The sequence below is a fragment of the Vipera berus genome (genome assembly GCF_964194415.1).
Source record: "Vipera berus genome assembly, chromosome: 1".
Lineage (NCBI taxonomy): Eukaryota > Metazoa > Chordata > Lepidosauria > Squamata > Viperidae > Vipera > Vipera berus.
In genome coordinates this window covers 152,109,211-152,397,568 of record NC_138202.1, presented here as the reverse complement: position 1 = coordinate 152,397,568, position 288,358 = coordinate 152,109,211, and the positions used below count along the sequence as shown (strand labels likewise).

General features: G+C 39.8%; 1 protein-coding gene across 6 annotated transcripts; it reads left to right on the top strand.

Moving 5' to 3' along the window:
- The first annotated feature begins 105,030 nt into the window (after window positions 1–105,030).
- On the top strand, window positions 105,031–244,673 carry RBMS1 (RNA binding motif single stranded interacting protein 1). 6 transcript variants are annotated; one of them, XR_014026704.1, is made up of 15 exons: window positions 105,058–105,349; window positions 166,730–166,905; window positions 198,115–198,173; window positions 204,619–204,710; window positions 221,007–221,164; window positions 223,891–223,970; window positions 234,159–234,274; window positions 235,217–235,266; window positions 235,352–235,445; window positions 237,735–237,785; window positions 239,399–239,509; window positions 241,059–241,139; window positions 241,254–241,392; window positions 242,602–242,686; window positions 243,648–244,673. XR_014026704.1 is itself a non-coding variant. In XM_081329710.1 (14 exons), the coding sequence occupies exons 2-13, from the start codon at window positions 166,754–166,756 to the stop codon at window positions 242,677–242,679; spliced, it is 1,122 nt and encodes a 373-aa protein (XP_081185836.1). In that variant the 5' UTR covers window positions 105,031–105,140; window positions 166,730–166,753; the 3' UTR covers window positions 242,680–242,686; window positions 243,648–244,673. The 6 variants fall into 6 exon arrangements, 4 of the variants coding, with proteins under 4 accessions (XP_081185836.1, XP_081185834.1, XP_081185833.1 ...); XR_014026705.1 differs by having other exon boundaries at window positions 241,254–241,287; window positions 243,648–243,663; XM_081329710.1 differs by lacking the exon at window positions 241,254–241,392 and having other exon boundaries at window positions 105,031–105,140.
- The last annotated feature ends 43,685 nt before the right edge of the window (window positions 244,674–288,358 follow it).

Here is a 288,358-nt window from a genome sequence, read left to right as displayed (position 1 = left end):
TTCAGCTGCTTCTGTAGTGTGTAATCAGATATATCAGGTAATTGCCACATGAATAATTAAGTGCTAATTATTATATTTTGTAATTCATTATAAAGAAACTTTCCAGAGCTTCATGTGTATACATTTCTGTCAAACGCTGCTAATAGAGAAGAGGCTGTTTTGAATCGTGTTGTTTGAAGCCTGGTTTCATTAACAGGATACAGTTTATTATTAATATATTTTAAAGCATTAACTTAAAATATTAATTAATACAAATCAAACAAATATTTCTTTTCTCCTTCCACAGTCAGCTCTATGGCTTTAGCTCTGTTTTGAATTGTGTTGTTTGAAGCCTGGTTTCATTAACAGGATGAAGTTTATTATTAATATATTTTAAAGCATTAACTTAAAATATTAATTAATACAAGTCAAACAAATATTTCTTTTCTCCTTCCACAATCAGCTCTATGGCTTTAGCTCTGCCCAAACAGAGACATAAAATCCTATTTAATTCCCATGTTTTTTGTTGGAGAAAACATGGGCTGTTATTCCATTTTGGAGTTCCAGTTTTTTTTTCTTTTTCTTTTCTTGATTTCTAAGCACAACAGGGTTATTTTTGAATGCCATTCTACACAATATAACCGTGTAATATTTATCCAACTGAGTTGGTGATTAATAAACATTTGCAGAACCTATTTATGTGAATATATCTCCTGTCAGGCAAAAACTGTTTGGATATGAGATTTTATCCTTACTGATGGACAAAGAAGGAAAAAGAGCCAAAACCTATGTATATATATATATATATATATATATTCTTTTTGTATACAACCTAGACAGGGTTATGTAATGCTTTGGTACTGAGGGCTACATTTTGCCTTTAGGTAAAAGGCAAGGCAAAGCTGCACTGTAAAAATGGATGAAGTAAGACAAAAACCAAATTTGATCCAATTTTGCGCTAATGATACTTATTTTAAATGTCAAACAATTTAGACAAATGTTTACATTCAACTGAAATGAAACTTATCTAAAATAATATTGAATATGCTTATTTCTGTTTGTTCAATCATTTTCTCTATTGTGACACTGAACATTATCATTTTGGCTATTGGCCAAATGTGACTGGACTTGCAAGGAATTTGTCACTGGTGCATAAGCTTTCGGTGTACATACAAACAACAAAGTAATATAATCATAAGAGGCCAATAGGAGAAGGTAATAGAATTTAATGAGAAGGATAATAGTAATACAGCCATATTATGAGAGTAAATATCCTTAGGCATAAGACAGTGATGTATGAATTAGGTGTTAGTGATGACATGGGTGGGGGGGGAAACTGTCTTTATGTCCAGTTGTTTTGGCATGCAATGCCCTTTAGTGCTGCCCCAAGGGGAGGAGTTGAAACAGTTTATGTCCAGGATGTGAGGGGTTTGTAGATATTTGCTCAGTCCTCTTTTGGACCTGTGCAGTATACAGGTCCTCAATGGAAGGCAGACTGGTTGCAATTGTTTTTTCTGCAGTCCTAGCTATCCATTGAAGTCCGTACCTATCTGTTTTGTTGTAAACCAAACCAGTTATAGAAGTACAATGACAAACTCAATAATTCCTCTGTAGAACTGTATCAACAGCTTCTTTTACAATATATCTGTACACTTCCCTATGTATACGTACATACTTTGTTGCTTAGTGTTTAAAAATCTACAGCGTGGATAAAAAAAAAATCTAAGCGTGGGAATGTGAAACTAATTCCAAAAAGTCAATTGTCATACATTTGGCCATATTGTGATGATCAACTACTGTTTTCTGATATGAACTTTCTAATATAGCAGCTTTGCCCTAATAGAGTTCATGTTCAGAAGGTAATCAAATAGGTAGCAGCTACAAGTTCTATCTCTGATGACAGAATGATCAAGAAACTTTGAAACATTCAATTCTTCTCTCAGGCCATGTTGATCTCGTCATTCGGGCATGGTCTTCCACTTTTCCAGGAAATCTAGAAATCTTTAGGAACAGAAAGTATTTTGCAGCTTTTCAGGTATGTTTCATGATGTTCTAAATATGGTATCCCAGAAATGGTTTGTGATGATTCAGGAAAACTCCAGACTAGAAGAAAGGAAGAAAGGAATGTTCTGGAATTCCATGGAATGTTCCATTGCTGGAGATAGAATGCTTTACATATTGTATATCTAATTGTAAACAGTCATTGTTAATATCATTTTTTAATAATACCATTTTAATAATAGCACTAATAACACCATTTTTGTATTACAGTTAAACCTCATAAGTGATTCCCCCTTCCCCCATTACACAGTTTGCTGCACATTTTCTAGTTATTAGCTTTGTTTCATGGCTCTTTGCCTTCTCCTTCGTGACTTGGACACTGTCTGAGTGTGCATATACATGTTAGTAAAGAGTCTGGCAAGCAATAATACACAGCCATGAAACTGGATTCCACTTACTGGGTTACAAATTGTGCAGACCTGAAATGAGGCCATATTGACATAAGTTATTTGTTATGTTCATGAGTTTGTCTAGCTTCAAAAAGAATTCAGAGCAGATGGGTTTATTGACAGCTATTAACCATGATAATTAAATGGAACCTCCAACAGCATTTCTCAAAGAACCAGATGCTGGGAACAGGTCACCAAAAAAAGAAAAAAAGGCAGCCTCCTTCACATTCTGTTTGTGAATTTCTGGAAGCAACAGGGTAGTTCCTCTTTGAAACAGAATGCTGGGCTACATGGATTTCAGCTGAATCCAGTGGGATGATTTCATGTAAGATCCATTAACAGAAGACTTAGGGCAAGGACAAAAAGTATAGAAACCATAATTTGTTTGATGTAAATAGTGGCATTATTAGAGCTGGATGCTGGGCATAAAATCTGAGGCCCACAACATAGATGTCCCACAGGCAAATACCAGAAGTTCTTTGAATGTCAAAAGTGGTAAAGTAGACTATCAGGATCCGTGGGCATGTGGAGGAACAGAAGAACCAGGAAGGAAGGAAGGAAGGAAGGAAGGAAGGAAGGAAGGAAGGAAGGAAGGAAGGAAGGAAGGAATACTTTTGTATGATAAACATATATGGAGGAGGGAAAAGAGAAAATAAGGTCAAAGAGTGATCCAAGGAAGCCATATTATAGAAAAATCCAGGAGATACTATCCTTTTTTTATTTTGCATATACTTAATCTAGTTATAGCTCTCACCAGTGATTCTGACAGCACACAATTACACACATCAAAGAATAGAGGATGCCCAGTGGTGGGATTCAGCCAGTTCGCACCAGTTCGGCAGAATCAGTAGCTAATGTTTTGTTGCCCAGGCCCACAATGGACTTCTGGAAGCAGCATCCACACAGAGAACTGGTTGTTCAAATATTTGAATCCCACCACTGAGGATGCCCACCACTCCTCCATACCAGCCAGGTTTCAGGGTATGTGTGTGTATATATATCAGGAACAAATGATGTCACATGCACTATATCCTCACACAAATGAATACATAATTTGGGGCTGCCAACACTGCCAATGACTTCTGTAACAGGGACCTGGTTTCTTGAAATGTTCTCTGCCACAAGCTCTTTCCCTCAGAGACCAGACCAAGCAGGGTTCTAGAATCTCCCTGCCTTTAATTATGTGAAGGTTTTTGCACAATATGGCCAACTGGGTGTGGGTAGTTCAATCCAAGGGAAACCCAACTTCTTTCGAATTAAAACTACCTTCTGTTTCACTGCTAACCAGGTTGTGCTGTTTTCACATGATTTCCCTGCTGTTGACCCAGTGAAATTAGTTGTATGCAACTAGAGGGAGGAAAGTGAAATGAAAACAAGGGGATCAAACAATATGATGCTCAGTTGTGCAGGCCAGGCAGCACCACTGGCTGTACAAGGGGAAAAAATAGTTAAAAGAGAGTATTCTAATATCAATTATAGTTATGGGAGAAGAAACTGTACTATAGTAACTGGATGATGTTGTCAAGCAAGGGCAAAACCTTCAGCACAAAAATATTCATATTTCTCCAGGAAATAAAATAAGAAAACATTTGAATCTTTCACATATATGTTGGCTATATATATATGATTATGTTTTATTCTGATAGGAAAGAATAATCAGAAGAAAGTTATGTTTTATAAACTCAAGAAACTATAAAAAATGAATGACAAGTGAACTAAATGTAAAACCACTCTGTATTTCTTATATAATATTTTAATCATGATGTGACTACAGAAATCCCTGCTGAATTATACTTTTCTTTCTGGATGACTCAAGATCCTTGTTTTTTTAAAGCAAACTCCAAGAGCTTGATTTGGTCTATTCTGAGTTTCAAACAAGCATGGATTGAATAATCAGAAAACACTTGAGCTACCTAACGTAGCATAACTATGTCCACAGCATTTCACTGATCTGATAATTTAGTCACTTTATCCATCTTATTTCATTCTTTGATAAAGTGACTAAATTAGTAGACCAGCAAAATGCTGTGGACATAGTATACTTAGATTTCAGTAAGGCATTTGACAAAGTAGACCACAATCTACTGCTCAGTAAAGTACAAATAGGTGGAATAGACAACATCACCACCAGATAGATTTGTAGCTGGCTGACAAACCATACTCAACAAGTCATCCTCAATGGTACTACATCCACATGGAGAGAAGTAAGCAGTGGGATACCACAAGGCTCCATCTTAGGCCCAGTTCTCTTCAATATCTCCATTAATGACTTAGAGGAGGGAATAGAAGGGGAACTTACTAAATTTGCAAATGACACTAAACTGGCAGGAATAGCCAACACCCCAGAAGACAAGCTCAGGATCCAAAAAGATCCTGGCAAACTTAAATAATGATCCCTATCCAACAAAATGACTTTTAATGTGGAGAAAAGCAAAGTTTTACATTTAGGCAAGAAAAATCAAACGTTTAAGTACAGATTAGGCGAGACCTGGCTCAAAAACAGTAACTGTGAGAGGGACCTTGGAGTCCTAGTGGACGATCACTTAACCGTGAGCCAGCAATGTGCTGCAGCAGCCAAAAAAGCTAATACAATCCTGGGTTGTATAAACAGAGACATAGAATCAAGATCACGCAAAGTATTAATACCGCTTTATAAAACCCTAGTGAGACCACACCTGGAATACTGCAGCCAATTTTGGTCACCATACTACAAAAAAGATATTGAGATTTTGGAAAAAGTGCAGAGAAAAGCAACTAAGATGATCAAAGGCCTGTAGACTAAAACATGAAGAACGGCTACAGGAGTTGGGTTTGGCTAGTCTAAAGGAAAGAAGAAATAGGGAAGACATGATAGCAGTATTCCAGTATTTGAGGGGCTGCCACAAAGAAGAGGGGTGAAATTATTCTCCAAAGCATCAGAGGGCAGGACAAGAAACAATGGTTGTAAACTGATCAAAGAAAGAAGCAACCTGGAATTAAGGACAAACTTCCTGACAGTGAGGACAATCAACTAGTGGAACAGCTTGCCTCCAGAAATCGTGGGTGCTCCATCACTGGAGGTTTTTAAAAAGAGACTGGACAGCCACTTGTCTGAGATGGTATATGTTCTCCTGCTTGAGCAGGAAGCTGGACTAGAAGACCTCCAAGGTCCCTTTCAGCTCTATTCTATTCTGTTCTGTTCTGTTCTGTTCTATTCATTCTTTATTAATTATGGGTGCAAGACCAAATGGTTACTCCCTAACTACTTAATTTCAGAACAGATGCTTAATTGACGTTTGACTGAGTATATATAAAATGGGAAAGAAATCATAAGAACGCTACTGTACATTATTGTTGAGCAGAAGTCCTTATATGTATACCTCCCAAAATCTATAGGGTAGGCTGCCGCATATCTTTGCCTCTTCAGTAGAATGAAGATAATGTATTCAATGCTCATGTACTTTGACTTTTTATGCATGGAGTGATGCTTAAAGATTAATGAAACAAGCCATCCTGAGCTGAAACCAATAGCACAAAATGACTGATCTTCACTTAAACAGGGAGCAATGCTACATTAACATTTATACACCAAATAAGTAGGCAAGAAATGTATAATAATTTGTATGTGAATCCAGGCGGTCCTTGACTTATGACCACAATTAAGTCCAAACTTTCTGTTGCTAAGACAGTTGCCAAGTGAGTTTTGTCCCATTTTATGACCTTTATGACAGTTGTTAAGTGAATCACTGAAGTTTACTTATTTATTTATAAAATTTATTGGCTGCCCATCTTACCATAGGGTAACTCTGGGTGGCTTACAATCATAAAAATATATCTGTACATGTAGAACTCAAACATAAATGATTAAAATCAACATTAAAACCTAAGGACACATGGAGAAGGTGGGAGGTTGTTAAGTTAGTAGTTAAGCTAGTAACATGTTGGTTCAGTGAATCTGGCTTCTCCATTGATTTTGCTTGTCAGAAGGTGGCGAAAGGTGAGCACATAATCCTGGGACACGGGAACCGCCATAAATGTATGCCAGTTGCCAAGCATCCGAATTCTGATCATGCGACCATGAGGATGCTGTGGTGGTCATAAGTCTGAAAAATAGTCATAAGTCACTTTTTTTCAGTGCTGTTGTAACTTTGAACAGTCACTAAATGAATGGTTGTAAGTCGAGGACTACCTGTATAGAAAGTCCCATGCATTTACTTTGCAATCTGATATATGCCCCCTCAGAAATAAATCTCACTGCCATCCTAGGAAAGTGGATCAAGGGTTGAAGCCTTATTATTGTACATTGATTCAGGGGAGAGTCCTGCATCAAAATTATACATTGAAATGCAGCCAGATATTCAATGAATAACAAGAACATCTGATGGAGACGAGAGCTTTTGTAAACATTTTTCTAAGCTTATTGTTCATCACTAAAGAAATAAATGGGAATGTATAGCTTTTCTTCCATAGTGGATAGTAGCAATTTGGGAAAAGAGAATAGAAAAGCCACCACATGGACGGGTTAAGAAGTCTCCTCTCACACACCAGTTTTCCAATTTAGGCCACAACTAAATGGCTGCATTTTGTGAAACAAAAGAAACATAGGCACAAGCTGCCTATGACAACATTTTATTGGTTCAGCTTAAACTCTGACAAAAGTCAATAAGTTTCATTTCGGCTGTTGTATTTTTCTTAGGCTTCCATTCGTATTCTAGAGTGATTTATCTTGGATAAATGCTGTCAGCTGCAGGTATTTAAGTTACCAAACCACGATGGTGTTTTCTTCTTTTTCATGATGGAAGATGAATGTATAGTAGTCTGCAGTGTGCCTGCCCCATACTTAAAAACTTGGAAAGTTTTCTGTCTGAATCCATGGAGAACTGCACTTGTTCAGTAGAAGCAAGCGTAAGCTGCCTTAAGCTGCAACTTCATTCAGTCTGATGAATCTATACCCCCACCTCCCTGTCCCGAAACATTTCATAACCACAGTCGATAGTATTCTTCTACTGAATATGGGGAACACATCTGGGGAAAGCCCCGTTTTGGGTTAGCATTAGTCAGAAACTGGAACCACATGAATCCCTTGTGTCAAATTCCAGTTAGTGCTAGCCAGAAAGGGTAGCTAGATGACACCACCGCAGATTCCAAAAGCCACCCACTGTGAATAAGAAGCCATGAGAACTTGAGGCTAGCTGGCATTCACATTAATGAACCCGAGTGGCTTAGTTAGGGCTGTTTGAATTAGACTCTCCATTACTAATCTTCAGAAAGGCAGGAAAACATAGCACGTAGCCACAGGAGCAGCCTCATTGTACGAACACAAATAAACGAAGTAGCTTTCGCTAGATCCAGCCTTCTGTACAAGCAAAATCACTTGTCTTTTCTTCAAGCACATGTCTGTGTAAATTAGTGTCAGCCGCACAAACATTTAAAATGCAAATGAGAGATAATGAGAGTTATTCCTCAGCCTTCCTGTCATGCTCCTGGATTCCTCCTGAAACTTCTTTTCCCACTGGGATGCTGGGATTTAGATGAATAATTGCTTCCCTTCTAATTAATGCTAATAGGATTTACCTATGTTATGTAAATCCACCTATTTATCTCATAAAGCCTATTGTAAAAACCCAGTCTTATGCGCCATCGAAAAATGCTGGAGATAATACACTCCTGTTTCATTTAAAGAATGAAACAATCCAAAGGAATTGTTTCCAGTGGAAACAATTGGAATCTTTTCTTTAGGCATAGCTATAATCAGCCAGTCATTGAGTAATAATGAATGAAAAGGCCAATGATTTTTTTTTCTAAAAAATTAAATCCTATTTCACTCAGTTTTCCACATTGTAGCTAATGGGTTTTTAAATAATAATAATAAAAAAATCACATAAGCATTCCTAATAATAACCGCAGATCATTAAATATCTGTATTGTCGGAGTTTCCAAGCAACTAAACTACTTGTTTAGAAAAGCAAAAGCTACCCAGAAAAGGCAGATCACTTCCAAACTTCCAAATTAATACAAATGATATTTTACTTTATTTCTTCAAATAATATCTTCCCATTATTAACAGTTGTGTTTGACGGTCAGAGGATTCTATCATTTTAATTGTATGTGGAAACCGGTTTCAGAAATGCTGCAATGTGCAATCAGGATATTCTGGAACATTTAGTTCATTTAAAATAGCAACCTTTAAAATCCAATTACAAAGCAAATCCTGTTCAATGGATGGTCTATTGCAAATACCGGTAGATTCAAGTAGGGAATGATTAGTATTCTAGAGCTGCCAAACTAAAGATTCTGATAGGGTTGAAATAAATCCTACATTAATTAATCCAGTTTAACTGGAAATGCCCCAAACGTAGGCATTTTTCTCGTTCAAAGCATACAGACATCCTGCTATTGAATACTCTCAATAAGGGAATATCATAATAATAAATATTGGTCCAATTGTGAAAAATTCAGTGAAGAATTTTTTTGTGTGTGTGTCTTGTTCTAATAAGATTTGGGAATCACTCAGTGAAATTGATAGATAGACCATTAGTGAGAACTCATAAGCTAAAGCAATTGTACAGAGAGTACAAAGCCATTCCTGCAAAGTGTTATTGTGGCCTCCAGCTTTTTTTTTTAATAAAACCAACCTTGGAGTCCTCCAGTTTTTTAAAAATAAATTTTTAAGAGTTCCTTTTGAAGTCATATGGGATACACCTATCAAAACAGTCTTAAAGAACTTATCAATAGCCAATAGCCAGGACAGCTAAATATAACTCTGTCTTCAGAGAAAATTTATTTATTTAAAGAGCAGAGGGTGTACCATTCTGTTCCCTGGAAACAGGAGGCTGAACAAGGCAGAGGGCAAGTCTAATCCAGTTGGTTTGGAAACACATCTCAGTAGGAAAACCATCCTGTATCACAGTTTCTGCATGATTGTAAATTACAAGTAACAATTTAATTTCACGCACTGTATCCTAGAGAAAGATTGTGTATGTGTGTATACAGGTAGTCCTCAATTTAGTGATCATTTAGTGATCATGCAAAGTTACAACAGCACTGGAAAAAGTGACATGACCATTTTTCACACAACCGTGGCAGCATCCCTATGGTCACGTGATCAAAATTCAGATGTTTCACAACTGACTCGTGTTTATGGTGGTTGCAGTGTCCCCGGGGTCATGCGGTCACCATCTGTGGCCTTCTGACAAGCAAAGTTAATGGGGAAGCCAGATTCACTTCACAAGTTAGTGTTACTAACTTTAACAACTGCAGCGATTCGCTTAACAACTGTGGCAAGAATGGTGGTAAAATGGGGCAAAACTCACTTAGCTAATATCTCGCATAGCAGCAGAAAGTTTGGACTCAATTGTGGCCATAAGTCAAGGACTGCCTGTATGTGCAGGTATGAATGAAGTGACCTACACTACAACATTTTGCTCCTTGCTGAACTGGCTAAAAGGACGGATTCAATTGCTATGCTTGCAATCCACAAATCACTTACCTGGAAAATCCAGTGAGATTATTCTTGAGTAAGTGATTTGGGGGACTAAGGCTTTATGTAAAGTTTCTGCCTTTTAGAAGAGCATTTAAGGACTTAGCTCAAGTGACTTGGGTCTTAATCTTTTAAATCTGTTGCTGGATAAGATTCTTTGTAGGTTCATTGAACAAGGAATGTGGCTCTCCTTCTTTGTCGCCTAAAAGGAGTCACCAACTGGAACCATTGGAAATGAGTTGTATTTATAGAGGAGACTTGAACTGATTTGTTTCAATAGCAAGTTGACAGAAAAGAAAAAAAATAAAAAGAATCAACCTTTCACGCTTCTATTCATGACTTCTTTGAAGGACCTGCAGACAATACCTATGTAAAGGAAGTTCAGAGGAGGCCCCAAAGGCTTCTTGTGATTACTGTCCTCCTGATCATCTTAGGTTTATTTTTGTCCTCCCGCATATAAATTGATTGTAAAGGCTTCCTGTCCTCGGATTTCTCTCTCAGAGCTTTCTGTTCTATTTCTGCCTCTCTTCAAGGAATTTACCTCGTCCTTTCTCTTTCACAATATGCTTTTTTTTCCTTCTCCATTTGGACCTAGGGATGGGGCAAAAATGGCTTGTCTTTAATAAATATTCCATCTACACTGCATTCCATTTACACTGCAAGAATACACTAATTAATTAATTGCAATTTATATGCAGTAGTGGTCCAATAAGCCTTCCTTCCACCTTGTTGTTGGGTTCTGGGCTACCTCTGTTCCAAGAAATTATAAAGCACAAATTGTCTTCTTTTTTTCAACTGGGAAAAAATCATTTAAAAAAAAATCATAATGTGCAAGTGAAGTTGTTTCTTCATCAAAGCTGGATTAAGAGATATCTGGATGTACTTGAAATATCATCTTATTTCTTTTTCTTGATGTCTACAAGACTGAGAGCATAAACATGAACAAAAGACCACAATCATATATATATACCCCACAGAAATGTTAATCTGCTATCATAGGGCTCTTCCAGAGAGCTCCCTAAATGCAGCAGGAAAGCTTGCTAAATATGCCCAGAGAACATAATTGGACAATGTTGGCTTCACCTGATTCCTGGCTCACCATCAGTGGTGGGATCCAAATATGTGAACAACCGGTTCTCTGTGTGGATGCCACTTTTGGAAGTCCATTCTGGGTCTGAGCAACAAAAAAATTAGCTACCGGTTCTGCTGAAGTGGTGACAACCGGCTGAATCCCACCACTGCTTACCATGAAGGCATACTGTGCTTTTCTTTAACTGCCCTAAGTGCTCGTTTCTTCCTTCTGCTCACACAAACCGTGATGTTGGGACTATCTGCAGTTCCTTGTGTTGATGCCACTTTAAGAGCAATAGCCATTTGTCTTCCTAATGGCCATTAGAGCAGTTTTTCTCCACTTCAGCAAGTTCAAGAAGTGTGGACTTCAACTCCCAGAATTGCCCAGCCAGTCATCTTGAAGTTGCTGAAGTTGAGAAAGATGCATCAGAGGCTGCAGTAGCTGGAAGGAGAGGGGGCGGGGCAGGAGAAAGGGAGATAAATTGAGAGTTTTATAACTTCCTCGCTTCAAGAAAAGTGGTAGATAAGAGGACATGAGAGAGATAATGGAAAAGGAGCTGCTAAACCCCAAGATCATTCATTAAGCTAAATGATGGGTGATACAGAGCAGAAGAAACACATTTTTCCATAAGATCCTATTAAATCGTGGAATTCTCTTTTTCCAGCATACAGGTATGCCCCACAACATGGATATCCATACAGTACATTCACGACCAATGAAGCTAATAGTGGTTCATAGTTATGATCAATGATGGGATTCAAATATGTGAACAACCGGTTCTCTGTGTGGATGCTGCTTCTGGAAGTCCATTCTGGGCCTGGGCAACAGAAAATTAGCTACCGGTTCTGTCAAAGTGGTGCGAACCGGCTGAATCCCACCACTGGTTATGATGGTTGTAAGTAATGCTGAATATTAGAAACAATAACCACAGAGTAAAAGAAATATTTGGTTGACCACTAAATAAATTGGATGCAGGAACTAGCAAAGTCTTTGGCCCTAGTAGTCCAACAGAAATGTCCTTCAATGCAGATCTAAAACTCTCCTGATAGCAATTCAGTCATTTAGCAATGGAAATATTTTAAAGTTCTTTCACATGATTGCTCAGCAAAGTGCAGTGTCTGAACACCCAGTGAAGCTGTTAGGCAATCAGTAAATTCAAGCTGATTGCTGCCTCCAGTTTCTCCAGTGTTGCAATAATAGAACAAATCACATTATGTGACATCACTTGACATCTTGACTTTCCCTAATCCCATTCAGTTGGCAGTGGCAGGAGGAATGCTGAACTCACTGATGACATGCTATCTGAGTTGCTTCACTTTGTTATAGTGAAATAGATTTTTTTTAAAAAGAAAAGTATTTTTTTTCTGTAGCTGTCTTGCAACACCTATTCTGCGCAAATTGCCCAATAGTCTTTCTGAAAAGAAAAGTGTAGGCATGTCACCATGGCCTCTTCATAACAAGAATATTTTTCATTCAAATACTGAGAAATTTCATGAGAAACAAACATCTGTAATATCTGACTCACGTGTTCTGCTAAGCCAGAGTGTGATTAGTTTTGATTTCTCTTAGAATATGGTAAAACCTAGCCACTGTAATTTATAAACCATAGTTCGTGGCTTGGTTTACTGTGTGACCCCAGCCAATTTTGGTTTGTTCAGTGAGCAAACCATTGGAATTTGGCACAGCATTGGAAATTAAATCCTGCCTAATAGGATTTTGGAAATGAATTCTGTGCTTGACATTTTATTTCTTTTAACTTTGGAAAATCTGTGTTTGCATTAATACCAATTATTCCAGCCTTCTGCAATTTATTTTGGCTTAAAATCCAAGCGGTGATCAACTCCACCCAGCTAAGTCATTAAATCAAGAAGCATTTATCCACCGAATGATCTGAAATTCATGAAATATTGTCTAGCAACAGGGTCTTGTTATTTAATTTTTGACGATGAGAACTCGGGATTTGTAAAAGATAGGTTAATGAGAAAGCTGCTGGTGTTATGAAGTCTTTGTGTCTTTGCACCTTGAGAGGGTTTTCTTTCATAATTATGGGTCAACAGAAAGGAAATCACAGTTGCTGTGACAGACTGGCTATGAATGATTAATACCAAGGAGACCTGCAGCTCACGGTTCTCCAAAGAAAAAAGGGGAGCTTTTGCAGGCACATTTAAAGAGAAAGCTCTTTCAGGAAACTCTGCCTTGATCTTACAAATGAGGCAGCCACAAGATTGCCTCATAATCAGTTCTCACCCAGAAAACGTATTCTGGCTTTTCACCCACCCTAGTCAAATGCTTAAGGCAACCGCTGCAATATCTCCGGTTCATGGAAAGAGCATTTAAGAAGAACGCTCGAAAATCTCATACAGTCTAAAAGTGGCTCCCCTGTTCTCTTACACTCCATTCCCCCCGCCCAGCCCCAACCGCATCAGTTTCCTCAAGCAGTAAAAATCTGATAAGTTGGCTGTGCAAAAGAAGATGTCTGCCCTCCTGTTCCATGGATGGGCAAAGGAGGTGGAGAGCACTGGTTGATTGGTGTGAGGACCATTTTGGGGATCTGGAGACAACTTCAGGAAACTCCAATCAGTATGAAAGTGGGGGAGTGGTGAGGAAGGAATATTTTCATGACAAGCCCCTTCTGTTAAAACTCTCGTCGCATCTTTGCTCAGCTCAGGGGAGAACGTAACCTGCTCCAGTGATTTGGTGTAGTGTAGGGCTCTCCAAACTTGGCAACTTTAAGACTTGTGGACTTCAACTTCCAGAATTCCTCAGCCAGCATGGAATTTTGGGAGTCGAAGTCTACAAATCTTAAAGTTGCCAAGTTTGGAGACCCCTGGCACTGTCTCCAGGGGTCCTGGCAATGTAACTGTTAGGTACACACCTGTCCGGCCACCTGATTGGCCCAACCACGCGGCGGGAATCCCTGGACACTGGGTTGGGTGGCCAGGGCTAGCGCGGGAAACCTGAGCCTGCGGGTTGGCCAGCGCCAGGCGCGCCTGGCAGATATATACAGGCGACAGGGCAGGTAAGGCCAGTTCGGCCACGTGTACCTCAATAAACAGTTAACCGCAGTCCGGCTCCGCGTGTTCACTTGCCCGACTGACCAGACACAACAGTGGCGACGAAGGTGGGATCGGCAACGGCAGAGACAGAAGCGCGAGACGAGCAGACGCAAAGCGGGAAATTCAAAGAGCCGTCAGCAGCGACAACTCCGAAACAAACAAGAGAGAATGGCGCAAGTCGGCTCAATCAGAGAATTTGACCCCAGGTACCCAGAAGACTGGGAGGAATACGTGGGACAGGTCGAGGGGTACATGCTGGTGAATGGAATCACGGACGATCGGAAGAAAGCCGCCGCATTGCTGACGATCAGCGGGACGCCAGTTTACCGGGTCGCCGTGGGATTATGCCAGCCAGCAATGGTAGCCAGCGTTTCTTACACCGAACTCCTGGGGAAACTTCGCGAACACTTCACCCCGAAGAGATCCGAACTATTTTGGAGGAGAATCTTCGAAAAGCGAAACCAGAAACTGGGTGAATCCATAACACAGTTTGTGGCAGCAGTGAGAGAAGCCGCGCTCCGCTGCAAATATGATAACCTGGAGGTGCGCATTCGAGACCGCGTAGTCCTGGGCTTATGCGACGAACAACTCCAGAACAGGATCATAGCCAAGCCCACGGGGAACTTACAAGAGGTCCTCGACGAACTGCTCACCTACGAAGGCACCGGGCAACGCAAACCCCCCCACAACAGCAATGGCGCAACCGGATCCATCCACCAAGAGTGCCTTGTGGACGGTGGGGTGGAGGACTACCCATGGGAGACAGACATCAATGAAGTCACCCGACGCTTCGGAAAAGCCACAGTGAAACCCCAGCGAGTGGACGACGCCGATCGAAGCAGAAGACCACAACCCCAGCAAGCAAGACCACCGAGGGAAGGCCCGAACAGGCACAGGGACTCAGAACCAAAATGCGGAAGCTGCGGTGGCAACCACCCCCGCGCGAGTTGCCGGTTCAGGAATGCCAAGTGCAGGAATTGCGGAAAAACCGGCCACATTCAGAGCATCTGCCGAAGCAAACCGCGAGAAAACCTGAACGACATCGACGCCTGGGCCGCAGGTAAGGTAACCCCTCGGAACGGTGGCAAAGGGTCCCTTAGGCTGCGGGTGCAAACCCATGACCGGGGGAGGGTCGAGGCCGTCAACCAAGTACTTAGGCCCAAACTCCAAATCAAGGTCCGCTTACAGGGCACCCCTTGCAAAATGGAGGTAGATTTAGGAGTGGCAGTGTCCATAATCTCCAGAGAGACACTGGCTCGCATCGAGGCCAAAAGCGGTCGCCGGGTCCCCATAAGAAACACACACATACAGTTAGCCGATTTCCAAAAGTCACCCATAAAAGTACACGGGACAGTCACAATAGAGGTCAGCTTCAAGGGGTTCAAAGGACCCCTCGAGCTGTTAGTCACTGAGGGCTGAAGGACTAGCCTGATCGGCCTCAACTGGTTCGAACCGCTAGGAATATGGGTTGGGGGAATTAATTCAATCCAAACCCATAACCTACAGTCCGTCTGCGACAAATACGCGGACGTATTCGATGGCACCTTAGGAAAATACAAAGGGCCGCCGATCAGTTTCAAACTACACCCCTCAGTACAGCCCATACGACTAAAGGCGAGGAGAGTACCATTCGCCCTCAAACAAAAAATAGAAAACGAGCTGGACAAATTAGTAGGCCAGGGAGTGCTAGAACCAGTAGATGGGGGGCCCTGGGAAACACCTATCGTCACCCCATTTAAACCTAACGGGGACGTGAGAATTTGCGCGGACTATAAAGCCACGCTAAACCGCGGATTAAAACAGCATACCTACCCGGTTCCGACGGTGAAGCAGGTCCTCGCTACCATCCAGGACGGCGCCATCTTCGCTAAACTCGATTTGGCGCAGGCGTATTTGCAACTAACAGTCACCAGGGAGGCAGCAGATGCTCAGACGATAGTTACCCACAAGGGGTTGTTCCGAGTCAACAGGCTGCTTTTTCCCCATTGCCGGCAATGGGGTAGGCATGGTTTCAGAGTGACGCATCCGACCCATGGGCCGGCAGTTTGACATGCCTGCTGTAAGAGAAGTTTTGGCCTAGAAATACACTGAGTTGTGCTGGTCATGTGGCTTTTCCCAGTTCTATCTGAGGTCAGGGTGATTCCAGCAGCGCTGTACCAATTTCCCTTCCTCTGAAACATTTCAAAGTATTTTAAGGAGTATTGATTGATTTTCGATCCCATCCAAAGAGAACCAGAGAACCAGACAGCAAAATTGTTTAGATCAGCCCCAGCAATGCAGCATGATAAATGCCCATGAAAACAGGTCTCTTGTCTTTTTCAGATAAAATAAGATTATCTTTTTTATAAAAAAAATCCAGGATGCATTTCTTTTCTTCTCTTTCTTGAAAGATAGAACTATTTGTGTTTAGCATCTTTAGAGGTTCTTTTTTCCCTTCCACACTAAGCAATTCCCACCACTGAACACTAACCACGTTTAATAAAACTGTTTCTAAATGACAGCTGCACCAAAATGTTGATGTTCAGCAAAAGGAATTTTGCATGATTTTATTGATATGTTGCAGGTAACAGACCTTGGATACATTAAGTTAGGAAAGTCCACAGTAGGATAGTGTCCTGCCCTCTATCCTATGTGCCACTCCTAGATCCTGAATCTTCTATCTGTCAAATTCTGACTTGGATACATTAAATATAAATTATACTGCTTGATCCTAAGTATATCTACCCAGAAATAAATCCAACTGCATCTACTGTGAGTTTTCGCTGTGTACCTCCCCATTCCAACACTCATATAAACAGTAAAACTCTTTACAGAACAATGTTGCATGATCAAAATCTCCAGGTGGATGGTCCATACAGTCTCATTATGTATTCTGGGGGTGGGGGGCAATCAATCCATGTTATTTTGCAGCATTGTAGAGCTGGAAGCAATTTCAGAGGTCATTTAGGACAAGGTGTTGGGCTGGGGAATTCTGGAAGTCCACACTTCTTCCAAGATTGGGTAACACTGATCTAGGACAGCTTATTTAGTGCAGGACCACAGTAACTCGGATAGATGCTCAACTAGCTGCTTTCTGGAGACTTCAAGAGAAGGAGAATTCACTATGTGTCTACTTGTTCCACTGGCTGACAGTGAATGCAGTCAGGAATCTCCTGCTGGTATCTAGCTGGTATTTGTTTCTTTGATTCTGGCCATTGGGTCAGTAGAAAAAAACAACCACTGTCTATTCTATGTATCAACCCTCCAGATGTTTGAAGACTGCTTACTGTCATTTCTTCCATTTTATTTATTAATTTATATGCTGCCCAAATAAATTGAAGTGAAAATACATCCAGGTCCTTTAACCGTTCTAATCCCATTGTTTGGGTCTGATTCTTGATTTGGAGCTCTGTCATGCTTTGTATGTACAAATCTATTTTGAAGATTTGAACAAACATTGCTTCCATTAAGTCCTGAGCAGAATTATTTAAATATTTTCCATGGTTGTTTTTTGTTGTTGTTGTTGTTCTAGCAGGGTAGACAACCTTGGTTCTTTTATGACTCGTGGACTTCAACTCCCAGAATTCCTGAGCCAACATGGCTCAGCATGGAAACCTCTCCCTTTCTCCTCAACATGGCTGGCTCAGGAATTCTGGGAGTTGATGTCCACGAGTCATAAAAGAGCCAAGGTTGCCTACCTCTGATAGGCAGCTTTTAAAGTTTATTGCTATCAAGAGGAATAATAAACTTTCTTTTTACTTTTTTCCCCATTTTTGGAGGGGTGAGAGGGATAAGCCTATTTCACTCTGTGGCATTTTGTCTAGGACTGCAGATGTTTATGGTATGAAAACATACAACAAGGTTATCCTAACTTATCCGCTTTTTCTTCACTCATATCTTTGTGAAAAATGGGCTGGAGACTTCTAACAACTGTGGCTGTGGAATTTCCTGCCATATCAAGAATGTTTCAAGAGAGCAAAAAATTGATCAGTTCAACAGTTCACTGTTCTTTCAAAATGTACATTTTGCATAGGGTACTTGCGACTATCAAAATAATCATTGGCGGCTCTTTTTCCGTTTTTTTCTAAGGTAAGCTTTGCTTGTTATTTCTATACTTAAATCGTGTCTAATTCTGATCTGCTGGAATGATAGAGCCTTGTTTCAGGCCAGCAAGTTCTTGGCGTTCTCATGAGCCTTTGTTAGATTGTGGGTGTTGGAAATGTAAACAAACTGCTGTAGGTCTTTTATGATGAAGGCACAGTCAGATGACACTGTCCTGAATGTTCAATGGGAGCTGTTTGGAAAGCATTTGCAAAGCTTGTGGTATTGTTTTACGGGTGACCCGAGAAAACAGGAATGAACTGGCTAAATATACGAGTAGTAAATGTATCCTATCTTCAGCTGTAAGCAAAATCTATCTGCTAGTCTAGTTATGACTCATCAGGTAAATATGTTTTCTACCATAGGAAAAGCTTGCTTTTATATTAAATCTGAGTGGCCCTTAAAAATAGGTAATTATTTTCACTAATAAAGGGGACATGCCTGAGGTACTCCTGAGATTAACTAATTTGAATTAAAGACCCTATTGTGGGACCTAAAAACAAACAAACAAAAAGGTATTGAGAGTAACAATTGTTTTGATTCCAAAGAGTATTAAATAAACAAAGTCTGATTCTGGGAAAGTAATATTTTTTGTGGTCATTCCATAGAATTGAGCATCTATTATTACTTGTTTAATTCTTAAATTCCTATGGCCAGAAGTTTCAATATTTTCGTACAAACGAAAGTGCTCTCTGGTAGGCCTTAGCAGTATAAACTATTCAGTCTGAAATCTTTTAGCCAGTTTTAATGAGTCATGAATATATATATATATATATATATATATATATATATATATATATATATAAAGGTAAAGGTTCCCCCACACATGCGTGCTAGTCATTTCCAACTCTAGGGGCCGGTGCTCATCTCCATTTCAAAGCTGAAGAGCCAGCACTTGGTCCCTATTTTTCTACTTGCATTTTTACGTGCTTTCGAACTGCTAGGTTGGCAGAAGCTGGGATGAGTAACAGGCGCTCACTCTGTTACGCGGCACTCGGGATCATGTCTCTGGATCAGGCACCAAGCTGTAGAAATTCAGGTAGGAACATCTTCTCTGTAAGCTGATTTGGAGCCATTCCCATTACCCACCTCACACTCTGGGTCTATTTTTACAAAAGGGAGGACCCCAAAAGATATTATTTCTTTCAGTATCCTTGTACTTTGTATTGTACACTTTATATTGTGACCGCCTGCATCCCTTTGATCTCACTAGAATTTCAATTGTGTTGGACTGAACCTCTAGAAGCATTGTATGTATCCATTTCGCATAGCTAAATGTCTATGGAGATTCTCAGTCATCCAGGACAGTCATGGTTGTCCCAATGGTGCTTTTTCAAAAGGCAGCTTGGGCTTTGTTTTTCCTTGAAGACGTTTTGCTTCTCATCCAAGATGCTTCTTCAGTTCTTCATTTTAGTCTAGGGACATTAGGAGCAGAGGCAGAAAACAAGGATTCTTTTTCATTTCTCCCACTGTCTTTCTGTTGCTTCTCTCTAATTAAAAGCTAATACTTTTGGTTCTCCCTTCCAAGATTCTTCCTTTTCCTCTCTTGGGTAAAAAACTCAGATATGCAGGTTTTCTCTTGGAGCATGTAACCATCATATTCACACATTCTTTGGTCTTAAGCATCTGTCTCTAGATACTTTCAGTGGGTTTCGTCCTATTCCTTCCATAAATGCATCCTGTTAATAGGAACTCTAAACAATATTTTCCTTACAAGCTGGATCAGCTTGAACCTCTCCAGGAGCTTCCATCCAGAATGCCGATCAATTACTTCTATCCCTTTCCTCCTAGCAAATTACTCCTAGAAGTGTAATTGCTGTGGAATAGCAGAAAAAGTGTGGCGATTTTACTTGGCACACTTTACAATGGAGTTCAGTTTTAAAAGGAATGAAACAAATTAAAAATTAATTATGACAATGGCAGAAGGAAGATTAGAGGGGCATGCCATTTTTTAATGAACCCATGCTCTAGACCACTAGTAGGCAACCTTGGCTCTTTTATGACTCATGGACTTTAACTCCCAGAATTCCTGAGCCAGTCATGCTTAGGAGAAAGGGAGAGGTTTCCATGCTGAGCCATGCTGGCTCAGGAATTCTGGGAGTTGAAGTCCATGAGTCATAAAAGAGCCAAGGTTGCCTACCCCTGCTCTAGACCTAAAGACAGGAAGCCCTTAAGAAATGTTAGCAACTTCAACAACTTGTGTTTCTCCTGCAGAAACCTCATCAGGACAATGCAGGGTGTTCACTTCAAAGTAAATATATAAATACTCAGTGCAGAGATAATCACCTTGAAGCTAAAAGCCAATGGCTACTGCCTCTTCTGTATGTCCAAAAGTCCATCCTAAGCCCCAGAGATCCTTTGTCTGTAGCCAAGCTCTACACAGCTTACTGCTCATCAGAGAAGGACTCAATTCTTACATATTACAGTTACAGTTATTTACCGTTACATATTACAGTTAAGAACTGAAGGACTCAGTTCTTACATGTTACAGTTAATGAAGTCAAGCTATTCTCCAAAGCGCCCGAAGGCAGGACAAGAAGCAACGGATGGAAACTAGTCAAGGAGAGAAGCAACCTAGAACTAAGGAGAAACTTCCTGACAGTTAGAACAATTAACCAGTGGAACAACCTGCCTCCAGAAGCGGTGAATGCTCCAACACTGGAAGTTTTTAAGAAGAGACTGGCTAGCCATTTGTCTGAATTGGTATAGGGTTTCCTGCCTGAGCAGGGAGTTGGACTAGATGACCTCCAAGGTCCCTTCCAACTTTACTATTATGGTTATGATAAGTAAAATGGATAATAAGAGGTTTATCAACACTGCTCTGTTACCTCCTTGCTTGAATTGGCTTTCAACTTTTTTTCAAGGGCAGGAATGACTGATGTTGCTGTGTGCAAACACTGTAAACAGGACCTCTAGGAACGTTTTCCTGCCATGGTTTTCAAACACTCTTATGTTGCCTTGAGCATTCCTGTCCATCTGGGTTAGTTGCTCTTTTAGAAGCTATAATAACCCCAGCAGCCCACTGGCTTTTTGTAGAAGCACAAATATTCCCTTAGCAGAGTCAACGCTTACCACAATCTTTATGTGTGCCCTTACTAGTATTCCTATAATGTAATGCAACAATTGTAACATTTGCTTTGAAAATAGAAGATTTATGACTTGAACCCCAACAGAATGTTGTTAATTACCTCTTTTCTTTCCTTGAAATACTTATTTTCCCTGTGCTGTTTTTATTTTTTTCCCCTCAGTGAAAACTTTTTATTTCAAGTGATAGGAAAAATTATGAAATAGTGCACGACTAGACTTTAAAAAAAAAAAGCTCATAGAAAAGTAGGTGGGTCGGAAAAAGAAAAATAGTAATAAACATTTTTGTTACAACTTTCCTCCCTCCCTTTCAACCCTGGTTGCGCTATTGTTGGACCTATTAGCATCAGCAACAGTATCAGGGGCTTATTTACATACTGATTGTCCAGTATGCTTTCATTTGCCATTCTTAATCAGAAAAAGAGATTTGTTTCAATGAAAGGAAGGAAGGAAGGAAGCAAGGAAGGAAGCAAGGAAGGAAGGAAGCAAGGAAGGAAGCAAGGAAGGAAGGAAAACCAAAAAGAAGCGTATAATCTAATAGGCATTTGGAAACCAGTGAGAGCTGATTTCACTTCACTTCTGCTGTGAAAGTGGCAGTTCTCCAACAGAGGAAATTCAAAGGCAAACTCCACTACAAAACTGCTTTTTAGAACTAGTTGACAATTTTTATTTTAGCTGTTTAGGCATGACTATAGCCAATTATTTCCTGTCCCAATATAGGCATAAAATAACCCAGAAAAACAATAAGAATTATTGTATTATCCTTATATACTCATATGACACAGTTGCATAAGTGTGCCACACAGAATATAATGTAAGCTTATTCCACAGCCAGTCTGTTATTTTTCATGGTGGATCTGAACAAACTTTATTTGCTACTCTCCAAATGGACTACAACTCCCAGAAGTCCTAAAGCCGCACATCCTCCAATTATGTGTAAAACTAGCAATAACACTTAGACTTATATACCGCTTCCCAGTGCTTTATAGCCCTAAGTGGTTTACAGAGTCTACATATTGCACCCAACAACCCGGCTCCTCATTTTATCCACCTCAGAAGGATGGAAGGCTGAGTCAACCTTGTAGCCAGTCAGGACTGAACTCATGGCAGTAAGCAGAGTCATCCTGCAATACTGCATTCTAACCATTTTGCCACCATGACTCTAGGGCACTAAAGTGTAACATTAGAATATTTTAAATAGCACAAGTATATATATATTTTTAAAAATACAAATCCTGCTCAATACTGCACTGCAACAGGAGGGAATAAAAGGACTCAGAATAATTTCTGCATTAAAATAATGTGTGACTCTTAGTGACTACATCAATGTTTCCGTGCAGATTTTTTGGCAACAGTACAGAAATGTTTTGCCACTGCTGCTCTTTGGGATTATTATTATTATTATTATTACTACCCTCCTCCTCCTCCTCATTCCCATCTAATCTACAGGCCAGTGCCTTCCTGAGGATCTCCCATCCAAGCATCATCCAGGTCAATTGATGGTTAGTATCAAGTCAGTTGGGTACTCTCATCTGCTGCAGACAGTTTCTATATTCTTCTGATTTCAGTACCCCACAAAGATGACTCACAGAGAATTAAAAGTGATTTTTCTTGCCTGAAAAATTTGGTGATCAGCATGGTGCCAAAACATATAGAAGATTTACCATGAAACCTGGATAGAATACCTAGGAATTCAGTTGTTTGAGTTTCATTCATTTCCCACTCTATTATACTCCTTTCAAATCTGCTGCAGAAGAGCCTCCATCCCATTTGGAGAACCTGCAGGGTACTGCAGAAAAGGGAGTTGTCCTATTGGGATTCATAGGATAAAATCCTTTCTATCAATGTTGAGTTTTCCCTATATGCAGCACAAATATGTCCCAGCAATGTTTTTAATAGGACATATCCTTTGTCACTGCTGTCAGCCTTTACAGGTAGTCCAGACAAGACGCACCAACCAGGAGTAGTAATACTATATTTATTGTTAGGTTACAGTAACAGAATCTTGCATATCTGAAAGTACATTTCTCCACCTGCTCCCAGCTTTTATGGTCCAAGAAACTATAACGTCTTTTCTGAGATGTTTGCCATGCCCCCATTTCTTCTGCAGGATATGCTGTCTCTTATCTGACAAACCTAGTCCCGTGGTGGCAAGTCCTCTCGTTGGGCACGCGTGCCATCGCCCCAGTCCTAGGCCTTCAGCTGGGTTTTATAAACCCTTTTTACTTTAGGCCTCTGCCGTCGTGTGCAAAAAAAAAGGTTCAATCAATCAATTTCAACTTCTCGCGGGAAAAAAATCTCTCACAAAGTTGGAATTGATTGAACGTTTTAGTCCCACCCAGTCTGCCATTACCACTGCAGCCACGCCCACCCAATGGGCCACACCCACCCACGGGCCACGCCCAACCGGCACCCGACGATACATAAGTGGGTTTTGGGTTTTAGTTTGGGCACTCGGTTTCTAAAAGGTTCGCCATCACTGGCCTAGTCTGTTGCTGCCATTCCTGTCTCTCAAGGGCATTCTCGCGGTTAGCCCTCTCAGATAAACCAGGTAGGAAACATGACTAGATGAAATAATTCTACCTTGATGTAAGGTTACATTAACAGAATCTTGCAAATCTGAAGGTACAAACTTTCTGCTGTTACTTTTAATTGCTTGATCCATTAGGGAGAGTTGTTTCTAAGTTTCTTTCTCTGACCCTTAAGTCACTTGGGGTTCCTGCTTCTGCTTTCTGATTGTTTCCTAGGCACACCTCTTCCTCTCTGTCCCCATTGCCATCCACACATTCCATTGCACTTCAAAGACCATTAAATCAGCCTTCAACCAAAGCAGTTAGCATTGTCTTGAGCTATGCCAGCTAATGTTTTGCCTTTTCTTCTGACACATTTTTTTAACCATGGACCTATTTATCTTGCTCCATCAATAGGAATAGCACTTAGACTTATGTACCACTTCGTAGTGCTTTGCAGTCCTCTCCAAGCAGTTTCCAGAGTGAGCATATTGCCCCCAACAATCTGGGTCCTCGTTTTATTGACCTTGGAAGGATGGAAAGCTGAGTCAACCTTGAGCCGGTGAGAATCAAACTGCTGACAATCAGTAGAATTAGCCTGCAGTACTGCATTCTAACTGCTGCGCCACCACGGTTCAGTGATGTAGCTGATAATGTAATTGATCTATATTTGAGGTTACTGCTGTGGGGATATTTGCTCTCTTTAGGTCACTACCCTCCCTGGCCATTTGCTTTGGACGGCAGGGGAGATAGGGAATGCAAATTATGCAGAAGTATCTGCTCACACAGTATCTGACCATCATGTTCCAAAACATTGTCAGGTTCCAAAACATTGCCAGTCTTATTAGATCTTAAAAAGTGCTGGACCTGTGAGACAAGACTACTCCTAAGAGAACACTAGTCCTGTTCTGCCAAGAAGGCAGACTTGGGCAGAACAGACAGTTTCCCAGGCAGACTGAGAAAGACAGTCAAGTTCTAACTGCTGTTGCTTTGGATCCTGTGCATTACAGGTTTTCCATTACTTCTGCCAACAAAAGTTTTTTGTAATCATATCTTTAACTATCTAAAGGTCCAAGGCAGCACTATTTCAACTTCTTCTATGCATTTGGCCTACTGTTGAGCCTAACATTCTTTAAAAAAATAAATCTCCCTACATCTCTGTTCAGAAATAGCCCAAATGGCCGATCAAAGATAATAGTATCCACAGAAGTGTGATGTGTGTGTGTGTGTGTGTGTGCCAAAACCAGGTGCTCAAACCTTTGCCCCCTTTCATATGTGTACAATGCATACATTCCTGTCTAAAAGGGGTAGGTTTTTTTATATAGGCTGGTCATGCTTGTCATTTTGACATCACTGAACCTTCCTTGAAGATACCCCTGATTCCAGATGTGGAACACCTCTACTCCTGTGACCTGTTAGGAGTCTAACCTGGCTATTCCACAAGTCCCTGCCTGTTTTCACTCATTCCAGGGCAATCCTGCATAAAAGAGCACAGTGGACGGCTGCTTTTTCCACTGATGCTGGATATGAATTTGAAATGAAGCTAGAGGAATTCTCAGTTGTTTTCTTTAATTTGCCTGTTAAAAAAAAAGGACTGCATCACTTGCGAGTCTCTTTCCTGAGGCAGATTAGGGTCTAGCAATGAGGGCAGTGCAAAGCACATTGGCATACTTTCCTGCCCATTCGCAGATTGATGATAGGAAGCTCTTTAAACCTAGCTATCTGGCTGAGTCTTTAGATTTCTGGAAAATTTAACTTGCTTGGTGTTTCCTTCTGTTCATTAGAATTCTGCTCTGCAGGCCTTCTGGTCTTTGCAAACTCATTATGGGGGACAAAGAGGGGTGCAAAACAAGAGTCCCCAACCTCAGAGCACATTCATCAACCTCTCCTCTCTGTCTAGTTCTCTTTTCTTCTAATGGCTGCGTTGGCAGCTTATCTTTGGCTGCGTTCCCAGAGACAATACAGAGCAAAAAAAGTCAATGCCATAGAATCCAATTACCAGACTAATTAAACTTCAGAGCCACCTTACTGAAAGCTGTTCTTTCGTCCTGGGACATTTGACTAGAATGCCCCATATTTTGTTGTGTAAAATTAGTGTGTGGAGATTCCAGTTCTTCTTTATGGAAATGGCAACAAGGAGAAAGTAACACATTTTAGAAATGCTACCATCTCCAAGTCACGCTATTTCAATAGAATAAATTATTTCTGTTGCACTGAAAGGACCTTTTATCTTCTACGTCAGTAAAAAGAACATGCTCATTTCTTGAGCAATGAGGTGAATAAGTTCAACTGGAAGAGCAGATCATACGCCATAAAAGTAACAGGGTTCTAGAAATTGGGATCCCCTCTATTTCCTTTCAAAATAATGAGCTGTTTTCTTTAGAATTTTTTTAAAACTAAGTTTTCCCACATCAAGGCTCTAAGTAAAGAAAAGAAACTAGAAACATAAAATGGCCATTAATTCCTCTCTGCTTCCTTATTTTTAAATATTTGAAAGGATGAATTGCACTTGACATGGGGCATTTAAAATCCTTGCCTTTGACTTTATTACTCGTGGAGTTGAATAAAAAGAGGGGTTTTTTTAGAAAACCCCCAAATCATATAATTTATTTCCCCCCCCCCTCCCCAAAAAATCATCCCACTTTTGGAAATAGAAATTCTACCCTTTACTAAAGAAAAAGCAGCTGTCTGAACTCAACATGGCTAATTTGATCAAAGCAACCCTTCAAGTAAAGAAGAGAAATCATTTGGAAAATGAAATGAAAGATGCTAAGGGTATATTTTAGAATAGTTGGCCCAGAATATTTAAAAGAAGATCTGAGTTTTGGTATCCCCCTCTCTTTAACCCTGTCATTTCCCTCGTATGTAAGCTCTACACAGGAAAAGGTGGAGCAGATAGGAATGCAGTAACTCTGTCTCCCCCTCTGTCTTGTTTCATTTCACCCTGACAAGATAATTTAGGGAAGATACTTGGTAATGGAAGTAAGTCTGTTCTATCTTCCCAAAATTTTAGGGCAGGGCAGGGCAAGGCAGGGTAGAGTAGGCTAGGGTAGCAGTGTTTTGTAATTTGTGTCAATGTTCCATTTTGTCCAGACAATTCAGCCACAGAAGAACATGGAAGTAATAAAGAAAAATATTTGTAGCTCAGGGATAAAATAAGGGGTCCTTGATGTTCCCTGGTTGTTTTCTTGCAGACGTTTCATTACCCAAACCAGGTAACATCATCAGTGCACAGGTGATGTTTAGGTAATGAAACATCTGCAAGGAAACAACCAAGCTCAGAGAGTACCAAGGGCCCCTCAGAACATGGAAACCTCGAGGACTTTGGATAGAAGTGACAGAAATGACATCAGTGTGATTTATTATTTATTTTTATTCATTAAAAATGTTAAATTGCCCGTAGTTGAAACTCTATTAAGCATATTCTTCAAAACATATTTTTTTTAAAAAAAAACCCAGACATCCTGAAACAATACAATCGGAATAATTTGCCCATGGCTGCCGCATCAGCCTGAGGTGATTCAGAAAGGTGATATATTTGGTTACTAGCTGGAGATAGAACAGAAAGGAAAACCATGTTTGAATTCCTTGGGTCAGGTGGTCAGGGAGAGAAAGCAGTGCCTAGCAATGTTTGGTTTTTTTTTAAAATCAAGACTCGATGATTGACTTAATAATGATGACTGGTTTGTAGGGAAAAGGTTAAGGTATTTCAATCCAAAAGAGCTTGCAGTTAGTATAATAAGAATGAGCTGCTACGAGCTGGGAAGGGCGGGTGGGTTGCACATTCTTGTAATGCTAAACCATGAGGGGGCCCCTTGCAGAAACAAAGTTGGGAAAAAAGAAAGAGGAGGACCCTCCCTTTGGGTCCTGAGCCTAACAAACACAATCCACAACAGAAGAAAAAGTTCAAAATAAATAAAGATATATAAAATTATTGATAAATGTAAGAAAGCTACTAAGTAGCTGACGGATAGAATAAGAAGTATATTAATTTAGACAAGAGGCAGCATGTATCAAAGGAAAAAGAGAGAGGAAATATTGGCTGTAATAGTTGGGAGATTTGTATTAATACACATGTGTATGTAATGGAATTATTGTAGCCCAGACACCACGTTGTTTTTCCAAAGATATAATTGTAATATTGGAAAATTAATAAAAAGTTTTTTTTTTAAAAAAAAAGAAGAAAAAGTTCCCATCCCTTTACTAAACCACAATTTGGTGTTGTGTCTGTATACAGCCCCTGTCTTGTATTAGCAGTGCTTTTTTTGTAAAAGAAAAAGGTGCCGGAACTCACACACGTCATACAACCCGCCTTGCCTACCCTACAGTATAAGGTTCCATCCCAAAAAGGTGCCGGAATTCCGTTCTGAGCGTTCTATGAGAAAAAAAGCCCTGTGTATTAGTACTAATAATATGCAAATATTTTTATATTTATATGTAACTTTGCATCATCATCGGGACGCGGTGGCTCAGTGGGTTAGGACGCTGAGCTTGTCGATCAGAAGGTCGGCAGTTTGGCGGGTCGAATCCCGAGTGCCGCGTAGCAGAGTGAGCGCCTGTTACTCGTCCCAGCTTCTGCAGTTCGAAAGCACGTAAAAATGCAAGTAGAAAAAGAGGGACCACTTCGGTGGGAAGGTAACAGCATTCCGTGCGCCTTTGGCGTCTAGTCATGCCGGCCACATGACCACGGAGACGTCCTCGGACAAGCGCTGGCTCTTCGGCTTGAAACAGAGATGAGCACCGGCCCCTAGAGTCGGAAACGACTAGCACGTGGGGGGGGGAATCTTTACCTTTACCTTTACCTTGCATCATCATCATCATTAGCAAATAATTTTTTCCTGCGTCTGCTCCAAACCCCTGCCACATGGACCTATAGAGATTTGGGGGTTCTTTGTGGTCGTGACACAGTATCTCTCATCAGACAGAACTTTTTTTTTGGAGTGGGGCGGGGGAAAAAAACTTGCTTTCTAATGATGAGGTAACTACTGCAAATGTGTTTGGGTTCTCTTTGAATCAAGAGAATATTTTCATAGTTTAATGTCTTACGGATGGCTTTATTGAAGGAGAAAGTTACAAATGCAGAAAGTAACTATTGCATTAATGTAGGATGTCATTCTGATAGTTACCTTTTTCAGATAACATTAACTTTTTTAACCTGACTCACGAACTGACTCTAACCCACTATGAAAAATGTAATAGCAATGTGTTTCACCTATTTTTTTCCCCAAACAAACCAAGAGGGTCTATGAAAAAAATATTGTAGCCTAGAAGAAGTGGAGAAATAGAGCAGTTGGGGCTCACTATTCCAGTGCTATGACTGCTTGGCCATCTGGGATTTGAATCAGCTTCCAGAAAGAATGGACAACTAATCTTGCCACTAAGTCCTATGTTCTAAAGCAGAGGTGGGGAACGACTTGTGGACTTCAATTCCCAGAATTTCTGAGCCAGCATAAGTCATAAAAAGGCCATGGTTCCCCATCCCTGTTTTAAAGCAAACAGGCTCCTCAATAAAGCCTGGTGTTTTATAAAAGTTAGTTAGATAATTATTTCAAGTGCTTGCTTCTAGAGGAGAGCCCAGGCTTTGATTCAGGACTTGAAAAGATTGCCTTACATATTTCTTTTTTATTTTTATTTTGGATTTCACTCCAATTCTCCTATAATTTTTTGTTCCTCCCTGTCTCCTAATTTCTTCAAATTCCCACCTTCTTGTTTTGATTTTTACTAAAATAATAGCAATAGCACTTAGACTTATATAGCACCCCATATTGCTTTACAGCACTCCCTGTGTGGTTTACAAATGTCAGCATATTGTCCCCAACAATCTGGGTTCTCATTTTACTGTTCTTGGAAGGATGAAAAGCTGAGTCAACCTTGAGCCAATCAGGATCGAACTCCTGGCTGTGGGCAGTTAGCCTACAACAGTGGTGGCGAACCTATGGCACGCGTGCCAGAGGGGGCACTTGGTGCCCTCTCTGTGGCCATGCACACCTCGCTCTTTGGCTATGTTTTTGCAGGAAAAAGCCATTTCTCAAGCCCCTTCCTAGCCAAAACAAGCCTCCGGAGTGAGCCCGCTGTTTTCAGCTTTGAGGTATATCAAGTCTGACACCAGAAACAGACTAACAGATGACCTGAGTTCTGCATGTGTTGCCATCAAACTTACAAAGTATGAGCCAAGGTTAGACAAATGATCAGCATGCATACAACAGCAAAAACCACATTAATTGTTCAAAAGCATGCCCAATGCAAACTTTTACCTTTCAGTACAAAGTTGTTTGCATCATTGAAAGCTTGGTCATTGTGTTTTTTCTTTTAAGACAAAAGATGTTAATGTATGAGTTGTTTTTTTCTAAACTAAAACCTCAGTATTTAGGTTCAATTGCCATGTTGGCACTTTGCGATAAGTAAGTGGGTTTTGGGTTGCAGTTTGAGCACTCGGTCTCTAAAAGGTTCGCCATCGCTGGCCTACAATTTTGCACCATGGCTCTATAAAATAAAACATAAACAAGGGAAAAACAAAAATATAAAACATAGCTCCAATGAAGAGTGTTTCCTTATGGACAGTTCATAATGCCATCCACCAATCTGAGTCAGTAGAAACCTATGCTACAGCATTAAATATGCTGCTCTCATCAGCCAGTGTAGGTGGCAGCTTGGAATGCAAATGAACTACCAGTCAAATTGCCCAACTAGTGGGATGCAGGCATGGAGGAGGATGCATAGAGTAAAGTGGGAGTACTAAACACAACTCCTCATCCATTGCTATGATCTGTCAGTCAGACTATTTCTCAAACTAGCACTCTTCTAAAATAGTACTAAACCTCCACTCAAAAATAGCACAAAGGAGAGATCCTGGGTTAAATAAGAGGGCAATTAATAATGAGAGCACTTCTATTTGTGATTACTGCCATAGTTTGGCAATTCTAACCTGGTGTTCCATACGACCTAGAGTGAGCTGAGAGGGTGGACATAAAAAATAGTTGCTTCAAAGCTTGAGCAACTGAAAACAACTTCCATCAACTGTGGACTTGAGGGGACAAGATGAAGGACATGTTAGGAAGAAGAAGAAGAAAAGGCTGAGGGAACACGATGCAGAGCCCTAAGTGGCATACTATATTCCCATGGTAAATCTGGAATATATAACATAAGAGAGGAGTTGGTATTTACTGTGTCTAATCCTCTGCTGATATTAAAAGATATTCTAAAAAAACCCTAAGTATTTCTAGAAACAATAGACCAGCGGTATCCATGGTTTATGTGTGTGTGTCTTTCAAATATCCAGAGAGCAATGTTTGCTTTTGCTGAAGGTGAAATGCAGTCAGCGTTTTCATGGATCAAATATCATTTGAAAAGAACAGTAGGGGAAAAGGTTATTTTAAGGATTTTCTATTTAAACGAAATGAAATATTTATGTAGCAGGCAGGCTTCTTGAACAGAGGGTGGAAATGAGTGTTCATGGAGAGCCACTTCTCTAGTCCTTTGAGTGGGTAATGCACCCAGGTACCGAGATGATGTGAAGATCATGAGATCCTTCTCCCCATTTCTGTATTTAAGTCTGAGTTCACATTTTTATATGGCAAATTAGTTCTCTATCCCCCCCCATAATATTACAGGTAGTCAGGGCTTTTTTTCTCATAGAACACTCAGAACGGCATTCTGACACCTTTTTTGCCAAAAAAAAAGCTCCCTCTAATCTTGGCTCTTTTTTATGACTCGTGGACTTCAACTCCCAGAAATCCTGAGCCAGCCACGCTGAGGGGAAAGAGAGAGGTTTCCAAGCTGAGCCATGCTGGCTCAGGAATTCTGGGAGTTGAAGTCCTTGAGTCATAAAAGAGCCAAGGTTGCCTACCCTGCACTAGAGGAGGACATTAAAATTATTTACAAGGTTACTTCTTTAGGAACTAAACTTTTAGAATCTAAAACAGCTAATTCAAAAAAGCCAACAGGAAAGAACCTCACATTTTTCATCTGCTTCTGTCTTTTGGAAGGTAAAATTAGATAACAAAATAATCTATTTCTTATGTTAACATCTCTGCAATGAAATCAAAAGTAACAGGAAAGAAATGAGAAACATTTTTCTCAATGTAATATGTCTAATTTAGCTGATTCTAGAAAAAAATAGTATCTTTTGTACACTCTTGAAAACTATTTTGAATCTAAACAATTCTTAAGAATGAAATATTCTTAATTTGGACTTTACTTTTACTGTTTGGACTGTTGTGTGTTTTGAAAAATAGATTATTTAGAATATAGTTATGTTGCACTTCAGTCTTTAAATAATTAACCTAGTATATACATAACAATATATGATGTTTTCCATGGTGAGCTTAACATCAATAACAACATTTATTAAAAAGGCTAAAATAATTTCTGGTGGTATTATCTGTGGTATTGTCTGTACATTAAAATTTTGTTTAGTCACAAGTAAGTAAGATATTATTTGCAAATAGGATGGCAATAAACAGTTTAGGTTGCATTTACATCAGAGCTTTTCAACCTTTTCAGAAATTGTACCACTTTTAGAACATGACAATATTCAAACACCACCAGTGCTTAACAAGGTGTCAAAAACTTGATGACTAAAAAAAAGGGGGGGTATTTTGGGTTTCATTGGTTAGATTCATTTATTGTTATAGAAACAGCTAGTTTATAATATTATAGAAAAGCAAAAAGTTGAGGTTCAATGTTAATGCTTCCTTCTACTCCTGTAACAGAGGAAGTCAGAAGTCAGTGCCTTTTCTTTTTCCCTTTTCCCCCTCACTTTTCCCTTTTTCTCTCATCCTTCGCTCGCAAAAGCTCCCCCACTCACTCACACTTTGCTCACAAAAGCCTCCAGTTGCTCTCACTTACTCCTCTGTCTCTTTCAAAGGCACCTTGTTCAGTCTCTCCCCCACTCACTTGGTCTCTTTCAAAGTCCTCTTGCTCGCTCACTCACTTACTGCCCCATCACTTCCAAACGCCATTTGCTCGTTCACACACTCACTTACTGCCCGACGCTTCCAAATGCCATTTGCTCATTCATTCACTCACTTACTGCCCCATCGCTTCCAAACACCACTTGCTCGCTCACTCACTTACTGCATTTGGAAGCGATGGGGCAGTAAGTGCTGGTGCCAGAGGCCATCAGCTCTTTGGCGCCAGAGACCACTACCATGAGGAACACAGCTCTGGGTCGGGGTTCGGAGCAGCTCTGGGTGGGGGCTCAGCACGGGCCGCGGTGTGGCAACTGTGGGGAGGGGAATCCCTACGGCGACTGTAGGGAGGGGAATCCCTGCGGCATGTGGCTCCGAGCCGCAGGGGCTGGGGTGCAAAGGACAGGCGATGATGCCGTAGCAAGACACCGGCATTGCTCCCAGTGACAGCACCTCTGAGTTCCGGCACCTTTTAAAAAAAAAAAGCACTGCAGGTAGTCCTCGACTTACAACCACAACTGAGCCCAGAATTCATGTTGCTAAGTGAAAAAAATATTAAGTGAGTTTTGCCGCATTTTATGACTTTTCTTGCGACATTTGTTGAGCGAATCATTGCAGTTGTTCAATTAGTAACATGGTTGTTAAATGAATCTGGCTTCCCCATTGACTCGGCTTGTCAGAAGGTCGCAAAAAATGATCACATGACCTCAGGACACTGCAAACGTCATAAATATGAACCAGCATCTGAATGTAAAGCACATGACCCTGGGGATGCTGCAACGATCATAAGTGTGAAAAATGGTCATAAGTCACTTTTTTCAATGCCATCGTAACTTCAAACAGTCAACTAATTGAACTGTTATAAGTCAAGGACTACCTGTATTGTAACTGTGGAAGTCAACCTTGAAGGAGTAAATAGAGCGCCCAATGCCATATCATGAAGAAGTGCTAATGTGTGTGATCTCTCTAGATAGAATAGAGGTGGAAGGGACCTTGGAGGTCTTCTAGTCCAGCCCCTTGCTCAAGCAGGAGAACTTATACCATCTCAGACAGGTGATTGACTAGTCTGCTCTTGAAAATTTCCACTGATGGAGCGCCCATGATTTCTGGTGGTAAGCTGTTCCACTCGTTGACTGCCCTCACTGTCAGGAAGTTTCTCCTTAATTCCAGGTTGCTTCTGTCTTTGATCAGTTTCCAACCATTGTTTCTTGTCCTGCCCTCTGGTGCTTTGGTGAATAACGTGACCCCCTCTTCTTTGTGGCAGCTCCTCAAATACTGGAATACTGCTATCGTGTCTCCCCTATTTCTTCTTTTCTTTAGACTAGCCAAACCCAAGTCCTGCAGCTGTTCTTCGTATGTTTTAGTCTCTAGGCCTTTGATCATTTTAGTTGCTCTTCTCTGAATTTTTTTCCAAACTCTCAACATCTTTTTTGTGATATGGTGACCAAAACTGGCTGCAGTATTCCAGGTGTGGTCTTACTAGGGTTTTATAAAGCGGTACTAATACGTAGCATGATCTTGATTCTATGCCTCTGTTTGTATTAGGCTTGTATTAGGTTTTTCGGCTGCTGTTTATGTAGATATGTAGCAAACTTATTTTTTTTTAGTTTATAAAACAAAGTAATGCAAAACAAAACAAGTGTTTTAAAGTATTTGGTTTTAAATATATTTCTGCAGTTTAAAATTTTCTATAATATGCCCAACAAAGTTTAATAGTGTGTGAGTGAACTGAACCTCAGATTTGCTGGCCATGCTCAATTTATGGACATTATTACATGCACATCCAAAAATGAGCAAAATACTCCCTAAAGATAATTCTTAATTTGCAATGGCAATTGGGACTGAAAAATATCATCATTAAGTGGTGCGATTGTGAAGCGAGGCATCATGCAACCGCACCCAATTTTATGACCTTGTTTGCCATGGTTGTTAAGCAAGACCCACGTGATCATGATTTGCAGTCTTCCCTGCCAGCTTTCCTATTGACTTTGCTGGTCAGAAGCCAGATGGGAAGGTCACAAGTGGTGATCCTGTGACTGCTAGAGGCCGTAACTGTTATGTATATATCCGAATTGTGATCATGTGACCACAAGGATACTGCTATGGGAATAAATGCAAAGACTGGTCATAAGTCACTTTTTCAGCACCATCATAACCTTGACCACTTGCTAAATGAATGGTCATAAGTTGAGGATTGCCTTGGTATAATAACTTAGAACTCCATAAACCAGAAATAGACTATGTAAGATGTTCATATAACCCAAGAGTTAACTTCGTGACAGTTAGAACAATTAATCAGTGGAACAACCTGCCTCCAGAAGCTGTGAATGCTCCAACACTGGAAATTTTTAAGAAGAGACTGGACAGCCATTTGTCCGAAATGGTATAGGGTTTCCTGCCTGAGCAGGGGGTTGGACTAGATGACCTCCAAGGTCCCTTCCACCTTTATGATGATGATGATGATGATGATGATGATGATGATGATGATGATGCAACTTTATCAAAATGGTTTTAATATTTCTATATATTTTGATTATTATTAACATATGCCACCCAGAGTCACTATGTGAGATTAAAATACAAATATGATTAAATAATAAAAGGCACTCAACAGTTCCACAAACCCGCCCCCCCCAATGGTAATTCCATCTATCAAAAAACATCTGAAACTAGCAAGAAATTAACATCACGGTAATCTATAAACCAACAAAACTTATCCAAACCATCCTAAGCAAAGACCCATGAGCCAAATAAGACAAGACAGTTTCTTACAATATATAATATAAGGATTATGAATAACCATGGGATTGGGCAAACAGGCAGAAAACTGAGAGAATACATCCATGATCATCTTCTGGGAATTAGGAGACACACAATGAAAATTCCTTAATTTCATAACATACTAATAAATCTAACCACAATTTCAATTGGAAAACTATAGACATCTTAGACCAAGCCAGAGCCCAAAATCTAGGAGAATTTCTAGAGCAGGGGTGTCAAACTGCTAGCCCACGGGCCGGATGGGTCACGCCAAAACCGTGCCCACGATACATCTCGACACAGAAGGAAGGAAGGAAGGGAAGGAAGGAAACCTAAGTACATCCTTCCTCATCACTCATTAACCAACATCCCCAATAAGCAAGAACTAGCACCAGATAAACAAGAACAAAGAAGAAACAATATCTCACCAAAAAAATCAGTCAAGGAAGAAATAATTCCCCAATTAAGCCTGATAAAACAAGCTACCACATATAAATAACCAACAAGCTCCACTCCCCCAGGCACACAAGCTATTACTTAGCCTGATAATGAAATACTTGTAGGAGGAGACACACAAGCTCAGAGAAGTCCAAGAACCACAAGCTCCATATATTCATATTCAGTGCCATCCAGGGTGGACTAATGACTCAAACTGATTTGGTTTTTGTTCATTAGCCTTTCCCCCTGCCCCTTTCATCTACTGTTCTCCTGTGGGAAAATTGGCTTCAAAAGAAACTGCCCTGAAATAGCCTCACTTAATTTCTACTACTCAAATGTTACAGGAGGTTTGGTTTGATAAATGTCTTTTTTTCCCCAGCAGCGTGTACTCCATGTTCTGGAAAGAGAAATATATATTGATGCTTTATATTTTATCAGAACCTAGGAGACACAAACTGTTTCCAAAGAAGGGGAAATGTTCAGACTATGGTGGATGTAGAACAGTATTAGTAGCATCAGCTTTTCTCCTTCTTTTGAACTCATAAAAACACTAAAACAAACTCTGTTTGCTTTAATGAGTAGGAAACTCTCTTTGGAAGATTGCAGTGACTTCAATCACTGATATTAACAATTTCAGAAGAGAGAAATCACAGAAGCAACCCATCACAACCCATGCATTTCTGACTTTCTGACTTATTACAACCCATTTTATCTGACTCAAAGCCACATGCCTTGAACAGCTTCCAGTTAGCACAAAGTACAACTCCTCCCTTTGTTACTAAATTATTAATAAATTCTACTTCTCCCCAATGACTACATTCCCCAGATATTTTGGGCTGGCTCTGTCTGAATTAGAGTCGATGATCTCTCACTCACTTAAGTAAATGGCTGAACATTACTAGAAAACTGTAAAGCAACACTTAGAAATACTAAAGGCCACTCAGCAGATATAGATTAATGTGCTCCTGGCAAACAAAAGAGAATAACATCTGCCAGATAGAAAAGTAGTAGATAGTCGAGGCAGCACCTACTGCAAACACCATGTAATATTTTTCCAGAACCAAGGAAAGAAAAAAATAAATATGGTTCTATGAAACAATACATTAGCAGGACCTTTTATATATGCACTATTTTGTTCATTGGTAAATGTTTCTACCCCACTTTTCACTGATAAACTATCCTGTAGCTACCTCTGAACTGGTGTACCTTGTGCAAAAAGATTGACAACCCAGCTCCCAATCAACATCATGCTGGCTGGGGAATTCTGGGAGTTGAAATCTGTTATGTTTTCGGTTCGGTAGGCATTGACAAGGCAGAGCAATGAAACAGCAACACGTTCAGTAACAACAGAAGCAGCCCCAACTGCTGCTTAGCTTCTATTTATCCAGTCTGCCGCTAGTCGGCAGCCAATGAGATTAAATGGTAACTTTCCCGCCTTAAAATGCAAAGTAACAACTCTGGAGAGAAGCTGTCTGGAGTTTAACCATTGCACACAGTTTACAAGCAACTTATCTCAATACATAATACCCCTTCCCCCTAGATGGTGCAATTCTTAAATAATGTACATAGTCCTTTAAATATGTTGGTGGCCTTCACTGTCACTCCAAACATCTTGGAATTGCTGGAAGTTCCCAGTCTACCAGCTCACCTGCCAGGCCGGGTAGACAAGGGTTTTGAGACCCGATTGCTTCAGATCAACCTGAGTCCCTTTGGCTGATTTGTCCCAGTAGACCCGAGCCAAAGTCCATTGGTGATAGAGTCTCTGCTGGGCTGGCAATCGGAGCCGGTTGCCGGTCCTGCTCAGTGGGTGCAGTCTGTGCATTCGGGGGTGAATCGCCTGCCAATGGTCCCCCCTCTCCCTGGCTGGGAGTCCCATCAGTGAATGCAGACTCTGCTGTTGGGCCATTGTCGAGTTGCCCCTGGGTTTGGCTATTACACGAGTCTTGCACCAGCGATTGGTTTGCTAGCCTCTGGCACAGCTGGTCAATGTGCCGCCATATCATTCTGCCATCTTCTAGGACCAATTCATAAGAAAGTGGCCCTGACACCTTACCAACCACAGCTACCAACCACAATGCCCTTTGACCATAATTCCGGGCCCAAACCCGGTCACCAACTTGCAAACTTCGCAGTGGTTTTGGCTGTGCTATGTCTGAGGCAACTCTGTCTGGATGCAGCTGATCCAGCTTAGTGATTAAGTGCCGTCCCCATCTAAGTTCAGCTGGGCTTCTTCTCATTGAAGTGCAGGGCATTGTGCATTGGCAGAGTAAGAAATCTGCCAGCCTGTGCTGCCAGTTGCCACTTACAATCCTCCTTAAGGATTCTTTGGTTGTTTGGACCAAATGTTCCGCTTGGCCATTTGAGAGCAGGTGAAAGGGAGCCGAAATGGCGTGCCTTATCAGGTTAGCCCTCAGAAAGGACTGAAATTCTGTAGCGGTAAACTGAGCCCCATTGTCTGAGACTAGCACGTCAGGCAGCCCGTGCGTTGCAAAAATTCTATGCAGTTCCTGGATGGTTCTGGCAGTAGTCATATTTGGGACTGGTGCGACCTCTAACCACTTAGAGTGGCTGTCCACCACAATGAGGAACAACTATCCCTGAAATGGCCTGGCAAAGTCAATGTGGATTCTTGACCATGGGGCATGCATGGCTTCCTATTGGTGGACAGGGGCTTGAGTCATTTTGGGCCTCGATTGCTGGCATGTGAAACAGCTATGTACTTGAGCCTCAATATATTTATCCAGCCCAGGCCACCAAAGATAGCTTCTTGCAAGTGCCTTCATCTGGACTATTCCTGGATGACCCTCGTGCAGAGATTCTAAAACCCTGGGCCTCAAAGAGCTCGGGATTATGACCCGACTCCCCCAAAGGATGCAACCCTTATGAGCAGAGAGCTCATTCTTTCTCATGTAAAAACTCTGGAAGTTTGGCCCCGGACATTTGTCAAGCTATCCTGTGTACACGCAGTTCAACACATGGCTAAGTGTCTTGTCAGCAGCTGTTTCTGCAGCTACATCCCCAGCATGAAGGGGAGACTCTGGCAAATCCTGGATAGCCAGGATGCAAGCAGCTGGAGCAGGGTCTGGCTCTAAAAATGGCAGGGGCAGTCTACTAAGGCCGTCTGCATGGCCCATTTCCCTACCCAGTTTGTGAATCAGCCTATAATTATAGGCTGAAAGGAAGATAGACCACCTCAGCATTCATGGAGATAGAATCTGAGGTGACTCTTTGTTCATTGTGAACAAACTCAGGAGTGGCTTGTGGTCCGTGAAGACTGTGAAATGGCGGCCATACAAGTAATCATGAAACTTCTTAATACAGACCACTATGGCCAGTGCCTCCTTGTCTATTTGTGCGTAATTGCATTCCGCTGAAGACAGGGTCCTAGAATAATAAGCGATGGGAGCCTGTCTCCCGTCAGCCATCAAATGACTCAACACAGCCCCTACCCCATACGGAAATGCATCACACGCGATGCAGAGAGTCAGCTTTTCACTAAAATGGGTGAGTACTGAGTTTGAAGACAACAGTGATTTGACTGCCGAGAAGCTTTTCTTGTGGACACTTGTCCACTGCCATTGTGCCTTTTTGTCCAAGAGCCAGTGTAACGGCTCTGCCACTTTGGCCTTGTGTGGAAGAAAGGCATGATAAAAATTCAGAAATCCTAAAAAAGCCTGAAGCTCCCCCTTAGACCTAGGACTGGGAGCCTGCTGGATTGCTTTGAGCTTGGAATCCGCCGGACAAATGCCTGCGGCATCTATGCAGAAACCAAGGAATTTGGTTGAATCTACCCCAATCTTGCACTTTTCTCTTTTTAGCTTCAGCCCTGCTTCGTGGAAACGCTGAAGGACAGCTTTGAGCCATTCAGCCAAAATCTCCACTGACTCCCTGGCTATGAGGATATCGTCAAAGTAGGGGCACACACCTGGAATGTTCTTGAGCGTGCGCTCCATCACTCCCTGGAACAGCCCTGGGGCTACACTGACCCCGAACTGTAGGTGTCTCACCCTGAAAGCTCCACTGTGGGTGACAATAGTCTGAGCTTCTGCCGTGGCATCATGTCATATCTAATTTGGCGAATACGCGACCTCCCTGTAGTGACGCCAAAATATGGCTGACTATAGGCACTGGATATGTATGTTGTTGAAGTGCTCTGTTAATAGTGCACTTATAATCAATGCGTATGCACACATCACCATTGGCCTTAAGTGGTGTGACTATGGGGATCTTCCACACCCCACTGTCTACTGGCTGCAACACCCCCTGTTGCACCAGCTTATCTAGCTCTGCATCAATTTTGGATTTGAGGGCAAAAGGCACTCTACAAGGCTTGATCCATATTGGGGTTACGGTAGGATCAAGGTGGAGGACAATTGGAGGTCCCTTGTATTTTCCTAAGTCTGGGCTGAACACATCAGCAAACTCCTGGCAAACTACTGACAGGTCCACTGCTTGCATTTTGTGAATGCCAGTTACTTGGATGCCCAAGGCATCAAACCAGTCTAGGCCAATGAGGCTTGTGTGGTGGCTCTCGACAACCACGATGTCCAATGGACCTTCAAACCCTTTGAACTGCACATTGAGCATAGCTTCTCCTTTAACCGCTACGCAGGAGTTTTGGAAGTCCGTCAGCAACAGGTTAGAAGGCCTGAGTTTAACTCATTTGCAGCTGCGACTGCAGATGTGGTTAAAGGTTCCTTGGGAAACTATAGATAGAGCTGACCCTGTTGCATGGAACTCCCTGAAGCTCCCTGAAGCTTGACCTTCAGCCTAAGCTTCTCTTTAAGGGGGCACTGGTCACCAGTCCCAAACACACTCCTTCGGCTGGAGCAATAGCTGACTCTGTGTTGCTCCGGGACCCCAGTACCTTTCCTGAATACATCTTCTTGCGGTATGTCCTGCTGGCAACCTCTGCAGACAGTGGCAATGTGGCCTTGCTTGCCAGATGCCCGACATGATGTTATGCGGAACCTGCACTCTGAGCATCTATGTCAGCCTCCACAGCCGCACATCGAGTGAGGGGAACTGCCTTCTCAACCGGTCGCTGGGGCCTCTCTGGTTGCTTCTGAAGCCGATTGACCTCAAGGTCCATGTCGGAGTCTTCTGTTCTTTCGGCGTCCTTGTGGTGGACACTTTCTGGGCTGGGAGTGTTCTTGGAGGGCTGTAAGGCCTTGACAGCTCCTCCAGTGGCCATCACCTCCTTTAGGGCGTCTTGGAATGTGAGGGTCTCTTTTGCAAATAACTTCTGTTGGAGATCTCAATTCCTCAATCCACAAACCAATTGGTCTCTCAGTCTTTCTTTGAGATCTGCAAAGTTGCAAAGCCAGGCTACCTGGCGTAAGGCAAGTATGAACTCAGTGGCTGACTCTCCTGGCTGCTGCTCCTGCTGCTCAAATGCATGCAGCCATACGATTACGGAATGTTTTGGCTCAAAATGGTCCTTGAGCTTCTTTTTAAGATCTGTGTAGGCGACTGACTCGACTGTAGTCGGAGCAACTAGGTTTTTGGCTATATTGAACGTTGCCTAGCCACACACACAAAGTGCCGTGGCCTTCAACCCGTCTTCACTAACTTTGTTAGCATGCAGATAATTCTTGACGCGGGAGATGTAAGAACTCCACCTCTCAGGATGCGTCATGTCGAATTCTGCCAATTTGCCGACCTTGGCCATGGTGAGATTCTTCAACCTCACAATGCCTTGTGCTGATGTGCTGGCCCTAGGACAGATCCTCAGGGGGGTAACGTGGCTCTTGCCAGGTCTCACCCCCTAGTGACTTCTGGCTTCTTCTTAAGCAGCACATCCCACCTTTGTCACCACTGTTATGTTTTCGGCTCGGTAGGCATTAATGAGGCAGAATGGTGAAACAGCAACACATTTATTCAGTAACAACAGAAGCAGCCCCAACTGCTGCTTAGCTTCTATTTATCCAGTCTGCCGCTAGTCGGCAGCCAATGAGATTAAACGGTAACTTTCCCACCTTAAAATGCAAAGTAACAACTCCAGAGACAAGCTGTCTGGAGTTTAACCATAATGGCTGTAAACCATTGCACACAGTTTACAAGCAACTTATCTCAATACATAACAAAGTCCACACATTTTAAAGTTGCCAAATTTGAAAAACACTGATCTAGATTCTGCTACAATGGCTAGGTAAAACAGAAGTGGTAATGAAATGTTACAGGTGTATATGTAGCGTTACCCCCTCAGGGGACGCCAAAGCCCAGGCCTTCCTAACACTCCCCCTTCAGTCTCACTCCTACCCGCACTCTCAAAATGTTGGCAACGATGTCCTTTTAGCGGGAGCTCATGCGGAGTGAAGAAATGGCAGATTATCATCAAGGGGTTCACAGGAACAAGATGACCAACCCCCAACCACAGCAGTCAGTGCATGACAGTACATAGCAGCTCCAGGCAATCGTGGCAATAATAGTCAGTAGTTTATAGTAGCCATTTGGGATGCAAATGAGGTAGGGAGATCCTCTGGCTCCAGTCAGCAGTGGAAAACATGAGAGGGGACGGTCAATGCTCCGCAACCACAGCTCACTCCACAGAGGCAGCTTCCCACAGTGTTTACACTTGCACCAGTGATAGTAAGCAAAGTTCGGATGGCCGCTAGTTCCCGAAACCGCAACGACCAGTCTCTCTGTGCTGCCACCACGTGGCCGTGTGGAGAAATCACAATGTGGGCAGTCAAACCCTCCTAACCTATGATGTATTTCCTTTCCCTTCCCCTTTCTGGGATGGACTTCCTCCTCCTTTGTCCCTAGAGAATCTCATACTCCATTACCAGCAAACATGTGATACCAAGCAAACTCAATATGCAGATCCTGGGAATATCACCATTTTCTAACCTTAGAGATAGCTTGGAAATGCTGTACAAAGGTCATCTGAATGCATCCACCTACTGTATTCAACTCTACATGCAATAAAGTTATTTCTATATGATAAAAGGTGTCTCTACAAGTTCAAAACTATCTGGAGAGATCTGTTAATGTTAATGATATCTGTTTATATAGACCAGGGGTCAGCAACCCGAAACAGCAAAAGAGCCACTCGGAACCAGTTCCGTCATACACACAAAAAAGTGGGAGCTGCAAAATGTGTGCGCGCATGTGGGCACGCACGCGCATGCGCAAAACAAGCAAAAAATACACCACCCCCTACGCCCGCACCACATCCTGAGCTGCACGCACCTGTCGCTGCCCAGTGCTGCCAGCTTACGGAGGGGGGGTAGAGACAGACTCGCAGGCGACGGGCACTGGGTTGCGGCGGCGCCTTCAGCCCGGGCACCGCCAGAGCCACCCGAGCGCCCTCCCCCTCTCCCGGGACCTCCAAACCTCTGCGTTTGATGAATGCAGCAGGTCTTCAAATGTGGAGGCAGAGGTTTGGGGAGCTGCGCAGCTCTCTAAACTGCCACCGCCCCGTTTGCAGAGCTGCTGCATTCCTCCGCATTTGAAAGAAACACGAACGAACACAGCAGCTGTGCAAAGAGGACGGTAGCAGTTTGGAGAGTGCATGAGCACCTCTCCAAACCGACACCGTCCCATTTGGAGACCTGCCGCGTTCGTTCATGTTTGACGAGCGCGGCAGACCTCTAAACGGGACGGTGGCGGTTTGGAGAGGTGCGCATGCACCTCTCCAAACCGTTGCCATCCCGTTCAGAGACCTGCTGCGCTCGTCAAACATGGACGAGCGCGGCAGGTCTCCGAACGGGACGGCGACAGTTTGGAGAGTGCTCGCGCACCTCTCCAAACCGCTGCCGTCCCGTTCGGAGACCTGCCGCGCTCATCAAACATGGACGAACGCGGCAGCTGTGCAAACGGAACGGCGGTGGTTTGGAGAGTGTGCGCGTACCTCTCCAAACCGCCGCCATCCCGTTTGGAGACCTGCCGCGTTCGTTCATGTTTGACGAGCATGGCAGACCTCCGAATGGGACGGCTGCGGTTTGGAGAGGTGCGCGCGCACTCTCCAAACCGCCGCCGCTCGTTGGGAGACCTGCCGCGCTCGCCAAACATGGATGAACGTGGCAGCTGTGCAAACGGGCCACGGCAGCTTTCCCAACGAGTGGCGCCATTGCCCGTTCGGGCAGAGGTGCGCGCGCACCTCTCCAAAGGTTTGGAGAGGTGCGCGCGCACCACTGCCCATTCGAAGAGGTGTGCGCGCACCGGGCGACTGGGAGCCGCAGGAGATGGCTCAAAGAGCCGCATGCGGCTCCGGAGCCGCGGGTTGCCGACCCGTGATATAGACCATAGAAGTCTTAACAAGAGATTAATTAAAGTACAATATCTTCGATCCAGAATAGTTAGAAAATGGTACTCTCCTTTCCTTTTGTCGATGCTCATGGTCCCAGGTCTCTCTATAGCAATTCCCCTTCCCCCCTCTCCTTTATTATTAAAAATCTGAATCTAACACCCCAGCAAATTTTCTCTCTACCTGCTCTCTCTCTTTCCTCCACTCAGGATATTCCCCTCCTGTGGAAGAAGCAATAAAACTCCACTCACTCACTCTCTTTCCCTCTCCTTTAGAGAGAGGAAATGAGCTAAAACCCTCAAACTCCTCTTCGGCTTCACCTGGCCTCTCCCTGACTAAAGCAACAACCACCCCCACCCCCACCCCCTTTCTCCTTTTCCTTTTCTCTCCTTCCATCCAATCCATGCCCACCACGCCCAAACTGCCCGCAGCTGTCCGAGCTTCCACTTCTCTCTTTCCGGCCAAGCCTCTCTGCCAGCCCCGCTACATATATATAGGTAGGCTGAATACTAGTGGCATGATACAATGGACGGTTAAGCACCTAACATCACGTTAAGGCTATGGAATGGGAAAAGATGAGGAGGAAACCAAATACTTTTCATACTTCAAAGTTGGATGAAGCAAATGAGCAAAAACTAATACAGTACATCCAAGATATTGCTGATTGAGAGAGGCTATTTTAAGAGTGCAATTTAGTGGAGTACTCAGTCTTTATGATGTGGATTGGTTTATTTAAGTCAGGGGTCTTCAAACCTGGCCCTTTTATAACCTGTGGACTTCAACTCCCAGAATTCCTCAGCCAGCGTGCCTGGCTGAGGAATTCTGGGAGTTGAAGTCCACAGGTTATAAAAGGGCCAGGTTTGAAGACCCCTGATTTAAGTTCTCCTTATGATGGAGTAAACCTCACTGCATTCATTTCGGTACTGGTCAGAGCCTAGTTCAAGTAATGTGTTCATTTCTGGATACCACATTTTAAGATGGATTCACTCAAACTAGATAGAACTTTATAGAAAAGATAGATAGAAATTTATAGAAAATGTGAACAAGAGGCCTGTAAAACCTTCAAACAAGTTATCAACAGAAGAAATCCATAATCTAGCCATTACCAGCTCAGAGTGCATGACGTGGACTCAGTAAGAGAAAGGAAGATTCTGAGTGAACATTGAGTGTTATATCGTGGGCTCTGGTGAGCCGGAATGAAGACACACAGTTGTTCAGAGAGTAACACATCCTTTATTAGTTATGACAGAGCTTAACCCGGGCCGTGCCCAGCCACTATATATATACCGGTATATACAGTCCAACCCTCTAGCAGCAGCCAATGGAATGGAACCCATGCTTCCTGCCAAGGTAGACCAATTGCAAGGCTGGAGATGGTCTGTCTAGGTTTCAAGGGAGCCATTGGCTCACGTGGTGTGGTACCACAAGCTCAGTACATAACATTGAGAAAAGTGTAAGAGCAGTTTTGACAATGAATTCAATTACTGAGGGAACTGATGTATTCACTGGATGTATTCACAGAGGTATTGGATAGACATCTGAATTCCTGCATAGAGCAAGGAGTTGGAACAAAGAATTTTAGGGAATTAGTTCTATGAGAAGTCAACATTCCAAAGCTGCAAGTGTTTGTTTATGGGATGTTGCAGGCTTGCCTTAATAGTATTTCACTAGATAACCCATGTTTTTGAGTTGTAGTATCCTATGTTGGTTTGGATAGAATTGATATGTGAATACATTTTTTTTCTTTTGTTACTGATTGCACAGTTTAGTTGTTGAAAGGAAAATTTAGTTATTACTCCTGAATAGGTAATAATGTTTAGTTAGCCCCATTTAAAGCCTAATTTTTATCTGTAGAAATGAGCAACAAACGTCTAACTGTGAAACAACCACATTTGATTTTAGCAATTCTAAACTGTGTGAGATATACTGCTTGCCTCTGGGAACTTATTCTTACAGTAGCACAAATGTAGTGTAAACAATAATGCCTTATGCAAATGAGGCTTTCTTTAAAGAAAATAATCCATTAATATGCTTACTGGTTTTGTTTGTTTGTAGGTTTAACATGGCAGAAATGCTTCTCTGTTCACAAAGCTTCTGCCTGTTTTCAAACTGGAAAAGGCTCCCGTGGAAGGGCACAATTTTGTTTTTCTGTTAGCAATGCTGACATTTCCCATGGCATGTTAACGTATAACATTAAGCATTATAAACACGCACTATTTCTGACTGAGATTGCTGGCCTGTATCCTGGCTCTGACATTATACAAAAAGCAACCTGCAATTAGATTCACATACGAATAGAGAGGTCTTTGACTGTAATAAAGGACTGACTTATAGAACAATCAGACTGGTAAACAGATGCAGGTTTGGAAAACAGAGGAACTGCCTTCTTAAAAGCATTTACAGGTAGATGACAGAGGCTCTCCAGTACTCTCCAGAGGGAAAAGACAATCCTTCTCACTCTCCCTGTTTAGTTTTTTTTAAACATTTATCTCACATTAGTTGCAGTAGGAAGAAGTCTGTAGGCCCAGCTTCAGGGACAGTGTTTATTTCCACCAATATCAGTGACAAATCAAAGGACTGAAAAAAATGAATTCCCATAATTTTCTCAAAGGTTAACATTTGCAGAGATTTCATCCATTAAAAGCCTGAAGCTCCCCCAAAATGTTTTGCCATTTTGAGGACTTAAGACCCTCATTTTGTCTTTAAACCATCCCCAGACACTACTGTTGTGATTCAGGGTCAGCCTGTGGGTTCGGCAGTTGGGTCGGACAACTCAGAGGAGGAGGGGGGGTGTTGAAGAGCTTGCTGAGGGGGTTGGAGAGCTTGCTGAGGGGGTTGGAGAGCTTGCTGATGAGAGCCCTCAGCCAGGCCCCTCCCACCTGGTCACGACGGAGACCCAGCTGTGTGAGCCTGACAGCGTGGATGAAGATGACCCACAGCTGGCCCTGTTCAAGGACGCCCGACGCAGGAGGCAGTCAATCAGGAGTAAACAGAGGAAGGCAATGGGGTACCTCGGAAGGAGGCAGAGAGAAGCCACGCCCTGAACTGTATAAAAGGGGAATGCGTGGGAGGGCTGGTTTGCTGAAGGCAACCGCTTGAATAGCTCCTGTTTCATGGTTCGTGTCTTGTTTTGCTCTGTTTTATGTTAATAAATTTGGCAGGCTTAGTTCCAGCCTCTTGCCTTTTTGTAAAGGGGTTGTCCCTGCCTTTTCTGCAGGGCCGGTAGCAGGCTGGTACAGAACAACTACAAGGATCTAAAATTCACTCAAGGTATGTTGTTTCAGGCCATGCTCCCTTTAGCCCAGGGGTGTCAAACTGCCAGCCAACAGGCCAGATGCATCATAGCGAAACTGCGCCCACCCCATTGCCGGCAATGGCAAAAAGGTCACAATACACTGTGACATGTCACATGACGTTGCAAGTTTGACACCCCTGCTTTAGCCCCTCAGCAGATCACAAGAATGATGTGTATGACCTGTCAGACCTAAAATGGTTGAGCTTGGCTCCAGATTGTATAATGGGCATGCTTATACAGTTTTCTTAGCAATAAAGTGCCACAGCCATTTGGGGGGAATGCTATTTTGAGTTCCCAAAAAGCTAATACCACAAAGTTCTTTGAGGCCTCCCGTCTATGACAGAGGTCCCCAACTATTCGGACTCCAACTGTTGCATATATCCCCTTGCTGAGACCCCTGTGCCTGGCCTGTATAAGTAGATATAATCACCGCTAACAGTCTTTATCAGATAGCTGAACTCACAAAATACCTTTCTCATCCACAAAGATCTTTATTGCATGCAGGAAGTTTACAGCAGACAACAGGATGTGGCAGATGATTAAATGGACGGTATTTCAAGTTCAAAAGACAGTAATGGTCCTACAATGAGAGCAGACCACATGTAATGGTGTCCAGGAAGTGATAATATTCAAGATTAACAAGAAGGAGGAAATACATCACAAAATGGGAGGGATTGACTGAACAGATCATATTGTAGTTCCCAAAATGACCACATGATGGCAGCACAATATTCTCCCTAGAGGAGAATTAACCATGTATATCTCACTATAACACAAAATTAACCAACTATGCACTGCATAATACTTTTATAGCTGATGTAACAGCACACCAACCTTTTGGGCACCAGGGACTGGTTCCGTGGAGAGAGGTTTTTCCGTGCACCGGAGGGTGCATGGTTTTGTGTGCTGCCTGCATCCTGCAGATGGGGCTTTACTTCTTTGTGCGGACCAGTTGCTGGCATGCCGTGGCCCGGTACTGGTCCACGGACCGGGGATTGGGGACCCCTGGTCTATGGCTCCTCCTTAGTTTACCTAAAGTCAGCCAAGGTTGGCTAGGAGCTGCTACTCTCAGTCTAGCTAACAAATAACATTGCTTTGATTAAATGGCTGGGTCTTTGTAAGATTACTTGGAAACAGTCTTTTACTAAACATACTGAGAAAAGAAAGGTTTACGTGCTTCCACTGGAAATTTGTTAAGAAATGAAGTATATGAATTTCATACAGAAAAATCTCTTTAAAATATCGAGGAATTTTTTTAAAGACAATGTTGAAGTTTTTTTAAAAAAAATGAGCAAGTCAAGAGGAGTACTTAATTGCAGAAACAGATAGATCAGAGCACTGTATTGATTAGAATATTTGGAACAGAACTATTATAAGTCTTGTTTTTAAAAATCAACATTGTCTGGGGACAAAAAGTGTAACAAAATTAAATATTTATATAGAGGCAATCTTACTTAAAAATCTTGGTGTTAAATGATACAAAGCCAAGAAAATGCTGAATAAAATTTGAGGTCCAAGGGCTCTCTTTATTCCCTTGAGCCCCACTAAACTGAAATCTTTCTTTGTTCTCCTCTGTTCCTTATAAGAGGAGGCAGAGAAACTGTAGGGCTATGAAGAAAGAGGATTAACTATTAAAAATATATATTTACTTCCACTCTTCTTGTGCCATTGGGGACAATCCAGCCTCCTTAACTTTAATACTGATAAATGGCCTTGCATCAGTTAAAGCTTTAAGGCTTTCACTGAAGAAATATGGAATATAAATTCATTTTCTTTATAATTTGGAGTCACTTGCCCAGTTTTGTCAGGACAAGCACATTTGTACTAGTATCTTCCACTTGCTGCTTAGCCTATCAGCTTTCTTTAAAGTACAGTCAAACAAACAGAAATAAGAACCTTAATGATCCTATTTGAAACCAACTGCCCAATTTTAAATCCTGGTTAAGCCAGTAACTCCGGGAGACTTTAAGAGCAATGATTTGTGCTTATCTATTTGCTGCATAAAGAAAATGAACCAGGGTTGCAATTATTGTTGTGGGTCAGACCTCATCATTATACTTATGCTACTCAAGAACCAGATACTATCAGTTTGGATGCAACAGCAGCTGTTCATCACTGGACTTGAGAAGGAATATTCTTATGATACAATAATGCACTGTAACTTAATCAGCTTTACAGTGGCTGACCACAAATGGGTTTTTACTAGGATGAAACTGCTCTAACAGACTATATAGTGGCCAGGAGCAATTAAAGCTATCCTGAAAAGAACTAGAGCCCTGCTTTTGGTTGATGTGATCAGGTATTCTGCAATATTGATTCAGTGCTGAGTAAATGTGATCAACCAAACAACAGGGTAGCTTTAGACTCCAGGTGGATTGAATGAGTTGCTGTATAGTAACAAAATAAGACTGTTTAGAACTTTTCTCTCTCAAAAGCCTATACCAGACATGTCAAACACAAGGCCCGGGGGCCGGATCCGGCCCGCAAAGTGGTTTCATGCGGCCCGCGAAGCCATCCTGGAAACAGTGAGGGAACGGCCCCCACTGCCTTGGCCCTGGCCCAGAGACCCTCCTCCTGCCAGAGACCCTCAAATCTGTCCCACTCCTGCCCAGGCCCCCATAGGCACCCTTGATGCGAACGATGTAGAGCTGGCCACGCCCACCCAGTAGGCCATATGCACTCTAGCCACGCCCACCCAGTAGGTCATGCCCACCCAGGCCACACCCACCCGGCCCCCTGAGGGCAACCGCAATGCTGATGCGGCCCTCAATGAAATTGAGTTTGACACCCCTGGCCTATACTGATGAGGGTATTCTTTAGGATACTTGGCCAATAAAGCCATTCCGTTCCATTCCGTTCCACTCCACTCACTCCATTTCATTCCATTCCATTCTATTCTATTCCCATTTCATTGTTTCAAAGATGCTTTTTCAAAAGACTTTGTTTTGACAGGAGGAAAAACATAGCCCAGTTGCCTTTTGAAGAAGCACCTTTGGGACAACCATGATCTGGATGACTGAGAATCTCCATAGACATTCCACTGCACTGCACTGCACTCCATTCCATTCAATTCCATTCAGTTCTTTTATTTGCAACAATCATGGGAAAAGAATTAGAGACGATATATGAGCATCCTTGAGTGCTCCAAAGTACCTTTTTGTCTTTGAATCCAAAGTTCTTCAATATCCTAACATAAAACTCACAGCACTTATGGAAAGTTTTTTGGGTGCTGTTTGTAAGATAAGTTGGACATTTCAGTGACAGCAGATGTTATATGGCTAATACTGATGTACATCTGTTATTTTTAATGTATGAGGATCCTATTATTTGTCCAAAAGAAAATGCTAAACTCTTTGCTTTACACTCTTTCTTTTAAAACAACGACATTAATTCCTTTTTTCAAGAATACTAAAAGTGCCAAACTTACACTTGTTCATTTGCCACAAAACCTGGAGTAATGTTATGGTTGCCTTTTTTATGATGATGATGATGATGATGATGATGATGATGATGATGATAGCTTAGAAAAAATAGTAAGTTTGCACATCCATAGGAATAATCTATGTTATTCTCCCTTCATGTAGATTTTTTTTTGCAGACTGTTTCTGCTGAACATGACATAACTTAGAATAATGTTTTAATCCCTTTGATATCAGTGGGGAAGATTTAGACAGGTGCTTGATTTTTATTTTTTGAAATCCATGGGACAAGCACTAGACGGTCAAAACCCATGTCATGATAAAATAACATTTAATGTTTCGTACACATGCATTCAAGTGCAACCTTAAAGGTATATTCTTTAGGTTGGCCATCAATTTTGATGATAATGATTTAACTTTCCCCTTTTCTCCCATGCCACATTTTGCCCTTCTGGTGTGGGCCCATTTCAGATATTGACACCTCAGATATCAGGAAAAAAGGGGTGGGAGACATTGATATTGAAAAAGGCTTTACCTTCTTCATTTACAAAAGCATCTGCTAGATCAAACAGCCCTTCCCCCCTCTGAAAGAGAAAAAAACCATTTGATGATATTTACATCATGCCAAAATTATTATTAATGAATAACATAGCAGATGAAGGTTATGTACTGTATATCTATGTGTATGCATGATCTAGTGAGGCATTGTCATGGAATTCCTGACTCAGACAAGATAATGTTATGGAGGAGAGGAGGAATAAGCTATCCAGGGGAGCATAGTGAATGAAATGCCCACTTGTTATCTTTCCATTCCCTTTTCCACCACATGCATTCTCTAGTCTGGTTTATTTTAGTCTTAATACTCTTACATCTCATAAGAAATCAACTGAGTTTGGAATAAAAAGTATACCTAAATTCTGAACGATTTGTTATGCATTAGCCATGAAAAATCTGATACAGGAGAGTGGAATTACTAAGACTTCTAATTCTTGGCAGCGATTCTCAACCTCAGCAGTTTTAAGATGGGTGGGCTGTGAATCCCAGAATTCCCCAGGCAGCATTTTTTAAGATTTGCAGACTTCAGCTCCCAGAATTCTCCAGCCAGTTGCTGAGGTTGAGAAGTGCTGCTGTTGGTTAAGGAGAAAAATATATATGTTGGAGTGAGAGAGAAAGAGAGAGAGAAAGTCTTTAGTGAAAATGGACGAGGGTTTTTAGTTGCTCTTCAAAAATGCCTGCTGAGGAAGACTTGGAATCCATACAACCTCAAGCCATTTGCAGAGGTGCAATTTTTGCCTTCGTCATTAGGTTAAAAATGGTATATTGCCTAAATTTGAGGAGGGTGTTCTTCATTACAGGTGTTACATGATAGACCTGACAGATGCAATTTTGTCAGTTTTAAGGAATGTACTGCAAAGATGATCTACAATACGATGGCATACTATGAGTAATAGATAACACTTATGGATCTAATTATCCTGTTTTCAGGCATATGGTTATATTGTGTTGAGAATCTTATTTAGAAATGACATTGGGGTAAATCCAAATTAGTAATGCTTGCACACTGTCCATGAAACAAATAGGATTCATAAGTAATAACTAATTTACTCTATTGATTTCAATGGAGTTCCTCTACATATGGTTCTGTTCTAAGCTGAAGAAGGTTGGATCCTATCTTTTATCCCAGATGGAGGAAAATAAAACATTGAAAAATTATCTTATAATACCAGACATGATCCTTTATGAACCAAGATTTTAATTTAGTAAATTTCTACAAGATTCTTAAATGATTGATAATCTTATGATACATCAAGTTAGGCTTTATTATGCAGCAATTGTTTAGTAATCAACGTTTATACTGCAAATATCTGAGCTGCAATATCCTGGTACGTATATCAAACAAGCATAAACATATCCTAGTATTGTTGTTGAAAATATGATGTATTTGAGAGGTGATGCATGCATGTGATATTTGCTGCAGATTCATTTTCAAATAGTGCTGACAAAATTAGAAAATCCTTGTAACTCCGATACCTCTGATGTACAAAGAATAACAAAATATGCCCCCAAACGTAGTGAATTTAAAGGATAATTTGCAATCCCTAGTGAATAACTTAAGAACTTGGTTCAGTGTGGGGTCACTGCAAAACACAGACTGTAAAAGAAATACATCTGAAGGAAGTTAAAAGAGATTTTATGCTGGAATGGTGGACATAGTTGCCTGAGAAACAGAAACCTTGTATGTTTTCACAAGGAAATGAGTCATTTGTTTCTGTTGGCCAAAACTTTGTTTTCTTTTCATTTCATATTTGAGCTGCTTCATATATTTTGAAAAAGACACAGCTTTCCAGTCTTTTGACAAAGATAACTTGTTTAATTAAATGCTCAGCAGAAGGTTTGCATAGTAATAACAACAAGCCAAATAAAAGTTAGAGTAAAGAAAACACTTCTGTGTCTCAGTCCAAGAAATGAAGCTGTTTGACTCATCAGTAACTAATTAATATTTAGTTTAATCTCTACTATTTTTAATGATGGGACACAATTCGGCTAGAGTTAAATGTCATCAAGTGACATTATTTCTAGTGAGAAGGTTAACATATCTGGGCTGCAAAAATTAAGATAACCACTGGATGATAGGAAGGAGATGCAGAAAGCTCTTGATGCCATCTACTGGTTGTCTGGAGTTTTGCAGCTACATGATAGCTTTATGAAATGGTGAACTTAGCTCCTCCATTCAAATAAATAGCATATAAAAGGTTTTTATTTCAAAATGTATTTCTGGTTTATGTGTTCCTGAAATTAAACTCTGAAGGCAATTAGTGCTCAACTGTTATATGTCCATAACATTCACATTTCAGAAGGATTCAGGTCCTGGATTGGGGGCTTTGGTAATATTTTATGTTATAATCAGAATTAAGAATTCATATCTACATATTTATATGAACTTTCTGTTTTCACACAAATTGAAGTTCTAGGAGATCTGGAATATTTGTATGCATATGGCTGCATTTGTTCTTCAAAATATATGCCTGTTTTCACATAAAACCATTTACCTAAATATGAATAATTATTAAAGTAAAATGCAGCCAAATATGTATTATGTTAGGACAAACTTGCTTGCAATATATGTGCTGGGAAATGAACAGAAAAGGGTTTCCAAGTTTTCATGATATTTTCAGCCATATTTGCAGACTTACTTAACATGAAATGAAACACAATTTGAAGTCAATGAAACAAAAGTGAATTACTTTTGCCCATTTGTTTGTGATCCAGATAAATTTGGGTTGGATAGAGGATAAACCAGGTGAGTTCTATTTTTCTGATCTGAGAATCCTTGCTTGCTTGGGAACAAGGAAAAAGGACTCCAGTTTTTTCAACAGTATGATAACCTCTTGGTGAGCTGTACTCAGCCACATGAAGCCAGGAGTGAACAGGACTGCTTGTCCCAACAGGCTGCTTAATCATAGGAAGCTCAGAATATGCAACCTCAGCGATGTGCCAAGACAGCCATTGAAACTCTGCTTGTAGCATATTTCTTTGAGGGGATGATCTATCAAGTGAGGGACATTTCCTACAAAGCTCTACTCTTCAGCTTGTGGCCCAGGCCATCTAAAACCAGACTTTTCCCATTCTCCCTCTGAGCTGCTCATTATGGAACCAGGGAAAAAGCTTTCTTTCAAACAAAGCAGGAACAGGATGAGTCTTGATCGTGAGACATTGTTGACAAGGCAAGACACCTGAAGTTCCCCTGGGGCTCAAAAGGTTGTGAAATTTTGCTCAGACACTATGGATGAAAGTGATTACTGAGGAGGAATCCCACGAGGTTGTTCAGGCTGCTGGAACTGCAAGCAGGCATTTAACATTGGGCAGGCATATATTGTTCAAGTATTGTATGGCTTCATGAAAGTATGCACAGGCTAATCACATGCAGGTACACTTTTCCCTCATTTTCACTGTTGTAGGAGACAGAATCAATTGTCAACCTTTTAACATCAAGGGCAGTTCTAATTACTATATCTCTCGATTGATTGGATTGATGAAATGCCATGAAGTTGGGGTTGATAGTTAGCAGCCACATGGAAAGATTCTCTGCAAAATGCCTCAACTTTGGGCATTCATTGCTGTGATAATCAAATCAGACCACCATACTGTTGGTGGTCCCCTCTCCCACTCCCCCCCTCTTTTCTTTTACTTTTTAAGCATTAGGGAATTCTCAACATAACTGACCCTCTGAATGATGTGTGAGAAATATAATAGATCTGGCACCACTGTATATAAATCCCCCTATATGAGAATCCCACTCAGCTGAAGTTAAAATTCAGCCAACTTTTCAATTAGAACCAGTAGCTGGATTGTCACACCTTTTAATTCCTTCCTACAACATACCCAAGGTATGTAGCTGCATAAATCACAAATTTATATTATAAAATGTAAAAATTAGTCTATATACAACAGAGGTGTCAAACTGCTGACCCACAGGCCGATGCATCAGGCCAAAACTGCACCCACCTCATTGCCGGCAATGGAAAAAAGTTGCAATACGTCACAATACATCACGTGACGTTGCACGTTTGATACCCTTGATATACAAGCAACCTGACATTAAATATTTTGAAGAGGCAGAGGTATTATACTGATGCTAAGTGCTATTATGTTCCTAATGTTCCTGTTTGCCTGGAATTCAAATATATTCTAGCTTAAAATATGCCCTAATTTATTACCTTGTTACTCTTCAGTAAGCTCTTTAATTCAGAAGGAACTGATCAAGAATGAGGGTAAATTCCATTTCACGCACTTTATTTTTCATTTTAATGTTTCAAAGGCTGCTAATAAGAATCTGCTGTTATTGATTGTTGTAATATAACAACAAAGGCCTAACATGGGGGCTGGTATCTGGTGGAGGGAGGAAAACCAAACCAAAACAAAACCAACCAACATAACGTTAGTTTGCACACAATTGCAGTAAATGTCAGGCTTAGCACTTTCCCACTGTTCTATTACCTGCAGGCCTTTACAAAAGCAATTAAGAGCTGGCTTTTCCTCTGGGCCTTTGGGTCAGGATGAGCAGAGTTCCCACCTGGAAGAGTTATACTGTAACATACAGTCATGGCCGAAATTGTTGGCACCCCAGAAATTTTTCCAGAAAATCAAGTATTTCTCACAGAAAAGTATTGCAGGAACACATGTTTTACTATACACAGGTTTATTCCCTTTGTGTGTATTGGAACACAACAAAAAAGGGAGGAAAAAAAGCAAATTGGACATAATGTCAAACAAAACTCCAAAAATGGGCTGGACAAAATTATTGGCACCCTTTCAAAATTGTGGATAAATAAGATTGTTTCAAGCATGTGATGTTCCTTTAAACTCACCTGGGGCAAGTAAAAATCACACCTGAAAGCAGATAAAAAGGAGAGAAGTTCACTTAGTCTTTGCATTGTGTGTCTGTGTGTGCCACACGAAGCATGGACAACAGAAAGAGGAGAAGAGAACTGTCTGAGGATTTTGAGAACCAAAATTGTGGACAAATATCAACAATCTCAAGGTTACAAGTCCATCTCCAGAGATCTAGATTTGCCTTTGTCCACAGTGCGCAACATTATCAAGAAGTTTGCAACCCATGGCACTGTAGCGAATCTCCCTGGTTGTGGACAGAAGAGAAAAATTGATGAAAGGTTGCAACACAGGATAGTCCGGATGGTGGATAAGCAGCCCCAAACAAGTTCCAAAGAAATGCAAGCTGTCCTGCAGGCTCAGAGAGCATCAGTGTCAGCGCAAACTATCCATCGACATTTAAATGAAATGAAACGCTATGGCAGGAGACCCAGGAGGACCCCACTGCTGACACAGAGACATAAAAAAGATTAGAGTTTGCCAAAATGTACTTGAGTAAGCCAAAATCCTTCTGGGAAAATGTCTTGTGGACAGATGAGACCAAGATAGAGCTTTTTGGTAAAGCATATCATTCTACTGTTTACAGAAAATGAAATGAGGCCTAGAAAGAAAAGAACACAGTACCTACAGTGAAATGTGGTGGAGGTTCAATGATGTTTTGGAGTTGTTTTGCTGCCTCTGGCACTGGGTGCCTTGAATGTGTGCAAGGCATCATGAAATCTGAGGATTACCAAAGGATTTTGGGTCGCACTGTAGAGCCCAGTGTCAGAAAGCTGGGTTTGCGTCCGAGATCTTGGGTCTTCCAGCAGGACAATGACCCCATACGTACGTCAAAAAGCACCCAGAAATGGATGGCAAGAAAGCGCTGGAGAGTTCTGAAGTGGCCAGCAATGAGTCCAGATCTGAATCCCATTGAACATCTGTGGAGAGATCTTAAAATTGCTGTTGGGAAAAGGCACCCTTCCAATAAGAGAGACCTGGAGCAGTTTGCAAAGGAAGAGTGGTCCAAAATTCTGGGTGAGAGATGTAAGAAGCTTATTGATGGTTATAGGAAGCGACTGATTTCAGTTATTTTTTCCAAAGGGTGTACAACCAAATATTAAGTTAAGGGTGCCAATAATTTTGTCCAGCCTGTTTTTGGAGTTTTGTTTGACATTATGTCCAATTTGCTTTTTTTCCTCCCTTTTTTGTTGTGTTCCAATACACACAAAGGGAATAAACCTGTGTATAGCAAAACATGTGTTCCTGCAATACTTTTCTGAGAGAAATACTTGATTTTCTGGGAAAATTTCTGGGGTGCCAACAATTTCGGCCATGACTGTATATTTAGACAATATTTTATTGTCATTTGGTTCTTCTGGTATGTGTTGTTTTCTTTTGTGGGTATGCCATTCAGAGTCATGTGACCTGAACTAGGAAGCCACATAGATGGGTTCAACAAACAATTCTTTTTTGGTCTGGAAGATAACAAGTTTAACCTGCTTGGTTTATCTCTTTCTCAGGGCCTTTCTGATTTAAACACCCTGCTTCAGATTCGGCTCTATGTCTTGAGAACTGCAGCCACTGACCTGCAAATGAAATGCTTCTGCTTTGCAATGCTCTGCGAGCAGTTTCCATAGTAGAGCACACCTCCTAACACAGGGTTGTGTACATCCCACTAACTAACTAGTACAGGGAGGTAGCATTGCAGAGCTGCAGGATTGCCATTGTGGCGTGGACATGTCACATAGTAGAAGAGGGGCCAGAGGGAATGTCCGGCCTTCTCTTTCTGCCATCCTTCTCTGCCCCCCCCCGCTCCCGTGTTTATTTATTCCACTAAGCCATCATGAGTTTTGCTTTATACACTGCAGTGGCTTAGTGACGAGGGAATCAAGCGGATGGCAACGAATATGCAAACAAAACGACCGCTTTGAAAGGGAGGCAGCTTTGATTGCACAGTCGTTGTCACTCTCTGGACTTTTGGCACACACACCTCCCCAGGGACACACTGCTTAGTGAAGAGTAGGGACTCTGTTCTGTCCCTTTTCCTCTCTCTCTTTCTGCCCTGGCAGGAAAAGTATCTTTCTTGCCTGATGTTTAAACTGAGCACATGCCCAGGGTATTTTCCAATTAGGGGTGACAGGGAGATACTTGCCCAATGTAGAAGGGTAGACTGAACCCATGACTTCCCCCTCCCTGGATACGTCCCTGGTCATCCTTGTGGCAGTCTGGAATGTTAAGAGTCAGGCTCTAGTCAAGAGACCCACTAAATCAGAGCTAAGGAACTATTGTCCCTTTATGACCTGTGGACTTCAACTCCCAGAATTCCTGAGCCAGCATGGAATTCTGGGAGTTAAAGTCCACAGGTCACAAAGGGGCCATAGTTCCCAACCCCTGCACTAAATGAACCTGCCATAAAGCTGTAGCTATGTCTACTATCTCTGGCTCAGCAATAGCAGATTCAGTATCTCTATACTCTCCTGCCAAAGTACACTGCCTCAAAAGCAAGGTAAAGACATGGGCTAATAAAGGCATAGAAACCAAACAAACAAATAGGCTTCTTAGGACACAGAAGAGTGGTAGTATTACAATGGGTGTGGTATTTTCACTAAGGAAGGGTGACTCTCATCTGTCACCAGAAGACAGATTAACCAGAAAAAAAAACCCTTCTAATCCACCTCTATTATCATATTCTCAGGAAATCTAAAATAACCCTCCCATTTCAAAGGTTAATTTTCTGGAGGGAAATCCTTAGCTTCTATTTTTGATAAATGCATATACATGTAGTCCTCAACTTACAACAGTTCCCTTAGTGACCGTTTGAAGTTACAACGGCACTGAAAAAGGTGACTTATGGCCATTTTTCACATTTCTGACAAGCAAAGTCAATGGGGAAACCAGATTCACTAAACAATCCGTTACTAGTTAAACAACTGCAGTGATTCACTTAACAAATGTGGCAAGAAAAGTTGTAAAATGGGGCAAAACTCACTTAACAAATGTTTCACTTAGCAACAAGTGGTTGTAGGTTGAGGACTACCTGTAGTAAGAGGGATATTCTAGGGCAGGGGTAGGCAACCTTGGCTCTTTTGTATTGTATTGTATTGTATTTATTGGATTTTTATACCGCCCTTCTCCCGAAGGACTCAGGGCGGTGAACAGGGCATATAAATAGAGATACAAAAGTTAAAAAAAGATTAAATAAATTGCCCAATTAAAAGTTAATATAAAAACCCATAAAAACCCAGACGTTCCCCCATCAGGCCAGGCCAGCTTGTTCGAAAAAATGGGTCTTTAACCCGCGCCGGAAGGAGCGGAGATCCGGTGCCATCCGGAGCTCCACCGGCAGTTGGTTCCATAAAGCCGGGGCGCCCACAGAGAAGGCCCTCCCCCTGGGGGCCGCCAGCCGACATTCTCTGAGGCACCCTGAGGAGGCCCTCTCTGTGGGAACGCACGGGGCGGAGGGGAGTTGACGCCGGCAGCAGGTGGTCCCCGAGGTATTCCGGACCCATGCCATGTAAGGACTTAAAAACCATTACCAAAACCTTGAACCTGACCCGGAAGACAACTGGTAGCCAATGCAGCTCGCGGAGCAAAGGTGTAACATGGGAGTACCGGGAAACTCCCAAGACAACTCTCACGGCTGCATTCTGTACCAGTTGGAGCCTCCGAGTGGTCTTCAAGGGAAGCCCCATGTAGAGAGCATTGCAGTAGTCCAGCCGAGAGGTCACGAGCGCATGAGTGACCGTGCACAGGGCATCCCGGTCCAGATAGGGCCGCAACTGACGCACCAGGCGAACCTGGGTGAAAGCCCCCCTAGTCACAGCTACTATATGATCTTCCAGATTAAGCCGTGAGTCTAGGAGGACTCCCAAGTTGCGAGCCCTATCCACGGGGGGTAAAAACTCACCCCCCATAGACAAAGATGGAACATTTTGAATGTCCCGGGATGCCGGAATGCACAGCCACTCAGTCTTGTCGGGATTGAGCTGAAGTCTGTTCCTCCCCATCCAGACCCGAACCGCCTCCAGGCAACGGGACATCACAGCGAGGGCATCACTGGGGTGGTTTGGGGTAGAAATAAAAAGTTGGGTATCATCAGCATATTGATGATACCCAACTCCAAAACCACGAATGATCTCACCCAGCGGTTTCATGTAGATGTTAAACAGGAGGGGCGAGAGGACCGATCCCTGAGGAACTCCACAAGCGAGAGCCCTTGGGGTCGACCTCTGCCCCCCTGCCAACACCGACTGCGAGCGTCCCAGGAGATAGGAGGAGAACCACTGAAAAACTGTGCCTCCCACTCCCAATCCCCTGAGACGCCGCAGCAGGATACCATGGTCGATGGTATCGAAAGCCGCCGAGAGGTCTAATAGGACTAGGACAGAGGAATGTCCTCTGTCCCGGGCCCTCCAGAGATCATTCACCAGCGCGACCAATGCCGTCTCCGTGCTGTACCCGGGCCTGAAGCCCGATTGGGACGGGTCGAGATAATCCGCTTCATCCAGAACCAGAGGAAGTTGATGCGCCACCACACTCTCAACAACCTTCGCAAGAAAGCGAAGGTTGGAGACTGGACGAAAGTTGTTTAACACAGCTGGGTCCAAGGCAGGCTTCTTGAGGAGAGGTCTCACCACCGCCTCCTTCAAGACGGCGGGGAAATTACCCTCACTCAAAGAAGCAGATATAACTGCCTTGTGACTTGTGTGCTTGCTCAGGAATTCTGGGAGTTGAAGTCCACAAGTCATAAAAGAGCCAAGGTTGCCTGCCCCTGTTCTAGGGGTTATAGCAACCTAATGTTGACCCTGGAAATCAACTGGATTACTTTCTGAACTTAAAACTCCATCTGAAGCCATTTGTTCCTGTAACCAAGATGGGAGATATTCTGTTGAGCTTGCTGAGTTGCACAACACAGGTAGTCCTGATTGCTTGGCGACTGTTCAAAGTTACAATGGACCTACCTCAGGGTCATTTATGACGTGGATCTGCAGTTCCAACACTCGGGGCTTTTCCATAGTCATGTCACTGCAAGTTGGGCGCTCAGCAGGATGGTCACGTTTACAGCCATTTGCATCATCCCGTGGTCATATGACCACATTTCATGATGGTTTTGCCCAAAACCAGCACTTACTTTCTGTTTTCTGTGCCCATAGCGGATCATGGAGTCTGCTTAACAACTTTAGTGGCTGCTTTACAACCGCAGCTTTTGCTTAATACCAACACAAAAAAGTTAATAAAAATCAGGTTTGGTCATATGACTGACCTGTTTTACAACCGTCACAGCTTACAACCATATCGGGCAAGTTCCATTACCATTGTATGTTGAGGACTACCGACCATCTGTGTGACTGAGAATCAGATAATGCCTGGGTAGAGGGCCAATAATTGCACTTCCAGCTTCTGCATTTGCTCTGCCTGCAGGGTTGATGTTCACTGCAATTATCATGAGTGGAAAAATTTAGACTGTGTGAAATTCAAAATGTTCTCCTGTCTGTTAAGGTTGTAATATAGTGACAGACCTCAGAAACTAGAAGATCCATAACTTTGTTAAAGATAGGAAACCTAGTCTATAAGCAGATTGAGGTAGCAAAGCAAAAAATGTTGCTATTTAAATGTTTAAAGGTGTATTTACCCATGTAGTATGGCTGTAGTATTATTATAGTAGTATTATATTATCCTTCTTATTATCTTTTTTACTCCGTCCACTTATTGATATTATTATTTTCATCATTATTCTATTGTTTTGTATGTACACTGAGAGTTTCTGCAACAGAGACAAAATCCTTGTGTGTCTAATCACACTTGGCCAAATGAAATAGTCAATTCAATTCAATGTCTTCTGCACTGAAGACATTTTAGATCCTACTTCTCAGATCATCTGAGCACTTCCATTTTAGCTAATGGCTTTTAGCTTTCAGTACCATCCATTCTTCCTTCTCACACAATAGCATATCTGGCTGATAGCTTTAAGAATGCTCCTTGGGAAAGAAAAGAAATAAAAAAAAAATGAATTAACAAAAATTTCAGGTTCTATTTAGTGAAATTTCTCTAGGGCTTTCAGAAATCCAAAATTATTGGTTCCTCGTACGTAGCCAATCATCGTCGTCATCATCATCATCATCATCATCATTATTATTATTATTATTATTATTATTATTATTATTATTATTATTATTATTATTATTATTATTTTGTCAGTGTTACAGAGGACACATTTATACAAAAGATCATATCATAAAAAAATGCATGCAACTCATTTCAGGCTATGATAGCAGTTCTGCTCCAGAAATATAAATCTTCACAAGAAGACCGAAGGTCAAAGAAGAGAAAAATACATTTAAAACAGGATATGTTTTTGTTTATTTCATAAAATCATATGTGCAAACGAACGGAAAACTGTTGTTTAGAAATATCCAGTTCATACACCAGCACATTCTGTGACCAACCAAGCAAATGATATTTTGCCATTTGCCTCTTTCTGTTATTCTCTGTCAGATAAGAGAATTGCAGTTGTGTGTTGTATGTATGAATTTGTGTCACACATCAGTTGTATCATATATCATTTTGGAGCTCTTGAAAAAAAAGGTTATTTCTGGAAGAGCCTTGCTACTTTTGAATGGTTGCAAAAAAAGCTGAATAGCATGCAGTTGTGACATAATCAGGAGATAATCAGGAGATAATCCTAGGCAATAAGTTAGGGTGGGAAACAGAAAAAAAACCTCACAGACTGTGGGAGTGAGATACTCAGTTCTGTACTGTTGCCAAAACAACTAGTTGAGCTCGATTTGAACCACACTCTACTTTTGCAGAAGACTTGCAAGAGATATTATAGATTTTTTAAAAAGCGGGCAATTTCTTAGACTAAAAAAAGATCTCCAGTAGCATCTTTTTTCAAGAGTTACTGTGGGGACACCACAGTTATAATAACAGAATAACAGAGTTGGAAGGGACCTTGGAGGACTTCTAGTCCAATCCCACGTTCAGGCAAAAGACCCTATACCATTCCAAACAAGTGGCTGTACAGTCTCTTCTTAAAAGCCTCCAGAGATGGAGCACCCACAACTTCTGAAGGCAAGCCATTCCACTGGTTAATTGTTCTCACTGTTAGGAAAGTTCTCCTTAGTACTAGGTTGCTTCTCTCATTGGTTAGTTTCTATCCATTATTTCTTCTCTTGCCTTCTGGTGCTTTGGAAAATAGGTTGACCCCCTCTTCTTTGTGGCAGCTATGGAAAACTGCTATCATGTTATCCCTAGTCCTTCTTTCTTCTTGTGCACCATAAACTGTCATTTCCCCCATAAGACCTACTAGTGCTAATGCAGCTCTCTTCACATTTTCTCCCTTCTCAGTTCTATGGCTTCCAGTTTATTGTTTTCTCAGGCTGACTGTGGGAAAAGCAAGGAAGAGGAAAAGTAATTTCCACTTCTGATTCATTTGTGAAATGATGATGGGTTCAGAGGGAATAATCATCAAATGGGCAGAAGTAGGCCCCCTATGAGACACATTCCTTGAGTGGTGGAGAATCATGAAAGGCTTAGCAATGGAACCCTGCTCTTTCATGTCATCATAATAAAGTATGTTCTTTTATTTGTCTTAAGAAATAACAAAAATAAGCTGTTTGTGAGCAAATCTGGCTGCTTTGAGGATGTTTCCCCTAGGCCAGGGGTAGGCAACCTCTGCTCTTTTATGACTCATGGACTTCAATTCCCAGAATTCCTGAGCCAGCTGGCTCAGGAATTCTGGGAGTTGAAGTCCATGAGTCATAAAAGAGCCGAGGTTGCCTACCCCTGCCCTAGGCTGAAGGAACTGTTGCTTCAGCTATAATTTGATCTTAAATAAATAACTCAACTTGGTTTGCATCACATTCCAAATATGGATAGCATAATGGATGCAGAGCTGGTTGACGGGACCCTGATCTCTGTTTGTCCAGTTATTTATTTATTTATTTATTTATTTATTTATTTATTTATTTATTTATTTATTTATTTATTTATTTATTTATTATTTAGATTTATATACCGCCCTTTTCCCGAGGGACTCAGGGCGGTTTACAGGGCAAATTAAAACCATACAATATATACAGATTAAAATAAAATAAAATTAAATAGCCCCAAATAATTAAAAATTAAAACCTTAACCCAAAACCCTCAGTCCAGGCCGGCAAGATCGAATAGCCAAGTTTTTAGGTCCCGGCGAAATGAGCAAAGGTCGGGGGCCATCCGGAGTTCCACAGGCAGCTGATTCCAAAGGGCAGGCGCGCCCACCGAGAACACTCTCCCCCTGGGGGCCGCCAGCTGGCACTCCCTGACCGGCAGCACCCTGAGGAGGCCCTCCCTGTGGGAGCGCACAGGACGATGGGAAGTTGATGCTGGCAGCAGGTGCTCCCGAAGATAGTCTGGACCCATGCCATTTAGGGCTCTATAGGTCATCACCAGCACCTTGAATCTCACCCGGAGGGCAACTGGAAGCCAATGCAGCTCGCAGAGAAGAGGCGTTACATGGGACTATCGGGAAACCCCCATCACAACTCGCGCGGCCGCATTCTGCACCAGCTGAAGCCTCCGAGTGGTCCTCAAGGGCAGCCCCATGTAGAGAGCATTGCAGTAGTCTATCCGGGAGGTCACAAGCGCATGAGGTCACAAGTTATATTGGATGTTTTCGATTTCTGCTACCTGAGGACATTGTAGAAGGATGAGATTGCTGAAGTCACATACATCAAAAGCTTCAGAGTATCTATGAGAATCTCGCAAACTCAGTGGATCCTAAACACATTACAATTGTTATTTTGTAAGATACTTGTTACCTGTCACTCATGTAGCTTGCATCTGCATAACTGCCCTGCCTTTCTCTCCCACCCATCCCCTTTAACCCCAATATAAATTTAAAACCTACATCAATCAAGTCATTCTATGCATTTGATGAAGTGAGCTCCTGAAAGGTCATACCTTTTAATAAATATGTTAGTCTGAAAAGCTATTGCCAGATTTTTTTCAGATCTGCTGCCTGAGGATCAGACAGAATTCGTAGAGGCCAAACCTGTGGTAACTTTGTTTGGTTCCTGTTTCCTCTGACTTCTAAAACACTCAAATACTATTGGGGCAGTGTACAGATAGTCCTCAAATTACAAACACAGCTGAGCCCAAAATTTCCATTGCTAAACAAGATAGTTGTTAAGTGAGTTTTGCCTCATTTCATGACCTTTCTTGCCACAGTTGTTAAGTGAATCACCGTAGTTGTTAAGTTAGTAACATGGATGTTAAGTGAATCTGGCTGCCATATTGACTTGCTTGTCAGAAGGTTGCAAAAGATGGTCACATGACCTCGTAAACACTGTACGAGCCACTTGCCAAGCACCCAAATTTTAATTACATGACCATGAGGATACTGCAATGGTCATAAATGTGAAAAACAGTTATAAGGCACTTTCAAACTGTCACTAAATTAATGGTTGTAAGTCAAGGATTACATGTATACTATAGGTGAATGAAAAATAACTTGGTATCTGGGAATGATTCCCTCATTTCTAAACATAGTAACGAAACTATGGGGTCCTTAGTGCTCTCTGATTTTGGTTGTTTTCTTGCCGACATTTCATTACCAAACTAGGTAACATCATCAGTCCTAGTGAGTAGTGAAATCATGAAAAATACAATATGTTCCTAGACTGCACCACTTTGGATAGTTTCTGACTCATCTTCAATATTCATTTCCTGTAGAAGATGTTGGTATCTTGGTTCCAGGTGTTTCTTGGTGCCCTAGATTTTTAGATAAATTATCAATTTGACTTCAGGATTGGATGTATGATAGAAACTGCTTTGGTGAATGATTTACACTAGGTATCCCCATTGGCTCTTCTGGATATCTTAATGGCTTTTGATAATGTCAAACATGGACTCCTTTAGATTTATTTATTTTATTAGATTTATATACCGCCCTTTCCCGAAGGAAGATTTGCCTTTATAGAATAAGAGTTGTACACAGGGCATTCCACATTAGAGAAACATTCATATATTTCAGCTTGCCTAGAATATCAGAGCCAAGTTAGAGTCATTTTTCAGGTAAAAAGGTAAAACAAATTACCTTACAATAGCTTCCCAAAATACTGTATAATTGAAATACTGGATTTCCCCCCCCCCCACATTTTTAGTGGTTTTAAATTCTCAAAAGAAAACCTTTTTCTTCTGCCTCCACAGCAAAATGGATGTAAGTTGTGGGACTCAGCTTTAAGCATGTAGATTTCTTTAAAAATACTCTTTTACTGAAATTTGCTTTTATTTGAATTTAAACATTCATTTTTAAATCTGAATTTATAATTAGTGCCATACTTAGCCAAAAGCCAAGGCATAAATTGTATTCATGTATTGCAGCTAACAGTTGTCTAGCAATCTTGTTCTTTCTTTGTGCAACTTTGTTGACAAACTTCTAGCATGAAATGTATTCATTTACCGTGGCTTTTTGTAAATCTGGAAATGACATTTACTTGACTGACTGCATTAATTTATTCACATGATCAGGCAGGAGATTGCTTTCCAGAATATAAAATTGTGAATCTTTACTTTGCTCTGTTCTGGGAATAATAATAATAATAGCACCACAAAGATTGGGCTGGAAAAAAACATTGAACTAGAAAAATAAGGCTGGGACAAAATTCATTAAAAAATAAGAAATTGATTAAAGATGAGCTGTTTCAAGTGGGCACATTTGGAATGTTTATAAATCACTTTTTCCATGAACCAAAATGATTAAATAAAAAATGATTCTCACCCCATTCTCTAGATACCAAGATGCTTCTTAACCATCCCACTTTCCCTAGTCTCTTTTCTGGATGGGTGGGCCAAAGAAAGTAGTTGTCTATAACCATTAATAATTTTTATTTTCTCAATATGCATATAGGAGCAATTTGGCCTCCAGGTCATTCTTGGGAATAAGGAAGAAACAGCAGAAATCTGTCACTTTGCTTTGTAACTGGTCAGCTTCCAACTTCAAAATGAAATGATTTTAGACAATACTTAAAATGCAAGTGGGCAGAAGATCTGGTAAGTGCTACAGGATGTTTCTGCAGTGATCCTGCTGGGAACACATACAAAGAAAATATGCATAGGGTAAGTTACTCACTAGTTGAGAAGATATTTTCTGATCTCATTATTGTGAAAAACATTATTATATCACCATAACCATAGCCAGGACTGAAAGAAAGGCTAGCATTTTAGCATGCCAAAAAATATTGCTAAATACATCAGCTTACGTGTTCAAATAAGAGAACTTTGATGGACAGAGCCAAACTTAAATTTTCTGCTTTTCTTTCTTGAGGATCAATAAAACTATAAAATGCTTATCTAGAGATATGTTGTATAGAAGGGAAGATGACTAATTTTGGGACTAACTTGCTTAAATCAAGACACTGAAAATTAATTATTGATCAAGCAACCATCAAGCAAAGTCTACAGGATCCTTTCCTTGTCATTTGGGTTGAAATGCAATACTTCAATATAACAAACTGTTTCAGTTGGCACAATCTTGTTTGAGTTTTTATGACAACTTACAGGGTATCTGTATCTTTAAGTCCAGGCACTTTGCTGCACTTTGAATATTTGAAACTTCAGTAGTTCAGTACTATTTATTCAGTATGGTTTATGGTAAGAAATAAGAACCACACTACATTTCCCATCCTTGAAGTTCAAAAAAAGTGATTTGATAGATTTAGGACTTTAAAAGCAAGAACCAGCTTCCCCTCTAATAATATCCAAGTACTCTCCCCGGATATTCCCCTTGAGGATACCATGTAAACATCTCTCCCCACTATCTGTTATAAAACCACCTTGTCATATATACCTGTCAAAAGACTTTGCAGAATGATGTGCTGTTTTGTCTAACAAGTTTACCTTGATGTATGTAACTAGAGAAAAAATAGGACAATGACAAATCTAAGTCATCCTAGTTTGCTTTGGGGGTTACAAAAACAAATATTGGGACTAAAATTTCCAGAATTCTCTGCCAGCATGATCTTGGGAGTGAAGCAACTAAGTAGACTAACTGGAGGTCAAGTAAGTTACACACAGCTTTTTATATTGAAATCTAGTCTCTCCAAATAAATCTACTCAAGAACATAATAGGGATTTAGAGAACATTTTAGACAGGAAATTTGGGATATCTTATACAATCTTCTAAAAAGGGGGAACGATGGCTCACTGGTTAAAAACGCTGAGTGTGTGAGTGGAGAGCTGTTAGCCGAGATTCAAGACCCAAGTGCCACACAACGGGGTGAGCTCCTGTTACTTGCCCCTGCTCCTGCCCACCTAGCAGTTCAAAAGCATGCAAATGTGAGTAGGTAAATAGGTACCACTTTGGTGGAGAGGTAACAGTGTTCCATGCACATTGATGTATAGTCATGTTGACCACACATGACCACAGAAAATGTCTTCAGACGACGATGGCTTGCTCATCTAAGAAATGGAGATGAGCATCACCCCCTAGAGTCAGACACAACTGGACAGGGGAAACTCTTATCATTACCTTTATAAAATCTAAAGCATAAAACTGCCAATCGATCCTTTTAACCTAAGTGTATCTTTGCAGTGATCAGTGCCTGTTCACTTGCAGCATTTTTTATCTCGCCTCTACGCCAGCCCCCCCACCCTGCATATTTATTGTCTTGTCTCTCAGCCTTCCAGCCTTCAAACCTGATTAGATGTCCCAGTAGCCACAGAGAGTTTCTTCAGCACAGCTCCCTGTCATATGACAAGAAATCTATTCCCCTGTTCCTTGGAACAGACAGTATTTGTGTTTCTGGGTTCTTACAATGTATTTCTTTCTATAGCAGATATCTCAAGAGGAGTTAATAACAATGCAATTCAATCCAAAATGAATGTAGTAGTAGATAAACTATGAACATATTGGAAAATAAACAGTGATGTGCTAGGGCAGTGGGAGCAGGGAAAGTATCTGAAACATCTGACTTTTTCTCTTTAAACTTAAGCCAACACATTTCCTTTTCCTAGTGCAAAGCGTAAGTGCTTTCGAGAAAGATTGCCTCCAAAAAAGGAACAGTTTACAGTTTTATGAACAGTGTAAGCAAATGTGCATTTATACTCATGTTTATAATTCACTTTAAAAGAAACCTCTGGTTTCTATATTTGTGCCAAAGTTGGATTTTCTGTTTTCCAGTCCAGGTGAACCACTTTATAAAATATTAGTTCTTCCATTAAATTATTTTCTGGACCACTCTGTCCATGCAGAAGCATTCTTGAGAATAGGAATTTGATGTGAGTAAAGCAGGTTTAGCAACTATAATACAGACATATTTACATGAACTATATTATATGGATAGTACCCAGCTATCTTTGAAGAATCGGAATGTGATGAATATTGATGCTTTTGAACTTTGGTATTGGAGATGACTCCTGAGAATGCCATTTAGAGCCCAAAACACAAACAAATGGATCGTTGAACAAATCATCCCAGAGTTCTCACTTGAGGCACAAATGACCATGCTCAGATTATCTTACTCTGCCTGGACCTATAATGTGAAGACTTAGCTCACTGGAGAAGGCTCTAATACTGGGAAAGGTGGAAGGAAAAAGAAGGTATGGATATCCATACCAACCAATAGCAAGGTAGATGGACTTTGTTACAGGGGGGTGGGTGCACTCTTGGAGGAACTGAAGGACCACATTAGAGACAGATCTGTATGGGGAAAAAATGATCTATGTGGTTATATTGACAATTGCTTGTTAGCACATAATCAATCACCTCTCTATGTCCTTCTAGAAGGCACATCCAAGAACGTGTGAATGAAGACAGAAGAAAATGACCTAAGAGCAGGCAGAGTGATAGAAAATGAGGGGACACAGAATATATCTTCTCTTATCACTATCCTTCTCTCCCCTTGTGGATCAGTCAGTCACAAGGCATTGAAGAGTCAATGTCAATTAGACAGATGCAAGTTACATGTGAAGACATATGTATGGTTATCTGTGTATGGTTACAGATTTCATATTATAAATACCTTATCTGCATAACCAACTTATTTTCACCTCCCATCCTCCCAACTTTCTCCTCCCACAATTTAAATCCTACAACTGTTTAGCCACTCTATACATCTGATGAACTGAGCTGCAACTCACAAAAGATTATGCCTTTTAATAAGACTGATGATCATGATTTCTCATTAGTGAGATATTCACCTTACTAGCAGCAGCATGTAGGTATTGCCACTTACTTTTTCTTTAAATTGCAGAATGATCCCACTGCTTTGAATTTCCAAAATAAAGTTCAGAAATTGAAGACAGAAATTAGCACTGGAACATCTAGGGACAGTCTGTCACCAGCAACATCTGTAGATGAAGCCCATAGACTCACCAGACCTCTGATTAAAATGACTTAATATTCATGAGATAGCCTTCTTATAAGATCACAGATATTTTCATAAGACACTGGATAGATGGGAAATTGCATTATGATACTTACTGGCCCTCTAATTTAGAACCTGCAGTCAATATTTATGTCACTATTAACAGAATTATTTTTCCCGTTTTTACCAAGCATTCAAGACCCTGGACTACTCTATCCATTTCTGTTTTGACAATAGCAATAGAAATTTGCATTTGCAAAAGCTTCTTTTTATTGTATTGTTAAAAAAAGGATACTAATCGTCAAAAGAGGCAACGCAGAAGAGATTACAAGGGTCAAAGACAGACAGTTGCTGTGACCTAACTATGCTACTACTGTATTTGGGAGTTCCTTAGTCAGGGAAATTAATTGAGCAAAATATCCATGCTATCTCAAGAAGAGCCCTGGAGCACGGGAGGAGAAGCAAAAATAGTGTTATCTGATGACTAGGTTCTCTAGTGCCCTTCTCTAGCCAGATATTAAGAAAATTGGGAGAAGAAAGAGGGAAAAGCCTTGGTGGCGCAGTGGGCTAATGCCTGCTTAAGTAACACCAGCTGCCTGCAATTAGTGCAGGTTCGAGTCCCACCAGGCTCAAGGTTGACTCAGCCTTCCATCCTTCCGAGGTAGGTAAAATGAGGACCCAGATTGTTGGGGGCAATTAAGCTGACTTTGTAATAATGCCGCTTGGGGGGGGGGAAAGCCCTAATAAGCAGGCATATACATAGAATGAAGGCTACTGCTAAGCTTGTAAGCCGCCCTGAGTCTTCGGAGAAGGGCGGGATATAAATGGAATTTAAAAAAAAAGAAAAAAAAGAGCTACAGTGCTGAAGCTGATATCCCACTGTTGGGTTTTGTTTAAAGAGAGAACACAGCAAGACTTGGACAGAGATAACTAAATGAATTTGCTTGCTGGATGTAGATCAGATTAGGGTTGCCTGGAAAAATCTACTGAGTCAAAAACCAGTGAAGGTTTCCCCTTGTAATTTTCAGAAGGTAGCAGCTTGTCAGTCCCATCTCTCACACTGTTGGAAACCCACAGCAGTCCCTAATGGAGCATAGAACAGAAGTTTAAAGAAAGGTGTTAGTCTAGACAAACCGGAAATTAATTGAAGATGACAAGCTAAGGAAAGAGTCAAGAGAAGTCAAATTGGATAGAATTATCTAGTAAGTGAAGGGCATGTGGAACCCCCATCTGCCCCAAATTGTCCCACGCTCCTAAGTTTTGCTCTCTGAAAATCTTGTTCTTTGTAATCCATGGGCTGTAGGTTGCCCAAATATTTCATTTTTTTTGTGGGGGGGCAGGATCTGCTCCTCTAATGAGTCGCAGGCACCACAAACATTTGCATTCCCTAAAGCACATTATTGCTTGTAAGATGTGTGGTGGAGCAGTTGGCACTCCATAAATTATAAAGTGATAATTATATTCGTGCCCTTGAAACAAGAAGAAAATCCTCTGTTAACAGCAGATTTCTTCCCAAAAGTGGTAATGAGATGTGTTACACCTCTTGAGGAGAAACCTGCAAGATTGGCGCTCTGCTTCCAGCATGCAGATCTATTTTCAGCTGCAATCCCCATTGTCGGAGTGACAGCAACCATTTTGCTAACCCAACAAATGAGGGCTTATTATGCATGAGAGGAAGCTGTTGGGGAGAGGAGCAGAGTCCAGTTCAGCTATAATGCTTCGGTGAAAGGAAGGAGATGGAAAAGAAACATTGGTCCACAAAGGTTGTTGATTGCTGAATGTTTTGGAAAGCAAATTCTGTTTAGAATCGGAAAAACAAGCACACACACGAATTAGTTAAGCCAGACATGTCAAACACAAGGCCCGGGGGCCGGATCCGGCCCGCGAAGTGTTTTCATGTGGCCCACGAAGCCATCCTGGAAACAGTGAGGGAACGGCCCCCACTGCCTTGGCCCTGGCCCAGAGACCCTCCTTCTGCCAGAGACCCTCAGATCTGTCCCACTCCTGCCCAGGCCCCCATAGGCACCCTTGATGCGAACGATGTAGAGCTGGCCACGCCCACTCAGTAGGCCATACACACTCTAGCCACGCCCACCCAGTAGGCCACACCCACCCTGGCCATACCCACCCGGCCCCCTGAGGGCAACCGCAATGCTGATGCGGCCCTCAGTGAAATTGAGTTTGACACCCCTGAGTTAAGCAATAGAATCCTGCAGTTTTGCTATTAACATTTTCTCTTTATCTTCCTTCAATTCGATTTGTGTAAATCCTTGCAAATGGCCTGCTCAGGGTGTTGGTGATGGTAAAGATTATCTAGCAAGCTTTATGAGTTAGTGAAATAATGAAAGCCCTCTGAAGAATATTTTCCATAGAGTCCTGTTCTATATAGTTCATTATATAACCATTTTTATGACTTATAAGCTATTCATTTAGTGACCATTTGAATTTACAAAGGCACTGAAAAAAGTGACCCGTTTTCACACTTGCGGCCATTGCAGCATCCTCAGCCATGTGATCAAAATTCAGATGTTTGGCAACTGACTCATATTTATGACGGTTGCAATGTCCCAGGGTCACGCGATCTCCTTTTGCGACCTTCTGACAAGCAAAGTCAACAGGGAAGCCAGAGTTACTTACTAGCTAACTTAACAACGGCTGTGATTCACTTAACAACTGTGGCAAGAAAGGTCATAAAAATAGGGCAAAACTCATTTAGCAACTGTCTCGCTCAGCAACAGAAATTTTGGGCTTAATTGTGGTCGTAAGTCAAGGGCTTCCTGTAATAGAATTACTTAGCAGCTATGGTCCCCTGCAATGTTGTGATGAGAATTGAAGCGACCTGGAGAAAGCCTTGGGCTATTGCGGGAGATTTCCCAAGAGGGGCAAACTGTATTGATGGATGTACTGGGTTGACCACCAAACTACAGGATAGCTGCAACTGCTTTACAAATGTTTCTTGAAAGTAAACAGCATTGTGACAGCAAGTCTAGGTAGGTAAGCGTATTCTCAGTGTCTTAGGATTTTTTCTCATTCTAATGAACTCTTTGCAATGACTCTTTTCATCCCGTAGGATTTATTGGTTGATTGCTTGTTCGTGAGAGGGTAATGTGAGCAGAAACATAATAACTAATGCAGCTTCTTTCTTTGCTGTCAATCTACCTTCTTGGTAAAGAAAGACAATAATAAAGGAATATGATATGGGCGTAGCTATATTCTATGCACATTGTGCAGCAGGAAGTCCGCAGGATTTCTGATCAATAAAAATACCTTTGCTTTAAAACCAGCCTGAGAGTGATCCTCCCTGTCTTCTTAAATTGTGGTGCTCTTCCTTGTTGCAAGGAGGTCATGTGCCACCATCGCTAGGGGTGGAGGTTGGGATTGTCATTCTCTCTACTTTGGGGAGAAAAATCTCATCACAAAATTTAATCTTTTTTACTTCCTAGGCAAATCTAAAAATACCATGGGAGTTAGGAGTTAGTCCAGGTAGTCCTCGACTTACAACAGTTTGTTTAGTGACCATTTGAAGTTACAAGAGCACTCACAAATTATTTATGACCATTTTTCTCACTTTACAACCATTATAGCATTTTGATGGTCATGTAATCAAATTCAGACACTTGGCAACTGACTCATGTTTATGACAGTTGCAGTGTCCCGGGATATGTGAACTAACTTTTGTGAACTTCTGATAAGCAAAATCAATGGGGAAGCCAGATTCACTTAACAACCATGTTACTAATTTAACAACTGAAGCAGTTCATTTGACAACTGTGGCAAGAAAGGTCATAAAATAGGGCAAAACTCATTTAGCAAATGTCTTGCTTAGCAACGGAAACTTTGGGCTCAGTTGTGGTATGTTGAGGGCTACCTGTACAGTTAGTCAAGAGATGATTGGTCAGAATGAGAACCAGTCAATGGCAGCATTCCAGCAGCATGCAGTGGATACTGGCTAGTATTCCAGATTCCATCTAGCACTAAATAGTGATTGTCAGTTTATCAAGTCCAATTCACGAAAACCATTCTATTGGTCAGTGGTTACCACTATGGACAGTGAGAATCAGTTCTATCCAAGTATAATTATGGATTCAGCTTTCTTTAATGCAAATCTTTTGATGTTCCAACTACCTACAGTATTGGGTGAGGATTTCTTCCATTTTCTGGCTTTGCACAGAATATTGTTTCATAAAGTAATGTTGAAAGAAAAATCTTCATCAGGGTCCAGTCCAAGCCAGGAATAAACAAAATGGAGACAGCTTTAGAAATAAGGTTGTTGTTTATTGAAGAGCAGAACCACAAAACATGTGGCTCTGGAGCAGCTGACCACATGTTGCTGGGAGAGGTGGGTTTTTATACCTTATTGGGCTTTTATGTTTGGAGTTGTTTCTGTGGCATGAAGCTTGACCTGAGGTTCAGTGTGCCCTTTTAGTATTTTGATGGTGGTGGGTTAATCCTATTATGTCCTAAAAGCCATGTCCTACTTCACTGGGGCTGGGGCTGGGGCTGATGGCTATGTCCTGTGTTGGATTTTTTTGGATGAGGGGTTGTTGGTTCTAGGGATCTTTGTCTTTCTAATCCCATCAGCTCTAAACTTCCTGGCTCTGGTCTTTTTGAAAGGATTATCAAATCTGCATTTCTACAGACCTGGTTTCTGCTTGAGGCAAAGAGACTTCGGGGGGGGGGGGGAGGGAATTCTGCCTTTTAAGATTTTCTTCATTATTCCTTTGGGGAAATATAATATTCTGCCTTTTTAATATTCCCCAATATATTTTTTTCTCGGGGGTGGGGTTTGCTGTCTTCCCACAGTAACTAAGCAGGCTACTTCTACACAGGTTAACCCCTTTCTCAGCAAACATTTCTTACTTGCTTAGCAGCCCAAGAGTAATTGTCATGAGTCCTTCATTTCCTCTTCAGTTTTTATGTTGCAGGCTTTATTTGTATGTTTATTTATTTAGTAAATTTATATGGTAAGTCATTTCCCCATAAAGTGACTCTTGGCAGCACCCAACCATTAAAATAAAGCAAAGAATGTATTAACACAATGATTAAAAACAGTCATCACAGATAATTCTCAGCTTATGACCACATTATGCGTGGAATTAATAAAGGGGCATAGAATTGCACAGCTCAGATGCAATGCCCAGATGCCTCAAATCCCTTTGGAGTGGAACTTTCTCCAAAATATACATATATGAGAATTGCTGTAGCAAAGGCTATCCTGAATCTAATGTTCTGTGAAGTGGACTCCCCTTGACAGGTGGGCATAGGATTTGCTCTGTTGTATCATAGAAAGGGACGTGGTGGCTTAGTGGGTTAGGACGCTGAGCTTGTCGATCAGAAGGTCGGCAGTTTGGCGGGTCGAATCCTGAGTGCCGCGTAACAAAATGAGCGCCAGCTTCTGCCAACCTAGCAGTTCGAAAGCACGTCAAAATGCAAGTAGAAAAATAGGGACCACTCCGGTGGGAAGGTAACAGCGTTCCGTGTGCCTTTGGCGTCTAGTCATGCTGGCCACATGACCACGGAGATGTCCTCGGACAAGCGCTGGCTCTTCGGCTTTGAAACGGAGATGAGCACCGGCCCCTAGAGTCAGAAACGACTAGCACGCACGTGCGGGGGAACCTTTACCTTTACCTTTATCATAGAAAAGAATTATGCATTTTTTTAAAAAAAAACAGCAATATAATGATAATTTAAATTAGTAAAATGTACATTTAAAAATAAGGGGGGGGGAAAGATGCTGTGTTTATGTGTCAGAGTAGAATTTTACTCAGGGCTCTGGTGGATGACCCACCATCTGCCATTCCCTTAGTGGTGATTTGGTCCAACTTCAGTGTCATCTGGGGAATTGTGAGGGCCAATGTTAGAGTGGAAGTTTTCTTTACATCCCAATTACTCCACTGTTACACAAGACATCTGTACTAGACTGTAAAACAGGCTTCTGGATGCCCAAGTCATCCCTGCAGGTAATCTGCCTACTGTAGTAGATGATTTGGAATTAAGAGTTTCCTCCAGCTGATCTTGGGGGAAAAAACTGAGCAGAATCAGTTTTTGGTTAGTAATTAAATAGAAGACTATTGGAAATTCCAGCCCTATAGGCTAGACAGAAAACTGAGGCAAACATCTCTGAAGGTCATTGTGGCAAATGGTGTCCATGTTGTTACAAAGAAAATTATATTATTATGTCCAAGTAGTTACCAGGTGTCAAGCTTGACTTGAAGGAGGTTTACCATTTATATCATATGGCCCAGGAAAATAAATCCTTCCAGCGATTCAACACACTTCCTATTGCTGTTCTATTGTACAGCTGTTTACTATGTAATGGTTGCATTTTCATTTTATTCTCAGTGAGCCAGCTAAAGAAAAAATAATAAAGAAACTCTGCATGTTGCATTTTTTGTAATATGATTTTAAAAAAGAACCCTTTAAAGTGCAATTAGTTTCTTCCCTGTATTCTTCACTGACTCTGGCACTCTGCATGCTTTGAATCTGTAGTATGAAAACACTTGTAGAGTACATTCAGAATACATATTTTTATTTAATATGGGTTTTATGAAAGATGAAAAGGGAAACAATTAAAGTGATCATTTCAGCATTCTCTCTCTTGACTCATACAGATACTCACACCCACACCCATTCTAGACACAGTAAATCAGTTTTAGTTTCTTGGGGTGGGGGGAAATAAAATAAACCAATGTAAAAGCAGAGTAACTGGAGGAAGAGAGAGTATAATGTTCAAGATACCTTACATATGATGTCTTCATGTACTCAGGGCTTCTCACATATAAGTATCTTATTAAAAATCCTAACATATCTAAAAATGCCAGCCATTTAAACTGGAGGAAAGTTTGATCTGGAAAGTCTCTCTGCTCTGTTTCCTGATAAATATTCTATTTTACCCGCAGAGGAAATTACACTTTAGTGAATATTTGTGAGCATGGAACTTCACTTCTTTACTGGGAGAACATTTTTTATTTGATCCTGTCATAAGTGAGGCAGTTGCTACCTGCCTTCTTGATGACTCGGCTTTTGTCTTTTTTATTTCTTTTCAGCTGTACTTGGGGAAAGATGGGGGGGAAAACCCCGTTGCTTTTGCTCTCTCCTGCTCCTAAATGTTTACACACATGGAATCCTTAAAAGTAGTCAGGTATAAAAATAACCATAACCATGGCAAGAATAGATCAACTGATGTCTCAGATCTGCCCGAAATACTGATCATCTTCATTTGCCTAATTGTTTAATTGGGTCACAGAACTACAAAGCCAAGTTAACTGGCCAAGCCTATTAATACCTGGAAGTGTTCATTTTAGCCAGATTCAGTTAACTAATTTCTCCCATGCTATGCAAATCACTGGCTGAAGCTTATTTATTTATTTAATAATCAAATCTGTATGGCTATCCATCTCACAGAAAATGACTGTGGATGGCTACAGCAGTCCAATAAAACACTAAAATAAATAAAACAATTGTTAAAACATTACATATTGATTATGAATTGTGAGTTGGGGGTTCTTTCTGCAACTAGTCATTTAAATATGCCTACCTTGCACCTCCTAATATGAAATTTCAGTTCCCATAATCTTCCACATGATGAGAGGTAAGCCACAAGGAGTTACAGGAATAAAGAAGTCCATAATTATGAAAATTAACAAGTTGTAGAGAGCATATTGGATAAGATTTAATTAAAATAATCATTGTACCAGATTCAAAAGGATCAGTGGTTAATTTAAACCAGGAAAAGTTTTCTTGCTGAATTTAGTCTCTCTTAATTGTAAATTAAAAGACCCTAATGTTGGGAAAGATTGAAGGGAAAAGGAGAAGGGGATGGCAGAGAATGAATAGTGTCATTGATGCAGTGGACATGAGTTTGGGCAAACTCTGGGAGACAATGGTGGACAGGAGGCCTGGTGTGCTAGGGTCCATAGGGTGGCGAAGAGTTGGACATTAGTTAGTGATTGAATAACAAATGGTAAAGTATTATTTAGTACAAGAGTAGATGATGATGATGATGATGATACAGTTGGAAGGGACCTTGGAGGTCTTCTAGTCCAACCCCCTGCTCAGGCAGGAAACCTGATACCATTTCAGTCAAATGGTCATCCAGTCTCTTCTTAAAAACTTCTAGTGTTGGAGCATTTACAACTTCTGTTCCACTGATTAATTGTTCTGTCAAGAAATCTCTTCTTAGTTCTAGGTTGCTTCTCTCTTTGATTAGTTTCCATCCGTTGCTTCTTGTCCTGCCTTCAGGTGCTTTGGAGAATAGCTTGACTCCCTCTTCTTTGTGGCAACCTCTGAGATATTGGAACACTGCTATCATGTCACCCCTCGTCCTTCTTTTCAATAAACTAGACATTCCCAATTCCAGCAACCATTCCTTATATGTTTTAGCCTCCAGTCCTCTGATCATCTTTGTTGCTCTTCTCTGTACAACATAAGAGGACTTATGCTGCTGAAATCAGACAATTAAGCCATCAAATAATGATGGTTAACATGCCTTTCTTTTGATTTTCTTTAGGAATGTTGAGTGTTCAATGGAGTTTTTAAGCATTTAAGTGTCTAAAATATGAAAAAAATCACAAAAGGCAGATTTCATCACATCACTACCAATGCAATTAACTTTCTGCAGCTAAAAGCAAAAGCAAAAAATAAAAAATAACCAGCTGATTTTTGTATTACTTTTGCACTAGACAAATATACAGAAAAGATTTTGTGTTTGATGAAAACTTACTCTTTTTCGTTTGAAAACAAATGACATCACTTCAGGTTCTTACCTTATGGGAAATATATCTTTGCAAAAAACAAGATAAGGTGGCTGCCCTGGTTTTGCTATATAATACAGTACTTGGCACGAAGAAGATCCCTATTTAGTTCTGGGCATCTTTTACTAAGAGTGGGGGTGACCCTGACTGAAAACCAAGAGAGCCCATGCCAGGAGTCTGCTTCAGCTTAAAGCAATTGCTGGCCAACACTGACTCAGTGTAAAGCAGCTTTCTTTGTCCTGGTTGACTTTGCATGCTGTCCAGCCTAGGATTTGTCTCTGACATTTTCAGTTTCACAGATCAGGTGACATCATGAGTCATGTCTGCCTTAAAAAAAAACCGGTTGACTGAAAAATAAAATAAAAAACAACCACCACCCCCAACCTGGCATCCAAAGAGCTACTTCTTTATTCATCATCCACAAAAACATCCTGCAGAATAGCTGTCTTAGCTGCCCTCCGAAAGATTCTCAGTAAGAACCTCCTGAGATAAACTATTCCATAGGACTGGAGCATATCTGGAGGAATATCATACTATGCAGCATATTATATAGGCTGACCCCATCAACAAAAATATCTGTGGAATGTATTTTCATATAATCTTCCAAGCATGTAGAGCAGGAGTCTCCAACACTGACATCTTTAAGACCTGTGGACTTCAACTTCCGGAATTCCCCAGCCAGCCAATTCTGAGAGTTGAAGTCTACAAATCTTAAAGTTGCCATGGTTGCTAGAGCTTCAACTGCATTGCTAACATTGCTGCTGCTAACATTATCCACCTAAAAATAATTATAGCTATTCTTCTGTACATCATTATGATCATCAACACCATCATTCTATCCCAGGGGTGTCAAACTCACAACGTCACGTGACGTGTTGCAACGTATCGCAACTTTTTTTCCACTGCCAGCAATGGGGTGGGCATGGTTTTGGCATGACGCATCCAGCCTACAGGCCAGCAGTTTGACACCCCTGTTCTATGTCATGTCATCCCATCTTCCTTCTGAAAACTCAGATGGGTCTTCTGTAATGTTGGCACTTCAGCAAAACCCTATGAGAAAATGGAGGGATATTATGGACCGAGTGTTAAGACTACTGCTGATTAGCTCTTAATGCTCATGACCTATCTTAAAGCACATTAAAATTTTACAGGCTACCATCAGCCATTCTCAGAAGTCTCCCCAACTTTATTTAGACTGCTCATGAGATTTACCTAGGGTCTTGGAAATGAGTTGTCTTCATCCTCACAAGCCACATATTACTTGGAATAGGTTAACATCACCTTTGATTCACTAGCATGTTAAGACTCATAGCTTGCAGGGCATAAATTCCACACTATTTGCAATCTTTCTTGAAGAGACCATCCTAGTTTGCCAGTCAGATATGCAGACTATGCTAAAGCACTTGTAAAGAGGGAAGATCAGATCTTGCCCTCCAACGTGTGCCCAGACTGTAATGAATCTAATTTCTGGAGGTTAGCTTCTTGAAAATATCATTATCCAATGTCAAATTCAGTGTGCTACTTGAAAGGATTTACCTATAAGAACTTGCAATAGAAAGCTATCTGAGGAATCAACTTACTCCAATGGGACTGGCCTGAGCCACCCGGGCTATGTCAGCCAAGGAATTCCAGCTGGTAGTGTCCAGGAGAAAAGCCTTCTGTGCCATGGCTCCTGCCTTTTGGAACAGCTCATCTCCTGGGGTGAGATCCATTCCTACCCTCCTGATCTTCCATAAGGGCCTGGCTCTGTCAGCTGGCTTGGGGCCCGAACAATATCACACTGGAGGTGGTTGATGGGCCGATAGAAGAACCTTCCTACCATCTCCCACGCATCCTGCTCTATCCCTCCCCATGTTTGAATTACAATTTAATTACAATTTGTATTTTTATTGCTATTAGAAAGATTCATTTTTCATGGTTTCATTGTTCTGAACGTTGCAAGCAATCCAGAGTCACCTTGTGGTGAGATGGGCAGCAAACAAATTTAGTAATAAATAATAATAAAATAGAAAGGGTGACTCACCATATGAAGCCCATGATTATAGACTCCCAAACTATGTAAGCATTAGGGATCACTGTCCCTTCACTTTGTTTTCAGTCTCTCTTGGCACCCATTTTCATCAAGTTTGATCTCGGAAGACTTAAAATTTCATCCTCATGAAAGTGTCACAAATGCTTCACTATCTTTGTTTCTTGCTACGGGAAATTTGAATAACACAGTTTGGATTACATTGTATTCCTTTGGTCTTTACATGATTTATAAATATGTCCTATTATTTGTATTAAATTCCAAGTTGTTCAGAGTACCTATATAATCTACTGATTTATTTGAGGGATACTATTTTTCACAATGATCAGGCTCAAGCAGTTCTTCAACGTATTTGTGATTACAGCCTCTATGTTAAGATGGGAGGTCTGAGCCTTTGATCTTATCTAAGTTAGAGTGTTGTTGTTTTTTAAAGAATCCAAAGAAATCCAGCTAAGGTAGAATCCATTCTATTCTGGGATTTCCTTTATTCATCAAATATACATCAATTTTTCTGGGCTATATCAATCTTTACCATAATTTATTCCTAATTTTCTTACATTACAGGTACTCCTCGACTTACGATCACAACTGAGCCCCAACTTTTTTTCGTGAGACATTTGTTAAATGAATTTTGCTCCATTTTATGACCTTTCCTGCCAAAGTTGTTAAGTGAATCACTGCCGTTGTTAAATTAGTGACACGCTTTTAAGTGAATCTGGTTGCCCCATTGACTTTGCTTGTCAAAAGGTGGCAGAAGAGGATCACATGATCCCAGGACATGACAACCATCATAAATGCGAGTCTGTTGCCAAGCGTCTGAATATTTATCATGTGACCATGAGGATGCTGTTGCGGACATAAGTGTAAAAAACAGTCATAAATCGCTCTTTTCAGTGCCATTATAACTTTGAACGGTCACAGAATGAACTGTTGTAAGTTGAGGACTAGCTGTAATAACACCATTAACTCATTTTACCCAGAACGGGGAGGGGTCACCATTAAGTTTATTCTGGCATCCAATAAGATTTTTTATTTTTAGTTCAAATGAGCATTGACTTTTCGGTCCATTCTCTCTTATCCAGATTCTACCTATCCGTTTCTTGTACAGGATGAGACTTTGATTTTACCTGTATTTTGCAAGTAGATTGTTCCAGCTGAAAACAACTACAGTTTAACAACAAAGGTCTTTGTGTAAAATATCTTAAAGGTAAAGGTAAAGGTTCCCCCGCACATGCGTGCTAGTCGTTTCCGACTCTAGGGGCCGGTGCTCATCTCCGTTTCAAAGCCAAAGAGCCAGCGCTTGTCCAAGGACGTCTCCGTGGTCATGTGGCCGGCATGACTAGACACCAAAGGCGCACGGAACGCTGTTACCTTCCCACCATAGTGGTCCCTATTTTTCTACTTGCACTTTTACGTGCTTTCGAACTGCTAGGTTGGCAGAAGCTGGGACGAGTAACAGGCGCTCACTCTGTTACGCGGCACTCGGGATTTGACCCGCCAAACTGCCGACCTTCTGATCGACAAGCTCAGCGTCCTAACCGATTAGAGGAATTTGGAATTCTTCAAGATTTCTGACAAGCTCACCCAGTCAGGTAGGCACAACATTTCTCGTCTTTTAATTTTTGCATTTTTTATATTTCAAATTCACCAGGCAAGCAGGCTGATATTTTACTGTTTAATCCAAAATATTTCTTACCCCACCATTTTCTTCCACTCTCCTTGTCCTGAACGACTTTGATCTTTCCTCCCTCCGACATCTGGCCCACCGTGTGTGACTCTGGGAGTAAGTAGAGAGATTGCTTATCTAACTTGGCCAAATCCATATACTGCAATAGCAAAATTCATATATGCAAACATACACAGATGATCTTATTTTCCCCCCTCTTACATATACCATAATGACTGGTTATGATGATGATGTTATCCATTCAGTCGTGTCTGACACTTGACAATTTTATGGGCCAGGTCTCTCCACATCTTTTAATCTTGCACAATTTTTTTGAAGTTCTTCTATGTTCTGGCTGTTGTCAGCTTTGATGGTGTCCAACCACCGTGTTCATTGATAGCCTGGTTTCCTTTTACCCCTAACTCTTCCAAACTATATTGCTTCCTCCAGTGAATTCCCCTGCATGGCATGGCCAAAATAAGTGAGATGCAGTTTCTTGGTTTTGCTTTCCAGTGACATGCCTGGTCTTATGCACTCCAATACTTGCTTGTTAGTCACCTATGTTGTCAAAGGAATACGCAGGAGCCTTCTCCAGTACCAATGACTCGTTATATGTTCCTCTTTCCTTGAATGAAGGATTGTAGTTCTACCATAATAGTTAGAAGATAGGTGTGGTTTTTTTTTTCTCCTTTTGGAGCATTCATCCTTTGGAGGTATATTCACCTTCTCCTGTTTTGTATATTTGGTGGCCTTATGTTAGAGAAGATGTCAAGTCATATGTTCCTTTTGCCATGCTTGTCTCCGTGTCAAATCTTTAACCCAGTGTTTCTTAATCTTGGCAACTTTACGATATGTGGACTTTATCTCTCAAAATTCCCTAGCCAGTGGGAGTTGAAGCCCACACATTTTAAAGTTGCCAAGATTGAAAAAAACTGCTCTAACCTATGAACAGTTTGGATTGTTGCATTCTCTTACTTTCCCTAGTGGTTTTGGATAGAGTATATTTGGACTTTATAACTGACCACATCACTTGCCAAGGCCTTGAGTGCCATTCTTGTAGTAACTGACCGGTTCTTTAAGAAGCCTACTTCATTCTCTCTCATGGCATCCTCTCCAGTCCTGAAATAGCTATCCTGCTGATTCAAAAAATTGTCTGCAGTAATTGCCTGATCATCTCATTTCTGATAAAGGCTCACAATTCATGGCATGTTTTTTTGAAAACTCTGTTTGAACTACCTATCCATATATTGCTAGAACTCTAGTTGTCATGGCCTTTACGTGAGTAAAATGATGCATCATCATAGGGCAACAGTTTTTGTACCAAGGTACCTCAAATGGATTATCTTACCACATGCATCCAAAATCTGAGATTCATGACTCCTGTGGAATTGAAATTTAGCAAATTTTATGAGATATTTTATGATGTAAACATTGCCATAAAGCAGTTTATGACATAATACAAAATGTCATAAAACATGCCCTATGTTGATGTTTGACTGGGCTGTACATTTCAACATGGGCTAAACAGTTTATGGGGTAGTACAAAATGTCATAAAACCTTTCATGTGCTGATATTTAACTGTGCTATACAATTGTGCCTGGGCTGTTTTCTAGCCAGACACATTTCTGAATGCATCCCAGTTGTTCCAGTGTGGGCAATACATTAGAACAGGGATGTCAAAATCAATTTCATTGAGGGCCACATCAGCATTGTGGTTGCCCTTGGGGGGGCAGGGGGGCATGGTCAGGGTGGGCGTGGCCTACTGGGTGGGCGTGGCTGGAGTGTGTGTGGCCTACTGGGTGGGCATGGCCAGCTCTACATCATTGGCATCAAGGGTGCCTATGGGGGCCTGGGCAGGAGTGGGACAGATCTTGGGGTCTCTGGCAGAAGGAGGGTCTCTGGGCCAGGGCCAAGGCAGTGGGGGCCGTTCCCTCACTGTTTCCAGGATGGCTTCGGGGGCCACATGAAACCACTTTGCGGGCCGGATCCGGCCCCCGGGCCTTGTGTTTGACATGTCTGCATTAGAAGCTCTTTCACTGTTGAAGGCACTGAGAAATCTGGTAAGGAAATATCTCTGAAAAAGTGACCCAGCAGGAGATGACTTATCTAGTTGGATATAAAATTCCATCTATTTCTGTCCATTGCTCTCCGTGAGAAGACAAAATCCGTCTAAGAGCAAGAGTGCTATTTACCAGCAAGATAATTAGTGTGACCTTTTACCTATGATGGTATTCGCTTATATCAATTCAGTTATTTCCTCCATCAAGATGTTGCCTACTAGTACCAACTTCCAATTTGTTCCCAACTCCCTACTGTTTTAGAGACCTCCTACTTTCTCCAGGAATTTCAAGCTGCGTAGTAAGAGTCCAAGGATCAATTGGGTTATTTCAAGGTCTTCTCTGAATGATCATTGGTCACTGCCAGGAATGGCCCACTCTCAATTGTTGTCGAGGACCACGTCCAGTTTTCTACCACCTTTCTCTACACAACTATATAAGAAACTAGATGTCGGGTTTATTGGATTATTCCTTGTAGTTACACGGATCAGTTTTATGATGTTTTGTCTATACCAGGGGTAGGCAACCTTGGTTCTTTTATGACTCGTGGACTTCAACTCCCAGAATTGCTGGCTCAGGAATTCTGGGAGTTGAAGTCCACGAGTCATAAAAGAGCCAAGGTTGCCTACCCCTGGTCTATACTTTCTGTAGACACTAATTATACATCTGGTTTCCATCATTCCCCCCAAGCCCTGAAACTCTTTTCTTACCCCCTATGAATCTTCTCTCACCTCAACTCCCTCCTTGGTGGTGGAAGAAAGAATTTGAAAGGGGACATATTTTGGATTTTCAGCACAGGACAAGTACACACTCCACACATCCTTAAGGCTGCAATACCCTCACAGGCTAAGTCTCCTGAATACAATACAATCAAGTTTCAGCACCTATTACCAATCCTGATCCTGTGGGATAGAGGGAATTTTTTTGGAGGGCGAGAGAGACATTTATATAATTAATGACAGAGAAATAAGGACTGCCTGTCAAAGAAGTAAAAGAAATGGTAATACCCCTCTGCAGTCTGGGTGCCAGGAAGAAACAAGAGTGGGAAAGCGGAAAAGGGGCATGTTTTGATGGTTCCAGCCACACAATAAATGAAAAGTCCTCCCTGACTCCTACTTAGGCCGTATGGGGGAAAGGTAGAGGGGAATAAAGAAGAGGAGTGGATTATTTCAGCAGCTTCAGCAGCTTCCTTGATCAGCTGAGGAAGAAATGGAAAGGGAAAAAGGGTCATCACAACAGTCTTCAGCTGGTCACACCTAGAATGAGGGAGGGGGAGAAGCTCCTGGCACTTCTCAGCTCAGAGGGGGAAAGGAAGGAGAAAAGAGAGAGGGGGGTGATGTTAGGAATGAATGACATGCAGCAGGAACATCAGGATTCACTTATTACATGCCAGAAAAATGATGTAGAAATCATAGTAAAACCAGAATAGACTAAAATATGAAATTGGAAGGGAAGGGAAGGGAAGGGAAGGGAAGGGAAGGGAAGGGAAGGGAAGGAAAGGAAAGGAAAGGAAAGGAAAGGAAAGGAAAGGAAAGGAAAGGAAAGGAAAGGAAGAAAAGCAGATCATGCATAGACAAGAGCAGAAACAGAAAAAAATGCTAACTGAATACAAAAAGCTAAGCAGAAAAGATGTGATAGTTAAATATTTAAATTCTTAATCTAAAAGTTTAATGATTATTATATTTTTATGTGAGTCTGTCACTCCTACTTCATTTTCTAAAAAAAATTAAAAACATTTCTATTTCCCCAGATCTTTAACTTATTATCTCCTCTTCCATTCCTTTTCCTATTTATCCTTCTTTTCATGCCCTTCTGTTTCCCTTTAGATTTTAAACCCTGTAAGCAGAATTTTGTCATAATTAAACTTAGCATATAATTTTACTGCTGTGACTTATGCTATTATTAAATTTAGAGTTTTTCCGAATTGAGTCTTTAACCAATTATCAGGTCTGTCGAATAGCTGAAAAGTTTTTTTCGAAAAGTGAAAGTGGTGGGAAAAGAAACAAAGTTATTGATTGTCTACAATAACTTTTTCCTTCAAAATGTCAAAATGGGTTTTTCACTTAGAATTTACATTCATACTCATTTTTGTCACATTTTTAATTGTTTTGTTTATACAAAGCATTGTAGTAACATTATAAGAACAGTGGTAGCGCAGTGGTTAGAATGTAGTACTGCAGGCAAACTCTGCCCACAGCCAGTAGTTCAATCCTTCCATCCTTCTGAGGTGGGTAAAATGGGGACCCAGATTGTTGGGGGGAAATATGCAAATAATACATCGCCCAGAGAATGCTCTAAAGCACTATGGGGCAGTATATAAGTGTGATTGCTATTGCTTTAGTGTACAGTACTCTTGATCTGTTGTAAAGTTTTGATGTGATGTGATTTGTGGTTTCTGAACCTCAAATCACATCACATCAAATTAGATTCTTATTCTATAAGAGGGTAGTATCCTGAAATTTCCAGTGGCCGCATCTAATAAACAAATAATTATGGAGTGCACTTATAGGAGAAAGTTAGGGTGAAAGGAAAAGGATGCACAGTCTGGTATGAATGGAAATCTTTTTCAGGAACAATGGATGCAGTTTAGGAACTATGGCACTATTACAATAGATGCACTATTCTTTTAAAGGTTGCCACCATTTCTTCGCATTTTTTTAAATAGCCTGAGTTCATAACGATTATTTTATGCACATGAAGTGTTTTAACGTGCTTGATTGAAGCCTAAGGTTTAAAAATAATTAATTTTCTTAAACAGATTGCAGACAAATTCAAACAACTGAAAGGGAAGATTAAGTTGTTATTTAAAAGGATACATTTTATGAAGAAATTGTTGATAAAAGGATACGTTAACACACCATACTGTATAACATATGCTAAATATAATAAACAACAAAATATACAGTAAAACAAGAGCAGAGAGAGAAAGTAAAAAAATAGTAAAAATGTTAAAATATCATAGTGGGGTTAGCAAGTGATTCAAAGGTCTGGGAGAAATAAAAGCTCTGAAAATGCATGACTACGCAAGGGGTACCTACATCCTTGACCAAGTTCCAATGGCATTCCTAAATCAGGAGCTATCACTGAAAAGGCCTGTCCTGGGTTTTTTTTTAAAAAAAATCATATGCCTACCTAAATTGACTTTTAAAAAGACAAGAAAACCTGTATTTGTGTATGTATGTAATGTATGTGTGTGTGTGTGTGTGTGTGTGTGTGTGTGTGTGTGTGTGTATATGTGTGTGTGTGTGTGTGTGTGTGTGTTTTCGCGGGTGTTTGTATGTAGATCTTTGGTCATTCGGGTTTTTCCCCACGTAGAATTGGAGGTATCAGGGCAACATTTCAACCAAATCTCATCCATCATCCTCAGGCTGGTGGCTTCAGCTTCGTTCTTCTGGGAGAAGTGTATATGGCATAAAGCAGTCACAGTTCCCTGATTAGCACAAATCATAAAACCAGAGTGCATATTAGAGAAGGCTTCGACTTTACCTTGCCCCATTTAAAGGAGAAGAATATCACCTAGCTTCTCTGCTAGAACAATGTGGTTCTAAAACCTCAGTTGCAGCATCATAATGCTATCTTTCTAGATAGTCAGCAAAAATACCACTGATTCATTAGAGTAAATATGTGCAAAGGAGCTTAAAAATATATTCAGCAAGGAAGCTATGGATGCATATTCATTATTGGATGATAACTTTACCAAACTCCCAGAACACCTCAGATCAGAAGGAAAAGACTTGGGGCAAGGGCCACCACACATGAAAATGCAGATTTAAATTTAAATAAAAATCAATAAATGCAGATCCTTTCTCTCACAGCCATTACAACATAAAGAAGAGCGTTCCTTATTCATACATGCTAATTTATAGGGAGTGTTTTACCAGCTATGAAAAGATTGAAACATTTTCATTTAATTTGAGCTGAAGAAGAAGCTACTAGATTCCATTTTTATGCTTTATTCCACTCTTGACTGCGGGGGATCCTTTTCCCAGGACATTCTTTGTTAGACCAGTTTAGGGGTGATCTGTTTGTTCCCTAATAATATTATCTAATTTAGAAATAAGGTCTCCGGTTGCATCAATATCAATGTTTCAAAATTTGTCAGGGATCTATTTGCTTGATCTTTACTTCTGAATTTTTTAAAAAAACATCCAAACCAAACGTTGGCAACCTTCTTCTGCAGAGGAGCCAAAAGCCAAACCACTACCATCATTTCTGGATGATTTTGCTGCTCTGCCCATGCTGAGGTAGCTGGTGACTCAGCAGAAATTGCTCTCTCCCTCTCTTGAATGACCTGGATAAATATACTTGTTTTGGGGACCACAGGCTGGATGACTTCACGTGACAGGCCACATCCGATCATTAGGCCATAAGTTGCCAACCCTTGATCTAAACTGAAAAAGATCTGGCCAAGTATAATTTTAGAGGAGTTAGTTCATCAGTTATAACCTCCAGATTGATACATTTGCCAGAATAATAGAAGTGCTTCATTTGGTATGATTGCTTATTAATTCCAGCATAGAAAGTAAGCATAGAAAGTAAAGCCACAGGTATAGGGAAATTAGGATGACAGAAAAATGAAAGGGGCACAAAGGCAAGCAAATGCTTTAGGCATTTTGCCCAAATTTGAAAATTAGCATTCCATAAAAGGCTATGATCAGCTTAAAGCCTTTAACAGGCTGTAGTAAAAAGGGGCAGCTAATAATATGTCAGAAGTAGTTTGGGTGGGATAAGATGTTGCTTACCACCTTATCAGTTTTACTTGGTTTTTAAAAGTGCCTCTTTCTAATTGCAATAGAAAATCAGTTGGGTCAATATCGTTGATGGACCTGTTCTGGAAAGATGCCCAAGAAACTGTTGCATTGATAAGTTGGAAGTAGAAAGTCAATCTGTGAAAAAAAAGAGCTAAAAAGGGGAGAAAAGGATCTATACACTAACCCACCCAATACAGAATTAAAACACTATGGTAGGAGCCAGAACATTTCACTGGTTGCTTAGCTTTTGTACATGAAATGTCATAGTTTTATCTGATACAGGAATGAGAAGCGCTTTAAAAAAAGAAAGAAAAATGAAAATAAAGCTGCTTTATGTTTTAGCGCATCTGACTGTGCCAAAATCAGGAAGTGCTAAAAATATTTTTTGTCAGATTTGCTATATTCCCAGCCTCAAAGCCAGTGAACAGAAACTTGAACTGGTGTTTCCATAAATCTCTTTGTCTTTTTCTTGTCCATCATCAGCCTTGTCAACCACAAACACATGGATCCATGAAGGTGTCGTTACTGAAATGATCTTGACAACGTGGAAGCTCTGATTATTTTTTTTAGAATTGAATAGAACATTGGATTTATAATGCTATAAATATTAATTTATAATGATGAGGCAATTAACTCTCCAAATAAATGCCAAAGGACACAGTGATGATGTATTAGGGAAAATACTTGTTGTAGCATGAAAATGTCAGAAACCTAAACATACCAAAAGACATATCTGTGAAAATACCAGTCTGCTTGCCTAGGGGAACTTAACATGTTTTTTTGACCGAGGCATCTTTCCCATTAGGAACAGGGTGGATAAATTCCAACCACTTCCTGTATATCAGAAGATTTTCTGCTGTCCAGGAAAGTCCAATGTGAACAATCTTTTGCTGAAAAAGGACAAAGGGCTTTTGTGAAAAGAGCTGATTCTTACATTCTTTAAAACTGGGTTGGGCAGCAATGTGACCTGGGGCACCCCAGCCTCTTTGCAATCCATGTTGCTCTCCCTAAATTGCCATAAACTGCCACAATTATTTCTCCAAAGTTGCCCCAAATCCAATCTAAACGGCTTGGTCCCATTCTCGTTGGAAATGCCACATCACATCCTACCCTCTAAAGACTGAACTTTCCAATGTGGCCAGAGTATCAGAAAGATGTCCAACAAATGCCTTGGCAAGATTAAAACAAGAGAATGATGGTTTTAGCACTTAATAAAAGTCCTGATCCTTTTCGCTTGTGGACAATATTAATAATAACATACATATAGAAGGGACAGGGCTTTGATCATGCTGCCACAATGGCCATCTCAATCTTTTTGATCCCTCTATGACAGACATGTCAAACACAAGGCCTGGGGGCCGGATCCAGCCCGTGAAGTGGTTTCATGTGGCCCGCAAAGCCATCCTGGAAACAGTGAGGGAACGGCTCCCACTGCCTTGGCCCTGGCCCAGAGACCCTCCTTCTGCCAGAGACCCTCAGATCTGTCCCACTCCTGCCCAGGCCCCCGTAGGCACCCTTGATGCAAACGATGTAGAGCTGGCCACGCCCACCCAGTAGGCCACACCCACCCTGGCCATACCCACCCAGCCCCCTAAGGGCAACTGCAATGCTGATGCGGCCCTCAATGAAACTGAGTTTGACACCCCTGCTCTATGACCTAAAGCACTTCTCGAGACTATACAGCAGGAGAATGTCCACTTATATCTTCAGGCACCCTTCAAGTTCACCAGCAAATTATTGTAATAAAATTTCCTTCTAACACTTCCCACTTGCTATCAAGCATTTCAGAAAATCCAAGGAGGTGGTACAGATAATCCAAATATTGATGCAATTTGCTTTGAAGAGTTACAAATTATATAGTCCTATATGTGTAAGTACAGCCTTGGGATTTAAAACCTGAGTCTATTTCTCCTGTTCTTTCATCGTGAGCTCTAGTAACCTGTTTCTCACTCTTGGCTGTTGATGGCACCTGCATGTTTACACAATGACTGGGTCTGTCCCTGAGTTGTGTTTCCCACCTTGACAGCTTCTGGACACACGTAGAATGCACATTCCATGAGGGAGAAATGTAAAGACAGACACCGCTTCCCCAGCCTTTCCATTTACTGGAGAATAAAAGGTGAGTCCTTTTAAAAACAAATAACAAGGCCAAGGCCAAGAGAGAATAAGGTTTGTTCCATCTCCCCCGCAGCCTCAGTTTAAGGCTTGGATTCTCAGACAAGAAAATCCAGCAAGGTTGAAGCAAGGAACAGACACTTCAGAAGCAGCTGTCTAAGGAAAAAGGTAACAAAAAGAAAAGGAAAAAAGGAAAACGGTTAAATATATGTTTGATTAGGATTATTTTCTGACATATAAAATCCTGCATAGGTCTCTTGACATTTTTGCTTATTGTCTGCCCTTGAGATGAATGTTTTCAGGGGGGAGGCAGCAAAGAGGCAAGCATTACAATAAGGCTTTAATATCTGGCATTGAACATTCATCTGACACCTTCACATTTGAGAACAGAAGAGTAGCAACATATGTAATGCTCACCTATGGCTCCTTCCACACATGAAGCCAGCGTGAGTGCCTTTACTGAAGACTGAGTGTGAGAAGATGTTTTTGATGTGCAGGCCTTTCTGCCTGGGGGGAATCTGAAATTGATTGATTGATTACCCCTGGCTTCATTATTTTTACAAATAATTCAAACCAGCAAACAAACGGGTATTTCATATTTGGAAGGGGCCTGGTTTTATAGATAAAACTGAAGATAAGAATCTTCAGTATTCCTTGTCCTATTTGGGGCTAAAAATCTCTTTATTCCTTTATCAACCACTTTGATTCTATTCTACTCATTTAGTATTTAAGAACTGTATTATTTTTATTTTTTATTCTCTTTGCAAGGATTCAGGAAACAGGGCAAACTTATTTCTCATTTATATACATTGCCTTTGCTGCATCCCTTAATGATTTATAATTTATTTATTAATAACTTGTTGTTGTTGTTAGTTGCGAAGTTGTGTCTGACCCATCGCGACCCCATGGACAATGTTCCTCCAGGCCTTCCTGTCCTCTACCATCTTCTGGAGTCCATTTAGACTCACGCCTATTGCTTCAGTGACTCCATCCAGCCACCTCATTCTCTGTCGTCCCCTTCTTCTCTTGCCCTCAACCTTTCCCAGCATTAGGCTCTTCTCCAGTGAGTCCTTCCTTCTCATTAGGTGGCCAAAGTATTTGAGTTTTAACTTCAGGATCTGACCTTCTAAAGAGCAGTCAGGGCTGATCTCCTCTAGGACTGACCGGTTTGATCACCTTGCAGTCCAAGGGACTCGCAGGAGTCTTCTCCAGCACCATAGTTCAAAGGCCTCAGCCTTTCTTATGGTCCAACTTTCACAGCCATACATTGCAACTGGGAAGACCATAGCCTTGACTATATGCACTTTTGTTGGCAGGATGATGTCTCTGCTTTTTAGTGTGCTGTCTAGATTTGCCATGGCTTTCCGCCCCAGGAGCAAGAGTCTTTTAATTTCTTGGTTGCAGTCCCCGTTTGCGGTGATCTTGGAGCCCAGTTAGTAATATATTAGTTATATTAATAACTAAAAATATATAATTATTTTTTGTGCACACTAGAAGATGTTGAGACAAAAAAGCCCCAGACAATTAGAATCATATGACATGTTCTTAATAATAATTATATTTCTAATTGTCACCAGATGATACATTAAATTCAATCTCATTATTAACAAGTGGCTCTTAAAATTTATCCATTGATTTAGCCAAATTAGACCCAGAGTTTGCAAAGGGCAATATTTTATGAAAAGAGGAAAAATATATTCTCCTGATGTTAAGGAATAATTGCAAGATATATGTTTGTTATCAGATGTCTTTAGATTCTAGATATGAGAAGATGGAGCAGTATGTTTCTATATAATCTAAATTTAATTGTGAGTTTAAAAATTGAATTAATAACAATACAGAAGACTTTAAAAATTCATGTACAAGTGAAACCATAGACTTTTAAAAAATGTTTCTTTTCTTTTGGGATTGAGGGATAAGCAGCTGGGGAAAAAATGATGGGACTTTGTTTTATATATGGTTCAGTCATACATAAGCGAGGCTACTATATTAAAAAAGATTCAACTTTGCCCACAATGAAGGAAGAAGTAGTGAAGATGATGGAACTTGCTGAAATGGCCAAATTGACTGCTTTAATTAGAGATAGGACAATTGTCTAAATTTAATGATGATTGGAAACCCCTTATAGACCTTTGTGGGAAACAGAAAAAAAAGTTATGATACATGGTTTTGAGGATTAGAATAAAAATAATAGATTATAGGGAAAATATAAACAATGCTGTAACCATACAGTAAGAGGTTACTTTATACTGATGCCTATAACTGCTATAAAAAAAATGGGAAATCATTTCTTTATACTGTAATTCTTTTTTTTCTTTGATTTATGTATCTTTGCTTTTTTCTTCTTTTTTTCTTCTCTTTTTTCACTCCAAATATTATTATTTTTGTGCTGTACTAACAAAAGGGTATTTAAACAAATACTGATTTAGTCTCATAGAGATATTTCATAGATTTTGTCCTCTCCTTTTCATTTCTCCATTTCTATTCTTCCCTCGATTTATGTTCAATTTATATTATGTTCAATTTAATATTTAATCTTTTTTTACAGTACAATTATTGATGCATTATTTTTATTATACTTTTCCAATAAAAATATTTTAAAAAATAAAATAAAGTCAACGGATTTCAAGATGGTTCTGTCTTTCCACATTACTAAGCAGCAGAGATTATGTCCTGTTTTTAGTAGAATTAAGATGTCATCCAATGCACCAATATTGCTGTCTTTGGCTTCTTTTCGAATGATTAGTTAAATTGAAATCTACATTATTGTATGGTGTCTGTCTCATTGTTTCATGTTAACAAAGACTGATGAAAAAAATAATAAAAAAATATTCTTAATGAGGTGGAATTTTGTAATTAGCGCTACTCCTTCCCCTAAAAAGTAGGCAATGAAAATTTTTCATAAAGGCGATGCTAGGAACATTCATCACATTTATATGGCTGGGTTGCACTGTTTACTACAGTGACTCATAGTTACCATTTTTTCTGACAGAGTAGTAGAAAAAGAAAGAACATAGACAAGCCTTTGACACATTTAATTAACACATGAATATTAGTGTGACTATACTCTAATTTCTTTTTAATTAGTAAAATTAAACTGCATGGATGGACTATAATACATGGAACGTATCTACAGAATAACGTTGAATTCTAAGTTCTATTAGGAAGACATCAAAGATTAGAGAAATATTAAGTGTCCTTCCTCCAGTAACTATATTCCACACTTTTACCTGATGCAATTAAAATAATCCCCTTGGTATGCAGTTCACCATTAGGAGATTTCCTTACCTGGTGCTCTTCAAACATATTGGGGCTGTGTATCCCATGGGTCTTTTCCTGCATAGCTGAAATAACTTTCCATTTTGTAATATTGTAGGTTTAATAAAGGGCTAGAATGACCCACTGTATCTACCCACAGTGTGCTACCTAGGCAAAGTATTAGGCTCCCAACTAACCCAAATGAAGGAAGTGACGGGAATGATTCAAGTTGTAACTGTAGCAACAAGTGTTTAATTTTTATTGATTTCTTATTTGAAGGAATCGAATGATTCTGAAAATGGATCAATCATCAAATGCCATTTTGGTGTCAGTCAGTACAAACAGCCACGAGATCAGCAGCCCTCTATTGATCAGGCCTGTGGTGTAGTGCTAGAACATCCGGCATAAAAGGGAAAGAGCAAAGTTCAAATCCCTAGCTGTCTGCATTATATGTCAAGTTAGCCCCCTCTCTCATTGGCTGTGGGGAGACCACAGGGAAGAGAACCGCAGATTCTACTTTGATCAGATGGGGCAGGGGGGAAATCCAGATATAAAAGTAATAAATAAATAAAAAATATTAGCAACAGTTGGGTGAAAATATGATCACATTTAAGAACATAGCTGAACGATTTCCACCCAACGTAGACCGAGACAAACAGACTACGTCCAGCTTGTTCACTGTTAGAAATCAAACAGAATTTGTCTGTACTTCTAGGAAGATCAAGTACTGTCACTTTGCCCATCCTCTCAGTTATCTCCTAACATGTCTCAGCTGTTAAACATACTTCAGAGCACTGACAACTAACTAGTATTAATACGCTACAAAATATCCAATCCTCCACTTCCTTCCTTTTTTTAAAATAATAAAAAAAAATCAGCTGCTCTTTTTCCATGCTTTTTCAGAGATGAAATCCTGCCTTTGTTATTGAACGGTCTGTTTGCTTGACCTCTTCCTGTAATGCAGCCCTGTGTGGGGAGGGGGGAGGGAGGGAGGGAGGGAAACAAGAGGTTTGCCAATGTGCTAGTTTGCAGGATGTTCTGTTGGGCTCTGGCTTGTACCCTTCACGAAACTTGAACTTTCTTTTCCGCTTTAGTAGTTTTCTCAGTGGACACAGGCACTGTTTGGGGAATCACAGAAGACAGGATGTTCCAAAGGGGATTGGCTGGCAGAGCTGATTGGTTGGCTGTTTCAGTGCTACCATTGGAGAACTTGGACCAAGGAAAGATGGTTTGGCTTCTGCAAGCTCACAGCCAGGATAAATGCATTTGGCATCCTGAAATGGGGAGGACCATTTGGGCTCAATGCACATTTGGCTTAAGAAGCCGTGTCAACAGAATAGATACGAGTATGGCAAAGTGGGCTGTCTCATTGGAACACGACTGCAACAATCACCCTTTTTTTAAAAAAAAACCTAGGTATTATTTATTATAAGAAAAAATTGCATAAGCTTAAAAACCTACTGAAATATAAATGTAAAGTAGTGGTGGGGGGTGGGGGAAAGAAAGTATAAAGAAAAGTATCTAAAGAAGCAACTTCCTGATTTTTTTTTTGCAGCAATTACAAATACAGTAATTACCATTTCCACCTTCCTAAGTTATATATCATGGCTTCCATTTTCCCATAAATCTTTTAAATCAATAAATCTCAAAATCATCAGTTCATTTCTATCCATTTTCAGAAAAAAGCCATAAAAGGTTTTCAGTTTTTTATAAAAGTAATTGTAGTTTCCTTCTTAATCACATCACAATCCTCTTTTGCATATCTTTAGAAGGCCATGCAAATAAATGCTTATTTGTGTCTCTACTCCATTTAACATTTACATACCAAATCCCATAGCATTTGGATTAATTAAAAAAAATGTACATAGATAATCTTTTGTACTTTCACTGGAAGGTGTTACATAAAAATAAAAAATCAATATTAGACAGATATGTTGTACTTAAGTGAACAATCTGCACCTCATCTAATTTGGTTTTAAGTGTTTTAGGATTTTATTGCATTAATGTTACTATACCAACCTGTCTTATCTAATGATAGCATCATCATCATCATCATCATCATAAAAGTTGGAGGTCATCTAGTCCAACCCCCTGCTCAGGCAGGAAACCCTATACCATTTCAGACAAATGGCTGTCTAGTCTCTTCTTAAAAACTTCCAGCGTTGGAGCATTCACAGCTTCCTGTGGCAGGTTGTTTCACTGATTAATTGTTCTAACTGTCAGGAAATTTCTCCTTAGTTCTAGGTTGCTTTTCTCTTTGGTTAATTTCCATCCGTTGCTTCTTGTCCTGCCTTCAGATGCTTTGGAGGATAGCCTGACTCCCTCTTCTTTGTGGTAGCCCCTGAGATATTGGAACATGGCTATCATGTCCCACCTCATCCTTCTCTTCATTAAACTAGACATTCAAAATTCCAGCAACCGTTCCTTGTAAGTTTTAGTCTCCAGTCGCCTATTCATCTTTGTTGCTCTTCTCTGTACTTCCTAGAGTCTCAACATCTTTTTTACATCGTGCTGACAAAAACTGGATGCAGTATTCCAAGTGTGGCCTTACCAAGGCATTGTAAAGTGGTATTAGTACTTCACGTGATATTGATTCTATCCCTCTGTTAATGCAGCCTAGCACTGAGTTGGCTTTTTTGGCTGCAGCACACTGCTGGCTCATATTTAAGTGATTGTCAACTAGGACTCCGAGATCCCTCTCACAGTTACTATGTTGAGCAAGGTACCACCTATGTTATACCTGCGCATTTGGTTTTTGTTGCCTAAATGTACAACCTTACTTTTTTCACCATTGAATTTCATTTTGTTAGATAGTGCCCAATGTTCAAGTGTGTCCAGATCCTTCTGTATCGTAAGCCTCTCTTCTGGAGTGTTGGCTATTCCTGACAGCTTGGTGTTGTCTGCAAATTTGATGAGTTCCCCATCTATCCTCTCATCCAAATCATTGAACAGAGCACTGGGGCACCCCACTACCCACTTCCCTCCATGAAAATGCAGTTCCTTATATAATGTAACATTATATAATGCCGTATGCATTCATAGAAACACACAAACATAGATGTGTGCACAGCACACTACATATCTATAGATTAAAGATATAAGTGGAGTTAAAATAGTAATTTAAAAACTGTCTCAAAATCAAAGTTTCAAATATTTCTCCAATTTTAATAATCCTTTTTTAAGGAGAAAAAAATGAAATGAACAATTTTTCTGTGAATGTTCTTTCGCTGTGCATCAGCAAGACTGAGGACTTGCTGCAGATGCCTCCTTGCACAACAGGGCAAACTCTGCTTTACTGCATCCATATAAAATTGGTTGCATAATTTACACACCTAAAATTACTTTTGAAATGCATCAATACTCATTTTTAACTCTAGGCAGAAAAAGGAAGAACACTTCTAGGAATGGAAGGTTTGAGTCCCAGTAGTTTCACTTCAACTGTGTTTTAGCACAAATCCATTGCTCTCAAAGGATGTCAGATAAAGTACAATTCAACACAAAAGACTGAAACACACTTAAAGCCATTGAAATCAATTGGCTTAAGTGCCCTTAACTCTGCATTTGGATTGGAGTTCAAACATTCATGATCTGAATTCAAAGAGCTACTTTAGTTACACCCAAGAATTTAGGTCTGCATCCTGGGAAATGCTATTTTTTCCTTTTCTTTTCCAAAATACCTTTTTATTTGAACAGCAGACACTTGTTCTGCACTGCAGTTTACTTTTAATAATCCCTTTAGTCAAGCAATTTTCCACTTAGTACATACAGTTCAAAGAGAGACTGTTGCTTAAGACATTCCTTGGGGTCACAGAGCAATTCTCTCGCCTGGGGTTATTTTAGGACAGTCCTCTGCAATGTGGTATTCTTTTGGGATTGCATCTTCTAAAATTCCTAGTCAACAGGTCCAACAACTCTGAATAAGATTTTTACAGGGTGCCATGTTGGAGGTAATAATCCTGGACAGAGAAGTTTTCCTCAGCCTTGACAGAACAGCCTAAATCAGGGGTAGGCAACCTTGGCTCTTTTATGACTCGAGGACTTCAACTCCCAGAATTCCTGAGCCAGCCATGTGAGTTGAAGTCCATGAGTCATAAAAGAGCCAAGGTTGCTTACCCCTGGCCTAAATGAAGGAACAGCACAGTAGAAGTGGTTGATCAAGAGATCCCACCTCTCCCCATTCCACTCCCACCCTCCCCAGGTGTCCCTGATTTTAATCTTTCATTTTAATTTATTCATGTTTAAATACAGATGTATTTTTATGTCTGTAATCTGCAGTTACCTTATGTTGAAATGGGCAGCCAATAAATTTTATAAATAGATAAATAAAGACAACAGAAGATGTTCAAAACTTCAGATTTCCACCTGCTGCACTACTTCATGTTGCTGAAAATGGAGAGAGACTTACATTGCTGGCGAGATCAGATGGTAAAGATGTGCCATCCCCAACTAATGCCATGCCAGCCATACCATTAGAATGAGTAGGGAAAAGAAATGCAGAATAGATATAGCAGCGTCACGGGACCTGCTCTGCTGAAACTCTTATAATTTCCCCCCGTGTTAAAATACATTTCAATTGTCACTCTGATCATTAGTAACACTATATTGTGGACAGAGGAAGGCACTCTTGCCTTTAACACAGTGAAATGTTTTGAAGAAAATATGAACCTTGGTGTCATTGAAATGTATGGTTTTACGTAAACTCCTGAAGGGCTATTTGGGATCAAAAGGCATGATAGAAATGATGCCATAATAAGTGAATCATCTGATAAAACCTTCATCCAAGGGTTTCTGGTTTGGATCATGCTTAATTCTCCAAAAATCCCCATCCACACTAGAGCTTCTATGAGGCAAATTATCCTTCCAAGAAATCATTGCTCCAGAAGCTGATCTATTTATGCTTTACTCCCACCATCAGCAACAGGAAACATTTTTAGAGTCCTCTCATACAGACATCATCTGAGCTGAGGAATGCTTTGAGGGTCTGAAAATGTCGGGAAATGCAACCTCAGCTGTCTTATATAAAGTGTAGATTGGTTCTTAATAAAATGTAGGTTATAACAAGAAATTGCAGCAACAGAATCCAGGACCCATTGTGCCCCTCTAAAGCAGGGGATGGAAAGTCCACATTTTTCTACTGAGCTCATCAGAAGAATGGTTTAAAAGAAAAAAGAAAAAAACTAAAAAAAATGCACCACTTGGAAATTATTCTTCTCTGTCTTAGCATTCACATGGTGCTTCTCTTCAGAACTACTTCCCTAGGATTCATGGCAGCAGATCCAATTCTCCACAGGGGTCTATCGCTACACCTTTCCCATCTGTCTTAGCCCTTTAAGTTCTAAGGCACAAGCAACCTTGAACAGTTGACACATTTTCTCCTAGCTTTTCCACTGCTTTGGAAACCTGATTCCTTGGTTAAGCTATTCTTAAAATATAATTTATGGCAGGGATTACTTACAATGGAAGGAGAAATGGTGATGGGGAAGCACTATGAAATCCATCAAATATTACTGGAAGAGGGTCTAATCTTTTCCCCAGCTGCCCCGCTTAGTACGTCCCAAAACAGAACAGGAGAAAGAAATTCAAAGATTTAGAAAACGTGGGAGAGAGTGCCGATACCAGCAGAAGCAAAAGACAGACGGCTGACTTTGCCTTTGCTAAATAAGGAAATGGAATAGAACAGGCCGATGTCTGAGTTATGAAGAATGACACTGATATCTGAAAGTTAGCCCACGAGAATAAATTCTGTAACATCCTAAACTCTTAACACATTAGTAAAGAATTAGCCTACATTTCAAAAACTAAAAGGTAAGTTTCCCTGTCCAGTCGTGTCCGAGTCTAGGGGACGGTACCTATCTCTTTCTTGACTGAGGGAGCCAGCGTTGCCCGAAGACATTTTCTGTGGTCATATGACCAGCATGGCTATATGCCAAAGGCGCATGAAATGCTGCTACCTTCCCATCAAAGTGGTACCTATTTATCTACTCGCATTTGCATGCTTTCAGACTGCTAGGTGGACAGGAGCTGGGGCAGGAACAGATCTCACCCCGTTGCGTGGCACTTAAGTGTCAAACCCAGACTGTCAGCTTTCCACTGTGCCATTGCACCCCCTTATTTTAAAAACTACTATCCTTCAAATACATTGGACTGTACCTCCAAAGTTATAAGCTTGGCATTAACTTTCATATAACAGAAATCACTTAATCAGATGCACTGTTAACTTCAGTTGGCAAGTATATTCACATGGCTATGGAAAGGAAAGCAGATCACAGTTCAGTTTGCTAGAAGGCATGGAAAAGTATATATGTTTGTTTCTCATTTAGTGACTGTTGTTATGATGGTGATGAAAAAGTAACAACCAGTCCTCCCATTTATGACCTTCACAGGTCTGTAAAGTTGAAGTAAAATAATAACACATTATAAAATAATAACAACAGAGTTGCCTGTTCTCATTATTGTTGTAAGGAAACAACAGACATTCTATCATAATCAACTTTATATAAAAACAAGGCTTCCACAATGAGAAGATCTCTCGGAGTTGCTGTTATTTGAGCTTGTTCAATGAGAAAGTTGAAAAACCAAGCCAGCATCTAAACAGAATCTTAGTTTATATTTAAATATATACACATATTTTAACATTTGAATATCAAGTCACTCTTGTGCAAAATTGTGCGCACTGAGACTTTTGCATACAGGTAATCCTTGACTTACAATCATTCGTTTGGTGACAAAAGTTACAACTGCACACTTACAACTCTTGTAGCATTTTCATGGTCACATTATCAAAATTTGGGCATTTGGTAACTGGCATATATTTATGTCAGTTTGCACTGTTCAGGGGTCATGTGATCAGCATTTGTAATCTTCCCAGTTGGCTTCCAACAAGCAGTCAGTGGTGAAAGCCAGATTCGCTTAACAACTGCATGATTTACTTAATAATTGTAGCAAAAAAATGATGTAAAATGGTGGCACAACTATCTTGCTTAACCATGGACATTTTGGGCTCAACTGTGGTCGTAAGTCGGGGACTTTTTATACATGTAAGGGCTTGGTCTAACAAAGGGAAAAGGCTGCTGAGAATGTGGGAATGCTCTCAGGAGACGGGACGAAGCCCCAGCCCAGGGCAATAGAGGCAGTTTAGCCTGCAAAGTGACAGAATTGTATTTTCAGACTTGCAAGATGTCAGCTTCATGAGACAGTCCAAAGAAAAAACATGTCCAGATGAACTAGTGCTATTTTATTGTAAAGTTACTGTCAAGGTTGAATCGCTAAGATGCCTGCTAACTTCTATCGCTACTCAACTTGCCATAGAAATGGGGGAGGAGTAAAAAAAAGTAGGAAGGAAATGGGGTTTCAAGAAGCCGTCCACAGACTGTGAGAATGCCAAGGTTACTAACACAGATGTCTGACAGAGAAGTGGACCATTCTCATAACAAACCAAAGATATATGGTCCAGCAACGTGAACAACTGGTGGGTGAGGGTTAAGGGAAGCTATTGTTAACTAGGCAGATTTTCACGCGGGAGAAACAGATGGTTTTGCTTCTTCAGTTCGGAGACATGTATTCAATAAAGTTTATCTTTTATGGCACTTCAAAGCCTCAAGGATTCCTTGATTTTGAGTTCACTAGTTGGATGGTTGACAGGTACATTATGAGAATCTTGCAAATGTCTGAAAGTACTGTAATTCAGTCATATTTGGAAGTTTATGAGTTTCAGCTGTCCTAGCCAGCAGATCAATACTAAGAGATTGCTGGGCTATATATTTTAGTATCTCTTGAACTTACAGTAGGATAGATTAGGAATATAAGAATATGGGATCATAAATATCTTAATTAGTGATCATTTCTCGATGATAGTGATTTCACATCTTTTTCACTGCTCCAATGCATGTAATGTTAAAAGACAAGCACAATGGAAACTTCATCTAAAATCCGTACCTTTAGATTGGCTGTTTTTATACATTTAAATTCTGCTTGGATATGACATAAAATGTTTGTATGACCTAAATCAGTTTTCTTCTCTGTACTGGAAACAAGAGAAAACATTTTATAACAAACACACTTTTAATAACCAATTCTTTTTCTCTTTTTTCAAGTTCTTATCCAGTCATGTAACTCTGTTCATGATCAACTATTTATCCAGTGGTTCTCCAGGTTATAGACATTCTTGGTATTTCTTGCTCTGATCTTAAACCTTTCAGAAGCCCAATTCTGTCAGTGCATACTCAGAATTGAGTCCCAAAGAACTTAGTGGACTCTAATCTCACGTAAATGTGGTATGTCCTCTTCATCTTTTCCAGTTAGCAATTTCTGATGTGTCTCGAGAAGCTTCACAGTGTTGGAGCATATCTGATGGTTGTCTTCTTTATTCACTCATCCAAGAAAAGGATGGCCTTTGGTTAGGAATAAGAGAACATTAGCCTTAAAAAAGTGACACTAAAACAGTTGTACAAGGAATCTGGTCAGTATATTAAGACGAATTTTGGAAATGGGAAATCCCCATAAAGTTGTAGAAAACACTATGGAAAAAGTTTCGCTGTACTACACAATGTAGTTTGTTGGAACCTGTTCTTCCTTGAATTTTAGGTTGGCAAATCGGAAGTAGTAACTCTATTCCCCCGCCTTGTGCCCCAAGTACCTCACTTAATGTACATCTGAGATCAGCCACTTAAAAGGACAAGCTGTGTTGTTGTTGTTAGTTGCAAAGTCGTGTCCGACCCATCGCGACCCTATGGACAATGTTCCTCCAGGCCTTCCTGTCCTCTACCATTTTCTGGAGTCCATCTAAGCTCACGCCTACTGCTTCAGTCACTCCATCCAGCCACCTCATTCTCTGTCGTCCCCTTCTTCTATTGCCCTCAATCTTTCCCAGCATTAGGCTCTTCTCCAGTGAGTCCTTCCTTCTCATTAGGGGACAAGCTGTACATCTCTGAAAAAGACCCCCCACGATGAACATTTTAAAGACACACAAGTTTCCTCGACCAGCATCGTAAAAACCAGCACTGTAAAAAGCCCGGGGGGGGGGGGGGAATGCTAAGGCCCAATCAATTTTGCACAGTGACAGAGGCAACGGGAGTTCTAAGAGCCAGCAAGATACGTATCCGCCTAACGGTCCTAAAGCGAGAAGCCCGAAAAAAGGAGCAATCGCGGTAGGTAGCAAGCCGAGGAGTTCACCCTCCGCCTGCTCGGAGACTTCCAACCCGGGAGAGGGTCGCCCAAAGAGTTGCCGTTCCCTTTCCAATCCCTCCTTAAGACGACTCCGGCAGAGCTGGTGAGTCCGAAGCTGTCACGCCCGGTCCCTCGTCGCGGGGGCCTCCGGTTCCTCCCGCGCCGCGTCGATGCCCACCCCCGCCAAAGTACTCGCCCCTTCCTGCCCGGATCTGCTTTCCCCGCGTTTGCCGCAGCGGCTTCCCCCAATTCTCCTCTCGTAGGAGAAGCCCATCCCACCCCCGGAGCCCAGGCTGGGGACGAAGCGCCGCCCCGCTCGCTCGCGCGCGCCGCCCCCCTCCCTGGCCTCCTCCTCCTCCTCCTCCTCCTCCTCCTCTCTCTCTTCCTCCCTCCCTCCGCCGCTCTGGTCTCCCTCTCTTGCCCCCTCCCCCTCCTCCTCCCGCTTTCCTTCGCCCCCCTCCCGGTTGGGCAAGGAGTCTTTTGCCGCATCGGCGGTTCGCACTTGGTCTCGACCGCTTTCCCTGGCGGCGCTCGGAACCGACCGGGCGCTGCTCCATTTCTTCTTCTCGTGAGGCAAAACTCTTTGCAGCGGGAGCGCGCTCGTGCCCGCGCGAGTCCCCGGGCGGGCGGGCGGGAAGGAGCGAGCGAGCGAGCACTCTTGTCCTCGGTGCCCTCTGCAGCTTCCTTCTCTTGCCGCTGCTCCCACCGCAGCCCGCCGCTGCCTTCGGAAGGTCGGAGAAGGAGAGGAAAGAAAGAAAAGACCGGGCTGAGCGGAGAGGGGCCGTCGCCGTCGGGAAGGAAGAAGCCGAGAGGGGGAGGAAAGAGCGCGAGGGAGCCAGCCAGCCAGCCAGCGAGCAGGCGCGTGCGGGGAGGGGAAGAGCGCGAGCCCCCTCCCTTTCGCCGTCGCTTTCCTCCTCCTCCCTCCCCCCTCTTCCCCCTGCCTGGTTCAAGTGCCCTCCCTCATCCCTGCGCTGCGGGCTCCCTTATTCCAGCTTCATGGGCAAAGTGTGGAAACAGCAGATGTACCCCCAGTACACCACCTACTACTACCCCCAGTATCTGCAGGCGAAGGTATGGTGCGGCCGCCGGGGCAGGGTCTCTCGCCTTCTTTTCTTGCCAGAGATGGGCACCGAGGGCGGCAGGACAGGGCTGGGCTGGGCTGGGCTGGGCTACACTTTGCAGTCTTGCTAACTATAGCCTCGGAGGAAGAGGAAAGGATTGGGGGGAGGGAGGGGGGGTGCCCGGGGCGGGGAAGAGGGGGCTCTTTGGCTGGCATCGGATTACAGGCGCGCTCCCCGTTTGGGGGCGCGCACATAACGCCGGCAGCCCCTTCCTGACTCTGCCTCGTCTGTTCCCTTTTAGGATGTACGTGATTGTGTGTGTGTGTGTGTTGTGTGTGCGTGCTAGGGAAGGAAAAGAAAGAAAAGAAACGAAGCAGGCTTTCGAGCGGAAGCGCTGGGGTCCGAGCACCCGACCTGCCTCTTTACTCTCCTCAGACTGATGTCCTCAGTGTCACCTCCCAGCCATTCCCTTTTCTCTGACTCCTGACCCCTTTCCTCAACTGCCTCCCCTGCTCATTCTCTTCCTCCTCCCCCCCCCCACTTTCTTCCTTCGCCCGGAGATAATTCGATTTTTTTCCCCCTCCTTCTGATACATATGCCAGTTGCTCCTCTCCTCCCCTCCCCAGGGTTAAATAGAGACCAGAGTCCTGATAGGCATTTTTTTTTTGCTCTGAGAATGTAATGAAACCTCCCTTTTCCTTCCCGTTAGGTTTTTTTATTCTGAGCAGAAATAACAGGATTCAGTTTTATCATCCCACAGGCGCAATTTATTGCTTTTTCTCTCTCATCATAACTTTCAACTAACCAGGAACTACTTTAAACTCTGGAACTAGTTGGATCAGGATATATAAATACGTACATGCATACATACATACCGTACGTACATGCATTTCCTGCAGAACCCCGAGTTTTATTTTAAATAATAAAATCATCCATCTTGAACAAGACAAGGAAACTACAAATAATTAAAGCAAGATTATTATTTTTTGGAAAGCATCCATATAAGCAGTCTGATACTGGAATGTTTTATTCTGCAATTTTTAAAATTTGCTTTTGGAAAAGGTAACATTTTCTAAAATCAGATTGGTTAGCCAGTGTCTGCACCATACATTTTGCTTTCTCTGCCTTCCTAAAAGAAAAACTAAGTGGAGGTTGATATGTTAATTTTCCCCAAGATCTTTGACATCTCTGGTATGTGTCTATGGATGCATGTGGAATGTCCAAAGCTGGTCAGTATAGCTGCTCTGGCAAATCATGCTGCAAATCTGGCAAATGCAGGGAGATTGCATCCTCTGCCTGGAATATTTGATATCTAAGTGTTCTCCAGTGAATAGCACTGCGTGCAACATGCACACACTATGTGATATGTGTAGTATATTCTTGTTCTTGTATTATATTAATACAGCACTGTGGAAATGAAGATTCACTATCACAGTTTTTAAAAAAATATTTATTCAAATCTTAGGCCCACCAGTAAATGTTAAAATGCTCTATAAATGGTTTGTCTATATATCTGTCTATCATCTGCCTATCTATCTGCCTACCTAACTACTGACCTGCCTGCTTGCTTGCTTGCCTGCCTGCCTGCCTGCCTGCCTGCCTGCTTGCCTGCCTACCTACCTACCTACATACCTACCTGAGTCATCTGGAAGTAGAGCATTTAGTACTGTTCATTATATTAATCTGTGATTAATTGCATGGCTATATATGAGCCACATTCCAATTTAAGGTGTATCATTATCTAGAAATTATCTTGATTGTGAGAATTACAACCAAAGCTTTCCTCCTGTGTGAATTACAAATGAAGCGATTATGAGTGGCAAGAATGCTGTTTGTTTATGGTTGTTGGGAGCAGAGAGTGTTCAAGAGTTCCTTTAGCAATTGTGGGTTTCCTCCTGAAGGGTTCTTAGCTATTTCGTTTTGAGAATCATGGATTTCTTTCACTTAGTATCCTTGGTAATAGTGAGACATTTTCACTTTGAACTTGGCAAATTTAAGTATGCATTTGAAATTGAAGCATTCCACATCAAGTTATGAATCATAATATTTCCATCAAAAGTAGCCTCATGTATAAAATATGTTAGTGGGGTGTTTTTTTGACCTTTTGAATTTTGAAGAGATGGTTTAAAATTTTTATAAGGATTGATAATGTTACAGTTTCAGTAATACAGTAATTCAAATACATAATGACATGTGATTTGACTTCAGTGAGACTTACTTTCAAGTATGGGTGGTATATGCTTCACATAGCAATGCAAAGTAGAAGCCTACATGTCATTTCCAACATGCTGCAAAAAACCAAATTTCCAACATGGTACATTATGAAAAATCAATTTAAAAATACAGGTAAACAAAACCATATTTTTGCACAAGAATGTTTTTCCAATTCATTTTTGTATGCCATTAACAGTAGAGAAACTAAATACATATTTTAATATGGCTAGTGCAGCCTTTCTTATCTTTTTGCACTGTAAATAATTGAAGAGAAAAACTGTAATAAGCTTGCCCTTGTAATTAGGATATCATCTACAGAAAAGCCTTAAGGACCATCTTCTGAAAATGTGCTTCCTCTATAAAGTATTTAATATTGATTTATACTATAGTCAATGGCATATCCAAAACATGTATTGCAGTAATCCCTATTAAAATTATAGTCTGAAATCACATTAGTCTTTATCTCTTTGTCTGATAAAAGAGGTACACACAGCCATTTAACCTACGTATGTGAACTACTACATACAATGATTGTGTTCACAATTCCTGTTTTAGTGAGATTCTGTCTTGAAGGGGGGAATGCAGGAAAGACAACAAATTAGACACAGTTGTGGCCGAAAAGGGACTCCATTACTCCATTAATTTCAGTGTCTTCAGGTTTGCCTGACATTAGTAATTTTCCACATGCTTTACATATTATATTGAGATAAAATTTTAGTAAACTTTTTGAAAGCTATTCCAAATAAAAATTGCATGGGAAGTGTTCCATGATTATCCGACTACAGTTAAGCAAAGAAAAAAATGAGGGAAATTGCCAACCCTACAAGAGCTGTAAGGAAACAAAGGTCTTTATCAGATCTACTCAAAGACAGATCTCTAGCCCATCCCAGAATGACTAGTCATATGCCTGTAGTAAGCTCACAAGTTACTTATGTCCTCTTTCCACTGCTAAGTTCAAAGTGACTTCTAGTGTGTTGAGGCACATCAGTTGTGAATATGACATAGCTATAAAAATAAAAGCAACAAATCAATGCACAACCTATGGTCAATAGAAATCTGGGTTTCGTTTAAAGAGTCTTAATTTTGTAGAATAGAGCAATTATCAATTTCAACCAAAATACAAAGGATTTGTATGTTCTAGTGATTTTTAAGACTATCCAATTTAAAATGTATGAAGCTTCTGGAATGATGATTATGTCTCCATTTTAATATCTTCATTGCAAATAGTCACGAAACATTCCAATTATTTCTTCAGTATGGATGGAAGCACAGAGCTGTAGACCTTGCTATGATTCAGTATTCCTGTCTTCAATTTAAAGAGTAAATTTTGTGGATTAAGGACACAGTGACTTTCCTCAGAATAGAAGGAGTTGGCTAAATAGTTATTGAATAAGAATTCATCCCTATGGAGACAATTCATTTTTAGTAAGTTGTTGGGAAGAAGAATGATTTTATTACTGACAATTCACAGATTAACACATAAATCTGACCTATGCTATGCAAAATATTCAGTGGGAAAATGTTAGGCCAGCATTCCTATTTAAAGAGATATTTAGCATATTTTTCTAATTTCTTGTCTTATGATCATAAACTAACTCCATCATTAAGTATGTTGAGTTGTAATTTTTCATTGTTCTATTTTAAAATTAATCATTTATTCACACTGAGACTAAGTACCACATGATCTCTGGAATAAAATAATTAATGTAGCATTTTGTTTCAATATAACCATTAACCCCTTTTTTCCTTATTGAAACTTATTTGATTGATTGTACAAGAGTTTGAAAGAAGCAAAGTGAATTATGCTCCAGAATACATCTATAATATTTATATCATTACGTGAAAAATTCAAGGACCCTTACACACATGGCTTTGATGTGAGACCCATTTCTTAATGTGAGACCCATTTCTTAAATTAAAATTGTGCAATAAATACTTTTAACAATTTATTTTAGAAGAAATGTTGACTGGTAATCTCATTTGAATGTGGACCAACTACAAAAAGAACAAGATTTATCACAGAAATGTTATATTTTATAATTTATTTCACTTCATCATATTAGGGAAAAAGCTATGGCAAGATACTCTACCAGGAGGAATAGGAATAGTCGCTCTAACGTATGGAGAGGGGTAACAATTCTGAATTCAGAAACTATTCTCTGATATTGATCTGGAGAATGAATGAATAGAACAAATCCATTGAAAAACCTTGTACAATAGCATTTCTGATTACTTATTATTATTATTATTATTATTATTATTATTATTATTATTACTTATTGGCTTGGGCTTTAAAACAATCTGAGGATATTTTAATGAAATCTATTACCTTTCTCACATGAAACTACATTTTTAAAAAAGGAACTATACCTAATATCACCTTAGCAGAAATTTGCTTGACAGCAGGAGTTTCCCTTTCTCTTTGATGTCTATCCTGGAACATCCCCTAAACCAGAGGTCCCCAACCTTTTGAGCACTGGGGACCGGTTCCGTAGAGAGATGTTTTTCCCCGGACCGGGGGGGGGGCTGGTTTCATGTACTGCCTGCATCCCATGGATGGGGCTTTGCTTGTTTGCACAGACCAGTTTTTGGCATGCTGCAGCCCAGTGCCAGTCCACGGACCGGGGGTTGGGGACCCCTGCCCTAGACCTCTATAGTTTAGGGAGAGGGGAGGAAGGAAAATAATCTTACAGTGTTATTCATTGTTTTGACAGTCAAGCATTAATTAGATACAATCCATTTCCTTACATGTCAGATTATTAATCATTATAACAAAATGATTTCTTTTGATACAGCTATTGTACGCCAGATTAATAGCGTTGTACAGGACTATATCTGGCTCTGCTCTGCCAATGGTAAGGGGCGAAGCATGAGTGTTTAAGAAACACTATGCTAAGTCAGATCTCTTAATAAAATCACTCCTCACTTCCATTTTCTCAGGACCTTATTCTTAAAAGAGGTGCTCAAAGAAAAGCACAAATTCTCTTTGAGGCATCAAAATCTGAGTTTCTGAAATCTGACCAGATTATCCATTGTTTCCATTTCATTGCTGTAAGGTCACACTAGGGTCACTTGTCTTCTTTGTACCAGATTGCTTATTAGCGGTTCACTCATTTAATCTCTAAACACCCTGTGGTGTGGTGGTTCTTCTGTTTCTTAGTGTAAGATTTCTTAGCCAGATGAAGTTTTCCTGTTGAACCTACAAGTTAAAGACACTTTGGTCTTCAGGCAAATGATGAAATCCAATTTATATGGTTCATTTCTCAAAATCTGTTGCTTTCATTTGCACCAATTCTTTCTCCATTTATCTTTTTAAAAACACTATAGTTTATTTGACAATATTGGTGAAAGATCTCTATGAATAAGGATGCACTATTAGTGTTGTAATTTATTGTTTTATCCCTTTTAATGTGTACTGTTTTTGATGTTTGCAAGCTGCCCAAAGTCTAGATCAGATGTGCGGCATACAGATTTAATAAATAAATAAATAAATAAATATTGTCTAGTTGGACTGGATGATTATTGTAATTCTAAATACTTCCCTAATTATTTCAAATGCTGGTCCTGTTGAACTTTAATGATCAATGATTTCTAATACATTTTCCCTTGCTAATATTGTCACAAGAAGTACAATGCCAGCTATACTTCTATAGTAACAGTGGTCTGCAATCAATTTAATTCTTGCAGATTTTACTATTTTTAGCAGTGATGAACTGAAAATAAACTTCTTGGATATGCCTTTAAAATGCTACATGAAATGCGTTTTCTATTTTTTGTATTCTGTTTCTCACTTTTTCATTAGTTAGAATGAACCCAGGTTTCCTGGATGATTCTGGAACATAATGGAAAATTTTAGATTACCGTATTTTGTATTTTCAATATTTATAGCATTTATTTGTCTACAATATTAACCTATTGGTATTACATACCGAGGCTTCCTGCAAGAAGATACAAGGATTAAAAACAAGAAGAAACCCAAATATATTTATTACATTTTCCAAAGATATTTGGCATAGTTTGGGGCAAGAGGTGAAATAATACAGATTTAAGGGCTGAGGCTGGATAGGAGTGGACTAACAGTTTTCAAGCTCAGCTGCCTATTATATAAATATATTTGTAGTGTCTGAGACTACCAAGTGGTCCAAAAGCATCACAAGGAAGAAGCTTAATGTTTAAAACTTGAGCTCCCAACTGTCTGCAGGGCTGAATGCCCTGGATTAGTTATTTAGCAGAGGAAGCTACTGTAGTACAGGAAGTACATCAGTAAGAACTCTGTTAATCAATTCCGATCATGATCCGCTCATCATTTTATTGACCTCCTTGTCAGCTGAAGCATGGGCTGTATTGGTGGTATAGAACTACTCTGTACTCACTAAACCATGAAAAGTAATTAAACAATTGCTGACAACATGATGAATATATTTTATATAATAGTTGGACTTAACATAAATGTTGTGCTTAACTGCGCAACATTGATTCTTATGTGCAGTGAATATTAACTCTCTATGATTACAGTATGTGAATAAAACATAAAGAGGTCCCTTTTCTTTTTATGAGATTAACCAGTTATTTTTATGAAGTGATTACAATTCTGGTTGTGTTGTTTCATTGCTTTCAGCTAGCTGATAATTAATCCTTCACTACAAGCAGTGAGAAAGTTACCTGAAAAAGGACAATTTTACAACAGTTTCTGTCTCATTTTCACTTAACAGTGTAGCATTTGAATCTGTGACCTTTATATACAGACATAGTTAAGAACTGTGAATTTATCATTGTTTTTTCTTTCTAAAAATCCACTTCTGTTTTGGATTTCTTTTTGTATTTGTTATTTTAAAAACAGAATATAATAGGAAGGTTATGTATCTCAAGCATTCAGGAAGGTTTCATTGCTCTATGTGACACTGAAGCAGCAGTGTCCACAATGAAAGCTTCAAGGTTGTCCTGACCAGGTTGTTGAAACCAGAGCTTTCAAGCTCAAATCACCTCCTGAGTGATCATAAAAGCCTGGCTGAGTTCAAAATACTTCATATCCCCTAATTGATGTTTATCCTTACATATTTGAGTTGAGTGGCTTGGAGAAATCTTTGAAAATTGCGTCTTGGCTCAATCAGAGAGGCAGCCACCGAGTGATAATTTGCCTAGGTAATTTTGTACTTGGTGTTAGGGACATCAGAGGAAAAGATAAATGATGTTATGGGTAAAATGTAATTATACAATCAAAGTTGTCCAACAGCTCTTATTTTTTCCTCATACCAAAGCTGAATAACCATTTTTAGCTGAGCGAAGTGATTTTTTGTGGAGGGGGAAAAGATTTTTATTGGGAGTTGATGATGTCAATTGAGTGTGGGAGCCTGTCAAACATTAGCAGAGGCCAGGAATTTCTGTTATTTTTCTCTCTTACTTGAGGGCAGCATTCGTCAACCGTGGCAACTTTAAGATGTGGGGAGTCCGACTCCCAGAATTCCCTAGCCAGAAGAGTGGCAACCAGGACAACAGTTGGATAAAAGAAATCTGAGCCCTGGGCAGAAATCTAATTTAAAAAGCATCTCAGACATGACCCTACCTAGGTCTCATGAAAATAAAAGGAAGGAGTGGGGGGAAGCGCATTCAGTCTTGCAAGATTCTGTTACAATAATCTTATAATAAAAATAATATTGGCTCTCCAGGTTTGGCCTTCAGTGGAGGACTTATGGTGGGAAGAGGAGACGGTGCAGTTGGAACACAGTTCTCTAGCTGCTTCCTTCCCCTCCTCCCTCTTCTGAGAGTCTTCCTATGCAGACAGTGATAGCTTTGCCATGCAGAAGGAAACGGATTGATTCTTCTGCCTTTCTCCAATATCCTTCACTTGATTTTTGTTTTTTTGAAATGTTTTCCGTGATCCTTTTCACTAAGCAGTTGGCCATAATGGCATTGTATAGTGGAGAGGAAAAAGTGTACTGTTTTCAAAAGCAAAGTTTCCTCTGATTTACCTCTGCAGAGAGGTATATCTGGGTTTAATGTAAAATAATGAGCAATTATCTTGATTCAAAATTAGTTACGTAACTTCCGTTTTATTATATATACTGGTAAAATTCCAATGTAGTTTTAGGTACTTTAAGCCCACTGATTTCAAAGGGCTTAATTACATTTAGTTTCATTTTTGGATTATGACTATATTAAATACTGATGACTCAGTCCATTTTTAAAGTAGCCCTTAGCTATTGATTATTGGTGTTTGTGTAATACTATTCCAGTGCCCCAATCTAAATTGGGCCCCCAGAGGCTGTCCTTTGCTGATAAAGGAACAGAAGCCCACCAGCACAGAAGCAAAGAAGAAAGTCCCAGAGAACTAGGTGAGATCTTTGGAGAGCCTATTCTTATTTACAGGTTTGAGGTTTCCCATACTCTACCTAAAGCACTTCCCATTCATTAGCTCTGTACATTTTCTTACTCGTGGAAAAGAGGCCAGTACTATTTCAGGATAATAGTGTTGGCTAAGAATGAGAGTAACGCCTAAGGCAACTTAATGAGGTCATGGTTAAGTGATACTTTGAATGAAGGACTTCCTATTGTCTACCTCTTGCTTTTATGCATTTGTTACAACTGTTTTTAGTATGTAAAGTACAATGTTCAGGGATCTGTAGTGTGAGGATGGTAGATATAATCTGTCTTTAATTACAATTCACAAGTGTGTGTGTGTGTGTGTGTGTTTATTAAAGTTCTTAAAAAGAAAGATAAAAACTAATATTTAGAGTAAAGAAAATAGTCCCCTCTTGTTTACATTTCCAACATAAATTTGGAAGACCTTAATACAGTCTAGACAATTTTTCCGGTGTCGTTTTATAAAAATTCTCTTTAATATTGTAATATAAATTTCAATTGTTTCAACCACATATTCTACCAATGTTCCATTTGTAACCAAAATATCCATTTTAGCTCATTTTATATTGTTCTCGTTCTTCTGTTTCAAATTGCAGTAGAAGTCTGTATCCTTCAACAATAGTATGTTCATCATTTGTAGACAGTTCTATTTCAAATTCAATCTTATAATGGTCAAAACCAAAAGTTCTTTTATTTATTTTAAACTTTTCTAATAAATACGTATAACAAACCTATTGACAAGTGTATCTTCTTGTCACCAGATCTTCGCTTGATTTTATTTTGCATTCTCCTTGACAAAATACATGTAGCATTAAGTTAGCCACTTGTATTTACTTATCATTTCTCCCATGTATAATGCTTCTTGTGCTGAGAGCCACAAAGGTATTTTGGGCACCTGGGTTTATATCTATTCCATATTCTCAGTATGGCATACAGTATCTAACGAAGTGATTTTTAAAATCAAATTAACCTTAGCTTTCATACCATACATATCCATGCCACCCAACAATTCACAAGTTTCTTAAAAAGGAAATTCATTCAAAATAAATGGTACATTTGATTTAGATTTTATTATTTGTTTATTATTTTATTATTTGTTTATTAGAGCCTTGGTGGAGCAGTGGGCTAATGCCTCCTTAAGTAACACCAGCTGCCTGCAATTAGTGCAGGTTCGAGTCCCACCAGGCTCAAGGTTGACTCAGCCTTCCATCCTTCCGAGGTAGGTAAAATGAGGACCCAGATTGTTGGGGGCAATTAAGCTGACTTTGTAATAATGCCGCTTGGGGGTGTGTGTGAAAGCCCTAACAAGCAGGCATATACATAGAATGAAGGCTACTGCTAAGCTTGTAAGCCGCCCTGAGTCTTCGGAGAAGGGCGGGATATAAATGGAATTAAAATAAAATAAATAAATAAATTTGGTGAATTTATATAGTTGCCCATCTCACACATCCGATTACAGGAAAGATGCAAGATAAAAACACAAAAGAATACAACAAAGTAATAACAGCAAAAAAAAAGCCAAATGCAATTAATTAAAAATTAATTAAAAACCATGCAAAACCATAAAACTATGATTTTCAGGGACAGCACACTCATTTTTTAGCAATACAGGCTGCAAATCCAGGTAACAAAACCATATCTTAGTCCTTGCAGAAGACCAACAAGGTCAGGCCAAACTGATCTCAGAGGAAATAATTTTTCAGAGGTGGAAAACTTATATTTTGTATTTTGTTTGCACTCCACAATAGTTCAGGTAGTTTGGAAAAACTTAGTACTGTATTTAACAATGGTAAAGAAATGTCTTATTTCTAGAAAAAATAGAAACACCAATAGCAATAGCACTTAGACTTATATACCGCTTCACAGCCCTCTCTAAGCAGTTTTACAGAGTCAGCACATTGCCCCCAACTATCTGGGTCCTCATTTTACTGACCTTGGAAGGATGGAAGGCTGAGTCAACCTTGAACCTGGTGAGAATTGAACTTTGCCAATCAGCAGAGTCAGCCCCTCAATACTGCATTCTAACCATTGTGCAACCACAACAAAGGCTGCAGGACAGCAATCCTGAGTGGATGCGGTTTTTAAAAAAATTGCTATTTCTGAATATAAGTTGTGTGCTTTTTAGCTAGTCAGAACATAACATTTGGTTTATGTCATAAACACTTCATCTAAACACCTTAGTTCACCTGTACTTTACCACTAAATCCATTTAATGTAGGGCAAATTTATTTTAGAAAGTCATTTTTAGAAATTTATTTTACTATTTTGAAATTTTAATTACCAGCATTGGTTCCAGACTATATTGAAATGTTAAATCTGATAGTATTTGAGTTAGTTTCAATTACAGAATATCGTTGCCCTCCAAAGTCTTAATTCTGCCCTGAAAATAAACATTTTGAGAGATGAGAAATAAGTTGTATTACCACTGAAAAATTCAAACAACTCACAAGAGTGTTATTTGTAATTAAATTATTATTTTGCACTGCAGAGGACAGTTAAGTGTCCCTCCATCAGGACAAATACAATTTGCAAAATGGAAGTTAGATGGGAGAAGTTCCCCTGGGTGATTTGTACATTGTATTAGGCTATCATGTGCTTTGCTGCCTCTAATGTGTTGTGTAAACCCAGGATATGGTTTTTAAGTGGTGATGAACCCAGCCAATTTCATTCACGAAACCCTAAGTAAATTTAGTTTAGCATAAAGTCTAAACCAACAGAAATTAATCTGATTTTAACTTTTTAAATGCTTTACTTGGAAAGTCTGTTTGGCTAGAAAATAAACAATACATGAGTTGTTTCCAGAATATTTTAATACTAAATCATGCTGGCTGAGGAATTCTGGGAATTGAAGTCCACAAGTCATAAAAGGGCCAAGTTTGAAGACCCCTGGATTACAACGTCCAATAAGCAATACTTAATAAAACAGAAAGTAGCAAATAATTAAACAAAGGGAAGGGCAAATTACAGGTAGTCATCGACTTATGACCACAATTGAGCCCAAAATTTCTGTTGCTAAGTGAGACATTTGCTAAGTGAGTTTTGCTCCATTTTACGACCTTTCTTGCCACAGTTGTGAAGTGAATCACTGCACTTATTAAGTTAGTAACAACGTTGTTAAGTGAATCTGGCTTCCCTGTTGATTTTGCTTGTCAGAAGGTTGCAAAAGGTGGGACAGTACAACCATCATAAACATGAGTAGTTTGTCAAGCATCTGAATTTTAATCACATGATCATGGGGATACTGCAATGGTCACAAGTCTGAAAAATGATCATTTTTTTCAGTACTGTTGTAACTTCGAACAGTCACTAAATAAAATGTAAGTTGAAGACTGCCTATACTTGTTTACCTGTTGAGCGAGTTGGTTTACTAGTGTTGCTGATACCTTAACAGAATAATAATGTTGAAAGGGACCTTGAAGGTCTTCTAGTCCAATCCCCTGCTCAGGGAGGAGGCCCTATACCATTCCAGACAAATGGCTGTTCAGTCTCTTATTGTTATCTATTGCTACATCCTACATTTCATTGTTTTGCTACCCTATAGGTATAGTAAATGAGGGATGCGGTGGCTCAGTGGGTTAGGACGCTGAGCTTGTCGATCAGAAGGTCGGCAGTTTGGCGGGTCGAATCCCGAGTGCCGCGTAACAAAATGAGCGCCCGTTACTCGTCCCAGCTTCTGCCAACCTAGCAGTTTGAAAGCACATAAAAATGCAAGTAGAAAAATAGGGACCACTACGGTGGGAAGGTAACGGCGTTCCGTGCGCCTTTGGCGTCTAGTCATGCCGGCCACATGACCACGGAGACGTCCTCAGACAAGCGCTGGCTCTTCGGCTTTGAAACGGAGATGAGCACCGGCCCCTAGAGTCAGAAATGACTAGCACGCATGTGCGGGGGAACCTTTACCTTTTAGGTATAGTAAACTGCCTGTCTGCAAGGAAGAAGGTCAACTAGAATACATCTCAGTATCCTTGAAACTTTGCCAATAGGGGCATGATAAATTTACTGTACCAAACCAGCATTCTGTTTTAATTTAGTTGATGTTGCTATGCATTGTCTTTCAAATTAATATTTAGTCATGAGGCTTGCAATCCAAGGTAAAGTGACATTGGCCACATTTCTGCCAGGCTTCTGGAAGTCACTTAAAACATGGTTATCTCCACAGCTTGGGGATCACTGGGAGAAAGAGAACTGGTGAGATGGCTATGTTGTATATAATATCAAAGTTGCTGTCTCTTACTCCATTGAACAATATTAATTTTTTTATGGTATGATTTTTAATGTATGTTTTTAATGGTCCATTTTATTGTATGCTTCTCAGAGTTACATTCATGAGATGGATGTTTATATAAATGTGATGAATGAATGGATGGATAGATGGATGACTAAAAATGAAGAAATAGGTACTTTTCTCTTTTTTTCAAGCTGTCATATATAAACAGAATCTTATGCTAGAGCATGAAGTGGCAGATTTTAATCATAGAAGAGAAAAAGGTCAGTCAAAAGCATGAAGTTACATTTAGCTCAGAAAAAGAGAAATGTAAATGCTAAAGAAGAAGTAACAGTCACTATTGGTTATGCGCACAAAGCATGAGCTCCCTTATTATGCTGATCTTGGCAAATCTTATATCATGTTTACAATAAGGTTATGGAAATTTGCCTAGTACTGGAGAATGCACAACTAAACCACATAGTTCCATGATTTTCTTGTTTCAGCACACTGCTAAAAGACTTCCATTGTGTCCCTATGATAGGCATTCTTGGATTTTTTCACATAAACGGGTAGAAAACAGCTATTTGTTACTATCCTCTATGCTTTCTAAGAGGACGGAAGGTAATATTTTAGACTGAACATACAGAAATTAGAAATCAAGTAATTCATAATAATGAAATACTGAGATATTTATGCCATCATACTTACATTTTTTATTTTCAACAAGTTTCGTAATCAATATTCAACTATTACATATACTAGAATATTAATCTGTATTCTTTCACTTCATCTCCCTACAGGAAGTACAAGAAAATGCCAGCATATTTATCCTTCCAACTAGAAAGTCCTTTATGAATATAAGAGATTAGCAGACAAAACTAGTAATATTTTTTACTGAATATCTTTTTAGTGAATATCTTACTGAACGTGGTTTAATTATATTTGATGTCAACTATATTGATAGGTGACAGTCATATTGTTAAGTTTATTGTACAGCATCAGATTTCCTACCAGAATTCCAAAAAATAAAACAAATGTACACTAAGACATTCCTGTCAACTTGTATATAAATGAGAAATGCAAGAATCTATGTCAACTACATAATTTTATAAATAGTTTTCAAGAATTTGAACAGATTTTAGTAAGAGAAGGTTATATTAAACACTGGCTGAATTCATAAAACATTCCAAGCATTGTTTAGTTTATTGAATAAACCACAATTATCTGAATTCATACAAATATTAAGTCATGAGCCCAAATAAAACTACAGTAGCTGGATTCACTGAAACACACCTGGAGATCAAAAGGAGAACAATTAATTCAACATGGATTAATCCTTAAATTTTCCTATTATATATTGAAATGTAGAAGAGTTGCATTTTACAAAATAAAGTGGCATGCTAGAATTATTTATTTATTTATTTATTTATTAATGGGACTTATATCCCGCCCTATCTCCCGAAGGACTCAGAGCGGCTAACAACAATAACATATAACAGAAATTAAGATAAAATTAAAATTAAAGTCATCTGTGCAATAAATTAAAATTAAAAATTAAAAATAAATTAAAAATTGTAAACATAATTAAAATGTCAGTCCAGGTCAGCCAGGTGGAAAAGGAGTGTTTTGAGGCCGCGGTGAAAGGACTGGAGATCTTGGGTCATCCGAAGCTCAGGGGGGAGCTGATTCCATAGGACTGGCGCTCCCACAGAGAAGGCCCTTCCCCTGGGGTTCGCCAGCCGACATTGTCTAGCCGACGGTACCCTGAGGAGGCCTTCTCTGTGTGAGCGTACTGGGCGATGGGAATTCATTCCCGGTAGCAGATGGTCCTGCAAGTATCCCGGCCCTGAGCCATGTAGGGCTTTAAAGGTAAGTACCAGCACCTTAAATCTCACCCGGAGGGCAACCGGTAACCAATGCAGCTCATGGAGCAGAGGTGTTATATGGGAGTATCGGGGAGCTCCCATCACTACCTGTGCAGCCGCATTCTGCACCAGCTGAAGCCTTCGGGTGGTTTTCAAGGGCAGCCCCATGTAGAGAGCATTGCAGTAGTCTATATGGGAGGTAACGAGTGCGTGGGTGACTGTACGTAGGGCATCTCGGTCCAGAAAGGGGCGCAATTGGTATATTAGGCGAATCTGGGCAAATGCCCCCCTAGCTACGACTCCAATATGATCTTCAAAACTGAGTCGTGAATCTAGGAGGACACCCAGATTACGTGCTCTATCAACGGGAGGTAACATCTCTCCTCCTATAATCAAAGATGGAACCTCTTGGACTAAACAAGATGACGGTATGTAAAGCCACTCAGTCTTGGCTGGGTTGAGCCGAAGCCTGTTCTTTCCCATCCAAATCTGTACCGCTTCCAGGCAACGGGACATCACATTGAGGGCATCACTGGGTTGGTTCGGGGTGGAGATGAAAAGCTGGGTATCATCAGCATATTGATGATACTTCACCCCGAAGCCACGGATGATCTCTCCCAGCGGTTTCATATAGATGTTGAACAGGAGGGGCGAGAGCACTTATGTATTAGAATATGTTGAAGTTATTCAAGATTAGGTAAGTTAGAAAAAGTGTTGGGGAAAAAAGGATAATCAGAGTATGATAAACTGTTAAGCTTCTCTTGTTGTGGAGCAGGCTGTATAAATATAGAATTGTTTCTTGTATTTCATTATATAGGGCTGTGTAATTCAAGCAATTATGTAGACTATTACAGTACGCCAAGCTTTTGTCAAGGTTATTTCTTAATGGAAAAGAAATAATGATGTTAGGAACATTGTCTATAATAAATCACTTTCTATTGGAATTTCTTAAAATTGGTGAAAATGGGAAGAGTCAACTAAAGTTAATGTGATAGTACTTAGACGATTGAAATCTATTCAGTTTAGCATTGGAAATCAGTTTATATTCATGTGATCACCTTTGACCAAATTCTGTTCAGTTTTTAATCAATATAAGGTGAGTAACAAAGTTAATAATTTAAATATAATATTTTTAAAAACTAAACCCAGCTTATGAATATCCTTTTTAAAAATTCGGAACTTTTGTGAGAAAAGCTATTCACAGACTGAAAAGTAAGTCTTATTGATTTCAGTGAAATCACTTCCAAATAATTTGATATAGAATTGCAGCTGTAATGACAGTGGCTGATACAGTAGCTGCTAATGGCTCTCCTTTGTGCTAGTATTGTTCATTCTGAGTAGATAAAAGCCTGTCAGTATTACTGTAATAAATCCTTGTTACTACAGAAGCTGGTAGAGGAAGCTTCTGTAGAGTGCAACTAGCAAATCAGAGGCAGCTGAATAATTACAAAAGGTAAAGGAAGTGTTTTGATGTGTGCAAATGAATTAAAGTATGCCTGCTATATGGATGTTTAATATCAAATTGATAGCACACCTATGTTTTTGTGTAAGTACCATTCTAAGGTTTATATGTCATTTACCAGACCATTTCCTGTTGGAATTACTAAATTACCTCTGGAACTGTTTATGAGTTTGTACTTGATTTACCATACAGCACTGCCCCCAAACTTTGGAGCACCAAGGACCAGTTCCATGGAGAAAGGTTTTTCCACGGACCGGAGGGGGCATGGTTTTGTATGCTACCTGCATCCCACAGATGGGGCTTTGTTTGTTTGTGGGGCCTGGTTGCTGGCATGCTGTGGCCCGGTGCCGATCCATGGGCTGGGGGTTGGGGACCCCTGCCATACAGGGAAGAGAAAACTATATCCCCTTTTTAGCTACATTAACTGGAAATTTTAGGAATTATTGCACAGTGTTTTGGAGGTTTCTTGAATGAAGGTTTGCTGTAGTTAGTGAGAATTAACCATTTCTGACAAATCTTACATTGCTATTTTTAACATTGGGTTCATACATTGGGCTAAATCATAATGTTGTTAAGTACTGACTTAAGTGAACCATGGCTTGTGATCTCTGATCTCCTAATGATTGAACTATTTTCCACTACAAATATCAAATGGACATTAGGCGTTTTCTGTTAGCTACCAATAATCTTTGTCTTTGATATCCTGTCTGATGATAGATAGGAAGTTTTAGTACAAATTTCTGCTTCAATAATTTAATTATAATTTGCCATGATTAAATTAACTTTTGTATCAAATTAGATTTTATATCAGGGTTATATTAGATTTGTTTCATATGTAATACAAATTAGAACAACTGTCTTCCTGAGTTATGACTTTTATCATTCAAAGACAAATCTTTGCTTTTTTTATTTTCCATCTATCAGGAATTGTCCTTGTGCTATGGTGTATGATCCCTTGGAGATGGTTAAGAATCAGATGAAATTGATATTATTGATAAAATCCTTTTGAGAATAGTTGTGCCTATGTTCTAATATTAGAGGTTACCTATAAAGCTCTAGACCACTCTGAGTAATGATATCCAAATTTGGAACTGGAATATCATACCTTTTTACTTTGAAGTTATTGGACCTTGATTAAAGAGTTTAATGCTGTTCTTCAATAGTTTTCTCTGACTTATTTTTAGTAATTTTTATTCACAAATGTTATTGTAAATCACTGCAGTTTTTTAAATTTAACAGTGAAATGCTTCAAATAAATACATTAAAATGTACATGTTCAATTGACGTCCAGTATAATAAACCAGTGTAAATGTTTATTTTATATAGGGGATTAGAAGTTGGGTAGAGCAAGAAACATGTAGATTAAGATACACAGTAAAGCAAAATAAATCAACATTTATTAATGGTAATTTCTAAGAACTGCAGATATAGCAGATAAAGGACTTCTGTGGCTGTTACATGTAAATAAATATCAACAAAACAGTAAGATTTATTTACAAATAATGAGATTGGGTAGACCAAGGTATATTTTCTCCAGTTAGCCATTTGAAATTTTGCTTGAGTTGATGAAGCAGAATGTTGTGAACAACTAGGGTTGATAATTAGTGAAATGTCTGGGACCTTCATATATAGAATTTGCTTGCTTGGTTAATGGAAACAGGGCAAAAGAGTGCTGAACTTCGTATCTATGGTTAGCATATAAGCAAGGCCATGATATTTTGTGGTTCTTTCACATGTTGGAAGATGTTGGTTACATAGTGTAGCATTATGTCAAAGGGACAGTTTCTTTCCTTATACACATAAGAGGTTATTTACTGTCCTTTCTTACAATGGTGTGTTCTTCAAAACTTTTGACTAAAATGCACCTACACAGAGTAAGGGAATTTGTAGCAACAAAGCCCAGAGTTTCCTTGGAGATGGAGATAAGCTTATAGCTTTAGTACATTTTTAGAATTTAACATATGTTGCTTTAATAATATAGAAATGATTTTATATGTTTCTTGACTATTATGTCTGGAACACTTAGTCTTTCAATTTTACCTTTGTCACCTTCATTTTACTACAAACATCAGAATATAGAAGATTCCAGCTAGGATAGGTTATTTACAACTTTCACAGTATTAACTTTAAAGGGAATAATAAATGCTTTATTTTACAAAATAATCTGTCACAGGTAACAAAAAAGCAAAACTTTTGCGGTCAATAGCTTGAAAGGCAGTGCCACTGGAAATATGTCCTTTAAGAGTAGTAACTGGGCTTGTTAAATATTTGTTTATTTGTATTGGTTAGATTTGCATCCTGTCTTTCCTCCAGGAGCTCAAAGTAGCATACAGATAGTCCTTGACATACAGCAGTTGACTTAGTGACCATTCAAAGTTACAAAGGCACTGTAAAAAGGTGACTTATGACTGTTTTTCACACTTACAACCATTGCAGTATCCCCATGCTCGTGTGATCAAAATTCAGACACTTGGCAACTGACTCAATATTTATGGTGGTTGCAGTGTCCTGAGTCATATGCTCAACTTTCGTGACCTTCTGACAAGTAAAGTCAATGGGGAAGCCAGATCCACTTAACCACTGTGTTACTAACTTAACAGCAGCAGTGATTCACTTACCAGCTGTGGCAAGAAAAGTCATAAAATGGGGCAAAATTCACTTAAGAAATGTCTTGCTTAGCAACAGAAATTTTGGGCTCAATTGTGGTCATAAGTCGAGGACTACTGTACTGAGTAGCCCTTGTTTAATTTTCCCCATAATAATATCCCTGTGAGGTAAGCTGGCTAAAAATGAGTGATTTTCCCAAAGCCTCCCATGACTCAGGGTGGACAGGATCTTGAGTGTTGAAACTGTGTTGCAGAGTCAAGGGGCTATTTGTTGATCTGAAGGGCTGTTAGAATTTGATGAAATTAGGGGAAAAATATTCTACTGCAAGGGAATACTATTATAAGGCAGATACAGTATCCTGTAAATTCTCATTCTGAAAATTTAATAAGAGTCTGACGATGAGATACTCCTTTCCTCTGCTTGACTTAAGGAGGAATGCTGCTGGCTGTTTCCAATCTTACTATTTTTATCCATGGAAGTCCACTTGTAAATAACCACGGTGATAAAAATAATAGAATTTGGAAAAACTTGAAAAAGAGAAGGTATTTTCCATTTCTGAGACAATGAAAGTTTTATCCCATTTGATTACAAACATCTTCTGTCCATGACGTGCCTAGCTAAGTATATTCATTTACATCTGAATTGTTGGTTCTCATAAGGGTGCTTCATTTTCACCTGTGGTATGGCTACTTTTTCTTCAGAGAGCAGAAAATCAAAATGAATCTGGCAGCACCTTTTCTGACAGACATAAAAAGGCATAAGCTTTTGTGAACTGCAGCTCATTTGACCAGATGCATAGAGTAACTTGGATGATGAAGGATTTAAATGGGGGTCTGGGAAGGGAGCTGAAGACAGTGTGATTGTGTACAGGTGAAACTCAAAAAATTAGAATATCGTGCAAAAGTTCATTTATTTCAGTAATGCAACTTAAAAGGGGAAACTAATATATGAGATAGACTCATTACATGCAAAGCAAGATAGATCAAGCTGTGATTTGTCATAATTGTGATGATTATGGCTTATAGCTCATGACAACCCCAAATCCACAATCTCAGAAAATTAGAATATTGTGAAAAGGTGGAATATTCTAGGCTCAAAGTGTCCCACTCTAGTCAGCTAATTAAGCCTTAACACCTGCAAAGGGTTCCTGAGCCTTTAAATGGTCTCTCACTCTGGTTCAGTAGGAATCACAATCATGGGGAAGACTGCTGACCTGACAGTTGTGCAGAAAACCATCATTGACACCCTCCATAAGGAGGGAAAGCCTCAAAAGGTAATTGCAAAAGAAGTTGGATGTTCCCAAAGTGCTGTATCAAAGCTCATTAATAGAAAGTTATGTGGAAGGGAAAAGTGTGGCAGAAAAAGGTGCACAAGCAGCAGGGATGACCGCAGCCTGGAGAGGATTGTCAGGAAAAGGCCATTCAAAAGTGTTGGGGACTTTCACAAGGAGTGGACTGAGGCTGGAGTCAGTGCATCAAGAGCCACCACACACAGACGGATCCTGGATATGGGCTTCAAATGTCGTATTCCTCTTGTCAAGCCGCTCCTGAACAACAAACAACGTCAGAAGTGTCTTACCTGGGCTAAAGAAAAACAGACCTGGTCTGTTGCTCAGTGGTCCAAAGTCCTCTTTTCTGATGAGAGCAACTTTTGCATCTCATTTGGAAACCAAGGACCCAGAGTCTGGAGGAAGAATGGAGAGGCACACACTGCAAGATGCTTGAAGTCCAGTGTGAAGTTTCCACAGTCTGTTGATTTGGGGAGCCATGTCATCTGCTGGTGTTGGTCCACTGTGCTTCATTAAGTCCAGGGTCAACGCAGCCATCTACCAGGAGATTTTGGAGCACTTCATGCTTCCTTCCACAGACGAGCTTTATGGGGATGCTGACTTCATTTTCCAGCAGGACTTGGCACCTGCCCACACTGCCAAAACCTGGTTCAGTGACCGTGGGATTACTGTGCTTGATTGGCCAGCAAACTCACCTGACCTGAACCCCATAGAAAATCTATGGGGCATTGCCAAGAGAAAGATGAGAGACATGAGACCGAACAATGCAGAAGAGCTGAAGGCCACTATTGAAGCATCCTGGTCTTCCATAACACCTCACCAGTGCCACAGGCTGGTAGCTTCCATGCCACGCTGCATTGAGGCAGTAATTGCTGCAAAAGGGGCCCAAACCAAGTACTGAGTACATATGCATGCTTATACTTTTCAGAGGTCCGATATTGTTCTATGTACACTCCTTGTTTTATTGATTACATGTAATATTCTAATTTTCTGAGATTGTGGGTTTGGGGTTTTCATGAGCTGTACGCCTTAATCATCACAATTATGACAAATCACGGCTTGAACTATCTTGCTTTGCACGTAATGAATCTATCTCATATATTAGTTTCCCCTTTTAAGTTGTATTACTGAAATAAATGAACTTTTGCACGATATTCCAATTTTTCGAGTTTCACCTGTAGATGCAGGTTACATGAAAGATGAACTAGCAGTAGTTTATAAGCTAACTGTTGTAATGTATTTTTTAAAAAAACCATTATATTTGTTGAAATCTTTTGATATCTGTTCAGCACTCTTTTTCCATGTTGCTGTTAAGTTTCAATTTTCTAAAATGGTTTGTTTGAGATCTGATAGCCTGTTCAATCCTGTCTTTTTTTCCGACTCAGCCCATCCCATACATCAGTCTAGCCGCTCATTCATTTGATAATGTGAACTGCAACTTAAGGATTGTAAGATTTGTTAGTCAGAAAAGTTGCAACCAGAACAACTTTTGTTATTCTGCTACCATAGATTAATATGGTTGTCTCTAGGGAACAGAACTAGTATGATATTTCTACATTATTTAATGAAAACATTCTTAAATGTTTTAAAAACAAACTGCACCCTTCTGGATCCTTCCTTCCTGGTCAACTTCAAGAAGATGGTGTCAAAACCCTTAAAAACAACGTTGTCCTGTTAATACCTTTCTGGTTTCACTGCTGTTGGTGATTTTACCCTCATGACTGAAATTATGCCATTGTTTTGCTCGCTTATGTTTAACTTTTTATGATTCTTACCTTGTTATAAATCCTTACATTTTATTGTGATTTTATGGTTATAATTTGGATTCTGTTAGCCATGATGAATCTGTTGCCTTGGGAGCAACGTATTACAAATTTGTTCAGTAAATAAATACAGGAGCCTTGCTGACTGAGACCAAACATTGATGCATCTGCCACAGCATATCCTGATAGAAAAATGAAGATATGAGGGCCATAGCAATGTCTCGGAGCTTGAGTTCTCATAAAGTCATACATATAGCCAAATATCATGGTTTTCTTTATCATGGTATAGGAGTAGTTTGCCATTACTATCTTAAATATGTCTTTGTACTTTCTGATCAGTCCTTGGAGATTTCCCATCCAAATACTAAGCAAGCTTTTGATGCTGATTAACACCTCAGGTCAGCCAAGTGCTACCATCTGCTGACATTATAGCAAAAAAAAAAACCTGCCTACTTTTCCTAGGCAACTGGTGTTGGTTGCCTCTGCTCCTAGAACCTTTTAGTTTTATCTTGTGAAAATGAAACCAGAGTATCTACCTGTCTCTCTGCCCATCCATCTGGCTGTCCATAAATACATACTTACATCTTGTTGAGTTATTCAGCAAAAGAATAAGATAAAAGATCTTATAAACAAAAGCATACAAAGATCACGCTGTAACATACTGCACTAGTATACAAAATAATGCTCTATGAAGTGCAATCTGTAAACTATTATACTGATTAACTATTTTAGTCTGTCACAAGGACAACTGAAAATTAACTTTATTCTGATTCCCTGAGATTTGAAATTGTGCGATTTAGTTATCCAGGGCCCTTTCCATTGTTGCTTTAATTTGTTGTGAGGATTCTTTTACATAATTTCTTCAAATAGGTATTGTTCATAGATTTTGCATTATGAGACAAAGAGGAAAGAATTTACTGAATGAATGTATTGAAAAATGTTGATTAAATGAAGATTAAGATAATACTTTGTTCCCCAAATGTATCTGGCCATTCTTTTTATGTTCTAAATGTCTGCAAAGAGGAGTAAATCAATTTCTTCATCTATTATCCTTACTGGCTATTGCTTTTTTCTTAATTATGTCAATATATAGCTATATAAAGCTGAATTCCTGTTCTTTAAGTACTGTATTATGCAATTTTTTCAAAGTTAGGGTGATCTTAGCTCTCTTTTTACCATATAATTTAAAGAATATAATTTCCTATTCAGCAAAAGGTGCCATATTAGGCAATAATTGAAAATCTCTGAGTGTTTTCTTTTTCTACTAGAAAATGAATGTAAGCAATTAGAAAAAGGTCTTCGAAATGTGGTCAGAGCATTTGAATACATTTCATTAAAGAAAGCTTGATTAAACAGAAGCAGATCTCAAACACTGAGGAACTTACTTGTCTGGTAAATTACAATTTACAATGTTATGCTGTGTTATTTGATAAGAGGTGCTTATAATCTTCTCAATCGTTTTATGGTATTTTGTCTAAAGTCAGTATTTAATTTCCACGGCGGCTGTTTGATAAATGTAAAACAAATCTTTGGTTAACAAAGTTTATGTTTAACTTCTTCCACTTTAATAATACACTGATTGCCAAAGTATACCAATCTAGTTTTCCATTGGTCCAAGGAGATGAACTGAGAATAGCATTATAAAGAATATTATGGGGAGGAAATGAGAACGGTATACCACATTAACAAAAAACTAATTCTTGATCACACACACAGTTATAATAGTTTGCCATATAAACATATCTTATAGGAATAATAAGTGACTCTCACACAGCTGGCCTCCCAGTTAAAAGTCCCTCTCAGTACCTGATTATAATTAAAGAATATTTTTTCAAATCTTTGGGGAAAAAAATATGACCGAGGTTTCCATTCTTTGCCTGCCTCCAAGTGTTTATACTGTTCATAATCTATGGCTGATAGACATTGTGAAGTCTAACATATCTGGTGTTTATCCTCTGTTACAGTAGCATGCAGTTTTCTAATTTCTGAGTACGTACATTGTTCCCAAATAGTCAGATAATATTGCTCCTTTGTATTAAGGGCTCTCCTCTTTTAATTACAATCCTTAGCTCTGGTTCTTTCTAGTCAATCTTCAGAGTCCCCTCTTATCATCTGTTTATTTTCCAATCAGCAACTTTCCCACGGAAGGACAGGATGTCTTACAATTATAATTTCAAAGTCTTCATATATTCTGCTGAGTCCATTAGGTCTTCCCATAATCTTCCTTTCCCCGGGCTAAAATATTATGCATTACCTGCAAGCTTTCCTTATAAAAAAGGCTTTTCTTTCTTAGCACCTTATAATCTTAGTTCTCCTCTAGATGTAGTCCAGCTTGTCAATATCTTTCCTAAAATGTGGCACTCTGAGCAAAATGCAAATTTTAGGTGCAGTCTGATCAATGTCAAATAAGAGGGGAAAATGGCTTATCTTCTTCTTTGCCCTGTGCAACAAACTTAACATGCTAATCCTCCTGTAGTTTTTACATTCATTCCTGCTAACATTGTCTTTGTAGGGAAGGACAGAGTTGGCATTCTTCCAATTATTAGACTGATACAGTTTTCTGTATTTCTGTGATGTTTCTGCATTTCTTGCCTTTTAACAGATTAATATCTCATGCATTCTAGGAAATAAATTATTTCTAGATATGCATCACACAATATCTCTTGCTCTTTTGTTTGCATAATTTTATCTCTTTCTGTTATATGCATTTTTCTCACCCCCTAGTGGGCAACAGCTATGGTGGGCAGGTGCCAAAAATAGGCACTACAGAGAGTGAGTGCATGCGTGCCATGGATGCTACGGAACATGGGTGGGCAGGTGAAAAAGCAATGGGAGTGGTAGCAACTTACCAAAGTGACTTGTGACATCCCATTGGCTTCCCCATTGACTTGTGGGAAGACAGCAGAGAATGTCACAAAAGATGGTCACATGATCCTTGGATGCTATAATAATTGTGAGATAGTTGCCAAGTGGCCTGACTCATGATGACATGATCATGGGGATGCTGTAACAGCCACAACTTCAAGGCCTTGTTCAGCACCATCATAACTTTTGAAAAATGCCATTCAAAGTCATAAGCCAAATACTACCTGTAGAGCAGTTAAGGTGTTAGACCCATCCAAAAACCAGAGAAATTCATTCTTTCAGCCCAACCTATTGCACAGGGTTCTTGTTCTGGGGAAAAATGTGATAAGTGGACACTATTTTTTGATGAGTGGGCACTATTATTCATTCTTACTAATAGGGATGAATTCTTACTAACAGGAATGAGATGGTTGAGGGAGTGGAAATTGTAGGACTTTGGAGGAGAGTGACCATTGGCTTCACACATGCATTTTATCTGTTTTTCCTGTGTTAATACAAAAGTAGGGTCCAGTTTTTCCTTTAGAAAATACAAACTAAAAACAAGAACTATTAGATATTTTTTCCTATAATCAACTTTTGGGAAAGAAATATTCAGCAGATGAGTTGTCAGCTGCAATAATGAGAAAAATTAACTTCATTTGGGAAGTCTGCTAAAGACAAAGGTTCATATGTTAATATGCTAAAGGAAAATTACTTGTAAAATGCTCAATTTTGGCTAATTAGCCAAACTTGGCCTGAATCTGACATCTTTAATAAATGATAGGTATCAGTACATTTTCTGAAGTGGGAAATAATTAAAAAAAATTAGACAACTTACCCAAAATTGGCTACTTAATTGCTCGAGGAAATTACAGGTGATCCTCAACTTAAAACCATAATTAGTACCAGAATTTCCATTGCTAAGCAAGGTGGTTGTTAAGTGAGCTGCACTCAGTTTTACCACTTTTTTGCCATGGTTGTTAAGTAAATCACTGCAGTTAAGTGAATCATACGATAGTTGAGCAAATCCAGTTCCGCCCAGTTGACTTTGCTTGTTGGAAGCTGGTTATGAAGGGTCACAAATGATCACATGACCTCAAGATGCCAGTGCTAAGTGCTCACATGATTACATGACCATTGGGATCATGTGACAGTCATAAGTGTAAGCACTGGTCATGTCACTTCGGTGTTGTTGCAACGGTCACTAAACAAATGGCTGCAAGTTGTGAGTTACCTGTACATTTGTGCTAGGACATTCTTGGATTTATTTTAGAAGTCCAGAAAAGCATTTTATTTGATCCTGAAGTGTTATGGAATTTGAGAGGAGATGAACTATTTTGTTCATGCTGTCTATATCTCCTACAAAATCCAGTGTGAAACACACCATTCACATTAATCCTTGGATATGCAGTGAATATGGAGAAGAGCTGGGCTGGAACTGATGACATGCAGAAGAAATTACAGGATAAAAATGTTCACATTCTGGACAGAGGGAACCCCGGTTTGAAAAGAGGCCATTTATGTTAAAATTGAATAACCCTCCTTCAACAGAGGGGAAAGCATACAACACCACCCATCTCCTGTTTACAACACAGTCCCAAGAAGGTTCCACACCCATTTGCACTCTGATTCAGGTAACTCCGAGGACACAGATTAACCCCCAAATGGCCTTAATGACTCTCAGAGTTGTAATTACAAACTACAAAGAATATGAATCCTTCCATTCCCCACCAGTCAGAACTGAAGAGGCCTCTTGGATAAGAAGCTAAATGTTTTCAAAGGAAAAAAACAACAACCAAGAGAGTCTTGAAAAAAAGCATCTTTGGAGCAATCTTGACCTGGATGATTGAGAATCTCCGTAGACATCCTGCATTTCAGTTGAGACTTTAGATCCTGAATTCTTGCTAAATGTGAGTAATTTGTAACATACACAGTAAAGACTGTGCACATCTTTGAACGCTTCACTTAATGAATGTTGAGCACAGCCTTCTTTTGGAACTGCCTTTTATGAAGTATCATGGCCATTTCATTTTGAAGAGCAAGGAGAAAAGAAACCATGTTAGTTTGCTTTGCTCCATTGCCCAAGGGCAGGAAGACTCAACTCCTCTAGCACTTGTAAAAACCAAGAGGCTTCTGGATGTTTGCAACATCTGCACCTGAGCTGCTTCTGGCTTGGGTGAGTGCTGCAGAAGAATTCTGAGGGAAGGCAACCGCAAGGCAATTCTCTCCCCTCCACATTCCCCAACTGTACTTATCCAAGCCAGAAAGGTTTTTTCCCCCCAAGCCATAAGTATAAATAATATAGGGAGTTTTTAAGGCAAGGCAGAGTGCTTCATTGAGAGAAACTAGTGCTTCAGTGAAAAGAATCGTATCACTTTTACTGTATTACACTCTTCACTGAAACAAGTCTAGGTTACCTCACACAGGCCTACTGTATGAGTAAATTAGCTACCCAATCTGATAGGACTGCCTGCAGTTAACATTATACCACCAAGTCCCACAATAACAATAAGTTACTCATGCTAGAACAAGTACAGTAACACAAACCATCCAAGAACAAAATTAAAAATTAAAAATAAAGTTATCGTTTAGCAATCATAATTCAGACTGACAATTCAGTCATTAGATGAAGTGATGACTAAAGAAAACCTTGACTGTGCTTACAATCTTACTTAAGCTTTCCTTTGCTGTATGGATCTGAGAAAGTTATAAATGTGAGAATTATAAAGTAACTTTTCATCACTGTTGTAATGATGTTGAAAGAAGCAGTAACTAAACAAGGATTATTTGTAAACAAAATGGAATAGCAGGGCATAGCAAAAATCATCACTCACTAGTACATTGTTTCTCAAGCTGGTCAACTTCAAGATGGGTGGACTTCCAAATCCCAGGATGCCCCAGCCAACATATGTTGACTGGGACATTCTGGGAGCTGAAGTCCGCCAATCTTAAAAGTTGACCAGGTTGAGAAATACTGAACTAGTATATTCAAATTGAGATAGTTCTGTCAATAAAGAAATAGAATATGGAAGAGCTCAGTTTTTTTAAATATATAGCTTTATTATTTTTTTTAAAAAAATACATAAAATACAAACTAACATAAAGGGAAAAAGAGGCAAACTGATAAAAGGGAAAGCTTAAAAACTAATATATATAACAAATATACAGTATAAAAGAAGTGACCTCTGACATTTTTCAATGCAATATAGGTGTCAAACTCGATCGCGTCACGTGATGTATCGTGATGTATCGTGACATTTTTTGCTTTTGCAGAGCTGGGATGGGTGTGGCCTGCGCCAGTTTGACACTCGTGGTTGATATACAGCAACCTCTGTCTAAGTTAAAGTAAATATCAATTGCTAAAAGATCTTGAAAATAGTAATGACTAATATTAGAAAAAATATTCATATATTCTTAGTGTAACTTTAACATATAAAAACATATTAACTATGGTAAATCGTGGCCATATATTTTAACAACTCACAATATTTATGTAATTTAATCCTGAAATCCCAAAGTCAAAACATCATTTTTCTCCTTTTCTTGTCGGAAATCTTAACAACGTCTCAAGAAATCTAATCATAAATTGCCACCAATCAAAGCAGCCAGTTTTGCCATCTCAGCTAACTCCATCACCATTGTTACTTATTTTAATTTTTGGAATCTTAAATAGAGACATTAGAAGTGGGTGAATGAAGGCCAGTACCAGCTAATGAATTGGCAGCTGTAATTTCACGTTGTGTATAATAGAAGTTGTCATCATCATCATCTTCAATACTTAATGGATATAGAAGGGAAAGACCACAAAACCTCACATGGAGTTGGTTAAGATCAGAAGTTTTAAATTAAGAAACTGAAGGCTTTATTTTAGTGATTGAAAAATAACCTTTGCCAACTAATTATATGAAGGCAAAAATGTATCATGTAACAAACAAATGATGACAAAAAAGATGGAACAATTGATTATATGATCAGTGGTTGAAGCAACATTTCACAAACTAACTACAAGTTGCCAAATTATTTATTGAAAGTTTGCCAGAGATTTGGATAAAAATGTAGTAAAAACTACAGAGACCATCAAATTGAGAAGGTTTTGGAAAATGATCTTATGGGACTTTAAGATACAAACAGACAGGCATCTTGTTCATAACTTGCCTGACATAATAGTTATTGAAAAGTTCTGATTCATTGGTGTTGCTTATCCAGATGATGCTAGGATTGAGGAAAAATTATTGGAATAAATTACAAAATACCAGGTCTTGCAGATCTAAGTTGAACACTTATGAAAAAAGAAATTCGTTGTTATATCAATCATGATTTGAGACCTCGAAACAAAGGATTCCTTCAATATGGAAATATTTATTTTATTTATAATTTTTTTTTGCCACCTATCTCATATCCAACAACTCTGATTTGGATTCACACACCCTAATTTTACAAAAATAACTACCACCTTGGAACTGTCTATAATTCTTAGATGCTAACTTAATAATTCTTAGTTCTTGAATTATTAAGTTTCCACCAGTGTTAGACTGTGAATCTAACCGAAGATTACTCACACATAATAACAAATGGAATCTATACATCTCACAGTGATTACAGTCCTAATAGCCAGCAGCATTTCTGCTCATCACAATCTTTTATCCAGGATCCAATTTCCCACACATTAAGTATAAAGGATTAGTGAAACAGTGTGGATTGCTTTTTAAGGGTATGATTTTAATATTTATATATAAGGCAGCACAAACAACTGTGGAGTAAAAATAATCATAAAAAGTTAAACCTTTTGTAGAACTATTCTTAAAGGACAATGTGTTTTCCTTTAGACATCTGAAAAGTAGATTTTAAGATATAGGATTTTTTTATGGAAGGAAAATGAATGGGCTGCTTATAAAATATTTTATATTACTGTGGCTATATATCCTGATAAATCAGAATCCTTTTGCCATTGCATTCAGTCTAGTATAAAATCACTTCTAGGAATTAGTAAAATTAAATGTAATATGGAAGCTTGTTTGACCATCAGGTTATGAAACCAAACATTTAGATTCTGCGGGGTAATTTCTTGTAAACACTTCACTGTGGAAATACGTAATATTACAAATTTAGATAGGGATTTGTGATCTTTATAAAGATTCTTCTTTTTAAAAATCCTTTTCATTTATTGGGGGCTGAATTGATTCCAGTTCATGAATGCATTGAATGGACATTATGAACTGAAATACTTGTACTACTAAACTTGAGAGCATTGTATTACCATCAGTGTTTTTAAAATCATATAGCATTAATGTTAATTATCTTTAGAAGTTAGGAAGTCTTTCTTGCTTTGCCAAAGTAGTCACACTAATATTTTAAAATAATTTTACTGGATCCACATATCGTGCTAAGCCATAGTTTATGATTTATTGAATAAATCACATGAGATATGAACAGAGCTCATACATTTAGGGTTACTTACTTTTTCTTGGCAGTCTTAACATCTTAAAAACAAAGGAAGTTATTACTTGTTACCTTCCCTCATTAGTGCCGTTAGACTTGGGTGAGTGAATAAAATTATCTTTTGAGTCACTGATTGCTGAACCACTTCTAAACAACAGTTCAATTTATTTTGAAAGTAATAGCTACGTAAGAGCAATCTGACTTAAAAATTCAGAATATGAAATAAAGAGGGGCATGAGAAGGATAGTTTTAACTCCTATAAGTGGGCTCAAATCATTGCCAGCATTTAGCGAACAAGTTAATTATTGAAAATCTTCCCAATACCTAGCTTCTTACCACTTGAAGTAAGAGCCATTTTTAGAGCATAGCTAATCCCTAAGTAACAATGTTCTTCAATGCATATTATTGTATTTTTCAACTGCGTGTCTAAATATTCAAATTACTATACTCTCCTGATTTCTGATTATTATTGAACTGAAGTTTTCTCTGAGTATGTGAAATAACAAAATTATTTTATTGAGAGAATAGACATGCCCACCCAAAGCATTTCTTTAAAGGTAAAGGTAAAGGTTCCCCCGCACATGCGTGCTAGTCGTTTCCGACTCTAGGGGCCGGTGCTCATCTCCGTTTCAAAGCCGAAGAGCCAGCGCTTGTCCGAGGACGTCTCCGTGGTCATGTGGCCGGCATGACTAGATGCCAAAGGCACACGGAACGCTGTTACCTTCCCACCGTAGTGGTCCCTATTTTTCTACTTGCATTTTTACGTGCTTTCGAACTGCTAGGTTGGCAGAAGCTGGGACGAGTAACAGGCGCTCACTCTGCTACGCGGCACTCGGGATTCGACCCGCCAAACTGCCGACCTTCCGATCGACAAGTTTAAATTCCCCTTTAAATGGCATTGTCAAATATCAGCAGTTCAATTGTTAATAAGGAAGGGGGAAGGAAGACCAAATTAAAATGTATGAGGTGGAGAAAGCATAGATTGACAGCCATAGTGTTGCTGTTTCATTTAATGGCAACCTCCTCAACACTGGGACTTTTAACAGCAGTAATATTTAGTAAGCTACACTTATAGTTTAGCAGACTGTAATTTCTCTGCTGTTGTAGAAAAACAGGTTTAGTAATTTGGGGTTACCTTGTGGGTATAAGTAACCAAGTACATGTTTATTTCGATCATAGATAATCTCCCCAGATCAATTGTGTGAGAATCTTTTCCGTCCTCTCACATTAGCTCAAAGTTTATGGATGTTAATGGCTCTGATCCAAGAAAGGTTAGCCATGCTTAGGCTCCTTGAAATAAATGGGACGTTAGTGGCAGCTAACTGGTTCTATTGAATCTCAATGGTCTAATGTCAGTTAGCTTTTCAGGACTGAGGCCATTGGGTTGCTCTTTCTTCTCAGTAGAAGTTATATTTGTGGTCTTTTCGAAAGAGCAGTTATTCTCTTATTTGAAGAATGAACACATTTTATAGATCTTAATATAAAGATGCCTGTGGGTTGAGCTTGAGTCTTGGTGACTGCACCTAGGCAGTTTTCTTGGCAGCGTTATGAAAGAGATTTGCCACTGCTTTGGGTTTTTTTTCCTTTTTTCTTTTCATTGCTAGACTACCCGTTGGCAGCACTTATTCAGTGTCTGAGCCCAGAAACTAAATAGTATTGAGCTGCTTAATACTGTACATTTAGAGAGGGCCTTCAGGGAATACCAGTGCTCTAGGCTAGATTAGGAAATTGGAAAAATGCCCTGAAAGAAGGCAATACCAAAGCACTTCCATTTTGTTGCCCAGAAAACTAGATGGATGGGTTCAGGAAGTCACCAGAAATGATTTATTTCTCTTGTTAAATATAATGTTCTCTTCGTTACATGTATTCCAACAACATCCTAATTAAAGAGATCTCTCTAATTCTAGATTCTTGAGAAATAGGAAAGTTCTGTTTTAGGTCACACCATTCCTCCTCACATTTTTATTATTCCTACATATTTATTATTGCCTACGATTTGCCAGTAAAACTCATCATAAAAATAACCATAGAATTGTTTCTATTCATTAAAATAAATATAAGTCAAAACTCTGGGTTGAGTAATGTGTAAATATGAAAAAGGAAATTTATTGTATATTCACTGATTTAGAGAAAATCTGTGGTAGTGAGGCTTAAATTATAGAATATTTTGCATCAGTACAGAATTTAAGGTTGATTGCTGAGCATAATAACAAGATTATATGAAGAAAATTAAGCATGCATGAGTATACATGAAAGGCCTAGAAAATTGCTCCGAGTGGAGCAGAGAATAAGAAAAACCAGTGTGATATCCCCTTGTTTAAGGTATTTATGGATGAATTATCTAAAGAATAGTTGTAGTGACATTAAATATGCTTAGACTAGGGTCATGCAGATTGATCTGTTAGCTGAGAGCTCAAATAATTTGATATGAATTTAGTATTTCCTATGATTAGGATGCAAAAAAAATATAGGTCTGAGAATGAATATATCAAAGAGCAAGGTAGTTGTATCTGAAATGTAAAATGAAGAAAAGTTATAAATTAAGATAAAAAACTAGAACACGTTAATCAGTTTGTATACTGTAGTTTACTAAAGATGGGGAAATGGATGGAGAAATTTGAAGATGTGCAAATGCTGATAGAAAGTTTAGGGGTAATATGTGATCAGTTGCAGAAATGAACTTGAACAAGAGAGACGTGAATAGTTTAGGGAACAAAATACAATGCATGAAGTGGTGTTTGGCCACAGTAGAGTAAGAGCAATTTACAGCTATAAAGAGGAATGGAAAAGAATAGTGAATAATATTTCTGTGAACTAGTTTTGCCTTTGTTTTCTTTTTCTTTTCTCATTCCCTTGATTCTTGGTATACTATTTCTTAATCTTTTCCTGCCCTCCACAGAACGTTGCTGATCCCAAAAGGAAATAGTGTGATGCATATGTATTTATATAGTGATCTCCAGCAAGCAAGCAAACATCAGCAAATACCATTTTTTACAACTTATAAGACAATTTGTATTTATTAACAGTTTAGAGTATTTCATTGGTTTATTATGTTTATATGTCATATCTAGAAAACCCCTTACATAGTGAAAGCATATGTTGCAATGTTTTTAAACAATACTGTATGCCCTACCCCTGGTATTCATTTATTTTATACAGATTTTCTTTGTATTGTTTAGATTCAAGACAGACATTAGCTTTGCTGGATTAAATGACATCCCCAACAAAAATCTCTACAATAAGTTTAATTAATAAGCTAGGTGATTAATGTTAATAATTAGTTCATTAATGAGTTACTTGATGGGAAGGTTACAAACTTTTTAATGGTATTATTTCTGCAAACTTTTGGTCTTAGTATGTTGTGCCTTAGAACTGTATATAATTTTTTTTATAAAAATTTTTTTGTTCTGAACTGAAAACAAAATCTGAAACTCATAATTAACCCTTTTCATCTCAGGTCTATAAAAGACTGACTGATCATGCTAAGCACTATTTAACACACAACCTGTATAAAACATAACTGAGATTATTTTTGTAAAAAAAAATGAGCATGCTGAAAGAGTGCCACAACAAGCAATAGTATCAGCAAATAATCAGATTGAACTGTACTTAATAGGCAACACCAAAACATTTATTTCAATCACACTGTAAGCAATATAAAAGCAGCACACATATATGCACACACACACATACACTTTCCCATGGGTGACAACCAACACCTTGAATAGCACTCTACCAATATCCCCTGCAACTCGTGTGATGCAGGCAGCGTTACAAGATACAGAGGCCTACTATAGCTTCCAAGCATCCCTCAAAAGCCAGTCCATGTAGACCACATTGCAGTAATATCAGGTAATCCTTGACTTACAATTTAGAAATCATTCAAAGTTATGACAGTCATTCACTTATTCTTAAGAGTTCTTTCAAAGCTTATTTGTATAGTGGACGTTGTATTTGGCTCATCCTGTAAACAAAACAATTTTTGCATGTGGAAAACTGAATATTCAACCTGTAATGCGCTCCATACTGCAGTTATTCATTGAGTCACCACATGACTGCAAATTTTACTACCATTTTGTCACAGTGGTTAAGCAAATCATATGGTTGTTAAGTGAGTCCAGTTTCCTCCATTTAACTTTGTTAAAAGCTGGCTGAAAGGCTCACAGATGGTATTCACATGGCCCTGCAATGCTGCCACCATCTTAAACAAATGCCCAAATGATAACCATGTGACTCTGGGGATACTGCAATGATTGTAAGTGTGAGGACTGGCTGTAAGTGATTTTTTTCAGTGCTGAAAGAATAGCCAAGATTGGCATGCTCCACTCCCATCTATTAAATAGTGGGAGGCAGAAAGTATACATTCTCCGTCTCTGAGACTGCCCAGGATCCCCCTGAGATCTGGGTGGCTCTGCCCTTGGCCACTGAGCCAGCATGTCATGCATGAGCCATTAGGATGTGTTAATATGCATGAAATGAATTTTCACCCTAGCGCTGTAGGTGTTTATATACGGTTTTGTTGTTATTGCTGGGGTGGTGGGGTTGGGTTTTTTTTGTATTTTTATTATTTCCAACTGTTAGCCACCCAAGAATTGCTTGGTGAATAGGCAGCCAAGCAAATTATTTTATTAATTAAGACCTTTCAGATAGATCTCTTTATCTCTTGCTCTGCTTTCCACCTACCAATCAGGAACTGGCTGGTCTGTAGTTCTATGAGTCCCCACACCTTTTTTCTTTTATTTTAAGGCAGACAAATTTGCTCTTCTCCACTGTTCTGGCTCTTCACCACCTTCCCAGTTTTTCAAAGACAGTAGATACAGGTTTTGGCATATGTAGCTTTTTCAGTGTTCTAGGATAAAAATTTTCTGGGCCTGAACATTTAAAGTCAATCTGTTCTTCATAATTTCCTATTGAACACATACTTTCTTTTGGAAAAGACTGAACCAAAATAGGAGATGAGTAGATCTGACTTTTCTTTAATGCCTACTAGCAATTTGCTATCTTTACTGAACAAATGGTTGATTCTTTTGCTTTAATTTTGATGATACCTAAAGATGTCTGTGTTGTTATTCTTACCCAATTTGCCAAACTTTGGTCATTCTAAGCATCAACATTTCTGATAGCCTCTCTACAGTTTAGCTACCTATATGTAGTCTTCACTATGAAGCGGTATGTAAGTGCTATTGCTATTGGTCTCCTGGTCTCTCTTCCCAATTTTCTTCCCATTACTACAATTCTATTGATATTGAGAAAGACTTATTCCAATTAAAATGAAGCTGTTTCTTCCTGAAGATACAAAATAAAACTAAGTACAATAAATATAAGTCTAGTCCAGGGGTCAGCAACCTGAAACAGTGAAAGAGCCACTCGGAACTGGTTCCCTCACAAAAGGAAAAACTGGGAGCCACAAAAAATGTGTGCGCTTGCACATACATGTGCACATGCGCAGAACAGGGTTTCACTGAAGTGTGGAGCCAAGGCGAGATATGCACCTACCTGCATATTTGAATTGATTGGTTGAAATTTTTTAGTTCCACTTTTTTTTTTGGACTGCACATGGCAGAGGACTGGGAGCCGCAGGAAATGACTGAAAGAGCCGCATGTGGCTCCGGAGCCGCAGACCTGTGGTCTAGTCCCATGTAAAATCATAGCAGAGCATTTAAGTTTTACATAGAAATTCTGTCAAAGAAGAGCACATCTGCCACGTGTGCAGACTGTTGTAAGTGCCCTGTGTTGTGCAAATAACATGGGGAATGCAACTGTGATAATAATCAATTATTTAGATTTTAATCAGTTTAGGAACCAAACTTCCATTGCCATTCTTATGTTTCTATAGCAAATTTGGCCCGTGTGAATAGTAGTGAGAGAATGGAGTTTGGAGATTTTTTTTGAGAGGTTTTGTTGTGTTGTATACTAATTGAATAATGTATTCTTGATTGTCCTCCTTAAAGAGGCATGTCCAGGATCTTTTGATGGATGTTATACTGTTGGCGTTTGTTTTATTATTTTTCTAACTTCAATGCAAACCCTCTGTTGCATTTGGTTACAAATATTTTTATTATTATATTGAGCTACATAAAAAATCACATAAGTGGAGTTGTGCTACCCATTGGAATATTCCTTTTCATGTTTACCGCCCTCCCCTCACATCTTTTGTAAACCCCAAAGCAAATGGGGGAAGGGGGTGGGAGAAAGGGAGGAGGAGGAATCTGATGTACTTGATGGTTGCCATGTCACCAAAGGAAGGGCAAAAGTGAGGAATCTAGTAGCATCTTTTCCAACTAGCATATGTTATTAAAAGGCAAAAGATGGAGCCTCACTTCTTCAGATAGGATGCATTCTACTGCATTTCTATATAGCTTTGTTCATCCTTTTGTAATCTGCCCTAAAACCTGTGGGTGAAGGTCTATTCAGTAATTCTTTTAAGTACAAATAATTTAGATTGCAGTCTTGTTTAGTTAAGTGGGTTTAATTCTAAATAGTTCTGCATAGGATTGTACTGCAAAATAATTGTTTTCTTTTATGTTAAACCTTCTGGAGGTTTTACTGAGATACTGCAGAAAACCCTGGAATGCTTTCTAAGTAATAGCATCCCGTCACACAAAGAGCCAGGGCTCTCTTTTCAGAGCACTCTTTTCAGGATTAAGCCTAATCCTTTAATTCCTATAATTGGGCCTAGGTATCATAGGGACTTGGATTTTAGGAAATATTAGAATTATATATAGAACACTTGAATTTCTCCAAATTCTAATTTTAGTTCAGAAATTTAAAAAAAGACAGAGCATTTATGTTTTTGTGGAAATCCTTTTATCTTCTGGAAGCAACGGAAGACTGTCTCTCTACTTTTCCATTTCACTTTGTAGATTAGCCTAACATGGATAAAGTATGTGAAAAGTCTTTACATTTTTTATTAGATCATCAGAACTTTGAACTGTAAATGCTACAGGCCTCTAATCTTCAACATTAGATACAGCAGCAGCAAATGCTGACTTAAGAGTAATGCATGAGGGACAATTAACTATACAGAGTTCTGTGTCAATCTTCTTTTAAAATGCTGTCCTACCAAAGTCTGCACATGTTAAACCAGGGTTTACAACTGCAATTGAGTGTTCACACAACATATTAAACAAAAAGAAATCACATTTGCCTTATTATTTTCTTAAGAGCTTTTTAAAAGATCCCATTGATGGTGGAAGCAGTTTGAGCACCAGTGGTGTGAGAACATGAGCTGGCTAATTCAGATTACATTGAAATTATGTATTTCTTATGAGCACTCAGTAGAGGTGAACAGTGAATGAAACTAACTGGATTTCCCCTTACTGCTTTAAACTGTTTTTAAGGGTTGTATGAGTACTGTCACACTAACAGAAGGATTTGGATGGTGCTGCACTGTTATTCAAAGTCTGGATTTGGAATGTAGTTGTAAGGTCTGAATGTAATTCTTGATTCATTTGCTATTTGTGGCATACTAGTTGCAGTTGCACAGCAACAAGTCCTATTTTGCCAGATATAAAACATTTACATTCCAGTGTTTCTAATTATTCTCAAGAGTGAGATTAAGCTTCCCAAATTACAAAACTCTGAAGCTGGCATAACTCTTTAACTGTGGAATATTACAAGGCGGTGATTTATAGCAAAATAATAAATGCTTATAGAATGGGAATGAAAACCAATGTATCCTTATTTCAGAATAAGTCCCAATGAACCCAGCTTTCCAGCTGACATATATATTCATATTTCCTGAAATGGTGAACCTTTTACATTTCAAGGTAACCATTAGTGTTACTCAAATGTCTATTTTTTTAAAGATGATTTTGGGCCAGCCCTAGGAAGAAGACAGCGGCAAACCACTTCCTAAATCTTGTCAAGACAGCTGCAAAGACTTGTTCAGGCATTTGCCAGGAGTCAACACTGACTCAAAGGCACGCACACTGACATTTTTTGTTATTGTCGAAATTCTGGAATTAGGCTAAAGGTTATCTTGCCCTGTAGTTTTTGAGTTCAGACTTTCAACTTTGCTGTCAAAAGCCGTCAGCCCAGGGGCAGGAAAAAGATGCATTCCAAACATCTAACACGTAACCATTACAAATATATTTTCCTACCCTCGTTTGTATCTTTTTTTCCTTCTCCGTATGGAGACTCCTATCCTACCCTTTTAATTTGGAATTAAATTTCTGAGTATCTTTCCTCGTCACCTAATGTTGTTGTTGTTGTTAGTTGCGAAGTCGTGTCCGACCCATCGCGACCCTATGGACAATGTTCCTCCAGGCCTTCCTGTCCTCTACCATCTTCTGGAGTCCATTTAAGCTCACGCCTACTGCTTCAGTGACTCCATCCAGCCACCTCATTCTCTGTCGTCCCCTTCTTCTATTGCCCTCAATCTTTCCCAGCATTAGGCTCTTCTCCAGTGAGTCCTTCCTTCTCATTAGATGGCCAAAGTATTTGAGTTTTAGCTTCAGGATCTGGCCTTCTAAAGAGCAGTCAGGGTTGATCTCCTCTAGGACTGACCGGTTTGATCACCTTGCAGTCCAAGGGACTCGCAGGAGTCTTCTCCAGCACCATAGTTCAAAGGCTTCAATTCTTTGGCGCTCAGCCTTCCTTATGGTCCAGCTTTCACTGCCATACATTGCAACTGGGAAGACCATAGCCTTGACTATACCCACTTTTGTTGACAGGGTGATGTCTCTGCTTTTTGCTGTCTAGATTTGCCATGGCTTTCCTCCCCAGGAGCAAGCGTCTTTTAATTTCTTGGCTACAGTCCCCATCTGCAGTGATCTTGGAGCCCAGGAAAATAAAATCTGTCACTACCTCCATTTCTTCCCCATCTATTTGCCAGGAATTGAGAGGGCCAGATGCCATGATCTTGGTTTTCTTAATGTTTAGTTTCAACCCAAGTTTTGCACTCTCCTTCTTCACTCGCAACAAGAGGCTCTTTAGTTCCTCTTCACTTTCTGCCATTCTGCCATCTGTCACCTAATACAGTTCCCCTAACAAAGGAGTTTGCACAGAAACGCAGAAATAAAAAAATAAAGCACAATCCAGGTCACATTTAATATTTGAGAAAGGGAGCGCATTTATTCATCCTCTGTTGTCCAAGAAGTGGCCTCTCTTCTCTCATGTAGTATACGTACTTAATCGTTCGGCAGCAACAGCCTGCTTGCTCGACGAGCGGCGGGGTCCGGCGCTTTCAGGGCAGCTTCGCATTCCAGGTCTGCGCCCGTATAAGGATCATATTACCGGAGATCACACGGCTTCAGCCAAGCTCTGGAGTTCCGTCAAGAGTGGGTGGTGGCTTCTCTTCATCCCTGCATTTCGCTCCCCTGCCGCAAGGGGGACTTCGAGGGAAGAGAGAGCTCTGCGTTTTAGCGTCGGCCCTTGGTGTGGCGCTAATCAGAAGTTTTTGTTTCAAATACTCAAAACTGTTCGCGGCGGCGCGGATTTCTCCCTCAGGAATTTTAGGTTATTGGCTTCCTTTCGTTATCGGCTCTGCCAATAGCCTGCGTTGGGGGAAAAAAACCCCCACAACAAGGCGTTTTTGCTAACCTCCGCGTTCAACCCTCGTTTCTCCAAACCAAAGGGAACAAAGAATGGACTTAGCCGATGACCCTCAAACCTAAGCGGGAAATGGTTGCTCTTTTCTCAGCCCCCGCCATTGCTCGCACGCCAAGGAGAAACTTGAAGGCAGGCGAACTGCTTATTTTTCTACTAACTACTACGGCAGGGGTCTTCAAACTTGGCCCTTTTATGACTTGTGGACTTCAACTCCCAGAATTCCTCAGCCAGCAAAGCTGGCTGAGGAATTCTGGGAGTTGAAGTCCACAAGTCATAAAAGGGCCAAGTTTGAAGACCCCTGTACTACGGCATCACCTGAGCCTTTTCGCGGGCACTGTCGGCTCTAGTTTTCGGTAGCTTCGGATGATGGTTTCTCTTATCAAAGACACTTTTAAGAGCGGCCCGTTTCCTATCAAGTGGCTCCTGTTTGCCCCTGAAGTTAACGTAAAACTTGCTTTAATCGTCGCCCACCTAGAAATTCACTTTGCCATTGCTGCCCCAGCCGCTGCCCCTTCCAACGCAACAACCCTTCCCTCCCCCCCCTTTGTGCCGCAGGGGGTTCGCGCTCCGCTTTAGTGCACACGCACACATGGAGCCCGGTCCCGGCTGGCCGTTCCCGCGCCCGCAGACAGAACGGCCCGGGCCCTGCCTGCGGAACGTGGTACTGCTACCCTTGGCGCGCACACCACGAATCGGAGAGCGCGCCGACTGACTGGCTACCCCGAGGAATGCGCGGTATGCGAGAGGCAGAAGCAACCATTCGACGGGACGGGGAGGGGGGGGAACGGGATCGGCCCACGTCTGCCGCGGCCGCAGGAGCACGCGCGTTTCGAACCGTCGCGCGCGGCGTGGAGGGAAAAAAAAAAGCCCGTGGCGGCGTGTGCCTAGACGCCGAGTAGTCGCCGCCGCCGCCGCGTGGGAGCGGCTCAGCGCCTTCCGATTTAGTTCTTTCGACTCCCCCACCCCTCCTCCTCCTCCGCTCGGTTGCGCGCTCTCTGTGTGTTTTTTCCTCTCTCTTTCTCTCCCTCTCGCTGGGCGGTGGTTGAGGCCGCTGGTAGTTTGGATCGATTCTGCTGAAGTCGCCGCGGCGGACAGCAGCAGCGGCGGCGGCAGTATTGGGTAGATCAACGAAGGGGCATTTATGGCAGGCTGGCCAGCCGAAGCTGTAGGCTCAGCGCGGCTCCGCTGCCGTCGGTGATCCCAGGAGAGGGAAGGAGGACGACGGGCGCGCCTTGCAGGAGAGCCTCAGCCCGGGAAGAGGGGGGGGGGTGGAGGCAGAGCAGGCGGAGGCGTCGAAGCAGCAGCCAGCTGCAGGAGTGAAGACCCGTCCCAGCAGCCGGGGAGAGAGAGAGGCGTCTTCCAGCGGTCGCCTCCCTGAATCGCGCCCCAGCCAAGTTGCTTCCCGTCCGCAGGGGAAGTTCGGGCTTCAGCTGGGCGATGATTTTCCCCAATAGCAGCAGCAACTCTGCGGGCGGCAGCCGGACTCCGTATAGGAAACAGGTAAAAAATAAAAAAAGGGAGAAAGGGGGAGGAATCAAGTTGCAGTTTCTGTGGGGCGGGGGGGGGCAGGTTTGCTCGTAGGGAGGGGCGCGGAGGAAGAAGAAGGGGTGGGGACTTAATTGTAGTTGAGGCTCGCTCTTGAGGATCTAGGGCAGGGGTCTTCAAACTTGGCCCTTTTATGACTTGTGGACTTCAACTCCCAGAATTCCTCAGCCAGCTTTGCTGGCTGAGGAATTCTGGGAGTTGAAGTCCACAAGTCATAAAAGGGCCAAGTTTGAAGACCCCTGATCTAGGGAATTGAGCGCTCTTTTTTTTTTCCTCCCCGGGACGAGCTTTGCTGTCTTTTCCCCTCTTTCCTTCTTGCCTTTTCTTCCTCTTAAAGATTGTATCACGCGGATTCCGACTTAAAAAAGAAAGAACGCCGCCTCTTTTGTGTTCCGGCAGGAGATTCCAGACAGGGCGACATACAAGTCTTGCAGAAAGAGAGATGTTGTTTCAGGGTAGGGAAGCTCTCGATCGAGTAAGAAAGCCTCTTCCTCCCAGTTGCGTTCAGCGAAAGAGAGCGTACGGGCAAACGTCTCAGAAAACGAAAGTTTCAGCCCAGCAGTTGTCTTTATTTGTGTGGAAATAGTGCAGAGGGAGAGACGTACCCCGAGTAAAAAAGAGATTTTTCTTTGGAAAAGAAAAAAAAATTTAAGACACGCTAAAACATTATTTATACCATGGGGAGGATGTGGACACCGTGCCAAGGCGCGGGTTTCTCTTAAGTTAAAATTAATTTGTAATAAGACACCTCTTTATGTAATTCTCGGAAATCTGTAACTGAAATTGCGTACAATAGTGCCTTTTATCCATTTGCTATCTGTTGAAGAAATGGTTAAAGTGGCTTACACAAAATTACTGTTGCTTTATTTGTTTCCCCTTCCTTTCCAGACTGCAAGAAAATTGGATTCTAAGAATTATGACGAGTTTCAGTCTGACATGTTGATTTAATTCCCCAAACAGAGACATTCTAGTAGACTGTGCTTCTAGAAATGGTTATGTCAATATCCTGTTCTTTAAAAAAAAAAGTGGTTGGAGAAAGGATGTCTAGCCTGTGCCTTATTCATATAAAACAGATCTCATTCCATTTTAATTTTGCCTCTTCATAAATCTACTTTTCTCTTCTGGGCATGCACATGCATTTATAAACAATATCTTTGTTTAACGTGAATAGGAAGAATTTTTACGAACAAAAATTATTCGGTGTCTTTAGAACTGGACATTCTATCATTAGAGTTGTGATCCCGATTGCTTCAGTGAGATTACCCTGTGACAGAATACTCTTATTTTAATTTAATTATGTATAAGTTTAGGGGTCATTAATGTTGCTAAAGGTTTCGTGGAATATTAGTTTAATCTTTAACGTTTCTCATTTTGTACGTAGCCTGATATTATATTTCAGAAAACATTTTGAAGAATGGGCAGATTTCTAGATTATTTTATAGTATTATGTTCTGGTTTTAAATTAATTGATGGATTGATTTAATTAGGAGGAGGTCTTCCTTCTAAAGAAAAAAAATAGGCTATGTAAATAATACAGGAGTCATCACAGTATTCCACTACTTTTTTTTTGCAAAAACAATGTAAACAAGCATTTGAGGGAGTCTAGAAGTCCGAGAAGTACACCAAGTCTTTTAAAAAGTTTTGTTGTTCATTGATCCCATCAAATGATACCACCCTAAAAAGGTAGTGATGAAGGTGAAGCTGCTAGAAGAGAAAAGAGGATGAACCTTTTACTGGAAAGCTGCCTGTTTTGCATGCGGATGCTAATCAGATGGTGGACTGGAACACACTGATAAGGATAAGATGCTCTTCTTTCACAGTCCACTCCTTGGATTTCAAAGAGCTAAAAGGGTTGAATGAATCAGAAAAACAAACAGACTTCCCTTTCAATGGGGAGAGGGAGAAAATGAATATAGGCCTAAGACCCTTGGTACTAAAGGTTTGTTTCATCGGGAGTCCAGCCTTTCTTTAGTGAAACACTTCCTACTTAAGCTGGGGAAGGCTGAGTGTGCAGGCATTCTAGCTTGTATAAGCTCCTGTTGATTTTAATTGGGGCAGACTTTGTCCCGTTGTCATTCAAAACATGCTTCTTTATTTCTCATTCTTGCTGAAGTCTTTATCAGTTCTTGTCATAAGAAGATCTTGAGAGATTTGGAGGAGCTACTAGCAAATATTAAAAAAAATATCTGATTCTAGCGTGCAAATAATACTACTGTACTATTTTTTTTACAATCACGGGGATGAATTTATTTTTCGGTAATGATGTTTTTCTGCAAGTTATTTTAAGTTTTTTTTTTTAAAAAAACCATTGAAATGAACCACTAGTATTCTTGCAGTGCTAAATTCCTTTTTAAGTCACTCTTTATTGCTTTGAGCCATGCCATAATTTAAGGAAAGGTTTTTTTCATATTTATAGATGCAAAAATGAATTTTAGATTAAGTTTTCAAGAATACCATAAGCTTCTATGCGACTTCTTTTGACCACATTGGTAATTTATAATGCAGTCCTATAAAATGTTCACTCAAAAGTAAATCCAACTGACTGATGACTTAAGCATGGAAAAAGGATAAGGAATTGTCCAAAGTAATAATTTGGGGCACTAACCAAAACAAAGCAAAAATGTATTCTATTAGATGGAAATTACCTTGTACAGATTGACCTCAACTTGTCACCACAATTGAGCCCAAAATTTCTGTTGCTAAGCGAGACGTTTCTTAAGTGAGTTTTGCTCCATTTTATGACTGTTCTTGCCACATTTGTTAAGTGAATCACTGCAGTTGTTAAGTTAGTAACACAGTTGTTAAGTGAATCTGACCGAGACTCTAGAAAGGGTACAGAGAAGAGCAACAAAGATGATTAGGGGACTGGAGGCTAAAACATATAAGCAACGGTTGCTGGAATTGGGTATGTGCAGTTTAATGAAGAGAAGGGTGAGGGGTGACATGATAGCAGTGTTCCAATATCTCAGGGGCTACCACAAAGAAGAGGGAGTCAAGCTATTCTCCAAAGCACCTGAAAGCAGGACAAGAAGCAATGGATGGAAACTAGTCAAGGAGAGAAGCAACCCAGAACTAAGGAGAAATTTCCTGACAGTTAGAACAATTAACAAGTGGAACAACCTGCCTCCAGAGGTGGTGAATGCTCCAACACTGGAGGTTTTTAAGAAGAGACTGGACAGCCATTTGTCTGAAATGGTATAGGGTTTCCTGACTTAGCAGGGGGTTGGACTAGATGACCTCCAAGGTCCCTTCCAACTTTATATTATTATTATTATTATTATTATTATTATTATTATTACCTCCCCCTTGACTTTGCTTCTCAGAAGGTCACAAAAGGTGATCACATGACCCCAGGACATTCAACAGTCATAAATACGAGTGTTGCCAAGTGATTTTATTAAGCAATATGTAATTACACTACAGTACTTTGAATAGATCTGCCATGCTTCTTTCTCTGCTTGTACTCAGTTGTAGGGACATGTCACACAAATCCCTTTGTTTTTTGTCATGTTGGAAAGAAGAAGATGGAGTCAATTCTTCTTGTGCTCCATAATGTTATAGCAAGGAGTGCACACAGATCTTTGAAATCATCTGTTGGAACAGGATTTTCCTATATCATGAAAACAATAGATCATACTGAAATATTTCTGTTAAGATGTAATTTCAAAATATTTGAAAAGCTGCTGATAGGCCGGCTGATAGTTTAGATGTATGCTTAATGTAAATGTACATACTCCCCTTCTCAATAGATAATGTTTAAAACAACATTTTATTAATAAAAATAGCAGTTCAGCTTAATCCTAATTCATGTTAATTGTTTTCCTTAAAATACATTTTAATCAAACAATTCTAGAAATACCTTTAACACCTACATTTGAAAAAATAAGGATTTTTGAACAGGAGATGCAAATAATGAGGGGGCGGAGCAAATAGTTTTACCAATGGGAATTGTTAAATATATGTGCATATATAGACCTGATATAGATCTGAATTTGAATTACAGAGTAAAAACTATACTGATTTAATTCTGAAAATAAGATTTGCTTTCCATTCTGAATGCAACTGTTGTAAAATTAATAGAGAAAAGTAAGGATTTTTGAGTTCAAGTTATTGTTAATATTGGAGCTTAATTTTTTTCAAATGAAAGTTAATGAGACTGTTTATTTTATTAGTTGTCCATAAATTTTGGTTTGAGAAGAGTTGCTATCTTGTTTTATTGAGTATTATTTCACACCAAGTAACAGCCATTCTTGTTGCTTGTTGTTACATTATGAGGAGTATAATATTTACGGCTGTGAAAGTTGGACCATAAGAAAAGCTGAGCGCCAAAGAATTGAGGCCTTTGAACTATGGTGCTGGAGAAGACTCCTGCGAGTCCCTTGGACTGCAAGGTGATCAAACCAGTCAGTCCTAGAGGAGATCAACCCCGACTGCTCTTTAGAAGGCCAGATCCTGAAGTTGAAACTCAAATACTTTGGCCACCTAATGAGAAGGAAGGACTCACTGGAGAAGAGCCTAATGCTGGGAAAGGTTGAGGGCAAGAGAAGAAAGGGATGACAGAGAATGAGGTGGCTGGATAGAGTCACTGAAGCAGTAGACGTGTGCCTAAATGGACTCCAGAAGATGGTAGAGGACAGGAAGGCCTGGAGTAACGTGGTAGAGGACAGGAAGGCCTGGAGTAACGTTGTCCATGGAGTTGCGATGGGTTGGACACAACTTTGCAACTAACAACAACAAATAATATTTACTTCACAAATACAAGTAGTGTGCTGCTTTCAAGAAGATTAATTAGGCATAACTACTATGAAAAAATTTACATTGATTCATTGGTTGGCCCATGGTGGTTGATCTTGTTATGCACAGCAGGACTTGCATGATACATAAATACATTGTATAAGACATTCTAAGTTACGCTAAAATGTTTAAAACGGATAAAATCATCCCAAAGAGATAAGCATCCATTTTGGTAGTTCAAATTATAACTTCACACTCTGCATTTCTCACTCTTATACATTTCATTTTTCATTGTTGAAAGAGAGACAGAGATTTAAGAGAGTAGAGATGTTGTTAATTCCTTTGTTTAATAAAATCATTTTTAATAAAGGTCAGATTGTTTTGAGAATTTGCACGGTAACTTTTACAAAAGGAAGAACCACACTCTTACAGTTTAATTTTATTCCGAGAATATTTGGGGACTGGAATTAACATTTTAGAACTACAAGCCCACACATTTTACCGATTAACAATTTAGTCATCAATCCACAATCGTTCACTGAGGAATAATCCTATTAAAAATGGGAGAGAAGAATCCTTCGGCATCAGTTTCTTAAACAGGATGTAATCTCAGTAGAGAATACCAATTAGTGTTGTAATCATAGAGGCATTTCTGTTGCTGTTCCTGAACATGAATTTCTTGAACTGGAAACAGGCTGGTTGTAGTTTTCCATGTGTGGCTGCATTGAATTATGGGCATCATTATGTACCTATGATTTTCAGTGAGATTAGATTTGTTTCTTGCCTTTCCTCTAGGAATTCAAAACAATGTCCATAATATTCCTGCATTCAGCAACCCTGTGTGGGAGGCTGCCGTAGTCCTCTTCTGAGCTTCCATATATAGGCTTATATATACAGCTTATATGTGGCATATAGGCTTATGTATGAATTGCCTTGAACCCAGTGTCTCTTCATAGAGCTGTTCATTGATTATAGTAGCAGTTAGCCATTTTCTGTTTCACCCAAGCAAAAGTAGCCCAGGCCCGGGGACATATTTTAGGTAACACTTTTAGAGGGAGATGAAGGAATTAGGGTCATGGTCTGCTTGTTCCATTGAGGAAAATCATCACTGAATGAAGGATTGTTTCTGTAATCAAATGACTGAAATTCAAGAATTATACTTTACTATATCTGACTAGCTAAATTTATAGGAAGGCTTACCGCAAGCCCTGGTGCCTTTCCTCAGGCAGAAATAAGTCCCATTAAATTTATAGGATGTACTTCCAAGAAAGTTGCTTAAGATTTACAATCTAAACCATTGTAAAGGCTTGAAATACATTAGTAATAAATATATTTTTATGTTTCTGCTGTAGCTAATGTTCAACCTCAGTGACTTCTTTTTTCTCTGTTTCAAAAACAGCAGGAGTTTAAAAATATTCCAATGATTAGTAGAGTTTGAGCACTTAAAAGCCATTTTCCCTTTTTAAAAATAATTTTGAAGGGATTGGACATAGTCAAAAACTATTGATCTGGTAATATATGTATTAAATATTTTTAGGCAAGAAGGTTGATTTCTATACAATAAAAGATCACATCAGAACAACAGAGAGATACAGAATATACCAGTAGAAGAGAATACGTGTAGTTCAGGGTTGAACTGTGGGTCTTTGGTGCTCTCTGAGCTTGGTTGTTTTCTTTCAGATATTTCATTACCCAGTTAGGTAATACCATGATGATGCTATTTAGTTGGGTAATGAAATGTCTCCAAGAAAACAACCAAGCTCAGAGAGCAGCAACCACCAACATAATAGAAGAAGCAACTAATTATTTAACTGTTAAGTATCCATACAAATGCAGATATCTTTTGAAATTAAGGAGTAATTGCAGCTTGGTGGAGGATCACCTGCTGTGGGTCAAAAGGTCCCAGTTCTAGTCTTCTGGCATCTCTACTTGAAATATACTGTAATGGAGGCTGGGAGGGATATTTTCCCTGGAACTCTGGAGGGCTTCTGCCAATCAGACTGGATCACACTGACCTAAGGAGACAAATATAGCAGAGTCTACATATATGATGGGATATCTAGCCATTTTTCTCTACTCAAGTAGGCTGAAGAAGTTCCAGTATGATTGCAACAGTCAGGAAAGTATTCTGTAGAAGAGAACTCTGCCTTGAGCAACTGTTTTCACTTAATGAAAGGCGGCTCCTTGGAAGAAGACATACTTTCAAAGGAAAATTTTATCCAAACAATGAAAACTTCTCTTTAAAAGGCGCTTGGCTGCATCGCGTGAAGAGCTGAAGCAGCTGCCACAGGGGAGGGGATGGAGAAGATGATTGCATTGTAATAAATTTAGCTGTACTCTGCAGAAACCTCTCAATCTGCAGTTTCCTGCTTGCAACAGGAACAGGAAGGGATGTACTGTGTAGAAAAAAATGAGAACTGAGTGAGAACTATTTGTTTTGGTGCAGACTATAGAACTACCAGTCTATTTAAATATAGGCCTATAACGTGGGCTTCATTGGATTTATTCTGAACTGTATATTCATACTGAGGGTCATGAGGATTCGGTAACATTTTAAGTGCACGAACATTTTGGCATGATACAGCATTTTAGATACAAAAGTGCACAATTTTGCTAGATTTTACTATATTGAAACTTGGCCCTGTTCTGTCTTTTGTATTTGACATCTACCACTTCCTTTTTTTCTTCTTCTTAACAGTTCTAATTATCCTAAAAAATATATCCAGGCATCTTCATTGTTTAAGATCAAGCCAAACAACAATGCTTTGCAATATTTTAAATCTTTCCAAAATGTAAAATACCATGAGTTAGTGTTCACGTATGCAGAGCATGTGCCTTATGGATTTACTGAAGCAGTTGTAATATTTTTTAAAATTGTAAAATACTTGAACTACAGTGTTCCAACTTGTGTTAGCTATTTGTGACATTTTGATAGCTTTTTTTTTGTTTAGTGGAAACTAATCTTACTTTAGTTGCAAAACCTTCCTTTCCAAGGCACCTCTTGGCAGGCTGTTTTCCCCAACTTTGTATTAATTTCCAGGCTAGTCTACTCTAAAAATGTTAATGAAATAAGTTGCAACTACTTTGTATTAGGAGGAAGTATTGGATACATTTTAATTTTCTTTTGTACAGTTACAGAATTTTGTTCATTATTCAGTTATTTACTGTCTCCAAATGATTTGTTTGCAACAACCTTGATTTTTAAATTCTATTTTACCTAAGAAGCACTGGTGCCAAAATATATCAGCAGGCCTGTAAAATAAGGGATTCTTTGCACATGGAACGAACTTACGAGATTTGCTGGAAAAACTGTACTTTTTAAAAAGCTCCTTTGCCCTCAAAGGAAACCAAGAGACTGTAACTCCTACAAATGAAAACATTTCTCGTTTGAGGCTTTCAGGGGACAGAGTCATTTGGAAAGCTTGCAGTGTGATGGTGCACGCGTCTTCCAAGACTGTTTACATTCTACCAAAAATAACTTTCAAATTCTGCATTCGAATTAATCCCTTGCATTCAGAAGCCCCAGATGTAATCTTAAGACAAGGTGCTTGTCTTTATGGGGCAGGGGTAAGCAACTTGAAGGCTTTGGGCTGAATGTAGCCTCCAACTAAAGCCATCTGCAAACAATTTAGACATTTCAATTTCATGGCAGCTATTATGAAGGAGAAAGGGGAGAGGGAGTCATGAAGAGGAAAGAAGTATCATAAATAGGAGAACACGTGTCAGGTGGAAGGAGTGGTCCATTCATTTTTGCTTCTGGTTCTGTCTAAACCTTCTTTCATGTAGCTTCCAATAGTTCATCCATGAGGGAAGATGATGAAAAAAATATCCCTGAGGTATAGACAGAACTAGGCTTATTTTCAATGTTCCAAAACTGCCCTTTTATGGGTTTAAAGACATTTTAAATAACTGCTTTGATGGGCCTTGGTTTAACTACTTGTGTGCACAATCCACAAGTGACTTCAGATGACATTCTTTCTAATATAATTTACTTGTCTTTTGTGAGTCAGAAATGGTCGGTAATTTCCCATGAAACAGTTCTAGTAGTCATGCTGATACGGATTTAGAAAATCGAGTGGCACATTCAGTGCCAGCTGCTGTTGGAAGAATGGCAGATTGTTCTATAAAGTTAGTCCTCAACTTAATGACCACAATTGGGATTGGAATTTTGGTTGTTGAGCAAAGCAGTCATTAAGCAAGACATAATGTGACTGGCCACATGACTGCATCACTCAACGATTACAATCCCAGCACTCCTGATTATTAGGTGGGTAGAGTCCCAGGTAAAAAAATTGGGGTGCCTCAGGTGGGAGAAATCCGTCTTACTGAAATTCAAACAGGATCTTCAGCTCCCCAGGCTGAGAGACACTAGTGTGGTGCCTGCAGTGGGCCTCCCAGGACCTCCCCTGTCCCCAAGGCATCCCATGCTCCTTTTCCTACTGCACTGTACTTCCACTCAGGAGCTGAAAATAGTGAAGAGACACTCATGCACAGCCTGCACCAGTGTCTCAGGACATTCCCCCATTTGCCTGAGGCAGCTCCTTACCATGCTGATTCTCTGCTTGGATTTTGGCTCCCTCTCGTCTTGAGGACCGGCCAAAAGAGCTGCTTGCTGAAGGAGTTCAGCTCCCTTCCATGCACAGAAGAGACCTCCTTTGGCCGGATACAGGAAAGGAGGCAGAATCTTCAGGAAATCTTCACAAATCCTCTGCGTAGAAGGGAAGTGCTTTGTCAGGATGAAGAAATCTTCAGGATTTTGGCTTAATTTCTGCACCCCACTGGAGGAGTTCAGCTCACCTTGGAGGCAGTTTTTTCAGCCAGCCCCCAGAGATGAGCGAGAAGCCTGGGGAGCTACAGCAGCTTACAACCTTCCCTGCTGTCCCATTGAATTTCTGGAGAAGCTGGTGGAGAAGATTGTAAATAGCAGTCAGATGATCACACAGCACTTAGCAACTGGTTGTAAGTCCAAACAGTTACCAAACTCCTAGATTGTGATCACATGACAATGGGGATAGTGGTGCAATAGTTTTTGATGGCTGGAAGTGCTTTATGAGCCGTAAAGCACCCTTTCCAAGGCTGATATAATTCCAAATGGTTAATCAAAAAAACAAACAAAAAACAAACCAACTGTAAATCAAGGATTGTCTGTAGAACAAAAACTAGTGATGGCAAATTTTGTGGGAATACTTTTGAAGGGAGAACACAGTTACATTGATTGTAAACTATACACTCGTACTTTAGCTCTCCATATACATTTATCATCTATTAACTGTATAGATGTTTCATAATTATGCCTAATGTTATAGCTGGTCAGCAGAATCAGAGAATTTTGGCATACTGTAGAATAGCTGCGTACTGTTGTAATTCAGGTTTCCTGCTTTTTGCCTCGGAGAGGAATAACCTTCCACTTGGTTTGCTTATGGTTCACATGTAGAAATAATGATAAGAAACCAGGGGTTTAGCCACTTGTGTTTCTTGTTTCCTTTTGTTTTTTTAGCTATTTGTACTTCTACAGAGAGCAGGCAAGAATTATCAAGATATTTTCAGTACCTTGTAGCTGGTTCATGGTTAAAGTGGCTTCTTGTTACTTTTGAACGCTTACGTATGTGTATCTATATACATATATGCACAATTTTTGCCTAATGTGACCTCCCATTTATTGAACATTTGCCAATATTTTCAATTCCTGTTGAAGTCTTATCCAGTTCAGTACTATCTTGTTGATATGTAAATGTGTTCCTAATGGTACAATTTGGAGGGAACTGATAATTAGCAAACTCTTGCTAGGTTTTGTTTTTTTTAATGGAAAGTCTGTTGTGATATTTGATTATGTGTAAGAGCCAGATCTCATAAACATTATGAGCAGATGAGAATTTATGGCAAGTGCCCAGCTCCTTTTATGGAACTCTCTCATTACCATAAATATCCTGGACAATTATATTTTCAGTCTCTCTTGGTGATAGGGAAGAGGCCTGTGCAAATCATTTGGTGAGATACTTCGCTCACAAACAAAGCTTCTTCCTGATCTGTGCCTCAAAGCAGCCATAGGAAAATTCAGCAAGCTTCTTCAAGGGTTGTCTAAGCAGGCACACAACATATTCACAAGACTGTGAGAAGACCTTAGTCTATTTATTTATTTATTTAGATTTATATACCGCCCTTTCCCGAAGGACTCAGGGCGGTTTACAGGATATTTAAAAGAAAATCAATACAAAAGTTAAAACAAATTTAAAAAGATTAAATGAAACCCTGAGAAAAAATAAAAAACCCAGTTAAAATTAAAAAATAAAAAATTCTCAGCCTGGGCCAGAGAGCTCGAAGAGCCAGGTCTTCAGGTCCCGGCGGAATGAACGGAGGTCGGGGGCAGTCCTAAGCTCCGCGGGCAGCTGGTTCCAAAGGGCAGGTGCGCCCACTGAGAAGGCCCTACCCCTGGGTGTTACCCGCCGGCAATCTTTAACCGGCGGCACCCTGAGAAGGCCCTCCCTGTGGGAGCGCGCTGGGCGAAGGGAGCTTGATGCTGGCAGCAGGTGTTCCCTCAAATGTCCCGGACCCTCGCCATTTAGGGCTTTATAGGTCATCACCAGCACCTTGAATCTAAATTATTTTTCTTGCCTTATTTAATTAAATCAGTGCCTGCTGTAGCAAGCTAGCAATATAAACAAAATTATTTATGCGACAAACACAGAACAATGATGTACCAAGTCACCATATATGACCATGATGTATACATATAATTTTATAAGTTACGGTCACGTCTGTTTCAAAGAATGAAGATTGTGCTACAATGTATTTTTAGATACACCATTTAAAAAAATAAAGTATGTCTGAGCAAAAATATATGAGATGAAGGAAGACATTACACTGTGGGTAATGCTCTTCATGATGGCATTTGAACTTTCTACTGAGCATTAAATATCACAAAACTAAATTGATTACAGCATAATGGGCCCAAGAAATAAAAGGACAGGATCATTTTTTAAGAAATAGACTGGTTCATGGGGAGAATATTCAAACTTATTAATATTGTACCCTAAACCTAAGCAATAGGTGTGCTGGTCATATTTGGAATGATGCAAATTTATAATGACTTAATTGGAAATAAATGCTACAGAATGTAATAGGGCCTCTCTTTGAATAGACATGTTTGTCCTATTCTATAGACACGTTGCCTTGTCTGTTACTCTGTCTTACCAATTTTCTGCAGCCTTTCTTACAAAGCACTTACTTAATCATCCTCCTGTAAAAAGTATTTTGGCTGCCAGAGTTATGGGAGTTACCAGACATCTTTTGTGAAGTGACATTAGCTATAAGACAGGCTTTTAGCACAGACTGAAAAGTCAGTTTTCAGAGTTCTGTGGATGACTCATTCAACAACTTTCTGTATTTTTTTTAAACAAAATTTCTGGGGCACATTCCATAACACAATCAGCTAATCTCCAACACTGCATAGTATCTAGATGATATAGCATGTAATATCACTGAAAGTTTTCTGTACAAAAAAAGCAATACCATAAAGATTTCTGATTTCTAAAAAAAGGCAATAATCTTTAATAATAAAGATAAATATTTTCCTTTACTATTTCTAAAGCTTTGAAGTGTCCACCTTAGCACTGTGTAATTGTTTATCACCAACATTTTTGATTATTAAATATTAATAGTTATTAATAATATTTAAATGAATTGTTTTTAATATGTATTTTTACCTTCACATATCAGAATGCATTTAAATCTTCCTTGTTTCAGAAAAAGAAATCTTTTCTGAAGAGAATCTTTACATGTAATTCATAGAGGAAAGGGGAGTTTCTCTCAGTTTAATCCTATGTCTTCAGATAATAAGAGAATGAATATTTATAATATTTAGAGAAACTGCAGATACATTAGCTATGGATCCTTCCCAAACCAATCTATTTCTCCTTTTGATACCTGACTATATCATGCTGCTTTTTTGAGGGGGGGGCACATAATGTAAACAAATGCTTTCCCATTTATTACCATTAAGTTTGTGTTACATAAGAAATGGAATGCTTGCTTGGAAAAATCCAACATAAAATTTTTAAAAGATGTTGTAGTGACCATATCACTGCTTTTTGTAGCCTTCCTCGTAATGAAATTTATAATTTTGGGCAGTTCATGGAGAAATGTTGACTTGACTGGTCTTGATACATTTGCCACATTCCCATCAGCCTCTGTCCAAGATAGTTAAGTGACTCTGCCAGCTGATCATTTGATGCACTATTGCAGGGGTGTCAAACTCAATTTCATTGAGGGCCGCATCAGCATTGAGGTTGTCCTCAGGGGGCCGGGTGGGTATGGCCAGGGTGGGTGTGGCCTACTGGGTGGGCGTGGCTAGAGTGCATATGGCCTACTGGGTGGGCATGGCCAGCTCTACATCGTTTGCATCAATGGTGCCTATGGGGGCCTGGGCAGGAGTGGGACAGATCTGAGGGTCTCTGGCAGAAGGAGGGTCTCAGGGCCAGGGCCAAGGCAGTGGGGGCCATTCCCTCACTGTTTCCAGGATGGCTTCGCGGGCCACATGAAACCACTTCGCGGGCCGGATCCGGCCCCCGGGCCTTGTGTTTGACATGTCTGCACTATTGCTTCAAATAACATAGCTTGTCAGCTGACATGTGAAAATTCTCTTGATTTTTTTTAAAAAATCTTCCTGAATAATTAATAAATTGAGCTAATTTCTGAAATACATATTTGGGGATACAGTTGTATCCTTCACACAAAACACAGCAATGTAAGTCTGTGTATTTTATTTAAATGCATCATAAAATGCAGGATATTTGTTCTTAGATGCCCGATTCTGAGTGTTGGCACGATAGTGAAGCCTGCCAGTTAAACCCACCCAAGTTTCAAATAATGGTGATAGCAATGCTCATTAAATTACTCAGTACTGTATTATATATCAGCTAAGACAGCTTATAGGCAAAAAAAATTTTTTTAAATGGTTTTGAATGCCTTTCCTTGTCAGTTTTTCCCTTTAACCTATGGCATTTCTCCCAAGGAATGACCATGTAAGCCTTTCAATTAAAAAGGAACCAGAGCAGGCTTACTGCTTTTGTTTAAAATTTCTAAGCCTTCTTTGATGATTAATAATTTCAGGACAAAGAGGAAATGTTGGCAATAATTTAAAACGAAGATGTTAGCAAAAGGGGTGTTTCTCAAAAGGCTTGGAGTGTCAGTAAAATCCAGATACAAAGGTCAGATAAACTCTATAATTGCAATAATACTGGAAATTACTCATTTGAATTTAAGAAATCTGCATCTTAATTCTGTGCATATCAATTTTGATACAAGTCCTGTTGAGTTCTTGACATGTTTAGATTGTAGTCAAAAATACTATGCCTTAAATAGGGTCTTGTGGGGTTTTTTAATTACAATAATTTGCCGTCAAGTAATTTTTGACTCCTAGCAACTACACAGATTTTCTCCATGACGATCTATCCCTTACTTATTCTTTCAGGTCTTCCAGTGGTGCAGTCATCACCACTGTAACTGACTCCATTCATCTTCCTGCTGGTAGTCCTCTTCTTCTTCTGTTTTATTTTATCTTTCCCAGATCCTGAGAGCTAGGTCTTTGCATAATATGTCCAAAGTAGGATAATTTGAACCTGGTCATTTGTGCCTCAAGTGTGAACTATGGTTGACTTGTTTGATGATCCGCTCGTTTGTTTTCTTTGCAGTCCACTGTATTCTTAGAAGTCTTGTCCAACACCAAGATTCAAACTTGTCAATACTCTTCCTATTCTGCTTCTTTCAAGTCCAACTTTTGCTTTCACAGATAGTCACAGCGAATACCCTGGCTTGCGTGATTCTGATTTTTTGAGAGGGGGATTTAGATGATTGCAAATTAAGATGTATTATTTCACTAAAATTTTAATTTTGCTTAATTAAAATTGCTGTAAGTCAAATTATTAAATTTAGCATATGTGGTGGGGGGGAAATCCCATGTCAGTCTTGTATTTCTTAGATGCTTCTAAACTATGTATTCTTCACATTTGACATTAGATTTCAACTAAATACAGGACATAAATACTCTACCCTGAAGTGGTAAATTAGTAATGTTTTTCAAATCAGCAAAAAAAGCAGTATAGAGGGATAAAATGGATTGGGGGTTAAAATTAAACTTAGTATCAATAGCTACTGTGAAATTGAACACAAATGTTTGCTAACTTCTGATTGCTTTACTCAATAGAAACTGATTTTCTGTCTGGCATAACTGTAATTGCTATTTTAAGTTGACCAGAAAGAAGCAAAAATTCTGTGAACAATTCGACACACACTCACACCACCAAATTGACCCAGATTATCTTATTTTGTGGGACAAATGCATCATTTGGTGGGAAAGTTCATTATAAATTCAAGTAATCCTAGATTAATGTGAAGGCCCTTTTAGTAGCATTTTTTATGAATTACTGCTATGGTTGAACAATATTTACATTTTATTGTTCTTCCCTTTCCTTTAAAATTGCATAATGATGCAAAAGCATAATGAAATGAATAGCTTTGGTTGGCAAATTCGTAACGCAGACATGGGAATGCCACGTTTGAATTTGAAGTATGTATTTAAATATGGGCATTATAGGATAAAACTTGCATCTACTGTATACAGAATAACTTTTCTACCTTAGTCATTCCTGTGACTTCTTCAGTGAAATTTTAGTGGGTATTTGATGATTTGAATAAATCATCCTAGATGATGAAAAGCACCCAGCGAGGAGTGCCCCTCCCCCCATCTCCTTGGAACCTAGTTGATCTGTTCCCAAGACAAAGCAAGCAGTCTGAGGAGATTCCTGCATAATAGGCAGAATATAATAAAGTAGATAGCTTGAACTCTACATGTGTGGATCTGGTTGCTTGTGCCTCGCACTACTAGTTCTAATATATAATGATCAGGCCCCAAAGGAGATAATTGAGGGCAAGCCTTGGGGACTTCCCAGGCTCCCTGCCACACTATGTTGTTTTTAAAGATTTATTCTCCAAAGAAATTCAATAGGAAGCTGACTTGCTGCGGAGCAAAATCACTTCCTCTAGTTATAGTGAGGGATGCCTTTGATTTGTATAAAAGTTGCAGGACTAGTTCACCTCCTTATGAAAGGATGCTTTATGACTGGCTTTGTTCACCACGACCACCATTTAATAAAGAAATATTTGGTCTCCATGGCATCCATCTTGTGAGTGTGCCTGCCACATGTGCCCTTGGTGATAAAAGTTTGCTTGATCTTAGAAGAACAAGAGACATTTTTGATTCAGAGCTGACTCTTAATTTTTCAAAAGAGAAAAGGAAATCTCGCCCTCTTTGCTTTTTGTTTTCTCTTGCTAAAACTCATTGTTGTTGTTGTTAGCTGCGAAGTCGTGTCCGACCCATCGCGACCCTATGGACAACGTTCCTCCAGGCCTTCCTGTCCTCTACCATCTTCTGGAGTCCATTTAAGCTCACACCTACTGCTTCAGTGACTCCATCCAGCCACCTCATTCTCTGTCGTCCCCTTCTTCTATTGCCCTCAATCTTTCCCAGCATTAGGCTCTTCTCCAGTGAGTCCTTCCTTCTCATCAGGTGGCCAAAGTATTTGAGTTTCAATTTCAGGATCTGGCCTTCTAAAGAGCAGTCAGGATTGATCTCCTCTAGGACTGACCGGTTTGATCGCCTTGCAGTCCAAGGGACTCGCAGGAGTCTTCTCCAGCACCATAGTTCAAAGGCCTCAATTCTTTGGCGCTCAGCCTTTCTTATGGTCCAACTTTCACTGCCATACATTGCAACTGGGAAGACCATAGCCTTGACTATACGCACTTTTGTTGACAGGGTGATGTCTCTGCTTTTTAGTGTGCTGTCTAGATTTGCCATGGCTTTCCTCCCCAGGAGCCAGCGTCTTTTAATTTCTTGGCTACAGTCCCCATCTGCAGTGATCTTGGAGCCCAGGAAAATAAAATCTGTCACTACCTCCATTTCTTCCCCATCTATTTGCCAGGAATTGAGAGGGCCGGATGCCATGATCTTGGTTTTCTTAATGTTAAGTTTCAACCCAAGTTTTGCACTCTCCTTCTTCACCCGCAACAAGAGGCTCTTTAGTTCTTCTTCACTTTCTGCCATTAGAGTGGTATCATCTGCGTATCTTAGGTTGTTGATATTTCTTCCGGCAATCTTAATTCCAACTTTTGATTCATCTAACCCTGCCTTTCTCATGATGTGCTCTGCATATAAGTTAAATAGGCAGGGCGACAGTATACAGCCTTGCCGGACTCCTTTCCCAATTTTGAACCAATCAGTGGTTCCGTGTCCAGTTCTCACTGTTGCTTCTTGGCCCGCATATAGGTTTCTCAAGAGACAAATAAGATGGTCTGGTACTCCCATCTCTTTAAGAACTTGCCACAGTTTGTTATGATCCACACAATCAAAGGCTTTAGCATAGTCAATGAAAAACTCATAGAGCTTAGCATGCTTGTTCTCCTTCCTGCCTTGTTAGGACTAACAAGTAGACAGCATTCAATTCTTCAGTTCAATTCTTTAATTTTACATTAAAATTGAGGAACTGGTCCTGCTTGCTCAGGAGGAGAGACCAAGTCTCAGAGGGGTCCTCCTATGGCCCTGCAAAAGAGGAAGCAGCTATCCTCCTTTATGGATAGGTAGCATGCTGAATTCAAATACAGGTAGTCCTTGACTTACAACCACAGCCAATTCCAAAATTTCTGTTGTTAAGCAAGGCAGCTGTTGATTGGGTTTTGCTCCATTTTATGACCTTTCTTGCCACCATTGTTAAGTCAATCAGTACAGTTGATAAGTTAGAAACGCAGTTGTGAAGTAAACCTGGCTTCCCCATTGACTTTGCTTGTCAGAAGGTTGAAAAAGGGAATCACATGACCCCAGGACACAGTAATTGTCATAAATACATGCAGTTACCAAGCAACCGCATATTGATCACGTGACCATGGGGATGATCGTAAATGTGAAAACAGTCATAAGTCATTTTCTTCAGTGCCATTGTAACGTCAAACAGTCATTAAACAAATGGTTGTTAAGTTGAGGACTGCCTGTATATCGAACTCTTTATTTTCTCCATTGTTACTTTTTCATCACTTACAAAAATGACAATTGAATTCTTACTAATTCGATAGTTTGAGCTGAATCATCCACTTAACTACATTTTTAAACTTAATTCTCCAGACAAGATGACTTTACGATCAGATCAAGTTGAACATCATACATTCTGTTTTCCTAGGCAGAGGTTGGTAATGCAATGCTTGGAAATGCTGAGGTGCCCTTAACGCTTTGAAGAGGCACCCCATTCTTCAGAACCCAATTTAAAACATCTCTGGGAACTCACAAGAAATTGTGACTGCCTTACTTTGCATTTGTCATGAGTTTGTGCTTCTGCTTGGCATCGTCGTAATTGCTAGAAAAGTGTGGTAGTGTTCCAACAAATCCTTGTCCACTTTCTCTCAGGCTCTGTCAGTATCAGAATTACAGCAGCATGTTAATTGCAAAGTTGTAAGTAGCTGTATGGTGGAAGGCCAGGAAGACACATCTTTCCCTCAGATGTATAGTGCCTTTTACTTTAAAAGCAAGTAGCCTTCCTTTCAGAACTTTGCATTTCTGTTTTTGAAATATCTTCAACTGCACCTCTGCCACAGAAATGAATCCTTTTAATGTCAAGTTAATTTAGGCATTTCTGCTACAGGCTAAATTATATATATGGAAATAGCATAAATGGTACAATTATGTCTGCAGGGAAGATTTACACTTCTTTCTGATTTGGTAATTCTGCTTTCTGAAAAGGAATGCCTTTTCTTTTCTCGTTCAGAAGGGCTTAATGTAAAAGATCACCCGTGTGATAGGGCCTATGCAAATATAAAACTTGATAAGTACAAACTTAATACACGCAGCCCCCGTAAGGTGAGAAGTTGGAAGCAGATTAATCAGGTACATTCTGTAGCATGAATTGTCTCTTTCCTCACCACCCTTAATTATGGCCTTTAAGACTACATCAAATCAACATTAATCATTGGTTTTATCTTAAGCAGAATTTACACACCAGTTTCAACTGTGATTTGAATCCTCTGGTTAAGAGCATTCCTTGTTTAGCATTAACTGTTATTTACATCAGCATGATATAATGTTTAACTGTGGTTAAGAAAGGGGTTCTGGAAGAACAGAATGGCTGGGGCAGGCAGGAAATCTCAGCTTCCAGTTTGAGAATATTAGTATCTTCTTCCATAGCGGAGAATTTGGAAAACGCTGTTTGTACCTTGACCTTTTTTTTCTTGCTTAGCCTTTTGAATCTAATCAAGCTACAAAAAATTCAAAGATAAGCAATGAATCAAACATGAAACTGACTTTGTAGCGATTGACCAATATTTTTTTCTTTCTCTCTTTTTCTGTTTCATATTTAAAGAAGGTACTTTGGAGGAGAAAATACTTTTAAATAAGTAAAACCCTAATTTTCTCCCCTCACATCTTTTAAAAATGTGCCTTAAAATGAGTAAGTCTCAGGATTATTCTTTTCTAAGTTTAGAATATATTCCATTCAGCAACATAATAGGTCAGAGTGGAGCCTGCTTCTTACCTTTTGATCATTCTTGTCTTTTTATTTTGCTCAACTGTTTTAATTTCACAAAAAGTAGGGCCAGAGCTGGTTAGTGCTTATATGAGAAATCATCAGGAAATTGCTAGACTATAGGTTAAACTGTAAGTATTGTTTAAGTCTTGTACTGACTTTAATCAAAACAATATATTTTCTTTTAACCCATGATGAAGCCTGAAAAAGAGTGTCTGCTTTAATTAATAGTAGAGAGTATTGTATTTGTGTATGATCAGAAGAACTTGTCAGTCTTTTCAAAAGGTCTCTTATAAACAAGATATATGAATTTCTTAAGTTAGCATAAGATAGACTGTGAAAACCAAACATTAAGGTCAATAGCTCTGTTTTAAATGTAATGAAAGGTTTCTCAGCTCACTTTCCTTTAATAGCCAAGCCAGCTTCTGGAAGTACTGAAAAATTATTTTTTGTGGAGATACTAATCACAAGTAGTCTGTATTTTTCACCTGTTTATTTTCTGATTTAACACCAGAAGACTACTGCATAGTGTAATTTATGAGCAATGCAGAATGGTTGAAGTTCTCTTGATGCTGCAGAGAAAGAACAGTAACATTGCTAGGACATGCATACAGTTTACTTTTGAGATTTCACTTCCAGAGGGTTAAAACTCAGTTAAACTCCTTAGAAATATATTTTGTTTGCGCTATATCAAAAGTTAGAGAAAATACTGAGTACTCCGTGCCAGGATTTGGAATGATGAAGTCCCTCATGAGATGGACTTGTATTTGTACTGCAAAACCTGTAAATACTTGGGAAGCAAGAATATTTGGAATGCAGAGCCACGGCTCCATGAAATTCAGGGTTCTGAGAATGTCTGTGTTCTTTTAAGAGGCTTCAAGGTTTTCTTAGTATGTCTTCAAACCACTCTCCTTATTATCCCTTCTGAAACATTCTTCCTTTCATTTTGCAGCAGCCCATTGTGCCTGCCCATCCAATGGCTCCTCCTAGCCCCAGTATCACCAGCAGCAATAACAACAGCAGCAGCAGCAGCAACTCAGGATGGGATCAGTTAAGTAAAACAAACCTGTATATCAGAGGGCTGCCTCCAAATACCACTGACCAGGACTTAGTAAAGCTATGCCAACCGTAAGTATGCTTGTTGATAATAAATTAAGAAATGGGGGCCAAATTGACTTAACAAAAAAAGTCTTTTTTTTCTGGGTTTGCCAACAAGACCCATAGAATTAAAACAAAATTAGCACAGAAATGTATCAGAACTGAGTTGAGAGCATAGTTCTACAAAATAGGGTAAGTCTAATAATTTTGCATTGACTTGGATCATTCCTCATATAATTTGAATGGAGAATTATTAAACGTAGTAGTAGTAAGTACTTCTAAGTTCTTATCAGTCCTTAGAAATGTATGCCGACTTTGTGGCAGTGACAGTGAATTCTGATCCTTAAAGTACGGTAAGCATTTTATTCTGGCCCATAAACAATTTGATGGGGATCAAGAATTATCTTTATTGGTTTTATTAAATGTTTAGATTCTTTTTCTAATTTCAGAGCCAGATCATTGGTACATATGAACAGTAGACCCTTATGAGTTATCGGTCTGATGAATGTCTTCATCTGGAAGGCCTTATTAGCCTGATACCAATATACATAACTTAAGAGAAATGTTGGTTTTGCATCAACTATTTGAGTAAAACTAAGCCAACATTGCCTTAGAAGGTGACAGCATCTGGCCAACTTTGTCTAGGCCCAACAGGGTCTTCCATGGTTTGTACTTGGGCAAGAGACCTGCAGGGAATTTCTTCTTTAGAATAACTCTCCTGCAGACAGAAGAAAAAGTGTTCTTCAGAAGCTGGCTCTTCTGGACAGCACTTGGGAAAGAGATTGAATGTCAAAGTACTCCCCAAGTTGTAGACACCTGTTCCTGAGGTCAGAAGAGTATGCCATGGGTGTTTGCTAGATCTAATGGTTTGTGATTTTATTTACTGTAAATGCATGGTAAGATGCTGGGGGGCCCCTAATAGGAGCAGCATTTAATCTACAGTAAATAAATAAACACCATGGTTGCATGTTAGACTGGGCAGTTGAAAAAAACATGGCAGAAGGATGTTCTCAGTCCAAAGAAAACTACATGGATGCATAGATGACATCACTAGGAGTAAAGGTCTACCTTTACCTTAAGCTAATATCTCTGCTACTAATTTTGGGTTGTACGGTTAAGACCTCAAAGGGCATTTGTATATAGCAGATGTTTTCCGTTTACAAAAAGACTGTTCACTCAAGGTATCGTAGCATGCTGTAAACGAATCCACTATTCTGCAAACGAAGGGGCTTGAAAAAACAGAAATTTAAAGTTATTGCAAAGCCGCATTTCTTGTAACTGCAAGTTCTTTTTCCATGAATCTTGGTGACTGTTTTTAACTTTTCATTATAAAATCAGTTGGCTTCGTTAACAAGCTGGCTATTATGTAGACTGATGATAAACTCTTTGAGGAAGATCTTTGTATGTATGGTGTTTGATCAATGGAAACACAATATTGTGAAAGTTACTCTGCAAAGCAAATGATTCTTGGTCTTTACTAAGCTGACCAGTTCCAGTAATTCTTGCTTAACTTTTCTTTTTAGAATTCTATTTCTTATTAGTAGTGCTTTATTTGTACCATAAATAAACTGTATCCTTTCATCAAGTTGGGATAGAGAGGTCCAATTTTAACATATTTTAAATAAAATTTATAGATAGTTTATGTTTCTGTTCTGCTTTCCTGGGCATATTAATGGTTCTGCATTAATAACAGCAGCAGAAAATTCTTGGTGGAATTTGTAATTGGTAGGTGCTGTGGAATGCATCAAGTCCAGCAAACTAAGTGCCATGTTCAGCAGAGTGTAAGAACACTAACGCTAAACTTAGAAGATTACATTAAAGGCTCCTTTCAGTTGTTCTTAACCTTGTTTTTAGAACTGCATAATATTGTATAATTGCCCATATTTCTAAATACGTCTTTGCTTTCATAAACTGCATTTTAAGGCCTATATTGACTTTTGCCCCATTCCTATTCCATATTTTTCACTACATATAGAGTCATAGATTTTCTTTCCTTGCATGCTGTTTGAATAGAATCTGTTTTGATGATTATCTGGGAAACACAAAATGTTTTTAGGTCACACAGTTTGATCCCTGTACAACACAATTTTGTTATACTATGAAACTAATGTCACAAGTATCCGTTAAGCTGGAAGGCACTTTACCATCTTGTTAAAAAAACAAAAGAAAAAAGTGTTCTTGAATTCTATGGCCACCATAATAGATGGCTAATCCATTCATAATTGAATGAAACAAGGTTGTAGAAGGAATTCTTTGTATATTTATACAACTCTTCTGCTTCAGTATCCACTTCTTTCTAATCATTGTTTTATTCTGGGTTAGAGCTAATGTCCATGATAAACCAAGCTTTTTTAAAAAAATAAAATAGATAATTTTTGGCCTTCGAGAGAGTTTTTGTCTCATTGCAGAAGTTTTGCATCTTACTGTTGTATTTGTAGCACTGCGATGACATTGTAGGGTTTTTAGGTATGACTTTATGCATTTGTTTAAACAGATTAATGTGGAAGCATATTTTTGATGGGAAAATGTTTCTTGTTGCCAGCTTGTTTTGTCTTTGAATTTCTTCCATTTTATACCTGCATCCACCTGGCCTCTGTAGCTAGTCTTCCACTTGCATTTTTTCTGCCAGATTGGAAGAGACTTTGGTAGTCACCAGGGAGAGCAGATGTTTTCTGAGACTATTAGAAAGATTCTAAAATAATTTAGAGGAATAAAGCTCTGTTTTCAGTTAGTTGCCATATGTTGAAAAATGAAGGCATTTGTTTAGTTCTGCATTCGGACATCCAATTCTTTCTCCTTTTTTAAGAGGAAAATGTTAGGCCTCTTTGGAAATTCAGTACTAAATTAGTTATATTCTCTTTTCATATTTTTTCATACAATCAAGTGCTTTTTTAAAAAATGGAATTATACAAAAAACTGCAAAATTCTATTAGAATATGCTATACAGTTAGGAACTATATAAATAGTACTTTTGTGGCAGTCTTTTATTTTGTACCTTAAGCCATATGTATAGATGTTATAGACTAGAGCAGTGATGGCGAACCTTTTAGAGACCGAGTGCCCAAACTGCAACCGAAAACCCACTTATGTATCGTCGGGTGCTGGGTGGGTGGGGCCCATTGGGTGGGTGTGGTCTACTGGGTGGGTGTGGCTGCAGTGGTAACGGTGTTCAATCAATCAGTTCCAACTTTGCGAGATCTTTTTTCCCCCGCAGGAAGTTAAAATTGATTGAACCTTTTTTTTTTTTGCACACAGCAGCAGAGGCCTAAAGTGAAAAGGTTTTATAAAATCCGACTGCAGCAACAGCGCACGTGTCCACAGAGAGGGCTCTTGTGTGCCACCTATGGCACCCATGCCATAGGTTCGCCACCATGGGACTAGAGCAAAGCCAAATTCTTCTGTAAGCATTTGAGGCTGGTAGAACCACACAAAAAAACCTTCTGTAGTCTTTTCTCCTGTGTAATTTACTTATTTATATCTGATGGAAAGGAAAGTTTCTTGATATGAGATGCTCCAAGGTAAAAGTTTTTTTAAATTATTTCTGGTACTTTAGAAGATAGTCTAAAACATTGAATACTCCTCTTAAATCCTCCCTTTATTAAAGTATTACTCTTTTTAGTACCATGGAGATATTTAAGTGGCTTACGTGGCTGCTTTGTGCTGATAAAATTATTACCACTATAGCCCACTGAGTTTGTTCAAAGTGAAAGGACCAATGGAAAGATTGGGTTAATGGTATTTGAATTTAAGAAAATGTGAAAGGTCTATACTACTGTAAACCTCTGTCTGATGAAAATGTACATTCTGCTCTACAAAACTGAATGTTCACAGATCAAGGAAGCAACACACACAGACATATATATTCCAAATAATTTTTGGTAAGTTAGGTAGACTGTAGTAATTGCCTTTAACAAAAGTAGCTGATTCAGAAGAGGACTTGCTAGAAGCACTCAGGGAAGTCCCAAATAAATTATTCAGCACTTAAGCAAGATTGCCATTACGGTTAGGTTACATAGCATATTGCAGGGGTCCCGAACCCCCGGTCCATGGACCGGTTCTGGGCCGCGGCATGCCAGCAACCAGTCCACACAAATAAGCAAAGCCCCATCCATGGGATGCAGGCAGCACACGAAACCACGCACTCTCCAGTCCAGGGAAAAACGTCTCTCCATGGAACCGGTCCCTGGTGCCCAAAAGGTTGGGGACCTCTGGCATATTGCATTATGCTGTATAGTATATATAGATTATAGCTGCAGCAACATAATATTTTCAGTTACAAGGGGAAAAAATGGTATTTTTGAGCATGCATGGTCATATCAAGTCTTTTGTGCTTTTTATTACATTTAAGCATTTTAATTTTATTTCAGAAAAGTTTACCACTGCTTAAGTAAAACCACTGGTGCAAGATCCTTTCCCATCGGACAGTAGTTGGAAAGGGATTGTCTTAATAGATTAGAACAGGGGTGTCAAATTGCCAGCCTGCGGGCCAGACGCGTCATCCGGAAGCCGCGCCCACCCCATTGCCAGCAATGGCAAAACCGTCCCGATACGTTGCACGACGTCACGTGATGTCCTGTCTAGATTAGAGGGTCTGCATAGGTTAAGTGTCTTTTCTAAACTGGAAAGTTGAGGTATAGATAATAGGCTGTGCAGTGATTCAGAGGGGAAAATGGTACTTCAGAGCCTGGAGTCATTCATTTAACATTCTCAGCAACTTCTTTACATTAGCTACCTCTTTTTTTGAGGCCACAGTTTGCTGATAGATGTTATGTTCTTGGCCATATATAGTCTAAAATACAAATTTCCTTTGAACCTGAATCACTGAACAGGCCCCTCCCCACCCCCCCAACACACTTGTAAATATTTTAACGCATTGCTTGAAAATTGATTATTCTCTGTACAGTAGTGGAATTCCTGTAGGGGTAGGCTAGATTATCTTTGAGGAACTTTCCACTTTAATGATCTAAATAGCTTTGGATATTTAAGTGTTCTACTTGGCTGCTGATATTTTAATTATTTTTGTAGAAAGATCAAAGAAGAAAATTGGGTAGTGTGCATGTTCTGCTCTATTAGTAAATTCTTGGTTTAATGGACTGCAGCTTTGCAGATTCTAGATACTATAGATTTTTTTTTCTTTTGGACCCCACTCCTATTTAATAATGTTTACCAAATCAAGAGTTTGTCCATTAAATTGGTATTTTACTGCAAACTAAACCAGTTATGTGAATTTATACAAATTATGCATTGATGAAATTTAATGGCCATCACTTCCCCAACTATCCTCTAAAGATCAAAGTTTTATTATAATGTATACATACATTATTTCAACTCATTCCATTTTGTTTAGTCTTTGAATAAAAGGAAATTATGTGGAAAGTCTATTGCATGATATGATGATCTTTTGGTGTACATACCCATATCTGAACCAATAGCTGTATTTGCTTATAACTTGCCCTAAGCATCAGTCTGCTGTATGTTACAGCTTGATTCTTTGTGTGAGTGGGTGAAGCCAACAATCTTGTAAGGTTCCATTCATCATTGGCTTATTGCAATATGTGAACTACAGAATGTTAGATTTTAAAACATGTTCATTCTTGGCTTCTGAATCTGTTTTATTTAGAGAATAATAATCCAAGTTTGCAAAGAGAAACAGACCCACTAATGCTTGTTAGTGACATCCTCTGGCAGGGGAGGAATCAAGGAGAACAGCTGAGGAATCGAAAAAGAGGGATTGAACAGTTTACCCGCCTGTTGCAGATACATATAAAAATCAGAATTCTAAAAAAAAAACTGGCTTAACATTGAATGCACGCAGTATTTCAAAGACTTCCTGAAATTTACTACTGTGTTCGTATTTCTCTTTTAGATTGAAAACATCTAAATGCCTTCAGTGTTGCAACAATGGTGGTAGTAGTAGCCATAAAAGAAAAAAAAAGCTATTACCTGCCTTCCTGTCATAGGAAGAAAAATAAATAAATTTAATTAGCGTTCAATAAATACTTCCCTTTTATGGTTTAAATATTTCCGTTTTGTCTGGAATCAGTTTTGATCTCGATTAATGATTTTAAATAGAACATTATTCAGTGACGCAACTCACACTGATGTACTTTGAAGTCTCGGCTGAATAATTATAAATAATTATATTGGTCAATAGGATACAACAGAGCATCTTAACTGTTCTTTCAACTGAAATTACTTTGGCATCTTCCCAGGTTCATAGTGAGCCCCCATCATTAAACGTTTGGGTGCATTTGCATCGACTAATTTGTTATAAGCCAGAACCAACAGAGTTCCCTAGATGAGATTTACTATAATTTTTCCTCCAGTGGGAGAACCAAAGGAAACCGAGTGAAACTGATGGATTCTCAGATTAGTTGAACTCCTATTTGGAGAAAAGGGAGTGGGAGCCTCAAGTTCCTTCTTCTAATTAGCTAGTTGTATGTTTGTAGCAGTTGCTTGCAGTCTTACTTTAGTGAGAGTTTGGCAGTGCGACTATAGAAGATGAATACATTAATCAAATGCGAAGATTCTTGTTCTTCTCCCTGTGGCTGCCGATTTTTTTTTTAATCCTACATGACAAGGATCAAATATCTGTTTAGGTGTGTCCAGCCTTTTCTTTCTCTATGTTCACAACAGTATTGTTTCCTTATTTTGGATTGGCATTAATTTCTTTTTTTCTTTATATCACTTAATATTTCAATCCTTGCTTTCTGTGTTGTAAATGCTTTGATTTTCATTCTCGTGTGTGCTTTTATCAGCATAATTTTATAAAGAGAAGAATGCAGGATTCAAAACATAAAACATTTAATAGTTACATTACTTTTTTAAATTTTTCTGCCACCCATATATTTTCATAATAAAAAATGTAAACATATAATTCAGTGTTCTTAATGATCCCATAGCATCCTTATCCTACAGAAACAATTTCAGATGTAGACAAGTAATGTAAAATTGTGAAATTATTAAATGAAATTAAAATAGTCTAATTTCTGTACAGTAGTAATTTTTAAAGTATGCAATTCATTTATGCTTCCTGTATTGTAAATACTTTGTATGCATTATAAGTATCTGAAAATATTCTCTATTGGCCAAATTACTTAGTTTTTAAAAAATAGAAAAGGAGAAATGTTATGATCAAACACATTTTACAGCATTGCATGTACGTAATTTTTTTTAACTGTACTTGAAATAGCTTAAAATACTAAATGTATGGTAGTATATGCTTTCATATATTTCAACTCATTCCATTTTGTTTAGTCTTTGAATAAAAGGAAATTATGTGGAAAGTCTATTGCATGATATGATGATCTTTTGGTGTACATACCCATATCTGAACCAATAGCCGTATTTGCTTATAACTTGCCCTAAGCATCAGTCTGCTGTATGTTACAGCTTGATTCTTTGTGTGAGTGGGTGAAGCCCTAATAAGCAGGCATATACATAGAATGAAGGCTACTGCTAAGCTTGTAAGCCGCCCTGAGTCTTCGGAGAAGGGCGGGATATAAATGGAATTAAATAAAATAAATAAAATAAATAAATAAATAAATAAATAAAATTTAATGATACTGGGCAACATCAAATACCAGCTGACATCATGTACCAGGCATTTCTTTTGCTCTCTCCTACATTCCCATTCCCATCAGATCTTCTCAAAATACTCTTGATTTGAAGTTGAAACAATTGTTTCAAATTTTGAAATGGGTCATTCCAGCCATTCTGGAAGTTTTCCGAGCTCAAATAACTCAGTATTGTAGTTAAACTTTTTCATAATAGTTGGAGAAAACTATCTTGGACTCAAAACATTTCATATTTTCAGTGTTTTGCACATGCTTATCCTGGAGAGTTCCTTAATTTGTAGATATGAAAAGAAAATCCAATTCCTATAGAAGGAGAGCAGAGTCTGGGGGCGGGGTCAAGAGAGGAATCAGCCTGGAGTCATTCCCATAAGTCAGGGGTTCCTAACCCCAGGTCCGTGCATCCGGACTGGGCTGCATAAACAACAAAGCCCCATCCGCAGGATGCAGGCAGCACACAAAACCACACTCCCTCCATTCCATGGAAAAACCTCTCTCCATGGAACTGGTCGCTGGTGCCCAAAAGGTTGGGGGCCGCTGCCATAAGTGATCCAACTTCAGCCCCTCTTGAATTAATTCCACTAACTTTTAACTAGCACCAATTTAGTGCTGAATGTTAGACTCTTGTGCATAGGCATGGGCAATAAATTAGCTTAACTAGAACTTAATGCGATTCTTTGCACCTGACAATTCCCCAGTCATAGTGGTATATTTCATAAATTTAGTTACGATAGCTAACATCAATGCACTGTATTTCTAAAACTGTATTTTGTACTTAGCACGAAATTCCATCTCACACCATTGATTCCTAGTCAGAGAAGCACTAACAGAAACTAAGTAGAAATGTATGTCACATGGAAATAGACATAATCTTTCTTGCATGTTATTTCAAATTCTGTAAGAAGCACAAGAGCAAATTTTATGATACAACAAAAGAGCACCATTAAAAAAATTAAAGTGTCTCTAATTATAGCGTAGTGTTGTTCCTAGTGTGACCATGGAATGGAAAGCATTTAAACTTTAGAATGCAATCCTGTGGCCCCTATCAGGGTTGAGCGGAAAAATGGGTTGTTGGAGGGTGGGTAGGGGAACCTTTCTGAAACCAATAAATAAAATGGCGGAGCCCCGGTAATTGTTTCATTTTCAACATGAATTAGTGGGATATTTCTTTATCCATTGTTTGTAAGTACAGTACTCTTTTACAGATGGTCCTTGACTTATGGCCATTTGCTTAATGACGGTTTGAAGTTAGCCTCAGAAAAAGTGACTTACAATCCATCCTAGAAGTTACGACCATTACACCATCCTGTGGGTCATGTGATTGCAATCCTGGCGTTTGGCAACCAATAGTTGCAGCATCTTCCACTTATGTAATAGTGATTTGCAACCTTCCCAGCATACTTCTGATGGGGGAGAATCAGCTGGGGGAGACACTTCGACTTAATGACCCTGTGATTTGCTTAACCAACCACAGTGATTCACTTAACAGTTGTGGTAACAATGTTTGTAAAATGAGGTTTGGCCATGTCATGACTGCTTTACAACCGCGTCAAATTACTATGAAAATTGTGGTCCCAATCGTCATATATGAAGGACTACCTGTATTGTTTATATTAATATTTATCATAGTCTGCCACATGTTATTTGTTTTACATTTAGGTTACTTTAGTGTATTTTTCCTTGTGTTAAGTATTAGCACTGATTTTATAGTGCTGATGCCTTTCTTTATTGTCAAGCAGCAAATGGCAGAAGTGAAAAGAATGTAACTGGGCTACATACCACCTTTCCTCGAAAGTAAAACCTACCCCGAAAGTAAGCCATAGCTTGATTTTTGAGGGTGGGCCTAATATAAGCCCTACCCCAAAAATAAGCCCTAATGTTATGGTTCTGATAGATGAGACCAGTAAAAACAGAACTCAAAGGCAAGAGGTTTTCTTAAAGAACATAGTTATTGGCTACAAAGTATCAGCACGATCAAGGTTACAATGTTATAAAGTTGGATTTCCCACCCCAGTAATATGTCATAAATCACATTCCCCAATAAACTACTTTGGCGTGCTTTCTAACGGAAGCCTCAGCCTACCAGAACTGAGGCAGCAATGACCTTGGTTCCCACAGGACACTTTATTCTTTTGTCTAAACTTAAAAGCACACATTCCCCACTCCCAACACTGTGGCAACCAAAAATGAAGTGAAAATGACTTCAGCTGAATTCATTGCAGCGTTGACACCTAGTTGGGGGCAAGGCACACACCTAAAGAACAAGCCAGGGTGGAGATACCCCCACACGCCCTGCACCTGCTTACTTTACCGGTAGGACCACCGCAGCCAAACCTCCCATGCCCCGATACTTCTCATGCTGCGTGGCTCATTGTGTTGTTGCTTCATGCCATTGCTGTTGCTAGCGGTAGGACGCCATATGGCGTTTCAGGCCATTGCCACTGACCCGAAACTGCGCACTGTGTCCTGCCACAAATGGCAGCAACAGCCTGAAGTGTCATGCGGCGTCCTGCCACGAGCAACGGAAACAGCCCAAAGCACCACACAGCTTCTTGCTGCAAGCAGCAGCAACGGTGCAATGTGCCATGTGGCGTCCAGCCGCAAGTAGTGGCAAGTGGCTACTGAAGAAGTCAAGCAGCCGCGCAACAGGTGTCGGGGCATGGGCGGGCCTGGCTGCAACGATCCTAAGGTAAGACATCCCCCAAAAATAAGACCTAGTGCCTCTTTTGCCCCCCCCCCAAAAAAAGACCAGATCTTATTTTCAGGGAAATACAGTATATTGTCTTCTATTGGAAGAATATACTTGAACATATAAACTTAATTGTTTTCAAGTAAGAGATATAAAAATTAATAATCTAGATCTTTATTTCAATGAAAATAAATTGTTCCATTGTAGCCATTGGAATTTGATTGATATCCAGATGTAGATACGATGGAGGCCAACTTTGAAAGGAAATTGGGTAAACTGTGACTGTAGAGAAGAGTGGAGTTGAGTGGCTGATAAAATAAATTAAGCTACATGAAGCAAAAAAAGAGAAAGGGTGTGGGGGTGCAACATGATTGAAGAACCATGGTGGTACAGTAGGTAGAATGCAGTATTGCAGGCTAACTCACTGCCCACTGCCAGGAGTTGGATCCTGACCAGCTCAAGGTTGACTCTACCTTCCATCCTTCCGAGGTCAATAAAATGAGGATCCCAGATTGTGGGGGGCAATATGTTGACTCTGTAAACCACTTAGAGAGGGCCGTAAAACTCTATGAAGTGGTATATAAGTCTAAGTGCTATTGCACGGGTTCCCAACCTGGGGTCCTCGCACCCCCTGGGAGTGCGAGACAATATTCCAGGAGGTGCGAAAACTTGGATTTGCAAAATTATAGTGTATGTGCATACCGTATTTTCCGGCGTATAAGATGACCCCTGACTTTTGAGAAGATTTTCAAGATTTTTCGTCTTATACGCCGGAAAATACTTACATGCCAGTTGCCAAGTGTCCAACACAATCCCGATTCAGCCCCATCTGATGCAGATGGTGCAAAGCCTCCCTTTTGAAGCCCAAAGGGGCTTTTCCTTCCACCCACCCATTTGAGAGCATATTTGCAGACGGAGCAGCCGCGCGTCTGGAGCCAAGCCCTGCCCAGGAGGCAGTCAGCCAGGTGGGCTTGGAAGACGCGCTGGAGAGCTGGGCTTGGGGCGGCCATGCCGAGGCCAGCTGGCGAGGGCCGCTGCGTGGTCTGTGGGCGAGAGTGGCACCAGGCCCGCCGGAAGTCCCCGGAAGTTCCTGGAACAGGCTGGCAGGCACACTCTTCCCCGGCCCGCCGGAAGTCCCCAGAAGTTCCTGGAACGGCCTGGCAGTGGGCAGGCGCTCCCTCCCCGACCCGCCAGGGAGCGTCTCCCAAAACAAAGCGCAGCGTTTGGCGGCTGGGAGTCCGTCGGCCTGGTCGCTGGCGAGCTGGCCCGCGGTTGGGGCCGGGGCCCAGGAACTGGTAGCCAGGTGCGGGTGGGGGGAAGGAAAACTGGGCGCAGGCTTCTGCGGCCGGTTGCAAGGCCGGATGCGGGCGTCTGCCGGATCGCCGGTGAGTGGTCTCGAGGCCCCGCTGAATGTCAGGCCTGCCGGGCCCGACATGCCGCCCCCTCTACCCAGGGTCCTCCTGCAGGGGTAGAAGACAACTGCCGGGAGAGATAGCGGGTAGCAGGGCGCGCTCTGCTTATGCTCAGATGCCGCTTGGGTGAGGGGCTTTCTGCCGCTCCCGGGGTCTGGCGTTTGCAAGGGGGAGGGGAAGGGGCTTAGAGGCTCTTGGGGGTGGGAAGGGAGAGTCACGTTGGAGGGGGGACTGGACTAAGGAGGCTTGAAGTTGCTTTGCACGAACGGGGACGCTCGATTGATTTATGTACTATTTTCCGGCGTATAAGACGACTGGGCGTATAAGACGACCCCCCAACTTTTGAGAAGATTTTCATGGGTTAAAAAGTCGTCTTATACGCTGGAAAATACGGTAATTTGTTGCTGTTATTTCGATCTTTTGTAAGGGGTGCGAGAATATATCAGAAGCGTTCTAGGGGGGTGGGGTATAGAAAAGTTTGGGAGCCGCTTTACTATTGGAGAGGTTGTGAGAGCTACAGTTCATTCTGAAGTGAGAGTGAAAGCTGATCTTTGTGAAAGGAAAGACAAAGAGGGCTTGGGGCTTTTTGGATTGTAGGGAGTTCGGATAGATGGATTCTGCTTAGGGACTAGTAATATATTTTGTTGGCTGGCAAAGCAACCAAGAATAGCTGGCGGTATATATTAATTTAATTGAAGGGATAAGTGGAGGGCAGGTGGTTCTTCTCAAGGTTTGGGCAAAGATTGGGCCATTTGAAGGAATAAGAGGGTGAGAGGCAAATTGTGACAGTGACCAGCAAAGGTGATATGATACTAGGGGCTAAGCTGACTGTTATATAAGAGGATGGGCAATTTGTTACACCTGTTCCTGCACGTCACATTTCACCTGCACCTGTTCCTGGGCATCACATTTGGGACTGCAAAGAGAATGTTATGGAGAACTTGACTCAGTGTCGGGAGGCAACAAGGGTCTGAGTGGAAGAAAATCTGCTGAGATTGAGCAAGATGGAGTGGTGATTTGTCCCACAACCACATGGTAGATGAATAACTCCCGTACTATCTATGAAAGTTGTTGTCCTTTCCCCAAAATAGCAGGCCTGTAATTTGGGATGAAATTCAGCAGATAGAAGCCATAGACAGGGGTCCCTTTGCCTAGATTTGTCTGATGCTCTGTCACTCAGTGCCCTCATTTGTTTGATGTTGATGAACCAATTTACTATAGTGGTTAAGATGCTGACCAGGAAACCCAAGAAACTGTGAGTTCTTGACCTGCCTTAGGCATGAAAACTGGCTGGGTAATCTTGGGCCAGTCATTCTATCTCAGCCTAACCCACCTCAAAGGGTTGTTGTTGCAAGGAGAATAGGAACAGGCAGGAGTATTGTGTATGTTTGCTATTTTGAGTTACTTACAAAGTAATAAAGGTGGGGTAAAAATCTAATAAATAAATAACATTTCCTCCAGGTTGGATAGTTCCAATGTGCACCACCTGATGCTGTCTTGAAGACTACCTGAAATTGCAATTAGTTACAAAATTCAGCAGCCATAAACACTCATGGGCGCAGTTTTCAGTATAATGCTAATTTGTGGATACTTGTAGGTTTCCAAGTACATTCAAGGTGGTGATTTTAAAAGCCGTACAAAATAAAGGGCCTTGAATGGCTTTTGTTTAGGAGAAGAGAGTCTGATTTGATTTGTAACTCACGAGAGATGTGCTGTTTCTGCAGTACAGAAATGCAATGAATAAATGACTCTCTATGTTCTAAGGCAGTCATGTCCCATTAGTGATCTTTGGATGAGCTGAACCACAATATCCATAATTCCTAGGCAAGCTGGCCATTGCTTCCAGTAGGTAGGGTTTATTGGAGGGAGTTGACTGACAGGAATGTCCCTTTCCTTGTATTAGGAGAATCAGAACTTGGCAGGGATAGAGAATATATTACGGGAGATGTTTTTGTACCTAGAAATTCCGAGGTCATTCCTATTTAAACTTCAAAAGAAAATGTGAGTGGGACAAAGCTCAGTGTCACAGCACGTATTTTGCAACTACAGCATCTACCAACCCTGGTCTCTCTGGAAATCTTCTCTGTTGTTCAAAGTAAACAATAGTAGCAGGATGATTTAATGATCTGATTTAGAGTAAGGCAGATTTCTTCATTTACCTGAAGCTTTTTGTTGTTCAAGCACAGAGCATGCTCTTTTCAAAAGAGGGATTAAAATCTATTTTGCCTTGTCCTGATAGGTTGCTCTTTATCCCTTTCATAAACACGGGGCTCCGTTTTTTGGCAATCCAGTAATGTTATAAAATGGTAAGAGGGAAAAGGTTATCTTCAAAAAAAACCTTTTTTTAATAAAGATAAACCTACAGAATTATTTTTGCCAGAGTTGCTGACCTTGCCAAATTACCTCCCTGTTTCTCCCCACTCAGGATTTCTGATCCTTGGAGCAGACAGGAAAAGCTGCAGTCTGGCCTAAATGTTGGTGTATTGCTTCACATCTGAATGATTTTCTGATACTAGGCCTAGCCAGCCCACATGTCTTATTAGAGAGCTAGTGTCTTTAGACTGAAGGAGGAGGATTTATGTGATATTCCTTCTTAATTTATTTCCTCTTGACCCTTTTTGTACAGAAACATCATGTTTTCCAAATTCTGTTCATTTTTTATATCTTGTCTCCTGGGTTATGCACTTCATGTACATTCTGTTATTTATTTACAATAATTTATTCATTAATTGCAAGATTCTTCAAGAAATTTACTTTTGTAAAAGAGATGTGGGGGGAGGAGGAGGGAAAGACTTGAATAAGGCTAGCATATTTGGGGCTACAAAAATCTCAGCATTAGATAGCAGGAAACAGAAAACACTGTTTCCTACCCTACCCAGAGGCAAGAAGATTTTTGCAACCCAGATATAGTAGACTTACTTCTTGAATTTGAAAATGATTTTTATATGACTGAGCAGGGGGCCAGATTGGAAGGGGGAAAGGTGATTGGCAAGCACTGAAAGATGCAATTTTTCACTGAAAGGTTCCTTTTGATGTAAGGAGATATAGACACTCTCCAGATTACTGTTTCTGCATTGAAACTGTATTGCTGTAGAGCTCTAATATTTATCATCAAGAAGGCATCTATTTAGCATCACAATAGTACAGGAGCTTAAGCTGATTGAAACCCTTATAAAGAAGGATGCCAAAATAAGGCATGTGTTCAGCATTTGTAAAGTAAGATCCCTAACAAAGGTGATTTACAAATACAGCTAAATTTTTAAATACACTATTTACCCCACATATCATTAGAAAAACAAGATAGGTAAACACAGTAGAGTGTACTGACAATAAGATAATGTTTATTGGAACAAATGCTTCCTTAAAAACTTAGAAGTCGATAGAAAGTGGGAAAATTCTCATTTTAGTAAGGAGGATATTCTACAGATATGGGTCTAGCCAAGGAAAAGGCTTTTTAAAAAAAGATTTGCCAATTTCACAGCTTTTACTGGAGTACCAAAAAGCAGGCCTTCAGATGCTAATCTTAAATGTAAGGTAACCTATAGTTTGTGGAATAATTGTAATGCAATATGAATCCCTGATTCCTACTTTCTAATAAAAATAAATTAGATCAAACCTCTCTCTGGCTGCTTAGATGCTAACTCGAATAACAAGATACATTTATTAATGTGCTCTGGTGCAAATTATTGGCTCTCACCCTTATTAGCCCTGGTTAATAAGTCTTGCAGATGTTGTTCCAGTGTCCTCTGTTCTGAGCAGATGCTGCCAATTTTGTGACATTTGGGAATAACCATGTGCTCCATCTCTGACTAATCCAAGTCTTTGGGTGGCACTTTTAGTTACTTTCTAGCCAGGTGAACTTTGCTTTTCCAGAGTCATCTAGGCCAGGGCTTTTCAACCAGTGGTACGGGTACCACCTGTGGTACATGGCAGGTGGTACGCGACCATCCTAGAGAAGTGGTAGCGGGGGAGAGGAATGAGCTGAACTGGTGGCAGCACCGCACAAGCCTGAGCGAGAGATGGCTGGAGCTGCAGGGCCGTCAGGGCTCAGCGGAAGCGCTAGGATCAGCGCCAGGCTCCAGCTGGAGCTTGGCACTGATCCCGGTGCTTCTGCTGAGCCCAGAAGAAGTGCCAATCAGCTGGAATGTTGCAGCATCTCCAGAGTCTTGTGATTTACATTCAGATGCTTGGCAACTGATTCATATTTATGACGGTCACAGTGTCCCAGGGTCATGTGAAGTGACCAAAACCTGCTGCAACCACCCAGCAGACGGGGGGAATAAAAACCAAACACCCACCCCACCCCTGCTGCCAATCCTCAACAGAAATGCTCACAACAATGAAAATCTCAGACAGAAGGACGAGCGCCGCTGGGCAGGCAGCCAGGTGTCTTGCTCGGGTGTGGATTGGGGGGGCACCTTTTTCAGTGCCGTTTTATCTTTGAACAGTCACTAAGCGAACTGTTGTAAGTCGAGGACTATCTGTACTTCATCACTTTTTTCGTTTTTTGTTTTTTTTTGGACATCATGTTTTTAACACCTTGCTAGGCAACTGGTGGTACTCAGATGTTGCCATATCCTAAAAGTGGTACAAAGGGGGAAAAGGTTGAAAAACCCTGTTTTACCCGATGGTAGGAGAGTAAAGAGATACCGTCCAGGGTGTGAGTCATCCCTGAGAATTTTCCTCACTCTTCCAAGGCAGCGAGCCCTGGTGATGTCACCCAGTGGTGTCAGGGGACAGCCCACAATGTCTTGTGCTGTGCTCACCACCCTCTGTAATACTTTCCTGTCCGTGGCTGTCAGACCAGCATACCAAACCACAATACCAGACGAGAGGACGCTCTCTATAGTAGACCGGTAAAAGAGCTCAGCGCTGATCCCGGTGCTTTTGCTGAGCCCAGAAGAAGCGCCGATCAGCTGGAATGTTGCAGCATCTCCAGGCTCTTGTGATTTACATTCAGATGCGTGGCAACTGATTCATATTTATGACGGTCACAGTGTCCCAGGGTCATGTGAAGTGACCAAAACCTGCTGCAACCACCCAGCAGATGGGAATAAAAACCAAACACTACCCCACCCCTCCCCTGCTGCCAATCCTCAACAGAAATGCTCACAACAATGAAAACCTTGGATAGGAGGAAGAGTGCCGCCAGGCGGGCAGGCAGGTGTCTTGCTCGGCTGTGGCTTGGCGGGCACTTTTTTCAGTGCCACTGTAACTTCGAACAGTCACTAAGCAAACTGTTGTAATTTGAGGACTACCTGTACATCACTTTTTTCCTTTTTTTTGTCACTTAGTTTTTGACACCTTGCTAGGGGACTGGTGGTACTCGGATGTTGCCATATCCTAAAAGTGGTACAATGGGTGAAAAAGTTGAAAAGCCCTTATCTAGCATGCTACATCTATTGTGCAGACATGACCAGAACAATGAAAGTGTGATTGTAGTGCTAACTGCTAAGGAGGAATATTATGTTACTTAATCAGGTGGAAATCTTTAAAAAGTGTATCAGATGACAGATATGTTTTCAAAAAAAGTTTGTTATTGTAACTTAACTCTTTATACAGAATTATTTTATGCGCCAAATAACTCTGCACATGGACAAATGAGCTATGTGCTGCTGGGATAAAGAAAAAATATCACCCTGGTTCCCTTTTTTAAATACTGACTAGGCACCAATTCAGTCATTTTTCTTAATTAAGGAAAAATCCTCCAATAAACAAAATATTAGGAATACATCAGGAAGAAAACAGAAAGCATTTATCTAACTATTAGGTTCCTTGGGCGTATTACAGAAAAAATTAAACTGCAGAAATATATTTAAAACAAAATACTTAAAAACACTTGTCTTGTTTTGCATTACTTTGTTTTATAAACTAAAAAAAATAAGAAAAGAAAAATCTTTTTATTTTAAAAGTCTACTTTTAATACATTTGAAATGTTATCATGCCTGTGGTATAAATAGAACAAAATTGACAGTAGATGATTATATGGCAAGTAGGATAAAATATATTTAATAATATGGCAATATTATGAGAAAAGAAAAATGCATGAAAACGCAGAACAGTTAAGGAAATTGTAGCAAATTGCTTCAAATTCCCTTTCTTAGTCTTCTGAGGAAAAAGCCTGAATAGCCATCTAGATGTGTGTGTGTGTTTGTGTGTGGACAAGCGCACACACACGTGTGTGTATGTGTGTGTGTATATATACACACATATATACATTTTCAATGATCCACCGAAGTTTGACAGTGTCCATTTGCTTTTTTCATGTGGTGAAACTTGGTTTGTTAAGTTCCTTTTACAGGGAACAAAGCCAAGAAGAATATGTGCACTTTGCCAAAGCTGATGGCTGCAAGGTCATATTGACAGTTCATTGAATTTCAAACCAAGAACAAAATTTTTAAAAGTAGAAAATCCATAGTCAGCAGAAATAAAACAAATACAAATCCGCATAAAAGTTACCTCAGCTCAGATAATTGCCATTGGATATTAGGAAGTTCAGAAAATACAAGAGTTTTCAGCTTGTGCTGAACCTTGCTTTATTTGAACATGAAGAATCCAAGAATACCAATAATAGGCATTGTAGATAATGCTTACTTCCACATTTTAAAGATAAGATCTTGCAGACATATTCAAAGAAAGACATAGATAATGCTGCATACAGAAGTATATTTAGAAGAGAGTGAGTTAAAATTACTCAAAAAGTGTTTTTCATTTCAGTTGCTTAAAACTCAGGGTTTTCCAGAAACAATATAAATGCTAGACTGTTGTGTGCAGTTGCAATTAGCTATTGTTCCAGGCAGTTTCAGCATTCAAATGTAAGTGAATAGCCTCTAGCCATGTGGTCAAAAGTTAAAATGCCACTGAACTGCAGTTACCAGTGGTACTACACATGACATTCTTAAGGATCTCTTAAATTATTACTTTCACAGGAATTTATTACTCAGCATTATTTTTACTCAGCATTGATTGTTTTAAATACATGTTTTACCTACATTGACCAAATTTAGGGGAAATCAAAGAGGTTACTTAACATTTTAAAATACATTCCCTATTGCCAAAATGATGAATTTCTTTTTCATTTTATTTATTATTATTTTTTTATTACAAGATGGTGGGTATTATTAATTGAAGGGCATATACCATAGGAATACATTTTTCAATAGTTCAGAAGGAATTAAGAATGTCTACCAGTTTTAAATTTTTTAAAAAAGGTCTCTTAAAATGATGTTATAAAATTGATTGGCCTTTTGATATGTACTAAAGCAAATAAAAATCAGTGATTTTTTTTACTGAAATCAGAACCTAAAACAAATATTTTGTAAAAACAAAGACACTAACATTTATATATAATTAAATGTGTCCCTATCAAGGCACGTGGTGGCTCAGTGGGTTAGGACGCTGAGCGGGTCGAATCCCGAGTTTGGCGGGTCGAATCCCGAGTGCCGCGTAACAGAGTGAGCACCTGTTACTCGTCCTAGCTTCTGCCAACCTAGCAGTTCTAAAGCATGTAAAAATGCAAGTAGAAAAATAGGGACCACTACGGTGGGAAGGTAACAGCATTCCATGCGCCTTTGGCGTCTAGTCATGCCGGCCACATGACCACGGAGACGTCCTCAGACAAGCGCTGGCTCTTCGGCTTTGAAACGTAGATGGGCACCGGCCACTAGAGTTGGAAACAACTAGCACGCATGTGTGGGGGAACCTTTACCTTTTAAATGTGTCCCTATTTGTTAATGTTAATATAGAAGCAAGATGAAAGGGTAATGAACTCAGCAAACTTCTTTCTAAAGAACAAAGAGAAGATTGACTAAGAATTTGTTATCTGAGCAAGGAGGAGGAGGAAGAGGAGCCTAGGTACAAGAGGCAAGAATAAGGAATAGCATAAAAAGTGAATTGATAATGTTCTAAAACAAGTCATAACTATGAGCTGGTGACCATCACTTAAATAGTTGGATGCCACAATTATTAAAGTAGTAACCCAATTTTAATAGCAGTAGCTTCCACTGCTCTGGAAAGAATAGACGCTTTCTTTGAAGGAACTCTTTCTACAGGAAGTCCTCAGGTTATGATTGCAATTGGGACCAGAATTCCCATCTGTAAGTGATGCAATCATAAAAGTGTGACATCATGTGACTGTATCACGTAAGGATACAGTATATAAGAAATGCAAGAATCTATTTCAACTACATAATTTTATAAATAGTTTTCAAGAATTTGAACAGATTTTAGTAAGAGAAGGTTATATTAAACACTGGCTGAATTCATAAAACATTCCAAGCATTGTTTAGTTTATTGAATAAACCACAATTGTCTGAATTCATACAAATATTAAGTCATGAGCCCAAATAAAACTACAGTAGCTGGATTCACTGAAACACACCTGGAGATCAAAAGGAGAACAATTAATTCAACATGGATTAATCCTTAAATTTTCCTATTATATATTGAAATGTAGAAGAGTTGCATTTTATAAAATAAAGTGGCATGCTAGAATTATGTATTAGAATATGTTGAAGTTATTCAAGATTAGGTAAGTTAGAAAAAGTGTTGGGGAAAAAAGGATAATCAGAGTATGATAAACTGTTAAGCTTCTCTTGTGGTGGAGCAGGCTGTATAAATATAGAATTGTTCCTTGTATTTCATTATATAAGGTAAAGGTAAAGGTTCCCCCGCACATGCGTGCTAGTCGTTTCCGACTCTAGGGGCCGGTGCTCATCTCCATTTCAAAGCTGAAGAGCCAGTGCTTGTCCGAGGACGTCTCCGTGGTCATGTGGCCAGCATGACTAGATGCCAAAGGCGCACGGAACACTGTTACCTTCCCACCGTAATGGTCCCTATTATTCTACTTGCATTTTTACGTGCTTTTGAACTGCTAGGTTGGCAGAAGCTGGGACGAGTAACAGGCGCTCACTCTGTTACGCGGCACTTGGGATTCGACCCGCCAAACTGCCGACCTTCTGATCGACAAGCTCAGCGTCCTAACCCACTGAGCCACCGTGTCCCTATAAGAACCTTGAGAGAGTATTAAATAGAAAGTCACCAGGATCAATCCTGTGTTCTACTCTTATTTTTTTTATCAGTGGTTTGGATGAATAAATGGAATTTTTACCAAATTTCAGATGCCCCAAAATTGGCTAGGGTATCTTATGTAAGACAAAAATAAAATTCAAAATAACCTTCAAAGGTTAGAAAAATAGCTGAATTATGACAAAATGAAATTTAACCAAGACAAATACTTAAGAAACAAAAATCAAATGCACAAATAGGATACCTGGCACCTTTGAAAAAAATGTTTTGAAATAGTAGTTGATTGCAAAATGAATGAGTCAGCAGCATGATATGGCTACAACAACCACAAAAATGCTGCATTTCTAAATTATGGAAAATAAAATAATTCTGCTTCCATCAGATTCGCCTCAAAAACCAGTGTCAGGTTTGACTATCATAGATGAGCATGGCTCTTGTCCAACAAACTCCCTAGTATTGCATCCCGTTCTGAGCAGTTTGGGGAGGGTTACAGAAACATGGAACTGCTTTAGAGAAGGACATGGATGATCAGAAAATAAAAGTCTATAGTAAGTCTGTAAAGAGAAGGAACTGTATATGTTTATTCAGTTGAAAAGAGATGACTGAAAGAGACTGTTACAACATTGTATAGATACCTGAAAAAAAATGTTTAAGGATGTCAAGACCTATTCTCATTCGAGTGTAGGACACCAAATATTAGATTCAAGTTGAAGGAGGCTGATTCTGATTGAATGTTAGAAATCATTTCTAAATAATAAGAGTAGTTTGGCAATGGAATCAAATTCTCAGCAAGGTGATGAGTTTCTCTTCATGAAATGAGACTAGACAACCTTTTGCCTAGGATCCTTTCACTTGAATTTTTACTCAGAGCAGAATAGTCAATAGCCAGAATAAGAGAATCTTACTTATATGACTCCACGAACCTCTATGCTAAGCATGTCTAAAAATGATGATCAAATAATTAATGCTGTTCAAATATGCAGTTATTTTAAAAATCCATGTTTTTAATTTAATATGTTTTCTGAATTATCCTTTGCATGATCTTTTCATAAAATGTTAGTTTTTAAAAAATTTTAAGAAAAATTATTAAATACATAATAAGGGTACTAGGAAGTCATATATTTGAGAAATCACTAGAATTGGAACAGAGGACTTTCTATTTAGAAGCTATATTGTTTTAGTAGAACTTAATTTATCAGCCTAATGCTGATGAGATTGTAGATTAAGTAATTTACTTAATAATAAACTGGGCTGATTCCTTCATTAAAAATAGCTTTCCTTTATATTAGTAGAACATTCTCAAGCGATATATAGAACACATCCAGCTGAGATCATGGCTTAGACTAGTAGTTTCCAGGTTACAGTCTGGGAGTGTAAAGCAAGTTTCTGGTGCAGATTCAAAATATAATTATTGCTACCATTATTTGATGACTATCCCTTTTTCTCAATATATCTATGTATGTGTATGTATGTACACACACACACACACACACAAACAAACATATAATCTCTTAGAAGATAAACAGATTTCATGAGATTTCAGATAATGACAGACGTTTGTAATATTTGGTGACCTCATGGAATTTGAACAATTTTTTTTAATTATGCAATTTGAAAAATTTTGGATATCATCTGGGAGAATCCCATATGCTATGGTACCTCTGTCTTAGTCCTCAAAAACTGTGGAGGATGCAGTTGCCTGCAAAAAGGGAATGCCTGAGAATCTGGCATGTTTTACAGCAGAGGCCACAAACTGGTACTGGTCCATGGCCTTTTAGGAACCGGGCCGCATAGCTGGAAGTGAATGGTGGGGCGAGCAAACCCTATTGTAGACTGCACATCTGTATGATCTAGATTACGCCCCCTCCTCCGCCACCCTGGTCCATGGAAAAATTATCTTCCACGAAACCAGTCCCTGGTGCCAAAAAGGTGTGTTAGGAGTGGTGCTGTTTTATAAAAGGTAAAGGTTCCCCCGCACATGCGTGCTAGTCGTTTCCAACTCTAGGGGCCGGTGCTCATCTACGTTTCAAAGCCGAAGAGCCAGCGCTTGTCCGAGGACGTCTCCGTGGTCATGTGGCCGGCATGACTAGACGCCAAAGGCGCACGGAATGCTGTTACCTTCCCACCGTATTGGTCCCTATTTTTCTACTTGCATTTTTACATGCTTTCGAACTGCTAGGTTGGCAGAAGCTGGGACGAGTAACAGGTGCTCACTCTGCTACACGGCACTCGGGATTCGACCCGCCAAACTGCCGACCTTCTGATCGACAAGCTCAGCGTCCTAACCCACTGAGCCACCGCGTCCCCTCTTATAGGATTGTTGTTGTTTTATAGGATTGCTGTTTTATAGGATTGTTTAAAAAACATATATCAGGATGCTATATTAATCAGTTGTACTGCTTGGATTTCTTGATATATCTTTCCAGTTACTTCAATCATCTTTGGCCTTGTGTTTGGGATTTTAAGATACTTGGTTTTCTACCACCTATCCCCACTCCTCAGTGTGTTTGAGTTGGCTCTCTTGAAGTTTAAAACAAGCTCTGAATTGCTCAAAATATTTAAAGTAGCACAAGAAAAGGGCTGTCTTGATTGTATCCTACCATATTCTGCATCCTCTGGAATTCTGTCTTGCTCTGGACGACCTGTTTATAGAATTGTGAAAGAAATGCAATCTTCAAGCAAATATTGAGTTCTCAGATGATAGGGTCTATGTATATTTGACCTGGAGATGTAATAAAATTGACATAAAATGTATCCACACGTTCATAAGAAATGGCAGTGCAATGGGTCTTATTTTCAGCTGCACTTCACCACAGAATTTTAATAAGGGATTTATCTGAATTTTCTTTCAATGACAGCTGTTGGAAGTGCTCTAAAACATGCTAGGTTTAGTGCTCTCCTAAATTTAGCAGTGGACATTGGTTTAAGTATTTGGTTGGTCGAAACAAAGTAGAGTAGATAAGATAATCTAACCAGAGTATGTGATAAAACAGTGAATGTATGTGGGTTTCATGTATACATTTGAGCTGTCTGCTGGAAGTCTTTGAAGGAAATGCTATGGTTCAGTTTTGTCTCGTAATATTGTGAAGTCTACAATAAATTATTGCTTTTTATCCACCAAAGTTCTTAGAAAGAAGGGTGGGATGATAATAATAAAACAAGCCATTGTAGTACACCTGACTGGATTACCTTATTGTTCTTCCATTTTGATTTAAGATCCAAAAATGGCTTTATATCTTCTTAGCATCTTTATGATGAAAAGAACAGAGCAGAGATATGAATCTTATCCATAGATTTCCCATTCACATTTAAATCAAGAAAAACTAGTTTGACTTGTATTTCTTGAGTAGGATGAACACATTCTGAAACACTGTGATTATTAAAGGATCTACTTTCAGTAAAATAGTTTTAAGTGATGTTACTTAAAAGGCTGTGAACTTGAAAATAGCAGAGGTTCTGCATGCAGAATGAGCTAAACTTACTTGGGAGTTTGTTCTTTGTGAAAAAGATGAGTGTCTATATTATTTGTCCTCTTTTAAGTGTTAAGCATATTGGAACTCTGTAACAATTTCCTGGCCTGGGCTCACAAACTAAGCAAATTGGCCTGGGTAGTAAGTCATCAAGGAATATTAAGACAAAACTATTGGCTAGCCCAGTGTTTCTCAACCTTAGCAATGTTAAGACATGTGGTCTTCAACTTCCAGATTTCCCCAACCAGCATGGGAAACTCCCAGATTTCCCCAGCCAGAATTCTGGAAATTGAAGTCCACACACCTTAAAATTACTAAGGTTGAGAAACACTTGGCTAGACTGAGAAGATGAAAATCCATGCCAGAAGAAGGCAATATCAAGTTACTTTATGGTTGCCAAGAGATTGACATGAGAGTGTCCCTGTAATCTCCAGGAGCCACTTTTTTCTTGAAGGAGACCATGCCTAAAATTAACACTGATAACTGACAGTGTAGACTTGCCTTCTCAGCGAATAATATGTGTAGACGCTGTGTTTAAAGAAAAGCATTCCAAATTTTATTCCCCTAATTCACATTGGAGATATGCCTCCATGCACTGCATAAACATAGTGATAGGAATATTCATGAATGCACTCTAACCTAATCTGAGTATCTTCCTGCAGTTTTACAAAACCATCTTTTAAAAAAAGAGATGCAGTGCATTGTGGCAGATTACAGTGAGGAACAAATCCAAACAGTGTGGATGAAAATAATGAAATATGCTTTGTCAAAATCATTGTAATTAATACTAACCATAAAAAAGAATACAATGCCTTGAGGAATTGTCAATGATTTATAATTTGGGGGAGAAAAAAATATATTTGTAAATAATAAATATGCAGGAACTGACATAACAGATTAGAATCGGCCAGTACAGCATTTGCAAATATCCTTTGTCATGGATGTTTTAATTTAGAGATTCCTTAATCTTGTATTATGATGTTATAATTAATTGTACAATATTATTGTATCAATTGTTTTTTGTTTATTCTGTAGTTGGTGATAAGTACATATAAGTCATGGTAAAACCATACTTTGAAATTAGGCCAGAAGGAAGGCAGGAAGATGTTGCAAAAGTATTTAATTTCTCAATAGCTAGTTCCATGTCTGTGGACAAATGACATTTTTCTAGGGCCATGTACACTCTGCTGGATACTCAAGCTTAAACGATGCAGTTTCCTGCCACTAAAAGAATATTATTTTCAGTAACCACCTTGATTTTTATAATTTTGCTTTATGCCATCCTACCTCTTTGTTCACCTGCTACATTAAAAAAATGGTTGGTAAAAAATATTTGTATAATTACTGGGTAAACACAACATCAATAACTGATGTACATGGTTTTTAACTGTGTATTTTGAATCAAGCTCTGAACTTATCAGAACAAGATGGTAGGCTATCAATGGTGATGTGAATTTGTTCAGTTGATTCATATATATATATATATATATATATATATATATATATATATATATATATATATATATATATATATATATATATATATATATATATATATATATATATATATATATATATATATATAAAAATTCAATTTATATACCGCCCTTTTCCCGAAGGACTCATGGCGGTTTACAGGGCAAATTAAAAAATACAATATACAGATTAAAATACAATTAAATTAATAGCCCCAACACTTTAAAATTAATAAAACCTTAAAAACCCCTCAGTCCAGGCTGGCCAGCTCAAATAGCCAGGTTTTTAGGTCCCAGAGAAACGAACGAAGGTTGGGAGCGATCCGGAGTTCCACCGGCAGCTGATTCCATAGGGCAGGCGTGCCCACCGAGAATGCTCTACCCCTGGGAATCACCCGCCGGCACTCCTTGACCGGCGGGACCCTGAGGAGGCCTTCCCTGTGGGAGCGCACGGGACGATGGGAAGTTGACGCTGGCAACAGGTGCTCCCTAAGATAATCAGGACCCATGCCATTTAGGGCTTTATAGGTCATCACCAGCACCTTGAATAGACCCACATCTCCTTTTAAATTATCTTCACAAAGAAATTCATACTTTATTTTATATATATTTTATTTATATATGTACTGCTAAAAAAATAAAGGGAACACTTAACACAATGTACTGTATTTAATAGTAGGATGTCTTATTTTCTGTTACTTTTATTTTTTTGAGCAGTATATATATATTATACATACACACACACATCAACCTGTGGAATTCATATTTTATTAAATAAATGTGGAATGAAAGGTTTTTTGAAGGAAGAATTGAAAGTCTTTAAGATGCTTAAGTGCGGATTCCCTTTATATTGCTCCATTGCTCTGGTCTCATTCACTGTCCTGTGATATTGGTACTAATCCTCAAACTGCAAAATGAATATAAGTAGTGCTTGACTTATGACCATAAGGGTGTAAGTTATGATGGTCGTGTAATGGGTCACCATGTGACCAATCTGAGTTTACAACGTTTTTGTGATGGCCGTTAAATGAATCACCATGATCCTTCAGTAAATCCACACTTGTTAAGCAAGCCCATTGATCGCTATGAGACGTATTTGTCAAAAATCAGAAGTAAAGGCCAGTTTTAGGCAAAAATGTCATAAATCACAGTCACCTAATCACAGGTCATTGCCAAGGGTGTTAGATGTGGGCTGACTGCCAAGTTCCTGAAGTACGGTCACGTGACTGTGGGGGAGGGCATCCATCAGAATTCCAGAACTGGGTCGTATGTACCTTTTGGAGATCTGTCATAATTTTGGTAACTAAGTGACTTATCCTACGTCGAGGACTACTTGCCCTGCTTCCAATGGATAAAGAAGTTCTGTGAGGATTAGAAGGAGCAAGCAAAACCAGTTGGAATGGCTTTAGGCACCATGGGGAAAGAAGAGAGTTTCTCTTTTCTCTTGAACCTGCTTGCTGAGTTTCTGTTCGGTATTCTGTCAGCATCGCTCACATATATGCCTCAAAGGAACTGTGTTCTTTCCTTTTCTAGAAATAGAGGTGACATTGCCTGATAATTTTAAAATCTGGGTCTGCCACTGGTTGTAATTAGGAAGGCATTAGAAGAAAAGCTGCATTAGAAGAAAAGGCTACCATACGAGGACAAATTATGCATTTTAAAGATCACTTGGAGGTGGAAGATACTTCCAATGTAATCTACCAGATCCTGTGTGTGGATTGCCCCCTTGACTATGCAGGACAGAAAGGAAGGAAGCTAACCACCAGATTGCAAGAACACAAGCGAGCGGTCAGAAGAGGAGGCCCAAACTCATTGGTAGCCTCACACTGCAAGCTACTAAGATAGTTGGATGAGAAGGAATAAAAACATCATTAGACATAGGTAGGAATCCATTTGGAGACATAAGTACGAATTTGTAACAGTGCTAAAAATCCAGTATCTTCACCAACCTGCAGTGCACACTGTCTTCCGGCAGAGCTTGTTCAAGTGGCAAAAAAGTGTTCTATTTAGGATCAGGCAACCAGATATACCTTCAAAGACTTACTGGGGTGATTTAAATGATATTTGCAGATCACACACACACACACACACACACACACACACGGACATATACACTTAAACTTACTTCACAGTGCTTTACAGCCCTCTCTTAGCAGTTTACAGAGTCAACATATTGCCTCCAAGAATCTAGATCTTCATTTTACTGACCTTGGAAGGAGTGTGTGTGTGTGTGTGTGTGTGTGTGTGTGTGTGTGTGTGTGTAAATAAAAAATAATATATTGAAAAATTTGTGTGTGTGTACACACACGCACAAGCTATACAGGGGGTTTCTCAAGGCTTTGTGGGCTTCTCATGAAACCACTCAGAGAGGTCATCCAGGGGTTTGGGCTTATGTGGATAACAAGCAGCTCTGCTTCTCATTTCCTTCAGCTAGTCCCAGGAGGCTGTAGAAATCTTGAAAAATACAGTAGCGGTTAAAAAAGTGAGAGAAGAAACTACATGATTAAAATAAACATGACAAAAAAAGAGGAGAGCTAAAAAGGAGATTCTTATAGTGTCCATTTAATATCAATAAAGAATTATTTCAGTTCTTAAATTCCTTTGACTTAATCCAGACATGAGAGAAAGACTGGGTGGAGAAAGATAGGTAGGTATGTGGGGATGAGTCATCACAGAGCCTGGATTGTAGACTGATAAAAAAACAGTGAAGAGTTTGCTTGGAACTACTATAAGCTATGATAGTGCAGGTAGCATCAATTGCCATTTTTTTTAGCAGTGGCTTATTTGTCAGCTGTATGAAACTTGATAAAGTCAGATTAGAGTAAATGTCAGTGGAGAGTCTCAATGAACATTTCATGGTTGTCCCAAAGAAGCGTTTTTCAAAAGGCAACTAGACTTTCTTGGTTTTTTTTTCTTTAAAAACATTTTGCTTTTCATCCAAGAAGCTTCTTAGAGTTCTAACTAACTGGTGGGGAATGGAAGGATTTATATTGTTTGCAGTCAGCCTGTCCTTAGCACTCTGAGAGTGGTTGAAGCCACCTGGGAGTTGATCTATATCTGTGGTGGTGAACCTATGGCACGGGTGCCATAGGTGACACGCAGAGCCCTCTCTGTGGGCACACGCGCCATTGCCCCAGTCCTAGGCCTTCAGCTGGATTTTATAAAACCTTTTCGCTTTAGGCCTGCGCCGCCGTGTGCAAAAAAAAAAGGTTCAATCAATCAATCAATCGATTTCAACTTCTCGTGGGAAAAAAAAGTTCTTGCAAAGTTGGAATTGATTGAACTTTTTAGTCCCACCCAGTCTGCTGTTACCACTGCAGCCATGCCCATCCAATGGGCCATGCCCACCCAATGGGCCACACCCACCCAAATGGCCACGCCCACCCGGTACCCAATGATACATAAGTGGGTTTTGGGTTGCAGTTTGGGCACTCGGTCTCTAAAGGGTTCGCCATCACTGATCTATATCGTCAGAGTCACCTGAATGAGAATGCAGAAGAGTGTGGATCCTTCTTGGGACTGAGTTGTAAACAGGAGATAGGTGATGGTGTATCCCTTCCCCTCTGTTGAGGGAGGGCTGTTCAATTTTGCTTTGAATCACTAGGCAAGACAATAAAAAATAATTTATAAAACCAATGAACAAGCACAGCATATTACATTTACTTAATAGTAACTTGAATACTCCCCATAGTTATAAAAAAATGATTGGAACATCTGGACAATTCAAAACATCTGGATCACACATGTCAAACTCGCCAGCAGTGGGGTGGGTGTGGCTTCCGGTGACACGTCCGACCCGTGGGCCGGGAGTTTGACACCCCTGATCTGGACAGTTTATAAGGCCTGTAGTAAATTCTCTCTTCTCTCTCTCAGCAATGTCAGGGATCGCTTATTGGCAGGGATAGCCCTAAGAATGGAGGCCTGAAGGAAGATACCAAAGGTCCTTCAAGTAATTTGCAATTAAACTGCTTAGGGCAGAGGTAGGCAACCTTGGCTCTTTTATGACTAGTGGACTTCAACTCCCAGAATTCCTGAGCCAGTATGGCTCAGCATGGAAACATCACCCTTTCCCCTCAGCATGGCTAGCTCAGGAATTCTGGGAGTTGAAGTCCACGAGTCATAAAAGAGCCAAGGTTGCCTACCTCTGGCTTAGGGCTTTAAAATTCATAACCAGCACTTTAACTGTGGCAGCTCAGTCCTATATACCAAGGGTCCCCAACCCCTGGGCCACAGCCCACTATGGTGGACAAGCACAAGGAGTGGAAAAGCGTGTATGCTTGCGCTTGTCTGCTGCTCGTGTGGAACCATCCCCTGTTCCTACACCCGCCAGTTTACAAAAAAGGAAAGGTTGAGTAACTCTGCTATATGCAGAGTATAACACAGAGGAGTTTATATTTGGGGTTCACATAGTGTTTGACTGTATGCTTATTTGGGCACAAAGAGGAAATATAAGTTCTTCTATACCCTAAAAACTAAAATGCAGCTTTCCTTCCATAGCCTAATGAAAACAAATCTTGCAGCAAACAACAGTATCTGCAAGCACGAGCAGAGTGTGCGTTGAGATGCAATTTATTCTAATATAAAATAGATCTGGTCAGCACCACAATAATCATTAAAGACTGCCTGTTTGTGCCACGCTTGAAGGCAGTTCCTGTTATTTGGGAAATTCTTCTAGAATGAAATACGCAACCACTTTGCTATATTTAAAGCACATGTTGAAATTACTTTGGATTCACATTGGGGTTTGGTAGGGCATGGCAGTGCAGTTGAAAAAGTCAAGGAAGAAGCCCTAGGCATGTCACTGGAGGAAAGGTGGGAATTATGTCAAATAAATGCAGCCATTTTATCTGTGCGATTACTGTATTCTGCCTATATTTTTTCTGTTTATTTCAGATTACAACAGCTTTTAATTGAAGGTGCTTTATGTGACAGACAGTAACTAAATATTCCTTCATCTTTTGAAATACAATAGCCCCTTTCTTATCAAAAGTTTCCCCATTTTAGTGAGACATGCACATTCTTTAGTAGGTAGAAAACAGATCAGACAGCCGTTCTTTGAAGCACAAAGCAATATCATACCTGAAAAGTCTTTTGCATGCCATGCATCAAATTTAAGGACAAAATCATTTTAGGCCCAAAGCAGTTTCACCTATTGCATGTCTATGATTTCCAAGAATTTGACTTGTTTCCTGTATTACAGAAAGATCATAAACGTTATGATCTTCTGTCCCTGGGAGTCTGTTTTGCTTCTTAGCTGGTTTGACCTTTCTAGAATGGGATGTTATGGACAGACGGTGCTGCCATTGGTGGTGACTTGAATTGTATTACCGTAACTAATTTGACTTGTTTGACTAATTAAATACTGATACAGAATTAAGTAATATCAGGGAGTTGTAACAAGGATTTATCAGTTTTCTATTAATGAAAAATTTGCTGAGTAAACCAGCTCTGCACGATCTGTCTAATAAAACTGATTTTTCTGTAGACATTTAGCACAAAGCTTTAATGTTTACTCTAGTTGGGAGAGCTAGTAACACAATCAATGTTGTCTTTTGTTGTAGGTTAACTTCTGGTTTGTTTTTAAAATTTTAGATATGGGAAAATTGTATCTACGAAAGCTATTTTGGATAAAACAACAAACAAATGCAAAGGTATGTTCATTCTCAATTCCTTTTTCAACTTTGATTTTAAAATCACTTATAATTATTATTATTTCCCCTTTTTAAAGTATGGTAGCTTTGCATTACATTGAACCATTTCTCCTTACCACACAGTTGCAACATACGCTTTGGGTTTTATCTCTCAGGTAATGTCACCAACAACGTCCACAAAGGCAAACCTTTTCAGTTGTTGTTCCCCTCTGGAGTGACATTCTCCCCAAGAGCCATATAGCTCCAACCTTGCTGAGTTTTAGGGTGGCCATCAGAATCTTCTTATTCCAATAAACCTTAGGGTTGAATATGAAGAGGTACTTCTATTAATAGCATTATGTTGTTCCTTGGATAATAAGTATCTTCTTATATGTTGTTCTGATTTTATTTACAAAGCTGCCAAGAGTCAGCAAAAATTGGGCTATAAGGGCAATAGATAAATATTTTTTAAAAATACTAAAACTCACATGGATGCTTATGATGACTCCAGTCAGAGTTAACAGGCGTGCCACTGTGTGGCATTGAGCCTCTGTTTCCGAAAAGAAAGGGGAGTTTGAACATGAATTTTCCTTGCCTGCTGAGATGAGTACCATTTGACTATACAAAGTATCCAGAAAGATTACACATTGTGTAAATTGGCTTTATTAATTAGAATGGGTGAGTGTTAAGTAGTTCTTAATTGCATGTTCCAGTCCCCTAATTGTGTTTGTGTTCTGTTCGTTTGGAATATAATGGAGAGAGGGTGAAAGGGTTTCATTTTCACTGGCATAATTATAGGTAGGAAAAATAATAAACTTCTTTCTCTGAGACACTGAGTACATTAATTTGGTTTGGTGACCTTCAGAATTCACTGTGATTATGATTAGATCACTTCCTCACAAAATCAGTAGTAAGTAGAATACAATATGAAACAGTCACATACTGAGTTTTAGTCCTACTTTCCAAAAGCAGATGAATGCTTTCTAATCAGGAAAATTCAGCCCAGTCAGTTTTTCCATAGTATGCAAGTGGATTTTAACCTCAAGAGACCTATTTATCTAAAACTTGTATTTTTCCATATTGTATTTTTTGTTCTAGATTCATAATTAATGTTAGAAGCATTTGTTGAAAGATGTACATAGAAGTAAAAAGATGGTGCTTAAATTAACTACAGTCCTGTACCAACATATCTAAATTCATTAGAACCTTACGTAGTAGAGTGTTGTACATATTTGCTGTTTCTCTCCCCTCCAGAATTTACTGTACAGCATATTCTAGTTTTCTAAATGTTTACACATGGTATATTGTTGTGTTTTTTTAAAGTATCTTATTTTGAGCAGTGGGGTAGAACTAGCATTGACAGGTGTAAGTTTGCATTAATGTAAATGTCCTTTTTAGGGTGGGCTGAATGGGCTAAGGATCATTCTGGTCCCAAAGGACCTCTAGAGCTACATGAGATATACTTCTTCTCCTGCTTGGCCTTCCCAAGTTCTGAGTTTTTGAACTCAGAAAACGCTGAGCCTGGAGACCATTGCAAAAAGCAGGAGATATTTTTTTTTCTCTGCACAGAGCTTTAGAGGGGAAAATGAAAATAATAAATCAGAAAGAATCAAGACAGAACATTTGTCAAATATAATTTCCCATATAAAAGAAGTTATTCAGCTGTGCCTTGTTTCATGTTGCACATCAGAAATGAAATCACATAGCCTTGTGTTAATTTTTGTAATTGTAATCTTGTTACTCATCATAATCAACACAATATAATCATAGTCAAGATACTCTCTCTGTTTAAATGTCTTAATATAGCAAATGTTCCACCTTTCCTCTGTTTTGCCTATCTAATCTGAGAATTAGATGCCTCTTCAAAACAGCAAGCAATTCTCAACTATATTGAAAACAGCATATTTAGACTTATTAACTATACAAGGCAAATTATTAGGGTAGTACCTGTTCCCCAAAACTAAACTAGTTTATTTTATAGACTAATATAATCAATATATGGCCAGTAACAAGTTTGGGTGAAAAAGTTACTGTGTTCCACCCAATCCACAAATCAATCAAATCAAATCTTTATTAAAGTCGAATTCAATCCCTGGATATTTTTTTAAAAAAAACTTAAATATGCGCTCTTACTTAATATTAATTAATTGCATATAGCTAAAGGGTTGATCTTTTTTGTAGGAAGAATGGTTCTTTCTCTTGGCAAAGTGTTTACAGATCCACTGCAGTTTCCTTGCTAAATTATGTGGGGATTGGCACAGTGGTGGGCTTCCGGAAGTCAGTTCTGGGCCTGGCCAACAAAAGCTAGCTACCAGTTCTGCCGAAGTGGTGCAAACTGGCTGAATCCCACCACTGGAGTGTCATAGTTGTTGTGGCATAGTCTAGTCTTCCTTTCCATTGTAGCTCCTACCTCTCCCATATTACAGGTAGTCCTCGACTTACTACAATTGAGGCCAAAATTTTTGTTGCTAAGTGACACAATTGTTAAGTGAATTTTGCATTAGCTTATAACCTTTCTTGCCACAGTTGTTAAGTGAATCACTGCACTTGTTAAGTTAGTAACATGGTTGTTAAGTGAATCTGGCTTCCCCCATTGACTTTGCTTGTTAGAAAGTTACAAAAAGTGATCACATGACCTCAGGACACTGTAACCATTATAAACATGAGTCAGTTGCCAAGCATCTGAATTTTGATCACATGACTATGGGGTTAATGCAGTGGTTGTAAGTGTGAAAAACGGTCATGCCATTTTTTTCAGAGCCATTGCAACTTTGAATTGTCACCAAAGGAACTGTTGTAAGTCAAGGACTACCTGTACTCTAGAGGGTCCCTCAAGAATACAAAGGGCGTGTAAATCTAGTCAGCAAAAAACTATTCACTTCCTCACACAACGAACATAGTTATAGACTGTAAATTCCAAGCTGTAATCCCTTGATGCAATATCAGAGGGGCTCTAGTTATAAAGTCATTGTATAGTCACCTGTTTTTGTACATATTGATAAAATTACATTTTGGACCTTGACAGTTTTCAGATTTAAGGTCATTTTGTAATAAAAATGATTTCTGTACAAAGATCTGATTTTTTAAAAAAAAATTAAAACACAAGTTCTTTTATTTGTACCCTTCCCCAGTCACTTATTTCAAATTAAACTTGGACTGTTGGAAAGTTTTCGAACTATTTCTACCACATTTACTACTTCAATAGAACTATAAGTCCATTAAACATGTTATATGAGATATTAAACTTGGGCTGGATTTAAACCTATGAAAAATTAATATTATTGATGAATAGCAATACCTATTCTTTCTCCCAACTTGTAATATTTTATTTAATTCAGTTTGAATGCTGCCTAATTCTTACCTTAAGAGTCCTGAAAATCCTTTTCTGAAATGTGAATACAGGAAATCCCAAATACTCTTAGTACCACTACTACATATAAGAGGTGATAGTCATTTAATTTAGTATACATGTGGTCCAGATATCATCTCTCGTTAGATGTACTGAATTTCCTGTTCAGATTTTGACCAGCTCTATTCAGCCTTCAACTTTGCCCAATTCGTGCTATATTTTGTGAAGACGCAAATGCATGGTTTTTTGTAATGATATTGCAGTGCATAACAGGACAACAAGGAACTTAGCACAAATAAATCTTAGCCATTTTCTTCAGGAGGAGGAGATGTCACCATTTCAGCTTATGAAATGTCAATAGTATATTCAGTGGATGAGTAATGAAAGTATATACTCATAAAAATGGAGACTGAAGAGTAGCTGTACATATGGTAATCAATGAAAGCGTGATTATAAATATTCTGTAGTGAATGGAATATGCTGCAATAAATAAACCGTGGCATCCAGATAGACATCTCAAGACATGATTTTCAAATTAACTTTTCATTTAGTTGTAACTTACATTAGTGATTTATAGTAAGATTGGGACTCAGGAAGCTATTTCATAGGCAGTTCCGGTTCTGTCATCGCACAGACTAAGGTATAAGCACACTTGAACTAAATCTGAGATTACTCTGTGTTATAAATATACCAGAATTAGTTATTGTTATTCTTTTGCTAACACAAAGTATTAAACTAGCACATATGACTAGGCTTATAGCATGACTGCTTGCTTTCTTTTAAAAGTTTACATGATTAATCTGCCTTTATAAATTGTAGCATAAAAAGAAATAAAAATAAAAATAAACTATACTTTTATTAAGCCCAAGAAAATATTCAATTGCTTACACTATCCACACTATACTTATTTCTTTCTTATACATACATGGTTTGACCTTTTGATCTTCTTAACTTTAAGCATTTTTTGTTTTTTACTAAAACAGATTTGGTTATAATATTGGTTTAATATTAGTTTCCTAACTAGCATCAGAACCTGATTATATTAAACTGACAGTAAATAGAAGTCTTATATTTTGGTGTCATGGGAAGCTAATTAAAAGCTTTCATAAGAAAACTCAATAGACAGACCCAGTACTGACTGAGAAGAAGAAACTTATTTTAGTGAGTGACTAGCAAAATAAAATGTATTACAACACATACAACTATGACTGCAGTAAAAAAATAGAACATAAAATTACAAACATTAAACCTAAGTCTAATCTAAATAACTAAACCTAAAAGGAATCTTTTATGTTAATAGATTTAAATTAATGTTTATGTTAATGCAACAAAAATGCTGACAGTAGACTATGAATGATTAGTTACAGTTAAATAAGCTAAAATATAGAGTAATAAAACCATGAATATAAAATACTAGTCTGCTCTCAAAAATAATTGTGCAATTATTCCCTCTCATTGTTTGCAGGTAATATAATAGTATTTAGCAATTTTTATAGAGACTAGCAATTCGTTGAGACAATAAATACCTGAAATAAAATCAATCTGGATGGCCTGAATAGTTAGATACTAACCATATCAAATAGCATGTACAAATAGGCTGATAAAATGGAGAATATGGAAGAAACTGGGCAGTGGTTTCAATATGACCTTTCCACATGCAAAGCCATTTATGAATAGTTATTTTTTGGATATTTCAATATGTCTCAATTTCCTGGCTAAACTATGGTTAAAGGGTTAAGCATCCAGGTAGACCACTACTGGCCCATAGGACTGAGCTTCCTAGTTTTCTGTATCTATTATTATCCGCCCTATTTTAGCTTTGGTTTGACCAAAGCTAAGGCTAGTAAGGCTCCCAGAGAGTAGTCACAGTGATTCAACTCATGTAAGATAGAGTTTTTCCATTTGCTGATAAATTTATCAGAAATCAGAGGGATTAGACCAGGGCTTTTCAACCAGTGGTACGGGTACCACTTGTGGTACATTGGCACCTGGCAGGTGGTACGCGACCATCCTAGAAAAGTGGTAGTGGGGGAGGGGAATGAGCTGAACCGGTGGCAGCACCGCATAAGCCTGAGCAAGAGATGGCTGGAGCTGCAGGGCTGTAAGGGCTCAGTGGAAGCGCCAGGATCAGTGCCACTTTCCAGCTGATCGGTGCTTCTTTGGGGCTGTCAGGGTCTTTTGATTTACTTTCAGATGCTTGGCAACTGATTCATATTTATGACGGTCAGTGTCCCAGGGTCATGTGCAGTGACCAAAACCTGCTGCAACCACCCAGCAGATGGGAATAAAAACTAAACACCCACCCCCCTAGCCCCGCTGCCAATCCTCAACAGAAATGCTCACAACAATGAAAACCTCGGATAGGAGGAAGAGTGCCGCCAGGCCGGCAGGCAGGTGTCTTGCTCGGCTGTGGCTTGGGGGGCACTTTTTTCAGTGCCATTGTAACTTTGAACAGTCACTAAGCAAACTGTTGTAAGTCGAGGACTACAACACTTTCCCCCCCCCTTTTTTTTTTGGTCATCAAGTTTTTGACACCTTGCTAGGCGACGGGGGGGGGGGTACTCAGATGTTGCCATATCCTAAAAGTGGTACAATGGGTGAAAAGGTTGAAAAGCCCTGGATTAGACCACTACTATATAATCAGTAGCTCAGGGTATCATTATTGTATCAATCCTGAGTATAACAGTTTCTAGCTGGAGAATATATTGGGTATACATTGTGGTACCTGGAAAATATTTCTCAAAAACATGCTGAAGGAATTCCATCAGTGGTATGTTTTTATAGGTCATATATGTGCACCATTCAGAAGACTCAGAAGTACTTTGGTTCTATCTGTTCTTGCCCCAAAATCTATATACGAAGGTGAAATAAGTTTAAGGCCTGCATGATTATTTATAAGCTTCTAAGAAAACGAGGATGTGGGAGAACCAGCTTCAGATCTTCCATTCAGGCATGACATTTGCTGAATGGCATTCAATAAATCCTCCTGTAATTTCTAATGAGATCATTAGAAAATAAAATAAAATATTCATTTATTGTAATAAGCCTCCAATTCTGTACCTTTAAGTAGAATGAAAAGTGAACGTTTCTTATTAAACATTTTTTTAAAAATTTTAGGTTATGGTTTTGTGGACTTTGATAGTCCAGCTGCAGCTCAGAAAGCCGTATCTGCTCTGAAGGCCACTGGAGTTCAAGCACAGATGGCAAAGGTAAGATAATGTACTAGCGAAAGATCAGTGTGTGGCATTGGTACAACCTAAATAGTACCTAAAGAAGAGAGAAGACTGTATTTAAAGCAATCATTGCACTATTCCATTGTCCATCTGTCTTCAACCAGGCTGTGCCTTTATAAAACCTGGAAGCAAGCTGTTAAGACTTGGTGTGTTTCAACGTAATTTTATTAGGCTCCTGTGTTAATTTGTTTAACTTGATCTAAAGCAGTGTTCCAAACCATAGCAATTTTCAGCTGTGTCCGGTTCAATACCCAGAATTCTCCATAATTTGTAGAAATTGCCTTGATGGATAAATGTTGATCTGTAGCCATATAAACTCCCTTACAACAACATATTTCTTAAATAAAAAAACATCGTTAGGGATAATAGTTCAAATTGTGTTTGAGTTGAACTGCTGTACAAATGTTTAACCCTATTTTGTTATTTTTAAAAATAAGGCAGTGAATATACATAAAACTGGCCCCAAAGTCACCAAGATGGCTTTCATGCCTAAATCAGGACTAGAACTCAAAGTCTCCTAGGCTGTAGCCTGGTGCCCAAACCATAGACCACTAGCTGAATAAATTAAATTGTAATTTTAAATTTAAAATGGAAACTTTCTGCATGCTTATTGAAGGACCTCTGAAGTGAACCAACCATTTAGACTGGTAATAACAGACCTCAGTGAACTCAGCAATGCTAACTTCCAAAGACAAATGTATAGTATTGTGCAGTAAATTGAGTGTCTCATGTATACCTCTACTTACAGAGCAAAGTATTATCCTTGGAAATGTTCTACTTGAGATGATTTGATTTTGTAACCTTGGACCTATAGTTCTTGATACTGTGACTGCTGTAAATAAATTAAATGTTCTCTCTCAGAAACTATTTACTGTAATTGGCAGGTTGTCTGTCTGGGAAAAAAACCTCTTTTTCTTTTCTCTGTTTTGTCTTCAAGAAAAAGTTGAAAAGAATTGTTGCAAAGCTGGCCTTATTTGTTCAGAAGTAGCATAATTTCTTCTAAGTTTATATTGGGAATAAATAAACATAATTTAAAGTTTCACTGCTACTATTTCAAAATGATGTCTATAGGTCAGGGGTCGGCAACCTCGGCTCTTTTATGACTCATGGACTTCAACTCCCAGAATTCCTGACTCAGGAATTCTGGGAGTTGAAGTCCATGAGTCATAAAAGAGCCGAGGTTGCCTACCTCTGCTATAGGTAATTTCTCACTAGTCCTTTACCAAGTCTTCCAGTGTTACATAGCTATCATAAGGCCCAGCTTTCTTCAAAGAGAGCTTTTTTTAATACTTCAAATTACAAGCACGAGGAGAAGCTTGTTCTGGATCAGGCTACAGTGGAAGGAGAAAATATTACAGTACATTGCAAATCCCAATGAGCCTTCCCATCACCAGTTTTAGGAAGGGGAGAAAAATTGATGCATGCAGTATATTAAAGATAATATGTAGATAGTCCAATACAAGATGTTGGAAGCAAGCATTTGCCAAAGATCCTGAAGGCTATTTTTTTACTTGTAGTCACTCTTACCTGTTCCATAAATGGTGAAGGGGCATATGAAGAAAGAGATTATGTTGCGAGCCTTGAATTGCCCATACTATTTCATTAGAGCTGATGTACATTGAATCCCTTGTTGATAATGGCAGGCAAGTCCATACACTTAGTAGCTATTCTTTTAAGATGTCTCCTTTCAGGTTGAAAAATCTTTGCTATTTTGAACTTTTAAGTTATTTATTGTGCTTGTGTTTTAGAAAGATTAAATAGGGGCCAGACATAGCCTTTTTATAATATTAGTCCTGTTCCCAAGTGTAAAGTATTGCCGCATTTTCAGTGATGCTGTACTTTCCCTAGGATTCTCAGCTGAGGAAAAGCAGAGCTAATAGAAATATTCTTGGATGAATTCCAGGAAAACAAAATGTAAACCATATGTGTATTAATGCATATTTTATCACATGTACGAAAACATTTGCTCTTTCTGAAGTCAAATGCAATGTGCCTTGTTCTTTGGGTCTCTTTGTTAATGGTTGTGTCATATTGTTTAATGTCTATATATGTGACATCAAACAAAAATAAAACTATTTATACATGTCTACAGAGGTCTTCTCACATGCTATAATGGCTGTTATAAAATTTACATCTTGCCATATTCAAACCACTCTAGCTGATTCAGTTACAAAAGCACACAAACAGAATTAAGTGCTATAAAACTATACAATTTCATGAAATCTGGTTAAAGTTAAATTTCAAAACCTAAATTTCACCTTATTATCCATTGTCAATGATAATGATCAAGAAAATAAGCAATTTAAACCCCAAATAACTGGAAGAAGAAAACCATCTTTACAGCCCTCCTAAAAGATAACAGTGTAGGTATAGATATTATCACATAGACAGGATGGCCACCCATCTCTAGAGGAGGCAGATCTGAAACATCCCTTCCTACGCAGAACACACGGTTCAAATCCAATAATACATAGAAGTACAACCATGTAGGACTTTATAAAAGTAGCACTTTGAAGCCTAATGATAACTAACGCAGTGCCCACAAAACTGGTAGCACCAAACTGAAGCCTGCTTTTACCTGATCCAGGTAAACAGATTCTACACCAATTGTCTTGCGTCACGAGGACAAAGGCATAACTATTGCCAAGGCCTTAGCTGAAGTTGGGTAATGACTCCCTGACCAGAGATTCTACCTGCTGGTTAATCATTAGTTGTCCAGAAGAACCTCCAGGCTGCTTCTTTGGAAGGTGTGTGATCCCACCCAAGACCAATCTTACCTCCCATCTTTTCTTTTAGTTTATTTTGTACAATCCATAGCCCCCATACTATGTGAGGCTCTCTACTGCATATCCACATGTTTGGGATGTACAATTGGGTTATCATCATTATATTAAAGAGACCTCATTCCAAACTGACAGGTGACCTCTCCCATCAATTTCATACAACTGTTAAATTGCAGGGAGACAGGTTTGAGGCTTGTTGCACCCTACAAAGCAGTAGCCTAAGATTCAGCCACTCAACTTCCAACATTACTGTCTGAAACTAACCTATTCAGGAAGGAGTGAAACCACTCTAAAGGAGTAACCTTTCTCCCAGACCCCCAAAGGAAACTTGTTAAGATATAATGATTGACAATAACAAATTGTTCTGAGAGTTTTACGTGACTAAGAGGACTATATTCCCTTTGTCTAGGACACAACAAAGTTTATCCAGTAAAATGGTCATAATTTGCATTGACTGAAAGGGATTGAGGTAATCCATTGTATAGAGGAGATTGTACAATTGATGCACTATTTAATGGAATCTATTTTCTTATTTATAACATTTAAAAGTTTTGACTTTATTATTATATAGCTTTATACAGGTAATCCTTGATGACGACCACAACTGAACCTAAAATTTATGTTGCTAAGTGACAAATTGAAGAGACTTTTGCCCCATTTTACGACTTTTCTTGTCACATTTGTTAACTGAATCACTGCAGTTGTTAAATTTAATAATACGGACACTGCAACTATCATAAATGTGAGTCAGTTATCAAGCATCCAAATATAAATTATGTGACCATGGGGATACTGCAATGGTCTTGTGTATGAAAAATGGTCATACACAAGACCATTTTCACTGCCATTGTAACTTTGAATGGTCACTAAATATATCTTTTTAAAATAAGCATTGGTTATGTGGCATAAAATGGAAAGAGCAGTAGGGAATGCTTTTTAAAATGCATATCATAATAGTGACCTAATTTGATAAGTAACTCTGTTGTAATCAGTGAGGATGTCTGATTTAAATATTTGCTTGGGTAGAGTCCCTCCCAGCAAGCATAAAAGAACAAAAAATGCATTAATTTTGCATGTAAAGAGACTGAATTTACTTGATACTGTTACATATTAGTTCCAACATGCATAGGTGAGTTTGCACATCATGCTAAATCACAATGTAGTTTATTGTTTTGCAGTTGATTTATCAAGTGACATGAACCTACCTATTGTAGTTTGCAATCATGTTTTATAGCTGATATGAATAAAGTACACATTATTCAAGAAATCATGATTAATCAGACCATAGATTAGCTTAATAAGTGAATCAAGTCATATTTTAGATGTGGCCATTCCTTGCAAACTGATATATCTGTGCCTGGTTTGTACCACTTTAGACTGCAAACTTAGATTTTATTTGTTTCCTTTTTTAAAAAAATGTGTTTACGTAAAAAAAAACCTGTTTCACAGAAAAGTCTAATTTAGGACTTGTCCGTGATCTCTAGGTTGCGATGGCGACGACGATGATAGAATTTCTAGTTGTGAGCCATAGATAGATTATAGAAATTTTAAAATATATGGATTAGAAGAGGTATGTTAGAGATCACTGAGGTAATATAGGGCCCCAGTCATAGTGTATACACCTCAGGTCTGTACTTTTGTCGATTTAAAAAAAGTTATAATATTCAGCCTTTAATTTTTGCATTAGTTATGCACAACTGAATATTTTCTTACTACCAAATCAGACTAATTTTTAAAATACTTCGTATTATTTAGTAGCCTACATGTTGCTTTTGCCTAAAGTAATTTTATCCAGAGTAGCTTTGCACAGTACAGAGCAACAAGTCCAGATTTGCCATAGATTTTGTTAATTAATGATATATTCCGTGCACTTGAAAAATCCCTAGCCAATGCTGAGTTTTATGTATGTAGATGATAAATGTGTTCTTAAATACTTCTTTGATACCATAGCAATTTACAGGTTAAAGGATAATTGGAGAAGTGCTTAGAAGTTTGCCAGAAGAGGAAATTATTTGAGGTGAAGTGTTTGGTTTGAGCATTCTTAGTCTCATGTTAATTTGAAGAAACTTTTTATTTTAGAATGGGGGGAAAAAACTTACAAATTCTGGTTGGTGAAAAATATTGGTATGCAAAGCATTCCAAATTTGAACTGTTTCAAGCAGAGGCACCCAGTTTCATCAGAATGACAAAATGAACATCACAACTTAAGTTCTGCTCTTGAGGTATATGTGTCCAACATCATGATGCATCCATGAAAGAGGGAAGCTTATGCCAGGATATCTGTTTCATCATTCATATAAGCAACTCTTGTCCCCACATGTGCATGTCTTTGGTTTCAAGGTTTAAACATCCCCTTGAACAGCACAGAACTACTATTTTGAGTATGAAATGGGAGGTTATTTATTTAATTAGATTAGGTTAGGTCTTTGTAGAAGTGTTCCAAGTTTCATATAACTCTGTTTCTATCTTGAGACATTCTGGAAAGGGTCAAAACTGAAGCATATTGCACTCTTATACTTGAAACAATCATTTTTACGTCAAAATGGGGCATTTTTACTTTGGAATATGTATATGCACTTAGTAAAAAGTATTGAATTGGAAATAGGCAATTAGGCAACATTATAAAATTGTCAGGTTTCCAGGATGAAAGTCAGTGCTTGCTCTAGAACAAATTGAGCACAATTATTTTTACCATATATACTTGAGTATAAGCCGAATTTTTCAGCCCACTTTTTGGGCTGAAAAATCCACTTCGGCTTATACTCCAGTGAACAACAAAAAAAGAACTTACCGAGGACTTGCGCGCGGCCGAGCTACTTTGCCTGACGCTGCTGGGGTCGCCCGGGCGCCTCTGCTCGCCCTCAGCAGCACCTGGCCCGGAATCACATGCGAAACAAGCCCGGCAGAGGAGCCGGAGCGGCGAACAGAGGTGCCCGGCCCAGATCCTGCAAGGCCCGGCCGAGACGCGCCCCCAGCAGCGGAGCTGCTCCGGCTCCTCTGCCGGGCTTGTTTTGCATGTGAGCTACTTTGCCTGACGCTGCTGGGGTCGCGTCTCGGCCGGGGCCTTGCAGGATCCGGCCCGGGCGCCTCTGCTCGCCCTCAGCAGCACCTGGCCCGGAATCACATGCGAAATAAGCCCGGCAGAGGAGCCGGAGCGGCAAGCAAAGACGCCCGCCCGGATCCTGCAAGGCCCTGGCCGAGACGCACCCCCAGCAACGGAGCCGCTCCGGCTCCTCTGCCGGGCTTGTTTTGCATGTGAGCTACTTTGCCTGACGCTGAGAAGACCCGCTTGGGCACTCGGGTTGGTGTCAGTCTCCGCAGGCCCTTCTCGTTTCCAGGAACATCAAGCGTGCTTGGCTCCCCACCCCCACGGCAGGGCAGGGCAGGGCAGAGACTTGCTCGCCCTTCTGACGGCCCTGAAGAGAAACGAAGGGCTTGCAAACTCCCCGCGAGAAGCTGGGCGAAGTGCGCGGCTGGGCGAGTGTGTGCCTGCGCGCGTATTTACGAAAGAAACGCTCCGAGAGTTCTTCTTTCTCCGCCCCCTTGGGGGGAACTCTAGCAACTGCTGTAGCCGCGCTTCTCTTCTCGGCTCCGAAAATAGGGATTTCTACTCTCTCTCTCTCTCTCTCCCCTCCCCACCCCGCATTCTCCTGCCTCTTCGATTGCGACAATAAAAGGGCGAAGGGTGCGCTGGTTTCTTCCTCCTTCCTCCCCCCCTCCCCTCCCCGATTGTCAGGTGTGGCTTCGACTTTAGTTTTTGCCTACGGTGCTAGGGAGTTGCCAGTGGTGGGATCGTTTTCGGAGTTGCGTGCTTGGCCCAGAGGTGCAAACAAAATGTTTGGAAAAAGGGGGGTGAGGTGGGGTGGGGTGGGGTGGAGGAAGCAGTTTGCGAAGCAGCCGAAATGGGGGTATATAGAGGATGGGAGGTTCCCACCGAGAGAGCCAGCAGAGTTGTTGTCGAAGCGCGTCACACGCCTTTCCAACCACCAGAGAAGGGAGGAATAAGAAAGAAACACACACACACACACACACACACACACACCAGGAAATCGAGAGCGCCGCCTTAAGTTAAAGGTGGCGGACGGGCCCGAGAAAAAAGGCTGCAAAACTCCAATCTTTTAAAGCGTGCGGTGTTGTTGTGTTTTTTTTTCCTCCCCCCGAAAGTGAACGGCAGCTTTCCGTACTAGTGTATTTGTACTGCCGCGAGTGACAACTGACAAAGCTTGCCGGTGTGATCTTGATTTTGGAACTGATGAAGTCTGTTAACTAATTGATTGGCACTCCGGTCGCTCATCGCCGTGAAACTAGACCTTGTTTTTGGGTGTTTTTTTTGTACTTTGAGCTGATCAAATGGAATAAATGGAATAAATAAAAACACTGGCATGTCAAGACACCAGCACAAAGTCCAAGGTACAAGCAGCTCTCCTTCAGTCATTATTGAAACATTTGATCAGCCCAACTTCTTCTTCTTATTATTATTATTAAATATGTTTTTTAACCAAGCGTGACTTCACTGAGCTGAATAGTGCAGGGTTGCCTGCGTGTTTGCTTGTTCTGGGTAGAAAAAACACTGTCGACCCCGGCATCTTTTGCGGGGATTTCCCATTTCCCGTTGCGAAACCAGCCGAGCCCAAGTCCACCCTTTCTTTTTTTTCCACGGCACGCTCGGTGCCTTTCCCACGATCGTGTCTCCTTCAGATCTTACGCAAGCTTCCTCGATTTCCTGGTGTGTGTGTGTGTGTGTGTGTGTGTGTTTCTTTCTTATTCCTCCCTTCTCTGGTGGTTGGAAAGGCGTGTGACGCGCTTCGACAACAACTCTGCTGGCTCTCTCGGTGGGAACCTCCCATCCTCTATATACCCCCATTTCGGCTGCTTCGCAAACTGCTTCCTCCACCCCACCCCACCCCACCTCACCCCTCCCCGCAAAAGATGCCGGGGTCGACAGCGTTTTTTCTACCCGGAACAAGCAAACACGCAGGCAACCCTGCACTATTCAGCTCAGTGAAGTCACGCTTGGTTAAAAAACAGATTTAATAATAATAATAAGAAGAAGACGTTGGGCTGATCAAATGTTTCAATAATGACTGAAGGAGAGCTGCTTGTACCTTGGTCTTTGTGCTGGTGTCTTGACATGCCAGTGTTTTTATTTATTCCATTTATTCCATTTGATCAGCCCAAAGTACAAAAAAAACACCAAAAACAAGGTCTAGTTTCACGGCGATGAGCGACCGGAGTGCCAATCAATTAGTTAACAGACTTCATCAGTTCCAAAATCAAGATCACACCGGCAAGCTTTGTCAGTTGTCACTCGCGGCAGTACAAATACACTAGTACGGAAAGCTGCCGTTCACTTTCGGGGGGAGGAAAAAAAACACAACAACACCGCACGCTTTAAAAGATTGGAGTTTTGCAGCCTTTTTTCTCGGGCCCGTCCGCCACCTTTAACTTAAGGCGGCGCTCTCGATTTCCTGGTGTGTGTGTGTGTTTCTTTCTTATTCCTCCCTTCTCTGGTGGTTGGAAAGGCGTGTGACGCGCTTCGACAACAACTCTGCTGGCTCTCTCGGTGGGAACCTCCCATCCTCTATATACCCCCATTTCGGCTGCTTCGCAAACTGCTTCCTCCACCCCACCCCACCCCACCTCACCCCCCTTTTTCCAAACATTTTGTTTGCACCTCTGGGCCAAGCACGCAACTCCGAAAACGATCCCACCACTGGCAACTCCCTAGCACCGTAGGCAAAAACTAAAGTCGAAGCCACACCTGACAATCGGGGAGGGGAGGGGGGGAGGAAGGAGGAAGAAACCAGCGCACCCTTCGCCCTTTTATTGTCGCAATCGAAGAGGCAGGAGAATGCGGGGTGGGGAGGGGAGAGAGAGAGAGAGAGTAGAAATCCCTATTTTCGGAGCCGAGAAGAGAAGCGCGGCTACAGCAGTTGCTAGAGTTCCCCCCAAGGGGGCAGAGAAAGAAGAACTCTCGGAGCGTTTCTTTCGTAAATACGCGCGCAGGCACACACTCGCCCAGCCGCGCACTTCGCCCAGCTTCTCGCGGGGAGTTTGCAAGCCCTTCGTTTCTCTTCAGGGCCGTCAGAAGGGCGAGCAAGTCTCTGCCCTGCCCTGCCCTGTCGTGGGGGTGGGGAGCCAAGCGCGCTTGACGTTCCTGGAAACGAGAAGGGCCTGCGGAGACTGACACCAACCCAAGTGCCCAAGCGGGTCTTCTCAGCGTCAGGCAAAGTAGCTCACATGCAAAACAAGCCCGGCAGAGGAGCCGGAGCGGCTCCGTTGCTGGGGGTGCGTCTCGGCCGGGGCCTTGCAGGATCCGGGCGGGCGTCTTTGCTCGCCGCTCCGGCTCCTCTGCCGGGCTTGTTTCGCATGTGATTCCGGGCCAGGTGCTGCTGAGGGCGAGCAGAGGCGCCCGGGCCGGATCCTGCAAGGCCCCGGCCGAGACGCGACCCCAGCAGCGTCAGGCAAAGTAGCTCACATGCAAAACAAGCCCGGCAGAGGAGCCGGAGCAGCTCCGCTGCTGGGGGCGTGTCTCGGCCGGGCCTTGCAGGATCTGGGCCGGGCGCCTCTGCTCGCCGCTCCGGCTCCTCTGCCAGGCTTGTTTCGCGTGCGAGCTACTTTGCCGGCCGCTGCTGAGGGAAGATCTCTGGAGAGGAGCATAAGGTGAGCTGCTGCATTTCCCAGCCTCGGCTTATACTCGAGTCACTAACTTTTTCCATTTTTTGGGGGGGTAAAATTAGGGGTCTCGGCTTATATTCGAGTCGGCTTATACTCAAGTATATACGGTATTTTTAAATCACATTTGTTTTAATAGAATTACTGTTGTATGTTTCTGACCAGGATTTGTTAGATTTGCTGAGTAATTCTTTTCTTGGAAAATTCTAATGTATCTTTATAAATCATTATTTCTGATATAGATTACAAATATAAAACGTTGCCTTATCTAAAGCACTTGTTGCCTAGACTTACAATTTGTTATCTTGTCCATTGCTATGTTAACTTTTTCCTTCTGATGATTACCTCATTCACAAAAGCATTTTTGTTAACAGCAGAGCATTTTCTCTGAAAATTTGTTAAGTAATAAGGGCTTAAGAAGATTAGAAAATTTGTGTTGAATCCACACAAAATATTCTGTTTCCTCAGTGGAGACCATGAGAAGATCATATGTAGAACAAAACTGAAATAGTGCCCTCCTTCCATAGGAGTTGATATTCAGAGGCATGGTCCTCTGGTTAGTCATATTATTTGTAGTCTGTTCCATGAACTTATATAGCTTACCAAAATATATATCTTCAGGGCACAGTATTGATATGTCTCCCTAGATCTGATCCATCTGCATGTCATGATGAAGTAAATACTGAGTATCTATCAAAGGCAGTGTAGGCAGTAACTGTAGACCGTTCCCTTGATTCTTGTTAGGTTTCAGGCTCCATCTGTGATTTTTGTTATGAATCTGTGGAGAACTGACTTCCCACAGGCCCAGAGAATTGGACCATGGTATTATCTATCTCCGTAACTGCCTTTGAGGCCTCTTAGGAATAAAAATAGTGGGGGGCAACAGAATTTTGGGGATAATATAGCCCAGTAGTTGAGGGAAAGCTAAGCAAACTGGGGTAGTAGTCCCAAGAGGATGGTAGCCATTTTGTGAATAAGCAACATTCCCCATTGCAATAATGTTATAGGAGTGTGCAAAATGCATTTTTAAATTGGCTCATTCTTGTGCTTAGACTGGAAGCTGAAGATGGTGTAAAATGTGATAGCCAAACTACTAAATGAGGCACTTGACTGGGCACATAAGAATTAAACAAATAAGATTTGCATTGCTTTAGCAACTGGGGCTAATTAATCTGAATTATAGTGATTACCAATATTTGTACTAATCCTTGTTAAATCTTATTTGAATGATCAAGATGTCTGTTATTTATGCAGGTAATAGTAATAATTTTTCAACAAATCAGAATGGATTGAAGATAATTGGTAAAGGTAAAAGCAAACCAGATCAAATGACTGTTTAAACCTCTGCTTTAAAGTATCAATAAAAAAGCACCAATACATTAAACTGTCTAAATTTGGTGGGATATTCAAAAATAAATTTACCTGTGGCTCATTATTATTAAAGATAATTCCATAAGGTAGGTGCCACCTTAAAGTAGGAACAATGCATGTCCCTAATCTAGCTTTTTAATAAATCAAGAAGTAGGGAATTAAATCCATAATAGCTTCTGTTTATTTCTCAGAATAATTATTTTTAGGCCTGAATGCTGTTTCACATATCACAGTCTTGTTCTCATCAACTAAAGACTTTTAAATATTTTGTGTACCTGTTAATTTTCTTAGTCCTAATACAGTCCACTTCAAATAAATAAAAATTTTAAACTTATATATACAAGTTCCTGGTCCTCAAGTTACAAGGCCATAGTATGGGAAATAGGTTTCAAAAAACAATAGGGAGGGAGAGAATACACTTGTATGCAGGGCTTTTTTCTCATAGAACGCTCAGAATGGCGTTCCGGAACCTTTTTTTTTTTTGCAAAAAACAACAACAACCACCCAGCTCCCTTATTGGTTTTCCTAAGCCTATTGTAGGGCTAGCAATCTTGGCTCTTTTTTATGACTCATGAACTTCAACTCCCAGAAATCCTGAGCCAGCCATGCTGAAGGGAAAGGGAGAGGTTTCCAAGCTGAGCCATTCTGGCTCAGGTATTCTGGGAGTTGAAGTCCTTGAGTCATAAAAGACCCTGCACTAGAGGAGTACATTAAAATTATTTACAGGATTACTTCTTTAGGAACTAAACTTTTAGAATCTAAAACAGCTAATTCAGAAAAGCCAACAGGAAAGAACCTCACATTTTTCATCTGCTTCTGTCTTTTGGAAGGTAAAATTAGATAACAAAATAATCTATTTCTTATGTTAACATCTCTGCAATGAAATCAAAGGTAACAGGAAAGAAATGAGGAACATTTTTCTCAATGTAATATGTCTAATTTAGCTGATTCTAGAAAAAAATAGTATCTTTTGTACACTTTTGAAAACTTTTGAATCTAAACAATTCTTAACAATGAAATATTCTTAATTTGGACTTTACTTTTACTGTTTGAACTGTTGTGTGTTTTGAAAAATAGATTATTTAGAATCTAGTTATGTTACACTTCAGTCTTTAAATAATTAACCTAGTACATACATAACAATATATGATGTTTTCCCTGGTGAGCTTAACATCAATAACAACATTTATTAAAAAGGCTAAAATAATTTCTGGGGGTATTATCTGTATAGTAAAATTTTGGACAAGCAGTGATCATCTTACATATGTGCATAAGCGTAGTCAGTAGCATATGCCTTTTTAAAAATATCAAACATGCAAAGAAACAAAAATAAGTCCAAAATATCTGTATTACATCCAGAAATGCCAACTTTGCAACCAATATTTCTCATCCATAACTATGGCACTCTAAGGATACCTGCATACATGCAAATGTTTCTCTGGGATCAGTAACGCAACAGGGATTGCTTTTTCCTTCCAGTAACATATACCTAAAATCAGTTTATTGCATTTGGCAATTAAACTAAAAAAACTCATTCATTTAATTTGAAATCAAGTGAAAAATTGATTTAAATTATTTTATTAAAACAAGTTAATGGCAATTCTTTTATAAAAAGTTGCCTCAAACAAAATGAGTTTGACATGCCTGCTCTAGATAGTTGAATGCTCCAAAATAAATTCTAGACCAGGCCTGTACATGCAGCCTACCAAGCACTCTTGGATAGAGCACAGACTTTTTTTTTAAAGTAATAAAATCACCACCACTGCCCTGAAAGTCATGTTGCCTAGTGCCTCCATGGCTTACCATGACCACAAGCTCCAACACTGTAGATGCTCCTCTAGTCACCAAATCATTGATTAGCCCACCAGCATTCCTTTGCAGACCACAAAGATTTTTAATTTATCAATGTGGGCCTTTCCTTTCTACAAGTTGATGATGATGATGATGATGATGATGATGATGATAATAATAATAATAATAATAATAATAATAATAATAATAAGAAGAAGAAGAAGAAGAAGAAGAAGAAGAAGAAGAAGAAGAAGAAGAAGAAGAAGAAGAAGAAGAAGAAGAAGAAGAAGAAGAAGAAGTTGGAAGGGACCTTGGAGGTCATCTAGTCCAACCCCCTGCTCAGGCAGGAAACCCTATACCATTTCAGACAAATGGCTGGCCAGTCTCTTCTTAAAAACTTCCAGTGTTGGAGCATTCACCACTTCTGGAGGCAGGTTGTTCCACTGGTTAGTTGTTCTAACTGTCAGGAAATTTCTCCTTAGTTCTAGGTTGCTTCTCCTTGACTAGTTTCCATGCATTGCTTCTTGTCCTGCTTTCAGGTGCTTTGGAGAATAGCTTGACTCCCTCTTCTTTGTGGCAGCCCCTGAGATATTGGAACACTGCTATCATGTCACCCCTCACCCTTCTCTTCATTAAACTACACATACCCAATTCCAGCAACCGTTCCCTATATGTTTTAGCCTCCAGTCCCCCAATCATCTTTGTTGCTCTTCTCTGTACTCTTTCTAGAGTCTCGACATCTTTTTTACATTGTGGTTACCAAAACTGGATGCAATATTCCAGGTGTGGCCTTACCAAAGCATTGTAAAGTGGTATTAGTACTTATTTTATTTTATTTTATTTTATTTATTACATTTATATCCCGCCCTTCTCCAAAGACTCAGAGCGGCTTACAAGCTTAGCAGTAGCCTTCATTCTATGTATATGCCTGCTTGTTAGGGCTTTCACACACCCCCAAGCGGCATTATTACAAAGTCAGCTTAATTGCCCCCAACAATCTGGGTCCTCATACTTCAGGTGATCTTGATTCTATCCCTCTATTAATGCAGCCTAGCACTGTGTTGGCTTTTTTGGCAGCTGCAGCACACTGCTGGCTCATATTTAAGTGATTGTACACTAGGACTCCGAGATCTCTCTCACAGTTACTACTATTGAGCAGGGTACCACCTATATTATACCTGTGCATTTGATTTTTCCTGCCTAAATGTAGAACCTTACTTTTTTCACAATTGAATTGCATTTTGTTAGATAGCGCCCAGTGTTCGAGTCTGTCCAGATCCTCCTGTATCTTAAGCCTATCTTCTGGAGTATTGGCTATTCCTGCCAGCTTGGTGTTGTCTGCAAATTTGATGAGTTCCCCATCTATCCCCTCATCCAAACCATTGATGAAGATGTTGAAGAGCTGCACAGACCTCTTCTAGATTTTCCTCTTGCCTTTCCGAGTTAACTCCTTGGTCTGTCATTGAGCAAGAATTGACTTTGTAGGGAAGCATATTATCATTTGATGTATATTTAACATATGTTCTACCTTTATTTATCAATTATATAATATTTGTATGCAATCCACATGGCGAGGTTTGGGGAAACTTACAATAGAAAAAATATATTTTTAAAATCATAAGATTAAAACATCGCCTGACCCGCACCACCTCCGCTGCCCACATTGCGCAGCCCCGCCATATGGAGTGGGCTCTGCTGCTCCCACAGCACCAGGGAGGGGAACCTGCCGCCAACACCCTTCGCACCTGTGACTGCAGCAGCACCGCCCCCCCGCCTCCTGCGCCCGCCAAGATGAGAGTTCCGGCACCTTTTTTTTTTTTTTAGAAAAAAGCACTGCTTTTATGTGTGTTTGTGTGTGTGTGTGTGTGTGTGTGTGTGTGTGTGTGTGTGTAGAGATAGCGCTTTTAATAAGCTGTGATTTAACAGTGAATTCTGTTTGGGTTTTTGTTTTTTTTTTGCATCTTGGAGCATACTTCAGGATGTGCATAAACTCTATGATGAAATGGTTAACTTAGCTTGTTGCTATTTAATAACGATATTTTGTTATATTTTAGGAAAACCAAGTATATTCATCATACTGAAAGTTTCATATATTAACCTCTTCCTTATATGTTAATAGTGAAAGATTAACATAAAACACCCTAAAAGATGAAAATGCCTCACAATCTCTTTTTGAAAATTTCCAGTGCTGGAGCATTCATTCACAGCTTCTGGAGGCAACTTGTTCCACTGATTAATTGTTCACACCGTTAGGAAATTTCTCCTTAGTTCTAGGTTGCCTCTCTCCTTGATTAGTTTCTGTCCATTGCTTCTTGTCTTGCCTTCAGGTGCTTTGGAGAATAGCTTGAATTCCTCTTCTTTATGGCAGCCTCTGTGATATTGGAACACTGCTATCATGTCACCCCTCGTCCTTCTCTTCCTTAAACTAGACATACCCAATTGCAGCAACTGTTATTTATATGTTAAAGCCTCCAGTCCCCTGATCATCTTTGTTGATCTTCTCTGTACTCTTTCTGGAGTCTCAACATGATTATTCAGAATTTATGGCACATAAACTGTGATCTTAAATGTGTTTTGCTTTGTTATTACATCTGAGTTGGTTGATCTAATATTTTTACAGAGCTGGAGCCAGAGGAAAGTGTGTGTATGTGTGTTTATATGTTTACAGCAAAAGCTCATTTCCTACTTATAATCTTCCAGGCCTTAAAAATGTTCTCTAGTCGTGCACTGCAGCTTAGAAAGCAAAGGAAAAATGAGGTTTTTAAAAAATATCTGGCAAGGGTAGTTTTCATAAATGAAACCCACATATTCTTTGCCATTAGGATCTTAGAAAGTATCTGTGTGTGGAGATTTAGCTAAGAAAAAGAAAATGTAAGCATAGCATTTATAAATAAGTCTGAATCTAAATAGTGCATTGAAAATCTGTGTGCTCCCTTTAAGCCTCCAGCTACTCAGATATTTTAAGGACTCCAGGAGTGGCTTTTCCTGGGGATGTTGACAGTGCCATTAATAACATAAATGAGTAGAAGAATCTTCATCTTGCTTAATAGAGATTTTGAACACAAGGCATGAGTTTTGACCTTCTGCATCATTGTGATGGATGCTTCCTCAAAGACATTTTTATAATATAAAAAAGAGAAGGCAGGCAACATACATGGCAACTTTTGTCTTTTGTTTTTTATGTGAATCAGCCTAATCAACTAGTTGTAATTGAGATAATTTGGTATTGGGGGGAGGGTGTTAAGCAGCACAGCCTTCCATCTTTGCTTTCTATGCCATTGTGGAGCAAATGCTTCTCCTTTTATTTGGGATTTTTTTCATTTGAATGTAATTGTAGAGATAATAATAGCTTACATTATCACAAGAAGGAAGAGCTTCATGCTGTGAATGCTGGTAGCAATGAATAGATGTAATCACAGGTTTTGGACACAACCGTTTCTTTAGAGAAGTTTTCATTGATCTCCATTGAAGCTTGGTAGACCGCTGTTTGATGACTTCAGAATTAAAAGTTTGTTGGCTGTAGCCTATATTATTATTAGATTCACTTTATTCTGAAGACTTTGGTAATAGATTACATCCCATAGAAACTATCTTATATTTTGTATGGCTCATAACTGTAACAACTAATAAGATAATGTTAATTGCTTTTCAGCAACAGGAGCAAGATCCAACTAATTTATATATTTCCAATTTGCCACTTTCAATGGATGAACAAGAGCTTGAGAATATGCTAAAACCCTTTGGACAGGTTATCTCAACAAGAATACTTCGTGATTCCAATGGCACAAGTCGTGGAGTTGGCTTTGCAAGGTAGGTTGTCATTCATGTAAGGGGTTTTTGTTTTTGTTTTTAAATGGTTTCTTCCTGAGTCTTTGGTGCTGTCTGAACTTTTCACAGATGTCTCATTACCCAAATAGGTAACATCATCAGTGCATTGTTGATGTTTCCTAGTTGGGTAATGAGATATCTGTGAACAAACAACCAGCCTGACCTACATATATTCTCTTCTATTGGATTGAACATTCCAGTTACATTACATTTCTTCAGTAAAGGGGCAAAGAGATGCTGAGCTGGGAAAACCTCTCCGGCTTTGCTATAAAAATGAATTTGATTCAAAGGTATCATCTGAACAAATAGTAATGGCTCAACTAATTGGTCAAATAATATTCAACCATCTGAAAAATAAGGGATGAGATATTTATATGAAGTATGTATATCTGTTGAACAAATCATGTAATATTTGTATTTAAATGAAATAAGTCTTGGCTCCTAGGAAGCAAAGTTTTCCCTCATTTTTATTTCGTACTGCAATGTTCAATTTAAGTTTCATTGCTGTTGCAATTGAGAAGCAGGCGATCACTTACATAAGAGCATTTTAGATTGCTGTCAGACAAGTAGTTAATTGACAGGCAGTTCCATTTGCGTGCTTTTCTTAGTGAATATTATAGTCAGTTAAATGGCTTTTTATGTAGAAAAAAGCTCAGACATATTACAAATATTTGACTTTGAACAATCAGAAGAGAAATGTATTGATGCTTTTGTTGTTGGAGAAGAGTCTTAAGAATGCCATGGATAACCAAAAGAACAAGTAAATGGATCAAAGAACAAATCAATGTACATTCACATCTTGCCTTTTCTCAGCTATTCCTGGAAGGTTTCATTCAGCAACTTTTGAAGAATCATAAATATCTCACATTTGCCATAGTTTGTGAGACTGCTTTTAAAATGTCTCATAGAACAAATCAATCCAGAGTTCTCACTCAGGGCACAAATGAGCAGGCTCAGCTGGTCATTTTTTTGATAATTTTTTTTTATCCTGCCTTTGTTGTTTTAGACACATTGTGTGAAGATCCAACTCCCTTAAAAAGTTTGTAATGCAGGGAATGGGTACATGGTTAGGACATCTGAAAGGCCCAATTAGGAATATGTCTTAAATATGATCATTTGAGGTTGATCATTTGTGCCTCAAGAAAGAACTCTGAATCAATTTGTCTTAATGATCCATTTCTTTGTTTTATAGAAACATAGAAAACTGACAGGAAAAAAAGACCCAGTGGCCCATCAACTGTGCCCTTTGAGTGTTTATTGTTTTTGTTTTATTTTTAATTTATTATTTTTTATTATTAAATTTTTATTTATTTATTTATGTTGAATATAAACGTGAGCTTATCCTAAGCATGTTTAAACTCAGTTACTGACAATTGACCTACTACCTCTGCTGGAAGTTGGTTCCAAGCTTCCACTAGTCTTTCTGTGAAGTAATAACTTTCTAACGTTACTTTTAAATTTCTCAGTTTGAGGTTATGCCCTCGTGTCCTTGATTTTTGCTCAATATTGAAAACACTGCCATCTGGAACCTTATTCACACCCTTAATATATTTCCCTTCTGTCTCCAGGCTATACATATTCAGTTCCTCCAGTGTCTCCTGATGTGTTTTGTCCCTCAGACTTTGCACTATTTTTGTTGCCCATCTCTAGACTTACCAATATCTTTTTTTAAGTGAGGTTTCCAGAAGCGGCATAGTATTCTAAATGGGGTCTGACTAAAGCCCTATGTAGCAGGACTAGGAACTCCTTTTTCCTGCTGGTGATCCCTCTAGTGATTTCTGGACTATTCACGATATTCTCTGGAATCTGCTCCAATACCAACATACAAAAGCATGATAAAAAAATTAGTCTTTTTGCAACTTTAAGATTGGGACAGCCTGCTTCATGAGCCATGGTGGTGCAGTGGTTAGAATGCAGTATTGCAGGCTAACCCTGCCCACAGCCAGGAGTTCGGTCCTGAGAGGGCTCGAGGTTGACTCAGCCTCTCATCCTTTCAAAGTTGGTAAAATGAGGCAGCATGCTGACTCAGTAAAACCATTTGGAGAGTGCTGTAAAGCATTACGAAGCGGTATATAAGTTTAAGTGCTATTAGTTTGCTATTCATATGCCCATAAATATAGAAGCTCTGCAGGCTTATAATAGGAGGGGCAGCCTGTTGGACATAGCCTGGCAGAATAAGGGAAAATAAATCTTCAGTGTATGTCATTAAACAAAACTCCTCCTAGAAATGGGCAAGAGAGAAAGTAAAGCTGAGGCATTCAGTTACATTCAGTTGTAAAAACCTAGGAGGCTGCCTGAAACTGAATCCTTCTAGCTCTATATTAACCACGCCAACGGTCGGGAAACTAGGTTAGGCGCTGTGAAAATGAGCCTTGGGCTTCTGCGTCCTCTCGTTCACTTCCAGTTTGTCAGAAAATTAAAGGTAGCTCAAGGGAGGAAATGTCAGTATTTACAGGGAAACAAAAGCACAGAAATGTTATGCCTGACCAGTCGTGCTCATCTTTGACCTTCTGTCTGAATCAAATCAACAATTTCGTCAAATCATTGTAACCATACGGTAAAAGAACTGAAACTATGGTTTGTTTATAAAATTTATTGGCCACCCACCTCACCAAAGGGGAACCCTGGGCAGAGTTGTATTAATGTACATAAATACAATAATACACTTTACACACACACACACACATATATATTTATATTTTATGTAGGATGGAATCGACAGAGAAATGTGAAGCAGTGATTGCTCATTTTAATGGGAAATTTATTAAAACCCCACCAGGAGTTTCTGGTAAGTGGTGTGCATGTATTTGTTTATGTGTTTGCATGTTTGTTCATTCCTTGGAAAATGCGAAGTTAATGAGTTTTAGAACTAGGGTATAAAAAGTGGGAGGCAGAACAACAATGTGGGTGTTGTGTCATCATCTTTTTTTTTTAAAGCAAAATGCTCCTGTTCCCTTTGCAGCGTTAATCAGACTTGGGGAGAAAGATAGAAGGAAGAGTGCCTTCTGTTCCCACCCTTCTCTGATAGTCCCTCCCTTATTATCTTAATTAACATGAGAGGATTGCTAGCCCCAGGCCAATTCAAACCGATCCCTTTCGAACATGTAAACAGTCCATTCTTCCCTCAGCAGACAGTCATGTGGGCAGATGTGACTTGTGAATTAGGCTATTGTCAGTGTCCCTGGCCATTCTTCTGTACATTGAGCACCCTTTTGTGGAAATTTTTCACATGGTTGCAGAAACTCTGAAAAGGTTGCTGTATGTGAACAGGGAGATTATGGATACTGTTGCCTCTGTCGTTCAACTCTTCAGTAGTGCAAGCATTATTTATTCCACTTACTGTAATCAAAAGGAGAGACCAGACGGAAAAACTAGTATCATGATAATGTTCTAGCACCAAAGCATACATTACAGCACTTCAAATCCCTGTAGCTGTAGTAAGTAACTCTGGAATGTGAGTGCAGGAAAAGGAAGGATAAAATGAGTCTTCAGTTTTTAATTAGCTCACTTTTCACATAGATTTGTTTGCTTGCTAGCACTGTATTTGACTCTTCTTCATATGAAACTTTGGTACCCAAATATATAATGAGATGAAGCTGATCGTGTGGTTTTTCTTTTATTGATTTTTATTGTTGTTGCTGCTGTTCATACCAAAGTATCTTGTATATTACTATTGCAGAAGCAGGAAAAAAATCATAACAGCTCCTGTTAATAAAAAATAATGTGTTCATTGGTTGCTGTTAGAATCCCAGCCCATTTTGTGATGGACAGCTCTCAACTTATGATAGCTCATAATACTGCCAGAAGCAACCACCCTTTTATTATCAACATCTACCAGAATAGAGTAACATATTTCTCTATAGGATTAAAAAATAAAAATAATTAACCAGATGTGGAGTGCAGGGTAAGAAGAGCACTTACTACATCTACCAAGCAATCGATCAATCAACAAGAAAGCCTTTGTTTTACTGTCCAGTGTTACTCAGATGATACGACAGTGGGAAGAGCAGGCTGAACAGCAGAATTTAGATTAAGAAAAAAATGGAATTAAATGTCATTTATCTCATAATTGTTGTATGTCCAAACCATGCCATCAGTATTGTAGAACTTCTTAACAAATGTACATTCTTTTTCCATGTTTTTACCAGTGATTGTTGCTTTGCTCATTGATGTTCTCTGCGAAGTCAGAGTTTTTTGAGGGGCCCCATGCCCCAGTTTTCAGATCTTTTGTGAACTTCTTTAATTCTTTTTCTTCTATTCTACTATCCCCTTGTACTGCTGCATCAATTATCCACTTTATTCTTTTCAACATATAACTATCTGGTATATAATTATTATGACCTGTTGCACAGTATACCAGATGTTCAGACTGGATTTGACATTTTTGTCTACCTATCGAATTCTTTCCAAGGACCTGGAATAGGCAGATGTGGATATTTGATGATGCTAGAGGTATCTTTGTGCAGGATGTAAGCTGTTCCGAGTAAAGCTGCTCTTTGCAATTGACTGATGGTGAATTTGTCAATGCCGATGGTGTTCAAATGGTACTCCAGTTGCTTTGGGATTGCACCCAGGTGCCCATGACTATTGGTACTAACTTTGCCTTTTTTCGCCACAATCATTCTATTTCTATTTGCGGGTCTTTGTATTTTGTTATCTTTTCCAGTTCTTTTTCTTCTCGTTTGCTGTCTCCAGATACTGCTACATCTGTTATCCAGACTTTTTTGTCCTTCTTATCAACAATTGTTAAGTCTCTGGTTTTATGTGGCAGGTGCTTGCCTGTTTGAAATCTAAAGTCCCAGAGCACCTTAGCTTCTTCATTTTTTATTATTTTATCTCTTTTATGGTTCCACCGGTTCTTGCTTGCAGGCAAATGGTATTTCTTGCAGATCTTCCAATGTACCATTGTTGCTATTATGTCATGCCATTGTTTGTAGTCAGTCTTGCAACAGCTAACCAGATGGTCCACTGTTTCTCAGGTTCTTTGCAAAGGCAACACTTGCTATCTGTTGCTGTCTTCTCAATTCTGGCTTTGTATGCATTTGTTCTCAAGGCTTGGTTTTGTGCAGCCAGAATTAGCCCCGCTGTCTCTTTCTTCAACTTTCCTGCTCTTAGCTATTGCCAGCTCTGGTTATTATCTGCTTTCCCTGCTGTTTTTTTTTTTAATGTACTGGCCGTGTAATGCTTTGTCTTCCCATGTCTGCTTTCTGTTCTTCATTTGGTCTTGTAGGCAAGTTTGGTCTCTCCAATATTCAGTAGGCCTTCCTGGTATACTAGGTTCAGTGCATCTTCTACATCAGGGGTGTCAAATTGCCGGCCCGCAGACCGGATGCGTCATCCGGAAGCCACACCCACCCCATTGACAGCAATGGCAAAACCATCCTGATACATTGCGCGACATTACATGATGTCGCAAGTTTGACATGTCTGTTCTACATTATCCTTAATATATTCTTCTAATGCTATTTTTTCTTCTTCAATTGTCTAATGTACTTGCAAGATTCCATGCCGACCCATTTTCCTTGATAAAAATAAAGTCTGTCAACATTGTTGACATTATTTTTCTGGTCTTTCTATCCAGGGCTTTTAGTTCTGCTTGGTCTATTCCATCATTCCAGCTGTGTATCTAATGACTGGAATTGCACAAGTGTTGATTGCCTTGATAGTATGTCCTCCATGATTTTGGACTTTAAGATCTTCTTCACTCTCCTGATATATTCATTTCTAACCTTTTTCTTGGCTTCATTGTGCTTGATGTCAGCCTGAAGGATGCCCAAGTATTTATAGTGGCCATCTTCATCCAGATACTTCATGTTATTTCCATAGGACATCTTGATTCCTTCAGCTTTCACCATTTTCCCTAATTTGATGGTAAGCAGGTCACATTTGTCCAGTCCAAACTATTGCAATATCTTGAATACATATGTGGACATGTTGAGCAGCGATTCTATTTCAGATGGTATATTTCCATACAGCTTCAAGTCGTCCATGTAAAGGATGTGAGATATTATTAAGGTATTATTAATAGTAGTAATTCAGTTAATTATCAACCTTATGTATTAGTTTAATACCCAGCTGACTGGCATAAGATGCAATGAACTCCCAAGAGCCAGACAAAAGACTTTTGTCTTTTTTTCCTACGCTTCCTCTAAGAGCATCAAATTCTTTGCTTGTGTGTATAAGGTCCACATAGTTTCTGACTAATAGTCTGAATTTGAACTGTTTGAAATTGATATCTCTGTTTTGAGCTTGAAACAGCTGTTTTGTGTTCAAAACAGTTGCTTTGCTTTTTAAGTGGATTGTTTTGGGGCACTTTGAAATGACTGAAACCGATTCTTTCAAATAGTTATTTTGAACTCAAAACACAGCTGTTTGAATTCAAAATGGTTTGCATTCAGAACATCTTACACATTGCCACTTCTGACCTGTCTTGTACTCTTCTGATGTCTGGCTAGCTTCAGTGGTCTTTTAAAATTCACATTTGCTTCTTGACATAGTGAAAAGGGCAAGGTTTGCTTCATTCCAGCTTTAGAAGAGGCAGTAGTTACTGTCTGTTAGCAGCACAGCTTACTTCTGTGTAGGACAAGGATAAAATATATTGAATATAAATAAATCTGCCAAAAAGCAAAATCCTTCTAATAGAGGACTGTTGGCTAAATCAGAAGTCTTGATTTGGATCAGAAAAATCTGCAAGAACAGAGAAGTCAGGACATGTTACTGAACAGATTTGGATGGAAAACCATCTAAAAAAGCCATGCTGTCATATCCTTCTAAGCTGAAAAAAAACATCTGGAATCAAATGCAAAATGGCCAGATAAGTTGGCAGGAGAAAAAGCTGGGACTCTCGGACAGCAAGAAAGTGTTCAGGAAACGCTGAACAAACATTTCTAAGAAAATCAGGCCAGACTCTTTTAAAAAAAATCTATTGAACTTTGTAAGAAGCATTTTTTTTAGAAATGTTTTTATACTAAAGTGTGCAAATGAGTAAACTTTGGGCACCTGTCCCATTCAAAAAAAAGTACAACTGTAGAAGTTCCTAAAAAGAATCGAAGAGCCTAGGCAAGTAACAATCATAGTGGTAGTATATCTGTTAACCCTGTGCCTTTAACTTAGCACCGTACAGACATAGGATAAAAACAGCAATTCAAACTATAGCATACTATAAACATTTCTAAAATTATCTTGTAGAATAAGGAATCTCTAAAGTAAAAGATCCCTGACAGTCTACAGTATTAGGACTATTCAGAAAGAACCAAGGAAGCATTAAAACCTATTCAATTCTTGCTGTTGTTGGAATAGAATAGATGTAAGACTAAAAAAAGTTGGTAGTATTAGCGGGAATGTGTATGAAGGTACAGTAGCTGCAGAGTTATTCTGTAAGAGCCATTGTTACAAACCAGAACCAACTTAGAGAAACGAGGAAATCAAGACTTATATCTGTGAAATCAGTGTTCAGATAAGGACTAAAGCAGGGGTGTCAAATGGCTGGCCTGCAGGCCGGATGCATCATGCCGAAACCGTGCCCACCCCATTGCCGGCAATGGAAAAAAAGTTGAGATACATTGCAACACGTCACGTGACATTGTGAGTTTGACACCCCTGCACTAAAGGAACAAGCCAGTCTAGTTTTGCCATTGCTTCCCCATTCATTTTCTTGTGATCCACTGATTTGAATAAACCACTGAAAGGGATTGCCAATAATGATTGACAGTAGTGACTGTTCAGGGTCCTCCCACAGGTACATAGGGCCAAGGCTTCTTCTCTAGGCATCCAACTTGCCACTGCTCCATAATGTGCAATCTGCTAGAAGGAGGCACTTACTCGCATAGTGTTAACTGGGTGGTAGAGAGCAGGCAAATAATGGTTGGGGCCTGCTACCCAAATGAGGTGCTTCAGCACTAAAACAGGGCAAAAATGTTCCTGAATGTGGAGAAAAAGGAAGGAATATCATTGAGGCAGGTGCTGCTCTCATTCCCATTTCTTAAGTAAACTGGAGTCCTTGGTTTGTGAGCCCAGCTTCCTTAAGCTTAATTATGAATGAATTCGTCAGAGGAATATAGGTGTAGACAGGCTGTGGTTGAGGTCCTATATAACATGTTGTGTTTCTGAGCAAAACAGACAACTGAGTAGAACTCAAGAAATCTGCACCAGGCAGAGAAGGGAGAGCTTGTTGTGGGGATATAAGAGGGATTGTAAACTGCTGGGGCCCAGAGTCATGTAATCCAGTAGCCAAGAATAGGACAGAAATTTATATAATTTCGTTCCAGAAGACACTGCACAATTCTTGGTACTCAGCTCTCCGTATGCAAGGTTAAGTAAGATTTATGCCTTTACAGCAGGGTAGGAAGCACAGCGGCCATAATAGCAATCGGAATAGCATTTAAATTGATATTACCGCCCAATAGCACTTTACAGCAATTTCTGGGTGGTTTACAATGTAAGCATTATCTTGCATATTGGCCCCAATAATCTGGGTCCTCATTTTATCGACCTCAGAGGGATGGAAGGCTGACTCAGTCTTGAAGCCCCATCAGGATCGAACTCCAGGCTGTGGACAGAGTTTGCCTGCCATACTGCACTTTAACCTCTGCATCATGATGATGATGATGGTGGTGGAGGAGGAGAAGAAGAAGGAAGAAGAGGAGGAGGATTTCCATTTACATCCTGTTTTTCCTCATCTGTTCCTGGGAGATTTTATTCCAATCTGGAGATGATAAATACCTCACATTTGCTGTAATATGCCAGCCTGCTTTTAAAATACTATTTTAAAAAGACAAATCAGTCCAGTTTGATCTGCCCAGTTTTGTCTAGGAAGCCAGTTTCATATAGTGAGAGGGAAGGCTACGGCTGTGCCTCCAGGGGCCTCTTCCATCCCTGAGGTGCTCCATGCTCTGCTTAACAACCTGCATGTTCATTTAACAGTTCATTGGGGAAAGTAGGGATGGGGGTCATTAGGTGAAATGCTTCATCTAACAGCTGTTGCAACATGTGACTATGCATATGGTCCTATCTCGAGGATTAACTTAATCAAACAACATAATATGGTTTAATAATGTACAGTTGAAAATCTGTGGATGGAGCGGGGAGGAATTAATTCCTTTTCTGATTATGTTACTAGACTTCTGAACCCATTGAAAGTACTTGCAGACCACTGTCATGATAAAATAACTTCCAGCCTAATTTGTATGCTAAAATTATATTTCTTGCTAAATTATCTTTCTGTTAAAAAGTTTGTGTGCATGTTTTACTGGAAACGAGAGTAAGGAAACTGACTGAGAACATGCTTCTGAATATCTAGCCCAAGTAATGTAATCTGAGTGTAATTCAGTCTAATCCCTGTCTTTATATTCCATAAAAACAACAAACCGATTTTCCTGAAAATTGATAAATTACCAGAACTCACAGATAATGGAGAAATCACAAACAACAAAACAATTGTTTAGAACAATTTTAGCATTGTTCACCGTAGAAATGTATACTCTAAGAAATGATTTTCTCTACAACATATCATTATAAATAGCAGTCAATTCAAAGCACTACGTGAAATGCAAATGACTGCATTGTTAATACAAAATGGCAGCTGGAGTGGTTGGGATGATCAGACATCCCAGAATTTTCAAGCTTATGGTTTATATAATTCATATTATATTTTGAGACAGGGTTTATATAGTCTATGGAATGTTGTTTGCTGAAAATCAGTGAAGCAGGAAAATTATTATTAGCTGAAAGTATTAACAACCGACTTTATGGTAGTGCTTCTACAGAGTCATTAAGTGTATTACAAGGAAAGGGAGGAACAGCTGTGTTTTAGTCAAAATAGTTCTGTTCAGTCAGCCATTCTATGATAAAATCTGAAGAAAAATGGAGCCACTAAAAGCCCACGTAAAAGTCAACAGGAAGAAAGCTAATTGCATCTCCTGGGGGAAAGAAATTCCATATATATAGTGTCACTGCCAAAAAGGACCTTTTTTTGTATCTGCCAGCTTCCACCCATCATGTTTGTAGCTGATCTTTGTAGCTGATACATTCCTCTTAACGTGAACTTTACAGTTCAAATTAGATTTGCAGACTATTTTCAGGTATTCATTCGTCATTCTATCTCTTCCCATGCAGAAATACCTTAAAATTAAAGCATTATCAAGATTCAGACTTTCAGAACTTAAAGCAACCTTCTTCCACTCACTAGATATTTTATAATAGAATTTCTTAGAATCCCTAGCCATCGACCATGTTTATGAAGTAAGGTAAAAACTTCAGTTTATAATAAACATGTTACCTATTACCAGCCATGCTGACTCAGGAATTCTGGGAGTTGAAATCCACAAGTCATAAAAGAGCCAAGGTTCCCTACCCCTGCCCTATACCATTACAGAAGGTGACTATCCAGTCTCTTTTTAAAAGCCTCCAGTGATGGAGCACCCACAATTTCTGAAGGCAAAATGTTCCACTGGCTAATTTTCACTGTCAGGAAATTTCTCCTTAGTTATAGGTTGGATCTCTCTTTGATTAGTTTCCATCCATTGTTGTCTTTGTAATTCTGATTTAAAAGGCAGAAAAGGATGGATGGATGGATTTGCACTCAAAACTATAGGTGAGAATAGTTGAATGCAGTTGGATCCCTTTAAGGTTGTTTAAGCTGTTAGAGAACACAAATAGAATTAAGATCTGCAAAACTTGCTTATACTGTTACATGCTCACAGTTAATTCTGCAAGATCCTCCTGGATGACGAAAATATTAGATACGTGCCAAAACAGGCGTTATGTGTCATAGAAGTGCTTCATAATGTCACCATTTTAATTTCGGATATATAATGCAACAGAACAGCTATGTAAACAGCATTCAGTGCATAGCTGTATCTTATTGACATTTTTTTTTCAAAAGGAAGGGAAGGGGTTTCCTCCAAATAAATTTAACAATAAAATGTGGGATGGAAGAATTTATTAGTGTAATGGAGGAAGATACTATTGGACAAGAAATGCTGTAGACTTTGAATGTCTGACCATTTGAAGCTGCAGAGCATCCTCTGTCCATTAAGATTCTCCATACAGATGAGGATGATGGAAAATCAGAAGTAGGTAGTTCTTGACTTACAAGCGTTCGTGACTCATGTCTGTTTTTCACACTTACAACCATTGTAGCATCCCTGTAAGTCACGCGATCAAAATTGGGGCACTTGGCAACTGGCATGTATTTATGATGGTTGCAATGTCCCGTCATGTGACCCCCCTTTTGTGAGCTTCTGACAAGCAAAGTCAATGGGGAAGCTGGATTTGCTTAATGACCATGTAACAATTGCAGTGATTCGCTTAACATCTGTGGCAAAAAAGTTTGTAAAGCAAGGCGCTGTTCACTTAGCAACTATCTTGCTTAGCAGCAGAAATTTTGGGCTCAATTGTGGATGTAAGTCGGGGACTAACTGTACCTCAGCTGGTGCAGAATCTCCATGAATAGGGAAGCTCTACAGTGTATCATCTCTATTTAGAGGGGAATGAAAGGAATATGGTGACTAAGCAGGACTAGAAGTTATAAACGCACTTTCTTTGGATTAAGAACTGCTGAATTCATTGGGATGTAATGCAGGTAGATTAAAATGACTTTTTGCCCTTTCCTTTTTGCAAGAAGAATAAAACAAAAACAGTGCACTAAAAAGATCCAGTTTCAGCATAGAAGTATCCTGTGAATACATAGAGAGCAATAGGACAGGAGTCCCCAGGCTGCGGCCCGCTACCTGGCCATTCGGATCTGGGCCGCACAAGCTTGCATGGCCTTTCTCCCTCCCCCGCCACCCCCAGTTGGGTCACCAAGCCCTAAAGGTTGGGGACCACTGCAATACGAGCTGTTGAATTCAGTGAGACTTACTAGAATAAATATTACAGGCTTATACTTGCTGAATCCAGATTCCACAAACAGCCTCTTTTTGTCTGTGTATCTGTGCACATATGCCTGTTTTCAAAAGGGTACTTTGATAAACGCTAGAAAAGTTTCTATCTTGTATATAAAGATAGAAGAATCCAGTCTTAAAGGGTCCTGTATTAAATGAATGAGAAAATTTCTAATATGAATGCATTCTTCACCACCACCCCTTTAAGTATCTTTTGTGGCCACAGAGCATGGCCACGGACCATCAAGACTTAACTCTAGATTTAAATCATAACATTTCTTCAAGCCTTCGTGGACCCCGTGATGACATTGAAGCCCCCACCAGTCCGCGGACCACAGTTGAGAACCACTGAACTAGAGCATTTCTCTGTGCCAGTGAATAAATCCTCCATTGGTGTATCTGTATATCTACGTTTACGGTATCTTTATATAGTATAAAAAATGTACAGTATACAGAGAGGTGAAAATCAGTAGTTGAAAATGTACTGAGTTGAAATGAGCATTCTCCTACAGATAGTCCTCACTTAATGACTGGGTTTTTTATGACTGTTTTATGATTTGAAGTTATGACAGCCACAAAAGGGGCTTTAAAGCACCCTAGCCTTCATAAATGGTCACATGAATGCATGTGGAATGGATCAGCTTTACAATAGGCCGTGATGTTCTGCAGTCTCATAACCATGATTCGCTATGTTTTTTATGGTTTCTGCCCATTCAAACGAATACATTCACTTAATGACCATTGTGTTCATTTAACAACTGTTATGAAAGAGGCCAGAAAATTATTTCTGTTTACTTAGGTGCCTCAACTTAATGACCACAGCGACTTAGGCCATAATTCCAGGATCAGTTATAAAGTTGCAAATCAAGGACTATCTGTTACTCTATATTCATCTTACTGACTTGGCTGAATGTAAAGATAATAGTCCTATTAATTCAGTAATCCGCATACATTTATGTATACTAGATTGCTGATCTAGATAATTAAGCTAAATCAGATGGCAGTAAGACCTTTTCAAATAGTGAGAAGAAAATATATCATTTTGCAATCCCAGAGACTAGTACATCAAATTAATCCTAAAGGATTTTGTTTAGCTCCTACAGAACCTTTGTTGTGCAAGTTTGCGGATGGAGGACAAAAAAAGAGACAGAATCAGAACAAATATATACAAAATGGAAGAGCATGGCACAGAGAAGGCGAGGTGAGACTTGTAAGTTCTCATTTCAACCTTTTAAAGTTTATGTGTGTGTAGATTAAGAAAGTAGTTAATAGTACTTTACATTTCTGTGCTATTTGCCTTCTTGATAATATAAACATTGAAATTAAAATCAAATATGCAATCCCTTTCTAGGAATGTTTTAATTTTGTTAAAGACCATTTATTGCTTTGTGACTAGGAGTCAAATCAATAAGAACAATAAACAAAATGCAATAGAATCAAAATTGCACGTCAGCAAAGGGAGGAAATGGCAATTAAATACCTTTAATCAAATCAAACCGTAACCTAATCACAGCACTGAACCAGAATAGCCTTCCAAGTCATGTCAGAAAAGCAAGGGGCATTGACACACACTTCCAAAGTTTCATCAAACGTTTGATGGCTCTTAGTAGTTTAGTGAGTTGGTGCCTCTCAAGGGAAGGAGCTCCAATTATTGCTATTCTTGAAAATACCCTCTCTTTCCTAGCCACATGTGCAGTGCACATTGTGTGGTTTAACAGCTCAGCTACATTCTGGCACGTGGTTATATGAGCACATTTCTATCATGAGTCAGCATATCCTGAAAAGTTCGGTAAATAACAAGATATATAGTAGCTGAGATTTGTATGGGCTTTAAAAGCATGCTTGGGGAAAGTCAGGGGCAGGGAAGGGTGCATTGCAAACATTCCCATTGGGAGATAGGCAGCTGAGTGCCAAAGCTGAATAAACGTGAAAATATATTTTGATTGGGGCTCTGTATTTCATTGAATAAGTATTGGAACTCCTAAAATACCTCACTTTGTATATCAGTTACGCTAAAAATTATTTCATGAAATACTGTGCTTTGCTGTCATTGTATCATTTTTTAATTAATTCAAACAGATGGGCTAGTGTAATGTTTCGATTGGGTTAGTAACCACTGTTTATTGATGATTAATTGCTCCTTTTCCGAAAGGCTGGGATGACACTCACTTACGATCCAACTACCGCTGCTTTACAAAATGGGTATGTAAATAAAGCACTTAATAAATGCATTTGATTTTCCTGTATCTTTTAAAAAGTTAATAATGAAGATGTGTGTATTTTCTAGATTTTACCCCTCACCATACAGTATTGCAACAAACAGAATGATCACTCAAACATCTATCACGCCATATATAGCTTCTCCAGTTTCTACATACCAGGTGTGTATTTCAAGGTTAACAGAATTAACAGTAGAATTATGTTTCCTTTGCAAGTGGCTCATTTGTATTATACATATTGAAAAGCCTTACCAAATCTGGACATATCTAGATGAGGAGCCCTCAGCTCTCAGATTCCCTCAAAGCCCATTGATAAGAGCTCCAGAAATTAAGGATTATCCATTTGGAAGGCAAACAGGTTAAGAAAAGCTGTGTACAGCACCAAAGATAGTGCAGAACTATTCCACACAAATTTCTGAGTAAACCACTCCTTGGTTTCCTGTTCTAGGAATTGATAACTACAGCAGGGGGACATAAAAGCTTCTGTTGCTTAAATGTATTGCTGAAATTAGAGATAATGTATTAAGTTTGAGGGAATTATGAAAACCTCAGATTGCTTATCAGATTTGCTGAAAAAGAACAGGCCTGTATCACTAGAAGAGTAAAGAGTCTCCCTAAAATTGTATGTTAGTATATGTTACAGGAAGGATCCCTGGAGTGTTTATAGATTATTTTGTAAGATTTCAAGTAGATTTCCTGTTTACTTCCTATTTAGTGCAGGATCTCACAAAACATTTGGAGATAAACCCAATGAACCTTCTTCCAAGACTGAAGAAGAAAGTGAGCAATCTCACACTGTCTTTAACCCCACATCTCTCTTGGGAAGGCTGTGTAAGATTAGCCTCCAGAGACCTTGCTAGCTTCAATGGCTTAGAAGAGGGGAAGGAAAGAGGAAAACAAAAACAGCATTACTGAGAATTGCTGCCTTTTCCTCTTGCTTTCAGGGAGTGAAATTGGCTTGGTTGAGGGCAAAGGAACTGTATTCAGCCAATGTGGGATCCCTGCCCGGTCCCGTGGCTCTGCTCAGGGTAGGGATTGGCAAATGCCCAGGTATGCTTGGGAGGAAGGCTCTGCCAGACAGGAAGGCCCCGAGAAATCAATCCCACATTCTACTGAAGGGGTTTCATAAATAGCTTTTGCAGACTTCACTGGCTGCTACTTCTGAGTTCTCCTCCAGATGGAGCTTTTGAGCAAGTGATGTAGATAAATGGCTCTGGTTTTCTCTGTTTCAAAAACTATACTCGATGCTAGTTAGGCGTGTATACAGAGAATAAAGAGGGGCTTGCGTGGTTGCTTCTCTTTACAGCCTACTCTGTGTATGGGCAACTTGTTCATAAATTAGGGTTTAATTTGTTTTCAATATCTGTATTTGTGCATTCTGTTATTTATGTCACTGTTCACCGCCCTGAGTCCTTAGGGAGAAGGGCGGTATACAAATCAAATAAATAAATAATAAATAAATAAATAAATAAATAAATAAAGGCCAGCGTAATTTGTACCCATGCTTATCCAAACAGGATATGAACCTGTGGAACTTGCCCTTCTGAATCTTTCAGTGTGCCGTTTTATAGTTCACTGTTTGAAAAAGAAAGCGAAGGTATCAACACCTAGCAGTTATTACAGGTTTAAGACATTCATAGGCAGCACGTTTATTTTAGGTAGAAATGTCTCAAGATATTTTTTTTTTCTTAAAATGTCCGGATGATCCTTATCAGAGCCAAGGTATACTTTCCTCCAGTTCTATCTTTGTCTGATTAAGCTCTATTAACTATTCCTTTCATCCAGAGTATTCGTCCCAAATAGAAGCAAAATATCTCTTCAGTCATATTTACAATGAACTTCTAGTGTTAAGTGCAGTCAGAGTTGGAGAACGCTAAAGCTCAACAAACAACCTCCTCTACTGTAAATCCCAGTTGGTCTGAGAAAAAGGAAACAGATGTTACCGCTTAGTCAGACCCCTCCCTCGGCTTGGTGTCTGTGAAAACCCTGCTGAGGAGATCACATCCTGTAGTCTTGCAGTGTCAGATCGGGATTGCTGCTATTCAGCTTTCTACTTCTATTTAAAAAAGGGAGGAATTATTTACATCTTAAATCATTTATCATCTGCTTGTAGCATTTGAAGGCACTGTACTAATACATGTTGGGTAGAGAGGATAATGGTGTCTTCTAAGTGAAGGATAATGTGAATTAACACAGTCTACCAGGTTGTCCTGTATTGGCACTGGAATTGTCACTTCTTGCAGCCAACAGAGAAGTCAACTTAAGCCCACTTCCCAACCTTGAGTCTTCAGAGGATGGTCAAGTCCAGTGCAAACTTAGGATGATAGCTGTCATCCAACAATATTTATAAACTTAACATTATTGGAGGCTGGTTGAAGATACACTGAACATTCTATAAGTTATTTATCATTAATAGAAATTTGTTTAAATGGATTTTGTTTTATTTTCCAGGTGCAGAGTCCCTCCTGGATGCAGCCTCAACCATATATAATGCAGCATCCTGTAAGCATGCACTGTTTCTCTTAATGTTGCTCTGATTGCTCTTGGAATGGGAATGGGGAGGAAATGATTTCATTCCCATTTTTTATGGGTTTATACAGTCAGAGACGGACTATATAAACCCATATAGCTATATTCTATAGCAGGCACAACCTACTGTATACACTAAACAACCACCAAGAGTTGCTGGGAGTCAGGCATTGAACTAATATAACATTATATACAATCCATCACTATTGATTTAAAAAAAATAATTTCATCTTATCCTTAAGCCCCCTAATCTAAAAGACTAAGTGACTGATAGATCAATTCTGTCCACCTCTGCTGAAACAGCTGTAATGGGAAGCAAAGATGGAAAGTTGTAAAATTGGGATGAAAACCTATGAGTCCTATATACCTCCTGGAAGATACTAGGGTGGTTTGTCATGGGGTATCATAAACCTGAAAGGCATTAATTTGGGGATAGCTATAAATACATACATACCCAAACAGGTATGTATGTATGCATGTGTGCTCATATCTTTAGATACAGAGTTCCTGACAGGAAATCCTAGATCTATCACTTCTGAAGCTTAGGAGTTCACTTAGGAAATACATTGTGCTCACTTCTCCCATTGAATTTAGTTTAGAGAAACTTGCAGTCTATATTTGGGGCTGGATGATAACTGTACAGCCATACATGGATGATAACTGTACAGCCATACATGGAGCCCATTACTTCACTAACTGCCCTGCTAAAATAACTTTACCAGAAATATTCTTACTTATAGAATAAAATAGCCATACCGGATTAGTCTAATGTTCCGTTTAATCCAGCATCTTGTTTCCTGCATGCTGCAAAGAGTTAGATTTATTGGCTTAGATGATCCCTTCCAATTCTATGCTGGATAGCCAAAGGTTTCCCAGAACATTTTTGTCCTAGAGAGCTACAAAAGTGAATGGAGCCAGTGACCATAACATCCATTTTGTTTTTTGTTTTAAGTAGGGGGGAGAACTGGAGTTTGTGCAAAAAAAAAAAGAATTCCTATTGCAGTAACAAGATCCATGTATGCTATGTTTTGTCTGGAAAAAATGGTCCTTTATAAGTGTTAGAAAACACTCAGGAAATGCCATGAAGGTGACCTTTTCCTATGGCTGAGGAAATGGAAGATTCCCGCTTATATAGCACTCAGTAGAATCCCACATACTTACTTGTGCCTTAAATTGTGATAATCTTGCAATGAACAATAATTTCATAATTATATGAATTTCATAATGTTCATCTTCCAGCATATGTTTTCCTCAACCATTCATTTCAAAAACCAAGTGTGCTGTTTTAATAAAGATCTTAAACTTGTTTGTTTGCTTGTTTGTATCCTGCTTTTATCATTTACGCAAATAATTCAAGGCAACGGACATATCCAATACATCTTCCTTCCCCTATTTGCCCCACAATGACAACCCCCGTGAGGTGAGTTGGGCTGAGAGAGAATGACTGGCCGAGGTCAGAATGGATCGTACTGAAGAAGTCTTGACCCCAAACCTTTTGTTTTCTATAAAAACGTCTTACTTGGCTAGGAAAGAAAGAAAAATCCACGTTAGGAAATGTTTGAAACCTGTCTCTTTCATTCTGGTAGGGTGCTGTATTAACTCCTTCCATGGAGCACACCATGTCTTTGCAGCCAGCGTCAATGATAAGTCCCTTGACCCAACAGATGGGCCACCTTTCGTTGGGCAGCACTGGAACAGTACGTAGCCTTCCAATAAGTTCCATTAGTAACCACTGTAAAAGTTATTATCTGTTCTGTGGAATTTTCACTACCTAGTACGAGTGCATCCACTAGAAACCCTGTCCATTCATAAAATTCCTAAAGTTTACCTTCGTAATTTTTTCGAGAGAGGAACATGAACATGGGCAGATTTGAAGGGTGAATGTAGCTGCTTTTCTTCCCTGTATTTCTCAAAAATACTTGATCTTACAGCTTGATAGCAGTGCTATCAGCATACATTGTGAATGAGTTCTTGACTCTACTATGAGCCATTCATCTCTTATCTGCCAACAAGAACTGGCATTGCTAGATGAAATGTCTTACAGAGAAAAAATAGACACAGTCGCCAGTGATTTGGTTAAAATGATTTTGGAAACACTTGATTTATTTCTCCAAGATATTAAAGCAAAACACGTAAAAACACGCTTTTACAGGTAGTCCTCAACTTATGACAACAATTGAGCCCAAAATTTCTGTTATTAAGTGAGACATTTGTCAAATGGGTTTTGCCCCATTTTACGACTTTTCTTGCCACAGCTGTTAAGTGAATCATTGCAGTGGATAAGTTAGTAATAGGGTTAGTGATGTGGCCTCCCCATTGACTTTGCTTGTCAGAAGGGCACAAAAGATGATCACATGACCCTGGGATACAGCAAAGGTCATAAATATGAACCAGTTGCCAAACGTCTGAATTTTGACCACAGTCATGGGGCTGCTGCAAAGGTCATAACTATAAAAACCGGTCATAAATCACAATTCTAGTGCTGTTGTAACTTTGAACGGTTACTAAACACGATGTTGTAAGTCGAGGACTACCTGTATTTGTTAATAATCTGAGAACACGCATTCTTTCTGTAATAGTAATAGTTCTTAGACTTATATACCGCTTCACAGTGCTTTACAGCCCTCTCTGAGCGGTTTACAGAGTCAGCATATTGCCCCCCAACAATGTGGGTCCTCATTTTACTGACATCACAACGATGGAAGACTGAGTCAACCTTGAGCTGGTGAGAATTGAACTGCCAAACTGCTGGCAATCAGCAGTCAGCAGAATTAGCCTGCAATACTGCATTCTAACCAGTGCGCCACCATGGGTCTGTAAGCTGCCTATAAATCATTGTGAATGAATTGGGTGGCCATATAAATTTTCTTAATGAATAAATAAATACCTTCACTGGCTCAATTCATCATAGTTTATCTAAACAAGTTATAACAAGTTTTAGTTTCTACATTACTCCATCCTCCATCACACGGTTGGATGAAAGCTGTATCTGCTTTCAAATACACTGTGTTTTGCTTGGAATTGCTAAATTTAAGCCTACGTTAATCAGGGTTTGCCATTTCAACTGTGATTATGAATCATGGCTAAACAAAAACAGAAGAGAACTCTTCCAAGCAAGTCATGGTACACATATTTATTGGGTCTTATATGTCAGATGGTAACATGCTTGAATGTGCTTATGTTTAAGATGGTAACATGCTTGTATGTGCTCTATTGAGCTGAATATATTATCTGCCTCTTTTGTAGTACATGCCTGCCACAACAGCTATGCAAGGAGCTTATATCCCCCAGTATACACACGTTCCCACTGCAGCTGTTCCAGTTGAGGTGAGAAAATCTTTACTAGTCAAAATGTATTGCATTATTGCTGTGAACTCTTGGGCGGCGGGGGGCAGGGTTTGCTACTCTTAATGATGCATCATGTTTTTAAATGGTTTTTAGGCTTCTATGTTTCTACATCGCCCGAAGTTACTCTGTGAGTGAGATGAGTGGTGTCTAAATTTGACAAACAAATACAATGAAAATTCTACATGTACCTTCTTAAGAATTTGATTAATAGAGTGGGATAAAAGCAACTATGGCAAGTGTGTGTGTGTGTGTGTGTGTGTGTGTGGTGGTAGTGGTGGTTGATGTGCTTTCATGCACAATCTTTGTAGAGAACCAATAAAGAATTTGTCTTAAGAAAAGTGGCGACCGTAACACATACCATATTGCCCTGAAAATAAGACCCGGTCTTATTTTGGGGGGGGGGGTTACTTCCAAAAGAAGTAGCAGGTCTTATTTTCAGGGGAAAGGGTTTGTCTTTTCCACTTACCTTGCAGCGGTGGCACCAACAGCCCTGCCCAGCCGGCTCACTTCTTCTGTAACCGAAGGAGCAACTTGCTTCTGCAGCTGAGAATGGAGCTCGGCCTGCATTTCACAGTCAGAGGCCTTTCCGGAAGGCCTGTGCAGCCCAGAACTGAGCTATGGATAGCTTGGTTCTAGGCTGCACAGGCCTTCTGGAAAGGCCTCTGACTGCGAAATGCAGGCCGAGCTCCATTCTCAGCTGCAGAAGGAAGCTGCTCCTTCCAGCGAGGCAAGTGTCGATCCATGGGAGGCTTGGCTGCATTAGTAAGCTCCAACCCCCCCCCCTTCCCTGCCCTAGCTTGATTTTTTTAGGTGAGCGCTTTGCCCCAAAACTAGGGCTTATTTTGGGGGCAGGGCTTATATTATGCACACACCCCCAAAAGTCAATCTAGGACTTACTTTTGGGGAAACATGGTAATACTATAGGTAATCCTCGACTTACAACCACAATTGAGCCCAAAATTTCTGTTGCTATGTGAGACATTTGTTAAGTGAGTTTTGCCCCATTTTATGACCCTTCTTGCTACAGTTGTTAAGTGAATTTCTGCAATTGTTAAATTAGTAACACGGTTGTTAACTGAATCTGGCTTGCTCATTGATTTTGCTTGTCAGAAAGTCCCAAAAGGTGATTACATCATCCTGGGACACTGCAACCGTTATAAATATGAGTCATTTGCCAAGTGTCTGAATTTTGATCATATGACCATGGGGGGGGGGCATGCTGCAATGGTCGTAAGTGTGAAAAAACAGTCATAAGTCACTTTTCAGTGCCATTGTAACTTTGAAGGGTCATTAAATGAACTGCTGGAAGTCGAAGACTACCTGTATCTGATGTTTTTAGAAACTGTCTAGATATATTTTCTTATAAAATTTGCTCCATAGCTCAATTTGAAGAAATAATTAGAACACCTTTCATACTATAGCTGGTGATTTTTTTTAACAGGAGGCCAGTGGTCAGCAGCAAGTTACAGTAGAAACATCCAGTGATCATTCTCCATACACTTATCAACAAAACAAGTAATTGTGAGGTAAAATTGTTATCGTATTTCTTCAGACATGTACAAAATATTTTCTCATCCCAAAACAGAAAGAAATACAGACTGCTAATTTTATGAAGCCAGTGTGAAATAATGGTGAATTTGGTACCCTGAATGTTTTCTCAGTTCCTACAATAAAATAACAACCATGAACCTGTCAAGGAAGTGTCCTTCTGTTGATTTTAGAAAAATACATTTGTTATAGCAAATTTTCCTTAAGTTGCTTAGAATACCAACCTCTAGAATATCTGTAATAGGGACCCATTCTTATATGGCCATATCTTGATATTTGAATTTGAGAATTTCCTTGGATTTTTAACTTGCCTTCCAATTAACATTTTAGGAAAATACATCTAAGTATTATGCTAAGTATTATGCTTTAATTTTGCAAGATGTCTTACCCTCCACCTGAAAGTAGGATAACTATTTGTATACATATTTGGGAAAAAGAAGCTCAGTGCTTCTGTTCTGTCGATATAATAATATGAAATATTGTTATTAGTTCTCATATCTACTTAAAAATTTTAACATCAAATGTAGATTACGTGCATACAGACATCATGTAATAAACTATGGCTTGTTTCACCAATTTGGGAATTCTTTTTTAGCCATTTCTTGTCTGTGTGAAATGTGTTATGAAAGCCTGGAAATAGCTCAAAAAGAAATGGAAAATAAGCCAGGGAAATCACCCCCGAAGCATCATGTCCCTTTTTGGCATTTCATGTCACTTCACAGGTGCACTTTGTAAACCAGTAACCAGCCCTTGTTTAAACTGATATTACTCCCTTCAAATAAACAATAGTGCATTCATACCTTTAGGCACCGTGTCAACTAAGCTCCGCATAGATTACTTTCTCCTTTTATGTTTATAACCTCAGCAAATTCGTACAAAAGGTTGATATTAGGAATGAGGTATTTGGGAATGAAATGTATTTTTACTTTTTTTTTCCAGATTCGTTGGTGGTGACCTTGCCTAGAGAAGGATGCAAAGGCTGAAACAATCATGGATTTTACTGATCAATTGTGCTTTAGAAATTATTGACAGTTTTGCACAGGTTCTTGAAAACGTTATTTATAATGAAATCAACTGAAACTATTTTTGCTATAAGTTCTATAAGGTGCATAAAGAAAAAGAAAAAAAAAGATCTTAAAATTCATTCTAGTAGCTGTTCCCTCCCCCTCCCCCCCAAACAGGTTTATTTTAGTAAGAAATTTTTTATCAAGTGTTAAATCACGCAAAAAAAAGAAAAAAGAAAAAAAATCTTAAAAATAATTCCGGTCACGCACAGCTCAAAATGGAGACACATCCATGTGCATGACAGAATCCGTGTCTTGGTTTATTTTCATTTTGTTTTAACTTTTTAAAAAATGTATAATTTTTTTTTTGAAGTTTAAATTAGTAAAACATCCATGCTGATGTTCTGTGCTTGCTGTGTGAGTCTCGCTCTAGTGCAGTGTTGCAATTGTAGGGTCTGTTTTCATAGCTTTCTGTTGTTGTTTTTTTCCCTTTAAAAGTAGTCTGAAGTGTCTCATCTTTTTTCTATCAATTCCAATTTGCCTTAACTCTTTTAATGCTGTAGCTGTTTCAGTACGTAGTCCAAACTAATGGTGTAGAATGCTTTTGACCAAAGCTGGTCTATTATGCCTTGTAAAACAGCAGGATAGGGCTTTTAAGAGGTAGTCGATAAAAATTGCTGAAAAATCTGGCTTTTTAAAAATGTGTAGTAAGTGTTTTTAATGATTTTTTCCTCACATAATAATGTAAGGTTGTGAAATGCAAGATTGGGGAATAGGGAAATGTTTTGTGTGAAACACATTTTTCTGACTGGGGAAATTTTAATAGAATAAATCGTTTGTAAGGCCTTATGCCAATTAGTTTTCCTCTGCTAGTTAGGAACTCTGCTGTATGATGCAATGTAAAAAAAACAAAAAAACTTTTTGCCTTTTTTTCCAGAAGCTAATTATGTTTTAGTTGTAGGGTGGGGGAGTTTGGGGTGGGGGGTAGGGAATCATGCCGAATGTTTCTGTCCTTTCTTGTAATGATAATGCTTAAGAACAATGCTGTACTGAGACCTAGCAAATAGAAGCATTTGCTTTTACAGCGAAGGCAAAAGCTAAAAGACTTTTTTCAAAATATAAGCTGAGATTTAAGTAGAAAAGGAATGAGATTGGGTACTCGCTCTCTATATTAGGTAAATAAAGACTTGGCACTTTTTAAAGGTAACTTTACCAAAGAACAAAAGAGCCAGTAACCAATAATTCTGAATTGTCTCAGCAGTTATGTCTTCTGTACTCTTTTATTTTTTATTTTTATTTTTTTCTTTTTGCCGGACCAGTTTGCGGTTAGAAGAATGTGCCTTTTTTTGTACATTTGCATTTAGGTTTTATAATTTTTAATTGATGTATGGACACAAACAAACAAACAAAAAGCATGAAGGAAGACTTGGATCCAAGCAGTGCCACGCTTTATATCATCACTACAAGTGTTCAGTGTAAAGAAAAGAAGGAAGAAAAAATAATTTTGAAACTATGAAATTCCTGATTTCACAAATACACTGTTATTTGTACTTTTTAATGTATTAGATAAAACTCACTGCTCTTAAAAGCTCGTTTTTATTATGATCGCATGTGTAAATTAAGTTGTCTTCCAAAACTGTGTACTTGTCTGGTCAACTGTGTATGATCAGTTATCTACCTCAAGGCTTATTTCTTTTACTAATGGGACAGGTTGCTGGCCCTCCCTGTTACCACAGACCAAATCACCCTAGCTCAGGAGCTAGGCCTAAGCAATTCTTTCTTTTCACTTTTTGTTTTCCTTTTTAGTTTTTAAATTTTATGTGAGTATTCAAGTACAGATGTCAGTGACATTTCATAGTTTCAAAAGTCAATGCTGCTCTGAGAAGTGTAGATTCTAATAAATTACATAGACATAAGAAATATGTTCTGTTTTTGTTTTCTATTTTTTTATTTTTTTAAAGAAAAAAAAGTTGTGGTATTATTGGTTCTATGCTCCCTTGAATTGACTGCTTTGTCAGAGTTCAGCTTCCTTGCATCTTGTTCCTTGGAGGTGGCATGTTTCCAGAAAACATTGAGTTAAAACAGTGTTTCTCAAACTTGGCAAATTTAAGATGTGTGGACTTCAACTCTCCGAATTCCCCAGTCATAACTGGATGTGGGATTCTGGGAGTTGAAGTCCACACACCTTAAAGTTGCCAAGTTTGAGAAATACTGGGTTAGAGGAAGGAATAGATGCTGCTGGAAAGGCTGAACTAAGTGCCATACTCATTATCTGCGTAAGATTTGCAAAATGTATCCTCTGTACATAAAAAAAAATAATCGATTACTTAAACATCACATAGTAGACAGCCATTAAATTATAAAAAAAATAATTTATGAAGAAAGACCTTTTGTACAGATTGAAAAAAAAGATTTTCATAGAGATATCTATATGATCAAGAGAGTTAATTTTTTATTTTTGTTTTACTAGTGCCACAAACTTGCCAGTGGTAACTTATTTGTCCGGTTCAAGATAACTCTGTCATTTTGTTTCCTAGGACTTGTTGTTAAATGCCAAAAGACATTTTTGAACTGTAAATTTGATTAGATTGTTAGCTTTTTTCTGTTTTATTTCTTTTGAAAACTTTTGAATAAAAAACATCAAAACAAAACCAGAGTTTTTCATGCTTTTTTAAAAAAAAACTAATACAGTATTTAGCTCATGTGATCTTTACAACATTCACAAAGTTATAACAATATATTGCTCATTATTTGAGTATGCTTTACTGACAATAATATTTACATTATCAAAATATTTTCCTCTGAAAACTAAAGTCAATGTTCAAAGCTCTCTATCTTACAGAAAATCAAAACCAAAATACAACAGCTTGCCTCAAAACATCTAGAAAGCTTTCATGGATGGACTTAAAAATGGATCTCCTTCATCCCTCCTTTCCAACTCCTGAACAAGTACACCATACTTAACATGTTTGCTTGCTTTTTCCCAGTAATTTTGAAAGAGCTCCTTGCAATTGAATGTTATTCTGTGACAGTTCCTACCCCAGCACCAAACATTGGAGCTAGTCCGGTCTAGTGGTTAAGGCTCCAGACTAGAAATGAGTAGATTGTGAGTTCTAATCGCACTTTAGCCATGAAAGTTGTCTGACCAACTTTGGGCCAGTCAATCTTTCTCAGACCAACCTACTTTACAGGGCTGCTCTTGAGAATATAGGAGGAGGAAAGTGTGTTACATGTTTGCTGCCTTGAGTAATTTATAAAAATAATAAAGGTGGGATATACAGGTAATCTTCGACATTCATTTAGTGACCAGAATCACAATGGCACTGAAAAAATTATGACCATTTTTCACACCACTGTTGCAGCATTCCCATGGTCATGTGATCAAAATTCAAATGCTTGGCAACTGACTCATATTTATGATAGTCGCAGTGTCCCAGGGTCATGTGATCCCCTTTTGCGACCTTCTGACAAAATCAGTGGGGAAGCCAGATTCACTTAACAACTGCATTACTAAACAACTGCAGTTCACTTAACTGACAAGAAAGGTCATAAAATGGGGCAAAAATCACTTAACAACTGTCCAGCTTAGCAAGAGAAATTTTTGGCTCAGTTGTGGTTGTAAATCAAGAACTCCCTGTAAATAAACAATAATAACAAAGTTACAGGTACCAAGTACAGGTACCAACATAGCAAACATCAAGATCATTCAAAAGATTTTAAATCATTGTGTATTTGCATCCTGATGTGACTGGTGCAAATTTATATAATTTGTAATGGTTGATGGCTGTGACACTTCTTGTCTGCCTCCTCCCTGCAGACACTTCAAGTTCTGAGAACAGCCATGTTCCCCCGCTGATGATGAATTATTTACAATAAAAATATTGATTCTGTGGATTCCAAATGGAAGAGTCTCTGAAAGTTTCTTCTTTGCCAGAATAGGAAGATGGTTTTCACTCTAATTTTAATATGTTGGCCAAATATAAGAGAGCTCTTTTATTCTTGCTGGACTGCTGCAGTCACACTTCTCATTTCTTCTCAGAAGCAGAATAGTGCGCTTCTTTCTAAACTGGCTCTGTGAGCTGTCTGATTTTGCACAAAGATTCTGGGGCACATGATGGTGCGCATAACGTGGTTCCCCTGGGCAGATAGCCAGGTCAGAAATCTGGCAGATTGTAAAGTACTCCGAGCATCTGCTCCAAATGCATGCTCTGGCATATTTTCCAATTAGTTTCCATGAGCCTCTGAGCCATGCGTTGGAAAGGAAAGGCCAAACTTGCACAAGGGACAAAAGAGTTTCCTTTGTATTCTTGGATATTGATGGGTGAAGGATAATATGTGTAGAAACAAATTTATATATATTGGGGGACTCCTTTTAAATATTCATATCCAGCTCCTTTCCCAAAGTGGGAGTCAAGAATAGGAGCTACAGCTACCCCTCATCATTATGTCCTGCCACTGTTAACAAGCCAAATGGGTAAATGTGGGAATGGAGACGAATGTGCCAAAAATGAAAAAAATGATTTTAATTTTTGTTTTAATATACATGTATAGATACATTTTTTAATGACTGTAAGCTGCCCAAGAGTTACCCTTTGGTAAGATGGGCAGCCATAAATGTTATCAATCAATCAATCTGGCTTTAAGCATTTTTGGTAGACCAAAAGAAAACAATGATAAAGTTTATTACAAATGTGTAACAGTTTCAACAGAGGAATGTTGCCGCATCTCAGTGTAAGGTAGGACAGAAATTGTGGCCTTTTTATAGTTTAAGTGTACCAATTAACTATGCCCTACTGCTGTTTTTTCATCTAGCCCTGCAGGGCTAGATGAATCAAAAGTTGGAATTAAGATTGCCGGAAGAAACATCAACAACCTAAGATATGCAGATGATACCACTCTAATGGCAGAAAGTGAAGAGGAACTAAAGAGCCTCTTGTTGCGAGTGAAGAAGGAGAGTGCAAAACTTGGGTTCAAACTTAACATTAAGAAAACCAAGATCATGGCATCTGGCCCTCTCAATTCCTGGCAAATAGATGGGGAAGAAATGGAGGTAGTGACAGATTTTATTTTCCTGGGCTCCAAGATCACTGCAGATGGGGACTGTAGCCCAGAAATTAAAAGACGCTTGCTCCTCGGGAGGAAAGCAATGGCAAATCTAGACAGCACACTAAAAAGCAGAGACATCACCCTGTCAACAAAAGTGCGTATAGTCAAGGCTATGGTCTTCCCAGTTGCAATGTATGGCAGTGAAAGTTGGGCCATAAGAAAGGCTGAGCGCCAAAGAATTGAAGCCTTTGAACTATGGTGCTGGAGAAGACTCCTGCGAGTCCTTTGGACTGCAAGGCGATCAAACCGGTCAGTCCTAGAGGAGATCAACCCTGACTGCTCTTTAGAAGGCCAGATCCTGAAGCTAAAACTCAAATACTTCGGCCACCTAATGAGAAGGAGGGACTCACTGGAGAAGAGCCTAATGCTGGGAAAGATTGAGGGCAATAGAAGAAGGGGACGACAGAGAATGAGGTGGCTGGATGGAGTCACTGAAGCAGTAGGCGTGAGCTTAAATCGACTCCAGAAGATGGTAGAGGACAGAAAGGCCTGGAGGAACGTTGTCCATAGGGTCGCTATGGGTCGGACACGACTTCACAACTAACAACAACAACTGCTGTTTTTCTTGGGCTCCTTCCACCCATGTTCTGATAATTATTTTATATATTATTTATATCCTGCTCTCTGTTGTAGGGAACCGTGCATCCCTAGTACAGATTTCTCCAGTCAGGGTCTTTCAGATACACCGGACTTGTAATTCCTATTGTTCCTAGACACCATGGTCCAGCTGTAGAGGTTTGCCTTTGATTCATAGAATGCTAAGAAGTGGCTCAGATTTTGTCCATAGTGTAGTAAATCTCTCAATCAATGGCAGAATTAGATTTTTGTGGTGTTGGAACCTTACGATCACTAGGACACACTCTTATTCTGATTGCATCTGAATTGAGGTACTATTTTCTCAACCTATTATTAGAAGCACATCCTAAATATGAATATAGTTCATACATTCTACAGTGGATAGTACTAGCACTTAGACGTATAGTGCTTTACAGCCCTCTCTAAGCAGTTTACAGACTCAGCATGTTGCCCCCAAGCAATCTGGATCCTCATTTTACTGACCTCTGAAGGATGAGAGGCTGAGTCAACTTTGAGCCCCATCAGGATTGAACTCAGCTGTGGCCAGAATCAGTCTGTAATACTATATTCTACATTGCAATTTGTCTACCTCTACAATACCTTAATCAACAACAGCTTGATACACACAACACATGAAGTCAACAGCAACAACTACATTGTGGCTTAGCACAATGATTCTTAAACAGGGATCATTTCTCCCAAGAAGGTAAACTGGGCATATCCTGGAACAACTGGCAATTTCTTTTATTTGTGAATGAAGAATCCAGTTTGAGGCTGCCACTGCCCAGACACTGGTCTAAAACAAGTTTCTTTCTTTCTTTCTTTCTTTCTTTCTTTCTTTCTTTCTTTCTTTCTTTCTTTCTTTCTTTCTTTCTTTCTTTCTTTCTTTCTTCCTTTCTTTCTTTCTTTTTCTTTCTGGGAGTAGCATTATCGGAGGCCAAGAAAAGGGTAGTTGAGTCAGTTTAAGAACCACTGACTTAGAAAGCTCAGAATAGCAAAATATGAGAATCAAAATATTTGGGAGGTAGATGTCCCCAGTATGAAAAGTGAAGGCCAAGCACAATGCGTGGTCTATATTCACAGATCCTCCATCTTGCCTTCTTTGACTTAAAAGTGCTCCTTTGCATGCTATGAAAAAATAGAATCGGCTATTTTCCTCCTACCTGTCCATCCTCGAGGGGACAGACTTGTCTTTTACAAACTGAAGGAGTTTGAGGAAAAGGCAAGACACCGCTTTAGTTTAAGTTTGGGGCAGAGGGGGGGGAATGGGGGAGATGAGCAGTTCCGAGGAATTCTCCTCTGCCTGAAACCATTTTGCAGAGGCACTAAAAACGCCTGGAAAATTAGTTGAGGGGAAAAAAGCACCAGCCGCCGCCCGCCTTTCCAGCAGGGAATGCGGCGCTCATTGATTCCAGACGGCTGTCACGTGACCAGCCCTCCACCAGCGAGCGGAGCGGGAAGCTGTCGCCCCTTCGTATCTTGAAGGAGAGACTTGCGATGCAAAGGTCACGCTTTTCTCAGAGGAGCCTCTCTGCCCTCGGGGCTGCTCTTTCGCCAAGCGCCCTCACTTTCCTGGCTGAGCAGGCATTTCCTCTCTTGGCTGTTCTCTCTTGGGAACAGAAGGACGGCGAACCCCAATTTCCCCTCCTCCTCCTCCTCCTCCTCCTCCTCAGAAGGGGGTGGTTTCGGAAAGCGTTGTTTCCTTTCGCCGCTAGAGGGCAACTAACAAGCAGCAATCCACGATTTCTGTGTTTTACGTCTGTCTCAGAGACTCGAAAGTTTCCCATTAAATTGGGTGTGGGGGAGAGAGACGGGTAATAAAAGCTATAATGCTTATATCGAAGCTGCAGACAGCTTTTTTTGTAAACAGTCTAACCAAGCCTCCATAAAAAGAGGCAAGGTTGCTAGGTGATACTCTTTTAAGAGAATTAGGAAAAAAAAACATTGCAATTGTAGAGTCCTTGTTGCTCTCTGAGCTTGGTTGTTTGCCTGCAGACGTTTCATTACCCAAACAGGTATCATCATAATCAATTTGGGTAATGAAACGTCTGCCAGCAAGCAACCAAGCTCAGAGAACAACAAGGACTCCAGATTTCAACCCTGAGCTACCTATAAATTCTTCTATTGGAGGCATTGAAATTGCTTATATGTTAATATTGTCTTACAAAAGTGCTGAATTATTGTTGTTGTTAGTTGCGAAGTCGTGTCCGACCCATCGCGACCCTATGGACAATGTTCCTCCAGGCTTTCCTGTCCTCTACCATCTTCTGGAGTCCATTTAAGCTCACGCCTACTGCTTCAGTGACTCCATCCAGCCACCTCATTCTCTGTCGTCCCCTTCTTCTATTGCCCTCGATCTTTCCCAGCATTAGGCTCTTCTCCAGTGAGTCCTTCCTCCTCATTAGGTGGCCAAAGTATTTGAGTTTTAGCTTCAGGATCTGGCCTTCTAAAGAGCAGTCAGGGTTGATCTCCTCTAGGACTGACCGGTTTGATCGCCTTGCAGTCCAAGGGACTCGCAGGAGTCTTCTCCAGCACCAGAGTTCAAAGGCCTCAATTCTTTTGCGCTCAGCCTTTCTTATGGTCCAACTTTCACTGCCATACATTGCAACTGGGAAGACCATAGCCTTGACTATACGCACTTTTGTTGACAGGGTGATGTCTCTGCTTTTTAGTGTGCTGTCTAGATTTGCCATGGCTTTCCTCCCGAGGAGCAAGCGTCTTTTAATTTCTTGACTACAGTCCCCATCTGCAGTGATCTTGGAGCCCAGGAAAATAAAATCTGTCACTACCTCCATTTCTTCCCCATCTATTTGCCAGGAATTGAGAGGGCCGGATGCCATGATCTTGGTTTTCTTAATGTTTAGTTTCAACCCAACTTTTGCACTCTCCTTCTTCACTCGCAACAAGAGACTCTTCAGTTCCTCTTCACTTTCTGCCATTAGAGTGGTATCATCTGCATATCTTAGGTTGTTGATATTTCTTCCAGCAATCTTAATTCCAACTTTTGACTCCTCTAGCCCTGCCTTTCTCATGATGTGCTCTGCATATAAGTTAAATAGGCAAGGCGACAGTATACAGCCTTGCCGGACACCTTTCCCAATTTGGAACCAATCAGTGGTTCCGTGTCCAGTTCTCACTGTTGCTTCTTGGCCCGCATATAGGTTTCTCAAGAGACAAATAAGATGTTCTGGTACTCCCATCTCTTTAAGAACTTGCCACAGTTTGTTATGATCCACACAATCAAAGGCTTTAGCATAGTCAATGAAGCAGAAGTAGATGTTTTTCTGGAACTCTCTAGCTTTCTCCATGATCCAGCGTATGTTGGCTATTTGATCTCTAGTTCCTCTGCCTCTTCGAAATCCTGCCTGTACTTCTGGTAGTTCTCGATCCACATACTGCTGGAGTCTAGCTTGTAGGATTTTAAGCATAACTTTACTAGCATGAGAAATGAGTGCAATGGTGCGATAGTTTGAACATTCTTTGGCACTGCCTTTCTTTGGAATTGGAATGTAAACTGATCTTTTCCAATCCTGTGGCCACTGTTGAGTTTTCCAAATTTGCTGGAAAATTGAGTGTAGCACTTTTACTGCATCGTCTTTTAAGATTTTGAATAGCTCAGCTGGAATACTGTCACCTCCACTAGCTTTGTTGTTGCTCAGCTTTTCTAAGGCCCACTTCACTTCACATTCTAGGATGTCTGGCTCGAGGTCAGTGACCACCTCATTGTGATTATCTGGGACGTTAAGCTCATTCTTGTATAGTTCTTCTGTGTAATTTTGCCACCTCTTCTTAATCTCTTCTGCCTCTGTTAGGTCCCTGCCATTTTGGTCCTTTATCATGCCCATTTTTGCATTGAACGTTCCCTTCATCTCTCCAATTTTCTTGAAAAGATCTCTGGTCCTCCCTATTCTATTGTTTTCTTCTATTTCTTTGCACTGTTCATTTAAGAAGGCATTCTTATCTCTTCTAGCTATTCTTTGGAATTCTGCATTCAATTGGGCGTATCTTTCTTTATCTCCCTTGCCTTTTGCTTCCCTCCTTTCCTCAGCTATTTGCAAAGCTTCCTCAGACAGCCATTTTGCTTTCTTGCATTTCTTTTTCTTTGGGATGGTTTTGGTTACTACCTCTTGTACAATGTTGCGAACCTCTGTCCATAGTTCTTCAGGCACCCTGTCTATCAGATCTAATTCCTTAAATCTATTTGTCACCTCTACTGTATATTCAATGGGGATATGATTTAATTCATACCTGACTGGCCTGGTGCTTTTCCCTACTTTCTTCAGTTTAAGCCTAAACTTTGCAACAAGAAGCTCATGGTCTGAGCCACAGTCAGCTCCTGGTCTTGTTTTTACTGACTGTATAGAGCTTCTCCATCTTTGGCTGCAGAGCATATAGTCAATCTGATTTCTGTGTTGACCGTCTGGTGATGTCCATGTGTAGAGCCGTCTCTTGGGTTGTTGGAAAAGAGTGTTTGCTATGACCATCGTATTCTCTTGACAAAATTCTATCAGCCTGTGCCCTGCTTCATTTTGTACTCCAAGGCCAAACTTGCCTGTTATTCCGGTTATCTTTTGGCTTCCTACTTTAGCATTCCAATCCCCCATGATGATAAGGACATCATTTTTTGGTGTTAGTTCTATAAGGTGCTGTAGGGCTTCATAGAACCGGTCAATTTCATCCTCTTCAGCACCGGTGGTTGGGGCATAGACTTGGACTACTGTGATATTGAATGGTTTGCCTTGGATTCGAACTGAGATCATTCTGTCATTTTGAGGATTGTATCCCAGTATTGCTTTTCCTACTCTTTTATTGACTATGAAGGCTACTCCATTTCTTCTGAGGGATTCTTGCCCACAGTAGTATACCTGATGGTCATCTGAATTAAATTCCCCCATTCCTGTCCATTTTAGTTCGCTGATACCTAAGATGTCGATGTTCAGTCTTGACATCTCTTGTTTGACCACGTCCAGCTTGCCTTGATTCATGGATCTTACATTCCAGGTTCCTATGGAGAAAAAATCTTTACAGCATCGGACTTTCCTTTCACCACCAGACATATCCACAGCTGAGCGTCCTTTCGGCTTTGGCCCAGTCGCTTCATTCTTTCTGGCGCTACTAGTACTAGCCCTCTGCTCTTCCTCAGTAGCATATTGGACGCCTTCCGACCTGAGGGGCTCATCTTCCAGCGTCATATCGTTTTGCCTTTTGGTACTGTCCATAGGGTTTTCATGGCAAAGATACTGGAGTGGGTTGCCATTTCCTTCTCCAGTGGATCACGTTTTGTCAGAACTCTCTGCTATGATCTGTCCGTCTTGGGTGGCCCTGCACGGCATAGCTCATAGCTTCATTGAATTACGCAAGCCCCTTCGCCACGACAAGGCAGTAATCCATGAAGGGGTGCTGAATTATACGATGACACAATTCAATAAACTTGTAAGAACTTCCCAATCTTAGTAACATTGCCTCTACTTGAAATATAATATTATTTTTGGAAGAGTATTTTCAACATATTTTGATAAATCCACAATTCCCAATAATGTGCAGAGATTTCAGAGTTAAGTAAATATAGTTACCACATCATTATCATGCTTCAATTATATAATAATGTATCAAAAATCTCAATTGCAGCTTCAGAATAAAATCCATCATTTAAAGCAAAAATAAACAAAGTTATATAATCTTTATCTATTTATTCCTTCACAGTTTAAGATTATGTATACAGTAGCACCAATAGTGATAGCAAAGCAATAGAAGATACTGAAATTTGTGAATAAGTAAAACTTGTCAAGTGCAAAAATCAGGAGCTAGGATAGAGTTCAAAAGTACTATGAGTCTATTCCATGCTACAAGAATCTGAGCTAACTAATGGTCAACGCAAATGGGCATTAGATAAGAGTCAATAATTCATGGGGGCCTGGACATAGGTCTCAAGTGGGAAAACAATGACTCTAAACCAATGATTCATGTGATACCGCCCCCAGGTTCAACCTGATCATCTACAAATTTGAATGTTTATTTTTCTAGACCAGTTCCATTAGAACAACTGCCGCCGGATACGTCATGCCGAAACCACGCCCACCCCATTACCAGGAATGGAAAAAAAGTCACGATACATCGCAGCACGTCACGTGACGTTGCGAGTTTGACACTCCTGCAGTAAAATATGAACTGAGAATTAGTTCTCCGAACTTCTTTTCTGGGTCAGAATCTTGAAAAGAAATGCCAGTGGTTTATATATAAAAAAAACTATTATATATGTGAGCTTTCTGTATGCATCAAATTAGTTTTTGTAGGTCAGAAAGTGCTACTGCCACCATTTCCACTTCCCAAACCCTCAAAAACTGTTTAATGACTTCTTCCAGCAGATCAATACTTCACAAAGAAAGCATTCAAACAATGCCACACCCCTTTCTATATATATTTTTTTAGTTTTAGTTCCAGCTATGTTGGCTTTCCTGGTGAGTTCAAAACAAAGAATCTGAATGTTGCCACTGAGAGGGTGATGCACAGGCATCTAGGTATTATCTCTCAGTTGTAGATAAAGATCCCACCCCACTCCCAGAAAAGAGACAAGGCAGCTTGGGTTCGGAAGCCAGTGAAAAAAATCGTTATAGTCTAAGGAATGTCAGTATGTCTATTTTCCATATTGGAGAGTAAATGGCAAAATGTATATCACAACATCATGAAGCAAAACTTGTGACTTGCTGTGTTAGATATTGGGATGCAAATGCTTAAGGAAAGAATTTGGATTTTGGGGTCGCTGCATGTGTTATCATTTTGACACAATCATGTTCTTGCTGTACAGATAGTCTTTGATTTACAACAATTCATTTAGTGACCAAAGTTACAACGGCACTGAAAAAGTGACTTATGACCGTTTTCACACTTACAACTGTTACAGCACCCCATGGTAAATTCAGATACTTGGCAAATGACTCATATTTATGAGAGTTGCAGTGTCCCAGGGTCATATGATCACCTTATGTAACCTTCTGACAAGCAAAATCAATGGGGAAGCCAGATTCACTTAACCACCGTGTTACTAACTTAAGAACTGCAGAGACAACTGTAGCAAGAAAAGTCACAAAATGGGGCAAAACTCACTTAACAAATGTCTCAGCAACAGAAATTTTGGGCTCAAATGTGGTCGTAAGTTGAGGACTACCTGTCGATACTTATGTTCTGTGTGATTTCAGATGCAGCACAATAGATTTGGAAAAGGATCAGCTCAATTGCAAAGCACAAGACAACAGCTAATCGCAACTCCAAAAGAAAACATACAAAATTGTAGAATAGAATAGAGCTGGAAGGGACCTTGGAGGTCTTCTAGTCCAGCCACCCCACTCAAGCAGAAGAACCGTCCTATACCATCTCAGACAGGTGATTGTCTAAACCCTTCTTAAAAACCTCCAATGATGGAGCGCCCACGATTTCTGGAGGCAAGGCCTGCCACTGGTTGATTGTCCTCCCTGTCAGGAAGTTTCTCCTTAATTCCAGGTTGCTTCTCTCTTTGATCAGTTCCCAACCATTGTTTCTTCTCCTGCCCTCTGGTGTTTTGGTGAATAATGTGACCCCCTCTTCTTTGTGGTAGCCTCTCAAGTGCTGGAACACTGCTATCATGTCTCCCCTATTTATTCTTTTCTTTACACTAGCCAAACCCAAGTCCTCCAGCCGTTCTTTGTATGTTTTAGTCTCCAGGCCTTTGATCATCTTAGTTGCTCTTCTCTGAATTTTTTCCAAACTCTCAACATCTTTTTATGATATGGTGACCAAAATTGGCTGCAGTATTCCAGGTGTGGTCCGACTAGGGTTTTATAAAGCGGTGATCTTGATTCTATGCCTCTGTTTATACAACCCAGGATTGTATTAGCTTTTTTGGCTGCTGCTGCACACTGCTGGTTGATAGTCAAGTGATTGTCCACTAGGATTCCAAGGTCCCTCTCACAGTTACTGTTTTTAAGCCAGGTCTCGCCCAATCTGTTCTTGTACCTTTGATTTTTCCTGCCTAAATATAAAACGTTGCTCTTCTGCACTTTGAAACTCATTTTGTTGGTTAGGGCCAGTGGCGTAGCGTGGGTTGTCAGCACCCGGGGCAATTTGCGCCCCCTAACCCGGTGATGTCATGGCACCGCCGAAAAGACGCGCCCCGCAGCGGCGTAGACTTTCCAAGAAGAGTCGCGCACATGCGGGATGCTTCCGGGTCCCTCTCGAGGGCGGCTGGGCGGGGCTCCGACCTGCAAGAGCCGCTGCATTCAAGCTCGCACGTGAGCCCCGCTAAATAAAGCCACGCATGTGCACGAAGCTAGGCCAGCCGGCCGGCGGGTCCGTCTTCGCTCGGCCAAGCCTGCCGGGGCGCCTGCGGGGCGCTTGCGGTTGGACTGAGCCTGGGTGGAGAGTTGGGCGCTTCTATTTATTTTATTCAGTTTATGTGGCCGCCCATCTCACCTGCCGGACTCGTTTCGCTTTGCAAGAAAGAGCAGCTCGAGAGCGGAGCCAAGCCGACTCTGTGCAGCCCTTGGGGCTCCCTGAGCAGCTCAGTGCGAGCGCGCGCCCCCCAGATGTTGCGCCCGGTGCGGCCCGCCCCCCCTGCACCCCCCACGCTACGCCACTGGTTAGGGCCCATTGTTCAAATTTCTCTAGATCTTTTTGGATCCCAAGTTTGTCTTCTGGGGTGTTGGCTATTCCTGTCAGTTTAGTGTCATCTGCAAATTTGATGGGTTCCCCTTCAATTCACTCATCTAAGTCATTTATGAAGATGTTGAAGAGTACTGGAACTAAGACAGATCCTTGTGGGACCCCACTGCTTACCTCTCTCCAATTGGATGTAGTGCCATTGAGGACTACTCATTGAGTACAGTTTGTCAGCCAGCTACAGATCCATCTGGTGGTGATGTTGTCTATTCCACCTTTTTCTAGCTTACAAAGGAGTAGGTTGTGGTCTACTTTATCAAATGCTTTACTGAAATCTAAGTATACTACATCTATAGCATTTTGCTGATCTATTAGTTTAGTCACTTTATCAAAAAAAGAAATAAGATTGGTTTGGCTTGATCTGTTTTTAACAAACCCGTGCTGGCTACTGGTTATGACTTTGTTTGCTTCTACTTGTTCACAGATCTGTTTTTTCATTATCTTTTCCAGGATTTTCTCAGATATTGATGTTAAACTGATTGGTCTGTAGTTTCCTAGGTCTGTTTTTTCCCCTTTCTTGAAGATAGGAACCACATCAGCCCTTTCCAATCCCCAGGTATTTCCCCGGTGCTCCAGGATTTTTGAAAGATATGGTGCAATGGTTCTGAGATAATATCTGCCAGCTCCTTCAGAACTCTGGGATGTAATATGTCAGGTACTGGTAATTTATATTCATCAAGTTCGGATAGGTGTTCTCTAACCATTTTCTTGCTTATTTTATTTTTTGTTTCTAATTTGACTTTTGCAGGTTGTTGTTTTTTTTTTTGGTATGTTGGGCTTTAGTTTCTTTTTGTGTGGAGACTGATGCAAAGTATGAGTTAAGCAGTTCTACTTTCTCCCTATTGCCTATTATTTCCTTGCCATTTTCTCTCTTTAGTGGGCCTACAGTTTCCTTAACTTTTTTCTTGTTGTTAATATGTTGGAAGAAACTTTTTAAATTATCCTTGATTTCTGTTGCAAGTCTTTGTTCGTTCTGAGCCTTTGCTTTCCTGATTTCATCTTGGCATGTTCTGGCTGTCTGCTGATAATCAGTTATGTGTCCCTCTTTTTGCATTTGTCCTTTTTGTCTTTCAGTTTTTCAGAGAGATATTTATGCAGTAAATAGGTTCTCTGAATTTGTTAAGCTCTTTTCAAGTTTAAGACACTGGTTGGATTATTTTCTGTTGCTAGTGCTTGCATTATATTAAATTCCAGTATGATGAGGTCACCTTCAACCAAGGTTCCAGTAACTTCAATTCCCTCTATTACTTCTTCTCTATTAGTAAGAATTAAGTCCAGTATGTGTCTAGTTCTCTCCTCCACCTTTTTCGATGACAAAGTTGTCAGCTAGGTTGGTTAGGAATCTGTTTGATCTCCCACTCACTGCAGAATTTGTCTCCTAGTTGATATTGGGATAGCTGAAGTCTCCCATTACTATTGTGGTATGCATCCTACATATATTTGTTAACTGGAATAGAGTTCATCTATTTCTTCTGATTGGTTGGGTGGCCTGTAATGTAGACCTATGGTAATGTCACTTTTTTTCTCTTTTATATTGACCCATATGAACTCTGGAGAGATTTTATCTTTGATCATGTGCATTTCTGTAGATATGTAGCGTTCTCTTACATATAGCGCAACTTCCCCTCCTCTTTTTCTAAACCTGTTTCTTTTGAACAATTTGAACTTTTGTGCACACTATTTGTAGCATTTCCATTGCTATTCCTATTGCTGTCGCTGTCACTATTGCTATTGCAGAAGTAAAGCCAGTGGTTATTCAGCATAGCAATATGGTATTGGAAGAGGTAGTCTAAAACAGGCACAGCACTGTAAAATACCAAGGCAGAAGAAGAGAAAGAAATATAAGAGGATAGGAAATAATCTTAACAGAAGTGAAAAAAATATTTACATAATTCCAGCCTCTTTCTCCCAAGAAATTACTTCTAAATAGATACCTTCTCAGAAATAAAAAAATAAATCATTTTTAAATAGTTAAAATACTTTATTGGACTTTGAGAAGCCCTAGATCTCACACAGCCTAATACTCTTTAGACGGCTCATCAGAAAGCATTTAGATGGACTATCAGAAATATGATTCCAATGACAAAAGGTATGCAGAGGAAGTCATTTCCACACTCCCTCTTCCCAGAAGAACTGGGTGTCTTCTGACAGATGCATGTTAGCCAAGGGCAGCCAGGAAATCCTGATATATTTTTGAATGACACCTAAGCATTGCTATGAGTGGAAAATACAGAATCTGTCTAGTTATTAAGCTAGATGAACAGTATGATCTGGTGGACAACATAATGCAATTAATGGATGAAATAAAAAACATTCTTCAAATATTCCTTTTAATGTAAATATTTGTTTGTTGGTTGGTCAGCAAGGGCCAAATTAGATAATTTTTTAAATTTTATTTAAAAACATATATGGTTGCCCATCTCGTACATTACACAGGATGGCTAATAATTAAAAACAGAATAAAAGCAGTAAACAGAACTATAAAGAACCTAAATTGCAGCTGAGAAGCTGCTTGAACACAATAATCAGCAAGGATTAATAATTTTATCCACAGTACCATGAGACCAGGGAAAATCTTCCTCCAAATTTGCTGTTTGTTATGAAAGACAAAACTAACCAAAGTAGTTTTCTTCTGTGGAGAAAGCAGAGATTCCATGGGTATGTTTCATCAGAACTGTAGTATAGAAAGCAACTCTCGGGTAACTCTCCGAGATACCGGAGCCCTAAATTGAATGGAGTAAGATGGAGATCATGGCTTTTATCGAAACAAACCAGACAATGCTTGGTTGGTTTCTTGCAGACATTTCATTACCCAACTAGGTAACATCATCAGCATAATAACATTATCTAGTGGGTAATGAAGCATCTGCAAGCAAACAACCAAACTCAGAGAGCACCAAGGACTCCAGGTTCAACCCTAAGCTACAAATATTCTATTATTTAATTTTTATTTATTTATTTAATTAAATTTTTATACCGCCCTATTCCCGAAGGACTCAGGGCGGTTTACAGGGCAGCATAAAATACAATATAAAAATAGTATAAAATTAAAATAGATTAAATTAATTAAGCCCAACAATTAAAACAATATAAAAGCTAAAACCCCTTCAGTCCAGGCCTGATAGATCAAAAAACCAGGTTTTCAGGTCTTAGTAATAAGCACTTCTTCACAATACATTAATGTCACCCATGATGTTTGTGCTTATTGTGTGGGAGTGTTTCCTTTGTGCCACATTGCAAAATTGTACAAAAGTAATACTTTTACCTGGATCTAAGGCTAATGGCAATTATTTCCATGGCTAGAACAGCCACAGTGGGTCCCCTGCTAGCAGAGGACAAGGCAGTACCGTATCTACCTTTCTTCTCAGGCTGAAGTCATATGGTGTTTGCATGGAGAGAGAGAGAGAGAGAGAGAGAGAGAGAGAGAGAGAGAGAGAGAGAGAGAGAGAGAGAGAGAGAGAGAGAGAGAGAGAGAGAGTAAAAGCAACCCGTGTCACACAGAGCATCAATGTGAAGCATAGCATTACTATTTTTGAAACAGAAAGAAAATCTCTGTTCTCAACGTTATGTGAGGAAGGACCTTAACACCTCTGATGACCCAATTCTGATAATCAAAATGCTTATCCTTGCTTAGAGGGACCCTATATAAGGGGGGAGGGGGGGGAGAGACACACCTTTTATAAAGAAAAGTGCTTCATTTCCAAGTTGCTACTTTTTTAAGTTCCTGAAATGCCACCTAGTCTAGAATGCAGAGAAGGAAGAACACGGGATATCATAAGGCAGAAAGATAATATTGTTTAGGAAGAATTGGTACATTCGTGACCTCTCGGAGGCAAGGTGGATGTAGACCTTAAAACACAGGTCCACAGCCCACTTAGCTTCTGCCTAAATCTGCTCAGACAGAAAACAAAACTAAAAAAGCATGAAGAGAAGTTCATGTTCAGGATATTCCAGCAAAAATAATGCTTGAGGGTTTATGGTTGACCCTTACAACAATGGATGACAATGGGCCCCAAGTGACTGATTCTTGTAAAAGCCAAGTTATTCCCTTCAAATATTTGACTCTTCCACCTCTATCTTTCCCCTTAAATCTTTGTTTTGCAAAATTTCTTCCTGATCCCATGGGCTGCCATGTGATTCCATTTTCTGTCAGTTGAATGTTTTCCCTCCGCCAATCTCATTAATTTACAAATCAATTGTTATTTAATTTTTACTTGCACCTTGATATTTGATTCATATCGAGAACCCCGGAGCCTCCAAACAGCAAGGGAAACACCGGCCCGGCAGACTTTGACAGTTGACAGCTGTCAAATGGCTGCCGGAAGTAACAGCGCATGCGCACTGCCCCGCCGACCGCCATTCTCAATGACAGCTGTCAGATGGGCTGCCGATAACAAACACGCACGCGCCAGATTTGACAGCTGCCGGAGCTGTCAAATCGGCAGTCCTCGATCAGGTCCTCCAACCGAGCTGAACGCTCAGCTGAGAGGAATTCCCTGACAGCCGCCGAGCTGTCAAATTACCGTATGTTGATTGGCCGCCGCCCAAGCGGCGGGAGAAACACTGTTATCTGATTGGTTGTAACGTTTGACAGTTCCCTATAAAAGCTGGGTTTGTGTTGACAGTCAGCTGCCCCGGAGCTGAACCGAATAAACTTTGTGAACCTTGCCTACGGTCTCCCTCTTGTCTTTGTGAAGACAATTCAATATTATTTTCTTGGTTTTTACTCACATGGTTATTTTTTGAAGCTAAAAGGAAAAAAATGTAAGACGAGCTACAGGAGAAAAAGGATTGCATTTGATGAGCCATTTCTGATGATACAAATGCTCTGCTTATATTACTTTTTCAGTGCTTAGAGAGATCCTACAAATGACAGAGTTATTTTTAGATACACAGAAAAAAGAGGTTTATTTGTCCGCTCTTTGATCTTGCAGCTATTATCATTCATATGAAAGCACCTTGCTTTTCACTTTATAGAACTTAAGGAAACAAATCTGCAAATTTTAGCACTCATTCGGAATTTTGAAAATATATTATGGGCATGCTCATAAAGTAAATTGAGGTTTAACACTTGCCATATCACAGAAATAGCCATCAAAGACTATAAAACTGGCTCTGTCAATTTGCATGGAGATCTAAGACTGGTACACAGCCTGGAGAATTGTTACTCTTTTGTAAGGATTTTATGGCTATTATGTTTTTTTATTTGTAAACTGCTCAAGAGTCACTTAGGTACAACAGTAAGAGGGATACTTTATACATTTAATAAATAAAATAAAGTAAAATAAAATAAAATAATAAGATAGATGATAGATAGATAGATAGATAGATAGATAGATAGATAGATAGATAGATAGATAGATAGATAGATAGATAGATAGTGTCAAACTGCCGGCCCACGAGCCGGATGTGTCATACAGAAGCTGCTCCCACCCCATTGCCAGCTATGGCAAAACCGTCCCAATACGTTGTGCGATGTCACATGGTATCGTGAGTGTGACATGTTTGAAATAAATAAATAAATAAACAAGGCCAGTCACACTTGTTTGCAAGGTGTCATTCTACCTAGCCACCACAAGAAGGCTTCCTCTAATTCAGGAGTGAGCCAGCAGGAATTCTGGAAGTTGAAGTCCACAGGTCATGAAGGGGCAATAGTGGTCCACCCCTGCTCTAATTCCACTGGTCTTTCATATTTTGCTGAGGAAATGGACACCTTTCCTAGCCAAACCCTGTGCTTTTGCCTCCCTAAAGCCATAATTAATCTGTGAATGGGATGGATAGGGGCAGGGAGGAGTAATGGAGGAAGTTATTATACAAGCAAACTTCCCTTTAAAAAACTTTGAATGGTGGTTGTTTTTTTTAAAAAAAGTGATGTTGGATATCCAGACTCTTGCAAATGTTTGCTATGCCTATTGCCTATCCCTTGCCTCAGGCCAAGGCTTGGCATTTCTGAATTCAGTCATCACGAAAGGGGCAGTGTAGTTTTGATTGTGGAAAGGGCAAGTCACATGGCAAGATAGCACCTGCAAACCTATTCAGGAAAACATCATACAATACTTTGAAAGGATTTGTGGGGGGGAGGGTGCTAAAATGCACAGTGTGTCATGAGCAAACGGTTGATGGTTTTTGCAATTACCCTGGATTCCAGATGCTGTCGCATTACAGATAGTCCTTGACTTACTACAGTTCGTTTAGTGACCGTTCGAAGGTACAACAGCACTGAAAAAGTGACTTGTGACCATTTTGCACACTTACAACTGTTGCAGCATCCTCATGGTCACTTGATCAAAATTTGTTTGCTTGGCAACTGGCATGTATTTATAATGGTTTCAGTGTCTCAGAGTGATGTGATCACCTTTTGGGACCTTCTGACAAGCAAAATCAATGGGGAAGCCAAAGTCAGTTAACAGCCATGTTCAGGGGTAGGCAACCTTTGCTCTTTTATGACTCGTGGACTTCAACTCCCATGCTGGCTCAGGAATTCTGGGAGTTGAAGTCCACGAGTCATAAAAGAGCCGAGGTTGCCTACCCCTGGCCATGTTACTAACTTAAACAACCTCAGTGATTCACTTAACATCTGTGGCAAGAAAGGTTGTAAAATGAGGCACAACTCACTTAACTGTCTCGCTTAGCAACATAAATTTGGGGCTCAGTTGTTATTGTAAGTCAAGGACTATCGATATACCTACAGGCATAATCAATGTGGAGGCCATTTGTAATTTAGCAACCTCAAGATTTCAAGAGCCCTCACCCTTACTTTACATGTAAAATGGAGCATTAGTCATAAAGGTTCATTGGAACAGGTTTATCTTCAGGCAGTGGAAAAGTCATCCACGGGGAATGTTCCCTCAGCAGGATGACCAAGCTTTCCTTGGCATCTCCACAAAAAATGTGAGTAATATCTCTGCCCATGTCTCGGCACCCACTTACCATTTGCCTCTCCAGCAGGCATCTGTTGTGTGCTCACCCAAACATTCCTTGTTTATTCAAAGTTTGAATATATATATATATATATATATATATATATATATATATATATATATATATATATATATATATATATATATATATATATATATATATATATATATATATATGTGTGTGTGTGTGTGTGTGTGTGTGTGTGTGTGTGTGTGTGGTGTGTGTGTGTGTGTGTGGTGTGTGTGTGTGTGTGTGTGTAAAACTGTTGCAGAGATATTAGCCGCCTGCTCACTTCCACTTCATCTCCTGCATAAGTAATACATTGGCAGAGCCTTTGCCATTTGTCAGCCAGCAGTCAGCGAACACATTTGCTCGTCAATCTAATTTTAACCTTTTCTTGCACAAGCCTTTGCAAAACAACCAGCCGTTCTGTCGTTCCCCGCTCTTTGTTCTTTATGTAGTCTTATTTTTATTTATTTTATTAATCTATAATTTAATATGCTTCAGTACATGCAGCCCTGCTAAGACAAAAAACAAAAACATTCAGTTGAAATTTTCTTTCGCCCTCTGTAGACTAACATCCCCCAAAAGTTAGGAATTGGCTTCTTTCTACACTAAGGAAAAACGAAATGCCTAGCAAACACAGTTTGATGATGGATGGAGCTAATATCTCCTGGCACTCTCCTCCCTACCCTGAAAAGTAAGTACTATTATAAATGCACCAAACTTGTGGCACAGGTGGCTAAATGCATGTTGTTCTTGACAGTAGTGTTTTTTTTCTGCAGGATCAGTAGAGATGAATCTAGCAATGCATTTATTAATAATCCCATTTTGGTTTATTTTAGTCCATAGGAGATCCTGGACATTACTGAAAAGTATGGAAGATGGCCCAGTCTAACGATGGAATCAAAATCAACACAGATAGATTTATCCTTGATATTACTGCCCTTTGACAGAGAATATGCCACCCTGAGATATGGTGCTTCTATGAATAAGTTATTTAAGAGCTCTCACCATTTAATTATGGTTTGGGGCTTAATGCCATAAATTTCGTAGGCTTATGGGGAGCAATGATAATTTGGCAGTGACTGGAGTCTTTAATCCCCATTACAGGTAGTCCTTGATTTCTGAAACCACAGTTGGAAGCAGAATTTCTTATTGCTAGGTTGTTAAGTGAGTTGTGCATGATTTTACAACCTTTTTTGCCATGGGTTTTAAGCCAATCATTGCAGCTGTTACGTGAATCACATGGTCATTAAGCGAATCCAGCTTTCCCCATTGACTTTGCTTATTGGAAGCCAGCTGAAAACATCACAGTGGTGATCATATGACCCCGGGATATTGCAATCATTGTAAATACGTGCTGGTTACCAAGCCTCCAAATTTTGATCATGCGACAGTCATAGATGAGAGGACTGACTGTAAGTTACTTTCTTCAGTACCATTGTGACTTCAAACGGTTATTAAATGAATGGTTGTAAATCAAGGATTACCCGATCTGTTTTAAGTTTGGTTGTCAAGACTGATTTAATTAAATAATGTTTTTGTTTTTAAAAAATGAGTGGTATTTTCATACGATTAAAAAAAAAATTGCCCATTTCTAATTGGCATTGCTGGGCATTAAGCACCTGTGTCAGCCAATGATTCAATTCTGTCTCACTCGATTATTATTCAAATCCATTTGGGAATTTTGGAACACTTCTATATTCTATTAAACACTTTTCATTTATTATTTACATTTTCACATGTATTATTTACAAGCTGCTTTAAAACAGTATTGGGATTATCAACAAGGTCAGTTCCCTGAAAAATGTCCTCTAACCTCAAGCTTTAGAGCACTCCACAAGGGTTTGTTATAACAACAACAAAAGCCCACTGCACAGTCAAAAGGTTCATATTTCATAGTCTGATGTTTGAGATTATGTGGCCTTTGAAAGGTTATCGAATAATTCAACCAAGTGTGTGGCAATAAAGCTCTCATGTTGTCTGGGGACAGTTTCCCTTTTTAGGTAGTAAATGATTTCAGAAAATGCCATGTCAAGGCCCAACATCTACCGCACATTTGAGACCAATGGAAGCTATGATAGACACGGGCAGGCTGTAGGCCAATCCAGCCCAGTTTGAAAATAATGTGATTTTCGGATCCAAAGGGAGCTGATAGTCCCTTTCTCCAGTCTTTCTCCCAACCAGTCATACCAGCACCTTAATTCGTTGGGTGACTGCTAAACTATTAAGCCAATTCTCTTTCTTTGCTTTCATTGTTAAAAAAACAACAACAACTGAGAACAAATTAGGCATGTCCATCCACTGCAGACCTACTGCAAAATCCAACAGCCATTTGGCTAAAATAAAATAAAAAGTCACCTGACAGCGAGAAGAGTGACATAAATAAGTAAAATGAAAATACACATATTTCAATTTCAGCTAGTTTTATTACACCATTTCGCTCAGCAAAATTAATGGATTAATTAATTAATTAATTAATTACTAGTTTTTGAAATTCACATCTCAGATCCAACATTTGTTTATTTATTTACCCCTTAATCAAATATATATGGCCACCTATCTCAAGGAAAGTGACTCTGGAGGCATACAACAATTGGTGGCATGTGTTCTCTGTCTTTCAAACAGATGCAAAAAGCCCTAATATAAGGCTGGAACAAGAGAGGTGGATATGTGGGAATTATTACTGCATTTAATTTAGATTTTCCCCAGTTTGATTATTACAACTGTTGAAGTGTTATTTTTTTCCTTGTAAAACGAAGATTGTATTACCAATCCTAAACTTACTTGCTATGCATGAAAGATAACATCCAGACCTACTGGTATGAATTAAAATTGTTACAATGGTATGTTTGAGTAGGTTTTCTGGAATTTGCCAGTTAATTAGAATCTGTGATCTATCTGTCAAAGAGTTCAAGGCCAAGATGAGCTTGCTTGAAAGCTTATTAAAGAGCAATATTAAGAGAGGAAAATGAGTCTCTTGTTTGTGTATTGCCTGTTACACTGATGTACTCAGGTTTTTGTTTTTTTTATTTCCACAGCAGTGTGTTAAATTTCAATCAGGGCAATTTCATTACATATTATTCACCAGCTCTTTCTGAGCCTTATGTAAGGAAAAATACTATTGTACTTACCTGCAAATAATAATATGTTTCTCCTCAAGTAATTTATCTCTAAACTGAAAGGCTATCTTGGATTCTCCTAGGACATACTGTAGATAAGGAGCAGATAAATGTTTCTCTAATTTTCCTGGGGCAGGAGGGTGTTTCTTAAGTTCAATAATAACTTCCTTGGGGGTAATTGCAGTTGTGGCATTTTGTGACCTCTTGTAATTTACATTTGTGACACCTCTTGGTGGCTTGTTGAGCAGAATTTGGCAATCTTTAACAGACCATTTCCATTTTTACATTTTTATTTTAAATTAGAAGTGGAGATGAGGTTCAGAGCAGCGTGGTTACTCCTGTTGTATTTCAGTTCTTTTCTGACTGCCTAGAGTACATAGGTTTGACCATTTGTGTGAATATCCAATATTATCATTTTTCTCCCATATTTCTTCTGAACTTTGAGTTTAGAGCATTAGTTTCACTACAGTTCTTTGGGATTTTTCCTTCCCTTCTAGTTTGAGACCTCTACAATCCCTTTTGGGAAGTGTATCCTGCAAGGGATGACAGCAGCAAGCTAACAGTTAAGGCAACAACCCAGACAATAGATGGAACCAGGGTAGTGCCCAATCAGAGGAGGTTTGGTGAAAGAAAACTGCGGTTGTTACAATGGAAATAGGGGATGCCCATAACTACTATAACAGTGGTACTTCCTTTTGTATTTGTCTTACACTAGGATCTTCCACACCTCTGTGATTTGTGGACAATTAGGGCTACATTGGAGCAGGGGCAGCAGGAGTTAGAGCAGTGTTTCTGCAATGCATTCAAAGAGAGGGATTGATATTAGAAATAAGGGGCAATTCATCTTCCAGAGGGAACCCATAAAATAATCTTCTTGAGCAGATAGGCAAAGAAGCAGCTAAGGAACTTCTTTCCAAGTCATCCTCTTCTAAACTCTGAGATATTGGAAGTCCGTATTGATTCAGTAATCCCTACCATGGTCAGATTCCTTCAGAGGCAGTGGTGGGATTCAAATATATAACAACCGGTTCTCTGTGTGGATGCTGCTTCCGGAAGTCCATTCTGGGCCTGGGCAACAAAAAAATTAGGTACTGGTTCTGCCAAAGTGGTGCGAACTGGCTGAATCCCACCACTGTTCAGAGTTCCAAGATGGTGGCAGCATAGGAAGCAGTAACGGATCACATGAAGAGAAATAACCAAATTAAGTAGGAAGGTACTAGGAGGGGGTGGGAAGGGAGGAAAAAGAAGCAGAAAGTTAGATAAGGAAAATAGAAAGGATAAAGGAAAAGAAGAAATTGGGGCAAGGAGAAAAACACCAGCAAACAGAAGCACAGCGGATGAATGGCTGCACATGGAGTTGGAGGCAACAGAGCAGGAGAGAGCCAGCTCCAGAGCACAGCTGAGCAGCCCAACGCTGGAAAAAAGAGGCAAAGGAGAGCAGCGAACCGGCATCTGAACAGCAGTCAAAGAGGAAGACCATTGGAAGCAGCGAACCGGTGGGTCACAGCATTGATTCAGCAATTGCCTAGGCCCACACCCTAATCAAGGCAGCCCAGCTTGAGCGGGCAGCCAGGCAGGCCGACCCAGGGCCCAGCAAAGCAGAGACAGCCTACAGCCCTCTCCTACAGCCCTCTCCCTGCCTCCTTCCAGCCCCGCAGCCCTCCCCAGTGGAGACTTGCCCCTGATGGAGGACTGGATCACCATTCCCTCCCCAGAGAGATCAGCAGCCCCCTCCTGTGCCCCTGCTAGCCTGGCCTGGCAGAGGACAAAAGGCCTACAGCAATCCTTCGGCTGTGAGGAATTGGAGGCGGCAAAACCTGAGGGAGGGAAGAAATGCAGCAGCAGCAGAGAGACTTCGAGCCAGAGAGCTCACCGTTTTCTCAAGCTGAGTGGCCGGCTGAGAGGAGCAGACCAGACAGAGCAGCTGAGCCGACCGGAAAGCTGAACGGAGGCCTGACCAAAGCAGAGACCAGCACCGAAGGACAGAAGGGAGCTGACAGAGAAAACAACAAGAGGCCGGAGCAGCAAGCAACAGAAGTGAAGGCAACAATTAAGTTTGAGGTCCCAATAGGAAGGGAGGGAAGACACCCCCCCCAATAAAGAACAAAAAGAAATTGGAGCTCAAAAATGTTTTTAAAAAATAGAGGGAAGAAAAGGATAAATAAAACTAACACAATAGTAAGAAGGTTAAATAAATAACAAGGTAGCACAAAGGCAGAAAAAAGGATAGAAAAATAGGCATAATTACCCAGAACAGAGAAGCTAGAAACAAGGCTAATAGCAAAGCACAGCCACCAACCAAAAAGAGGGAGTTTCAAACAACAAACTCATGGAACAGGTGACTGATACTATTGTGGTATGCAATACATATTCCATGTATGCACTCATGCCCAAAGAACACCCAAATTAGCTGCAAATTATTTGAACTACTACAGGAAAAAGTTAGGAACCTAGAGACAACTCTATCCAAACCCCAACATACGAAAGAAAGCTCCGCCCCAATTGAACCAAATAACGAACAAATAACTCCCAGAGGATTTGACCCTACTGATAAACCCTTGGACAAATGGAGGCATGTCACACACAGAAGGAAACACAACACTCAAAGAAACAGCATACAACAGGCAAACCCCTTCTGTCCAATCCTACCCAACCAGAAGTAGCCCCATTAAAACTAAGCAATCGATTTCTCCCCTTAAATGGAAACATGCAGCCCCACAAGCTCCCCCTCAAAGAAAACGTGCAGACACCTAGCCAAGAAACAACCTCAATTACCCCCCCAAAAGTCACCTCAAATATCCCTTAAAAAGCCACATCAACAAACACACCTGAGATAAACAGAAAAGCACCCCAGACTGCAGCCCCCCAAAAAGGAGATTCTATCCTCAAAGGAACAGAATCATCCATCTGCAGACCAGACATACAATCCAGGAAGGTTTGTTGTCTCCCTGAAGCAAAAATCAAAGATGTGGCTGAGAACCTAACCAAAATAATTAGGCCTACAGATTACTACCCCTTCCTCCTCCACCACAGTGGGATGAATGACACAACAAACAACCTGAGTACAATAGTGAGAGATTACAAACAACTAGGCAATAAAGTTAAGAAGCTAGGAGCAAAAGTAATGTTCTCATCAGTACTCCCAATGAAAAGCCAACACCCATTGAGGGGAAAAAGAATTTTAGAAATAAACCATTGGCTAAAGGGTTGGTGTTGCCAAGAAAACTTTGGTTTCCTGGATCATGGACTGCATTTCCTCTGCAAAGGACTCTTGTCAAGGGATGGGCTGCACCTCATGAAAACAGGCAAAATGTACTTGGAAAAAGACTGACCCAACTCATCAGGAGGGCTTTAAAGTAAAACAGTGGAATCTCTAGAATCCAAAACCAATCACAAATCCCAAGAAAACAAATCAAACAATGAGGTATGCAGTGATGAGAAAAAAAGAAAAACTCAAACAATCAAAAGGTGCAGGAAACATACCCATGGATAGGCATAAAAGTCTTAAATGCTTATATACAAATGCTCAAAGCTTGGGGAACAAAGAGGGCAAATGAGAAGCAATAGTACATGAGGGAGGGTATGACATAGTTGGCATAACAGAAACCTAGTTGGACGAAACCCATGAATGGAATGGACTGATGGATAGATACAAATTGTTCAAAAGAAACAAAAGTGACATTGCCAGAGATGTATATTACAGGTCACCCAACCAATCAGAAGAAATAGATGAACTCTTTGCCAACCAGTTAACAAATGTATGTAGGAAGCATACCACAGTAGTAACAGGATACTTCAACTACCCAGATATCAGCTGGGAGACAAACTCTACAGTGAGCTGGAGATCAAACAGATTCCTAACCAACCTAGCCGACAACTTTGTCACCGAAAAGGTGGAGGAGGGAACTAGACATAAAGCTATACTGGACTTAATCCTTACAAATAGAGAAGAAGTGATAGAGCAAATTGAAATTGCCAGAACCTTGGGTGAAAGTGGCCACGTCATACTGGAATTTAATATAATTCAAACACTAGCAATAGAAAACAATCCAACAAGTGTCTTAAACATCAAAAGAGCTGACATTAACAAACTCAGAGAGAACCTAGGAGAAAATTCAGCACAATACCATTGAAAAAAATAAGAAATTCAAGAAGAAACCAGCACAAAGATGTCTCTGACAAACTAAAAAACAAAAAGGACAAAAACAAAAAATGGAAAGAGGGGCACATAACTAAGGCCGATTATCAACAGATAGCCAGAACATACCAAGATGAAGTCAGGAAAGCAAAGGCTCAGAACGAACAAAGATTTGCAACAAAATCAAGGACAATAAAAAAGTTTCTTCCAACATATTAACAACAAGAAAAAAGTTAAGGAAACTGTAGGCCCACTAAAGAGAGAAGATGGCAAGGAAATAACAGGCAACAGGGAGAAAGTAGAGCTGCTTAACTCATACTTTGCATCAGTCTTCAAGAAACTATAGCCCAACATAACAAAAAAACAACTGCAAAAGACAAATTAGAAACAAAAATTAAAATAAGCAAGAAAATGGTAAGAGAACACCTATCCGACCTTGACAAATATAAATCACCGGGACCCGACAGATTATATCTCAGAATTCTGAAAGAGCTGGCAGATGTTATCTCAGATAACATCTCAGATCCCATATCTTTCATAAATCCTGGAGCACCGGGGGTGTATCTAAGGATTTTAAAAGGGCTGATATGATTCCCATCTTCAAGAAAGGAAAACAGGCCCAGGAAACTACAGACCGATCAGTTTAACATCAATACCTATGAAGATCCTAGAAAAGATAATCAAAAAACAGATCTGCGAATAAGTAGAAGCAAACAAAGTCATAACCAGCAGCCAGCACAGGTTTGTTAAAAACAGATCAAGCCAAACCAATCTTATTTCATTCTTTGATAAAGTGACTAAACTAGTAGACCAGCAAAATGCTGTGGATGTAGTATACTTAGATTTCAGTAAGGCATTTGATAAAGTAGACCACAACCTACTCCTTGGTAAGCTACGAAAAGGTGGAATAGACAACATCACCACCAGATGGATCTGTAGCTGGCTGACAAACTGTACTCAACGAGTAGTCCTCAATGGCACTACATCCATATGGAGAGAGGTAAGCAGTGGGGTCCCACAAGGATCCGTCTTAGTTCCAGTACTCTTCAACATCTTCATAAATGATTTAGATGTGGGAATTGAAGGGGAACTCATAAAATTTGCAGATGACACCAAACTGACAGGAGTAGCCAACACCCCAGAAGACAAACTTGGGATCCAAAAAGATCTAGACAAATTTGAACAAGAGGCCCTATCCAACAAAATGAGATTCAGTGTGGAGAAAAGCAAAGTTTTACATTTAGGCAGGAAAAATTAAAAGTACAAGTACAGTAACTGTGAGAGGGACCTTGGAGTCCTAGTGGATGATCACTTGACTATGAACCAGCAGTGTGCAGCAGCAGCCAAAAAAGCTAATGCAATCCTGAGTTGTATAAACAGAGGCATAGAATCAAGATCACCGCTTTATAAAACCCTAGTAGGACCACACCTGGAATACTGCAGCCAATTTTGGTCACCATATCATAAAAAAGATGTTGAGAGTTTGGAAAAAATTCAGAGAAGAGAAGCTAAGATGATCAAAGGCCTGGAGACTAAAACTTATGAAGAACGGCTGCAAGACTTGGGTCTGGATAGTCTAAAGAAAAGAATAAATAGGGGAGACATGATAACAGTATTTCAGTATCTGAGGGGCTGCCACAAAGAAGAGGGGATCAAATTATTCTCCCAAGCACCAGAGGGAAGGATGAGAAACAATGGTTGGAAACTGATCAAAGAGAGAAGCAACCTGGAATTAAGGAGAAACTTCCTGACAGTAATGACAATCAACCAGTGGAACAGCTCGCCTCCAGAAATCGTGGGCACTCCATCACTGGAGATTTTAAAGAAGATATTAGACAATCTCTGTCTGAGATGGTATAGGTTCTCCTGCTTGAGCAGGGGGCTGGACTAAAAGACCTCCAAGGTCCCTTCCAGCTCTATTCTATTCTATTCTATTCTATTCTATTCTATTCCATCCAGCCTCAGTTTAAGGGCATGCCTCCCAATTTTAGTGGCAAATTGAGACGTGTCCCCCAGGCAAGAACATTTCTAAAATTCTGTCTGGGAAAAAGAGTTATCTCAGGATCTACCAGCTGTCTCCCTGAACCTATTGCATAGCAGTAGGAAGTGATTTTTCCACCTGTTATAGTTTAGGAGCTGCACCAAGGGAAAATTCTTTATTTAGAAACTTTTATTACAGTCCAGGAAGCTTCTGTCATACCTCTCCTAGAAGATTTCTCATTTAAAGAAGAAGACATGCAGAATCAAATTCAGGGAAAGTCTGTAGACTTCCAGCCTCAAAAGGACAAGTGTGTTGGCTGATAACAGTCCTGCAGAAAAAGTGCTCTGCCTGAACAAAGATCTACAAATGCCAAAAATAATGGATTTGTGAGACCCTTACTGTCTTTGCAAGATTTCCATAGTTTCTACGTTGTCCTTTTTTTTTAACCATAGACAGCAGTTATGTTCCGTGCCTTTGCCTCTGTGGTTCAGAGTTCATCTTTTCATTCTGAACCTTCCTACCATGACCGTGGACCATTTTTGATATCTGCTTGTACAACCATTTCTTTTGATGAACCAGACTGGACTCATGGCTGAAAGCAGGTAGGAAGGCCTTGAGCTTCTTTTACTTTGAATTTTATCATATCTCTTCTATGTAATTACTTAAACGCATTTTACTGCCAGATTTAGGCCATTTTTTTTGCCCGTATCTTCTTTTTTGTTTGGATGAAAAATCTTCCAGAACAGGGGTCATACTTCTTCTCAATCTTTTGTCTAATCAGTGTTGATCTTTCAGTTCTTAGTGTCCTTCCAATGCCAGCAGCCTTTCCAAAATTGCCAGAGGGTGAAGAATACGAGTCAGAGGAACCATTGGAAACTTCAGGGTTAGTTTTTACTTCTTACCCAGGTGTTAGAGTGGGGCTTAAGCCCCTGTGTTGCTATCAGTATACTGAGCAGGTTTTGAGAATGAATATTATCTGCCATTGGAAGGGAGACACCTGTCAGCACTGCGACAATTGAGAAAACTGTAGCCATTTTACCTTTTGCCTTCATTGTGCTTCTTTCTGCTTTCTGGGATTTTAGATGTAGAAGGGGGGTAGGGGGGATGTTTGAGCATTTTCAGTTAGCCGTAACAATTGCAGCTGTGCGTGAAGTCAAGGCCAGTGTTAGATAAAGTTTTGGCTGGCTGAGAAGTTGAGACGAGAGCCTGCGTTTTAGATTAATTGGTGAATGTGATTTATGGTAGCCTTTCTGGGGTGGGAATTGCAACTTGTTACTTTGTATCTGGGGGAGGGAACTTTAGTCTTGGGTTCAACAACAACAACAACAACAACAACAACAACAACAACAACAACAATAATAATAATAATAATAATAATAATAATAATAATAATAATAAAGTTGGGAGGTACCTTGGAGGTCACCTAGTCCAACCCCCTGCTCAGGCAGGAAACCCTATATCATTTTGGACAAATGGCTGTCCAGTCTCTTCTTAAAAAGTTCCAGTGTTGGAGCATTCACCACTTCCAGAGGCAGGTTGTTCCACTGATTAATTGTTCACACCGTTAGGAAATTTCTCCTTAGTTCTAGGTTGCTTCTCTCCTTGATTAGTTTCCATCCATTGCTTCTTGTCTTGCCTTCAGGTGCTTTGGAGAATAGCTTGACTTCCTCTTCTTTATGGCAGCCTCTGAGATATTAGAACACTGCTATCATATCACCCCTTGTCCTTCTCTTCCTTAAACTAGACATACCCAATTCCAGCAGCCATTCCTTATATGTTTTAGCCTCCCGTCTCCTAATCATCTTTGTTGCTCTTCTCTGTACTCTTTCTAGAGTCTCAACATCTTTTTTACATTGTGGTGACCAAAACTGGATGCAGTATTCCAAGTGTGGCCTTACCAAGGCATTGTAAATGTAAGCGCCAATACTTTGTTTCCTGAATAAAATGTTCTTTAAGTAAGAAATCTTTGCCTTGAAGTTCTTTTAATTGGTTTCATCTATCGGAACCATGACAACACCTATACAAGATCTTGTTATTTTCCCATTGAGAATGAGGTTTCAGAGATACATTACTCACTGTTTCAATTACAGTATTATGGTTTTGTGCAGGGAGCACAATACTGGGGGTGAGGTGGTAGTTTCTATCTATGTCCCAGCACTAAAATGTATTGAAAATCTACACTACGTTCAAGAGAAGGAATTCAAATATTTGTTTCAGCATCTTTCCATCCATCTATCATCCTTGGCCAACAACAGCTACATTCAAACCCAACTGATTAGGAAGATACAAAAATGAAAGAAAGTATTTCCGAAAAAGATAAACTCAATTGAATTTAAATCATGCTGTTTTCTTTCTGCTTCGTAGTACCAGTCTACACAAGGCAATCCAGCATCTGCCTTTAGTGTTATCTATCAGTTACAAATCCCTACCTATTGATATCAGCCAGGGCAAAAGGTTGGGAAGTGGCATAGCAAGCCTTTAACTCTGCAGTCCAAGGGGAGGAAATCAGCTATAGCAGGCCCAAGCTGCTACAGCTGATGGGGGGGCAGGCAGGGGGGGCTCAAACCAGACTCATCCCAACTCTTCTCATAGAAAGGTGGATGGAAGGAAATTACCCTCACTGGGAATAAGGCTGTAATGATAGGTGAGAATGACTTTGAGGAAAAAAGAGAAAAGGTTCTGCCTAGGAAACTGTCAGAGGGGAAAAAAAACTTTGGATGGACATGTCATTCAGGCATGACAAACTCACTATGTCACGTGACATCGTGCGATGTATCGGGACTTTTCCCCATTGCCAGCAATGGGGTGGGCGCGGTTTCTCCATGATGCACCCAGCCCGTGGGCCGGCAGTTTGATAGGCCTGCGGGGCTAATTGGTCAGATGGCAAAAGGTGGTGGCAGGAACTTTGTACCTTCGGACTTGCAAGATTCTGTTAATGTAGCCTGACAATAAAAGTAGAATTAGCTCATCTAGTTATGTTTCCTGTCTGTTTTACCTGGGAAGGCTAGTAAAGGCTGTAGAAATGGGGTGAAGTGGGGAGCAGCTTTTCTCCTCTTCTTCAGATCTGTGGGCGCCCATCTTTTAAAACTCCTTTTGCATTTACAGAGGAATGTTGTTAATTTGTTCTCATTTTGCTCTCTCTCTCTCTGCTCTGTCTTCTTTTTGTGATCTTGGATTCCATGATTCTGTTCTGTCTTAGTTTCCCCCCTCCCTTGTCATTCTAATTTATCTTTATTTCTGTTAATATACGCTTATATTCAGTGTGTCTTAATTGATAGTGGTTCCTCAACTGCGTGTCTTTCAATATTTAGCCTCTATGTTCACCCATTGATTAATCTTTTGGCTTAAATATCTGTTGCTGGAGTGATACGACCCCCTTATGTTTTCCTGAAGTTTCTTTTATTGCCTTTTTATGGTGTCTTTTTGCTATTGCTTCTTTATTTATTTATTTTTGCTCATTGTCTTTATTTAAATTTTCAAAATAGCATTTATTTTCCCTGGATTTGCCTTCTTTTCATGCCTTAGTTTCATTGTTTATTACCAGCATTATTATTTCTTCTTCAAAAACCTGGTACACATAGTTTCATTTTTTTAAAAAACTCTCTTCCTTTTCTGGTTCACAGATTTCAGGGTTAGATATCTTGCAACTTCTTAATCTTTTTGCAACCTGCATAGTCCCACAGGTTATACAGTAGTGCCAAAATTTGGCTGCAAATCATCAAAAATCACTGGCACAATGTATTGCCAGATGCCGACAGGAAATTAAAGAGAAAAAGCCTGGCACACAGTTATTACTTCTTTACAACTACAGTCATAACAATTCTGTAAATGTTTGCTTGGATCTGTCTAGAAAACGTGTATTGTTAAGTATTCAAACATAATATTCCTGGATATTGCAAATATGAATTCTGCAAGCAGGGGTATCAGTAGAGAGATGTCAGTGGAGCTTCCCCATTGACTCTGCTTGTTAGAAGTTCGCAGAATATGATGACGTTACCCTAGGGCACTGAAGCCCTAATAAATATGACCCAGTTGCCAAGCATCCAAATTTGACAAATGATCCATGATCACATAACCATGGGGATGCTGCAACGGTTTTATGAGTGAAAAATAATCATGTCACTTTTTCAAGTTCCTTTGTAGCTTCAAACGGTCACTAAGTGAATGGTTGCAAGTTGAGAATTACCTGTACTGTATACATTGTACTGTATACATTGTACTGTATACCTGTACTGTATACATTGCAGAGACATCACCCTGCCAACAAAAGTGCGTATAGTCAAGGCTATGGTCTTCCCAGTTGCAATGTATGGCAGTGAAAGTTGGACCATAAGAAAGGCTGAGCGGAAAAGAATTGAGGCCTTTGAACTCTGGTGCTGGAGAAGACTCCTGCGAGTCCCTTGGACTGCAAGGCGATCAAACCGGTCAGTCCTAGAGGAGATCAACCCTGACTGCTCTTTAGAAGGCCAGATCCTGAAGCTAAAACTCAAATACTTTGGCCACCTAATGAGAAGGAAGGACTCACTGGAGAAGAGCCTAATGCTGGGAAAGGTTGAGGGCAATAGAAGAAGGGGACGACAGAGAATGAGGTGGCTGGATGGAGTCACTGAAGCAGTAGGCGTGAGCCTAAATGGACTCCAGAAAATGGTAGAGGACAGGAAGGCCTGGAGGAATGTTGTCCATGGGGTCGCGATGGGTCGGACACGACTTCGCAGCTAACAACAACAACAATACATTGTAACATCACAATTCAAGCTCTTCTCATATAATACACAAGACTAAGAAGTGCACTATGCATTGCAATTTTGTGATTCCTGTTTTGCCCCATGCCCTCCCTTCCCCAATACCTCTAGACCAGACATGTCAAACTCTCGATGTCGTGTGACATTTGCGTGACGTATCAGAGGTTTTTCCCCATTGCCGGCAATGGGGTGAGCACAGTTTCCTCGTGACACATCCGTCCCGCGGGCCGGCAGTTTGACACCCCTACTCTAGACAGACAGCTTGGCCCTAGATTCTTTTTTTAATGAAGTTTTAACAATTAAACCCTACTTTAATTGCTTTATTGTAATTAAATGTTCAGTATATCCAAAGGGAAGCATTTAATCTTGTGTGCACAAGTATTACTTTGCTTGGCATCAGCTCTTAGCTGGAGGAATTTTATTGTACCAATTCTTTTCCTAGGTTTTCCTAGTTCTGAACTTAGAGGTATAAAGTTCACATGAAAAAGAAAAGTTTAAATCAATAAATGATATTGAATTTTTAGACTCAGTTACCTGGGAATCATCAAACTCAGTGGGATGGGGTTTTTTTTTATTGGAAATGAGTAGAGCTGTATATTTTTCAGCCATTGCCTACATACTTGGTATTTTGAGCACAAAATATACTCTTGCAAACAGTGGAATGAATGCTTCACTATATCCAGGAGTCAGAGTGATAAAACTGGTAAGCTGCAGGAGTTCTGAATGGGTGTGAGAGCACATCCCATTCAGGGAACAAACAGGGTGAACTAGAAGCAATAGTGCACGAGGACAGGTAAATAATAGTTGGCATTACAGAAACCTAGTGGGACGAAACCCATGACTGAAATTTACTGATGGATGGATACAAATTGTTCAAAAGAAACAGGTCTACAGAAAGAGGTGGGGAAGTTGCACTATATGTAAGAGAACACTACATATCTACAGAAATGCACATGATCAAAGAAAAAATCCCTCCAGAATGTATATGGGTCAATATAAAAGAGAAAAAAATGACATTGCAATAGGTGTATATTACAGGCTACCCAACCAATCAAAAGAAATAGATGAATTCTTTGCCAACCAGTTAACAAATCTATGTAGGACGCATGCCACAGTGGTAATGGGAGACTTCAACCATCCAGATACCAACTGGGAGACAAACTCTGCAGCGAGTGGGAGATCAAACAGATTCCTAACCAATCTACCCAATAACTTTGTCATCCAAAAGGTGGTGGAGGGAACTAGATGTAAAGCTATACTGGACCGAACTGTTACTAATAGAGAAGAAGTGATAGAGGGAGTTGAAGTTTCTGGAACCTTGGGTGAGAGTGAGCACGTCATACTGGTCATTGTATTGCAATATATTGAACGACCGTGGCATTCAATATAATGCAAACACAAGCAATAGAAAATAATCCAACCAGTGTCTTAAACTTCAACAGAGCTGATTTTAACAAACTCACAGAGAACCTAGGAAAGAATCCCATGGATGAAAATCCTAAAGGGGAAAACAACCCAAGAAGTGTGGGAAACCCTGAAAAATATGATCATAAAAGCCCAGTCCAGCACAATACCACTGAAAAAGAAAAAGAAAAAATTCAAACCAGCATGGCTGCATAAATATCTCTCTGAAAAACTGAAAGACAAAAAGGACAAATACAAAAAATGGAAAGAGGGACACATAACTAAGGCTGATTATCAGCAGACAGCCAGAACATGCCAAGATGAAGTCAGGAAAGCAAAAGCTCAGAACAAACAAGGACTTGGAACAAAATCAAGGACAATAAAAAAGTTTCTTCCAACATATTAACAAGAAGAAAAAAGTCAATGAAACTGTAGGCCCACTAAAGAGAGAAGATGGCAAGGAAATAACAGGCAACAGGGAGAAAGCAGAGCTGCTTAACTCATACTTTGCATCAGTCTTCACACAAAAAGAAACTATAGCCCAACATACCAAAAAAAACCAACTGCAAAAGACAAATTAGAAACAAAAATTAAAACAAGCAAGAAAATGGTAAGAGAACACCTATCCGACCTTGACAAATATAAATCACTGGGACCCGACAGATTACATCCCAGAGTTCTGAAAGAGCTAGCAGATGTTATCTCAGAACCATTGCACCACATCTTTCATAAATCCTGGAGCACCGGAGATGTATCTGAGGATTGGAAAAGGGCTGATGTGGTTCCCATCTTAAAGAAAGGGGGGGGAATTGGACCCAGGAAACTACAGACCAGTTAGTTTAACATCAATACCTGTGAAGATCGTGGAAAAGATAATCGAAAAACAGATCTACAATACAAACAAGTAGAAGCAAACAAATTCATAACCAGTAGCCAGAATGAACAAAGACTTGTAGCAGAAATCAAGGATAATTTAAAAAACTCTTTCAACATATTAATAACAGGAAAAAAGTCAAGGAAACTGTAGGTCCACTAAGGATGACAAGGAAGAAACAGGCAGTAGGGAGAAAGCAGAGCTGCTTAACTCATTCTTTGCATCAGTCGTCACACAAAAAGAAATTATAGCCCAACATACCCAAAAAAACAACTGCAAAAGACAAATTAGAAACAAAAATTAAAATAAGCAAGAAAATGGTAAAACACGACAGATTACATCCCAGAGTTCTGAAGGAACTGGCAGATGTTATCTCAGAACCATTGCACCATATATTTTAAAAATCCTGGAGCACCAGGGAAGTACCTAAGGATTGGAAAAGAGCTGATGTGGTTCCCATCTTTAAAAGAGGGGGGAAAAACAGACCCAGGAAACTGCAGACCAATCAGTCTAACATCAATACCTGGGAAGATCCTGGAAAAGATAATCAAAAAACAGATCTGTGAACAACCAGAAGCAAGCAAAGTAATAACTACCAGTAGCAGCCAGCACAGGTTTGTTAAAACAGATCATGCCAAACCAATCTTACTTCATTTTTTGATAAAGTGACCAAATTAGTAGACCAGTGAAATGCTGTGGACATTGTATACTTAGATTTCAGTAAGGAATTTGACAGACCACAACCTGCTGCTTAGTAAGCTAGAAAAAGGTGGGATAGACAACATCACCACCAGATGGATTTGTAGCTGGCTGACAAACCGTACTCAACGAATAGGCTTCAATGGTACTACATCAACATGGACAAAAGTAAGCAGTGGAGTATCACAAGGCTCCATCTTAGGCTCAGTACTCTTCAATATCTTCTTAAATGGCTTAGATGAGGAAATATATGGAGAACTCATCAAATTCACAGATGACACTAAACTGGCAGGAATAGCCAACAGCCTAGAAGACAATCTCAGGATCCAAAAAAATCTTGACAAACTTGAACAATGGGCACTATCCAACCAAATGAATTTTAATGTAACTGTGAGAGTACCTTAGAGTCCTAGTGGATGAGCACTTGAATATGAGCCAGCAGTGTGCAGCAGTAGCCAAAAAAAGCTAATACAATCCTGGGTGTATAAACAGAGGCATAGAATCGAGATCACGCAAAATATTAGTACCACTTTATAAAACCGTAGTAAGATCACACCTAGAATACTGTAACCAGTTTTGGTCGCCACACTACAAAAAAGATGTTGAGACTTTGAAAAAGTTCAGAGAAGAGCAACTAAAATGATCAAAGGCCTGGAGACTAAAACATTTGAAGAACACCTGCAGGACTTGGGTTTGGCTAGTCTAAAGAAAAGAAGAAACGGGTGACATGATAGCAGTATTCCAGTATTTGAGGGGCTGCCACAAAGAAGAGTGAAGGACAAGAAACAATGGTTGGAAACTGATCAAAGAGAGAAGCAACCTGGAATTAAAGAGAAACTTCCTAACAGCGAGGACAATTAACCAGTGGAACAGCTTGCCCTCAGAAATCGTGGGCACTCCATCACTGGAGGTTTTTAAGAAGAGATTAGACAGTCACTTGTGCAAAATGTCATAGGTTCTCCTGCTTGAGCAGGGAGCTGGACTAGAAGACCACCAAGGTCCCTTCCAGCTCTATTCTATTCTCTTCTGTTCCATTCTATTCCATTCCGTTCTGTTCAGTTCTGTTCCATTCCATTCCATTCCAGTCCAGTCCAGTCCAGTCCAATCCATTCTACATCTGGGAAAAAGAGGAATCCATAGTATACCGTGTTTTCCTGAAAATAAGACCCGGTCTTATATTTTTTTTGGCCACAAAAGATGCATTAGGGCTTATTTTTGGAGAAACATGATATCAGGGTGATCTGCCTGGCCGGGTGCTCCACTCCTTGGCATGCCACAAGAGATGGTGAGCGCGCAGGGGCCAATGGTGTCCAACAGCAGCCACAGCCTGCTGGCCCCTTGGCAGAAGCAGAGGCACAGGGGGAGGCAGGCAATCCTAATGCATTGCCGACTCCATCCCACCATCTCTCAGCTTCTCCGTGGCCATGCCAGGGCAAGTGATCCTGCCGTGCTCCCTACTCCATCCCCTTGTCTTTTGACTTGCCCATGGCCATGCCAGGGCAGGGGATCCCGATGCGCCACCCACTCTGTCCCATCATCTTTTGTCTTGCCTGTGGCCACACAACAAATGGTGGGACAGAGTGGAGGGAACATTGGGATTGCCTGCTTCCCCTTCCATGCCTGTGCTTTCACCTGCTGCTGGTCCCACCGTGCAAGTCTCCCGCAAGCCTCCTGCAAGCCAGGTGGCCGCACAGCACATCTGAATTGCCTGCCTCCCCCTCCCCTCCCGCCTCTGCCTCCATGCTCAGACTTACCTGCACTGTGAGGGCTGCAGTTGCTGCCAGACACCGTCAGCCCCCCGGGCTTATTTTGGGGTAGGGCCAGTGGTGGGATTCAAATATGTGAACAACTGGTTCTCTGTGTGGATGCCGCTTCCGGAAGTCCATTCTGGGCCTGAGCAACAAAAATTAGCTCCTGGTTCTGCTGAAGTGATGCGAACTGGCTGAATCCCAACACTCGGTAGGGCTTATATTAGATGCATCCTAAAAATCAGGCTAGGGCTTATTTTCTAGGTGGGTCTTATTTTCAGGGAAACACAGATAGTAATGTAAGCCTGAGAAATTGATAGACTTGCCTAGACATAAATGAAACATCTGGATAAATTATCCATGAATAACTTTACGCAAACAAAATATTTTAAATTTGGAATGTATACTAGATGCTCCTTCCTTCCTTCCTTCCTTCCTTCCTTCCTTCCTTCCTTCCTTCCTTCCTTCCTTCCTTCCTTCCTTCCTTCGAACATATCCCAATGTTACTCTCTCCTCTTCCAGAATTCTAGACAGCATGATAACACTGGAATCTAAACAAGTAAAATGTAAAATCTAAGGAGGTAGAGATTTATTATTATTATTATGGAGACAAAGTTACATTCCTTGTCCACCTCCTTTCACCAGAGAATGCAGTTCCAAGTTCTCAAGGATTCTGCCTATGTGTCTGCATTTTTATATCATAATCCTTGGAGTTGCAGTGTTTTAACACATGTCCCAAAAGTGGCAAAGAAAGATGTTGTCTACTTACTTACTTAAGAGTCATTGGATAAATAACTTTTTTTAATCTGCTAAACTTCATTAAACAAAAGACGTTCATCAATTTGCACAGAAGAGAAGGGACTTGATAATGTAGAAGCAATAATGGTCTTTTGGTCAAAAGATTGTCTTTTGAACAGTGTTATATCCTGACAAGCTGCACAATAAAATAACTGAATTCAGCAGCGAAGGAAGGAATTAGTAGTGATAATAAAACCAGGGAAACAAAAGATGGGAATATATTTATCTGTGATTGCTATCAGAAAACATCCTAGCAGTACTCTCATCATCTGTATTCTAATAAACAATTGTTCCAGAGGGCTATTTCATTGCTAGGAGAGATCAGCTTCTTTCATATTGGAATTGTTTTCTTTGAGTCTATTCTTTCTTTTTAAACATTTTTTTCATAGGAAGTGGAGCTTTGTGTCCAGTTTGAAATAAACTTTAACATTATCCTAGATGTCACAGTTTACATAGTTTATAACAAGCAAATAATGAGCAGGAAAGATAGTCTTCTCCAAATTTGCTGTCCTATGGGCTGCAAGCATTCAAGATGGAATAAAAGCCCAATTTCATGGTTAGCTAGTCAATATATCTGATTCTGGACTTTATCACTTTGCAGGGGTAAATCTAATGCATTATATTCTTCCTACATATCCCAAACCTGGCTGTCAGGACCCCAAAACCCTCCTCTCTTTCCTTGGCCATATATTCTGCTTTTGGGGCCTGCCATTCTGTTGTGGGGAGGGGGAGCTTGCATGTGCTTGGGATAACTTTCGCCTTCTATGTTCCCCTCCTCCCTCCATCCTTTTGAGATAGGAATGTGTCTCCTTTATCAGGGAGACGGTTGCAGAGAAACGAAACTGGAGAAGACCTTGTGATGCCCGCCAACTGTGCCAGTTACCCGCTCATCAGACCACCTGTGGATTGGCTGGATTTCAAATGAACATTATGACTTTGGTGGGAGGTGGAATATTGCTTGCTTAACTATACCATTTCGGTGGGCTTTTCCCCAGATCTCGCCTTGACTTCCCTACTGTCATTGTTGTTAGCTGTGAAGTCGTGTCCGACTCATCGCGACCCTATGGACAATGTTCCTCCAGGCCTTCCTGTCCTCTACCTCTTCTGGAGTCCATTTAAGCCCACGCCTACTGCTTCAGTGACTCCATCCAGCCACCTCATTCTCTGTCGTCCCTTTCTTCTATTGCCCTCAATCTTTCCCAGCATTAGGCTCTTCTCCAGTGAGTCCTTCCTTCTCATTAGGTGGCCAAAGTATTTGAGTTTCCCTACTGTCACTGACCCCTAATAAAAATATCCTTTTGAGACAATGCCTGTTTCAAGATTTCTGCTTTCTTGGGTGGCTAGTTGAAGTTGGCTTTCTAAAAAATTGTCCAAAGTATACTTAGCAATCATTTCTTGCTTATCACTTTTTATCTATCATTAATGCTTCAAGGTACAACTCTTATTTAATTGGTAGTTTCCTATTCATTATTACACAGATTGACACCCATGGACCCACAGAGACACAGAGACATACCAAAAAAAGAAAAACCCCTATCACAGATTCACACCATGCAATGGTGTCACATAAAATATCTCCTGCAATGTTTTGTCATTTTTATTTATAATATCTGTTAGCAACTGCCCACGATCTGGCCAGCAATATAGAGTTGCAAAACAGCCGATGTAGGAACAAAGTATATGACATCACAGAACTGAATGGAATAGTTTATGGTGAGGGAAATTGATTACCATTCTGGGATCATCACTAGCCCCATCTCCTAAAGCTTCCAGAGAAGACACAAAGACTAATTGCTTTTTCCAAGCTTAAAAAGTTTGTCTACCTGTGCTGTATGATATGCTAGCTCTTGAAACAACTCAATATATCTTGGGGTGTTTGGTAGCCTGATTTAGCTTGATGTCTGTCAATTCCAAAGAGGGAAGACACAAATGGCAGTAACATTTTTTTCAAGCAGAATTATAATGTTGTTCTTAGGTGACTGCTGAGGTATGGCAAATCTTGAGGAAATTTATGTATTTTGTATTTTGTTTGCACTACTATAAATTGTGATGAAATAAACCAAGACAGGAGCTCCATGCATAGGATTATCCATGCCAAATTTGAGTCAGATAGAGCAGGGCTTTTCAACCAGTGGTACTGGTACCACCTGTGGTACATTGGCACCTGGCAGGTGGTACGCGACCATCCTAGAAAAGTGGTAGCAGGGGAGGGGAATGAGTTGAACCGGTGGCAGCACCGCACAATCCTGAGCAAGAGATGGCTGGAATTGCAGGGCTGTCAGGACTCAGCGGAAATGCCAGGATCAGCGCCAGGCTCCAGCTGGAGCTCGGCACTGATCCTGGCGCTTCTGCTGAGCCCAGAACAAGCGCCGATCAGCTGGAATGTTGCAGCATCCCCAGGGTCTTGTGATTTACATTCAGATGCTTGGCAACTGATTCATATTTATGACAGTCACAGTGTCCCAGGGTCATGTGAAGTGACCAAAACCTGCTGCAACTACCCAGCAGACAGGGGGAATAAAAACCAAGCCCCCCACCCCACCCCCGCTGCCAATCCTCAACAGAAATGCTCACAACAATGAAAACCTCGGACAGGAGGAAGAGCGCCGCTGGGCAGGCAGGCAGGTGTCTTGCTTGGCTGTGGCTTGGGGGGCACTTTTTCAGTGCCATTGTAACTTCGAACAGTCACAAAGCGAACTGTTGTAAGTCAAGGACTACCTGTACTTCATCACTTTTTTCCTTTTTTGGGAGGGGGGGGTCATCAAGTTTTTGACACCTTGCTAGGGGACTGGTGGTACTCGGATGTTGCCATATCCTAAAAGTGGTACAATGGTTGAAAAGGTTGAAAAGCCCTGAGACAGAGTAACAATTTGTTCAAAGAGAAAGGAATTTCTTAACAAAGCCTTTTTCTGAATAAAGCAAAGTTGATTTTTGAGAATTACACAGTAGCATAGAAATGTTAACTCACTCCTTTCTCCATGAGATACTAGACTAGGTTACATAGCTAACACAGCTCATAAAACACTAATTGTAGTGGTTAAGGTACTGGCCTAGAAACCAGAAGACTGTGAGTTCTAGTCCCACCTTGGCATGAAAAACTGGTGGGTGACTTTGAGCCAGTCACCCTCTCTCTCTCAACCAATCCATATCACAGGATTGTTGTTGAGGGGAAAGTAGGAGGAGGAAAGAACATTGGTTGTTTGGCGCCTTGTATAGGAAGATGAAGGTGGGATAAAAATCCATTTTTAAAAAAAAGTCTGGTGGAAGTCTGGCAGAACCACATTTTGTAGCAACTGATAAAACCTATTATTCTCTCAGTCCTAATCTTTGCATCTCCCCGTTATTTTAACAGGAAAGATCAATGGTGGCCTGGTTGCCAGGCTGACTTTGATTTCAACCTAAATTTGACAGTGATTCTGAAATTCCCTGACCTTTCACCTCCCTGTGTGCCCAGTTGTGTGTACCTGCCATATTTTGCTTCTTTGTTATAACTGCTGTGACAGAACATTTTATGGCCCGTTCTGAAGCTTGGCTAAATTTAAGATATAGCTCCTTAAATTTGTGCAGAAGTAATTTAAAAACCTCCATGTCATTATTCTAGTTGAGAGAATGAGGCTATTCAGAGGCTCATTTCATTTCTGTTCGATAGCATAGTGCAGGGATGGCAAAACATTTGCCACTTTTGAGATGGGCATATCAAAAATTCAGAAAACTTGTACATTGATTCTGATGGTGTGTCACACCCCCATCCTCAACTCCACCCTATCTCTGGCCTCTCCTCTCTGGACGCTTTGTTAGAAAAGCCTGCAGGAATTCTGAAAAACTCTTAAAAAATTGTGCAAA

Coding starts and splice junctions, on each gene's coding strand:
- RBMS1 (XM_081329707.1), top strand. CDS start 105,275: ATGGGCAAAGTGTGGAAACAGCAGATGTACCCCCAGTACACCACCTAC. Junction 237,786..239,398: donor CATATATAATGCAGCATCCT/GTAAGCATGCAC, acceptor TCATTCTGGTAG/GGTGCTGTATTAACTCCTTC. Junction 239,510..241,058: donor CGTTGGGCAGCACTGGAACA/GTACGTAGCCTT, acceptor CCTCTTTTGTAG/TACATGCCTGCCACAACAGC.